This window comes from Lissotriton helveticus, chromosome 10 (assembly GCF_964261635.1).
Source record: "Lissotriton helveticus chromosome 10, aLisHel1.1, whole genome shotgun sequence".
In the NCBI taxonomy this organism is placed as follows: domain Eukaryota; kingdom Metazoa; phylum Chordata; class Amphibia; order Caudata; family Salamandridae; genus Lissotriton; species Lissotriton helveticus.
Window position 1 is genome coordinate 1120854704 of NC_136071.1, and position 288358 is coordinate 1121143061.

Below are 288358 nucleotides of genomic sequence, written 5' to 3' on the forward strand. Positions count from 1 at the left end.
TCATCCTCTCACAATGGATTCTAAGCCCTACAGAAAAAGAGCAGTATGCAGAATGCTTTCAGTGATAGTAACACTGTCCTGACTTCCAGCATATTTATGTGTTTCACCTCTTCCCCAGGGTTTAATTGCCCTCTGATGCCTAGCTGCACCATGTGTGGACCCTAAACTGTGTGATGCATCTGTTGGTCACAGATGGGAGACAGTGGTTTAGATAATCTGCCTATTGAGCATTCTGAACGTTCCAGCATAGTATTTCTTTTTGCACCTTTTCTGAAACAACCACTAGATCCTCCTCACCCCCGTTGTCCGTGACCATTGAGTCTGTAACCATTTTTGAATTGGTCTCATGTAATCTGGAGTATTGGGTTAGTAGTGTACAAGAAGCCCTTACTCCCAATTGCTTTGTCATTGATCTCAATCACAGAAACCACTCGTACATTTCCTCATTTATCTTATCTTTGCCATCCGTTCATCTAGACAATCAATCAATCAATCAATCATGGTATTTGTAAAGTGCGCTACTCACCTGTGAGAGTCTCAAGGCGCTGAGGGGGGTGGGGGTTCGCTACTGCTCGTGAGGAGTCTTCTAAAGGCGAGTAGGTCTTCGGTCTGCCGTAGGTGGGTAGGTAGGGTGTTCCAGGTCTTGGCGGCGAGGTAGGAGAAGGATATGCCGCCGGAGGTTGTTCGTTGGATGCGGGGGACGGCGGCGAGGGCGAGGCTGGCGGAGTGGAGCTGGCGGGTGAGGGTGTGGAAGCTGAGTCTGCTGTTCAGGTAGGCTGGTCCGGTGTTGTACAGTGCTTTGTGTGCGTGGCTGAGGAGTTTGAATGTGATCCTCTTGTCGATGGGGAGCCAGTGTAGGTTAGTCAGGTGGGGGGGGTGATGTGGCTGCGGCGGGCGATGTTGACGATCAGTCGGGCGGAGGCATTTTGGATGCGCTGTAGTAGTCGTAGGTGTTTGGCTGGGATTCCGGCGTAGAGTGCGTTGCCGTAGTCCAGCCTGCTGCTGACGAGGGCCTGTGTCACCGTTCTTCTTGTTTCGGTCGGGATCCACTTGTAGATACTGCGAAGCGTGAGGAGGGTGTTGTAGCAGGAGGAGGAGACGGCGTTGACCTGTTTGGACATGGAGAGGAGGAGTCGAGGATGAATCCTAGATTGCGCGCAAGGTCGGTGGGTGTCGGTGCTGACCCGAGAGTGGCCAGCCACCAGGAGTCGTCCCAGGCCGAGGGGTTGGGTCCGAGGATAAGGACCTCCGTCTTGTCCGAGTTCAGTTTCAGAGGGCTGCTCCCCATCCAGTCGGCGAGGGCCTTCCTTCCGTCGTGGATGTTGGTTTTGGCGGTGCGTGGGTCCTTGGTGAGGGAGAGGATGAGCTGAGTGTCGTCGGCGTAGGAGATGATGTTGAGGTTGTGGTGGCGGGCCACTTGTGCGAGGGGGGCCTTGTAGATGTTGAACAGCGTTGGGCTGAGGGATGAGCCATGGGGGATGCCGCAGATGATGTCGGTGGCATCGGATCGGAAGGCTGGGAGGCGGACACTCTGTGATCTGCCGGAGAGGAAGGATGTGGTCCAGTCGAGGGCCTTCTCTTGGATACCGGCTTCTTGGAGGCGTGTTTTTAGAGTGCAATGGCAGACCGTGTTGAAGGTGGCCCAGAGGTCCAGGAGGATGAGGGCTGATGTTTTGCCGTTGTCTAATTGGCGACTAATGTCGTCTGTGGCGGCGATGAGGTCAGTTTCGGTGCTGTGGTTTCGTCTGAATCCGGATTGGGACGGGTCCAGGATGTTGTTGTCTTCGAGGAGGCGGGTCAGTTGCATGTTGACGATTTTCTCGATGACCTTCGCCGGGAACGGGAGCAGGGAGATGTGCCGGACGTTCTTGAGGTCCTTGGGGTCCGCCTTGGGCTTCTTGAGGAGGGCGTTGAATTCGGCATGCTTCCAGCTTTCCGGGAATGTCGCTGTTTCGAAGGAGATGTTGATGACCTTCCGTAGTTGGGGGGCGATGGCTGCGTCTGCCTTGTTGAATATGTGGTGTGGGCACAGGTCTGTCAGAGATCCTGAGTGGATGGAGTTCATGACCTTACGTGTCTCGCCGTCACTGACGTTGGACCAGGAGGTAAGGCGGTTGGTGTTCGGAGGAGGGGTGGAGTCTGGCGTGGTCGGGTCGGTCGTGGTGTTGAAACTGTCGTGGATGTCAGCGATCTTGTGGTGGAAGAAGATGGTCATTGAGTCGCACAGTTCCTGTGAGGTCTGGATGTCGTTGGTGTTGGCACTGGGGTTGGATAGTTCTTTAACGATGCGGAAGAGCTCTTTGCTGTCGTGTGCATTGTTATCCAGGCGGTCTTTGAAGGAGGGCATCTTGGCTGATCTGATGAGGTGGTGGTGTCTGCGGGTGGCGTCCTTGTGGGCTGCGTGGTTGTCCGGTGTACGTTCGTGGCCATTTCTTCTCCAGTTTCCGGCATGCGCGCTTGGAGGCCAGGAGGTCGACGGTGAACCAGGTGACTCTCTTGCCGGCGTGGCTGTGGGCGGGTTTCTTCAGTGGGGCAAGGGTGTTGGCACAGGCGTCGATCCACCGTCTGAGGTTGCGGGCTGCGGCGTCTGGGTTAGTGGGCTCGGTGGTTGGGTTCTGGGAGAGGGTGGTGAGCAGCTGGTCTTCGGTGACTTTGCTCCAGCCGCGGCGAGGCAGCTGTTGGGTGCGGTGGTGCGTGGTTGGTTTTTTGAAGGTGAAGTGAATGCAGCGGCGGTCGGTCCAGTGGGGTTCGGTGGTGTGGTCGAAGGCGACGTGGGTGCTTGTGGAAAAGACGGCATCCAGTGTGTGGCCGGCGGCGTGGGTGGGTGCAGTGACGAGTTGTCTGAGGCCGAGGTTGGCGAGGTTGCCGATCAGCCTGGTGGAGTTGACGTCATTGTTGTTCTCGAGGTGGAAGTTCAGGTCCCCGAGGAGGATGTAGTCCGTGGAGGCGAGTGCGTGGGTGCTGGCGAGGTCGGCGATGGAGTCGCTGAACTGGGCCTGGGGTGTCTGTAGACGAGCGTTCCTCTGAGGGTGGTGTTGGGGTCGGTGTGGATCCGGAAGTGCAGGTGTTCGGCGGCGTTGATGGTGTCGTCTGCGTGGGTGGTTACCTTGAGGGTGGACTTGTGGACGATGGCAATTCCTCCTCCGATGCCGTTGGCACGGTCCCTGCGGGTGATCTTGTAGCCGTCTGGGATGGCAATGGCGATGTTTGGTGCAGAGGAGTCGTTCCACCACGTCTCGGTCAGGAAGGTTACGTCCGGGGCAGTGGCGTCGAGCAGGTCCCAGAGCTCGATGGCGTGTCTGCGAGCGGAGCGGGTGTTGAGGAGTATGCAGCGGAGGTGGTTGGGTCTGGTCCTTGATGGTTTGGTGGTTCTGTCGCAGGTGAAGCTGCGGCAGGAAAAGGGTCCGTGGGTGCGTTTCGGGGCGGCCTGGTTGCAGCGTTGGTCTCGGCCGGTGTTGAGAGCGTGGAGAGAGTTGGCATCGTAGCTGAGGCTGGGTATGGTGCGGTGGGGTGCGCGGGGTCCAGGGGTTCTGGCGCGGGGTACACATGTATCTGCTATGACTTCTAAAGTGAGCTACACCACTGCAAGGTGATCCAGCGGCCCTTTTGAAAATATGTCATAACAACGCTACCCAACTCCACAATACTCACCATTAATCATAAAACACTCACAAGGCCCATAAACTAACGGGACATATTTTTGGGCAACTGAATCATGTGACCGAATTAATAAAACCTATTCACAAAATATATATACATTTATATACATCTGCAGTATAATGATTTCACCATGGTTTTTGTAAAACTTTGCATTTAATTAAGTCAATTAGGCAAATGGATCTGCTGATGGTAACAATACTGTGAAATAACAAGGCCAGCTTGTTTTTTCAAAAATCTTATTTATTAGCTATTTATTCAAAGAAAGTGCATTTTATTTGGAAACTTTATTTAAGCAGCATTGTTTGAGGAATTGCAAATTAGTCTGTCAGTTTCAAGCAAAACCAAATAGCATGTTTAAAGAAGAATAAACAGTTTTCCATCACCTAAGCCCTATTTTCCCTGTCTAAAACTCACTTCACCTAAAAGAATAAAAGGTAAAAGTCATTTAACCCTATTGATCCTTACGTGCTCCAAAGAGTCCGTCAGCACGTCACACCAGACTGGATTCGGAAAGTGAGAAGAGCGAAGAACGAAGAACCCCCTCCCTCCCATGGGGACAGTTTTTATACCTTTTCTGACTAACTAAAGTATCTTTATCGCACATTTTTGCTGTCAATCCAAACTTTCAATTGGCTGAGCCATGTCAGTCCACAGTTAGGTCATGCTCTCCTGACCCAGTCCGGGGCCTCATCATAGCCCTTATTGTTCTTAGTTTCACCATCCTTTTTGCTTCCTCAAAAAGATACTTTTTCCCAGGGAGAATCTTTACACTTCCTAATCTTGGCAGGCCATACAGCATCCTGTCCTTGGCTATGACTACAAGAACACATTCGACTCGACCACAATTGTTACTGCATTAAACGTTGTTTGTTCAGCAAAAAAGACTCTTTCGTCTGCGCATGAGTGAAGACTTTACTCTGGTCAAGTTTCATAGACTGTAGCACTGCCAGCCATTTTCTTAGGCCCATTCGTAAAACTAATGTATAAACAAACACAAGACATCAATTTATGAAAGAAATAGAATTCGTTCTGTTACCCACCCAACTTTGCTAATTATTAACCCATTAATAAATGTTACCTAGCCAAAGCATTTTAGCAACAAACAGATTAAGCCACACAAAGACGAAAAGACAAAACATGAGCACACGAAAATAAGCACATGCCATTAATTAAAACAGCCGCATTTAATTCTGACATAACAATAGACAAAATTAGTTTATTATTTTCCACAAACAAGCTTTTGCAACATAAAGCACATATATTGGCACACATATTAGTCCCCATGTATCATGATTAGCAGTTTAATCTAGGTTGGTTAAAAATATTCACTCCACACATGTTAATTCAATTATTTTGTTATGGAAGTTTAACTTTGCGAGCTAAAACAAATTTAATTTAAAATCTCGCTTCATCAAAGGCATTAAACTTCGGTGCTGATTTTATCCCAAAGGGAAGCACCTTGAACTGTTGTTTGAATTGCTTGCCACAAACCTGAGGAATTCCTTGTACCCGCTGTTCACTGGGATATGGAAGAAGGGGTCCTTCAGGTTTATGATGTCCTTGTTGTCTACTACCTTCAGCATCTACATGACCTACTGGAGCATGGTCATTTTGAATCTTTGGGTCTCCTCAACTCTCTTTGTAACAGTTCTTTCACCTCCTGTTGTATTAGTTTGAGTTCTTGTTCCTTGTGAAATATTTTCTTTATTTATACATTCGGAGTTTTTCCTTCCATTTCCATTCAATACAGTGTTAAATTATGCTGAACACCAAATTGCCCAAGATGATCTCTGTCTACTCAGGGAGAATTCCTCCAATTTGACCCCTAATGGTGTTAGATGTAAGGAGTATTTCTCTGAACAGCCAATTAGAGGTTGCTGATGACTCTCGTGGGATCTGATTTTTCCACTTGCACCCCTCAGAAGGACTGCCTCTGGTTGGTGCTGCCATGAGAGGCCAGATCCCTCTACCGTGGTCGGTTGTGTTGTCTGCAGCAGGGTAGGGTGGAAAAACGCCTCTGCCCTTCGGTCTCTTTATTGGAGTTATGCCTCACTTAAAGTCTCCCCCAGAATTGTAAGACTCGCATGGCCTTGAGAGTGTTGTTGTCCTTCCTTTGTTGTAGAGACTCATCCACAGCAGACTCAAACAAGCTCTCCTCTGTGAAGGCCATGTTAATCACAGAGTCTTGCACTTCTTGCCCAAAGGCGAGACCCTAGGCCAAGCATGTCTTATGAGTGTGGTACTTGTGCAGTGTTACCCGTTTGCAGTATCAGCTGTGTTCAGGGTGATATGAGGCAAGCGTTGGCTATCATTTTGCCCTATTAGATTATCCCTTTGACCCTTTTCCTATATTCATCTGGGAGAAGTTCCATTAACCCCTCTATTTCCTGCTCCTGTTATTGCCAAACCTATTTAATAAAGCACTGGTGTTTGTGATCCTCCAATGTGTAGCAGCTGATCTTTCTATATTTCAGCCTACCATTTCTATTCTCAGTTTGTCTGGTGGTGGCTGATGGACGAGGGAGCGTTGGCCCTTTCCTGGCCATTGAAACTATAATTTAGTCAATCAATTAATACATAAATATAGGGCCCTGAGGGCTTGTATTTTTCTCAACAGTGAGTGTCACAAGTTTTATGCATGCTGGCTCCTTGAAAGCTTCTTTGTCCTGATCTATAATGCTGGGTTGCAGGGGCAAAAAAAACAGTCTTTTCCTTTGCGCTTATAGTGTTGTTTCAAATAGGAACCATGCCTCTGCCTGCTCATACCCTAGGTATGCTACTTAGCTGTCTGCTGCTCTTTTAGAGAGTGAATTATATATTGATAGTTAATTAGGTGGTGAAGGCCTAGAGGGTTCTGCATGGAAATCTTCCTTAGGCATATCTCTGTCTAAGTCGTCCCATATCTCTTGTTCCTGTGATGTGTCAACTATGGGTTTAAAGATGTATATATGCCATCTGACTGACAGAACTCTTACTGTTCTGCCTCTTGAAGTACAGGAGTTAAGGGCGGTTTCAGTTCAGCCTGTCTCTTGTTTCACTTATTGTTTTTTGTTGTATTCGAAACCTCTTGAGGGAGTCGTCAACATCCCTTTTTTTACAACACCATCTCCATTTAGGCTTCGCACCTCCTTTTTGTCCATTCGATATTAAGTGTCCACTGTTCGACGTCATCATCGCCTCTACCATTTATTACAAGTACTCCTTTTTCCTCACCCCATTCTGATCCCCTTTCAAAACGGAGTTGGGGGGGTGGGAGGTTTGCCCTCGAGGCTGTCTTTTGTCTTCGACCCTTGAAGTGCTTTTGATTTCATTTTACCTTTGATTACCTTATGTTTTATTATCAAGATTGATTTCTGAAACTTCGAGCCCAAACGTTAGACCCTAGAGTATTTTTGTGCTTGTGCTTTGGGGGGTTTCTATGTCCCGTTGTGGCTTTTTGTGAGCCTCTTCTCCCCATGGCTCAGTGTATGCCTTGTCCTTGATGTCCAGTCCATGATCTCGCTGGGCCTCTACTGTATCTTGGACAAGTTCCTCATTGTTGGAGAGCCTCAGTTCCTTAAAGGACTATTTGGTCTGCTTCCACATTGCCATGGCAAAATGTTCCCACCTTTATTTCTCTCTTCTCTATTCCATTCTACTCTATGCCACAATACTCTTAAGCCACGCCTCTCCACTCTGCTCTACCCCACTCTACACCAGTTCACTCTACTCTACGCTACTCCACTCCAGGCCACTGCATGTCACTCCACTGTAAGCCACTTTATGCCAATCCCCTCTATGCCACTCTGTGTCACTCCTCTCTATGAAATAAAAATGTAGTTTATAGAGCGCGCAACTACCCTGAGGTGGTCAGGGGCCAAAGCTCTGAGAGATAAATCCTGATCCTTCAGAAAGAGTCAGAGATAATTCAAAATGTGATTTATTAAAGAGGCAAGTTTTAAGAGCATTCCGAAAACAGAGCATCTCAGATTTTCTTTAAGATTTCCAGTTTGGTGCTGCAGGCAATGAAGCGCCTGACCCCCACCCCTTTGAATTTTTTAATTTGGGGACCACTCAGTTTCGAGCTGAGAATTCTGTTGAGCAGGTACCATTTAAAGCGATGTCTGAGATATTTTGGTCCCATCCCATCAAGTGTTTTAAAGGCAGTAAAGAGTGCCTTGAATTAAATTCTATTCTTCACCGTCAAACAATAAAGCTGTGCAAGACCTTGGGAGACAGAATTAAATTTGGGCATTCCCATAAGAAGTTGTGCTGTCGCGTTCTGATGTTTTTGCATTTTTTGTAAGTCTCTTTTTTTTATATTGATGAAGACTGCATTACAGTAGTATGTAATGAGAGTGGACACTACGCCTTTCCTTAGATCGGTCGGAACGAACTGTAACATTTTCCTCAGCATTTTGATGAAGTAAAAAGATCCTGATGTAATAGTGTTGATATGTCTCTCAAAAGAGAGGTTAATATCAAAGACAACTCCTAGGTTTTTTGCTTTAGGGACAGGAATAAGTGTTGTAACGAGTCTTAGCTAAACAGCAATACCTCGTGTTTTGTTTGAGTTCAATTTAAGGTAGTTCTGAGACATCCATTTTCCAATCTGTACCATCCAATCAGCGAATTTCGTGGCAGTATCTTCTCGGTTACTGGCCACAGTATGGCACTTTATTACTTCACGCTACGCCACTTCACACTGTGACACTTTACTCCACTCTATGCTACAACACTCCATTCCACTCTAGGCACTCCACTCTGTAGCACTTCACTATCCTTGACGACACTTTATTCCACTCTGAGACACTTTACTCTATGCTATGCCAATTAATGCCCCTTCACTCTGTCACCCCACTCTGACACTTTACTCCACTCTATGCCACTCCAGTTTAAAAGTGCACTCGACAACACTCAGTATAAGCTTTTCCACTGTACTCCACAACACTCTACACCACTCCACAACCCTGCACTCTATGACAATTCACTTCTCTCTCCTCTATGCCACTTAACTTCACCTCACACTATGCCACTCTGTTATACTCTACACTACACTATTCAACTCTACTCGACTCTGTGCTCCTCTACTCCACTCTAATTAGTGAAGTGGGAGAGGTGTGGCGCCGCGGCCAGGGCGACTGACGCTGGAATCTGGGGACCACGGTTCGATCCCCGGCTCCCGCGGCAGGTTAGCCCAGCACCATGTGACTCTGGGCAATAGCTCGCTTAATCTTCCCGACGGCCCCCCAGCGCCTAGAGACCCTTACGGGTGATTGTGCGCTTTACAAATGTGGACTTTACTTTTACACTCCATTCCACTATACTACATTCCATTCTATTACACTCCATGCCACAACACTTTACGCTACTCTCCTCTACGTCACAAATGTTTAGCCATGATGAACAGCAGCCACGCTGGTGTGCAACATGGCTAAAACACATTGACAAAGCCAATAGCTCTTGCAGAAGAAAGACCTGTTGGCTTTGCCAATGCTTGTTTATTCTCTGCCCACGTCAGTCTGCTCACCTTCGGTGTTCCTCAGTGGTTTTTCTCTGCTTATTTGGTGTTTTCTCTCTCTTTGCCAGTCCTCGTAGCTCCTCTTCCCTCCACAGTGGTTTTTAACCCCTTCTACGCTCATGACGAGCTCAGCTCGTCATGGGCGTAACCTGCGCTACGCGGATGACGAGCTGAGCTCGTCATGTAACGCAGGTTTTTTTTAAATCGCAGCGCGCAGCAGGAAAACCGCTAGCGCGCATGCGGTTAACGGGAAAATGATTATTCTCAGTGCAGTTTCTTCTTCCTCGACTTCCTCGACTTTAGAAAAACATTAAAATCTATCTGGACACTCTGGAGGAGTCTTTCATGGTATTTCAAGTGCTTACAGAGTACAAGAAAATGATAAAAACGAAAATGCATCCGCAGCAAACTTTTATACTGAAACCAGGTACTCGTTTTTCTAAACAACATATATAATAAAATGCAGCCAATGAGTAAAAAACACAACAGACGGCAAAGCTTTTAAATAACCATCCACAGTTTTATTTCCATCTCTGCAAGAATCTCAGGTACATGTACATGAAGAGAAACAGGAGAATAGCTACGGGTACAAATGATCAGCTGGTGTAAAGGAGACAGGATTCCAACAGGAAAGAGATGTATTCTCTTCCCGCATGTTCACTGCTAAAATCAATTAAAATCATGAGGACCAGATAAGTATGGAGGACAATTATGTCATAATCCTGTCTTTGCATTTGGATCTATTTTGCAAATAAATGCAGTTTGCCCTTACGTCACGCGTTAGACCTTCATCCATTCCCAGTTTTCAGGCAACACCACTTTGCATGCTGGGGCGTGTAGGCCTAAATTTATAATGGGTAAATTGAAAGTTCCAGCACCAGAATGCAAAGTGATGAATGGTATAAAACCAGAACTATATGAAGAGGCCACTCCACTCTGCTCCACTGCACTCTATGCCACTGCACTCTACGCCAATGCAATTGTCGAAGGGATTCTGCTCAGAAGCAGAACTATGCCTGGAACCACAGAAACACTGTCTCACTATCTTAACCCTGCTCCAACTTCTAAACCTGTGGGCGGGCCCCTCTCTAGAGATCTGTGTGCAACCTGCGGGCCACGGGTTCAAGCTCCAAGATGAGCAATTCATCCTCCTGCCTTTCTGGGGTCGGTAAAGTGAGTACCACTGAATAACACCTATCAGTGAGGCTATTCAGGTTGTGGTGTAAACAATCAGTAATATTACATCAAAATAATATGCTATGAACAGTGGGCTGGAAATCCTGGATGTGTTCTGTGCTTAACCAAGCTCCAAAATAAATAAAACAAACAAATAAATAAATAAATAAATATGGGAATAAAGCAGAAATTATTTATGAACCAGTCTTTTCTGTATACATATCTGTAGGGATCTTTCAGGACTGAGTAATAACAATAGTACTACCAATAAGAGTAATCTTAACCCTTCTAGTGATATGTCATCTAAGGGATATTTCAGGACCGCAGAGAGCTCGTGCTCCGAGAACAGGATGGCAGCGGTGATCAGAATGTTATTGATTATAATGCCACTTTTCAACATAATGGAAACCTAGCTCACAAACTAATTAAATGTGCCAACATATCTTCTGCATCGTTACATATGATCAATTGGGGTTTTCGATGTACAATATGAATACTAACATTTAGGGTCGGTAGAGCTAGTCTTGTAATGTACTTAGCTGCCTTGTGAAATTGTTGTGACCCCTCTTCTAATCAAGTTTAGTGGAAATGTAAACAATACTGAGTAACCCAGTACAACAGTCAACCTCTGGCACAGGGGCCAAAGAGCTCAAGGGTCCACCCCACTGAAATCCTAGCTCACACCCTACTGATCGAGGAGGCCATAGTGCTCCAACCAGACACCAATAATTTAAGTAGGGCGGAGCTGCAACTGCCTTGTGCTAATTTCATCTAACCTAATCCTCATGAAAAAAACACAATGCAATTTATAAAACATTCAAACTCTACTAACTCATTGCACCACACATAAAGGAAAAAGAAAACATGTTAGTCTAGTAATAAATTAATACAGCATAAACACATTCTTTCATTTGTAGGGGAATATACTATTAGTTCTACCTAATTATTCAAGAATAGAAAATGCAGAGACAATTCCCAACAATATGCCTACAATAATTTGGGGCAAAGGGAACGTAGATTATAAAAAGCGGTGATTGTCAACCTAAAGAATAGTAAAACATAATCAGTTTCTGACTATCCACTAGGACATACATGACTATGTATGATATACATTTACTCATAAAATTACATATGGTAAATTCAGAGGGGGTTTGTTTTCAAAATCTGATGGTTAATTTTAAAACCTCACCTGGATTTGTAATTTTGTAGGGTGACAATTCCTGTCTTTACAAGCATCACATTTCCGGCACATGTGCTCACATGATTTAGCAAAGCTTGTTTCAGCTATAATCACTAAAGCTCTCACCCTTTTACTGTCCTCAATCCACTCCAGGAATGAGCCCTTTAAAACACCCTTATTTAAAAGGCATTTTCAGAAGGTCCTAAAAACCTTCAACAGACAACCATTTCCCAAGGTCCTAACTCTTAGTAAATTACAGATAAAAAGGGCAGATGTCACGAATGCAATCTGACCTACGCAAACACAGAAGGCCAGGAAACTGTCCTTGTAATATCTACAGCTTAAGCACTGATGTTCTGCCTACAATACACGACTAATACAAGGTTTACAACTCAACTCTGCCCTCCAAGTAAATGCATTGCTTAATCAGTTTCAGAATTGATGCTACTTGCTTGGACTCTAGGGATCACTGGTCTCACCTGGGGTGAACAATGCTCAAGTACGCAATAAACAACAGAAACGTAGGTACCAAGATGTTGAGATTCTTCCCAGCCATCACGAATAATAAATTAAAAGCTTACAACAATAGTAACAAAAGCAGAGGCTGATTCTTGGACGGAGGGATGGCCACACTACGTACTGCACACCAGCACCTCTGCGAAGGGACCAAGGAGGGTCTTGTTGAAGATGCAACGGATCCACACCAAGTAGCTCGTGAACGGTTTTATGTTCTCAACAAATGTGTGATTCTGCTGCGACAAGATGTATGGCATGTACGTGTTTTCACCTTGTTCTTGGATCCACACTTCATACTTCACATCTCGGACTTTCAGGTACTTCAGGTTCCACGGGATCTGCCAAGCCACCGTGAGTTTTGCCTCACTAGCCCCCTGCACACTGGCCTGGCACTTGGCACTTCTCACTTTTCCTGGGTATAGGCCAGTTGTCCACTTTTGCTTCTTGGGGCCAGGTTTTGATTTCACAGTCAACCTGATAACTTCGATAAGCGAAGTAATATCCACTTTTGTGTCCTGATATACTCTGAACAGCCACTCGGGGTTGCGGCAGCAGAGGTGGCGCGGCACCTCCTTGCTTTTTATGATGCGTTCCTGGTCCGCTGTGTCTAAATGGGCGAGTCCACCTTGATCCCAAGTTCTCTCAGGGTAGGTTATGGTGTTGGCCTCCTCCAAGTTCTGCCAAGCTATATATGAAAGGTCCATGCCTGGGAGCATTGCTAACGTCTTATAAGGGGTGTAGTGCTCAGGGTTAATGGCATAAGGAAAAAGTTCGACTACGGTGGCACCCCTGGGAAGAAAGAGGGACATCACCAACTGAGCTCCATGCATGCTGACCAGCATGGACGCATTACTTATAAGGCGCACAATATCTGCAAATGAATGGTCTTCCAAGGACACCGAGATTGTTTTCATCTGAAACTCTTGCGCCAGTGCTAAGATGAGTTCAGCCTCGTTTACAATAAGCCTGTTCAGTGTTCGGCTAAACAGTACAATATATTCCTCATTAGAGCTTCCCTCTGTGCTAACGTTCATCTTATCCATGACAAACTTTGTGAACTGTCTGATCTCGTTGCCAGAAACCAGAATGTTTGCCTTGGGGCCCTGAGGCTGTACAAAGCCATACTGGTACCAAGTGGTGATTTTGGTCAATCCTACATAAGACTTGGTGAAGCAAAGAAGCTTTCCCAGGGTCTTCAGCTGCTCTTTCAGGAGAGGCTGTTTATTGGACAACGACTTGTAAAGGTCAAAGTGCAGGCCCTCATTCCAGCCTTCCATAAAGAAAAGTCGTGATTCCTGGCCCAAATCTGGAAATTGCTGCATTGTATAGAAGATTGGGAGAAGATCATCATGGAAGACGTGCATAAGGTTGTCAGGGTTGAATCGATTCATGATGAGAGCGACATCAGGCACAAACACTGGCTTCGGCATGAACTTTAGTGCGGCAGCTGGCAGCTCCACAAAATTAAAGTACTGAGTGTTGTGATCATCCACAGAAGACAGGTCCACCAAGGCAGGCTGGAAACGCCTCGACCCCAAGTTGGGTAACATAATGGAGGCATTACTGTGGAAGAAGACAAACTCCTCTGCCTCAGTAGAGTAACAAAGGGACTCGAAGCGGCAAATGCGGTCGGTATGCATCCTCCCTGTGCAAACCATCCTGGTACCCTCCTCCACGAGCGCCTGAAGGGCTGCATGGTAATCGATGCGCACCTGTGAGATCTCCTGGGATTGGTGTGTTAGCTCCAGCTCCTCCTCGATGATGGAGGCGTGCTCGCGTAATTGGACATACTTCCACAGCACAGCAGCAAGGGCGGACACCAGTAGCGCATTCAGCACTGCTGCTATGTTCATTCTGCACTCCGATCTCTGTTGAGAGCCGCATGGGGAACGGGTAGCTGAAGGCTGGGGTCCTTAATCCACTATGACATGAGGAGAACATTGACCTAGCAAAGAAAAGAAATAAAGAGTAAACTTCTTCATTCAAAAGTGAATGTCCTTTAGTTATTAGTTCAAATCATACTTCTTTAATTGCTTATAAAAATAAAGCAAGCCATGCGTTTTGCAACAAGCGGGGGTCTACACACTTCATATAATTCTCTCTACTCATATTATAAATCTTCATTCTTAAAAAATTTACATTTGATTTGCATTGTTCTCATGGATTGTTTCATTATTTTGCAGAGATCACTTATTTGGGAGGAGATATTAATTATACATCAAACCAGACTTTGGAACCAGAAGATACGCAATATGTTCCTAGATTCCCAACTTGACCGAAATCAAATGATCATGGCAAACTTTTCTCAGCTTAGTACGAATAACTACCAAATAAAATGAACAGGAGCTTTAAGCACTATACAATATAAAAAAAAGGTTGTTTACATTTTTCGCTAAACAGGCCATGCATAGATACTGACTGTGTTGTGCACCAACAACTGAAACCCAAAACACCAAAGATAAAGCAGCACTGGCGTATCCGGGTGCCTTAGCGATCACTAGAGGAAACCCAAAACACCAAAGACAAGCATTTACAATGCAATGGTTTTGCCTTTGTTAAAGTTAGAGCTATTGGCATTGCTCTTGACATTATTTTTATTTATGTTTTTTTAACATAAATAATGGCATTGTCATTTACAATGCCACTAGCTTTATCTCTCGCAAATGACACACACAAACACACACAGAGCCCCCCCCACACACACACCCACACAGATCCCCCCACACACACAGCCACACAGAGCCCCCCACACACACAGCCACACAGAGCCCCCCACACACACAGCCACACAGAGCCCTCCACACACACCCACACAGCACAAGCAGGCAACAGGGGCACATGGAGGCACAAGCAGGCAACAGGGGCACACGGAGGCACAAGCAGGCAACAGGGGCACACGGAGGCACAAGCAGGCAACAGGGGCACACGGAGGCACAAGCAGGCAACAAGGGCACACGGAGGCACAAGCAGGCAACAGGGGCACACGGAGGCACAAGCAGGCAACGGGGGCACACGGAGGCACAAGCAGGCAATAGGGGCACACGGAGGTTCAAGCAGGCAATAGGGGCACACGGAGGCACAAGCAGGCAACAGGCGCACACGGAGGCACAAGCAGGCAACAGGGGCACACGGAGGCACAAGCAGGCAACAGGGGCACGAAAACGGAGGCACAAGCAGGCAACAGGGGCACACGGAGGCACAAGCAGGCAACAGGGGCACACAGAGGCACAAGCAGGCAACAGGGGCACACAGAGGCACAAGCAGGCAACAGGGGCACACGGAGGCACAAGCAGGCAACAGGGGCACACGGAGGCACAAGCATGCAACAGGGGCACAAGCAGGCAACAGGGGCACGAAAACTGAGGCACAAGCAGGCGACAGGGGCACACGGAGGCACAAGCAGGCAACAGGGGCACACTGAGGCACAAGCAGGCAACAGGGGCACACGGAGGCACAAGCAGGCAACAGGGGCACACGGAGGCACAAGCAGGCAACAGGGTCATGAAAACAAGCACAAGCAGGCAAAAGGGTCACAAGCATGAATTGTAATTTAGACGGGGCTGAAGTGGAGAACGGTCAGTTCGGGAAGTAGTGCGGCTGGTGCAGTGGTACCAGGCCGAAAGGTGAGAGGGGCTGTCTGCATCCCAGTTTGGACAGTTTCCACTACCTAACAGGGATTGGTGGGAGGGGGGCGTACTTCTTGCTTGCTTTAGGGCTGTTACTTCGGGGACGCAGTGCACGCTGCTGCCTGCTGCCGCCGGGACACGACAACAGGCAGGGAGAGGACAGGCTAGGAGAGAGCAGGGAGGGGACAGGCTGGGAGAGGGCAGGGAGGGGACAGTCTGGGAGAGGGCAGGCTGGGAGAGGGCAGGTTGGGAGAGGGCAGGTTGGGAGAGGGCAGGCTGGGAGAGGGCAGGCTGGAAGTGGACAGGCTGGAAGTTTAAAGGCTGGGAAAGGACAGGCTGGGAAAGGACAGGCTGGAAGTGGACAGGCTGGGAGAGGACAGGCTGGGAGAGGACAGGCTGGGAAAGGGCAGGGACCATAAAATACATAGATATAAAATCATTTAAGATCCCCCGTCTTGTAACCATGTAACAGACAGACATAGAAAGTAAAAAAATATAAAACATTTATTAATCTTCATAGCGCCTCGAGAGGCTTCGCACCTCCTCCCCTACAAAAAGGGAACGAAAGATACTTATGTAAGGAGAGGATGTATGCAATGCAGCGCCTTGAAGCGAGACCGGGGACTCTGAGATGTCCCCAAGCGCTGCCTGCCGAGAATGGATCAGAAAAGGTGTAACCGCAATGCAGCGCCTGGAAGCGAAGACTTGAGGCTCGGAGCTCCCGCCACACCCACCCTCTGCATAGAAAGTGCCAAAGTTGGTATACACTTAATGCAGCGCCTTGAAGACAGACTCTGGCCTGTCAACGCGGTGGGGGCGGGGGGAGAGGGCTGGGGTTAAGGCTTCGGCGGAGGACGGCCAGGGAGCCGGGTTCAACGGGGTCACCTTGACTCTGACCTTGGACATGTCTGTAGACCCTGGTGCAGCGCCTTGAAGCGGACCATGGGCTTCAGAGTCGCCCACATCCACAGGACGACATGGAGGAGGGGGGGGGGGGGGGGGGGGGGGGGGGAGGGGTACGTGCAGCGCTTTGAAGCGTACCCCACAATCCACAAGAGTAATATCGGATGGGAAGGCAACACCGCGAGGACGTGGCCTAAGGACCAGAGCGGCTGACTGTGGCACTGAAGAAACAAGTTCGAGTCTTGCATCGTCTCAACATCCTGTGATCCTCGGCACACCACTATATCTCCTGTGCCTGAAATAGGATGTGACCGCGTGTGATGTCACCGCTGCTCATATAAAGCGCTCCAATACCTTCGGTCGAGATAGCCTATATAAAACTGAAAATATATAGCAAGCATTGGCAAAGCCAGGTCCCGCCTATGTAAGAGCTGTTGGCTTTGTCAATGTGTTGAAGCCTATTACACACCAGCCTGGCTGCGGTTCAGCATGGGAATGTAATTACCATATTGATTTGCACTTCACTCCGATCTGAGGCGGGCTGGGCTGTCGGGAGGGCGGTGTGACCTGCGGCAGGCAGCGTCGAGAGCCTGATTGCACGGCCTGAGAGCTGGAGGGATGCTGTGAATCAGCTAGAGCGGCAGGTTGGAGAGGCACTTCGCTACAAGCCGCGATTGTGAGGCGCTGGTGTGCCTGGAGCCGGGCCAGCCCCGCGGGCTCCGGGAGGGCTCTGGGAGGGCTCCGGGCCTCGGGGGTACCCGCCCCCCACCCCCGAGGTACCCCCGAGAGGGTGGAGCGGACGGGGGAGAGGCGAGAGAAGAGGCGGAGGTGCCACAGCGCCTTGAAGCCGGCTCAGCTGGGCGCAGATCACCAACCCTCAGAGTACAGGCGGAGGACAGGGACATAGCGCCTTGAAACCGGCTCAGTTGTGTCTACATCACTATCCCTCGGAGCACAGAATGACAGGGACACAGTGCCTCGAGAAGCGGCCGCAACCCGCCCATGAGAAGAGGGGGCAAGGAGAAAAGGCAATACAGCGCCTCGAAACGGGCTCGGCTGGGCGAAGATCACCAACTTTCAGAGCGCAGGAGGACGGGAACATAGCGCCTCGAGAGGCTTCGCACCTCCTCCCCTACAAAAAGGGAACGAAAGATACTTATGTAAGGAGAGGATGTATGCAATGCAGCGCCTTGAAGCGAGACCGGGGACTCTGAGATGTCCCCAAGCGCTGCCTGCCGAGAATGGATCAGAAAAGGTGTAACCGCAATGCAGCGCCTGGAAGCGAAGACTTGAGGCTCGGAGCTCCCGCCACACCAGCCTGGCTGCGGTTCAGCATGGGAATGTAATTACCATATTGATTTGCACTTCACTCCGATCTGAGGCGGGCTGGGCTGTCGGGAGGGCGGTGTGACCTGCGGCAGGCAGCGTCGAGAGCCTGATTGCACGGCCTGAAAGCTGGAGGGATGCTGTGAATCAGCTAGAGCGGCAGGTTGGAGAGGCACTTCTCCGGTCTCCCCGCGGGCGCCGCCATAGTGCTTGCCGTCTTCCTCTCCTTCTTCCCCGGGCTGCGGGGGGCGGGCACTTCCGGCCGGCCGCGCTAGGATTGGCCGGCCGGCCAGTCACGGGGCAGGAGAGACGCAGAAGTGCCGGCAATGCCGGACCAGACTCGGGGGCGTTCCCGGCGTCGCGTGACGTCGGCAAAAGGGAAAGAATGTCAGGAACGCCCCCGTGTCTGGTCCGGCATTGACGGACAGGCCCCTCGTCCAATGGCAAGGCTCCGTTTACGGAGCCAGCCAATCAATGACGAGGGCCGACCCAAAGCACCCTACAGTTCTCAACAGGATTTCGCCTGCGCGAAAAAGCTGCGCAGAGCGCAGCTTTCGCTAGGCAAAACCTAATAAAGCAGCACTGGCGTATCCGGGTGCCTTAGCGATCACTAGAGGAAAAAAGATTCACTTCAGCTTCATGTCGGCTGCCAGGCTAGTACCCTCTACTTTTGCTTTCGATGCTGTGTTGTACTGTTGTCTGTTTTATGTGTAGTTTGGAGCTTTCTTCATTTGTTGAGCTTACAAACTAGTTCTGTGATAACCACTATCTCAACTTTCCTGAAACTTTTCTCCCCTTTGGCCAATAAGCAAGAAAATTCACTGATACAAGATTCACAAATATCGCTCAAAGCTGGCAAAGGAGTGGAGTACAAGAAACAGTGCTTTCCACAGCGAGCCAAGGATTAAAAAACACGGTTGAAATCATCAATGCCAAGTTTCCAAGCGCCTTGTCCTAGGTGACCAGCGTTTCGCTCATTGGTCCAGCAATCTTCTAGTTACCTGGGCTGACCTACTTTGTAAGGGCCCATTTACAGCAGAACTGTTTGCTTTTACCCCAATACAGGTACAAGGACATTTAGAATCTAAAACCCAACATCACTCCTTACAGACCCAAGTGTCTGCTGGGTCAGAATATGCTGCCCTCCTGGGAGTCATCTACGTCTTAGCATTTCACTAAAGGAGATGAGTCTCCTTTCAAAACCCACGTATGGGAATATATTTAATATCAAGAACAACGCTAATTTAAAGACACAGTTTAAACTCTACTAATTTACTAAAAAGGTTAACAAATGGTTTACTGATGTCACTTGCATTTGTCACCCCGAGTGGGACGGGTATGCTCAGACGTGAGTCCTGTGCTCTCCATGCCACTGGAATCAAGCTATCCTGGCTGATGATGGCTGATAGCCAGAAACGGGTCCTAGGATGCTTGATTCCGGTCCAGGGAAGACATAGCTTGGCAGTTCGGGCTGGACTGTTCCTATGAGGCACAGGGTCAAGACTGATTTGCATATGGCCATGTCTGAACTGGGATGGTGTGGTGAGCAAAATAACGATGGATTAAACCCAGATCTGTGACTGGGGGTGAATGTTTTGCCATTGTGCAACATTCCGTCCATCAATTGTTGTTTTTGTATTTGTCACCCTGAGTGGGACGGGTATGCTCAGACGTGAGTCCCGTCCTCTCCATGCCACTGGAATCAAGCTATCCTGGCTGATGAAGGCTGATAGCCAGAAACCGGTCCTAGGATGCTTGATTCCGGTCCAGGGAAGACATGGCTTGGCAGTTCGGGCTGGACTGTTCTCATGAGGCACAGAGTCAAGACTGATTTACATATGGCCATGTCTGAACTGGGGTGGTGTGGTGAGCAAAATAATGATGGATTAAATCTGTGACTGGGGGTGAATGTTTTGCCATTGTGCAACATTCCGTCCATCAATTGTTTTTGCACAGCACACAGCTGAACCAGTCTTTTAAGATGCTTAAAAATATACACATTTCCTCAGATGTGAGCCATGTGCACCAAAACGAGATCACGGTGCTATGCAAGAATTGTGCATAAACCGAAACAATGCACCAATACCAGCTAGGGAACACTGCACCATACAAGAATTGAACATAAAAAAAGCACCACCACCAGCTGGGGAAAACTGGGCAGTACAAGTATTGTACATAAACAAAAATAATGCACCAACACCAGCTAGGGAACATGGCTATGCAAGAACTGTACATAAGCAAAAATAATGCACCAAAACCAGCAGCAGAACACTGTGCTATACAACAAGTCAACATAAACATAATGCACGATCACCAGCTGGGAAACACTGTCTTATGCAAGAACTGTATATACATCGAAATAATGCACCACCATCAGCTATACAAGAATTGTACATAAACAGTCATAATGCACCAAAACCAGCTAGGGAACACTGCGCCCTGCAAGAACTATACATAACAAAATAATCAAGAACATTGCAGCAAAAAATTTCAGCAGTTACTTTTTATTAAGTTTATAGTATGTATTTGTTTTCTATGCCCGCGCTTTTCCACATCCGTTTGCAAAGGGGCGTCTAATTCCAGTTGATGTCCGATTTCCTGAAAGATAAGTCTTTTAATGGGGGCGCGTGGAGCATGCAGCTCCCAGTCACGGTGCTCTGGTTTGTAATAATGTACCGTCAGCATACATACCGCACAGATTACCATAATGAGGTGCACTGGCGCAGTCCCGCCGAAGGCGCGTGCCGCCTCTCGCCGCCGCGAGACCCCTGGGGGAGGCAATTAGACGCCCCGTTCACAGCTGCGCGTTTCATCAGAGTTAAAAATATTTTAGTCTAGTCGGGGCTGTCAGTGTGGAAACGAACAGAATTTCCGTTTCAAAGAACTGCAAAGCCAGCGATAAATTACATTTGCTTTCTAAATCCTGCTTTCTTCGGTTAAAATGTTCTTCCGTTCTGCTCATTCTATAAGAAAGGAGTATGTATGTTATCATGAAACCGTTTGCCTGTCCATATGTCATGAACACCAGCTAGCAAGCACTCAAAGATTTGACCCTAAATCAATTCATTTTAATGTGATACTTTGCAAATGATTAAAAAGCTTTAAGGGGCCGGCTGGTGAACTGAAAAAAGAGGTCTCTTAATCCGGCTCGTCATTCAACAACAGGCAGTCTGGAATGTCCCTTTGTTTGAGGAGGTCAGCTTGGGTTTTGAGATATCCCGTGACATCAACCACCTGGGCTCTCTAATGGTTAGCCTCGGTTTTGTTTGATATTTCCTGTTGCTTGAAAGCGGATTGTGGGTTTTGTTTCTACCATTGGCAACCTCCTCTCACGCGCTTGCTTTGCCAAATGCCCCTAAAGATGTCCATCTGTCCCACAGCACTGATGGCCAGTCACATGGGGTTGGAGGTCAGTGGTAAGCCTGGGCCAACGACACACGCTGCATTAAAGGGCGTCGAAGGTTACATGGCTGACGAGGGCACATACTGCTCCTGCGCTACAAAGACCATCCGCGGATATCCAGATCTCCTTCAGTCCTCGATGTAACCAATGAAGCCATCTGTGGCAACGGCACCAAGAGATTTGCATCTCAACATCTGCATCCGGCCTCCCGTCTTCTCTTTAGGCGCTCCATCCTCCAGCCCTCTGTGACCAACGCCTCAGTTCTCTGGGTCTGTGTGCGGTGGTGGCTCCTACATGAACTATATAACCATATGAAAACAAAGCTTCAGATCATTGGATGCTAGAACATGGAGCACCAAATTATAGCATTAGCCTACATTGGTACTTCATTTGACAACACCCATAAAAAATGGACTGTGGTTAAAATAGCATCTGGATTTTGGTTCATCAGTAACAGTGACGTGTTCCAGTGTCCAGCCCCATGGCCTACACAAGTCAACGCTACGCCTCTGCAATAGAGACCTATACATACTACTTCTGAGCAGGGGTGATAAACAGTGGCAGAGCAGCAACAGAAGAAAAGAATAGAGCACGTATCGAAGTAATGGCTCATGGTCAGGGAGCAAATGGCAGAAGACAAACGCTGCAGATGAAACGCCCAACGGCCGGAGTAGGAGCAGCGTATCTGGGCAGTTGTCTAACCTTGTGCGAGTCAGGTTTTGTAAAGTGCACTTCCTTGGTCTCTTTGTACTGCTGGGGGCAGTGGAATTGCACACTAGAGATTCATAGTTTTCCCAACATAGGGCCCTGTTCACAATGTACATTTATACACTGCACCTAGGGGTAACTTCACACTTTTTTGCTATTCACCATTTTGGAGTGTAAAGTTACTCCTAAGTCTAGACCTACAAGTCCACATGTACATGTTAATATGTGTAACTTCACGAATAGGCAGAAGTTTCCACCACCAGGGTGGAGATCTCCATATGGAAAAGTGTAGAAAAATGCATGAAAGTGATATTCATCTTTAAAAATAATATTGAAATATTTTATTATAAAATATGATGTGATTTTTATATATAGTTAATTTTTTATATTTATTTTAACTCCAGAATCTATAAATGAATCAAATAAAATGTCACAGTACATTAACTTAAATGTCTATTTAATCATTTACAAATATTTGTTCAATCTAATAATAATACCTTTCAATATGAAAAGTTTTGCATAGAATTCATTTTAAATACTAATTACTATTTCACAAAAACTTGACAGTTATAATTTAAATCACTTATTTAGTAATTATATATAGAGAATTAGTAAATAGATTATTTAGTAAGGAATACATTTGAATTCCTATATATATGGATTCAAAAACAAATATATATGTAGCCATTCAAATAAAAAAAAATGTCTACATAATTTGATTTATTTTTATGTTATTTCCAATGGGGAGTTATGTCCAGTCCCAGTGTCTATTGTTTTTATGGAAGCATGGTACAGTACATGTGACTAGCCTTGTGAGGTGCTGTACTTTCTCCAAGGCTGGGCTGGAGTACATTTACACCTGTTTTGGGACTTTTTTGTCTGTAATAGCCCTTGCAGTACAGTATGTGAATAGCAATTGGCTTACTTGTGCGGGTGGGCATTTTGTTTTTGCATGTTTTTCCCTAAATTCCTTCCATTTAGATGCAAGTATTCCTAATTTTCCCCGTCACTCTGGCATTTACTACTTAAACATAGACTTATGTGTGCAGCGCTCTCCGCACTCATGGCAGGGATCATCACATAGAAAAGATAGGAGAGACGGAGTTGGAGATCTCCACATATAGGTTTGTGACCTGCAATTTGCAGTACTATTACTAAACGTACCCCGAAATCGTTTACGAATACGCCCCAATGTGTTCCATAGGGGTGGTCTGGTCATAAGTAAGTATGGTTGTGTGGTCTTCTGGGAGTGGGTTTCCTCATGGCTGTGCTCCATGGACAGTGGGAGAAGGTGGATATCATCTCCTTTGTGAAAGTATGTACCACTGTGTCTGGTGATACAGGTGTTCACAGATGTTTGCATCGAAGGGTCCTCTCCTAAGCATGTGCGAGCTAGGATAATGCTGTGTGTGTGATTGTGCTAGCGTTGGGGTCATTAGGAAAAGTTGGTCTTGCACCTTTATTCTTCAGTCAAAGCCTTTGCTGGGTGAATATTTAGAGTTGCCCGATACTGAATCTTTAAAAGTCTTTGTTTCACTGTCCTCGTGTATATCTGTGCTGTCATGTCCATTGTCAGTAAGTCTCCCTATTGCAGAGGTCTTCAAACTTTTGGATGCCGAGATCCCCTTGTCAACATTTTCAAGCGAAAGGACCCCCTCCTGACAAAAATTTCTAAACCTCTAGGTTATGAGGAAGGTGAGGACCAAATTATGCGACAGGCTTGACTAAATTGTGTGAGTAGAAAATGTAAATAATGTTCTGTGATGCTGCGTATTTTGAGGTAGCATTGCTTTATTATTTAGAATTTTTTTAAACACAGTAACACCGAGGAAAGATTTCACCACATCAGTACCAGTTTATAACCAAAATACAGCAATTAACATCAGAAAGATGTCTAGTCAACCTCTGTGAAGGGCCTCCCAATCCGCAGGAATACGCGCTGCCACATTAGAAGCTCACCTGGCCACGGCCGGGAGCAGCAAGGGTGCATTCAAGCCGTGGCGGTCTTGTGCAGAGTTAAGAAGTTTACCCATGCCCCTTTCCTCTCACCCCCTTCCTTCCATCCCTCTCTTCTCTCCTCTCCCAACCCCGGATCCCTCTCTCGCATTGCAGGCAGATGGTTATTAGCCCCAGGACACCTTTTGGTAACAGTAGCGCACTACAAATGTAAATAATAGGCAGAAGCAGGGGATATCCACTAGACCCGAACTTCGGGGGGTTGGGTGGTCTTAACACTCCCAGCCAGGGCTTTTCCAAGCACTGGTCGCACACGGTGCAACAGTCTTTCCACCTTCTCCATGAATTTACTCACCAACAATACACCTCATCTCTCTATAGCACCTGTCTGACAAACATTTCATTTTTTTTTTATAGCGCTACTCATAGTTTACTCACACTCAGTTCTGTGATGTGCATGGTACATCTTCTTTGTACCAGGCACTTTACCCTCTGCACTGTGTGGGTGACAAGAGTGCCCATGTGACTGCACAGTGAGCAATGCAACAGTGTGAGAGTAGGGTAAAAGGAGTGACTGCAGGGTGAGTGAGGTGACCATATGAATTTGGGTTCGGCTGTAAGTGCAGAGTGGGACGAATTAGTGCATGGTTAGTGATGGCCCTGTTTGAGTGAGCTACAGATTGAGCAGTAAGGAGGGGACAGGCGAGTGAAGTGTCACATGAGTGCAGGGTGAGAAGTGTGCTCGTGTGACTGCAGGGTGAGGTACAGAGTGAACAATGCAAGCAAAGTTTTAGTGCAGATTGATCACTGTGAGTGCAGGGTGAGCGGGTGAATGGTGTGAGTGCATGGTGATCGGTGTGAGTGCATGGTGATCGGTGTGAGTGCACTGTGATCAGTGTGAGTGCATTGTGATCACTGTGAGTGCAGGGTGAGCGGGTGAATGGTGTGAGTGCATGGTGATTGGTGTGAGTTCAGGGTGAGTGGGTGAATGTTGTGAGTGCACTGTGATCAGTGTGAGTGCACTGTGATCAGTGTGAGTGCATTGTGATCACTGTGAGTGCAGGGTGAGCGGGTGAATGGTGTGAGTGCATGGTGATTGGTGTGAGTGCATGGTGATTGGTGTGAGTGCATGGTGATCAGTGTGAGTGCATGGTGATCAGTGTGAGTGCATGGTGATCAGTGTGAGTGCATGGTGATCAGTGTGAGTGCATGGTGATCAGTGTGAGTGCATTGTGATCACTGGGAGTGCAGGGTGAAAGTGAAGGCGAGAATGAGAAGTGAGTAGTCTGAAAGCTGGGTGCATTCCCAGAAACTTGAAGTGTGGGTTTCAGATATAAGTTAAACTATTGCTATAATGGCATTAATCAGGGTTCGAGGGTGGAGGAAATAAATAATGTGCTGATCCTGCAACAAACTTCCAGTCTAGTGATTAGGGTTACCAGCTCATTATTGTGATGGCCCAGAAATAAGCAGTCACCTACAGCTGTATTTTTTGCACTTATCTGTGAATACTTAGAACAGCAAATATAAATAGAAAGCACTTTTAATTGTGTTCTAGGGATGCCTCAATGATCCATGACTAATAATTAAAGAGAATAAAGACAGAAAAGTCACATAACTAATTAATATATACTTTTTTTATTTATAACTCTATTTAGTGTCAAGAGCAGGTCTCCGCAGGATCTTTAAACAACACATAGCAGGCATGTTTCTTTTGGCAACCCAACTTTATATTTCTTTTCATTAAATGCATTCTCACACTACAGCAGTAAGTGTAAAAATACAAATGTAAGGAATAGGCAGTGGGGGCCCAGGGGCTACTGGAACCATAAAAAAACTAAGCTTTGGTAATCAGTTAACAAAGGCATGTAAATATGCTAATGGTCTTTAAAGACCTGTGAAAAACTCGGCCGGAGATAAGACTCCAGACACTGCCCAGCCGAGGCCCCAGGAGCGGGAGCTGCACTGCAGCAGCCCGGGCTGAGACACAGGATGGGGGAGGAGGGGGGCTGAAGCCCTGGAGCCCAGGGCAGAAGTGACACTGTGAAGGAGCGACCCCCTTTGCATCGCACCACGGCCCCCCTGGGGGTCGCGCCCCACAGTTTGAAGACCCCTGCCCTATTGTCATATTTGGGAAATAATCTATGCCTCAACAGTCAGTTAAACTGGATTTTGTTAAATTATGCTTGGATGAGTGCTGGAAAACAGATGTTGGGTCATTATCTTTGAATAGTCTCTGAAAAAGTTGATAAAATCATTATGATGGACGACTGAAAGAGAAAAGTGGTAAAGTGCTATAAGAGTAGGGTCTGTGCTGAACAACTTCTGTAGATGTGTGACCAATGCAAAAAGAACAATTGATGGACAGAATGCAGAACAATGTCATACATTCACCCCAGTACAGAGATGTGGGCCTAAATCCATTGTTTTTTTGCTCCCCATGCCATTCCAGTTTGACCCCAGCCATATGTGAACAGTCCAGCCCGAATTGCCAGGTCAGGTCCTCCCTGGACTGGAAACAAACATCCTAGGACCAGTTTCGTGGTTTCACCCTTCATCAGCCAGGATAGCTTGACTCCAATGGCATGGAGAGCACTAGACCTACTTCAGGGCATTGCCGTCTCACTCGGGGTGACAAATGCAAGAACAGTTGATGGACAAAATGCAGAACAAAGTCATACATTGACCCCAATACAGAGATCTGGGCCTAAATCCATCGATTTTTTCTCCCCATGCCATTCCAGTTTGAACCCAGCCATATGCAAATCAGTCTTGTCTTTTGCTTTCTCAACCGATGTGTGACCAACTCCAGGGTCCTAGCCCGTTGATGTGTGTGTGATGGGTGGAGAAGTGTGGCTCACTGGTTAGAGGAGGCAGACCCTGAAGCAGAGGTCAGACCCGGGACCAGGGTTCAATTCCCGACGCGGCAGGGTCTTGAGCCCAAATATCCACGGACTCGATAATTCTCGCTTCGGTGCCTACTCGAATCATGGGTTCACACTCTGCAGCTCTAGGCATTAGCCTGCTTAATCTCCACTACGGCCCCCCCGCGGCGGGATGCCTGGCTTTCACCTTGGGGAAGCCAGGATGGGTTCCCAAGGCAAGCGCCGAGATGCCTACGGGTAATCGAACGCTATATAAGAACACATAATAATAATAATAATAATAATAATAATAATAATATCAATATGGGACGGGAAACATCCTTTACGACGCAACTTTTACCACGCATTGCCTTTACAACGCAGGTTTTTCAACGCAAGTCATTACAACGAATTGCGCTGGGGAGCGCTCTAGGATAGGTAATAGTTTAATTTACTATCCAACACCTTCCCTACTATCCACGGGGACTGGAGTTGGAATAGTAAATTAAACTATTCACTATCCAGCGCCCCACAACGCAAGTCGTTGTAACGACTTGGGTTGAAAAACCTGCGTTGTAAAAGCATGCGTGGTAAAAGCATGCGTTGTGACAACGTACATCCATATGGGACTGTGACTCGAACTAACAAAGAGGGTACTACACCACCCAACAACTCATTATCTTGAACCATTACTGGATATGGTGCTTATCTGACACTTCTTCATTTGGTGCGACATTAGGATTTTACTAACAACCCAACCCAGATTAAGTCCGCGGGGACAAAATGCGTTGGCTGGGCTGAGGTGCTATTGTTACACTGAATAAAAACTTCAATAAAGTGGATTGAAACTCACGCAGTAGACTCCTGATGAATATGATTGGATATTTAATCCTCAACATTTGATTAATATTTTTGGTAACTTGTTGTACTGCTGTTAATAGAGCAACATTGATCATATAAGTATATGCTCCTTTTTATTTTTTGCCGATCTTGGAGTTTCTGTGACCACAGAGCAGTGGGGTCACGATAATCGGTGCATAGGCAAAATACATGACAACACTATTATGCACTAATGTGACATTCGATGGCCCACACTGCTCTAGTGCTTCTCAACTGTAGAAATGACATCACAACCGATGATAACAAAACTGGTTCCCCACTGTTGTGATGTCATAAAGGTCTTCCAGGCCAGGTGGCAGGTCTCTCTGAGAGCATGTCGGTGCAGCGCTGCTTGTCGGCTTTGACTGTAACAGAAAGCACAGCTGCAGGAAGGGGGAAGGAAAGCAGGGTAGGTGGTAGGTTTTAGTTAAGAATTGCAAGTAAGATATTTATTTTTCACATTTGCGTCAGGGAGGAGGGGGCATGTGACGTATAGCTCTCCCATTATCCTCTGCCTCTGCGCAGTAGTTGAAAGAAGGGGCAGATGATTTTGGGGGCCATAAAAAAACAGAAAATTACAGATGGGTAAAAAGTGAATTATGGGGATATTTTTCACATCAGGGTTCGGAGTGGCATCATAGACAACTCAAGCTTTGCTCTTGTTGTCTATTTGACGTCACTCAGAACTTCTGGTTGAAAACCATACCAAAATTCACTATAACCCATCTATAATGTTGTATTTTCCCTTTACTCATCTGCTACAATCACCACCCTCAACCCTTTCTGAGCCACAATAAAGAGCTAATTTTTCAGCACACAAGGGCGAGAGTCAAAGGAGTTCATGTGCAGATAATTAGATATCATGCGCTGCCACTGGTGTGATTAATGATGCGCCCTCACAGATGCACTAGGAATGCTACATAATTAATGATAACAGCTGTCCCAAGGGGGTTTAAATGCTGTACAAATGGGCACAACATGCCCCCTCGTCACTTCAACGAGATGCAGTGAGTGTCCCATGGGCAAGTGATTAACATTTTTATTACAAAAGAGAAATAAACACCAAAAAATGACCACATAGCCCGAAAGGCCGTCTAGAGACAATATACAACAGTGGTTCTTGACCTGTGGTCTGCGACTGCTTAGAAAATTCAATAAAATTAACAGATTTAAAAAGTGTACATAAATAACGAAGCAAAATGTACAACCGAAGATTTTAAAACGTTCTGTAAATGTGAAGGAATTTGAAACTGGAGGCTAAAACTGTAATTAGTACCCTCAGGCTGATTCGAGGGAGCAGTGCAAGTGCATCAAACAGAATATAGTATGGGCACTGCTTGGACTCATTTGAATTTAGAAAAGCTCCATGTATTTTTTGTGCATTGTTTTGTGGTTCAAATAATCAAAAATGCTTAGGCTGGGTCCTCGGCTTCAAGTAATAACTTAGGGGGGGTCCCCGGGATCCATTAATGATTAAAGAAGGGGTTCACAGAAGTCGAAAGGTTAAGAACAATTGATGCAGAATACAAATATAAAAAAAGACAAGTTTGAACGCGCTAATGATTAACGTATTCAAGCGCATCAATGTATTTTTCTATAGCCTATGAACAGGTAAAGTATTCCACGTCATGGTGGTTATGCCACTGAAAAACTGGCTCAAAGCTTTTCTTATAATTTAGCAGTCTCTGACTACATTTGCTCTCCCGCAAAGTGCGCTTTTTACCAGGTGCAAACTGTGCAACTGGTAAATACTGACAAAATGGCGTTCAGTATTTACCAATAGGCAATTTGCACCCCATTCCAACTTACACAACTATGAAAGGGTCATATTGCACTAATAATGTGTCAAATTTCCAAGTCCATGTTGAGCAAACTTTCACCTGGCAAAAATCATGCAGGCAATAACTTGCACCAGGGTCATAAATATAATTAGGCCCGGGTGAAATGTTACTTACGCTGGAGTCATTTTGCATTACTCTTGTAATCCAAAATCAATAAAAAATACCCGATTAAGCCCGCTTGCATAATTTGGAGTAATTTGGGGCAAAATGCAAAGACAGGAACACAGAAACAGAGCGCGTGCAGCAGTTGGCTGGCACTGTTCCAGTTCTGTTGCATTTATCGTATTTTTCTTAGTGCCAAATACAACCTTGGGTTCATTTTGGTCTCAAGGGTGCATTTTACTCTAGTAAATGGTGATGAATGCAGGGTTATGCTCTTCACGTAATTCTGCTGTACTTTTACATAATTACGCTCCACTAAAAAACTCGAATTAAGCCCCCCGATTTATAATCAGGATTAGCGTCCGACGACGAGGTAATTGTGTGCTCTGGAAGTTACACAAAATATGCAACTTATGTGCAAATTTAGGAGTGCTATTATGTATTAGTCTGAAAGTCAAAAAGGAATGTTAAAAGGTTCCATTTTCAAACGTTCTGCCAGGTCACTTCCATATGATACCATGGCTTAGACAATCACCCCAAAACAAATTAGAACCTTGCAGACTTCACAATGATCTTAAAGAGTGGAACTCGTTTCTGGTTCGAGCAAAATGCACAACCAAGAGACCCCCGGAAAGCAGCAAGGTCATGCAACAATGGCCAAGTTCTACTCACCATTACTGAACTGGCTTGTGATGAGACTTAACAGACTTTAATAATAACTCAGTTTTAGTAGCATTCTTCTTCAGGCCATCTAGCACTCAACGAGCTTAAGGCAGCACCTTTGCTGTTTGAAGTCCCAAAAGGAGGACACTCTAATTTGGAATTAAATATTGTTGGCATACCAATACATGGAGATTGCTAAATGAGCCCATGGCACTCTAGATCCTCTCACCATAGCCTCCATTTAGAGATTAAAGAACATGGGAGGCAGCCACAAAGCCCCCTTGGCTAACATAAATGGTGAACAGGCCCACTACACTAAAAACAAAATAAGAATCCTTTTTTCTTTGCCATCATAATCTGCTTCCCTACAGGTATATTCTATACAGTCTGAAGTAACTGAATGCAGACACAATGACCGCAACAATTTCCAGCCCATCAAAGGTCTACCATTCCAAGCGAAGACACTAGAACATTGTGTTGCTTCTTCACTCAAAGGTTTAATTATTGAAAACAATCTATAGGAACTGTCCGTCGGGCTTCAAATACAAACAGAGCCATCCTAAGCTTTGTTTGTGTTCTCAGAATCCTGGATATAGGCAAAGCCTCCTTATCAGAGACCTCAGTGGGTGGGGCCTTCAACACCAGCGAGGACTCCATCCTCAAGTAGTGACATTCTATACTGGATCACCTCTTCCCTTCAGTGGCAATACAAAAGAACACACAATAACACTGATTTTTAATGAGCCATAAGACTTAATATCCTTCTAAATTTGTAGCCTCCGTTTAACACTTCACAGCCATGACACCATGATACCAATATGACATGATGATTGTCCCTAGCAAAAAGAATTTGGATTGATGTGATCAGCTGTAACACAAACTATAGGTATATGTTAAAATCAACTTATGTAATAGTAATGTGTCACATTTAAAATGAACGTGCCAAGTCACAAAGTATGCTGCTGGGTTGTTTATACTTAAAGTAAAAGAAGGTTTTCCTAAAAAAATAAAATAATACATTGGAAAAGAAAAAAGACAAACATTGAGTTTGCTGTATCTTGTAAGCAGGTACTGTGATATCTTTGTGATGGGAAAGCTATTCTTCTGTTTGGTGATGGGCATTAGTCTTTTCACTGGTTGGTGAAGAGGTAAAAGATGGATACTGCAACGAGGCGTACTAGCACACTATATGCTGCTCAGAACTACACCGGAGAGATGCGATCTCTGGGCCAAGTTTGGCTCCACCCTGTGCGCTTTCTTTATCTGCATTATTTATACAATGAAAAAAAAGAGTATTTTAGAGCAATGTATGACTAGAATCTCTAATAACAAAGAAACAAATGCTTTTTTAATTTTTTTATTAAAGTGATGTAAATTATTTTCTCTCCTCTTCAGGTTAATCTACTCAGAGGGGATGTGTATTCCTAAACACTAAGGGCCTCATTAGGATGGCGGTTTTTCCGCATCCTCCGGGCCGGCGGAAGTGTCCGCCGGCCTGGAGGATGCGGAAAAACCGCGGCGGAGACTCCAAAGACCCACCGCCAAATTAGGATGGCTGGTGGGTCTGGAATTCCGTCCGCCGCTTTTCCGCCGCAGTCGGCTTCCGACCGCGACGGAAAAGCTATAACATGGCAGGCGGTGTCTATGAGACACCGTCCGCCATATTATGATGTTGGTGTAAATATGCTTTTCCACGGCGGCTTTTCCGCCATGGAAAAGAATACGGACATTCACTTTGGGGGCCCGTTGCGGGCCCCCTGGGTGAATGGGGGGTGCACATGGGGGGTACCTATGGTACCCCCCTGCATTTGCGTACACAAAGCTACACAAAGCAGCAGGCACCGTGCGGTGCCTGCCGCTTTGTGCATGTAAATGTAACACATGCATTTTTAACATTGCGGCGGGTGCAGCTTGAAGCTGCACCCGCCGCAATGTTAAAAATAGAGGATGTGACCGCCACCCTGGCGGTCACATCCTAATCAGCACGGAGGGAACGCCGCAGCCCCTGCGGACGTTCCCTCCTCCTCAAGGGTGGCGGACGGACGCAAGTCCGTCCGCCATCCTAATGGGCCCCTTAATGTCTTTTTTATTTGTTCAATGAGTTTCTTCTAGAACCACCACTTACTGGCCACTTAATTACCCACAAAGACATGGTCAATGAACAAAATAAAGATAAGCGTATTTTGCATCGTACAGTAAGACTGTAGCACAGTAGATCTAAGCCTCTGCATGACGGCCTACTCTGATAGATTTCTGATGGTCATACATTCATCTAGAGGAAAGTGAAAAAACTTGGGATCACCGATGAACGTTTCTGAGGATACACACCAGAATACATCGCATATGAATAGAAATAAGACACGGTTTACATCCACCGGGCAAAGAGAAATGTTGAGGCGTATGACATTTAGAATATGAGGGTGATGTGAATTTGTAGTATTTGCGATGGGTTAATAAATGGTCAAATAATAACATGTCGGTATGCCATTTCAAGGCTTCTTTCTTTGAAAAAATCTAAAACAAAATTATTTTAAAACAATTTACCTGGTGTTGCATAAGTATTCATATTTTTCTAAAAAAGGGGTGAGAAAAACTAATGGCTCTCTTGTTTCCTAAATATACAACTTTGTTCTTCGGCGGAGACCCTTGAGAGCCTCTGATAATGTGAGATTGAATATCTAGAAATCTGTGAACAAACTTTGGAAAAAGGGTGGTTTGTGCAGCAAGTAGGGCAAATGTTCCCCTCCTTATTTTTTTAACTAAAGTTTAATTTAGTTTTGCACCAATTCACTGTGCATATACTGCTGGACAGTTATTTATGCTGCTTAATTGTTACATGAAGATCTTTCCTGCTGAAACAATCTGGATTAAGGTCATTAACTAGAACACAAACAAAATAAAAAATAAGTATAAGCTAATATTAACTTGCCCTGGTTTTTTTTCCTTGCATTTCTTGTAGATCACTAAGATGCATCGGGCCAGGTTCATACTATAAAAACAGCAACATAAATAAACAAATAGATTGAGACCACAAATGCCCAGCTTATCCTCAAGCATGAATAAGATTTGTGAGGATTGTTGACGTTAGCTATCATTGGAGTTGCGCCTACACAGGACATCCATTGTTCATATAGACTGTACATTCCTGGAGGACCCAAGAACTTCTCTCTGGCCCTTGGATGGCCCAATATATCATGTGCAAATCACGTGTTAATGGCTTTATCCTTCTCCAGGTGAAACTCGTACAACACACGGTGCTTTCCACAAGTGTAGCTACACCTTTCAGCTATGTTTCCTCTATAGAAATACCATGTATATAAACATATGCAGCGGTAAACTGTACGTTTGACTATAAAAGGGAATTCTCCCATTCGTCTCCTACTCTAATTTATGTCAATGAATATAAACTGTATCTTAGTGGCAACCTTGGGGTGTAATAATGTATGCAAGCTAGGCCACCCTAGACGTATGGGGGTTCTAACAACCATTCCATTAAATAACAATATTTTGTGTGTAAACTGCACAGAATATACCAAAAACAATAAACCTTTCAAACCTAATGCATATTCGTATCCCTTCATCAAGCCTTACGTCATCTACAAATGGACAATCAGAACTTCCTTTCCCGCCTTCCCACCATGCACTGCAAGGCCCCACTTGCCATCTGAGGACAATCCTTGGTAATAACCTTGTATGCTTATTACATCAACAAAGACGTTCATGCAAATCATTCCACGCTTAAATTGTAAAACTGGCTATTGAAAGAATTACCCAACAAAATGAGATGCAGTCTGCAAAAGCATCCACTAAGACATCTCTTCCTATTGGCCACCAAACTGAAATCCCGTAAATAAAAGAGATGCCTCCCACACAGTGGATGGACAGAGCCAAGGAGAATAATTACCCAGCAACCTTTGCCCTCATTAGCAGCTACAGTCTAGACCGGTGTGGGAAAAATAGCCCAAAAGAAACCTGCTCTCAGAAAAGGGATGATGCCTTTGTGTTCCCATGTGAGGGGCAATTTGAAAAAGAACCTGACACACCAGAAACACAACCATGACCACCCAGCATGCTTGGGCCATTATGCAGTAAATCAGCACACTCCCCGTGGGTGTGCTAGTATCTTTACTGACCTGAAGATCCTCGGTTAGAGGAGGAAGAAGCCTCCAACTTTTCAACTATTGCAGTCCAACCGCATTACCAACAGCACTCTCACTGCCCGCCCACCAGATAATCCATAGATACAGCACCACAGCACCTAAAGCACATAGCAGTCCATAAAGAGAATAGAAAGCACACCTGAAAGATAACCCCACTGCTAACTATCATCACCCCCACAGAATGCGAGGTAAACCATTCAAGTAGGCCAGGTTAAAGGTCCCACCCAACAACCATATGCACCTCTAAATCACAGGCATAAACGGTGGCACCAGCTTTTACCAGGCTCACCATCCTATCAGTTGTGTAAACAGTTACATGACGTAAGACGTAAACACATTATTTATTTTGTGTGGAGTATACAGAACAAACACCTACTGGTAAATCCCCAGAGACATGGCAAGGGAACTAACAGTCTGCTCTGGTGGCTTTCTGTTAATCATGATATAGTTCTAGGAAGTGGCAGCAGAAAAAGATCATCAGACTACTAACAGTGCCTCCATTTTCAATTTTAGAGTTGAAGCACAAGTTTGTTTGTAAAGTGCTAAATACCACTATCCGGTCGCATCCAAGGAAAGTGTGGGACAACCAAAGGAGACAATTAATGGCCGGAAGTCATACAGTCAACATCCTAGTGTTGTCTCTGGGAGAGTATCCTCCAAAGAGGGTCAAACCACAGAGATGCAGGCATCCCGCGATGATTGCAATGATCAACCCAGTATTAATCCAGGAATGGTGACAATGTTCATCATAATTTGCACAATAATAATCGAAATATATGATCACAATTCAAGTCTTTTTGGAATTGAAGCTGTGCATTCATCATGAAAGGCCATAACCTCTGCAACCAGATATCCCCATGCTGCTATACCTGTTTATCTCCCTCTTTCTCTTCTCCTATTTAACTAACTCGAACCCACCTTATATGCGAGCCTGCACACACGCTTGGCTGTCCCTGTAATTCTCCGCACGATTCTCCCAAAGAGCTGCTCGTCTTCTCCAAAATGCAGCAGCCATTGACAATTACCTCCACTGAAAACACAATTTTTTTATAATGTAATTACCTATAGTAAATATATTGAATGTTAAGGTGTTCTTTTGTAATATGGTATTCTTGTCTACCATAACCTTAGTATCAATCTTTTCATTAAATTCCACCATTGCTAATTATTTTAGGTAAGGCGAGGTAAGGTTAGGTAAGGTTAGGTAAGGTAAGTAATGGCAAAAAGGGCATGGTATTGTAGAGGGACTGGTGAGAAGAGGGAATTGTGCTGGAGAGGTAATGCATGTATGTTTTTGGTATTTACATACCATGGTACCTCTACGAAAGACAGCAAAGGGTTGTACAGGGTCTAATGCGCGGGTCTAATATACAGTCACCATAATTGGAGAGAAGGCTTGTTTCTGAGAGTGAAAGTGTACTTTTACTGTGTCATGATGTAAAAGTTATTTAAAGAGGTGTGTCTTCAGCTCCTTCCTAAATTGGTGCAGGTCTGGGACAATCTTGATGGATATGGGGATGTCATTCCAGATCTGGGGTGCATACACTGACAAGGCAGTTGCCTCGTTTTCACTTTTTGCAATATTTGCTTCCAGTCTGGTTGTGTCACGGCTACAGGTGTGCAGAGAGTGCCCGGAACTGGTGAGCTTTCCAGCCAGATAGGCAGGGGTGCCACTCATGATGACTGTCGATGAATGGCACATAGGTTTTGATCAGAAGAGGTAATGTTGGAGAGGTAATGTTATGTTCCCACTGCTGACCCACTTCTGATTGTGTCTTTACTTCTAGAATGCTAGTTAGAGGCTGTAGCTGTGGGACATCCTGCCAGTGTATCTATACCTCTCCTGTAATGTGGTGTCCTTGTTCTAAACTTAGTCTATCTGTATTGCCTGTAATAGTGTTTTGTGTCTGTATACAATACCTGTGACTTCCCGTTTGATCCCACTTGACTAAGGTTTGGTCGATGTAGCAAATGGAAGCATCTAAAAGGTATCCGCGGAATGATGTTGAGAACATCCAGTGGCCTTCCCCTTGCCTATGAATGTTTTCCCAGTGATGCGAATAGACTGAACCTTGGACAGCATAGTGAGAAGCTGAGATTATCACTTTAATTGGAAAAATACCTTAACAGTGAAACTAGGTCAACAGTTCCTCAGGAGGGTACAACATGGGAAATTAACGAAATTGATTCTTTTTAAAGTAATTTTCTTTCAGCAAGCATTTAGAAAAGATGAACACTAACAAAAACTCCCCTTTGTGCATAGTGAAAGCATGCATTGACTCACGGGTAAGAAGAAACATCAATAAACCAACCATGGGCCTTGAAAAGATTGTAGTGGTAGGAACACAGGAGTTGGGTCATAAAGCTTTTTCCAGGAATAAAGCATGCTTAGATCTGGAGAAAATGGATGCATGCACTCAGCACTTGTGAATTACAGAGGTGCAGTTCATTGCGTTTGTGTGCGATGCACGCAAGGCAAGACACGCACGTTACGACTAGGATTATCTCATGATCTTGTTCGGACAAATGGTCACCACCAGCATAATAGTAATCACTGGGCATTTACAAATATGTATGTGTAGATTTACCACACTAATCCAAGCATCAAATTTACACCAGCATGTATCTGGTGCAGACTTGGAAATACATTCTATCAGATTTCAGAACAAAACGTACAGAATCGTTCAAAAGGGCTAAAAAAAAGATATTTGTTGGTACAACACCAATTCTCGTTATAACCGTGTCCTCTCAATTATTTGTGTCATAATTTTTTATTGGAGATCAAAGATAGGCAATTTCATAGGTTACAAAACAATATAGTAAATATAAATCAGTATGTGACAAATAATATACATCTGTAATATATTAAGGAAGAGGAAAAAAGGAGGGAAAAGGAAAAAGAAGAAGGGAAAAAGCTATATATAGGGAGGGAAAGAAAAGAGAAATAGAATTTCAGGAATCGCGAAGAAAGGGGGTCCTCTCAATTATTTGATAGGATAGCAGAAAATACGCTAATCCCTATGCCACATCCCAATATGACCGTTACCAGAAAATGGCAAGGATGGTTGGCTCAACCATACTGATAAGTGATGTGATTTACTGTGTATTCAAGGTAGTGTGCATTGTATCCCATGATTGTATGCTCGTTCAGTTTTAATCCGTACTTGGGCATAATACAGTATCTCGTAAATGATCATTCAATGCAATTTTTAGGTTCCTCCTTTAATTTGACCCACCGTAGAGAACCGTAAGTGAAAGAAAGAAAGAAATAATGCTTGTCAATCTGACCGTTTTATTTGTGTCAGTGAGTGTGCGACCTTCTGATCCTTCTTGTGTAAAGGTCTGCTTTTATGTGAAAAGCAGAACCTTGTGTTGACATCCTGTGTGTATGTCAACTGCATTTTCCTGTAAAGTACACATATAGTACATGTGTAGTAGCATGACTGTGTGGGTGAATGAGAGTACCAAATAAATGGGATGCATTCTCTATGCCCCTGGTTAAATATTGGCAAATTGTGAAGAATGAGGATAGCTTCCCCAGACAGTGAAAGTGTATTGCCTGCGTTCCTGTGACTGGAGGGTTGAGACTAATACAGGAACGTGAGAAAGATGAAGACAGGATTACCTTTGGAAATTCCATGAAGACTTAGTTAGCAAGGGGCTGCGAATAGTATGGTAGATGGCAGGGCTCAAGGATGGAATTGTAGGGCTTGTTGTTCATGGTGAATATGTTTCTGGGCATATCCCGGCCTTTCGTATGTCTCAGATTACTTTTTATGGCCAGGTACAAAAAACTCACACTTCACTGTGCCTGTTTAGGGTGATCCTGCTTGGATAGAGTTCCAGTGCTACCTGCAGTGAGAAGTATTACTTTTACACAAAGGCTGGGTATAGAGAAGCCTGTGTAGGACACTAGAAAAAAATGACCTCAAAATGGTTTTGAAGATTGAGCGATTGGATCCACAGCTCCTTATCTGGAAAATGTGAATTCAAGTGGGATCCAAACCACTCCACTTGGTTACAGTCCCACATTCTTCTTGACCAATGAAGGGAATGCTCTACGGTGTGTTTAAAAAGCTTCTGTCAGCCTGACAGGCAGTCTCCCAGAGGTGAGGAGACATCACCTGAAGTCTAACCTTTCTACTCGAGTAGCTGAGGGTCTACTTTGCAGTATCAAGATGCCTGCCTACTGAGAGAGGGAAGGAGTGTACCTGGCCCTACAGGAGGAGTGACTGTTCAGTGGAAGAGGCCCCCAGCCTGTGAGGTAGCCTCCAGAGGAAGCGGACAACCCAAAGAGAGTGTTCTAGGAGACAGCGGTGTCATGGAAAGTCCCACCAGCCTCTGTCAACAGCTCATGGAGGGAACTTTGTCAAGTCGCGCCACATTGCCTCTTGGTATTGGCTGCGCCCAATGTAAATGACAGACTTGATACACCAAATGGCTGTCATGTGGGCTGATCCTTCATATGAATGACACTTCAAGTAAAGCCACGGCTAAGGAGGTCATGCTAATAATATATGCACAAACAACGCTCTCTCTTAAAAAGATTAATTGAAAAAATAAGTTATGTTAAAGGTATGATGTAATTTGAGATGCTATCAGTGATGCCATCAATTATGTCATTTAAATTGTCATGAGTGATATAATTGTCATGAGTGATATAATATGTGAGGTCACAAACAGTGCTTGCCAGGTACACAAGTTATAGTGTGTTATGTTATTATATTATATGTTTACAGTGGTATTTTATTTACGCTAGTCATTCCTCAGGACTGAGTGTCTGCCTTTCTACAGTAGTATTATATGTTACTATACTATATGTTATTATATTATATGTTTACAGTGGTATTTTATTTACAAGGGCATTATATTCCTAGTTGGATCTTGCACATATCACTCTGTCCTCACCTGTAATGCACCGATGTTACCTCATATATTTACATCATATGTTTACATGCCAGACGAAGACAGGGTGTCTGCCTCTTACAGTGGTATTATATGTCTATATTCCTAATTGTATCCTGCACATTCCACTTTTTCTTCACCTGTATGCACCGATTGCTACCTCATATTTTGGCTGCTCACTATGGTCACTGTTGGTCTCATATGTCTATATTCCTAATTGTATCCTGCACATTCCACTTCTTCATCTGTATGCACCGATTGCTACCTCACATATTCTGGCTGCTCACTAGGGGCATTTTTGGTCTCATATAATTTTTGGTTGCAACTGTATTTTGGCTATTGACTCATGTACCTCATTTGTTATTGACTACTCACTATTTGACTACTATTTGACACTATTTGACTACTCAGTATTTTGGCTACGGACTCTTGTACCTCACTTATTATTGACTACTCACTATGTTATACAACATATAACTTCTGCTGCAGCTCTATTTTGTTACTGACCCATATACCTCATCGATTTTTGACCACTCTTTTTTGGACTCTTCACTATTGTCACTTTTGATTCAGGTATTTTACTGTCTGCATCGGTAATTCATGCTAGTATATCGTCAGTATTATAATGACATTGTACTCTGTACACGTTTGCAACCGACACCGACTTCACTTTTTACCCCTGTAATGCACCGACTAATTGCTCACATAGACCCGTTACATCTATGTAACCTGCTCCCATTCCTAGTTTTATTCCTGTATGCACCAACTGCTACCTCATATACTTTGGTTGCTCACTAGTGTCATTGTTGGTCCATGCAACTGGTTTTTAGTGTAGGCGCCTGTATTGTGCTCCCGTATATCATTATTGTGCACCCTGCATCTGTGCAACCCGCACCCACCACACTACAACCGTCGATTACCGGGCGCCCGCCCACACCTACCTATTCCGTCATCCCAACATGGAGCTCATCGGCAAGCACACATATAGAATCAACTACCCACCCACACTCACCAAAAAAGCCGCTAAACGCTTTAAACACAACTTACTGAGGTCTCACCCTGAAACTCCCTTTGCAGACACCTACTTCTCACCGGTCAAGGGTGCCGTAAACATTGATATGATCTTCCACACCACACGCAGAGCCCAATGGAGAAAAACGTTCCTCTCTTTACTCACCGTCTCCAACTCCAGGAAATCCGCTCATGGCCGAACACTCTCCATCACTCCATCCCATCTCTTCCCGGGCAGAACCACCATCACTATCTATAACAATGGGATTGTCCTAATCCAATCCACAGACAGGAACCTGGAACTACTAGACAACCTGTTCCCCACTTTCATACAGCACCTCTCCAATCCGCGGACCCCCACTCATAGCACTCTCAGTCCGATCACCCTTGACTCCACAGCCCACAACAATAACCACTTCATCCTAACCCAGCCCCAAAACGACACGCACCTCTCCTCCACCCCCGGCACCGTCGTCACCCACCCATCTACCGCAGCCACCTCACACTCATCAATCACAGACTTAGAACACTCCCCCACACTCACCAGCTGCACCCCCTCCCCACCCACCAACACCCTGACCTTCATTCATACCACTCCCATTCCTTTCACCCTTGACACCACAGCCCCCAACCACAACGCCTCTAACCCAGCTCAGCCACAAAATGTGGCGCGCCTCTCCTCTACCACCGGCACATTAGTCATGCACCCATCTACTGTTGTTACCCCGCACCCCTCAGTCACTGGCATAGATCTGTCCCCCACATACACCAGCCGTACCCCCTCCCCCCGTACACCAGCCCACACTCCCATCCTTTTCACCCATGACACCACAGCTCCCACCCACAATCCGCCTAACCTAGTACAGCACCAGATCGACACACACACAGACAAACCCCACCCTTCATCCCCCCCCATTCTCAGCCCCCACTTCCACCCATTGACTAAGCACACAGAACAAGCCGCCTCTTTCAATTCAACTCCGCCTCATCAAAAAAGAACCATATACAACATTTCCCCCCCCCATTCAGTGGAGAAGTGTGGCTCACTGGTTAGAGGAGGCAGACCTGGAAGCAAAGGGCAGCCCGGGACCAGGGTTCAATTCCCAGCTCGGCGGGGTCTTGAGTCCTAAAAAAATGTCCATGGACTCGACAATTCTCGCTCCGGTGCCTACTCGATTCACGGGTTCACACTCTGCGACTCTGGGCAATAGCTTGCTTAATCTCCACAACGGCCCCTCGCGGCGGGATGCCTGGCTTTCACCTTGCGGATACCCTGCCGGGGTTATCTCACAGGGGAATACCAGGACGGGTTCCCTAAGCAAGCGCTTAGAAACCGCTTGGTGATTTGCGCTATATAAATTCCTGTACATTTACATTTTCTCACCCCCCACCACCCTACATGCGCCCCATCACCACTAACACACGCCCATCCTCCACCATGCACCCTCCGCCTACCACCAATACCCTCTTCCATACCACCAACCTCCCCCCTAGGTCATGCGCCCCCAACCCTCCCACCCCCACCGCCAACACACATCCCACACCAGACTACGTTATGGCCTCCCTCCTCCAGCTCAAAGAAGACATTCACATCATCAAACAACTACTCTGCACGCATGCCAGTCACTCCTCACCCACCACCCTCCTCAAGCTCAAAGAAGACATTCACATCATTAAACAATTACTCGGCACACACTCCACCAGCACCACCCATCCCAACAGGACCTCCACCCGGTCGGCTGCCGCTCCCACTCAACGCCCCCCCGCGCTGGACCTCAATCCCTGTTCGTAATCGTGGAAACCGTCCCCATCGCTCCTGCAACCCACTATCGGACCTCGACACAGTCACCCTCCTCCGCTCCTACGACCCAGCTCCCCATAGCAACTTACCCACCACCTTCCGCGCCATTCCAACAATTCATCCAAACCCCCTTACACCCCCCACTCTAAACAATAGAATTTCTATCCTTAGTAATCTGAGAAAAGTCCCTCTCTCCCTAGAACCCCCTTCCACCCTCGACACACCCCGTCTCAAATGCACCCTCATCAACTGCAGATCGGCCTCTAGGCACTCCTCCGCAATCGCTGATCTCATCTTAACACTGGACCTTGACCTAATCATCATGACTGAAACCTGGCTAACTGAATCCTCTACACCTATAATGGACATACTGGTTCCCCCCAACTACCACATCACTAGACTAGACAGGGTTGGTCAAAAAGGTGGTGGAATCGCATGTATACACAGGAGTAACCTCTCTGTCCTGAAAGTAACCTCTCCCTCCCTACCCTCCCCAACCTCCTGTGAATACATCTGCCTCGATATTATCAGTGGGGGCAAACCGATATGCTCTCTTCACGGCATTTACCACCCACCAGGGGACAACCTTGATTGATTGATTGAATAAAATTTATAACGCGCAGACAGTAACCCGAAGGCATCAAGGCGCCTAACAATACATATCTTGAATCTATAGACCTGACACCATTACAAGTATGCCTGCACAAAACCTTACCTTCTCGCAACAAATCATGGATTTGATCACAACCAATTCCGGGCGACAACTCACACAAATATACCTTGGTGACTTCAACCTCCACTGGAACGATCATAATGACGCAGTGGTAAATAGTCTTAAACATTTCCTCGACGCCCTGGACCTCACCCAAATATGCAACAGCCCGACACACGAGAAAGGCTCTATCCTTGACCTTATCATCTCCAAAGAGGACTCTATCCAACTCGAATCTATCCAACCCTGTGACTGGTCAGACCATCATATTGTCACATTCTTCATCAATGAAAAAGTCAAATTTAACCCGGCTCAGTCCTTCAAGCCCAAAGTCTGGAAAAGAGACCTGAAAAAACAACTCAAATTCTCTACCCCCCAACAGCTGCAACCTTCTACTTCCTCCTATCGGCGCTACGGATGTCCAATCCTTGACGGATCACTATCTCAACGCTATGACCTCTATAGTTAATGAAGCTGCACCCATGCAGCTAAAAAGAGCCTCCACAAAAATGTCCAATCCTTGGTACGATGGGAGTCTCAATGACGATAGACGGTAAACATCGTTTACAACGATGTTTTCACAACGCGGTACCTTTACACCGCGGCTGTGACAACGCAAGTCGTTACCACGACTTGCGCTGGAGGGCGCTCAAGGTCTAAAAATAGTTAATTTACTATCCTAACACCTTCCCTAGGGTCCACGGGGACTGGTGTTAGAATAGTAAATTAAACTATTCGAAATCCGCGCCCCCCCAACGCAAGTCGTGGTAACGACTTGCGTTGTCACGGCCGCGTTGTAAAGGTATGCGTTGTGACGGTACGCGTTGTACCGTCATATATCCACGATAGACGGGCCATGCGAATGGCAGAGCGCACCTGGAGATCAGCTCCCTCCGCACTGCATTTAAAAACGCTGAAGAAAAAGAGAAATGCCTACTTCAGGAAAATAAAACGCTCAAAATCAGACTTCTTCAGCCGTCAGCTCGACCAAGCCAAAAATCGTCCGAGAAAGCTGTTTGAGCTAATCAGAACACAGTCCAAGGAACAACCTCAACCACTCAGCACTTTGGGCGAAGCACCCACCTGTGAAGACTTCGCCTCTTTCTTTACCCAAAAAACCGACAACATAAAGAACGATCTCCTCATTGACGTAAGTCTTTACCCCAAACTCCACTGCACAGCTCCCACTGAACTAAAAAACAATGCTACATGGTCATCCTTTGTCACCTATTCGGAAGAAGAAATTGGTAGACTGCTCAGCACTGTGAAACCAGCCAATCACCTCTCGGACCCCCTTCCTGCCAACGCTGTCAAAGACCTTATCCCGTCGCTCCTCCCACTCTGGACTAAAATCATCAACAGTTCACTCCAACAAGGGACCATCCCCGACTCCCTCAAAGTTGGACAAGTCACACCTCTATTAAAGAAACCTTCAGCCGACCCCTCTGATCTAAACAATTACCGTCCCATTACCAATATTCCGACTCTTGCCAAACTGTTGGAAAAATGCGCACAAATACAATTGACTAAACACATCAATCAGTTTGATCTACTCAACCCTCATCAATCAGGCTTCAGAGCAGACCACAGTACAGAAACTGCTATGACTCACATAATTGACGACGCCCTCCAAATCCTAGATCAAAACGATACCTGCCTCCTCATCCTTCTTGATTTCTCTTCTGCATTCGACACCGTCAAACATGAGAATCTACTCGATCTATTAAACACAAGAATGGGTCAATCTGGAACTGTGCTCAAGTGGTTCACGTCCACAACAGATCGCAGAAATTCAAGAGTAACAACCTGATGTCTTCGCCAATACCTGTATCGCTAGGCGTCCCACAAGGATCCTCCCTATCCCCTACTTTGTTTAACCTAGTTATGGAGCCGCTCACCACCTTGCTACAAGAATCCAATGTTCACTTCCACATGTACGCCGATGCACCCAACTTTATCTCAAACTACAATCACCCAAAGACATTATGCTCTTGAATTCAACGATCAGAAGCACCCAATCATGGCTGGCCGCTAATCATCTTAAACTCAATGCCCTTAAAACAGAGATCCTCCTGATCTCACCTCCCGCGAAAATCACTACCGCTCAAATTTGGCTTAAACACCTAACGGCACTCAATGTTCATCCTACCATCGTGGACTTAGCAAAATCTTTAGGCATAACACTCGACACCAACCTCAACATGCAGGAACACATCAACAAAGCAACTAAGGGTGCAAACTACCAGATCAATACCTTAAGGAAACTCAAACCCTTCCTCCCAGCCAAAGATTTCCATACTGCGGTACAAGCACTAGTCATCCCTCGAATAGACTACGGCAGCATCGCCCTCTGCGGTCTCCCCCTAACTACTACGGCACCCATAAGAGCTTCTCTAAACGCCGCAGCGAGACTCATCACTGGATCAAAAAAACATTCACACATCTCCCCTGATCTGAAATCCCTGAACTGGCTGCCTTTTGAAGCCAGAATACATCTGAAAATCGCCTGCATGACGCACAAGGCTGTCCACCTGAGCTCACCTGGATACCTCGCTCAGAAGCTGACGATTTCTGGAGGCTCCAGGAACACTAGAGGCACAAACAATCTCTTGCTAAAGCCCCAAAGATTTCGCAAGGAAAAAACCTATAAACGCTCCTTCTCAGGAATGGCACCCAGGATCTGGAACTCACTCCCCCCCGAAACCAGGCTCATCTCCTCCACCATACTTTTTAAGAAAGAAGTAAAAGCTATCCTCATGGCTAAATACACCTGAATTATTACTGGGTATGATATTTACAGTCAATGTACCATTCAGTTCTACTGATCTTTTGCATTTTTGTATGACTCGTATTATTGACTTTCCTGATTGTTTACGCTATTACCTATTTGTACCTGTATCATTATTGATGTATCTGTCTGATCTGACTATGCTGCTGAATCAGACTATGCTCCCACATGTACCTTCCCCACCCCAATTGTTATGTACTCACATGCTATAACCTTCGTTTGTAAAGCGCTCTGATATCTGCAAAGATCTTGTTCGCGCTATATAAAACTTTCAAAAATAAATAAATAGTTAGCTAAGCAGATCATAACTGGTGAATTGTAGTGTTTTTCTTTTGTTTTTAAACATTCGTTTTTGTGTCATTTCAACACAACTACATCGTCACATTAACCTACTGGGTTTTTTCCCCAATGAATTACTAGGGTTTTTTTTAACGTGAGCTAAGATCTTATTACCATACCACACTATAACATCACTTTAACCTTTTTTTCCTGTGAATTACGGAGGGTTTATTAACATAAGGTAAGATCTTATTACAGTACATAACTATAAAGTCACTTTTACCTTTGCTTTTTCAGTGAACTTTTGGGGTTTTTAATCCAATTCAGTCAACTCTTCTATTGAGCACGGCTTTCAGTTGGAAGCAGGGACTGGCCTTTGGCGAGCCTTTGCTGTGCACTGCTGAGAGGACTGCAGGACTAGTCCGCCCAACCCTCCATGTGTGGCCAAACCCCGCTGCACATGGCCTTCGGCTGTGAGTAGCGAGAGGTTGAACGCAGGGCCTGGCCTGAACCCTGAAGCCTTCGGCTAGGCCCAGCAGCAATCCCCCTGTAGACATCAACCCCTCGTTGCAAGCAGACAACATCCCCTGGAACTCCAAATCCCATTTTACTTCTTAATGTATTTCATTTTTTTTACGCCACCACGCTTAAGCTTCACCAGATGGTACCATGCAAGCTTCCCTGGAGAGGACTGCGCAATACCATGGAGTGAAGCTTGAGCAGCGACTCCCAAGGGAGTACTGCACTACTCCACTTGAGGGTCACACTGGGTGCTGTGGAAGTACTGCAGTACTGGTGGCACGATTTTTATATTTTTGGGTCTTGGGTCTCTCTGGCCTTCTGCACCCCCAACAAGAGCTCTCTGTACCCTGCCCTAATACCTTTTTTATGAAACATTTCTAGGAGATTGGGGCAGAGTCCCATAATGGGTACTGTTAGACGGGGACCTGGAGGGTCGGCCGAGCACAAGGGGAGAGGCCTCCGGTGAGGGCCGTCTCCAGCGATCGTACAGACAAGTAACTCCCCCCCCCCCCACAGATGGACACCACACGAAGATCAGAGTAACACCTTTTATAGGCAGTTCTTGAAGTAAGGTAGTACGATACAAGGAGATCAGGACACGATGATCCTCTCAATTCTAGTCTCTAGTAGGGAAAGGGGGTAGCGGGACAGTCTTGGTACCTACGGGTACTGAGGTGAAACGGCGGTAGCTCACAATCCTCGAGCTTGGCGGTCGGATGGGTCGGACCGCGGCAGCGCCAGCAGGTCCCGAAGAGATCGTAGGTGGCAACGGGCCGCGGCAGCGCCAGCAGGTCCCAACGCAGATGGAAGTTACAACGGGCCGCGGCAGCGCCAGCAGGTCCCACGAGGATGAAGGTTGCAGAAGGCCGCGGCAGCGCCAGCAGGCAGGACGATAGTTCACAAGGCAGGGCTGCGGCAGCGCCAGCAGTCCGTCAAGGATGAGTTCTTCTCGGTGTCTCTCGACTCCAGGATACAACTGCCTTCCTGCTCTGGGGCTCCTCGGTTATAGGTCTGGCGCCCTTTGATGTCCGGACCCTCGCACTGGGAGGTCGGGAGGTCCGGGATGAGGGAGTCCAGACACCCAGCAGGGGGGTGGAGCCAGCACCCGGGGAGGCTGGGGGTGATCGGCACCTGGCGGGGGAGAGCCATCGACACTTCTTTCTCCCATTAGCCTGCCAAGTGGTCCGTTCACCTCCTGGATGGATGGTGGTGCCGGGATGGCGGGGCCTGGCCGGGCCCAGGGTTGGGGTCGAGCTGAGGCCACGCGGCCGCGTGGTGCAGTGTCCAAGATGGCGGCTGGGCCGGGCAATGGGGCTGCCGGGGGCCCGGGCCCGTGGCACAGAGATATCCGGGAGCAGGCGTCCCGGAGGGGACGGGTTGCGGGTTGCTTCTGCGGGTAGCCCCCGGAGAGCCGGTGTCTGGGCCCTGTCATGCGGGGAGGGAGCGAGCCCTTCGTGGGGCCTGTCCAACATGCGTCCCCCCCAGCTGAAGGCGAGGAGAGTCACCCATCCTCTTGGGGACTCTCCTCGTCGAGGCGGAAAAAGCGGGACAGGCCATCCGCGTTGGCGTGGTCTTGGCCAGGGCGATGCTCCACAGTGAAGTCCATCCCCTGCAGGGAGATGGACCATCGCAATAGTTTGGGGTTCTCCCCCCGCATTTGCATTAGCCATTGCAGGGGCCGATGATCTGTTTGTACCCGGAAGTGGGTTCCGAAGAGGTAAGGCCGGAGCTTCTTGAGGGCCCATACTACTGCGAAGGCCTCTCGCTCAATGGTGCTCCAGCGCTGTTCTCGGGGCAGGAGGCGTCTGCTGATGAAGGCCACTGGTTGGTCGACTCCCTCGGGGTTCAGTTGGGAGAGGACGGCCCCGATGCCATGGTCTGAGGCATCAGTCTGGACGATGAACCCACGGCTGTAGTCGGGGGCCTGGAGCACAGGAGCGGTGCACATGGCGGCCTTCAGCCTCTCGAAGGCCGCTTGACAGTCGGGAGTCCAGTTGACTGTTTTTGGGTTGGTCTTGGATGTGAGTTCCGTGAGGGGCCCCACAATGCTGCCATAGTCCTTTACGAACCGCCGATAGTATCCGGTGAGCCCCAAGAAGGCTCGGACCTCGGTTTGGGTTACGGGGGGGCGCCAGGACTGGATGGCAGCGATCTTGAGCTGGAGGGGGGCCACCAGACCGCTCCCCACTTGGTGTCCGAGGTAGGTCACGGACCCCTGGCCGATTTGGCACTTGCTGGCCTTGATTGTGAGGCCGGCCCGTTGGAGGGCCTGCAGGACCCCTCGGAGGTGGCGGAGGTGGTCTGACCAGTGGCGGCTATACACCGCGATGTCGTCCAGGTATGCGGCGCTGAACTCTTCGGGGCCCGCCAATACCTGGTTCACAAGTCGTTGAAACGTGGCTGGAGCGTTTTTCATGCCGAATGGCATCACTCTGAAATGGTAGTGTCCATCCGGGGTGGAGAAAGCGGATCGTTCTTGTGCCCTGGGGGTGAGGCCGATCTGCCAGTAACCCGCCGTCAGGTCGAAGATGCTTAGGTAGCGGGCCGCCCCCATGCGGTCAACTAGTTCGTCGGCTCGGGGGATGGGGTGAGCGTCGGTTCGGGTGACAGCGTTCAGACCCCGATAGTCGACGCAGAACCGGAGCTCGGGCGTGGTGCCCGGGGCCGCAGCTTTGGGGACCAGTACAACCGGGCTGGCCCAGGGGCTGTCCGAGGGTTCGATGACTCCGAGTGCGAGCATCTTGGAGACTTCTTCTTGGATGCAGGTGCGTACCCGATCTGGTACTCGGTACGGCCGGTGTCGGATAGGAGGACTGTCGCCAGTGTCCACGTCGTGCAGACACCAGGGGGTGACCCCGGGTGTGAGGGAGAACAGGTTTGCAAATTGCAGCAGGAGGGCCCGACAGTCTTGGCGCTGCTCCGGGGTCAGAGCCTCGGAGAGTTGGACCCCGTCCACTGAATCATCTTTTTCCCCGGCCCCCAGTAGGTCAGGGAGGGGCTCGGAGTCCTCTTCCGCCCCACTGTCCGTAGCCATCAGCAGGCTGAGCTCCGAGCGCACGAAGTGGGTTTGAGTCTGTTGGCGTGGAAGACCCGGAGGGGGTTCCTGTGGGATTCCATGTCGATGAGGTAGGTGACGGGGCTCTTACGCTCGATCACCTTGAAGGGCCCCGTCCATTTGTCCTGTAAGGCACAAGGTTCGATGGGGGACATCACCCATACCTGCTGGCCAGGCTCGAATTCGATGGAGGAGGCATGTTGATCGTACCACTTCTTCATGTCCTCCTGACTGGCTTCAAGATTGGCTTTGGCGAGCTCTCTGAATCGCGGGTCTGATTACGAAGGGTCAGGAGGTACTTGTAGACGTCTGGAGGGGTCTTCAGGGGGGCCATTTCCCACTCTTCTTTAACTAGGCTGAGAGGCCCGCGAACAGGGTGTCCGTACAGGAGTTCGAAAGGGCTGAAGCCGAGGGACTTCTGGGGGACTTCTCGGTAGGCGAAGAGGAGGCACGGTAGTAGCACGTCCCACTGGCGGCGTAGGGCTTCTTCCAGCCCCATGATCATCCCCTTGAGAGTGCGGTTGAATCGCTCGACCAGTCCGTTTCCTTGCGGGTGATAGGGGGTTGTGAATTGGTAGGTGACTCCGCACTGTTGCCATAGGGATTTCATATATTTTGAAATAAAGTTCGTGCCCCTGTCGCTGACGACTTCCCTGGGGAAGCCCACTCGAGAGAAGATCCCCATTAAGGCTCGACCTACCACTGGTGCTGTTACAGTTCGAAGGGGAACCGCCTCAGGATAGCGGGTGGCGTGGTCCACCAGGACCAGGATGAATCGATGCCCTTGTGCTGTCCGGGGGTCCAGGGGCCCCACAATGTCTATTCCCACCCGTTCGAACGGGGTGGTCACAACGGGGAATGGTTGCAGAGGTGCCTTGAGTTTGCGGCCGCTCTTCCCGCTGGCCTGGCAGGTCGGGCAGGACCGGCAGTGGGTGGAGACGTCATTTCTCATTTTCGGCCAGTAAAAGCGAGTCACCAGTCGGTTGTATGTTTTGTCTTGCCCCAAGTGTCCAGCCAGGGGGACATCATGGGCCAAGTTCAGAAGGAAGTCTCTGAAACGGAGGGGCACCACTAGCACTCGACTGGCCCCCAGCTCCGCTATTCTTTGTTCGCTGTACAGTAGGTCATTGTCCCAATAGATCCAGTGGGCCCCTGCGGTGTCTCCTGTGCCCTGGGCGAGCGCTTGCTGTCGCAGTCCCTCGAGGGAGGGACATGTCTTTTGCTCTTGCCGGAATTGTTCTTGGGTGGGCCCCCCTTCCTGACGCCACTGAGCCAGGTCCGGAAGGTCTTGGGGCTGAGCGGGCTCTTCGTGGGTTTGTTCCGGGGTGTCGGTAAGGATGGAGTCTACCTCTGGAGCGATCGGGGGAGGAGGTGCTGGCCATTCGGGTTCTTCAGATCTAGGGATGGTGTCGGCGGCCATGGACCGGGTTGTTACGCACGCCCAGCCCGGGAGGCCTAACATCCCCAGGTGCTCTCTTCTTTCAACGGCTGCCCACGGGGAACTCTCGAGATCGTTCCCCAGGAGGCAGTCCACGGGGGCATCATCGCGGACAGTCACTTTTAACATACCGGAGACTCCTCCCCATTCGAAGGGGACGCAGGCCATCCGACACAGGCTCTCCGAATTGTCGGCCGATCGGACGGGGCAAAGAACGTTTGGCAGAATTTGTTCTGGGGTCACCAGGTGACAACGGACGGCCGTCACACTGGCCCCGGTGTCACGCAGGGCTTCGGCCTTACGCCCATTTATGTTCACCCACTGGCTGTATTTCCTGGTGTTGGCGGGTAGGGGAGCCCGCGGGATCAGGTCTCTTCCCCCTAGGCAGGCCAGGGTCATGGCGGCAGGTTCCCACTCGGGCTGCTCCTGCTCATACTCTTCGGGCTCTTCGGAGACTTGCTCTTCTCCTAGGGCGGCAGCCGCCACCTGGCGGGGTCCGGGGGCCTTCATGTGGTCATAGGACGTCATTTGATGGTCCGGAAGCTGCAGCAGGGCATCCCGGCCTTCATTGACGAACCTCCCCCATAGACCGGCTCCCCAGTCACTTCGAGCGATCCGGTGGGCAGTCATGGCGATCTCGTAGGCCTTGAACCACTGCTGTATGTCGTCGTTCCGATAGTATTCAAGGACCACATCCTTGGGGATGTGGACCTTCTGTTCGGTAGTACCTGGGGGGCGCGGTTGCTCGGGCACCCCTAGGTCTTTGTTCTGTTTGCGCATTTCTATCTCCGCTAGCTTGCACTCGTGTTCGTATGCCAGTCTTTTTTCTTCGAGTTCTCTCTGTCTCTGCTTTTCCTCTCGCTCTTCTTGGAGCCGTAAGTGTTCTAAGTTCATCTTTTGTTCTGCCAGTTTCAATTCTCCGTCTAATTTGAGCCGTGCCAACTCTAACTCGTGTAGTCTATTTTTCTCTCGTTCTCGGATCTCTTCCCGGGAGAGATCCGTTCTCCTTTCTTCCGTCAGAGTGGTGTTTGTCTCCGGGGCTTCGGCGATATTTGTCTCTGCCCAGGATTCTAGGGCGTGTTTGAAGTCCTCTTTCGTGCTCAGACCGGTGGTGGCAATGCCTAGTTCTATGCAAAATTGTTTTAGCTCTCGGTGGTTGTACTCTTCCAGTTTTTCCATCTGGAATTTCTCTGCAGATCCGCTCTCTCTGGTCGTCATTGTGGATTAGTCGTAGGGTGAGTTACTCTCTGTACGGTTACGGGTTGGTTCGGATCGCGCCGCTGGCCACCAATGTTAGACGGGGACCTGGAGGGTCGGCCGAGCACAAGGGGAGAGGCCTCCGGTGAGGGCCGTCTCCAGCGATCGTACAGACAAGTAACTTCCCCCCCCCCACAGATGGACACCAAACGAAGATCAGAGTAACACCTTTTATAGGCAGTTCTTGAAGTAAGGTAGTACGATACAAGGAGATCAGGACACGATGATCCTCTCAATTCTAGTCTCTAGTAGGGAAAGGGGGTAGCGGACAGTCTTGGTACCTACGGGTACTGAGGTGAAACGGCGGTAGCTCACAATCCTCGAGCTTGGCGGTCGGATGGGTCGGACCGCGGCAGCGCCAGCAGGTCCCGAAGAGATCGTAGGTGGCAACGGGCCGCGGCAGCGCCAGCAGGTCCCAGCGCAGATGGAAGTTACAACGGGCCGCGGCAGCGCCAGCAGGTCCCACGAGGATGAAGGTTGCAGAAGGCCGCGGCAGCGCCAGCAGGCAGGACGATAGTTCACAAGGCAGGGCTGCGGCAGCGCCAGCAGTCCGTCAAGGATGAGTTCTTCTCGGTGTCTCTCGACTCCAGGATACAACTGCCTTCCTGCTCTGGGGCTCCTCGGTTATAGGTCTGGCGCCCTTTGATGTCCGGACCCTCGCACTGGGAGGTCGGGAGGTCCGGGATGAGGGAGTCCAGACACCCAGCAGGGGGGTGGAGCCAGCACCCGGGGAGGCTGGGGGCGATCGGCACCTGGCGGGGGAGAGCCATCGACACTTCTTTCTCCCATTAGCCTGCCAAGTGGTCCGTTCACCTCCTGGATGGATGGTGGTGCCGGGATGGCCGGGCCTGGCCGGGCCCAGGGTTGGGGTCGAGCTGAGGCCACGCGGCCGCGTGGTGCAGTGTCCAAGATGGCGGCTGGGCCGGGCAATGGGGCTGCCGGGGGCCCGGGCCCGTGGCACAGAGATATCCGGGAGCAGGCGTCCCGGAGGGGACGGGTTGCGGGTTGCTTCTGCGGGTAGCCCCCGGAGAGCCGGTGTCTGGGCCCTGTCATGCGGGGAGGGAGCGAGCCCTTCGTGGGGCCTGTCCAACAGGTACTGCAACATTTTTCTGTAGGTAGCAGCCAGCCAATCAGATCACTTGGTACTGCAGGACCAGTACTGGTCCTATTGGACTGAAAACAGGAAATAATTAATTTTTTTAATACAAGACTCCTGCAGGACCAAATGTCCAAATATACCTATTTTTAGGTCTAAGCCTACCAGACTGTCTTGTTGCAAGCACATATTGGACATATGCTGAAAGCTTACCTAGGAATGCATTCCACCCACTGCTTACCACTGCCTTTATGTTTTGTCACTCACATTTACTTGATTTCTATTAACTGGATTTATTTGTTTTAACCTGTCAATCATGTCTGTGACCTTGCTGCGGAGCCTGGGCTCTTTAATACCTCTCTGATTGACTCATTCTATGGTTCCACCTGTTTCTGCTTTTCAATAACTAATTTGCTCTTTTTCATGAAGCAGTTCATGAGAATGCATGTGTTTTCCAGATGTCGCCCTAGTATGGTTCTCCCCCTACTTCTTCTCGCACTCCTTCTTGCTCTCAAACACTGTGTGCTTCTGTTGACCCTGTGTTCCATCTTATTGTTGACTTGTATAGCATCAACACAGGCCTGCAGACAAAAGCAGATTAGGTTCAAGGTGTATTAGAAACAAGCAATGTCAAAGACAATAGGTCATGCGCATGTGAAAAATAACAATTGACAAAGCCAATAGATTTCACATAGGTAAGACCTATTAACTTTCACAGTAATTTCGTACTGCTGGGTTTTCTCTAGCTGTAACAGAAAAATCTTACAGGCAATAAAATAGGAAAACAACGATTTGGGGGCCTTCCATTTTCGTGCCTCCCACTTGACGAATCACCCCGAAACTTTACTGGAAAGAGCGGAGGTGGATGAATGTTTTTTGGAAAATTTTGTGAAGATTCGCCAAAGGCTGCCAAAGTAATTAGCACCACAAAAAAACATCTTCCTACGGAAACTGTGGCCTAATTATAACCACACAGTGGCGAACAGGACTGTGCTATACATCTATCTATATTTATATATTCAGTGAAAAAACAAAAGGTTAACATGATGTTAAAGTTAGGTGAACATGTAAGCTTAAATGCTACATTTAAACTTAAAAAAAACACTGAAATTCACCAGTTATAGTTAACTGAAACTTTTGCGCCTTTGCCATGCACTCATTATTACCTTACACATTACATCACTCTTGACATGTTTCTATGACATCACTCATAACATCAATGCGACACTTAAAATTACGTCTTAGATGACAACACTGCACATGGTGGGGGCATAAGTAATATTTCCTTCTATTAACTATATCTGGTGAATTTCAGTGTTTTTCCAGGTTAAAATGTAAAGTTCTAACAGACATTTTCGCCTAACCATAACGCTAATTCAACCTTTGTTTTTTTAGTGAATATATGTATATACTCACTGAAAAATACAAAGGTCTATATGGTCAAAGTTATTGTTAGGTATGGTAATAATGTCACTTTAACCTTTGTGGGGGGTTTTCCCAGTGAATTTCTATGTTTTTTTTAATGTACAGTAAGATATTATTACCATACATAACTATGTTCTGACTTTAGCCTTTGTTTTTTTCAGTGAATTTCTAGGGTTTTAAACTATGGTATCCCCAAACCATGCGCCCAAACCTGTGTGGGTGGCCACCCCCAGCCTCACATGTACTTTGGCCATGCGCAACCTGACTAACCATAAACATCCACACCTCCTTTTGCTTTTAAATGGTTTTCCAGTCCCATGGGAGCCAGCGCGACCCCTGTGCCCCTGCGGGATTCTTGCAGGAATAAGAGGTTTGTGAGGACTCCTGCAAGCGTCCAGCCTCAGGCTAAGATCTAGCCCCCTTTTTCCTCCTTTTCTAGTTTTCTGGACCGAGTCCCCGTGTTCTATATTGGTGGCTGGCAACATTACTCTTCAGAAAGCGAGCACCTGCGGGACTCGTGCGAGCTTCTCGCTCCCTAGGGAGCGAGGCGGCCTGCCGGGAAAAAAGCCCCCTCCGCCGATCAGTATCAAACTCGAACAGATTTACACTAAATCACAAAAAGCATGCTTTCTAGGTAAATATCTAGGTTTGTGCCGATTTTTTATAGAATTTCTTTCTGCAGTTTAGGCTGAAGTGGTATCTAAAATTCCCTATGGTAACTACATGGGGAAACAGCGTTTTGGGACCCGCTTTTTTCTCAGCCCCTGCTTGACGGATCACCCCAAAACTTTCAAGGATGGAGCGGAGTAAACTTTTTTTCCATAACGTTTTGTGACCTGCTCTCTCCGCCAGCAGCTCTGCTGTTGTGCCGCTGCCGCTGACCCGACTCACCTTGTTGCTGGTATGTGTTTGAGGCCTGTCCTGTCTTTGTGCCCGTTTATCTGTCTTCGTTTAAACTGTTGCAATTGTTTAAATTGTTCCTGTAAATTGTCTCTTCAGTCTTTTTGTATTCCGTTGTATTTTGCCTGATTTTTAGGTCTCGGCTAGAAGCGCGCGAAGCGCGTTCTCGCCAGAGAACTATAGCTGTCGGCTCAGCCGACAACGAGTAGAGACAAGAGCTGGCCACGCGCGCAGCATTGTCAATGGCAGAGGCAGATTCAGTTGCGCGCCTTCGGATTGGGTCGTGCGCTTGTAACGTAGACAGCTCACGCGCGCGACCCAATCCCAAGGCGCGCGTCGGAATCTTCCTCTGCCATGCTTCTAAATGCTGCGCGCCTTGCTTTCCCTTCCTCTGACTCAGGTTTTCATTTCCTCCCAGGGCTCTGGTTTCGGTTTCCTTTCTGCTACAAGGTATGCGGAGACAGGGTTTGCCTCGAGGGCTGAGTCGTCACCGCCGTCTCCGGAAACAAAACGGTCCCGCAACACTGTATATAATATCGGCAGTCGTTCTGCGCACTTGGTATTGCGGTCCTCACCACACACTAATCTAACATTTGCTGTGGCATGTACTCCACCACCACCACATCACCCACCACCACCACATCCACCACCACCACATCCACCACCACCACATCCACCACCACCACATCCACCGCCACCACATCCACCACCACCACATCCACCGCCACCACATCCACCACCACTACTTCCACCACCACATCCACCACCACATCCACCACACCCACCACCACATCCACCACACCCACCACCACCACATCCACCACCACCACATCCATCACCACTACATCCACCACCACATCCACACCACTACATCCACCACCACATCCACCACCACATCCACCACACCCTCCACCACCACATCCACCACCACATCCACCACCACATCCACCACCACATCCACCATCACATCCACCACCACCACATCCACCTCTAAAACATCTATGTGTGTGTGTGTGTGTGTGTGTGAGTGGCTCTGTGTGTGGGTGCAAATGCAATAAGTCTCGCATTTGCGAGAGATTAAGCTATTGGCATTGTAAATGACCACTTATTTATCTGTTTTCAAAACCAACACATCAATTAAAAATGTGTGATTTACAATGCCAATAGCTCTAACTTTTGCAAAGGGGAGACCGTTGCATTGTAAATGCTTGTTACTGTTGGTAATGTCTCTTCGTATTAGTGCCATTGCTGTGCCTGTTTTTGCCGCCCTTCCCGCGGCCCCTCCCTCCTGCCATTTCCCACTCCCGCCTCCCAGCTGCACTTCCTCTTCCATATTTACTGGCGGCAGCTGCACCGCTGGCTTGCCAAAGGCAAGCCCGTCTGCACCCATCCGCGACCTGACCGCGACCAGCGCCAGGGACCCTGGATCTCCGACCACCCTCCGCTACAAATCAGCTACCCTCCTCACACTCAACCCTGAAAGGAACAACAACTGCCAGCTGTCCAAGCGGAACACGACCTTCAGCTCAAGCGACAGCCCGCCCACCACCGAACACCTCCACTTCTAGTTCCAGACCACCCCCAGAACAACTCTAAGAAGCACCCTCCCCTACAGACATCCCTGATCTCAAACGGAGTTCACCACCACCATCGTCGACCTAACCGCGCCTCACGCCATCGCCTCCATGGACTACATGCTCATCGGAGACCTCAAATTCCACCTCGACAAACTCAGCGACCCCAAATCCACCCCCCTCCTGGACAACCTCAGACTGAAACAACTCTTCACCACCCCCACCCACAAGGCAGGACACACCCTCGACCCCATCTTCCCAGGAGGTAACAACATCCACTTCAGCCACACCACGCGACCCCCATGAACGGACCACCAACAAACCCACGCCGCCCAAACCTGCACCCCGCCCTCCACGAAGAAACTGGTGCAAAGTCCCTGGGGAGCAGCTCAACTCCACCCTCAACCGAGATGCCCCCACCACCTCCACCGACGCCACCTCGCAGCCAAGGAACTTCACAGATGAATCGCCAACTGCACAGACGAGCTAGCACCCCTACGTAACCCCAACACACAGCACCCCAGAAAGGCCACCTGGTGCCCCGCCGACCTCCAAGAATCCAGACGCACCTACAGATGTCTCAAGAAGAACTAGAGAAACAGAAATTCGTCGGAAGACCCCACCTCCTACAAGAACGCCATGACAGAATACCACCAACACATCAGATCCACCAAAGGACCCTCCTTCCCTTTGCGGCGAAAGTTATTGAGAAGACCGTCAATGTCCAACTAACAAAATTCATCGAAGAGAACTCCATCCTTGACCCCTCCCTATACGGATTCTGCAGCAACCACAACACCAAGACCACTCTACTCACCACCACAGACGGTATCCGCACTATCCTCGACCAAGGACACACCCCAGCCCTGATCCTACTCGACCTCTCTGCAGCCTTCGACACAGTCTCCCACTGCACACTCAACGCCAGACTCCAAGACGCCGGCATACAGGGAACAACCTTCGACTTGCTCCGCTCCTTCCACACCTGCAGAACTCAAAGAATCAGACTGCCACCCTTCCTCTCTGAACCCATGGAAATCAACTGCGGAGTACCCCAAGGATTGTCGTTCAGCCCCACGCTTTTCAACATCTACATGGCCCCCCTCGCCGCCATTGTCAGACGGCACGGACTCAGCATAGTATCCTACGCAGATGGCACCCAGCTCATCCTCTCCCTCACCAAGGACCCCATCACCACCAGACTCTGCTTCCAGGAAGAAATGCAGGACGTTGCATCCTGGATGAGCAGCAGCTGCCTGAAGCTCAACTCGGAGAAGACAGCCGTCCTCGTCCTCTGACCCTTCCCCTCTGCATGGGACAATATTTGGTGGACCACCGCCCTCAGCAGCTCCCCCACCCCCATGGACCATGCCCAAAACCTCAGCATCATACTCAACTCCTCCCTCTCCATGACCCGACAGGTCAACGCTGTTGCCTCCACCTGCTTCAACGCCCTACGCAAGACCTTCAAATGGATCCCCCCTGAATCAAGGAAGACCCTCACCCACGCACTCCTAACCAGCAGACTGGACTACGGAAACGCCCTCTACTCCGGTATCAACAAATCTCTGCTCCGCAAACTCGAGACCATACAGAACACCGAAGCTAGACTCATCCTCGGCATCCTGCAACACAAACACATCACCCAACACCTGCGTAACCTCCACTGGCTGCCCGCTAAGAAGAGAGTAACTTTCAAGATACTCACCCATGCCTACAAATGCCTCCACAACACCGGACCCCAGTATCTCAACAATAGAATCTCCTTCCACGTACCAAAGAGGAACCCCTGATCCGCCAACCTCGCCCTCGTCGAACCATCGCACGTCCGCAGAGCAAGAACGGGTGGAAGAACTATCTCCTACATTGCGGACAAGACCTGGAACGAACTTCCGATCAACATCAAACACGCCCCCACCCTACAGATCTTCAGGAGGACCCTCAAGACCTGGCTCTTAGACTGACCGCAGCTGCACCCCCCTCCCAGAGCCTTGAGACCCTCACTGGTGATTAGCTCGCTTAAAACCCCTGATTGATTGATTGATTGATAGGTGTCAATGTTATTAGCAAACCAAAATATATCTATTTTCTATGGTAACCAAGTCCTAACTTTAACTGTACAGATAAATATAGATATATCACACACTAGGGTTCACCAATATGTCGCTATAGTGAGGTCAGAATTTCAATACGAGGAGCGTTTTTTTGTTTGGTAATAACTATGGTGCCATTTGATAAAGATTCACAAAACATTCTTAGGAAAAAAAGGTCACCCACTTGAAATGTTTCCTGGAATGTTTGGTGGTTATCTGCCACGTGGGGAGGCAAAAAAAGGAGGGGAGAGGAGGTCCCAAACGTGTTTTCTCCAAGCAGATTCCCACAGAGATAAAAATATTTAAGGAAGAGTTTTAGAAAATAAGCATTGGCAAAGTCAATAGGTCTCGCCTTTTGACTTTGCCAATGCCTTTCGCTGACTGTTCAGCATTTAAACACAAACAGTGGCGTGCCGCCGGGGGTACCTCAAGGGTTGCCACAAGTGGAGGGGAGAGGGTGTGAGCAGCAGACTCTGTGCCTCCTCCGAGCAGGTCGCGGCATCTGTGGACCACCCGCTTGCGATCGACCCTCAATGGGCTATGATTGACAGCTTGGAGACCCGCAGAAAAAATACAACCAAAAGTATGGCGAGAGGGGGTCAGGAAGAAAAACAACATGGACAACGGGAGGGGGAGGGAGCATGTTAAACACGGACAACGGGAGGGGGCCGGAACAAAAGAAGTAAAGTGTGAGCAAATCCTCTCCAAATCCTCTGTGGAGCTCTAACGTGGAATGACTTTAACCTACACGTCAGTCCTAGTAAGATCAGAACTTTAATGCAGTTCTGTTTCTACTGAGGAGGCTGTAAGCAACTCTTTCGAGGGCTGTGAAGTGCAAAGAAGGCCTTTGTCAAGCCCCAGGCTCGATATCCTTGTCCACCCGATATGGTAAATCCTTGCTATTAAGTGAAAGGATCACACATGCTTATAAAATGGTTTTTATAAAGAAATGAATTGTAGGAAGTCGAGCTGAACAACCAATAATGCCAACATCCGCAATGCATTGTTGACTCCTCCCCAGCTCACATTTACATTAGTTGCAGCAGTGTTTGTTCAGGTTTCAGAGTCTCTTTGTGTCTTGCTGAGCCTGGGAAAACTGGACTGATTTTCTAATCTGCACAACAGGACCTGGATTTATGTACTGCTGTTTTTTTACAATGTCGTTGGATGAATCTTGTGTGACATGTTCTTTAGCAAGGCCATAATAAGTTATGCAACTTTGCAAAATGTCTTCAAGATTTTTTCTTTTACATCCTTGGAATGACGTTAACCTGTAGCATAGTTGTGAGAAGTACTGTAAGGATGTTTACACAAAAAGTTGTGATTATCCTCCATTATTTCCAATTTTACTTTAATTCTGATTTGAGCAAATCAATGTTTCGGGAAATCTTTTAAAAATTTGGAAGTTTGACTTGTCTGTGTGCCTACTGTTAAAAGGAACGAGAATAAAGGAACAACCAAAAGTACGGCGGGAGGGGCGGGAAGAAAAAACGGGGGGGGGGGGGTGGAGCATGTTTAACACGGACAACGGAAAGGGGGTGGCGACAAAAAGAATGCGGACAACCTGAGGGAGCGGGAGCATGTTGCACACAGACAATGGGAGGGCGGAAGCAAAGGGAATGCGGACAACAGGAGGTGGAGGAGCAAGGTAAAAAACAAGCTGAGGCAAAAGAAAAAGTAGTGCGGGTACCAAAACATATGGCCATATCGAAAGGATCCATGCAGCAGGGGCAGGGCAGAAACAAAACAGCCACAAGCGGGACAAATGTATTCTATCCGCGAACCAAAACAATGGCATTTAGAAAGGCGGAATAAGTAACCAATCACAAGCGGTGGGCGTGTGGTGGGGTCTTCTAACTTCCCAGAGACATTACAGCAAGCCTCGCAGAGCAGCGCATGCACGCTGCTTCTAGGCTCGACCTAAAAACAGCTGAACAGAATTACACCAAATTTGCCTGAAAGATAGATCGTTACTCAGAAAGCCTACTTTTGTGATTTTGTGTAAATCCATTAAGCTGTTTTTTTTATTAAGATTCAAAAGTTAGTGTTTTCTGGACGTGACCTAGAGAGCTGATTGACAGGCCATCACATCAATAGAAATTTTGGGGCTGCCATTTTAAAGATTGAGGGACTCAGTCCCTGTGTCCGGATTTAAACAAAAAAAAAGAAGAACAAAGGAGGCAGGATGGGGGTACTCTGAGTCTCTGACATGATGGGGTGACAATAAAAAAGAGAATTGTGCTGCGAAATTTTTATTGGCAGTAAAGCATCAATTAATGGAGTTCTTTCCCTGTAAAAATGGTTTTATGGGGTTTTTATTATTGTAGGGTCATTCTAGAGTCCTCAAATGCAGAATTTTCTTTGAAGTAATAACTGGATGCGCCTTTCCCACCTCCCAGTGGAAACAGGATTATCTGATATATAATTCATGAGGATCAGGCAGCAGACTTCACAAAGGCTTTGATGAGAAGATGGCTTCTCTGCATCCCTGAACCCAGAGTCCAGGGAGCAAGCGGCTCTGCTCAGGCCTCCTGGCTACAAGGCAGCGGCTACCAGCACACACCTCGAACTAGCCCACAAGAGAAAGCAAAGCGGCACTAAAACATCTGCTACCAAAGGACAGGGGCACGCCCACATTTCACCATTCAGGTATTCAATCATGGCAGGTGGCCAACCAACATGTTTAGGTGGAGATCGCTGCCTTTCGGCTTCATGGCTCTATATGACGCAGCTATTCATTTATCCTACAAAATGGCACTTGATCCATCATGAAAAGAAGGATGAAAGGTCAAGTCGACCTTTCCAAGCACTCAAATGTAGTAAAAAAACTACGTTTTCAACCACTGTGCGACCTCGACTTTTATTAGTACAGGAACTTACATAGGTTCCCTGCGGAGATTCAAACCTGTGAGCTGCAGACTGCACACAACAATGTAACTGTGTTTACATGTCGATCTAGGCAAAAGGTATAGGACTTTGTTGCCCATATCTCAGCATTGACAGTTTTAGTACAGTAATAAGCTGGGGGCACAGGCTCAGACAGATGGAGCAGCTCAGGATCACACATACTATCAGAGGGGAATGAGGGGATATAATTCTTACTTCCCGGTTCCAGAGTTGAAAACTCAACCATTAAACTAAACCAATATCATTGCATTCACCGACTGAGCTATCTCGGCGCCTGCAATCTACACAGAAGGCTGGTGCCCAGACGTAGCAAGCATGAGCCAGCAAAAATCAGAGACTGTGGCTGGTGGATCTACCGACACTCATCGGATGTTGAACTTTAAATGTTTAGTGGATGCCAAAAAGCAAAAATAACTGTGACAAAGATAATTCGAAAAGGAGCGCTGCATTATATAACACACAGGATACTAAAATATGTAAAAAAATGCGAATAACAAAGGTCTGGGAGGGAGCAGAGGGAGATAGGAGCTACTGTTATGTACAGAGATGCTAGGCACAAACACAAGACAGCTAGAGAGAATGCACTGGAGGACTCACCAGCGGTGCCCAGCAGCTCAGCAGCCCAGCAGCCACACCCTCAGAGGTCCTCCAGGAAGCATCACCAGCAGATACCGGGGATCCTGTCCACGCTTGTACACGGCGTGTGGTCCAGCCTGACCGGATGCCCTCTTCCTCTGCGGATCAAACAAAATAAATGAAAAATGTGTTTTTCTTTTTCTGCAAAAGGTGGAGGTGGGGAGCAATGTCTTCCTAGATTGCCATTTGCCCTCCCTCCTCCCCCTCAAAAATACAAACAATCACTGTCAGAGCAGAGCAGCTGCCGCACCATCTGCAGGAGGGAGAGTCCCCGATCTCACCTCTCCCCGCCAGCTCCCAGAGGTCCCTCCCCGGGCGCCCTCCTAGAGGTCAGCGCCGCACCGTCTGCAGGAGTGAAGGTCTCCGGTCACCCTCGGTCTGCCGGGCCTCTCTCCGCCAGCCTCCACAGGTCAGCCCCGCACCGTCTTCAGGAGGGAAGCCCCGCTCTCCCCCTCTCTCCCCGGCCCCGTCCCCCCAGCTGCTCGCCTCAGCTCCCAGAGGTCACCGCTGCATGCACTGATTTTCTGCAGCGCTCCTGCGAAGCCACCGAAGGGCAGACCGTCTGGACAAATCTCGATCTTTTTCCAAGAAAAAAGCCTCACGCGCTTCGGCGCAGCAGCTGCCTCTGTTTGTGGGCGGCGGAGGAAGAAAATAAATCCGAGAGGAAAGCTAGAAAAATGCCCATCACCCCCGGAGAGCCGGCTGAGTGGCACTAATCCCCGTGAGGACCGGGGCTTTTCAAATCCGGCACAAATAAAAGAAGCCGTCCTCTCGGCATACTCCACAACTGGGGCAAGATGAACACATGGTTTTAGAAATGTTTCTAGAAGGTTTAGACATGAGTCACAGTTGGTTAATGAGAGGCTGAAAAGAAGGGAGCAATGCTTTGCCATCTGTGAAGTGTATTTAGATGATTTCCCTGTGCTTGCTTACTATGAATATCAGCCAGGGTGGAGTTTCAACGAACAGCAAACACGCATGCTGGGACTTGTAGTTTTACGTTTGCTATCAGAACTAATGGCTGTAAGTTGCAGTGTGCCGTTATAAACCGGTCACAGGATGCTTGTTTCCGGTCCAGGGAGGACCTGGCTTGGCAGTTTGGGCTGGACTGTTCCCATGAGGCACAGGGTCAAAACTGATTTGCACATGGCTGGGTCCAAACTGGGATGGCGTGGTGAGAAAAAGAACGATGGATTAAACCCAAATCTTTGTGACTAGGGGTGAATGGATGACATTGTTCAGCATTCCGTCCATCCATTGTTCCTTTTTCATTTGTCGCCCCAAGTGGGAAGGGTAAGCCCAGACGTGGGTTCGAGCTCACTACACCACTGGATTCAAGTACGCCTGGTTGATGAGGGGTGATACCCCAAAATCGGTCCCAGGAAGCTGGTTTGTGGTCCAGGTAGTACTTGGCTTGGCAGTTCGGGCTGGACAGTTCCCATGAGGTACAGGGTCAAGACTGATTTGCATATGGCTGAGTCTACGTGATGAGCAAAAGCTCTGTCGTCCTAGGTGGGAAGGGCATGCCCAGACGTGGATCCCGTGCTCACTGCACCACTGGATTCAAGCTAGCCTGGCTGATATGGGGTGATGCCCCAAAACCGGTCCCATGAGGCTAGTTAGTTCAGACTGGACTTTTCCCATGAGGCACAGGGTAAAGACGGATTTGCATATGGCTGGGTCCAAACTGGAGTGGCGTGGTAAGCAAAAGAACAATGGATTAAACCCAGATCTTTGTGACTGGGGGTGAATGTTTGCATTGTTCAGAATTCCGTCCAACAATTGTTCTTTTTGCAAAAAAACACAGGTACACGTTGAAAAGTCACTGCCTTCCCCGTGTAATCAACAAAAACTGCAGGTTGCTTGGTTTGAGAGCTAGAGTAGCAAGTACAGTTAATTCAAGGGAACAAATAACACATTTTCACATTTATTTGTGCTTTGAACTACAAAGCTATGCTCACATCACTAATGATCAGTGTTAAACATAGAAATGTGCCCCGATTACCATTTAATTCTCTTGTGTCTGCAGTATACTAAATGAGCGAAGGCTGAGGCGTGCCTTCCTCTCTTCTTCTTGGCATTCCCTAAAACGCAAATTATGCACCCGCCCTACTCTAAATACATTTGATGAAAGATAAAAGAGCTATTACACCCAGAATATATAATGACTGTGCACTGCTGAAGCATAAGCGATCAATATTCTGTTACAAATATAGTGAATCAATTATTCAGATGATGAGAATGTCTCCTCATACAGAGGGATTCACAGTTTAATATTTTCTCTTTTGGAAACAAATATACAGTGTTAAGTTTTCCTCTTTTTTTCTGGGTTTCAGTACACAAGATGGTTTAAAATAATTTATTCAAGCTCATAATGATGAAGCTGTTAAGTTGCTACAGCAGCAGCAAACTAGCAGAAGCCTGCATCTTACCACTTCTGTGTAAGGAAGCTTGTGGAAATTTGTTAAATAAAACATAGTTCACCACATTTATTGTGGACATCCCCGTCAAATTGCATTTTGGTTCTACAATGAATGGATTAATCAAGCACTCAACAGGCAACATGAGTATCTGTAGTCCCAAGGTATGTTTGCTGGGCCTCATGTTAGATCAAATGAAAATAGAGGTTAGATTGACTGGTCTAACTCAGGTACCAGCTAAAAGACAGCTGGCCAGGATAAGGGAAATTCCCCAGGCTAGAAAGAGAACTAATGGAGAAAAGATCTTTCTGAATGGGCTATAACTATGCAGTTCGAATAGCATCTGTTACCACGCATGCCAAAACTACACGTGGCTTAACAACGCGCCAAGACCACGACTTTGTCGTTACCACGAGTTCCATTACAAAGCAAGTCTACGCGTGAATCAACAAATCCCTGCTACAGAAACTCTAGACCATCCAAAGAACCGCAGCCAGACTCGTCCTCAGCACCCCACGACATGAGCACATGATCCAACACCTGCGAGACCTCCACTGGCTCACTGTCGAAAAGAGAGTAACCTTCAAGCTACTCACCCACGCCTACAAATCCCACCACAACATCAGACCCAAATACCTCATCAAAAGAATCTCTTTCCACACACCCAAAAGAAACCCCTGCTCCGCCGACCTCGCCTTAGCAACTACCCCCCGCATCCGTAGAACCAGAGCCGGGGACGAGCCTTTTCCCACGGCGCAGCCAAAGCCTTCGGTGTAATGACTTATGTTGTAACGGAACTCTTCATAACATCGCAGTCGTGGTACTGACTGCGTTGCAAAGGCACTACAATGTAATGCTTGCGTTGTAATAGATGTTTCCCATGCAGTACAGGAATGGTGAGGGAGAGGGGGAAGGAGATGATTATAAGTGACTTTCTGGAACATGATATACCAGAAATGATCCGAAAAGGATAACACACATCCTTTGAAAAAGGGTGAAGGTATTGCTGAACTGGGAGGGAGGATATAGTATTGCTCTGAAATCCACATTGAGTCATTTAGTTTATGTTATGTTATGTTATGTTATTTAAATTTATTGTGCGCACAGCTACTCCAGCCAAGGAGCGTCCCGGCGCATAGACAAGGAGGAACATAACACAACAGGAAAAGATAGGAGAACTGTAATGATTTACTGTAATGTCTAGCATCCACACCAACTACTTGTTATTAATTAAACTTCTGTCATGGATCCAATACATTTTCCAAATCAGAATACATGCTGTATTGTGTGCAGTTCGGTGAAATGTGGTTGCAATGATTATTGCGGATACAGACACTCACCCACATTTTTCTATGTGTTCTCTTAACAGTGAGTAAACCCTTGCCTTGCCTATTGATAGCCATACCCAGCCGTATAGTTAATTTGAAAAACATCAATATAAATATTTTGAAATAAGTGTTTAACTATTTTGTTTTGAGCCTTTATTATAAATATTATAAAAAAACACAAAACTTAATCTGGATCCTAAAAGTGAAACTTGGAAAACATGGAAGGATGGGGGTAATTTTGTGATCATGAAATTTCTTTTTCAGATGATCAAAATTAGGTCCCCCCTTCTTGAAGGGATAAAATATGCCTAATAGTAAGCAGTCCTTAGTCCAGGGTTTGATGACTAGTTGTCGATACAAGTATAGGGGTAGCCTGTGAGAAAGGTGCAAACGGTGTGGTATATAACACTGCACACACACCCACGATCCATATGTTTGTACAAGCAAGATACGCTAGGTTACATACAGGATCTGCAGGATCAATATGATGGGTGTGATCCACATTTATGTATGTATGTGCTGTTTATAAAGCTCAATCCTAGCCAAAAAGCAGCAGAGCGCTGTGCAGGTTTAAAGGCACATATACAATCATAGAGTAAATCAAAGAGAGAGGTCCTACATTCTGGGAGGGAGACCAGACTGTTTACTATGTCATGCTGTAGTGTTCTTTAAATAGGGGTGCCTTCAACCCTTTGCTAAGTTGAGGAATGGTAGGTTTTCATGTAATCTGTGCCCTGAATCAAAGTTAGAACATAAACCAGAAATGTGAGAAAAGGACCTGAGATGCATCTTCTCCAGGCAGGTATTGGGGCCACTGAAGATGCCCTTGCAAAAATGTTGTCTCCAACACCTCATGTATTTCATTCTTAACTGTGCAAGTGACAAGAGTTGTTACATCCATGGGGTATTCCGTAATTTAGAAATAACGTGTGTGGCTGGCATCACCAGGGAAATGAGGAAATTAAACTACCTTACAATTAATATTACACAGAGTGTAACTTTCTGTTGTGCATTGCAGACCTTGTTATCTTTATTAGCAGGCTGCTTGAAATGCTCCGATTATTAAAAGGCACCTGTAACAAGAAGGCAGTGAAATTAATACAAATGCTACAGAAGGAAGGGGCGGGGGAAGCAAAGCTAGCAGCCTATCGTGATTAAGAATTTGTTGACTGACACCCTGAAGAACTGTGATTGGCCCAAAGTCGGTATCAGCTTCTGGCATTGTTGACTAAAGAAAGGACAGGCTAGACTGACTGGCTGTCATTATCGGTCATTGATGTCAAGGGGTTTATGAAAGACGTGGTGTGTTCAATGGCAGTCTTTAGTGGAAGGCAGGTCCAGGGTTTTAAGAGGTCCAGGAAAAGGACGGAACCAGCTATTTACAGTACACAGTAACTTTAAATAAAAGAGGGCAGGGCTAGGGTCTGTCCAGCAACTCAGATCCTTGGGGCTCAGAGGACTCGGTAATTTGTGAGAAAAGTATTACTGATACCCTTAGCTGCCAGAAGTCTGCATACCACAGACACTTCTCAGTGACTGAATGTTAAGAATCTACTACTTGGGGTTTCAGTCTCCAAGAGTAGCAAGTTTGAGCTGTCAATGGTCAACCTTGGAAGACAATGTAAGTTTACAACCTGAGATGGAGATAACCTCGTACGACTATGTAAGGTTCCAATCTGAGCTAGAGATAACCTAAGATGACTATGTAAGGTTACAACTTGAGATAGAGATAACCTCAGACTACAATATAAGGTTACAATCTAAGACAGATAACCATGGACAACTATGTAAGGTTAAAACTTGAGATAGAGATAAGCTGGGACGACTATGTAAGGTTACAACTTGAGATAGAGATAAGTTGTAACCTTACATAGTCGTCCCAGCTTAAGATAGAGATAAAATGGGACAACTATGTAAGGTTACAAATTGAGATAGAGATAACCTCAGACTACTATATAAGGTTACAATCTAAGGCAGATAACCTCGGACGACTATGTAAGGTTACAACTTGAGATAGAGATAAGCTGGGATGACTATGTAAGGTTACAACTTGAGATAACGATAACCTGAGACTACTATATAAGTTTACAATCTAAGGCAGATATCCTGGGACGACTATCTAAGGTTACAACATGAGATAGAGATAACCTCAGACTACTATATAAGGTTACAATCTAAAACAGATAACCTCGTACGACTATGTAAGGTTACAATCTGAGATGGAGTTAACCTCGGCCGACTATGTAAGGTTACAACTTGAGATAGATATAACCTGGGATGAGTATGTAAGGTTACAATCTGAGATGGAGTTAACCTTAGACGACTATGTAAGGTTACAACTTGAGATAGAGATAACCTGGGATGACTATGTAAGGTTACAACTTGAGATAGAGATAACCTCAGACTACTAGATAACGTTACAATCTAAAACAGATAACCTCGGACGACTATGTAAGGTTACAGTCTGAGATAGAGATAATCTGGGATGACTATGTAAGGTTACAATCTGAGATCAAGATCTCAGGTTGTAAACTAAGTACTACTATGTACATTTGTGTTTATGTCCATGTGTAGGTATTTGTAGAGCGCACTGTTACTCAACAGAGTGTCCTGGTGCTAGGCTGAAAGATCGCAGTATGGGAAAATAACTTGGGGGCAAGAAAACAGCCAAGTTTTTAGTTTTACATTTACAATCTGAGACCGAGATAAAACATGAAAAACGTACAATCATTTGCAAAGACCAATTAATGTTTTTCCTACACAAGCACAAAAAGACTTATACAGAAAAGTGAAATTGGATAGTAAACTTTGGATCCCGGCAAAAGCTCATTAATTTAGAAAAAACGTGGGATTTCTTAACTATGTCGCTAAGCCAGCTTCTTCCACATGTGAGGCACTAAGAAACTACACTCCCCTACTCAGTGCCTGCATACCCTCGTGGGTGACAACCCGCGCTCTACAAATCTGCCTTACATTACACTGCCTTGAAAGCATTAGATTATTGTACAGTTAATATTTACTGGCTAGTCATTAATCTTTGAGTGGTCAGTTAGAGTGACATACACTTCCTTCATTTTAAATATGGTATACATTTGATGTCTTTTTCCTTCAAGATGTTTGGTTTATTGATGGAGAAGCGTGGCTCAATGGTTAGAGCGGCAGACCCTGATGCAGAAGTCTGGCCCGGGACCAGGGTTCAATTTCCGCCTCTGCGGCTCTTGGACTCAATTTCCCCGGACCTGATAATTCTCGCCTCGGTGCCTATTCTAATCATGGGTCCCACTCTGTGACTCTGGGCAATAGCTTGCTTAATCTCCACAACGGCCCCAGCAGCGCTTGGATGCCTGGCTTCACCTTGGGGGTGCCCAGGAGTGGACATTTCACAGGAAAGCCAGGATGGGTTCAACAGCGATATGACTACAGCGCTACGAGACCTCTGGGTAGAAGTGCGCTATATAAATACAAACACATTTACATACATGTACTATCAAGAGCACATTGTCTGATTTCATTTGTATATGTTAATGACAAAAAAGGCAATTCCTTTCTGTGTTATTACTTTTCTATATGTGACCGACAGGCCTACACGTTAATATGACCTTCTAACATGCGATAGTGACACTAATGATTATATATGTACACCAGTAAGCTTATTTATAACTCTCAGTTATTTATTAGTTCATCAAATTTTAGTTAACATTTTTTTTTACATATACACACCAAATGATCATGTACCATTTCAAGACAGTTATATACTCGAATACATGATGCTACACTGAGTATACTCAAATCCTATACATTAAACATTATAAAGTGGACATCTCGTATATGTTAATGTCATTCATATTTTTGATTTTTTGACTTCCATTTTATTTCTTTGATTAGTTGCGATATTGGTAATGCCTTTCGAAATAGAAATCGGATGAAGGGCCACCTGAGTCCATAAATGCATTGGGGTAATTGAATAGTTTAATAACTGGAATAAAGACTATGAGAAAAACGTGATTTTTAAAAATAAATAAAGTAAAAGAGGATCATAGTAAGATAATTGTTTACGTTCTGATTGCACTCTGGAACATGTGTATTAAGCCCATTGGGCTAAAAGGCAGTGCATTTGGTTACTTTCCTGGCAGTGCCCGGAAATGTTATTGTCTATTTCCCCAACTGTATATCTCTGCAACCCGAAGACCTGTGCAGGCGGAACATCAACACTCCTGTACCCTGCAAGTAACAGGAAACAATACATAGAAAATCAACCATGCAACCAACACCGAGAAGACACTCTATGTATATGGGCTTCATCACTCTCACAGCAAATCTTCAGTCCTAGCAACAAGAAAACAGCACAACACATTAGACAGTATTATGTGCACCTATCAACCAAGTCAGATACTCAATAAACTGGCTATCAATGAGCTCTCAGCAGCACACACAGTAAACAAAACAAACAATTGTGAACATCTCATGGAGCTGCACTTGAGAGCGGAGAGCCGAATGGATGCCACCAATATTTGGTAGTGGGTGTGCACAAGACTAGGTAACCGACAGCATCCCACAGAACACATTACATAGTTCAAATAGTCCATATTCGTAGAGTGCAGTGGTGCATAACAGAGTAGTGTGGGGTAGAGTGCATTGGCATACAGTAGAGTGGTGTGGAGTAGAAATATGTAGAGTGAAGTAGCGTACAGTGGAGTGACGCAGAGTAGAGTCCAGTGACGCAGTGTGGAGTGGCGTGGGGTGGCGTAGTGGTGCAGAGTAGACTACTGTGGTGTGAAGAAGTGCAGAGTATAGTGGAGTGGGGTAAAGTACTGCCATTACAGACAACACATCTTCAATTGAAATGACCATTACATTTGCACAGACATACAGTTTTACTGATAAAAGTATACAGCGCACAAACGATAATGTTTGGAAATGTCAACACCTAGAGTTTGGTTTGCTTTAATCATAATAAAATATTTGTTTCCATCACACTTCAGGATTACCAAAAATGTGCTTCATTTGTGCTTTTGTAATTTCGATATATTTTGAAATATCACAGTTCATTTACAGGCATTTCGGTTTTGTTGTGTGCTAGAAAAAAAAAAGCAACATCATATAGTCTTCCTCAATAACCAGCATGGCTGGCTGATCCTGCCAGTAGCATATGCTTGACTCAAAGATTAAGCCATGCATGTGTAAATAATGAAATCAGTTATGGTTTCTTTCATAGCTTTGCAAAAGAAATTGGACGTTTTCCACGATTATTGTTTAAAGAAATGCCTTATGGTTAATTTGGACAAGACCAAAATAATGGTGCTGGGGAAAGGAAAGGGGGTCTTTAAGAGTCATCTGGGAGAGTCAAAGTTGAGGTGGTGAACAAATATAAATATGTGGTTATTTATTTCAATGCTGAATTAAACTGGAGGGACCACATAGAATCATTAAAATCAACGGCACTATCCTCAGTATGGGGCCTAAAACAGTTCAAGTGGAAATATGGAGGGCCGTCTTTATGCCCCATATTATCGCAATGGTCTACCAACAATTCCAGTACGGGGTGGAGGCATTATCCTTAGGCGGTCAATTGGATTGTAATTCGGAGGAAGGTAAATGTATGATACAGCTCCTTGCTCTTCCATTATTTACCATGATCCAGCCTGTGAGGGCAGAATGCCAACTTACTGCCTGGAGTTACCAGGGGCTGCAAGCTACACTGAATTTTTGGCAGAGACTGAGTAGAGAAGGGACCTTAAAATATCACATTTTTGTAAATAGGAAATAGAGGAAAGCAAACTGAAACAGGCACCCCAAGTTAGACGCAAGCTAGCTAAGATCGGAGTCAAACTATCATTAGCGCCAGAACAGTGGAAGTCAGTGCAGCCGATCCCCAAGCAGGAGCTACGCGCTATTATAAGTAAAAATGCTAGAGAGGAGGATTTGCTCTACTTGAGGAGTAACCTGTCCACCCAGTTCTGGAGCAATGATGACACGCTCCCTTATATCGAGTCCCTGCCAAGCCCTAAGCTTAGGAATGCAATATTGAAATTTATGGTTGGACTTGACCCAGGCAATGCAGATATGAAGATACAAGCTGCAATGAGAAATGAACAGGGCTTGTGCACATGTTGGCTGAAAATAAAATGCAGCGGGCCATGTATTTATTGGATTTTTTGTGGCTCCTAGATGAACAGAAGGAGTTCTTCAAACTTCTTTTTATTGCTTATAAGATTATTAATAGGGATCAGGCCCTCAGCCTGATGGCAAATATGAGATTTTTAAAATTTATGTACAATAGGAAGATTTTTAATTGCCACACAGTAGTCATTAAAAGAGCTGCTAATATAACTTGGGAGGGCCCAGAGGGTTGGAATGAGATTGTTTCTTACTTGACGTTTTTAATGTTCTGTACGTATGCAGAAATGGGTATTTTACCTTTATTTAATCATTTCTATTTTATTCATGATTTTAAAATATATTTATGGATTTTTTTTATAGTAAAGTATATAGACTATGGCAGGAATAATCAAGTAATAATTATTACTACCTTAGAATATGGAGACTTAAGGGCGATTAGCACAGGCTGGCGTTTATTGCATTTGAAGCACTGCTCGGATTTGAATTATATGTTTTTATTTGTTTTTGACTGGCCTCTTATTGTATTGATGCACCATTTGTTCTGTTCGTATTTCAACAATATGTTTTTACTGTGTTGTTGTCTTTTATGGCTATGTCAGCAAAATAAAGTATACCGAACAGAACTGTAGCCAGCATGATTGTCACATAAATCCTCTCACTTTAAAGTGAGAGAAAGCGAAGTAAACGCCAGGCTCCTTGGAAGACACAGCCGGACATTTGACCTCCGTCTTCGAATGCACAGCAAATGTGTCAAGATAAGAACAAGATTTTAAAGCCTGTTTACCGTAATCGAGCACTGGTGCAAAACAGTAAATAGGGTTTGGGTAACAGAAGAAACGACCTCAAGCTGGACATCCTAAAACAAATATAACCAGCAAATGGAAAGCAAGGAAATGTGAGCTATAAACCACAAAGTCAATGGTAAGCAATGGGTGGAATGCTTAAGCAGGGAAGTTTTAAGAGTATCTCCAAGATGTTGTGAGGAAACCAGATAGCTGCGCTGTCTGGTAGGCTTCGACCTAAACAAGCATTTACAATGCAACGGTTTCGCCTTTGGAAAAGTTTGAGCTATTGGCATTGTAAATGACAACATTTTTATTTATGTGTTGGTTTTGAAAACAGATAAATAAATGGCATTGTCATTTACATTGCCAATAGCTCTAACTTTTCCAAAGGCGAAACCGTTGCATTGTAAATGCTTGTTTATAATGAAATTACTTCAACACTTGTAAAACATTTTTGTGACCTGCAATATCTGGGGTCAAACATGTGCATCCCATATGGAGGAGGGAAATTCAAACGCTACATGAGAGCTCGAATGGCCATTGGTTCCATGGTCTCCTACTCTTCAGAGGAGGCTTGGCTGGGGGCCCCCCTGCGCCCGATGCGGCGCTGCTCCCTATAGGCACAGACCACTCACCTCTTTAGCCAGTGGGGGTGGTCCCTCCTGGGCCAAGCCCACAGGTGCAATTGCTCTTGGGTTCCTGAACAGATTCCTCTGCTTATCCACACTATGGGGTCAATTAGGATGGCGGACGGATCGCCACCGCCATGCAGGCGGTGGCGATCCGTCCGCCATCCTTGCCGTCCACCACCTATTTCCCCCCGCCATATTACAATGGCGGGGGGGACCATGGCGGACGGGAAGACCGTCCATCGCATTTCCGCCGCGGTCGCCTTGCGACCGTGGCTGAAAAGCTCTAATATGGTGGCGGTGTCTATCAGACACCGCCAGCCATATTAGGATGTGCTGGGGGCTAAGCATTTCCGTGGCGGCAATGCCGCCACGAAAAGGCATACGGTCCTTGCTTTGGGGGGCCCGTTGCGGGCCCCCAGGGTGAAGGGGGGGTGCACATGGGGTACCCCCTGCATTTGCATTCACAATGCGGCAGGCACCGCGCGGTGCCTGCCGTTTTGTGCATGCAAATGCACAGCATGCATTTTTGCGGCGGGTGCTGCCGCCGCAATGTTAAATATACGGGATGTGACCGCCAGGGTGGCGGTCACATCTTAATTCCAATGGAGGGAACGCCGCTGCCCCTGCGGACGGTCCCTCCACCTCGGGGGTGGCGGACGGACGCAGGTCCGTCCGCCATCATAATCGAGCCCTAAGTTCAGGCTCCTCATGAATGGAATGGCCCAGCCTGTCTGGTGTTGGGGCGCAGACGGGTGGGTTATGAAGCAGCACTCTATAAAGCTTTATGGAATGATGATTGGGTATTATCACCTTGTGAAAATAATAACACATTTGTATGTTTCAATGCAATTTTCAGCCATCTTTGAATGCTCATAAAATGCAGCCTCCATTTCCAACGTCTTCAGTTATGAAATATCGCCCGGTTACTTTTATGAGTGGGTTTATAGAAATCCGAAGAAAAAAACGGGTTGCCTAGAGCCAAGCCAGTTGCAGAAACAAAACAGAGGGGCAGAGAGGTTTCTTTTCGTATTCAGTTCTAAAATAAATGCGTGTAATACAGAAACAGACATCTCTCATGTACCACCAGGCATGTAACGTGCACTTTACGCACACGTAAAGCCAGAGTGAAGCCTCGACCAGTCCATGTGTCTATGATCTCAGGAGAGCCAAGGTCGAGGCTGCAGAAGGCGGAACCCTCTACGTCCACCCACGAGACACAAGAGAACACCCTATTTTCTTCTTCTTTTGCAATTGTGGTTATATAGTCACCTTCACACCATTCCTCTACCAACCATAACCAAAGGCCTTTGCATTGCCACTGGGGTCCGTTTTGTCCAACTTCCTGGTCAGCATACACCCCTCTCGCTTCCATAAGTTTCTCATTTACACTTGCCTGCTATAATTAAGCTGATAAGACACGGCCAATCTAAAAATTAGCCGCATCCTCATAACAGATACCTCTTTGTGTCAGCAGATGCGCGTGGAAGCTCAGCAAGTAACAGACTAGAGCCGCCTAGAATTTAAGACAGGAAGATGCGTGGTAGTCCACTCATAAAACCCTATCTTTCTTTTTTTTCACTTCCTCGACCTCTCCTCCATCCCCGGAAGGAGCATGGAGAAGCTGGTTTATTTAGGACTGTCGCTGTGACCCTGAACACAAAGTCATCCTACTCTGTCGCCTTTATTATCGCAACGGACACAACCAAGACATTTCCACCGACCTGCTCACCAGCGAGCACAGAGCAGACAGGCTCCCCCTGCAGTTTGGCACAAGAGACAATATCACCTCTACACCCACAGGCGTTGTGTTGACTCCGCCTTGTGCAAAGAATCACCTTCAAGGAAACATGCATATCACAAATCAATCAGCAAAACTAAACCAGAATTCAGAGAAGGCGAATTTGCTTCATGTGTCCCAAGCTGCCACGTGGAGGCCGTCTCCTGCACTCCTTGTCACTGACCCACACTTCCACATCCGTGGAACGGCCTTATCAGTTGTTGGGACGACACGCTGGAACAACCATGAAAATGTAGTGTTACGTAAAAATTCAAAATGCCGGCTAGCAATTGTCACCGAAATAATGGTACAAGAGCATGGCTGCCATTAATGTAGCCGGTGCAGTGGCGCCAAGGCCCTTGGGCGTGAGGGCCCCACTACACCCCAATTGTGAGTGTCTTTTCTTTGCTTGCTTTAGAGCCATTGCCCCTTTTCTACACCACTGTAGCCAGGTTTACACCATGTTGGCAAATTTTGCACTCTGCAAAGGTTACAAAGCTGTCCGAGTTTACAAACTTTCCTGCCATTTTTTATTTTTAACAAACTTTCAACAATACAAATTCACAAAGATTACAATCTTATGCAAAACTTTCATAAAGTAGTGAGACATTACCCGTTGCAACATTCTTTACTCCTAATAGAACCTGTTGCTTCTTTTTTTTTTAAGTCCTCACACTATCTCTAATCACAAGAAGCCGGCACTTAAGCGAGCGTACTGTGGCTGCCGTACATCAATCAAATTGGGCATTCTTCTTCTAGCAGATAGTTTGTTGGGTTATTGCGGACTCCTTTGCTACCCGTGAATACTGCTATAAGAAGATGTAATCATTGGACAGATCGGTAGCAAGAACAAGAGGGTTTGACCTATATAAGGAAACATACAATGGATCTTATCAGCCAATCCCCCCTCATATCTTGTCCTCCTACCTGTCCATCCTCTCAAAATATTTTGAGAGAATAGAACCTGTTTCAAACCACCTGAATGAGTCCAGCCCCTCATCTCAGAATCAACTCTAAAAACACTAACTGGCTACCGTCAAAGACCACGAGATCCTGACTGACAAGTCATCAATTTTAGAATCAGAAAGTCAGTGGCTGCAACTTAGAAGGGCAGTGGCTTCAAAAGGGTTTGAGGCGCGCTGCTGCAACACAGGTGGCTTGGACAACTAGCCAAGTACAGATGTGATACCTCTCACGTCTACAAATGCAACACTAACACGCAAAGCCTTTTATGAACTGTCTGCCATTTTAGAAAATATACAAGCTAATGCCTGCAGCACAATCACACATTCTGAAACACAATATAACCCCTCGCTCAGCAATGCACTCAAAAACAAGTGCAATTAATATTCCCAGCTTAACGCCACAAAATGCTGCACACATCCACTAACATCGTACGCAACATCACCACTTACACTTCACTACTGCACTACACCTCAGTGGTGTGGTAAATAAATAAATAATACCTCTATTTTTGAATGGATAAATGAATAACAGATAGCTCAATAAATAAGAGTCAAGATTCGAGGTAGTAGGAGTTTTGCAGGTTTAATACAGCATAAGGACAGGAACAGGATAACCTGCACAGGAATAGGATGGCAGCGCTGCCGGGGGCAGGATCGGAATCGGCGTAACATTTAATAACAGTACACGAATATATATACTTAAAACAGTTGCATTACAATACATACGATAGGCGGAGCAGTGGGTGTGGCCAATAGCAGTCGCGAAAGATAAGGGTGAAAGTAGGTGTAACAGAGGCGTATACATAGACATGTGATGCAAACGTAACAGAATATGTCATGAATGGGGCGGAAACATGGAGGGGGCTACCTAAGGAGTCGGGACCTCTGACCTAATGGTGCGCGCAAACTGACAATGACGTGTTACTAGAAGAAGCTGGGGGCTATGAACTCTGTGCTAGGAGCAGAGACTGAAGTCTGGAGAGTCAGGGCGACATGTACCTAAGCAGTATCTAGTATCTGATGTTTAGAGAACATGTTGATAGAATCCAAAAGTTATCGGGGTAAAGGCGAACAGACTCTAAGACTGGAGCATGCATTATTCTACATGTAGTGCGTGATGAAGAATATTAAATGAGCATTAATACAGTATTTCTCTTACATGGAGACGTAAAGGCTAGACAATGACGGAAACTATTGATGCGATTCAGTAGCTTTAGGAATGCAGAGAAGGAGGACTGAACTGATAACTGGAATCATAACATACTCTTGGCAGACTCAGAGGCAGAGCCAGGCTGAGCCGGGCACTGCGAGGCAGGAAGTAAGTGAAGGGTCGAGGATACAGGTGGGGGCTGTATCGCTCCTCAGCGAGGCTTCAGGAGACAGGAGCTGAATCTGGTGTCCAGGCCCTTTTGAGGCCTAGAAACGGGGACTTTACAATGGAATAACGTGCACACTGAGAAACGTGGCAACGTAACTTTACATAGGCCTGATATTCGTAGTATTCACGAGAACTGGAAACTGACATACTAGAGGTGGACACAACTGTAATTGCGTCTTTAATCGAACATAGGGAATACATATGCATATTAATCATGCACAGATAACATATGATGGAGGACGCGTAGGGACACAGAACATGGCAAAATTTACTTTTCCACATTCCCTCCTTGTCACTACGTTTCCATCAGGAAACATCAATATTCATGATACCATCTATCATTTCATACAGTATCATTTGCTCGTCTCGAATTTTCTTGGAACGGGATTTAGAACGGGGCTTGGGACTAGGAATACAAGAGGTAGCACAAATGCCGCAAATCGCAGGGCCACATTGTATACAGAGGCAGCAGCTGAATATGATCGCTACTGCAATACCTAGAAAGGACAAGACTTTCCATCCCCAAGCGGAAATTATATTCCAGAACCAACCGGACCATGTCCAGGTGCCTGGATCTTGGTGTAACAGATGGGCAATTTTATGGAGTCTGGTTATAGCTGAATAAACAGACGGCGCGTTATTTGGAATGAAAATGCAGCAACTAGATCCGATGACTCTACAGGCCCCGCCCCTATCGGCCAATATGACGTCAAGGACGAGACGATTCTGTAAGACGACAAATCTCATAGCAGATTGCTCTTCAGTTAAGTTACCTAGAGCAGAGGCAGTCTCATTAACTACTGCTTCAAGGGTTCTGGTTAACCTACGAATTAGCTTGCTATTCTGGATAGGTCCTATAAAGAAGAAGAAACCTCTATTGAAATCTGTATACTGTTCTAGAGCAGTTTCAGTATAATCGACAATGGGGGACTCAATCTCCCTTCTATGTCTAAGGTGTACTAGATGTGTGTTTCTATGATAATCAGATGGGGCTAGGAAAACAGGTGGCAGTAGGAAGGCAATGTAACAGGTTCCCTCCCAATCGAGGGGCAGACGAACATATGCGGTCTGACCACAAATAAAATAAGAATGACGTGAAGCTTTGAAAATAGATTTCCCACTGTCACTATATTTGACAATAGTAGTACAATCGCTATGTCCTACATGTACGGAACCATTATTTCGGACACATAATTCGCCTTTGACTGGTAGTACTGAAATAGCAGGTAAGTCTGGAGTGGAATCCGACTGAACATTCAGGACCATGAAATTCGAAGAATAATTACCTAAATTGTAAACTTCATTTTCTAGATCTAACCCTGTTCTGTGGGGAAGACCTTGCTTGTCTGGAAAACATGTACTGTTAAGAAAAGACATATCTGTTGAGGATGACGTTAACGTGGACCATGCTCCACACGAACCATTATGTGAAAATGGATAAGGAAAGAGTGGCAGAACTCCCTTCGGGGTCTGGAAAGGGGGGAGTCGACCACACACCCAACAATTTGTGGCATTGCTGGTCTGGTGTGAATAATGTAACATGCGGATAAAGGAATTGTTACGCATAGCGAGGCGGTAAGAGAGTTCATGAGGAGGCAGATCACTAAACGTGTGCTCTACTGTAGCATTAGAGGACTTATTTACATGAGAAACTGGAAAATACAGATAAAACGCATAACTGGTGCAGGAAATCATAACACTGAGAAATAATATGAAACATAGAAAAACGATACAACGGATTGAGTTTTGACTTACTCTCTCACTATGGGGGTCTATTTTATACATGTCAGAAACCGGTCTAACCGTTTCACCTAGGGGAGAACTTAGACAATCAAACTGGCTGACTTATTTTACTAGACCTTAACTTGAGTTTATACTCCTGTTGCGGAGTTTTCTCTATCAGGGAGGGTGCAGTATCATTGTCTTTTGCGGGACAGTCCTTAAGAATAGTACTTTGGCAGTCTTTAGAATCCTCGGAAATGTTCTTTGAGACAGGTGCCAGTCCATAAAAATTTTTAATATGCGAAAGATGCACCCAGCCTTTGCGTCCCTCCAACTTCACGGCTGTACGGGTGGCCAGGAGGACCTGTCGGGGCTCCTTCCAGCGAGGCTCCAGCGGACTTGAGCGATCGAAATTTCGCACTAGGACCATGGATCCGGGAACGATTTCATGCGGTGCCACCTCGGTATTGTCTGGAAATGCGGCGGCAACCTGTGAACGACAAGAGTTGAGGGCAGACATCAAGGAAGCTAGGTAATCTGTCAGCATATTACTTGAAACATCGGTAATACTTCGGGGTCTAGGAGTACCCCACATGTTAGGGGGGCGGCCGAAAACGACCTCATACGGGGACAGACCTGATCTGGAATGTGCGACCATGCGCATATAAAACAAAGCGACTGGCAGACCTATGAGCCAGTCCACACCTTTCTCTTGACAAACCTTTGCAATTCGGATTTTCAGGGTCTGATTATGTCTCTCTACAAGACCGGCTGCTTCAGGATGGCGTACACAATGGAACTTCCACTGGTACCCTAACAAAAGGGACACATGCTTCATCAACTCAGATGAGAATGGCTGGCCGTTGTCAGAATATACGACCCTAGGGAGTCCGTAACGGGGGAAGAACTCACGAACCAACTGCTTGGCAGTGGTCGCGGCTGTGTAATCTGGAACTGGATATGCCTCCGTCCACCTGGACAAAGCGCATACAACTACAAGGACATACTTGAAACCTCGACATCGCTCCATCTGAATGTAATCCATCTGGAGGACTTCAAAAGGGTGGTCAGGGGGCTGGAATCCACCTTGTTCCACCAGGACACTTTTACCTGGATTAAACTGACAACATATCATACAGGTACGGACTTTCTGCTTGGCTGCAGCTCGTAAATGCTTGTTGAACCAAATGTTCTGGATACTGTCTAACATAGCTTTTTCTCCTAAATGTGCTGGACTATGTGCGGTATTAATAATGACTTGAACCATGGAGTCGGGGAGAAACCATGTGGTTTTTCCCTTCGTTACCCATCCCTGATATGTCTGTACCCCTCCTTGTTCGGACCATTTCTTGATTTCATCGGGAGTAGCATGTAACTGGATATCTATGACATCTTGAGTAGGGTCTTTAACTGTCATACAGGTAGTTGGATCTGGAGTGTATGTCGGTGTCTTATTTACTGGAACGTCTGGTGTCTGTGCTGTAAGCTTGGCTGTGCGATCTGCTAGATCATTACCTTGAGAAATAGTGTCAGTAACTTTCGTATGTGCTTTGCACTTCATGATAGCAATGGATGTCGGTAAATGTATTGCATCTAACAGAGCTTGAATAAGGAGACCATGCTGAATCTTGGTTCCATGAGAAGTCATGAAACCTCTTTCTTGCCAGAGCACTCCGAAGTCGTGTACAACTCCAAATGCGTAACGTGAATCGGTGTAAACATTAACTTTCAGGTTCTTGGCGTGTATGCAGGCTTGTGTCAGAGCAACTAGCTCCGCTGCTTGAGCAGACAGGGTGTCAATGTGGTGTGTTTCAATAACTTCAGTGTCAGTAGTCACTGCATACGCGGCGACTAGTTCTCCTGTACTTGTTCTCATACATGAACCATCCACATAAAGTGTCAGGTCTGGATCTGGTAATGGAATATCTGTCAGATCTTGTCTTGGCTTTGTCATGATGTTAACTACTTCCACACAGTCGTGTGTGGCAGAATTCGAAGTAACTGACGGTAACAATGTAGCAGGATTTAAAACGTTGCAGCGTCTGATTTCTATGTGTGGCTGGAACAGTGTCAATTCATAACCTGTTAAACGTGCAATTGTCAAGTGCTGAGTTTGTGTTCGGTTTAAAAGAACTTCCACGGAGTGTGGAACTTGTACTGTCAGGGAATGTCCTAATACTATGGAATCACTTTGTCTGATAGCTAGTGCTGTGGCTGCAACTGACTTGAGGCACGCAGGCAGAGCCTGGGCTACAGGATCTAATGTGCTCGAAAAATAAGCACAGGGCTTGTACTGTCCTGCTTGATCTTGTGTGAGGACAGATAATGCTGTACCTTCGTGTTCAGTGACGAAAAGTGTGAAAGACTTACTGTAGTTCGGTGTTGCTAGAACTGGGGCTTGACATAGGGCTTTCTTTAACTCATTGAAACTAAGTGTATGTTCAGATGTCCAAGGGAGGACAGTCGATACGGCTGCCTCCTGTGTCGTTAACTGTATCAGTGGCTTGGCTAGAAATGCATACTGAGGAATCCATTGTCTGCAATAAGAAGTAAGGCCAATAAAAGCACGTACCTCCTTCTGGGTCTTGGGCTGAGGAAGACTCGTTATTAACTGGATACGGTCGGGTGTCAACTGCCTACCCCTCTTGGACAGTAAGTGTCCTAAGTAGACCACTTGCTGGACACAGAATTGAAGCTTCGAAGGGGACACCTTGTGTCCCATCTCGGCTAGAAAATACAAGACTGTAAGGGATGCTCGCTCGCAAGCACATTCAGAACGGGCTGTGATTAGGAGATCATCGACGTACTGGAGCAGGGCAGTGTCAGTTGGCATGTGAATGTTGTCTAGTTGTCTCTTGAGTGCTTGACTGTAAATACTAGGACTTTCTGTGAAACCTTGAGGAGCGCGTGTGAACATATAGCTCCTTCCATTTAAACAAAATCCGAAAAGAAACTGGCTGTCTGGATGAATGGGGACACTAAAAAATGCGTTCTTGAGGTCTATGACTGTAAAAAATGAGGCTTCTGAATCAATGGCTGTCAATAGGGAAGAGATATCTGGGACAACTGGGTACTGGGGAATAATACATTTATTAAGCTCTCTGAGGTCAATCACTAATCGATATACTGGAGGTGCATTTGGATCAGTACGTTTCATGACTGGAATGATCGGAGAATTACATACATTGGAGTCAGTTTCTACAACTACTCCTTGAGCCATGAGCTCGTCAATAATTTTGGATAAGGCTGCTACAGCCTCAGGTGGCAATCTGTACTGTCTGATTCGTGGCAGGACTACACCTGGCTTGAGAGTCACACGATGGGGTGTGATTTGCATAAAGCCAACATCAGTTGGACCTTGCGCCCATAGATGCTGCGGAACATTAGACAATCTTGGATCAAAATCTCGTAATACATAGTGACCCTTGAAGTCACGTAGGAACAATCGTATTCCCTCTGGGGAGCAGCAAATAACTGCACCTAACTCTTTCAGTGTCTTAATGCCTAATAGATTTTCTGGACATGACTTAGTAAGTAACAGATCAGTAGTGCGGGACAATGGACCTACTTCTAGAGTAACTGGCTTTGATATTTCATTTACAATAGGTTTTCCTGAAAATCCAAGGGAAACATTTCTTGAGCCTGAGAGCGGAGCCCCTGGAACTTCGGCGTGACTGATGGTGGTCCTACTTGCCCCTGTATCAATCAGAAACCTTCTATCTTTCCCTAATACTTGACTGTGAACATAGGGACCTTCTTGATCTACAGGTATCTCGATGAGAGGCAAGCCTACCTCCCTCTCTAGGCTGTTTCATGAATATGGCTGATACTCTGGATACTCAGACTGTGCATACTGGTACATCTGCTGTGTAACATGCTGTGTTGCAGCGATAGGCTGCGGTGCTGTAACTGTCTGTGGTGCATTCTGTGACTGAGGAGTCTGTGTAACTTGTTCTTGTCTCGGCGGACGTGGTCTTTCTTTAGTCTTACCGGTAGCTATGTTGTGTTTCAGAACTGCACACTCGTTTATAAAATGACCTGGCTGTTTACAATAATTGCAGTTTCCTTTAACGGGAGCTGCAGGATGACTGACTTGATTCGGACCCCTCTTCTGACTATCTTGAGGAACAGATTGTGCAACTAGTACTTTCATTTTCGTGTCTTTCATACGTTTCCTTTCATGTTCTTGCTCTTCTCTGATTCTATTCTGGTGATATTGAAGCATCTGTAACATTTGGGACGGGGTATTAGCTTGCCAGGTACTTTCGACTTTCAAAACTCGGTTTTTAATTTGTGGACTTGAATTCTCGACTAATTTAGTAACAAAAAGATGAGGGTATGACTCGCTACTTGTCTTGAGGCCACTGTTTATGGTAAAACATTTCTCAAATCTGGAATAATAATCACTAATATCTTCGTCTTGTTTCTGTTTACATGCTGAGATTGCATCCCAGTCTTCTTTTCTAGTTGTCAATAACCTAGGCAAAACTTGTATTAATAATTCTGGTAATTCTTTACATTTATCTCCAAGACCGGTACCTGGTACTCGTGCCTTGTCTTCAGCTTCTAGGACTGTCCAATCGATCTTTTTCTCTCCCACCTCCCATTCTTTTTCTTTGAGTTTCTCATATACCCCTGCGGGCAACAAGACTTTTAACATTTTAATGATATCTGGATACGTGTATTCTCCCATACGGAGCATGTCTTTTAATTCTCGGTGGAACCCTGCTGGATCTTTATCATGACAGGGAATTAACTTTTTCATCTCTAAGAGTTCCATCTTTGTGATAGGGGTGTAAACAAACACTTGTTGCATTTCACCACCCTCTGTCTTAACTGGATGCACTTCTCGTAACGGATTCTGTCTGTCTATGTAAAAGGGTTTACTTTCTGGGGGTGAGACATGAACAAAATGCGGGTTCAGAAACGTTCTGTATTTGTGGCGCTGTTCTAGAATGACACTAATTAAATCGGTACCTAAACCTTTCCATTTATACTGGAGTAACTCGTTCAGGACATCGTGTAACGGACCTGGATCAGAATGTTGACCCTCATACAATGTAATGAGGTGCTGGATCATATACATACCCGCCAGTCGCTGCTCGGCTGGGGGCAATTTCAGAAACATTTGTGCCACTATTTCGTCTGGAAAAGTGGTAGAATCAGTAATCCATCGGACTGCTGATCGGACTAGTTCTTGTTCATGCATAGTACTTAACTCACTATAACGGATTCGTGATTTCAGAATGTGATCGGTAGCTTGAAATACTTGTTCTAGAGAACCTTGTTCTGGTGCTGGATGATGAAAAATTGACTTGTGTTCTAGGCGCAAATGGCGATCTGGAAATCTAGATTTTCCTACATACGCTATTCTGTCGGGATTCTCGTCCTCTACCTCTTCTGTAGAAGAGTCATTTTCTTTCTCGCTTACTTGTGCTTCTTTACGTTGTTCGTGTATCCTTATTATTTCTTTACGAATCTTCTTGTACATACTCTCTATACTACTGATGGTCTTATGCTTACCCTCGGCTATATTATCACTCCACCTTGTCAGGACTTTCATTTCGGCTCGATCTTTGGTCGGATAATCTTGTTCCCTTATTAGACAATTAATCAGAAACTTTAATATCATGAGCTGGACTTCAACTTTTCTTTGGCACATGACGTCACTAATACTTTCTGGATCATTCCCTGTACGGATGAAACGATATATTCTGTCTAGATCTTCTTTCATATCTGGTAGGGTGACTAGATACTCGGTCACCTTTCTCACACGTAATGAATATAAAACCATACTATCCTCGCCTGGGACCGGATCATAGCCACATTCGGTAAGGGCTTTTCTTATTTCTGCAACAGACTGATACCTGGGCGTACGCTGTGACGCTTGTGCATGTAATTCGGCTAACGTTAAACGCTTGTGTGGCGGCGGGGTTTGAGGAGGACCTCCCCCTGCGGCCCCTAAACTAGAGTCGTCTACTGATGCTCTTCGTCCTGGCAGAGTGGGAAATGGAAATGCAGGCTGGACTTGTATGGCGGGCTGGACCGGGGGTACCGTAACAGGTACTCCGGTGTCTGGAGGAGCGGGAAGTGCCTGATTTACAGGGACTGGCGGAGCAGGAACAGGATTTGTATATTCTGGGACTGTGTCGTCCAAATAGGACGAAATGAAAATATCAGCTGCGGTCGGTTTGTGACGTAGCTTGGTCGGAACTAGTGGTGGCGGAAAATTACTGGATGCCTCCGGGGTCGCTTTTGGCAAACCCTCGGCAAGAAGAGGATACATACCCTTAATAAGAGCATGCCTCTGTCTGTCTGACTGTTCGGTTTTGACTCGTTCACCTATCTCGATTAATTCCCTTTCTTGGGCTCGTTCTAAGGATTCTCTACTTAATTCTGACTTTCTGATTTCTTTTTCGGTTCTTTTATGAGATTCTTTGCGCCATAACTCGATGGCATCTTTCTGTGACTGTCTGGCTTTCTTTTTCCATAATGCTTCTTCTACTCGCATGATGCACTCGGCATCCCATGTGCCTGATACAGGCCATCTATACTTTTCTTCTAACTGTTTGGTATACTCTACCCATAAATCTAGATAATAGTATGGCACTTATGCCATGCTTTTGATACATAAAATGACCTGGACTGTCCCTAGGCGGGACAGGAACTGCTGCTTCTAGCAGACCTTTTCTGGTTTTTAACTGACGCAGTTTTGAAAAGAGCGGCATGACTGAACTATAATCTGGACACAACACAATACACAATAAACACGATAATTACTTCACACTCATACCACGACATTAAAATACATGAATAACATTCAGAATAACAGTTCGAACAGAATACTACCTGGAATACGGGAAACAGAATACATGAATTTTCTCGAGAACAGAACTGACTTAGAACAGAAACTAGATGCACTGCTGAAACAGTACGAAACTTACCGGTCTCATACAGAGACACGTCAGGACCCGCATCCACCGAAGTGGACACTTCGTTTGTGGGCCTGTGTACCACCAACCCACGGACCAGAGTCAATTAGATTGACCCTGTCTAGATACTACCCCAGCAACGGCACTCACCGGGCAGCAAGAACGGAAGGCCTCAGACTGGACTGGACTGCTTCGACGCCGGACGGACGAACTTCGGACTTCTGTTACAGGTGGGCCTCCGGATACCTCGGACCTTGAACTCTCGGCTTGGGCTCTGGTCGGGACTCGCCGCTTTCCTCCACCGTCTCGTCTGGATGCTGGACCGCCTCCTCCGTCTCCTCCGTGGGCCTGAGGGATACTTGAAGCAGAAATATCTGCCGGTGCGCAGAAGAGTTCCGTCACGACTGCAGAGGGTCAGGGGGCCGGCGTGGCTTCACCGACGCGTGGGGAAAGGGCAAGTCCCTGTTCGGGCGCCATTATGTGGTAAATAAATAAATAATACCTCTATTTTTGAATGGATAAATGAATAACAGATACCTCAATAAATAAGAGTCAAGATTCGAGGTAGTAGGAGTTTTGCAGGTTTAATACAGCATAAGGACAGGAACAGGATAACCTGCACAGGAATAGGATGGCAGCGCTGCCGGGGGCAGGATCGGAATCGGCGTAACATTTAATAACAGTACACGAATATATATACTTAAAACAGTTGCATTACAATACATACGATAGGCGGAGCAGTGGGTGTGGCCAATAGCAGTCGCGAAAGATAAGGGTGAAAGTAGGTGTAACAGAGGCGTATACATAGACATGTGATGCAAACGTAACAGAATATGTCATGAATGGGGCGGAAACATGGAGGGGGCTACCTAAGGAGTCGGGACCTCTGACCTAATGGTGCGCGCAAACTGACAATGACGTGTTACTAGAAGAAGCTGGGGGCTATGAACTCTGTGCTAGGAGCAGAGACTGAAGTCTGGAGAGTCAGGGCGACATGTACCTAAGCAGTATCTAGTATCTGATGTTTAGAGAACATGTTGATAGAATCCAAAAGTTATCGGGGTAAAGGCGAACAGACTCTAAGACTGGAGCATGCATTATTCTACATGTAGTGCGTGATGAAGAATATTAAATGAGCATTAATACAGTATTTCTCTTACATGGAGACGTAAAGGCTAGACAATGACGGAAACTATTGATGCGATTCAGTAGCTTTAGGAATGCAGAGAAGGAGGACTGAACTGATAACTGGAATCATAACATACTCTTGGCAGACTCAGAGGCAGAGCCAGGCTGAGCCGGGCACTGCGAGGCAGGAAGTAAGTGAAGGGTCGAGGATACAGGTGGGGGCTGTATCGCTCCTCAGCGAGGCTTCAGGAGACAGGAGCTGAATCTGGTGTCCAGGCCCTTTTGAGGCCTAGAAACGGGGACTTTACAATGGAATAACGTGCACACTGAGAAACGTGGCAACGTAACTTTACATAGGCCTGATATTCGTAGTATTCACGAGAACTGGAAACTGACATACTAGAGGTGGACACAACTGTAATTGCGTCTTTAATCGAACATAGGGAATACATATGCATATTAATCATGCACAGATAACATATGATGGAGGACGCGTAGGAACACAGAACATGGCAAAATTTACTTTTCCACAGTGGAACCATCACAGCACTGCTAGACACACTACGCACTACAACCGATTACATTTCTCCACAAAAGGAGATAATTCTTGTGTACTGCGCAAATAACTCATTATGCACACATAAAAACAGTGCATGCAATAAAAGGCTATGTTAGATTATCACTCACAGACCTCATAAATCTCTCTCGCTCACACACACACACACACCATTCACAAACACCATAGGACAACAAGCCAATTTAAAGTACTGCACACTTTTCTCTCAATGCAAGACACCAGAGAAATGGCAGCAGCATCTCAGAAACACAGCAACAACGCAGACACGAGTGTACTTTGTCACGCCTCGTGGGCTATCCCACGTCTGCAGCCAAGCCACACCACAGCTTAGACAGAGGACACAATAAGCAATAACAACACGCCTTCGTGTTCAAACAAGCCTTGGAGACATCAGAGCATTTCCCTCCTACAATACCTATCTCAAATCATAAAGTAAGTGCACAGCACGAATCATGCTCTTTGACTCAGCAGACCTTCCTACACACACCAAAAACCCCTACAATAAATCAAAGCACCGACTCTTCCACTAGAAAGGGCACATTTCAACAACCATCCCACCGCAGCCACACAGCAAACATCCTAAGAACATTTCACTCCCCCTGACCTGCCCCACAGCACAAAAGCCTCCAGCCGCGCGTCACGAAACCCAGCAGACAAATCACTGCAATATGTGGCAAATATGTGAAAACCCGGAACCAAGCCTGCACGAACTCCCACAGCAGAGCAAGATGAAAACACAAGCCACAGCTAGGACGAGGCTCTGAAGAGACCCCAGCTAGAGCGCAGGGAGAGACTGCCAGATGACAGGGCGAGCGACAGGCATGAGTGAAGCACAGAGATAAACTGCCGAAAGCAAGACGCACGCTGTGATTACTCACGCCGATTAAACGCAAAAAGAAACAAGCAACGGAGAGTGAAAGGGGAGGGGGGCGGTAACGGGGTGGGGGGCGGAACGGACACACGGGGAGGGGGGCGGAACGGACAGCGGGAGGGGGCGGGAACGGGGCACAGGACAGCGAGGGGGGGGAGGGCGGGAACGGGGCACAGGACAGCGAGGGGGGGGGAGCGCGGGAACGGGGCACAGGACAGCGAGTGGGGGCGGGAACAGCACACGGTCAAAAACAAGCACTCACCCACCTGGACTTCCTCCAACGTCGGTCGGCCGCAGAATGAGAGCAACATGGCGCCGAAAAAAACAAAAACAACTCCGCCCACCGCCGCATGACTCACAGAGGGAACGCCCAGGGAAAAAAATCGAGGGAACGCCCACGAATCTGGTCCGTGAATGACGGACAGATCTCTGTTCCAATGGCTAGCCTCCATTTATGGAGCTAGCCAATGGGACAGGGGGGCGTATTCCATTTTCCTTACTGAGATCAAGAGATTTCTCTGGAGGCGGAGCTAAGAGCTCCGCCCTCCAGCGAAACCTAAAAAGGAACAGCATTTGGAACTTCTGGGCCCTCTGAAAAAGAAAATGTAAAAAAAGAAAAACATATAACGATGGTGAAGGGCAAGAAAAAGCAGAGGAGTGGGTGGGGGCCAGTGGCGTAACGAACCTTGAGGGGACCCCCTGCAGGGTTCGTGAAGGGGCCCCCTCCAGACTCAATCTAGAGCTCCCCAGCAGAAGTGCGGTGCTGATGGGGCCCCCTGGAGGGTGAGAGCCCCCCGCACCGCGGGGGCTGCAGGGGCCTGTGTTACGCCCCTGGTGGAGGCTTAGGGAACAGCGATCGAAGCAGGAAGGGCAAAAAACGAAGGAGTTTGATGAGGGGAGGGTTTAAAAAAAATCAAATTACAAAAACCGCGACAGGACAGGTGGGGAAAGCAAACAATGGATGAGCTAGAGTTTGGGGGGCAGTGAAGTAACAAAGGAGCGGGATGGGGGCAGCAGCACATGAGGGGGCAGCAAGAAAACACACGCACTACCATGAAATAATTAATGTAAATGAAAAAAAAGAAGTTTCCTGAATATAAGCAGAGAAAGGCTACAACTCATCCAATCAGACGCATTTTAAAGACATTATGCACTGGTGGAAAAAACACAAGAAGAGGAAGAAAAGCCAGCAAATTAGATGCAAGCAAATAAGACTGCAAGAAAGTCAACCAGCGTTGAGCAAAGTGTTGAACAAAAGCATACTCTAGCATACTCGGTTGTTCCCACTGGAGACTCAGTGTCTAACAAACCCCTCCGCATAACCACCTGAGGCTCATTTGCGCTACACAGGATGCGCCTCAGTCGAAAGCGCGGGACGCACCTGGGCAAAGTCCAGGCCAAGTGTGGGCCATCCTGGCCCGTCGTGGCCCGGAGGAGATCATCCCTCAAGTGCCCCCTCCTTCACCCAAGGTACATTTGTCTGATTCTTGGCCCCATGTGTAATTTGTATATTGCCAAAATATTTTAAAACTGACTTAGAGGACCTGGCCACCATTTGCGTGCTCATGTACTTGCCATATTTGTTGGGACTATCAACTCTACTGGCACTCTGTTTCATGGGGGTTTTTGATTATGGAGAAAAGAAAGGCTATGGAAGGAGGACTAGGGCTAGCAAAAACAAGTGTTAGAAAACTTGAAAATCTGCAGCGGACAACTGTCTTCTGGACAGGATAGACATCTTATTGCCCGAGTGTGAGCAGATTTTAGTTCCTGCCCCGATTATCCCTTATTTCAGTGCCCGATTGCCCCACTAACAATGCAGCGCAGGCACAGAAGAGAATCCCTGTGATGTTTACTAGATCTAGGAAGCAGGGTCAGGAACTCACTGCTTCTGCTCATATTGTCTCAGCTCCATCATCCTCCCCTTCTTCGACTTTAGTCTCTTCTGGCGGTGCCATTTACAGCAGTAATCGATTTGCCCCTCTGTTCAAGATAGTAGCTGACCAGGAAAACGACTACATCTCTGCTAGAAACAACTTTGTGCACCCCCTTGAGGACCCTATTGCGCCCAGGATTGCCGTTATGAGTGAGGTTTTTCTCACTTCCCTCGTCCAAGATATGAAGGAGGAGGTGGGTGTTCTAAAATCATTGGTTTCTTCTTTAACTACCATCGTAAATCAACTGCTAGTCTCTAGTAGGGTCCCTACAACCATTCCTTCCCAACTTCCATCTACCTCTTCCTCACATTTGGTAACTAGAACAGTGAGGTCCCACTGGTACGTGATCAATGAAAGATGCACCATTTAGTTTGCACTCTAGGCGAGCGAAAAACAAGAACAATACAATAAATGAATCACACTCAATGCTCAAACAGTCAAATTAAATTTTATCTATTGAAAATTCATTAGTAATAAATTAGCAAAAGAAAACATCAAATTCATTTTATAACGGTTGTTCCAAAAAGAAGGAAAGGAGAGGTGTTTCTAGTAGTGCTCATGTGCGAGGTGGTAGGAAAGAAAAGCAAAGAAGAGATTAATACTAGTAATCCATGTTCAATAGCTATGACAAGGAGGGAATCCAATTTAGCTAAGGCCAAATAGCCTGTCTGAGAGATTTGTACAGTCTTATTTCTCCCTATTCAGAAATGGGTGGTGTCTGGATAGAACAACCACCCCACATAGCTATCCGTAACCGGCCAGGCTTGTTAGTTTAATAGTGTCAACGTTTCAACCCGACTGTTGCAGGAGGTCAATTGGATCCTACCTTGAAGGTCTTCATCAGGACATTGAGAACTACGATTAATTGAATGGCAACCTAAAGGGAGACACACTGAGTTAATTCTAGAGTGTGTCTCATTAAAAACAGTCGCATTGCCAATCAGTGAAGGTAAGTACTAACCTCACAACGGTGCAGCTGCACCGTGTGATGTGGGAGGTGTAGTTTCAATGTACATCCTCCCCTCTCAATGTTCAAGATTTATGGTGGAATCGTTAACGCCTCAATCTGTGATTAAAATAGAGGAACGAGTGGCCTTGAGTCGCCATCCAAGAGTATAAAAACACAATTTGTCGAACGTATCAACAAAGGTGGGAGCCAACCTTCCCATGTGAATTATCACTGGCGTAATCAATTCAATCAATGGGCCATACATTCAAGGGTAGTGACTGTAAGGCAAATGGGTAATTAACCGTCTGTGGGGTTGAGTAAAAACAGATATTCAAGGATGAGCAAACCCCAGCACTTACCCAATGTTTTATGTAGCTTCACGGGTAAGAGAATTAAATTCTATGCAGCCGCATCCAGCACAGGAAATTAATTACTTGCAGGCCGTGTTCAAGCGAGAAAATCATTCTGAAAGCTCAAATGTAAAAAGAATATCTGAATCAGAATGTATCTCAAAAAGGAAACTATAAGCTCGGTCAAGTCGCTGAGCCCATGTCTATGCTTACCTTTCCTACAGAGCTAGGAGACTGGGTTGGAAAAGAACCGGGCACGGTGCGGCCGAGAGGTTAAACGTGCTCACGGAAACGTACAACGTGCACTTTGCCTCCGGTACCGGATGACTGAGTGCAGTCTTTCTTCACTTACAAAACATGCGAAGGTAGGAAGGTACACGGGAAGATTTTCCGAAAGTCAGATAAAAAGACATCTGTTGATACTGAATCGCGATGGAAAGGCAGAGGGACATACATTAAAAAATTGAATAACATGAATACATACATGATACGAGATGAGTTCATAGAGAAAACAATGAGTGACAGAAAGGAACAAAAGATACTACATATTATTGAGTCACAAGGAGACTAATATACATGATTACATTAAATAAAAATAGATAGGGAAAAGCAGGAAAAATGTTGCTTGAAAGCGTTCTTAAAGGAATATAAGCAATAGGTCATCTTAAAGGTTATTCCACTGGCATGTGTAGAGCGCATATAGCTTGCTAATTTGAAGATACACAAGTTGAATGGTTAGGTAGGAGGTCATGTCAAAAGTATGTATAGTCGGGGTCAGACAATACAGAGTAGTAATGGCCTAATACTGTTAGTGTAGCAGCCAGTCTAGACACCGCCTCGTACTCATTGAGTCCCCTGGCCACTGTACCCACGTTGTGTATCCATTTGCACTCCCTCAGATTCAATATGTTGTGAAAATTACCTCCTCTGCGATTAACTGCAACTTTTTCAATCACCATTCATTTCAAGCTCTCCGCAGAGGGTTCAAATGTACTTAAGTGTTCAACAAGGGAGGCACCGTGAACTTTACATCTTATCCTGCTACAGTGTTGGAGTATGCGAGCCTTAACCTTCTGTCTGGTCTGGTCTACATATGGGAAGTCAGGAAGTCACATGGGCATCGAATTATTTAAATAGCATCAATCCTGTTACAGTTGGTGTGCCCCTTAAGTTGGTATGTACGGTTGTCATGCATGAGCCATAGCCAGTGCTCTTCTTACAACTCTTCACTGGCTCCCGATTAAAAAGCGGATTGTCTTTAAAACATTAACGATGGCCTTTAAGGCATTGCATGGCCTGGGTACAATGTATCTCCGGAAACGGATAAAGTTCTATCTGCCTTCCAGATCACTTAGATCTGCCACCCTGGCCTTGGCCGTGGTTCCTGCTACGCGGCGAGCTAGGTGCGGTGGACGCTCGTTCAAACTCCTCGCACCTCAGCTTTGGAACGCCCTTCCTTTGTCCCTAAGAACCACTGGCAATTTGCTTACCTTCAGGAAGAGTCTTAAAACCCTGCTTTTCACTCAGTAAAGTATTTCCGCTCTCCCGCCCATCTGTACAGTTAAGGATCTTAAGCGCCGGGACACTCCTCGGAGTAGCTGAGCGCTATAGAAATCCCCCATATAACATAACATGAGTGATTTGGCCTCTATGGTTTAATTACAGGCTTTGCAGTGACCACACTTGAAATGTCCTACAATCTGCGGAAGGTTCCACTGTGTCAAGAGGGTTGTCTTAGATGTTTCCCCCAAGAGGGATCTCACTATATGGTCTTTAATACTCTTGCCTTTTTTACAGGTATGCATGGGTGCCTCTGGTGTCTCAACGTCATCTGCAACCAATGTCCAATGTCTATTAATGATTTTTTTGATTTCGTTACTGAGTGTGCAGAACGCGGTGACACAAATCATTCTATCATGTGATGTCATTGCATGTTGCTCAGTCAACCAACATCTGTTGGGCAATTTCTATTTGTACATTCGAGCCTCTTGATAACAATGATGTACACAAAACACAAAATGAAGTGTAATGTAGCAATGTGTTCCTCTTGCTTTTCTTCCTATACAGAGTGGTGTGGAGGAGACCACCCTATTCTATTATGGTTATGTCCAGAAAATGTATGGACTTTTTGCTGTAATCTAAGGAAAACTGTATAGCCTTGTATCATAGATTCAGTCAGTTATGGAAACCTAACAGTGTTTCTTCTGGACCTGTCCATATCAAAAGTACATAGTCAATGTACCGGTTCCATAGGCCCAAGTTGTCAATATAAGAATTATCAGTGTTGAATAGATTACGCCTCTGAAAATGATTCATATACAGAATGGCTACATCAGGTGCAAATCCTGCCCCCATAGCCAAACCCTTCGTCTGCATGCAATAGTTCCCCTGGGAAAAGAAGAAATTCTTAGTCATAGTGATCTCAAGGAGTTTCATTATGAAATCTGTTGGAACCTGAATAGGTCTTGGTCTCTTACATAACATTTTCCTCATAACATCCAAGGCTGATTCCTGAGGGATGTTTGTATATAGGGATGTTATATCCATTGTGACAAGAAATTGTTCGGATGGATTAAATGCCAAACTGGCCACCAGTTTTATTGTTTTCATGGTATCGTGTATGTAAGGTACCATGGACTATGCAAAAGGCAGCACTCACCATATTGGGGCCACCCACCTCCTTTGGAAAGACATAAGTACCCCTCCTGCAGGTCTATAGCTCGGAGGGCTGTTTCCTCGAGCACGCAAAACATCAGTATGTCTAGCACTCAACACCCAGCGGTATCACCGATATAATGGCATTTCCATTAAACATGCAAGTATTCAGGCTTGTAGGGAAGCATATGATAGAACCCTTCACACTACTGTACTGCTAAGCCCCTGCAGGCAAACTACCCGTGGTCACATTATGCTGATTAATATTTCCAAGTTAGGTTGACATGATACTGGTGTGAAGGGGAAGATTTTCTAAAAAATAAAGCAATACATTGGATTTTTCATGTATGGGGCTGCTGTTCGGTCTAAGTCCAGTGTGATTATCTTTAAAGTCTATATGAGAGGGCCCAGAGGTGAGGCGATGTCACTTAACATTCAAGTTATGGAAAACCAATTTGACCAGTGTTCAGTCAACCAACATCTGTTGGGCAATTTTATTTGTACATTCGAGCCTCTTTATAACAATGATGTACACAAAACACAAAATGAAGATGCGGTTTGGGCCATCCCCTCCCTGGTTATACCAGCATTTCACAGATGGTCACAAATTGCTCTAAAATTAAAGGCCCTAACCATTGAGTTCGAGCTTAGGGCTGCAAATGGAAGCACAAAATCCGATCAAGATGGGGCCCATACATTTAGCATACCCTTCCACACTAGCAGAATTGATTACATTCTAATTGACCTTAGACTCTGGTTGTTTGTTATCGACATGTACACACTTAGGAGGACCAAAAGGGACCATAGTCCCCGGTCAGGTCATTGACAATGTAGGACCTATAAGCGACAATTCCTCCAGTCCCTGGTCCGTCTCTCCTTACAATGGACATCAGATTGTACTCAGATAAGTGCCATCTAAAATGGAGCCAAGTGGTGGATCGCCTGGATATCCTCTCATCCCTTACCGCTGACCTGAATGACGTCATGGCAGCGATTGAGGCTTGACATCCCACCGCCTCCGATCAACTAATTCCCATACATGTAACTTTTTTGGAACGTATAACAGGGTTTTTTTTTGTCCTGGCCACTACTACAAAACAAGGCATTCCAAAGACTTGCCCTTGGTTTAATAAGAAATGCCACAAACCCCAGTGCTCCCTAGTTAGAGCTATTAAAATCAGAAATATGCCTAATATCCCTAATATCCCCGCGGAAAGAAAAGGCTACGAAACGGATATTTCTCATGCTAAAAAGAGCTGGGATGAGAAGTGATGGAATGCCCTTAATGATGCTTGTGTTGGTAGAGACAGCCCACGATTCTGGCAGTTATGTTCCCGCAATGGAACCACAGTTGCTTCGGCATCTGAGAACAATGTCGCCCCTTCTGTTTGGACTGACCAATCTAGTAATCTATAGTCCAATGCTTCCCCAAGTCCTCCTAAAAATACTACTCTGATCCTGTCATGGTCATTACCCTCTGTTTCCTCGTTTTGACATCTCGGATGTGGTCCAATATCTTTTAGCTGTCGCGAGGGGAAAGGCTGTAGGGATGGATAGCATCCCGGCTGACGTCTTTCTATCAGACATGAAAGCCTGGCCATGCTATATTCTTACAATTGCCAATGCTATAGCTGCTGCGGCACCCATTCCAGAGTCATGGAAAGGAGCCACTGTAAGACCCATTCATAAAAAAAAGGCGATAAGTATCATCCAAATAACTACAGACCCATAAGCCTAAATTACTGCATTCAGAAAGTCTTTTGTCGCTGTGTGTTAGACAAAATCCAGGGTTGCATGTTCGAGATAGATATTCTCAGTCCCTTCCCAGCGTTCTTTTCGTCAAAAGTGTCCACCATCGACGAGACTCTCAGCTTTCTCTTAATCTACTGGAGCACTGTCATCATTGACAAGTGCAACCTTTATTTTGTCTTTGTTGATCTGAGATATGCGTTTGATTTGGTCCCACGTTCTATACTCTGGCAGACCCTTCCTGACATAACGCCATTGAACATCCGGTCACTGGTACTCCACCTCCACGATGGAGGGAAACAAAATGAGTTAACAGAATCCCAGTCCTCAGAGGTGTACACCAGGGCTGTGCATTGGCTCACACACGTTTTTCTTTATACATAAATGACATAGTTCCATTTCATTCCCAGGTTGAAGTGGATGCATCTTCACTCGCCCGCACTAAGTAAGTAAGTATTGGACTTATAGAGCCCGGACTAAGCCCAAGGGCGTCAAGGCACCTATTCTCTTATTTGCAGACGACACGTTGCTGAACACCTCCAAAACAAAGCTGATGTTGTTCAATCCCCCTATATGGTTCAAGAAGGGCATTGTATTGGGGGGGCACCCGTTGAGACGGGGGATTGTTTTACTTAACTGGGCGTTATGTTCAGTGGATATATGTCCTGTAAACCCATGTCAACAAGACTGCTTTAAAACTCAAACAAATCACAGGGTCAATACTTAATATCGGGTCTCTCACACCAAACCCATTCCACCTGAGCTTCACCTTCACAAGGCTAAAGCCCTACGCCCAGTTCTCCATGGGGCGGAGTTGTGGGGCTTTTCTAACATCGATTTATTATCCATCGCTGAAAATAAGTTTCTGTCCAACCTCGCTTCATCCCCCCTAGTACTCCTCTGTACCCGCTCTTTTTGAACATGAGGGTAACAATCCCGCTTGGGGTAGGGGGGGGGGGGGGAGAAAGGGGGGAACTGATGTACACCCTGCCTGTACTTCCTCAGCAGAGACTGTTGCACATGTTTTTTCGCCTGCCCAGCTTATGCCCAACATCGCAGAATTTGGCTTGCTCCTACTTGCAGACACCTAGATGAGCAAAGCCATTCTGCTGCTCCCCGAATACGGAGGTCGGACTGCAGTTTACCTTTACTTATCCCGGTAGCAAAGTTCCTGGGAGCTATGTGGATCCTCCCAAGGAAGGCTAATCCCCCTTCTTAATGTGTTGTCTACATTGTTTTTATTTGCATGTATGTAATATTTAACGGTCTTTTTTGTGGCACCTTTTATTCTACATATGCAAGTTCGAATCATAATTTTTATCGTAACTCTTTGGGCATCCTTCTGCATGAATTATTACAGTCATCCTGGATGTATTGGTTTAATCGTGTATTTATAATGTACTGTTCCACTTTTATGGCCCTGGAGGCCGAAATAAAGGGCCTCATTACAAGACGTCGGCTCCGCTACACCAATCCCGTGCATGGACTGCCGGCCGTATTATGAGTTGAGCTCGTGCTACAGGAGTCCAACTCTTAATACAGTCGGCGGTCCTGTGGCCTTTCCAAGGGCGGTGCCTGAAAAACAGGCACCGCAATGTGAACGGCCAAAAAGTTTCAGCACGGCAAGGAGGGTGACGTCCAGGCTGTGCTAAAACTGGGGGGAATATAGACAGGAGGGCATATGTTGTGCCCCCCTGCTTGTATCTCCATGGCAGGTGGGGGGACATGGGGGCCCCCTTTGTTCCTGCACTGCCAGCCTTTTCACTGCAGGGCTCCGCCATGAAGAGGCTGGCAGTCCACACCTGGACCCTCGTCAACGAAGAAGACGTCACTCACACCATGGCCTCCATCCACTCCGGATCCCAATCGGACCCCTGCCCTCACCACATTTTCAATAAAGCTAGCAACATCATCGCTCCTCACCTCTGCAACACCATCAACAGCTCCTTCGAGTCAGCCACCTTCCCGGAAATCTGGAAACACGCAGAAGTCAGCGCACTACTGAAGAAGCCCAAGGCGAACCCAGACGACCCGAAGAACTACCGGCCGATCTCCCTCCTCCCCTTCCTGGCCAAGGTCATCGAAAAAGTCATCAGCACCCAGCTCTCCCGCTTCCTAGAAGACAGCAAGGCGCTCGACACCTCCCAATCGGATTCCGAAAAAATCACAGCACCGAGACCGCACTCAGGATCATGCTCGACAAAGGAGAAATCGCAGCACTCATCCTGCTGGACCTCTCTGCCGCATTCGACACGGTATGCCATCACACCCTCCGCACACGACTCCACAACGCCGCAATCCGCGACACTGCTCTCAACTGGATCTCATCATTTCTCACCGGCAGAACCCAGAGAGTCCGCCTTCCGCCATTCCTGTCTGAGGCCTCCAAGATCATCTGTAGCATCCCTCAAGGATCCTCCCTCAGCCCAACGCTCAAGCTACCTTTCTTCGGCCTGGTGTGACGTTCTATCACTGTAAGAGTGTGATCCTCATCACAGGATCACGTTAATGCATCTTAGATGCTCTGAAAATAGCAGGAACTGTCCAAATACACAATTTCCAATCTCGCTGTAAATACCACAATGTACACAGTTTGCAACTTAATTCCCATTTTATTGAACAAACTCTGTTCCTCCTGCACAGTTGTGTTCTGGCCTCCATTATCCAATAATTTATTTAGCTACTATGGCATTGGGAGAGCCTCTAGCTGAACTTTCATCATTTGCATACCATATGCTCCCTCCACAGTGACAAAATGTGATAACCACTTTGGACCATCAGCTTGTGCAGCCACTCCTCCAAAAAGAAGCCCATGCACTCACCCATCCACCATTTCGGACATGTCCATTAAAACTAACTGATCACCCCTCTGCTGCTTCTGGATCCAGGGTCTTTGCTAATGCAGTTAGCTCCATTACTTGGCATTGGATTTCCTTCACCATAGCCTTCAGGCAAGATACGAGACCCAGACTATTCTTGGAGAGACGTTCTGAAAGTTGCATCTAGCAAAATTCAAATCCACATCCATGGCTTCTATTTTCCCTTCACATAGGTTCTTCTCTCGGATCTAGCCCGACGGAACTCTCTGACTGACCCTCTAGGACTTCACACACTGTCAGCGCCGGGACACCCCCGTTGGGGGTAGCTGTTTGCGCTTTAAAAGTGACTAAATAATAATAATAATAATAACAGGTGCATCTTCGATGGACTGGAATATCTCTCTGATGGACCCACATCCTTTTATTCCTGGTTAGATCTGCAAGGTCTTCCTCTAGTATATACTTCACGATGAGGTTACTGGACAACAAGTGGGTTTAGCTGTCCATTTTATTATGTTGATCGTTTAGTTTCTGTCATGTTAAACAATATTGGGTCTTTGCAGCGTTGAGGTGGGCTCTTTTTGCTCATCTCCCCCACGTCAAAATGGTGCTTTCTTCATAGTTGCTAGGCCAGATTCGCCCCTATCACCACTTTGTTTCTAGACTGCTGGCTCAATTGAACTGCTCCCCTTCCTAACTGAACCAAATGTGACGAAGAGCTATTTGTCAGACAGGTGGCGCTTTCTTAGCTCCACATGCCCCATTCATAGCTCCTCTACATTGTCACAGCCAGACATTTCTGGTTAGTGTATTCTTATTTCTGGTCTTCAGCCGAGAATATTTCTAGCTGTAGTCTAGTCAGCTCCTGGCTTCCCTCTTGTGGCGGGCTGTTTGCCCCAACAGTGTGTTCGTTAACCCTTGTAACCCTCCAACAGCCTCCACTTTTAGGAAAGAAAAGCCCAACTGGCAGGGTGTCTTGGCTTTAGCATCCACAGGCATGCAGCAGGCAGCCTCAACATCAAGGGATCTTCGGTCACTAACTGGTCCTTTGGGGATACCGATAGTCGGGCAGAACTGCACGGATCTGATCCTAGGGTAAGCCTTCAGGCCCCTGCACCACAGAGATTCAATTATCCTACGGGGTCCTGTACTCTAACTAGAAGGATACATTGTTTTACTTGCCTGTTTTTGGTAATTGCTCAAGCCCCATGCCCCTTCTCCTCTTCGGGTCTCCTAAACCCTGTGCTGATGCTGGTCTGGAATAATTTTCCAGTCTTGTTTCCTTGTTCTTTCCAAGTACTGGGGCTGCCACAAGTCTCTGATTCCAGGTCACCATCCCACTTTAGAGCACAACAGAAAACCATGCTCTGGTCAGTATTTTACATTCAGTGCCGTCCACCGAGTACTCAGCGGCTGCCTGACGCTGCCCCCAGGGACCGAGATTCCTCGAAGCCACCAGGGCAGGACTATGCCCTGAAGCATCACAATCCCGTCCTATACCACAACATGCGCCGGTGGATCCTGCCACAAATTGGCAACAGGACAGTCAGGGCAAAATGCAGGAGCTCTGCCGCTTTACATCCACCTCAAGAGAAGGTGGCCACACTAACCTTCAGAGCTCTTTGATATACAGGTCTCAATTGCACTTGCTCTGAATTGATACCCAAGCTCTCTAGAGGCACATCTAAAAATACACAAATAGGTGGTTGCAGCTCTATGTGCTAGCAAGATATCTTTCAAGACCTGAGTTCACACTCTGCCAGGGCTGCGGGTCATGACATTCTTTGAACATGTCTGCTTCAAGTGTTGCATGCTTCTGAAACAGACACTGCTCATTAGCAGGCTTATATCCGTTCCTATCCGCTTTTCCGGGAAAAGCAATGCAGTTTCGTGGATCCAACAGCAGGATAAAGCATGAGAATTGATTCTCAGAAATTCTGCTTCTGAGCTGAAAGACAAAAGGCAACAAAAAAGCAATAACAAAATACACTTTATACTTGGGCTCAACAAGTTCAACGAATGCACCAGGACAAGAATCAGCGACCACGGCCTCACTTCTAAATACATGACCTGCATTTCTGAAAATGGAAAGGGACATTAAAAAATGCAAATTAATTCATATTCAAACAAACCTATAATGACTTTCCAGGTCTTTCGGAGGCGCTAGTGTACAAATCAGGTGCAATTGTCACAATGTACAATTTCATTGATTATATCCTACCAGGTGTTACCAGCAAGGAAGCGTGCTGCGGTGCAGAGCATTAAAAAACATAACATATAAGCACTGGGCTCGCAGGTGATGTATCTTAGTTAAGTTACTCCATCCACAAGGTCTCAAATCGATTTTGTTTTCTTAAAGCTGAGAATATATTTTAAGCGCAGGTTTTTAATTTGTTTGATTGTTGCACACTTAGGGGCTTAATCACACACTGCATTGTGAAGTACAATTAGTAGTACTACTCACATAATACAAAATGCTTTTCACTAACCTACATGTGGAGGTCCCCGCCTCTGCCCCTCACATCTTTACTCTGCAGAGCTCTCTGCCCCAATTGCAGAGATCTACAAACATTCAGGCCTATGTTTTTGTGGTAAACATCAGGGGGACGGGGGAGTGGCTGGAAAATGGTGAATACGTACTTCAAAATGGGAGGGATTAAGGGGTGTAATAAGGAGGGGTGTAGAGAGAGAGTTGAGCGGGAGGTTAGGAAGGGACATGAATCTACCTACTAAGGAGTACTGCACTTCTATAGTTACTGCTGGCAAAAGGGACCCAAAACAGCCACAAATGTACTACAGTTCAGACCTGGAGTAAGTCAAGCACCACAGATGGCCAAAATTCTCATATAGGAAATAAAACGGAGGTAGGGACTTAAAATAGACCTGCTTAGGAAATAATTATAAAATAAATGAATTTATTATAACTTTAAAAAATATATATACATATATATATATATATATATATATATATATATATATATATATATATATATATATATATATATATATATATATATATATATATATATATTAAAAAGTATATATCAATAATAAATAATTTATTTTGAAGTATTTTATTAATGTTTTTATAATTTAAAAATAAATGTAACAGTTTCAAAAAATAATTAAATGAATTTAAATGAATTCCGTACATAACTTTTAATACATCATTCTAAACATTTTACTGGATTTATTTTTAAAATAATTTGTTTGAAAAATGTTTTTAATTTTACTAACTAATCATTTTATGCAAAATTAAGTTAAGATTTTTGTTGCATTTTTGATTTTATTCTACATTTAAAACAAATATATAAAGTTAATTAACAGTATGATTTTAGAGTTTAATAAGCTTTTCTACTTTTAACTATACTTTACTATAGGGCTACCTCTGTCCCAATGATGAAGACCTCCACTTATGTGTGAAAAACGGAGTTGCAGTAATTTTACTTGTAAATTAGGCCCCACCCCCTGAATCAATCAATCGGGGATTTATAAGGCGCGCTACTCACCCGTGACGCTCTCAAAGCGCCTCGGGGGAGGGGTGCAGCTGCAGTTTAGTCAAAGAGCCAGGTCTTGAGGTTCTTCCTGAAAGTATGCAGAGTAGGTGAGCGTCTGATGTTGTGACTGGGAGCTCGTTCCAAGCCTTGGCTTCGACGTAGGAGAAGGCTATTCCGCCTGTTCTGCTTCTGCGAATGTGTGGGGTCTCTGCCAGGGCGAGGTCGGCGGAGCGGAGGTTCCTTTGGGTGCGTGGAAGGAGATTCTCTCGTTGAGGTATTTGCGTATGATATTAGGGAGGGATTTGTGTGCGTGGGTGACGGTCTTTCCAGTATTCAGGGGAGATCAATTTGAAGGTCTAACGGAGGATGCAGAGGCAGTTGAAGCAGGTGGAGGCGACGGAGTTGATCTGGCGGGTCATGGTGAGGGAGGAGTCTAGGATGATGCCACGGTTCCCGGCGTGGTCTGATGGGGTGGGTGGGATCCCTAGGGCGGAAGGCCACCAGGTGTTGTCCCAAGCAGTGGTGGAGGTTCCAAGGACGAGGACCTCCGTCTTCTTCGAGTTGAGCTTCAGGCAGCTGTTATTCATCCAGACTGCAATGACCTTCATTCCTTCCTGGAAGCAGAGTCTGCTGTCTTCAGGGTTCTCCGTGAGGGAGAGGATGAGCTGGGTGTCTTCGGCCTACGATACTATGCTGAGCAATGGCGGCGAGGGGGGCCTTGTAGATGTTGAAGAGAGTGGGGCAAAGCGAGGATCCTTGGGATACTCCGCAGTTGATCTCTGTGGGTTCGGAGAGGAAGGGTGGGAGTCTGATCCTTTGGGTTCTGCCGGAGTAAATGGATGGGATCGAGTCAAGGGCGGTTCCTCGTATCCCGGGGTCGTTGAGTCTGGCTGCGAGAGTGTGATGTGAGACGTGTTGAAGGCTGCGGAGAGGTCTAGTAGGATGAGGGCCACAGTGTGGCCTTGGTCGAGTAGCATGCAGATGTCATTGGTGGCGGGAGGAGGGTGGTCTCGGTGCTGAATCCGGACTGGGAGGGGTCTAGGATGGCGTTCTCTTCGATGAAGGCAGTCAGCTGGGCGTTTACGAATCTCTCAGTGACTTTGGTTGCGAAGGGGTGGACAGAGATGGGCCGGTAGTTTTTCAGGTCCGTCGGGTCGGCCGAAGGCTTCTTGAGGAGGGGTTTGACCTCTGCCCACTTCCAGTCGTCGGGGAAGATGCCGGATTCGAAGGAGGCGTTAATGGTCCAGCCTAGTTCAGGTGCTATGGCAGCGGCGGCTCTGTGCTAGATATGTGGTGGGCAGGGGTCCGTGGGGGCTCCTGAGTGGGTGTCCTTCATGGTTGTGGCAGTGTCCTTGGTGGTAACAGGTTTCCAGGCGGTGATGGTGGGCTGGTGTCTGAGGTCAGTTCGCTGAAGTTTTCGTAGAGAGCCTTGATTTTCAGGTGGAAGTAGGAGCTGAGCTTGTTGCAGAGGTTGTGGGAAGGTGTGACATCCGTGGCTTCACTGGGGGGTTTGGTGAACTGCTGTATGACGTTGAAGAGTTCTTTTGCGTTGCTGGCGTTGGTGTGTATTTTGTTCTTGATAAAGGTCCGCTTGGTGGTTCTAAAGTGCTGGTAGTATTCGGTCATGGCGTTCCTGTAGGTGTTCAGGTCTTTGGTGGTTTTCCAGTTCCTCATGGGGGATGGAGACATGTAAGTGTGTAGATTTACTCATGTATAAGTTTACCTTTGTGAAAATGCCCCCTAAACCCATCATGTAATAGACAGACAGAAGAATGAGGGAACTTGGCTCCCTACTGACTTTACCCTAACTCTTACCTATTCATAGGCACGATTTATGTAGGAGTCACTATGATCTTGATCCAGTGCAGCCAGCCTTTCAGAGCTGATCCTGAGACATAACTGACTCTACCCAGTCCTACTGATCTACTAATAATCTTTCAGTCAGTGGTCTGACAGACTGAATATGAACTAGTCCTTCCAGTCTGTAGATGAAAGCCTGGCGTTTGTCTGGCTCTTGTCCAGCCCTCCTGGTCTTTTACCTTGCTTCTGGTACATGACTATTTCCCACTTCTGTTAGCTTGTGAATAGTAATCATACGATGTGATAGGCCCTGTTTCAAGAATGCACGTCTCTCAGAGATGACCGTGACATGTAGCTATAGTGCTGCCAAGCTGCTCCATGTCATGGATGATGGCTTCCGCCAGTCCAGGTTTTACTTCTAGTAGCATGCTTCCTTCTGGGACTAGAAGTTTTACACTTTTTCCAGTGAAAGTGTGGGCTCTAGTCTCCGCATGTGAAGTACATTAAGCAAAACAAAAAAAAAATAATATAGAAGATGGAATTCAAACTTAGGACCAGTAGATAACAGCAGATGTCAGCGGTGAGCATTAACTCATGGCGCCATCTGACTAGTTTCTTCATTAATGAGACTGTTTAAGGTGTAAATTGGCAGAACTTAAACCAGACTGAACAAAAAAGGATTTACGCCCTTGCTTAAACACCATTACTGGGGCACACCAGTCACTAAAGCAAGTACCGCTCAAGCTAGTAGGCAGTGATTCTAAGAGGCAGTTAAAGCATCTTGCACCCAGTCGCTTCTTTCATTCTTTTACTCACTCACTCACTCAATCAGCTGCCTTTATGCGGGAGACATGGATCCCCCAAGTACCAACTCAACAGTCAATGTGAGTACAGGGAGCCCCACAGCAGCGCTTATGCTAAGCGGCCAACCTGTCCTAGGCTTTCACAATGGCGGAAGTCATGGGGTCGCTTGGCATCATGAACAACTAATCCATTGCAGGCTTGAATTTGTGCTGCATAGTGTTGCATCAATAATGCTAAAGGCAAAATGACAAGTTCCAGAATTCAAAGAAAACAACTAGATCAAACACTCACAAACAACGTGGCCATCTTGAACTACCCACTAGTGCCAGGAGGGGTCCTACTGGTAAAGCCAAACATCAAGGAAAGGTGACTTATTTTTCAGCTAAACGTAAAAGAGGTGATTTTTAATGTGAGCAATTCAATGTACGAAATGTGAGGAGAGGCAGAGATGCTTCACATACTCAATATCCTTCGAGACAGAGTTGCTGGGGCAGCAGAGCGGATCGTGAAACACGACGTAACAGCAATAAAGGCACAAGAAATCCGGACGAAGATTACAAAACTAAATCAGTGCAAACATGTGCGGGTTAGAAATCTGCTCTACAGGCGAGCAACGGCATGTCACCTACAGAATAGTCTGAAATCGCTGGATTATGAATGTGTTATTCGTGCAGCGTGTAAGGGATATGCGGCTAATCCTCCAGGCAGCTGAGACAAGGTGACATTGGCTATCTGGAAGAGAAATGCATATTTTCTGCAAGGAGATGAAGAAAGCTTGAAACCCCTAAATGCTTTAGCAGCTGATGACGCAAGGGACATGGAATACCAAATCAGAAGGTAAACTAATCACGGCTAAGAAAAGAAAGCTTAGAATCCGCTTCTCTGGCGCCAGAGTGGCTGGAGAGGATCCATCACAGGCTATCTGCAGAGCAAAGGTGCCCGTCTGTGAGCCTATTCCATGCTTGATATGTCAAGTGGCAAATACAACTCTCAGCCTTTACTTTTTTTATATAAGAAAAGTGCTTCTCCGTCAATTGGAACATTTATGTCTGTGGTTGTGTTGTACAGTGAATATGATGAGTCAACAGTTGGATGAATGAGTCAGTGCATGAACGAGTGGGTGTGTCGGACGGACTGTATTTAAGAAATGGCGAGTGGCAGGATATAAATGCATGGGTGAGTGAATGGATAGATGAATGGGTGATTGGGTGTATGAATGGATGAATGCAGGGTTAATGGGTGCAGGTACATTTATGAATAAATGTATAGATTGGGGAGTGCATGCATAAGCGATAGGTAAGATGAGTGACTGCATGGAAGGATGTGCGAACTGTCATGCACTCACATCTATGTTTTCATCTCTCAGGCTGCTTATCTATCTACCATGTAAAACAAATCTCTGTCAGAGGCTCTCTTCTTCCTAGGCAAAGGTGAGGATGGTGGTAACTTTTTTTAACCATCGTTTTCCTCTCTTCTCTCATATGGCTAATTGCATAGGTTGTCTCTATCAGAACCTTCATCTGCAAGATCACTGAAAAAGCAGTCTGTGACCAATTCTATGATCTGGTGAATGTCAACTATTTCTTGCAGGAATACCACTCGGGCTCCAGATTATGCTGTTGCGACCGCTAAATTGCAAATCATAGACAATGCCCTCCCGGCTAAAGGGTGACTCGTGTCTCCGGATATTGCCTGGCCTCTAAGCCACCTCCAATGCCTCTGATTATTCACCACAATCCACGTTCTGAAGCCGTGAATGCGATTTACTAGCAGTATCCTTCACTGGTTCTGCTCTTACCTATCCAACCACCAGCAATGGGTTGTTCACATAGGCACATGCAGGTCATAGAAGATCCCCAATGTACTGCGCCCATTCTCTGGCAGATTTAAGCTGTAGCAGGCCCTTAAAATACCTTTGATTATGTAAGGGCAGCTATCCATCAGTAACTGATTCAGCTCTCTCCACTTTCCCAATTCCCCAAGATAATGTGCACAGGGTATTAACAATTCACTATTGTGTGTGGAGTACGAACCATTATATGCAGAAAGCAGCGGGGGAAACAGAGTTACAGCTATAGCCACATTTCCTCATAGCCACAGGTAAAGATTGAAATATTAGTCTTGCACGCAATGGTTACTGTAAAATCCCTACAAAGAGCCACCTCCCCATGTGATTCTAATCCATTTTCAATGTAAAAATTCCTAATCTGTTTTTAATAATAGTAATTGTTTGTTGCAGCAAATTACACAGGGTTTTATTAAATGCAAAACGTAATCAGGTCTGAAAGATTTACAAAACAGCTAATCGTTTCTGGCAACTTAAATTGACCTTGTTCAGGGATTTGTCTCAGCTTAACCCAAAATCTAATTTATATGCAGATTTACATCAGTGATTTAATTTTACTGACAATGAATGTCATTTGGCTGCCAAATTAATCTTTCTTTTGAAAATTGTTTTTAGTCTCAGAGCAAATGCAGAGAACCACAGTTAGGCACAAAAATATCAGAGGCACCCTCTAGGGAGGTCTCCTTCTTCAACATCTAAAAAAATCAGTCACCAGCAACAGGGTGGTTTCACTTGAATCTCTTGTCAATGTCAAATATGCGACCAATATCAGAGTGAGAAAACGCCTGAAATCCGGTGACGACTACAAGTTTTTTCATGAACGGTACAAATCATTGATTAAGAAAGGATCATGGATAACATATAAAAAACAAGCATTTACAATGCAATGGTTTCGCCTTTGGAAAAGTTAGAGTTATTGGCATTGTAAATGACAACATCTGTTTTTATGTGTTGGTTTTGAAAACAGATAAATAAATGGCATTGTCATTTACATTGCCATTAGCTTAATCTCTGCAGTCACTCTGCACTCTCTAGCACTCCCTACTCACTCTGCACTCTCTAGCACTCCCTAGCACTCCCTACTCACTCTGCACTCTCTAGCACTCCCTACTCCCTCTGCACTCCCTATGCACTCTGCACTCCTCCCTATGCACTCTGCACTCCCTATGCACTCTGCACTCCCTATGCACTCTGCACTCCCTATGCACTCCCTAGCACTCCCTATGCACTCCCTAGCACTCCCTATCACTACCTATGCACTCTGCACTCCCTATGCACTCTGCACTCCCTATGCACTCTGAACTCCCAACTCCCTATGCACTCTGCACTCCCTCTGCACTCTGAACTCCCTATGCACTCTGCACTCTGAACTCCCTATGCACTCTGCACTCTGAACTCCCTATGCACTCTGCACTCCCTATGCACTCTGCACTCCCTATGCACGCTGCACTCCCTATGCACGCTGCACTCCCTATGCACGCTGCACTCCCTATGCACTCTGCACTCCCTATGCACTCTGCACTCCCTATGCACTCTGCACTCCCTATGCACTCTACACTCCCTATGCACTCTACACTCTGCACTCCCTATGCACTCTGCACTCTCTATGCACTCTGCACTCCCTATGCACTCTGCACTCCCTATGCACTCTGCACTCCCTATGCACTCCCTATGCACTCTGCACTCCCTCTGCACTCCCTATGCACTCCCTATGCACTCTGCACTCCCTATGCACTCTGCACTCCCTATGCACTCTCTATGCACTCTGCACTCCCTATGCACTCTGCACTCCCTATGCACTCTGCACTCCCTATGCACTCTGCACTCCCTATGCACTCTACACTCTGCACTCCCTATGTACTCTGCACTCTCTATGCACTCTGCACTCCCTATGCACTCTGCACTCCCTATGCACTCTGCACTCCCTATACACTCCCTATGCACTCTGCACTCCCTCTGAACTCTGCACTCCCTATGCACTCTGCACTCCCTATGCACTCTGCACTCCCTATGCACTCCCTATGCACTCTGCACTCCCTATGCACTCTGCACTCCCTATGCACTCTGCACTCCCTATGCACTCTGCACTCCCTATGCACTCTGCACTCCCTATGCACTCTGCACTCCCTATGCACTCTGCACTCTAGCACAGTCTTGTACATAGCACTGAAGTAAGTTATGAGGACCTCTGGGAGCAGCGTGTGGTGTTTCATTCTTGTAAGCAGTGCTGAAGCCGGTGAGGGGACCTCTAGCTAGGAGCAGCGTGTGGTGTAGCAGTTTTGTACATAGCGCTGGAACCGGTGAAGCGGGACTCTAGGAGCAGTGTGTGGTGTTTCATTCTTGTACATAGCGCTTTAGTCAGTTATGGGGACCTCTAGGAGCAGCGTGTGGTGTTGTCGTCTTGTACATAGCTCTGAAGCCAGTTATGGGGACCTCTAGGAGCAGCATGTGGTGTTGCAGTCTTGTGCACAGCGCCAAAGCCAGTTATGGGGGTCTCTAGGAGCAGCGTGTGGTGTTTCATTCTTGTACATAGCGCTGGAGTCTTGTACATAGCGCTGGTGACGGGACCTCTAGGAACAGCGTCTGGTGTAGCAGTCTTGTGCACAGCACTGAAGCCGGTTTTGGGGACCTCTAGGGGCAGCGTGTGGTGTTTCATTCTTGTACATAGAGCTGAAGCCAGTTATGGGGACCTCTAGGGGCAGCGTGTGGTGTTTCATTCTTGTACATAGCGCTGGAGCCGGTGAAGGGGGCCTCGAGGAGCAGCGTATGGTGTTGCAGTCTTGTATGTAGCACTGGAGCCGGGGAGGGGACCTCTAGGAGCAGCGTGTGGTGTTTCATTCATGTACATAGCACTGAAGCCAGTTTTGGGGACCTCTAGGGGCAGCGTGTGGTGTTGCAGTCTTGTACACAGCGCTGAAGCCAGTTATGGTGGCCTCTAGGAGCAGCGTGTGGGGTTTAATTCTTGTACATAGCGCTGAAGCCAGTTATGGGGGCCTCTAGGAGCAGCGTGTGGTGTTGCCGTCCTGTACATAGCACTGATGCCAGTTATGGGGACCTCTAGGAGCAGCGTGTGGTGTTTCATTCTTGTACACAGCGCTGAAGCAGGTGAGGGGACCTCTAGGCGCAGCGTGTCGTGTTTCATTCTTGCACATAGCACTGAAGCCAGTTATGGGGACCTCTAGGAGCAGCGTGTGGTGTTTCATTCTTGTACATAGCGCTGCAGCCGGTGAAGGAGGCCTCTAGTAGCAGTGTGTGGTGTTTCATTCTTGTAAATAGCTCTGAAGCCAGTTATGGGGACCTCTGGGAGCAGCAAGTGGGGTTGCAGTCTTGTATATAGCGCTGGAGCCAGGAAGGGGACCTTTAGGAGCAGTGTGTGGTGTTGCAGTCTTGTATATAGCGCTGAAGCTGATGAGGGGACCTAGGAGCAGTGTGTGTTGTTGCAGTCTTGTACATAGCGCTGGTGACGGGACCTCTAGGAGCAGCGTGTGTGTAGAAGTCTTGTACATAGCGCCGAAGCCAGTTATGGGGCCTCTAGGAGCAGCATGTGGTGTTGCAGTCTTGTATATAGCGCTGAAGCCAGTTATGGGGATCTCTTGGGGCAGCGTGTGGTGTTGCAGTCTTGTATATAGCGCCGGGGAGGGGACCTTTGGGAGCAGCGTGTGGTGTTTCATTCTTGTACATAGTGCAGAAGCCAGTTATGGGGACCTCTAGGGGCAGTGTGTGGTGTTGCAGTCTTGTACATAGCACTGAAGCCAGTTATGGGGAACTTTAGGAGCAGCTCGTGGTGTTTCATTCTTGTACATAGCACTGAAGCCAGTTATGGGGGTTCTAGGAGCAGCATGTGGTATTGATGTCCTGTACATAGCGCTGAAGCCAGTTATGGGACCTCTAGGAGCAGCGTGTGGTGTTTCATTCTTGTGCACAGCGCCGAAGCCAGTTATGGGGACCTCTAGGAGCAGCGTGTAGTGTTGCAGTCTTGTACATAGCGCTGGAGCCCGTGAAAGAGGCCTATAGGAGCAGCGTGTGGAGTTTAATTCTTGTACACAGTGCTGGAGCCCGTGAAGGGGGCCTCTATGAGCAGTGTGTGGTGTTTCAGTTGTGAGTGCCACCTCTTATTTTATGTCATTTCTTCAACTATTCTGTTTGTATCCTGTAACTTTGTAAATCTCCTCTAGTAACATACTTGGCTATATTGTAAAGCGCTCTGACATGGGTAAAGTCCGCGCTATATAAAATTGGATAAATAAATAATACACAGCGCTGGAGCCGGTGAGGGGACCTCTAGGAGAAGCGTGTGGTGTTGCAGTCCTGTGCATAGCGCTGGTGACGGGACCTCCAGGAGCAGCTTGTTGTGTAGCAGACTTGTACACTCAAAGCCAACGTTGGGTAAAAGGGACCTCTAGGAGCAGTGTCCGGTGTTACTGCTGCGATCGGGACATATATTCGCAGAGCGTTGTACTGCTGCCTCGCACACTTCTCTTGTGCTGGTGTGTGACCTCTAGTCACTACTGATGCAACTGCACCAAAGCGCCTAACTATTGGGCAATAAACATAACATTCAGAGAGTATAGTGAAATCCGGTTAACATGTTTGTATGACCATCCACTGCTTTTTGTAAGACGTCTGACGAAAGCTCCAAAATTCATTTTCAACAAAGAATCGGAGCATTAATTCTGGCGAGAGACTCAAAAATTTTTAAAGCTAAAAATGTTTTGATTTTTTACATCTCCTGCCTGAAATTGTCTCAGCTTCAGTGGAAGCCCCGGGGAAAAATGCATTCCTCTAATTATTTTTTCGAAATCCCCGAATTTCTCGCTCTGAAATGTCGGCATACATAGACTTATTGGGGTGATATGCGAAAACATGAAAGAGGGGGGTCTACCTTCTTGTTTCCCGAGTATTGTATTTTTGAATGTGGGCTGGAGTTTCGAGATTAAGATGTGCATAACATGTAATAGTTATGGTGCAGCAAAAAACGACTGTATTAATTTACCAAATTCTGTAGCTGTTACATTTCAATCGTATGATAGTGCCACACTCTGAAGCATATGCTGGCATAAATGCGCTACGCACACCATTAATCAAGCGCGGCTATTCTCCAGTGAGGCGTTGAAGTGCTTTAAGCTGGGCAGCACGCTGCTCTGAAATCCAGACGGGCACACGGAGAGCGGGAGGGGGGACGGGCACACGGAGAGCGGGAGGGGGGACGGGCACACGGAGAGCGGGAGGGGGGACGGGCACACAGAGAGCGGGAGGGGGGACGGGCACACAGAGAGCGGGAGGGGGGACGGCGGGAGGGGGGACACGGAGGAAGGCAGGACAGCAGCAAGCACTCACCAGAGGTCGGGGCAAATGACAAAATGAAAGGCGGCCAAAAAAAAAAAACACACGCCCACAGCCGCATGATGTTGTCAGAAGGGGCAGGATGAGAAAAACATCCCAGGAACGCCCACGAGTCGCCTCGCGGGATGACGGACGCCTCTGTTTGCCAATGGCTAGCGTCCATTTATGGAGCTAGCCAATGGGAAACAGAGGCTGTCCGAACATCCATACTGTAACTCAAAAGATTTCGCCCTGGGAGGGGCACTGCGTGCCTTCGCCAGGTCGAAACCTAAACAAATTGCAAATGTATGGGACTGAACACCCCAAGTAGGTATGCCATATAGATTACTTTAGTGAAGAAACATGGACATAAATAGTGTAAGACAGCATTATAGAGTAAGTGCTTTACACAATGAAAAAACGAATTAAATTTAAGACAAAGGGCAATGCAGGACTTCCATGTTCGTATTCCCACACCTGGTAGTACCAATACCTAAAGTATAAGTACTGATACCTAAAGTATCAGTGCTTCCAGGTAGAGGGGTAACCGAGGCATTGTGAGATTTTCATTCTTAGATAAGGAATACAATAGGTAATCACTTTTCCATAACAATGTACACAATTTTTCACATTACTGGGCCTATTTTCACCTGCACCTCCCACCTGCTTTCAACATGTAACATGTCTGCGTGAAAACAAACTGGACTTGTGGTTTTCTCACAAGAATTATACATTTTAAAATTGGACAGCATCTGCCATTATCAGCTGAATCGGAAATAATAGACTACTCTGGTATAATAGTACACATGTCAGCACTGACTTTGAACAATGACACATAATACTACCTAAAGGCTATAAAGGTATGAATGCCACGTATAGCGTGCCATCAGTGTGCTCAGGGGAGTGGGGTATGATCAATCTCACACTTAGATCATGACAAACCATGAAATTAGGGAGGTGAAGAAAGGGCGTGCGGCGGGGGGGGGGGGGGTACACAGCTGCATCAGACTGTGTCCCGGGACCATGCATTATACAAAAGCACATCCTGAATCTCACCAGCAGCTCTACCACAATGATCAATACTCAATGACACCTATGAGCATTGAGAAGTTCAACACCTGCCGTGGGAGACAAGTGTGGTGGGGTTGTAGAATGGCTTTCCGATCACTGCTTAGCCTCAACAGAAGAGCCACGATACATGTGCCAATGCCTGACGTTATTGAACGCAGATCAAAGATTCCCACATTGACATCTGCATCGATAAAGAATGGAGTGAGATCACAAAACCTTTGTTAATTGGTTGAGAAGATGGGCACTTGCCAATAAACAACATTCACATGAGATACACAGCGTATCAAAAGCAACTTTGCTAGATAATAACTTTAACTTATGACCGCAAGTGAACTTATATGCCTTGCGGAAAGTTACTGGCTTGCGGTTCCGGGCCATGAACGAAACATGCCTCAGCTATCAGAAAAACGCTGCACACAAGACAAATTCAAGTGTTCCTCCGCATGATAACCAAGAAATTACAAGATCCTGTATACAACCAAGTCCATAGGCTGCCTTTTAATATATATTTTTTTTTATACATGAACTTTAAGACAAAGGGTCTGTCTGCTATTACACTCTGTCAAAATAAATTTGCAATACGGGACCGGGACATCCACCACTTTGGGCCAGAGTATCACACCTGCCAAAATCTAAATAAGACTCTTTTGGCCATATGTATGTACAAAACCTTTCAAAAATCGATATTCAGTCATAAAACTATGAACTCGGTATGTATAAAACGCATTTGCAGCCCTAAATTTTGCATAGCAAATGTTTACAGAGTTGGCAATTTACAGACTCCAATAGCGAATTGCTATTCATATACTCATTTCAGCTGCAAAAACAACAAATTACACATGTAATTTACCCCCACCTTGACCCAGGGGGTAAGTCTTTGAAGATAGGGCTCAGTCGATGGCATAGTTTTCAATAAAAAGTACCTACACATACTGGGCTTCCTCAATTCCCCTTGTTCCCTATCCAACTGATATTTTTTTTTAAACTCTTTTTATTGAAGAAAATCAAAGGACAATACAAAAAGGAAAAACAATACAAAAAATATCAGGTGCTCTCACACGATTCCAACACATGAGCCACTTTGGTCAGGTACAGAATCACATGCAATAATATTCATTATTAGGATCATGGGGATGTCTGCGCTTCAATTTCCAAACTTGGCTGCGGTGGTTCACAGATCCATCCACGGTGGGCATTCCAGCACCCCCATACCTTCCCCCACTTCTTTGGGCATCCCCTGGCAATAAACACCGATTTCTCCCTGAACATACACCAGTCAAGATCTTCCGCCCACTTATTGACTCGGGCGGCTGACTGGCTCCCCAAAGCTGAGCTATATTCCGCTTGGCCACCATGTAAGCCAATGTGACCCACTGCTTCTATTACACATTCAGATCTGAAGGCTCCCACACATTCAACAGACATCTTCGGGCCTTCGGTCGTAACTCCGCACCCAAAACCTCTCTTAATATATCGTGAATCTTTGTCCAAAATGTCTGTATCACCACGCAATGCCAAAGTGTATGTACTAGGGTGCCGGATTCTCCACACTCTCTCCCACACTCCCCATTCCCTCCTTGTCTCATTCGTACCAGCCGAGGCTCAGTTATGTAGGACCTATGCAGTATCTTCAGTTGCACAAGCCGGAGTCGCATCTGAATCGCCACAACCTTTGGGGAGGAAACTGCCTCCACCCAGTCCTCATCGTCCAACTCCAACCCATCTGCACTCCATTGGGCTTCGATTCGCCCCAGCGGGCTCCCCATGTTATTGACCAGCTTCCTATACACCAAAGAGATAGTTTTCTCAGGAATGTGCCCATCCAGCACCCGATCCTCAAGAGGCGACATCTCTGGTAGGTCTGTGCCTTTAGGCACGTGAGTGGCAAGAGCATGTCTCACCTGCAGATATCGGTAGTGCTCATTATTGTGCAGACTATAAATTTTTTGAAAATACTCGGAAGTGTGCACCGCGTTCTTTCCCCAAACATCCTTTATCTGAGTAATGTCAATAAGGTCCCATTTGTCGAAACCCCTTTTTTTTCCACAGGCTATCCAGCTTCTCTGAATTCAACAGGGGTGTGGCCAATGTTAGCCTACCTTCCCAACCTAGGTATCTATTAGCTGCATGCCACACCTGCACTGCGTGCGCGGTTGGGCCAGTTAACGCAAACTTCCCCAACTTGGCATACAAAGCTCTATCTATCATCCCTCCCGGCGCCTGACCTCGGTCCGTAGCGTATACTGGGTCGCCCGGGGGGCCGTAAACAATATGATTCACAGCGGCCAGTTGCGAAGCCCAGTAATATTTCTTTAGGTCTGGGAGTCCAATCCCACCATTGTACCCCGGGCCAACTGCCATTTTTAAAGAAGTTCTTCTTCACCCAACACTGATCTCTTCTACACATATACTCTGGGTTGGTGAATAGGTCGACACTTCCCAACTCCGTGAGGCAATCCCTGACGTACTTGAGCAAGGGAATACGGTGGTAGTAATCCAGAGCGAGGCAGTCAATTAAAATATCCTTGCTTAGGTTAATTCCCTTCCTGAGTCACAAGTTCGTCCACAGTGATAGGGGGCGGTAAGACAACAGATCAGAAAGAAAAAACATCCCCAGTTCTTGGTTGACTACAATAGAGAGGAAGCTCTGCGGTTAGCATAATAGTCGTTTTAAAAAGAGGTTTACAACAATTTGGAGTTCCTAGTGCTCCATATATCCCCAAATCAAGCTACTTTAGGCCCCCTTAGTAATACACTTGGCCTTGTAGATCTGAAGGAGGGCCCCGATGGGCCTAACCATTATTATTTTCTTTACTATGGCTAAGTAAAGTTTGTTTAATTTTGTTGTGTTGAGAAAAAATAAACTTTGGGATAATAATATATCAATCAGCCTACAGTGAATGTACTACATTTCCCATGATGCTCTGTGAATGTGCAAGGGTTATTTAGTTTCACTGCAATTTATGTGTGGCCCATATTTTATACGCAATTGTTGTTAGATATACACACATTTACAAAATCCTAGGCTATATTTAATGTGGTTATGCAAAGCCTATTAAGTATTTGGCATACTTATTAGAGTCTTGCAGTAAACTTACCTTGAGAGGTACTGGGAATCTCTGATGTGTCAACTGTGCCGAAGCCTTCTACTGACTGGTTCCAAAGTTGTTTCCACAAGTTCCTCAAAAGCAGTGCCAGGTGGGACTGTGCGTGGTCTTCCTCCAGTTGCTCAGGCCTCATAAGACAGCTGGTTACCTTCTTCTTTCTCCTAGATCTGAGGTCATAACATCTTTTGCAGATTTCCTCAATGGATTTCTTCCATACTTTATTTTTTGAGAATATTGTGCTGCGAATTATGCTTTTTCAAATTATTCATCATGGTGGGAGACACATTGCTCAGTAAGTATGTCCAGTTCTTTTTTTCTGGCTCCAGCCGCCTTGTCTGTATCCTTTCTTTACATTTCCAAGAATTTGGGGGTGGACAGCAAACAGGGAGCTTGAGAATGGTTTATTACACACACATCCAGCAGCAATCCTCTCCACTGTTCGTTGGTAAACTACTTCCTGGATGTGATGTTATTAGACAGAAGCAGAAGTATAATTCAGTATTTGCTAGCCAATTCGCTATTTAGGGAATCACTATTTACAATTCCCTATATGGCGAACTGAATGATTACCGATTCGCTAATTCAATCGCAACTTATTTCACACATTCCAAATTAGCGATTTGCAAAAATGTGCAAATAGGTAATCACTATGTGGAAAATTCATACATTTGCCCCTTTGTCTTAAAGATCAAACTTGGTTATCTTCTCACTAAGTATAGTTTCAAAGGTGTGAAGGATGAATGGAATTGACCAGGGTGGAGGGGTGAATAGAATGATGCTTGTGAGTAATTTAGAAACAAGTCCCTCATTTTAAAGATCATTTGAGAAACAGCAACACACCCTTAGTGTTGTGGGATACTGCATAGGTTGTTTTGATTACTTCAGGATTTATAATTTCCTGGTAGGCAATGAAAATTTACTTCAGGGACTGGCCAATGCAATTCAATTTCAAAAGCTTTATTCTGTATATAATAACATCCATACAAGCATACATAAAAACATGAATTACATCTTCTATTACATATTGTACAATGGACTGAGCAAGGGAACCAGAACAAATAAATGAGCATAATACAATTTCAGTATATACAAATGACGCAATAAAGTGACTTGTGCTTACAGCATATGGTATGCTTAGACAATACGATTGTATGTACGTATAATTGTCCCTTGTCAGAGTGTCAATGCTGACAAGAAATAATTTTAAATTATCAAGTTAACAAGACCAAGCATGACGGTTATTTGAATATAAAACATTTACAAAATACACAAAAGTGTCAAGTGTAAAGTGAATGTGCATACAGTTCATAATTACAGTTGCGGCTGTTGGTCTTATATATAAATATTCCAAATACGTCACTAATTGCCATCTATTTTCTTAGTTTCCTTAAGTACAAATAAAGTGCAAGATTTCTTTAAAAACGAGGACTTCTCAAATATGTATCTTTAGGTTTCGCCTGGCGTTTACTGCGCAAGCAGTATCGCGCAGGCGAAAACTTTTGTTTAGAAGTATGGAGCTTTCTCCCACCTCTGTCTTCCATTGGCTAGCTCCATAAATGGAGGCTAGCCATTGGAAGACAGATCTGCCCGTCATTGCCGGAGCAGATTCGTGGGCGTTCCTGGGATTTTTACTCATCCCACCCCTTTCCCTACGTCATGCGGCGGTGGGCGGTGTTTTTTTGTTTTTCTTTTTCAAGTCATGTTTTTATCATTTGGAAGGTGTCTGTTGCACGGATGAGCTGCGCTATTTATGTTGCCTGTGGTCTCCGTGTTATGTCGTGCTTGGCTCGTGGCTGTCGTCTCCGTCTTCCGTCTTTGCTCGGTATGTATGCTCCGGTTTTCGTGCGTGGCTGTCGTCTTTGTGCCTGTGCTCCGGTTTTCGTGCGTGGCTGTCGTTTTTGTGCCTGTGGTCTCCGTGTTATGTTGTGCGTGGCTGCTTTCAGGAGCTGCTCGGCTCCGCTGGCCTCCCCCCCTTCTCTCTGCCCTCTCCGTCACGGTTTGCCGCTCCCCCGGGCCCCCACCCCTCCCCTCCCTCCCTCTCCAGCGGCCATGCTGCCTCTGCTTGTTTAATCCTACTCCGGTTTTCGTGCGTGGCTGTCGCCTTTGTGCCTGTGCTCCGGTTTTCGTGCGTGGCTGTCGTTTTTGTGCCTGTGGTCTCCGTGTTATGTTGTGCGTGGCTGCTTTCAGGAGCTGCTCGGCTCCGCTGGCCTCCCCCCCTTCTCTCTGCCCTCCTCCGTCACAGTTTGCCGCTCCCCCGGGCCCCCACCCCTCCCCTCCCTCTCTCTCCAGCAGCCATGCTGCCTCTGCTTGTTTAATCCTACTGCAGCGGCGGGAGGAGAAGAAAGCTGTGTCGGTATGTGAGATACTGGGCGTGGGGACCGTGTGTGCGAGTTGTGGTGCTTGTTACATTGAGACTTTGCCAGCGTGGCTTGAACGTGGCCCAAAGCTTAGGACGAGGCGACGCCGGGGGGTGGAGGGCAGACAGGCAGGCAGGAGGCTCGGCAAATACAAGCACACGCCGGCAGCGAGCCACACACCTCCCCGGCCCCCTCCCGTGGAGCCTGTTTACTGAGCAGAAAAGGCCATCCATGGAGCATCACCACCGGCGTGCCGAGGAGACAGCACAGTCCGGCAGCGATATAGGCTCCTAGATGTATACACGTCAACATGCACACTGCAGAGGCTGGTGGACGACCTGGCGGGCACAAGACATGGGGCAGTGATTACTTTCAACCTTCACTAACAGATTCCCCCCAACTACTGCCTGATGCCTCAGTCCATCCATCATGAACCTTCTCCAAGCCCCCTGTTTCTGTCTGCTCCAGTGTGTGTGTGTATGTGACTGCTCCAGAGTGTGTGTGTGAGACTGCTCCAGAGTGTGTGTGTGTGTGTGACTGCTCCAGAGTGTGTGTGTGTGTGTGTGTGTGTGACTGCTCCAGTGTGTGTGTGTGACTGCTCCAGAGTGTGTGTGTGTGTGTGTGTGTATGTGACTGTTCCAGAATGTGTGCGTGTGTGACTGCTCCAGTGTGTGTGTGTATGTGACTGATCCCGAGTGTGTGTGTGTGTGACTGCTCCAGTGTGTGTATGTGACTGCTCCAGAGTGTGTGTGACTGCTCCAGAGTGTGTGTGTGACTGCTCCAGTGTGTGTGTGTGTGAGACTGCTCCAGTGTGTGTATGTGTGTATGTGACTGCTCCAGAATGTGTGCGTGTGTGACTGCTCCAGTGTGTGTGTGTATGTGACTGATCCCGAGTGTGTGCGTGTGTGACTGCTTCAGTGTGTGCGTGCATGTGACTGCTCCAGAGTGTGTGTGTGACTGCTCCTGGGTGTGTGTGTGTGACTGCTCCAGGGTGTGTGTGTGTATGGGACTGCTCCTGTGTGTGTGTGTATGTGACTGCTCCAGAGTGTGTGTGTGTGTGTGTGTGTATGTGACTGCTCCAGAGTGTGTGTGTGTGTATGTGACTGCTCCAGAGTGTGTGTGTGTGTATGTGACTGCTCCAGTGTGTGTGTATGTGACTGCTCCAGTGTGTGACTGCTCCAGTGGGTGGGTGTATGTGACTGCTCTGGTTGTGTGTGTGGGGGGGGCTCTGGGTGTGTGTGTGTGTGTGTAGCTCTGGGTGTGGCTGGCTCTGGGTGTGTGTGGCTGGCTCTGGGTGTGTGTGGCTGGCTCTGGGTGTGTGTGTGTGTGGCTCTGGGTGTGTGTGTGTGTGGTAGTAATTGCTGTCTGCTGAGCTCGTCCGTAAGGTACAATAGTTCTCACATTTGCGAGAGATTAAGCTATTGGCAATGTAAATGACAATGCCATTTATTTATCTGTTTTCAAAACCAACACATAAATACAAATTTTGTCATTTACAATGCCAATAGCTCTAACTTCTCCAAGGGCGAAACCGTTGCATTGTAAATGCTTGTTTTAAAATACAATTGATTTCCTAGTAGAGATACTTTTTAAAATATAGGAAGCCGTAAAAAACAGACATTGGGACCTTCCAGTAGGAATAACAACCTCAAAGCATTTTTGGTGGATAGAATTTATATTTTAAAAACAATGGCTTCAAATAATATTGCCTTAAAAAAAGATAGAATTTACAGAACAATAAAAAATGGCAGGATCTTTGCATAGATGTATTGTCACATTGGGATACTAAGCTTGTGCTTCTCTTCATGACCGGGAAAGCCACTAAATGATGTGCAATCCCTAACCGTAAGCGTGTTAAAACAAAGCGTTGGGAAGACATGGTTACTTCCTCCAAATATGACTGAAAAGCAATTGCAAGATTCAATTCTTTATAAAATACAACAGTGGGCTGAGACTTAGTTAAATTTCCCCTATTCTCGTTTTTATGAGCCAAAAATGCTTCCTTGAGATATTTTTTAGCAATTGAAGCTGCATACTCAGGTTCAATAAAAATATCATGTTTAAATAAAAGACTGTACCAGTGACGAATATAGCTCAGCCACGGGATACGTGAATTGTGGTCGAGCTTAATACAATCTTTTATTATGCTTTGAGTAAAAGCAGTTTCAGGTTTAGCCCAAATAGAACGCCATAGTAAAAGGGGACGAAGGCCGGCCAGGTCTGAAATGTATTTTAAACCAACTTCCTGGTGTATTATTACAGTTGAGGCCGACGGTGGGGCACACAGCAGGCATTTAATAGATGTATTTTCGTCCTGCTGTAAAGACTGTTCAAAGTGATGGGCCCAGACTCCGGCACCATAAAGTGCAGATGAAACACATTTGGCGTTATATATAGTTACCATGTCTTTGATTCTTCGTGCACCAACTTTTGCGGTGAAACGAAAAATGCCATTTACATTCCTGCTCATTTTAAGGCGGATGTTAGCATATTCATGTGACCATTTCCCGTTTCCCGCAAAAGTTACCCCAAGGTAACAGAAGGATTTAACTGATTGCATTTTTGTAACTTCTAAATAAAAGGCCCTTCCCGGTTTAGTTGTCGATTTCCCACATGACATAACAAATGTCTTTGTTTTATTAATTCGAAGTTTCCTCCCCTTAATAAAAAAGTAAAACTATCTATAAGACGTTGAAGGCCAATCGGTACGTGAAATTAAAACCGCATCATCTGCATATAATAAAATGGGGACAGCCTTACCCTCAATGGAGGGTGCGTCAGCAGGGGTTTGTTTTAGTGCACTGTCCACATGGTTGATAAACAATGAAAACAAAAATGGCGCAAGTACACATCCCTGTTGAATGCCCCTTTTCACACTAAACAAGGGGGTACACTCGCCTGCAGGACCATAGCGCACTTTACTGGACAACTTCTCATACACCCTTGCTAGAAAATAAACAATTTCCTTGGGGGCGCCGGTGTCCAGAAGTATGTGCCACAATATACAGACCCTCCAGCATTTCGCGATTTCGCGAGTCACGAAAAAATAAAAAACGCAAAATCAGCTGGCAAGCGCGACGGGCGCGATATTTACCAAACTGCCCGTGAAAATAACTCTCCCGGTAGGCATGAAAAAATGATGCAATTTTATTGGCTGTGCGCTCATACGTCATGCCGTTTATACCTCATCCCGTGAAACAGCGCTTTACAACCGTATTAGATGCGCTGCTTCCTCGATTATTTACAAAAGTTATGAAAGAGGAGCGAGGCGAGGAAAGTATCGCTTCTCTTCAGCTTGCAGGCTCGACTGGAAAGAATGTCAAAATTACGATTCCAGCGCCGGGATGGGAGGGACACGCAGAGAAGGGAAAGGACTGTCTTTCCCTTCTTGCGCACAGAATACACTGTCTGCTTTGCCGCTTCAACTGCCCTCCCCCCTTTCTTGCTTCCTCCCTTTTCTTCCCTCTCTTTGTGTAGCAGCTTCTCTCTTACTGAAATTCCTGCCTTCAGAAACGGTTCTCCCCCTGTCTTTTCTTCGTTCGTGATTTGTTTCCTTGTGAAATGGATCCAAAAAAGAAAAACATTGTAATTGACGTCTTTTTGTGATATTTTACAATTCCAAAGCAGTGCTTGAAATGGATAAATAGAAGTGCAGGTACTCTAGTACCTGCTTGTTTCTGAGAAGTGACGGTACTCTCTCTCTCTCACAATATAAACAAGTGCTGTGTACTACGTACTGGATAGTACTGGCCCAATGAAAGCAATGTTCCAAAGTGAAGTTGTGGGAAAGAAAGGTTCAAAACATGAAAAATAACTAAATAAAGCCAAACCGAGTGATAGCAAAGTGGGCAGATTGATTTTATTCATACCTAAACACATTTGCACCACTCTACAGAGTTTGCCAGTGAAGCTCTACTTTTGTTTACTTGTCTTCCTTTGAATAGCGTTGTTTTCCCCCGGGCAGGGGAACTAGTGCACCAGTGCTGGAGGCACTGCAACACATGGATTGGAAAACAAAATGTGTACTGTGTCTCGGTGTTCAGGGAATTGGTCTTTTTATTATACTGCTTACATTCTGTAAGGATATAAGCAGTGGACATTGAAATGGGTCCATTCCGTGACCTTAACTTTTCAGGCAAAAGCACTCACTGATTTCTGAATAGTGAGTGTTAAAGCGTTAAAGTAACCATGTTTTTCCTGCTTACATTTCACATGCTTTACTTAATTTTATATTCCCTATGAGTATTTGCTTTTTTCAGGATAATGTTACTTTTTTTTGTAGGCAGGATATTGCTCTTGTCTAGTGTGTAATTTAAATTGAGCCGCATCCAGGTGTTTATAGCAGGCACAATTGGGTTATAGTTGAGGCAGTGCAAGTTTCTCTCAGTGGGCGGTATGGCGTTTAGTGGGGGAGAGGATGTGACACCATGGTCAGAGCGACTGAATTTGGAACTGGGGAACCTGGTTCTGAAGGATGAATATTGCGAGATGTCTGCCCTGTCAGCACTACTCATAAAAGGGAGTCAGTGCACGCAACACAAGAAGAGGCTGTACCTCTGCACCCAGGGAGAGATGGGGATGTGTGTGACTGCAACCAGGGAGCAAATGGGGGCTGTGTGACTGCACACATGGAGCAAAGGGGAGCTGTGCGACTGCACCCAGGGTGCGGTGAAAGTGGTGCCCCGGCAGGGGTGCACTCATGGGCGCTAGAAAATCCCAGAGAGAAATACGCCCCCTCCCACAAGGTTATTAGGTTAGTAGATTGGAGCTGTGCTTCTGTAGAGCTGCAGAAACTTTAACCATGCCTATTTCAAAGAGGAATACTATGCTAAAACAGTTTCCATTGATTTAGGGCTGAAAAGGAATGATTTTCGAGTAAAATAAAGTGCCGCAATAACGCCACTAAATTTACATTTTTGTGCCGCTAAATTTAAATTTTTGTGCCGCAAAATTTGCACTTTTATGCCGCTATATCCTGGGGGGTCTGAATATAGAGTGATCCACAAGAGCGAAAGCGCTGCTTAGGATTGCGAAACATAAAAATAATTTACCCTCTTTTGCCATAGTATATTTATTTATAAGAAGATCCAAATTGACACACTGTTCCAGGGTGCCGATACCTTTTCTAAACCCGTATTGGGCTGGTGAGAGAATTTTGTTATCCTCGGCCCATGTTTCAAGTCTTTTCAGCATAACCCTGCTCATTACTTTAAGTGACGAGTCCAGCAACGATATCGGATGATAGTTGCTGGCCACAGATTTGGAACCTTTTTTGAAAAGGGGAATAATTAATGATTGACCTCATGTTAGGGGAATCAACCGCTGCGTTAAAAATCATAGTTAAAATGGGTGCCCATAGATCCTCTTCACTTTTATATAGGTCAATTGGCACACCATCGGGCCCTGGTGCCTTCCCTCCTTTACTATCAGATAATCCTTCATGGACTTCATCTATTTTTATCATTAAAGGTAGTATAGGCCAGGTAGAATTAGATAGTTGATTTATATCAATCTTGTCTGGGTTAAAAATTGATGTATAATGTTCAATCCAATTATCACTATTTATATATGAGGTGATTTCGGGTCGGCTATCGTCTTTTAAAAGGGGACAGTTGACCGTTTCCCAAAATAGTTTGCTGTTGTTAGTTGCTGCCGCCAAACGAAAATGATCCCATGCCTCATGTTGCAATTCTTTTTTGCGGGCCCCGATGATATGCTTATAATTGAGGCGGAGTACTCTAATATTCTCCTTATTTCGGGGTTTTGTGCCCAGTGCTAGCTTTAAAGCATGCAGGGCATCGGTGCAGCTTTTATTAAACCATCTTGTATGTACCGGTTTCCTGGCTTTATATTTTTTAGTGAGAAGTCCTTCTATAAATACATTAATCTTTTGAAAATTGGTGATCAGGGAGCATGAGTCCACCTCCTCGCTTAGGCAATGATCTATTTCTTTTTTACAGTAAATGATAACTTCCTTTTGTATTTTATTTGGGTCAACAGTTGCCCACTTTAATCTCATGCCATTTGTCGGGGAAAATATCAGTAATGCGATTGGATGTGTTTACCTGTTTATTTCCCCAGCATAGCAGGGCTATGGAAATGCTATTATGGTCGCTGACCACCTGTTCCGTAATCCATAGATCCTTACAGTCACTATTGTAAGATAATAGAATATGGTCTATAGTTGTTGATGCGCCCCTCCCAGTAAAAGTTGGACATATAATATTATTTTTGTTCCTAATACAGCTTAAAAATTCAAGATCAAATTTTGATAGCAAAGTATTTAGTGCTGTGCCATATTCACCATGGGGAAAATGCAACAAATCTGCGTTTTCTTCAGGGCTATAACCTTTAGTAAAGCCGCATGTTTTAGTGTGGGCAAGTGGGCAAATTTGAACATTAAAGTCTCCCATCCATAGGAGGGTTGCTTGTCTATTTGGCATTTCCAATGCTCTATCTATTTCATTTTCGATATCGTAGATAGCACCTCCTCTGTCATTGCTGAAGTTATTGTTATAAAAATTGATAAGCAGGAGGTCATTACCCTATTAAATCTGAGTCTCATTAGCTGGCAATTGGGGTCTATATTTATACAGATAATGATTTTGCACTCGACTAATTTGTTAGAGACAAGTATCAAGAGACTTCCCTTTCCCCTGCCAAAGGTAGAATCAACCGCTTTAACCCAATTAGAAGTATACCCATCAACATAGACTGGATCTCTATACCAGGTCTCCTGCAAACAAATTACATCATACGTTGATGCAATAAGATCATTCCAGTGTGGAGTGTTTAATGTGCTATTGAGACCTGCTATGTTCCAACTCATGAAGGTATAACCTTCATAATCATTAACCGTATCACCTTCATGTAGATTGACTATATTAGATGTAGCAATTTGTTGCCCAATGGGCATGCCCTAGTTATATATGGGTACTGCCAATGTAGTCTTGAGTGAAGGCTGGTTTACTACTGCCCCCCTATATCTGATGTTAATAAAATATTTCCGGGAATTGCAGTAAAATCAGAATTAGGTATATTGCCATCCTGGGTATCTTTTAATGAAGTCTGTACCAGACGATCCTTGACTGCCATTTTACAACCTGTTCCGGGACTCCTCCCAATTAGATCTAATATTGGTGTTGGTGGAGTTCCTTCCCTTGACATAAGTCAGTCATTATCCTCCAAGGAGCCCAGTATCTGATATCTGTTGGATGTGGGGATACTTGGGTAGGAGGGCAACGGTAGTGGTGCAAAAAAAGAAAACAAGAGCAACCTCGTGATGAAGACCCAGATAACCTCATGAAAGGGGTTGGCTAACACGATCTGTTTGGTAAAACAGCTCATTCTCCCTAGTACAGCCTCTCGGAATAAAGATGGGTTTTGCCTGATTAAGTTAGTTTTAGCCCTTGTACTCTAAGCCCTAATGATATTTGTTCCATCATAAGGCACAATACCCTTCCTCCTACACCAAACTCAGGGCCACCTTTTCACCAATTCAACACATATTGCAGTAGGTTGCGGGAGGTCAGGGGAGAGGGCGACGCCCACTAGTTTCAGATAATTTTAAATTTCTAATCTTAAATATTGCATCAATATTACATAAAAAGGATGCAACAGAGTGGTGCAAGTTTGTAAGCAAGCCTTGCAGGTTTCAATAAACTTAGGTGGTAAATGCAGTAAACATGATAGGATACACAACTTTTAGTATTCTGGCAACAAAGCGCCCTGGGGCATACCTCAACGGGGGTTTACGACCTCAGTCCACATCAACCTGAGCTGTATTGTTAATTCGATCAACAGCAACAATTCACTTTTGAAACTGGAAGGTGCTCAATAGTCTTTGATGTCTATAATAGGAGTATGAAGCATGCAGTTAATTTGCATGCACTGTTTGCTCTCAGCACTAGCTAACAAGCTCTAGAAGTAATGCAAGGGTTAAAAAAAAAAGGGTAATGACAGTAGTTGCTGGTGATTGTAATGCAACCGTTGAGTCATGTAGAGACTATCACCCCTCTCTGAGGAGGAAGAGCAGGTATAGGTATTTAGAGACAGTAGGGGGGTATATCAATCACTGTTCGAGAGGCTACTGCCAATCTGATCGACTAACTATTGCTGGTTGATGTGCATGCAGCTGCAGAACATCCTCGGTTCCAGAGAGGTGGTGCTTCTTCAAGGACAGGTTACATAAGAGCATACATGTTTATATTATGCTAGACCAGCCTAGCTGGAACCTCATGAGTGACATGGCAGTGCAGAGATGTCTGCAAATGATACAAATGCTTAAAGATAATTATCATCACACACTGAGGGCTGTGATAATGGGCTAGTTGAAAACAATTGATGAAGGTTGAAAGGGGACTGTGGAGAGGCAGGTGTGTTACTCCGCCTTGTAACAAATGTTTTTCCAGCTGTGATGACATCATCCAATTTATTTTAGAACACCACCAAATTATGGAATTACACGTGGGTGTCTACAAATACATTTTGTATCTCATCAAACCCGCTTTCAACAGGAGACCACTGAAATCAACTGGTACTCTCATGATTTGACCGAGACTGCAGAATAACCAATACGTACTTTTGGAGGTTATAAAGAGTAGGTTTCGAGGGCGAGTAAGAGGATGAAGGAGAGATTATAAAATAATAATGGCCGAGGAAGGGAGAGTATTAATATTGTAGGTGGCATAACCTACTTGAGGCAGCTTGAACAAGAAACACAAGGCTAATCTGAAAATAGGTGAAAGATGACCGTAAAGTCACAATACCAAGCTTGAAACTCATATCATAAGATTGGTGATTGGCAACTTAGAGTTGTCTGTAGGAGGCTTCCGAGCAGGCCGGGTTGGGCTTTATTGTAGTAGGTTGTCTGCCGACAGACTTCTGCTGGGGCCATTCAGGCCCAGATTAAATCCTGGATGATTAAAAGTAATCTGAGCCCATGCAATGGACAAATATATTTAGCTCGAATGTAATGCAATTTTGAAAGGAGCTGCAATCCATAAATCTTGACTGGGTGCCGAAATAGGGACTCCTCACAAGGACCATAGTAGAAATGACCCTGCAAATTATGATGCAATAAGTCTGCTAGGTAGTACCCAAAAATATTTACCCAAAAATATTTTCATGTCTCTTTTTAACTAGATTGGAATCCTGTGAGAAGTGCTCAATGGTTAGAGCGGCAGACCCTGATGCAGAAGTCTGGCCCGGGACCAGGGTTCAATTCCCCGCCTCGGCGGGTCTTGGGCTAAAAAATTCCACGGACCTGATAATTCTCGCCTCGGTTCCTATTCCAATCATGGGTCCCACTCTGCAACTCTGGGCAATAGTTTGCTTAATCTCCACAATGGCCCCCACAACGCTACGTATGCCTGGCCTCCACCTTGGGGGTGCCCAGGAGTGGACACCTCACAGGGAAAGCCAGGATGGGTTCCACAGCGGTATTCGTACAAGCGCTATACAAGTATCAATTTTACTATTACTGTGTTACGGGTAACAACAAGACTCTTTCACATTGCCAGTCCGGCTTCAGAAATAAAACAGTACGTACAGGGGCCAGGCGTTCCAGTTTTATCTGATCCTGGTGAAATATCCTTCACTCAAAAATGTTTTGCAATGCGTGGTGTCTGTAGACCTGCGATCTAAGTTTAATAACGTTCCAGGACATCTTCTTTATAGCTCACTGTGGAGTTGAGGATCTCACCTGGCCTGCTTACCATCTTGGTAATACGGCACCATCGTGATTTTGCTGCCGTGCGCTGAGGCCGAGCAGAACAAAATATAGGTCCATTTCCTGCTAACAAGGGCATACATCAAGGTTGATCACTCGCTCCATTTCTTTTTTCTTTGTACATAACCAGGTGGTGAAGTTAGTGAGCAGCAGTACTAACAAGGCTCCGTTGTTGGGTGGCTCGAACATTTCAACTTTGCTATTGGCAGATGATGCCCAATTGGTATCAAAGATCCTAAAAGGCATGCAGAACTTTTTCGATTAATTTGAAGAATTATGCATATGAAAAGGGTTAACCATCAACAACACCAAAACTAACCTGTTAACCTTCAGCCCGCAGAGCTTCAAGAACAACTTCAAGTTGCATAACTCACCGGTGGAGCAAACCAAAGATTCTGGAACCTAGGCCTTAAAAATACTCATCAGATTTAAAACGGAAAAACATATAATGATGTATAGGAATCATCTGGCACAGCGTGCAGCTACAACCATGTACTGTGCCGGTGAGCATAGTGGGGAGTCAGTCTCCCCCGCCCTAGGAGTATATCAGGCACGGTGCCAAAATGCCTCATTTTATGGAGCCTAAATCTGGGGCTATGGCAACATTACATCTTTATCTTTGAGACCAGCTTTTGAAATGTCTTGTGTGCTTGCTGGCCAGCATACTCTCTGTTTCTCTGTTGATGGACATTAGAATGCTTGATTTATACTCCTTAGCTAATCTCAGACCACTCATTTATTGGCCAGAGTTAAGCTACTATAGAGTTTGCTTGCATAATGTACTGGGCACACTACAGGGGTAGTTTGCTGGTCTGGTATAGATATGTTCGTAACGTTGCTGGATAGATTGTCATGCCACAGATATGAACCTCCGCACAGTATATTTGTCTCGGTATGGAAGGCAAAGTTTAAGTATGGTTGCAAGGCAGATTGGCTGTAAATACCCTCAAAGGCTCTTTGGGACTTACATTTATAATAAAGAAATCCCCAAATTTGAGGGGTTTGAATGAAGATGAGTTCACATTCGCAAAGGTTTGGTACACCAAATTTAGATAGGACACTTTGCCGCTTTACCATTTTTTTAATCGAATTCTCATTTTTCTGCCTACAGTGCATCATTAGAGGGACAAGAGATTATGCCACATGATATGTCACTCGATGAAAAATGTAGGCACATGTGAGCTGAAGCAGGTTTTTGGAAATATTTCAAATGTATACCTTTGGAAAGGTGGCTTTGTTTCACAGTACTTGGTGGACGTTAAGAGGTTGCTATACTGATCTCCGATTGTACTTTTACAATAACAGATTGTAATAATGTGTACATCTGTATTTGACTGCTTTCCTATTTGGTTTCATGGGTTGTTACCTGAAATAAACATACTGACTTGATATGGTGATCTCCTCTTACTAAGCAAGAGTGAGAACATCTTATCTCAGATATCAGCTAGAAACGCTACCTGTGAAGCGCTTAGCACGCTACCTTTATTCACGAGTTGTGCGAGTAATTCTGCTCGTTTTTATTGTACTTTTAAAAACTGTTTATTTTCACTCTGTATTGCATACAGCATACTCTTAGGCCACTTGCACGCATTATCGCCACTTTTTCACGGCTCTAGCTACCGTTAGGGCTTCAGACCGGGGTCAGGGATTTCCTCCCACGGCGGCCATCTTGGGTGTGGGCTAGAGCGGTGTGAGCGCTCTAGTGTCCCACATAAAAGGAGCCCAGGGACAGCGTTCGCGAGATCTTATCTCAGATATCAGCTAGAAACGCTACCTGTGAAGCGCTGAGCACGCTACCTTTATTCACGAGCTGTGCGAGTAATTCTGCTCGTTTTTATCGTACTTTTAAAAACTGTTTATTTTCACTCTGTATTGCATACAGCATACTCTTAGGCCACTTGCACGCATTATCGCCACTTTTTCACGGCTCTAGCTGCCGTTAGGGCTTCAGACCGGGGTCAGGGATTTCCTCCCACGGCGGCCATCTTGAGTGTGGGCTAGAGCGGTGCGAGCGCTCTAGTGTCCCACATAAAAGGAAACGGTTGTCTCCCGCGCTAGCGGTCGCGTTTGCGGGAGCGCCGTCCCTGCGCCGGAGTCTCGCCTGAGTCAGCCCGTCTGCGCCCGTCAGCGTCCTGGAGGCGCTTGGGGCGCGAGCCAGGTGGTTCTCATTTAGCACTTAGTAGGATGTACACTAAAGAGGAATTTTGTCCTATAATACACATACTGCTCCATGTCAGCGAGTCATCCCCTATTCCACAGGGGCTATTACTAAATGTTTCATGTGCGGGTGGATTCCTGGTTTCACCGAAACCACTCCGTGCAAGCTCCCCCCTTTAGGCAGCAAGTGTGCATTATTAAACACCAGGTCCCTTCCCCAACATGCTCTTGACATCCATAATCTTCTAACACACGATGAAACGGATTGTCTCTTTCTCACGGAGACATGGCTCGGTGAGGGATCGGAACCTGATCTGGCCATTGCCATCCCTCCTACGCATGCTGTTTTCCGTCGAGACAGAAGTACGGGTAGGGGAGGCGGAGTGGCGCTCATTATTAAGAGGCACATTCCATGTACTATTCTGCCTGTGGATGACCTACCAGGCTGTGAGACCCTAGCCTTCTCCTTGGCCCTCTCCTCCCATCAATCCTGCTTGGGGCTCTTGCTTTATAGACCTCCTGGCCCTCTCGGCTCTTTTACCGAGGATTTGTTCTCGATTATTTCCACACTCAGTCTTAGGGCAAAACACTGCCTAATCCTAGGGGATTTTGACATCCACATGGATAAGGTTGAGGATCCTGAAGTGCAAAAATTCCTGGATATGACATCTTCGGTGGGATTTCATACGTACTTGCAGGCACCTACACACGAGAAAGGGCACATTTTAGATCAAATCTTCTCGACCGTTCCGGTGTCCCTCTCCTCCCTTGCCCCAGTCCTCTGGTCGGACCATTTCCTAGCGGACTTTGTGATAGTACATCATTTAGTGTCCGCTCGCAATGTGCAGCGGCAAATAGCACGTATGCCTAGAGCCTTCCACAAAGTCACCCCAGCCATGCTTACTCGGGCCTTAGAAACCTATCCTTGTGTTCTCACAGGCAGGTTGGAGGACGATGTAGTGTGTTTTCAGAACTGGCTCACCGCACGTTTGGAAGCCTTGGCACCACCCCGCCAGGTTAGATCAGAACTGGCAAGAGCGTCGGCCCCGTGGTTTTCTGCTGCCTTGGCTGGTAAGAGAAGGCACTGCAAGAGGCTGGAGAGAATTTGGCGGAGGCAGTATGATACATCTGCTAAGCAGTCTTATAGAGAAGCAGTGAGGGAATATCATCGGGAGATCACAGCAGAGAAAAAATCCTTTTTAGCTAAAAGGATTGTGGAAGCAGATAACTCCTGCAAGGAGATCTTTAAGATTGTTAAAGAGTTTATCTCTCCCTCCTGCTGTACTCCCACGTCTGTCTTCTCAGAACCATGGATTACGGAGCTTGCAGCATCTTTCACTAATAAAATTCGTACCATCCAGTCGGCCTTGCAAGGAGCTCATAACATCTCGGATTCCGGCTCTGTGGCCGACGGCTCTCTTAATCCCTGTTTACATTCATCTGCATTGGACACGGATACCTCGGGTCCTACCCTTGACTGCTTTCCTGTTTTAGAGCTTCATGCCTCGCTTGACCTCTTGTCCAACTTGAAATCTGGCTCTCCACTTGACCCTTGCCCCGCCAAGTGTCTTGCGACCTTGGCTCCTGCTCTTAACTCTATCATCAACCCTATTATCAACTCATCTCTGAGCTCGGGCAAAGTCCCCTCATCTTGGAAGCAGGCTCTAGTCCTTCCCCTTATTAAAAAGCCGAATGCAGATGCCAAATTGCATTCCAACTACAGGCCAATCTCGTTTGGCCAAAATAGCGGAAAAGCATGTACACACCACCCTAGCCAACTTTCTAGAGGTCAATTCCTTGTTACATCAGTCACAGTCCGGGTTTAGATCTAACCTGAGTACAGAAACCGCTCTACTCGAGGTGACCGAGGCTGTGAAGGAAACTTTGGACAGGGGTGGAAAGGCCTTGCTCATCATGCTTGATCTGTCGGCGGCCTTCGACACTGTTCCCCACGACATTCTCCTGACAAGACTCTGGGAGATTGGCCTGAGGGGAACATTGTTCGAATGGTTTCAATCTTTCTTGGCCTACCGCAGACAATCGATCTGGGCTCCCCCCTTCTCCGCCCTTATGCCGCAGCTTGAGGTGGGGGTCCCGCAGGGCTCCATACTCAGCCCCTCTCTTTTTAACATCTTCATGACACCTTTAGCGGCGCGAGTAGAGGAGCTAGGGGCTCAGATCGTCTCCTATGCGGATGATACACAGCTCCTGTTCACTTGTGACAGGGGCTGTGACTTCGATGGAGCGGCCATCCGGAAGTGTCTGGAGTTTGTGTTTGATTGGTTCGGGAAAAGCGGCCTCAAATGCAACTCAGACAAATCCGAGATATTGTTTTTTGGTTGTCCTGCCGACCCGAGATGGAAGCACTGGTGGCCTTCGGCCATGTTCCCCCCTGCCAGCGATTCTGTTACAGCTAAGAATCTGGGCATGCTGGTTGATAACACCCTCTCCTTCAAGGCCCAGGTAGCTGGCCTGACGGGGAAGTGCTTCGCCATCCTAAGGATGTTGAGAAAGTTTCTGCCGTACCTATCTTTGGAGCACAAGAAGATAACGGTGCAGGCCTTGATAGGCTCACGCCTAGACTATGCCAACATCCTTTATTTGGGTCTGCCTGAATATCTGCTGACCCGCCTGCAGGTAGTCCATAATTCGGCAGCCAGGGCAATCTTTGGTCTTACCAGAAGAGCCAGGGCTAGCAACCTCCTTGTTACTCTGCATTGGCTGCTGATTCATAAGCGCATCTCCTTTAAGACCGTAACCATAGCTTTTAAGGCGCTACACAATTTCGGCGCTGGCTGTCTGCAGCGAAGGGTCAACTTCTATCTTCCATCTAGACCCTTGAGGTCGGCTGCCCAGGCCAATGCAATCTTGCCGGCAGTAAGACGTGTTCGTTGTGGAGGTCGCTCTTTTAGTTACCTGGCCCCCCGTCTTTGGAACACTCTGCCCCTGACGTTGCGAACGTGCTCCAATTTGTCTACCTTTAGAAAGGGACTTAAAACTCATCTTTTTGCCCTGTAAGTTGTTCTTGTGGATTTTTAGTGCCGCTTTGGCTGTCTTGTTAGTTGCTGGTATTTGTGTAATGATCTACAGCGCCGGGACGCTCTTCGGAGCAGCTGAGCGCTTTACAAATCCCCCAGTAACATAACATAACATAACATCTTGAAAAGAAGAATAAAACTCTTAGTTATGAGGCTGAGGTCCTGCCTAGGAATGGCTGTTCATATTCCTGCTCCTTTCATTGGGGTCTGACCATTCATCTGGATCTCTATGTCTGAATCTGCAGTTTTAGCTTGTGTTGAAATGTCAAATCGGAATCGGTTTACAGGCGTGACCAGCCAAGGATAATGGCGACTCACTTTAAGATAGTTTCTCCAAGTGCTCGCGATTCTCCTATATACAGCCAACCCAGCACGGTAAAACAACAAAGAAGGGCTCCCCTAAGATCGTAGGAACTATCAACTCCATAACGTGTTAAATAAAACTCACCTCAATAGTAGTTATCGTATTGCCCTCAGAAAAAAGAAAATCTGAGTCAGGTCAGCAGGGATTCTAACATATGGATTGAATTTCATATGCAGATTTTTGAAGCGGATACATACCCTACTAAGCTTTCTTATTGGAACTTTTAACCTGCTGCTAAACCTAGGTCTCTACAACAAATGCAAACTCAGCTCTCTTAATAGGATTCAAACCTGTCAGCTACAATATACAAAGAGCACACTGCAGTAGATACATAAACCATCTTACCACTATTGGAAGCTGAAAACTGATGAACACATAAATCTTTGCATCAGGTACCTTCACCCACTGAGCAGTTGTATAAGCAGAAACACTTAAGATTGACGATATAAACCTTAATATAGCACAGTGGGTTACTGTTCATAGTGTGAAAAACTATGGGCAATTTGAAGGCCAAAGGTAAACATCCCGATGTGACCAAAAGGCTGCTTTTTGGACTCCCTAACCCACATATGTTTCTGCATCGTTCTAGACAGACCAGGCACATAGCTCTGGCACTGGGGGCGGCACACCAATCTATACTGGCTGCATGGGGAATGGAGAGAGTCCTGACTCAATTAAACTGGCTGCATAAGTTCTGGCCTATTTTGGGTGTGAGGAGACTCTTATGGACTTTGGCACAACAGGGTGAAGCAAACCAGGAGCTATGGAAGCCGTTACTCAGACTACTGTCACAAGAATTTACTGACCTAAATTTACCTACGGTTGCTCTGCCTAACGGCACAAACAGAGAGCTCCTGAGAGGGGGCGGTCAGCGAGATACAAGATCATCCCAGGCCCTTTCTCCTTTTTAGGTCTCGCCTAGCGACGCAGCGCATGCACTGCTCGCCTTGGCGAGATCTATTGTTGTGGGTTTTGCGTCCAAAGGGGGACAGGAGATGTGCACTTGCCCGGACAGCCGATGTGCATGCTCACGGCATGTCTTCTCTGGCGATCTCAGCTTGCACCCCGACAGCAGATGTGAATACTGATGGCGTCGCACGCGTTCCCACCGCGCTTTCACTATCACTCAAACAATGCCCCCGCTGCACTTGTGACACAGAGTGCCACCTGTGTAACCAAGAATGTGAGGACTTCAAGGTCGCAGAGGCACAACGAGGCTGCTGCTGATTTGCCTGTATGCTAGAGTTCAACAACTTCAGGTAGGTCTGGGGCTCGTGCTGGCTTGCAGGAGAGCCCCTGTCTGTGCGAGGGAGGGTGAATGCTTGAGTGTCGGAAGAGAGAAAAGAGCACTGCTTCATGTCCTGGGCCTGCTGATTTGCCTGTATGCTAGAGTTCGACATCTTGAGGTTGGGCTGAAGCTCGTGCTGGCTTGGGTGGAGCCCCTATCTGTGTGAGGGAGGGTGAATGCTTGAGTGTCGGAAGAGAGAAGAGAGCACTGCTTCATATTTAAATATGGATTCTTTCGGAGTTTTCTGTAATTGTGTTTGCTAAGGAACTTGTGCTTCGGTTCTCTGTGGTTTTAATTTAGGAATTCTTTGGAAAATTCTAAGTGTTCTTGGGATGGTTTTCACTTTGTATATATATGTTTTCCTTTCAGAAATTAAGAAATGCCGTCTTTTCTCGTTTTAGTGGTCTTCAGGTAAGTTAACACGGCAGGTGGTAACATACTGGACTACAACCGCTTTACAAGCTGGTCCTGGCCTGCCTCCCCTTGACTTGGTGTCCGTCTGTGCAGGGAAGACTGACCTACTCCCGGAGACGAGAGATTCCTTTCTGTTACACATCCGACATGCTGAGCCAGCCCACAGAGACTGCATTTTCTGCTTCGCATGTGCCACGTAATCATTCGTAGAAATAATCACCTGGAAATGTCTCATAAATGTGACAGTACTCAAATACGGATTGTCTGTCAATGAGAGACGCCCTGTAAACTTCTCCCTATCTTTCTTTTTGTCAGTTTTACGCCGAACGAAATATGTTAACTTCATTAACATCTCTGTTTTTGAATCCCTTTTTGAACACAAGGAATCCTTTGAACTGTTTTCGCTCAGAAAATAGATCACCGAGCATTAGACCAATGGACCTTGTGCAATGTACCTCCACCCGCGCCAGAGCATCTCTTCTTTTTGTGATTTAAAACATCCTAACCTTGGTATTTTCTGGTCATTTTCCGGACGCTCATTTCCACCCGCGACCCAAAATCGTCTGTTGTGTCTGTTCACTTCAACAGCCCATTTAGTTGTCAACAGAGACCCTGGTATTAGTATATTCATTGTACACTTCCATTAGCCTGTTATTTATATCACGACATTTCAAATATGGACCGATTATGTAGTGCTTAGTTCGCAGATCTTTTGATCTGAGGGCACACCGCACCCTAGGCATGGTTAACCCCTGGATTTGAGGCCGATTTAAGAAAGAATTCTCATATGTTGATGCCACGTACAGTGTGCCATGTTTTAAGGACACTGGTGCTCTGCAAAAGAGAGTCCAGCCAGGATATTGGACTTTACATCCTACACCTGGACCGGAAGTGCAGAGTAGAGCAGGGCATTCCAGCGAGGGAGAGTATCATGACGTATGGATGGAGACCATCTCCCTCAATAACAAGCATTTGCAATGCAATAGGTCTCGCATTTACACGAGTTTAAGCTATTGGCATTCTAAATGACTATGCTTTTTATTTTATGTTTTAAAAACAAAAACAAAAATAAAAGACATTGTTATTTGCAATGTCAATAGCTCAAACTTGCGTAAATGTGCGACCTATTGCATTGCAAATGCATGTTGTTGTGGTTATTAGATTGCTGTCTTGGTACCCGAAACAGGGGGCGGGTGAGTGTGGGGGGGATGGGAGTTAATGTAAACATTGATCGAGTGGTCTTATATAATGGCATAAAGAGGTGATTTATTCTGTATGCAAGGCCTGATGCTTGGTTCCAATAAACAAATTTAAACCATAAATAGGAGTGTCAACTACTTGTTGGACCTTCTTTAGGGTAATCGCCCAGCATTTTGTGCTCATTTTTTAAGTTGCCCTCATTTGGAAGGTTGAAATGTATTGGACAGAAGAGACAATCCGGAGAGGCATAGCTGGAATTAGTCACTTTTTCAAGTTCATTGATTGTGAAATAATAAGTCTGTTGAGAGTTTTAGTTATGTTTTACAGAAAAATATCTTTTTTCCTGCATGGACCCTTTAAATGATCCCTTTTCAATTAAATGCTTATATTACTAACCAACAATTGCATTACTCCGTGTCCTACTCTCGCTTATTTCCATTACACAATGAGGCCCCTGTGCCTCGTAGACACACCCCCTACAATATTAAAAGGCCTTCCCCCTCCACAACTCCTGTATGTACCAAGACGCCGTAGACACAGTTGGCCTCACAACTGAGCGGGAGGGAGGGCTGTGATTGAGATAAGCGAGAGTAGGACACAGAGTAATGCAATTACCGGTAAGTAATATACGCTTCGCCCCCTCGTCCCTCTCGCTTATCTCCATTATGCAATAAGACATACCAAGCCAAAAAAAGGCCAGGACAGCTGTACAATTTCATGCTGAGAAATACCCCCAAAAATGCACAGAAATGGTCAAACAAAAAATAAAGACAGGCCAATCCCAAAACAGTGGACAGAATAGTAAAGCCAAAAACTTGACCCTAAACACTCAAAATAAAGGAACTAGAAAAGACAACTACAGCCAGCAAGCCGACGGTACCATCACCAGAAAAAACACTTGCAAAATCAGAAGGCGTAACCCCACAGATGACAGAGGCACAAACAGGGAATACTGGAGAGCTCGCAAAACCAGATGCAAATCCCACGAGGGACACACCACCAGAGGGAAAGGACATAGAGGGGTCAACCCCTTAAAGATCCTGGAGATCAGATTTAGATCAATCACCAAATCCCCCAAGGAGACCGGAAAGCCGAAACAACTCAACCTAGAGGGATTCCAGCACCTGAGGCAGGGAAACAGAAAGCGGAGCCACATGCAACCGATCACACCAAGCCTGAAATGACACACAATGTTGAGCTTAAGACCCAGCAGAAATCTTCCAAACACCAGCATAGCAGAGGAGACAGAGGCCAAGAGACCCAGGACATGAACCAACCCCGGTGCAATCGCTAAAACGTCAACATGGGATTCCCCAGAGAGGGCACCAGGAGACACAGAAACCACAAGGGAGATAGAACCAATGGAAGCTGCCACTCCACACCCTCCATCGATACCAGTAACAGCACAAACCAGGCAGAGCGGGACCATGCTGGAGACAGCCGAACATCAAGGGCCAAGGACACATTAGAGCATTCTACCCTGAAACCGACTAAATGTGGCAAACACCTGGGGAAAAAGCAACCACATCCAAAGCTAGAGCAACAAAACAGGAGCCGACAATAGAGCCAGCAGATGCAAAGAAACTACAGCACCCATGACTCCTGGCAACAGCACACAAGGCCCAGAACCAGGTCCCAAAAGAAACCCAATCCTGAGAAGGAAACAGGCATGACCACCATGCACTGTATATATTCATGCTGAGATTCACTGGCTGCGCATGGGAACAATAAAGGGGAAGACTAGCCCCAACGGCCAACAGGCACAGATACAGGATGAAGGAAACCCCCACAAACGAACAACCACCAACAAGGGAGTCCTTATCCTGGCACAACCCCAATTGATGAACTCTCAGTCCAAAGGAAGGACAGAGAACCCCAGAACCTCTGAAGACAAGGACCAACAGGAAGGCACGCATCCCACTGAACAAACGTAGTCAAGGAGACTGCAGGAGACCATAGAGGGAAAGAGCAGCTGCAAGGACTGCTCCTAGGATGGAATCAATGCCACCTAGTAAATGAGATGCTACAGAACCCACACTTGACAAACACCCCTAAAAACAACAGTACCGGGATCAGCTGTTCTATCACCCACAAGACTCGTATTCACAAGACAACCAGAGTCAGGAGTGCTGATTCAATGGCCCCGCCCAGGTAGTGACAAACTTCTGCCAACCATGCCCGGGCAAATGTTGCATCCTACGGAAAGAACAGAAACAGGACCCCACACACGGAATCAAAGGACCCCACCCCGGCATCCGAACAAGATCAAAGTTTAGAAGATGCACAGGAACCGGACCCGCCAGACCAGGAGAATCACCTATCCTGGAAGAATACCGACCAGGGCCGGAACCGGAGGGATCCATGAGCCAGCATAGCAGAAGAGGGCGAGACAGATGCTGGCAAAGTACAGCCACCAACACAACAGTCAGGAAACTAGCCAGTAGGGCCACCTGGACCAAGGCATTTGACACACCAGACCCCACGGCTAGGCCTATGCCCAAGCCACAAAACCCAAGCACAAAGGACGAAGTTATCACCGCCATCTCGAGCACCAACCAGATGCCGCGAAAGATCACTGTAATCCACCACCTAACTCACAAACCACAAGACCCGATGGTCAACAGAAACCTGGAGTAAAGAGAATCAGCCAAAAAGGGGAGCCAAAATGGAAACTGGGACCAAACGGGGCAACATCTCTCCCTCCTTCCAACACCAAGGACTTGCGAAGAAAGCGGGGAACCAGGTCACGCTCAGGTCCCCCAGATCCAAGATCACCACCAAAATCAATAGGTGGAATTTCACAGCCAGTGCCGTAGGTAAATGCTGAAAAACACCTCAGCAGCTCCTTCCACCGTAGGCAGCACCAATCCCAGAATAATGCCTAAATTACAAATAATTCCCCAGAACATCATAGAGGATTAACTACCCACCAGGCACCACATGCCTCAAAGGGACAGACCCAGCCGATAATGAAGAATCCGGATCAACCACTACCTGGACCCAACGCCACAAACAGAACGCAAGGAAGACAAGGTACTATCGACAGCAGCAGGTCGGGGTTGGTAAAATACTGCTCCTCATGCACGGCAGCAAAGACAACAGAAACTTACCGGGCAGTGGAAGAAGGGGTGAGGGGTCAGAGGCTCCAGCTGCCCCCAGGATTGCGAAAAGTTTCCTCCCCTGTATGCTCCCAGAGCCCCAGGTGTGGAACGGGCAGAGAGGGGCTCCTCGAGGTGGGGACGGCACCTTGGTCCTCCCCTCCAGGGCTCGCCGCCCTGCTCTGCAGAGCCAGCACGCAGGGCTTCCTTCCCTCCAACCTGGGCTACAGGAGGAGAGAAATTGTTTCCACTGCAAACAAAAAGAGATGGGGAAGGAGGGAGAGAGACATCGTGGGCTCGGCGTCAGCAGAGGCTGCGGAGAGAGCGCAGAGGCTCAGCAAGGAGGTCGGAGTGGATAGAACATGGAGGAAGAGGATAGGAGGGAGCAGGAGTGAACTGCAGAATGAGGCAAAGAGAGAGTGACAAGGGGTCTTGGGGTGAGGCCAGAGGCACAGCGTAAAGGGCTCATCTCCGTAACATTTATTTGCAGTGAGTGGACAGTCAGAGTGAAACAACAGTGAGTACGAAGAGCAGGGCTGACGAGGGTCAGACGCCGACGGGGTGGAGTAGTTGGGACTTGCGGTAAGAGGAAAGGTGTTGAACGTGTGCCCAAAGGGAAGGCTGTTAATTAAAGGAATCAAAGAACAACAGTGTGAAGTTAACGGGATGGGATCACAACGTTAAAGAAACTTGGAGGAGGTGAAATAGGGGGTAAAAGGGGTCTCAGCTGAAGAAGCAGGAAGGAGGAGACATACAAGTCAGGGAGAGGTGCTCAAATCTTATTGGTGGAGTGGAGGGTGGTTTTTTATATTTGCATCGCGCCATCACTTTAAGTGAAAGTGCGATGCAAAAATAAACAAGCGGCTGAGTGAAACCGATGTGTTCTCACTTACACGCCCCTTTGAGATAAGAAATTCCTGCACAACAGCCGTGAAGCTAATGACCCAGTCCGGATGGGCCGTCCAAAAGGGAGACAGGGCGGTAACCAAGAAGCATCCTTTTCAACCGTATAGCATAAACGCTGACGCGACCCAATAAAAATGATGGGTAGGGCTTCAAGTCCCCTTCTGGAATATCCTCTCCCACAATATGTCTAGCAGAGCAAGCGGCGCATGCGCGCTGCAACGCTAGGCGAGACCTAACGAGGACAGACCCATGTTCCAAATTCCCAGGTAATGATTGACGTGCCCAGAAACACCGGATGCAGAGAAGATGCTGGGACTAGAAACCCCTACCCCAGGCCCAAAAGTCAGCAGCACGTACCAACTGTCCACCACACTAGTCTAAGAGAGACCAATAACTCAAAGGTCCCAAGAAAGTACAGACTGGAACGAACGGCTGATCGAGAAGCCAGAGGGAAGGACGTCGATTGCGGATCCTCTTTTTACCAATTTTAAGGATATAAAACTCAATAGAAGAGTCCCTCAATTAAACAAAAAGGGCCAAAGGAGGAACAAGCACAAACTTCTAAAACTCCAAGAATTAAGAAAGGAAGTTTTAACATTAAATCCTCCTTCCAACAACTCACCCAAAAATAATAGAGCAAATACTTCGCAACTTGGCATAAGATCGGTGAAGAAAAATCATACTGAGTATTTTAAGAAATGCCACATCATAAGATGAAGCCGTACCCAAAGAGATTATAAAGTGATTGACCTAAGGAAGTGAAAACCCCAGAGAGCTTTAATCAGCAGTTAGCCCACAGGATTTGAATAATACACAGGCTACAGACTGAAGGAGGTCTGTTCAAGAGACCAGTTAGAAGTTTTAATATTTGAAATAAATGTCCTGAAGAAGGTGATGATATTGTAGAACACCGAAACGCAGCGTCGACAATTTGTTTCATTATAATATCATTCTTTCAAGTGTATATTTGTTGTATAAATATGTTTTTTATTTCTATTTCTCAAATGTATATGTTTTAATAATTAACATGATCAGTTGTTTTTAACTTTTTATGATGATTATTACAATGTACTGGTGATTGAATAATAATAAAAAAAAGATACACATCGTATTCTGTTGTATAGTTATATGTGACTCGCCCCATGTACACAATCTTAATGTATAGGATACAAGTTTTGTAAATTTGGTAACCTGTGCAAACTTTGATTCCACACCATCCCCCTCTTTTATCTGAGAACAGGGACTTTAAAGGAGATTATTCTCCTCCTAATATATGATCCGGAAAAGGAAATTATTTGTTCTTTGTTGTTTAAACAGACTGGAACGAACACCTGTCACAGAGATGAATTCAACACGAGAACCCCAAGACACAACCCTGAACCAAAGCTGCAGGCTATCAGAAGGGAGCCACGACAACCGAGAAGTACTCAGTACTCACCCTGGCCAGAGAAAAGCAAAGCAGACCTCTGGCTGGGCAAATAGAGCAGCGGTGCAACAAAAAAAATGCCACAGCATGCAGATGGCACCCCGCTCGCTGGCACCAGGGGAATCCCCCGATGACGTACACCAGAATCAAAATACCGGCACTTGCACCATGATGGAAGAATGCCAACCACGGGCCAAAAACCACAAACAATACAGACCCCAAAAAGCCTCTGTAAACCTGCCACCCACTCCGGAGCAACACACAGAGCCATGCATGCCGATCAGCTGAGTGCCGAGGAGACACCGTAACCCACACAAACCATGTTGTCCACTCCAGCGGAAGGAAGGCACCACAGCCCTCCAATCGGATGGACATCAAGCAAAGTAGATGTAAAGAAAAAGCCATGCTCTAACAATGAAATTGAGCATACACAACCATTGAATCACCAGGAGTCAAACCCAAACCACTAGGCAGAGCAACTCTAACCGCACATCTCAAGTAACCAAGCCTGCTTAAATGCTCCGAAAATAGGAGGCAAACAGACAGAACGTCCAAAAACAAACAAAACTGTCGCCTCGCAGAGAGAGAAAACCCCCTGCAAAAGGACTTGGAGCAGCTGGGCAATTTTTAGAGAATGAATATCTTATATGGACAGTATCCATGTTTTTAAAAAATGCAGTTAAATACAGAAAAAATATTTTTATTTTTAAAAAGGATTTTAACATTGTGTATTGCGGTTGTCAATTCAAATGATGTATGATATTCCGTGCTTTTCGGATTTTCTTGGAAGAAATTGAATGAAGCTTGTTTGAATTGAATTGAATTGTTGTGCTTTTGTCAACAAGCTGGGAGAGGTGGGTAGCAACAAGAAGAGTGCAGGGGAGCAAGGATGAGGAGAATGCAGCACATGCGGTACAGCAAGGAAACACGTCACTCACATAGCGTGCTCAAACCCAAAAAAACTTAGTTCACTAATCTGAACGTGGAAGGATAAGAGTCATTCTGGCAGAAGGATGGCAAGAAAGCAATGCTTCAGGAAAGAAAAGCCATTAAATAACAAGCAATCGAGATTAACAAGAAAGCTAGCAAATTATGATCAACGGGCTGAACCTAAATCCACTCTATATATTGGTATTGTATACAACAGGCTTTCGACAACAAACAGCTAAATGCTGTACTTAGACAAGACCTAAAAAATGTACCTCTGAAAGCTACAAACGGGGGGCAGGGAAAAGGGAATGACGTTTTGAAGGGCAGATTTGTAAGGGAAGGAGTCAATACACAATTGGCATATGGTCTACCAATATGTATGCATTTGTTTTACTTCTGCAACCCAAACAAAATTAAAACAAGGAAAATGCGCTAGTACAGTTGTTATGGCCAAATTTAGTGGTTACAAACAGACCCCATTTTAAAAAAGCTTAAAATGTTAAAGCAGCAACAGATCTAATGATATATTCAGCAAGTAGAAAACAGCTTATAGTTCTCAAATTTCATTCAGAGACCTGTGTGTGATATGCTGGTTACAGGTTAGTTTAGAGGTTTAATGACTGTTTCTGAGATTGTTGTGCCACCTACAGGTTAACCTGCAAGAGAGAACTATGAATCATTAGAGGTTTTAACTCAGTCTTTCCTTCTGCTAAGGATGATGAAATGTGAAACATTGAATTGTATACTGATCACGTTCTATTAATTAGGGCCATAAAGGCAATTATTTTGGATCACAGGCTATTTAAAGTGTCATCATTTGTCTAATTAAATGAACAGACCATAACACCTTACATCAATACATATTGTGAGAAACTAAAATGCTTTCATATTTAAATGTATTCCTTGTCCAACATATTAAGTGTGTGCTTGCTACCCCTCTCGGGCTGCTAGCAAGGCGAGGTACCGTCCAGATGTGTTTACTTTGACTTCACACACCTGTCCTCAAATGGGACACAACTTAGTTAAAACATTCTATTAAGTGTGGCACTTATAACATAGTATGTTGGCACTGGAGGGTGTTCAATACACGCAGCCGCTTAATGATTTGATTTAATTATTTATAGAGTGCCTGAATAACCGCGACGGGGTATATCCGCGATGTCGGAATGCTACTGCCAGCCACATAAAAGAAACGATTAGAATAGTAGGGTTTTGAGGAGTCTTCTAAACTGTAGATGATCAGGGCATTGTCGCAGGTGTACAGGGAGTGCGTTCCAGAAAGTTAGAGCCAGTTGGGAAAAAGCTTTACCCCGCTCTTTTTTATAGCGAGGAGCAATGAGAAGAGATTTGGACCCTGATCGGAGAGACCTGGGCTGGAAGTAGTTAGTAAGTTTCTCCGCTAAATAACTGAGGCCTTTGCCATGCAGAGGTTTGTGCACAGTGCAACAGACCTTAAACGTATCTGCATCTGCACTGGCAGCCAATGTAGCTGTCGCAGAAGAGGGAGGGAGGCTTTTGGAGGGGAAAGATCAACTACTAGGCGAGCTGCAGTGTTCTGGGCTACTTGCAGCATGTTTAAAGATGCTTCATTTGCTGAAATCAGCAGGGAAATGGAACAGTCCAGTCGGCTTAACACTAGTGCCTGGATAAGTGTTTTCAGTGTGTTTAGGGGCAAAAAGGAAAATACCTTCCTTAGGAGACCAAGCACATGAAAGCATGACCCAACGGTAGATGTAGCGTGCTCTTTCATTGTCAACTTCTGGTCCAGACGAACACCCAGATTTTTAACCACTTGTTTGGGAGTCGGTGCAGTGCCTATTTCCTCAGGGGGCCACCTCGACAGTGCCTCGCCAAAAGCATAATCTCTGTTGTCCCCGCATTAAGCTGGAGGGAGTGGTTTTGCATCCAGCCTACAATGGTACGCATATCCTTCGAAAAGGTAGACTGGGCTTTAGGATTCTTCTTCTCAAAGGAAAGTAGGTCCTGAGTATCATCAGCATAAAACAAAGGAACAAATCCTAAATTTCTTAGTAATCCATCTTAGGGAGCAACATAGATGTTAAATAAGGTGGGTCTCAAGCAGGAACCCTGCGGTACTCCCGAAGTCAGTTTAGTAGTCTTTGAAAGGAAAAGGCTGAGATTTATAGTTTGTGTTCTGTCAGACAGAAAATGTGTCATCCATTTCAGAGTGCTCCCTTGGAGGCCAATTTCCCCAAGTCTCCTGAGCAGAGTCTGATGGGAGATAGTGTCGAAGGCTGCCGATAAGTCAAGCAACACCAGAAGCACCGTTTGTCCGTTGTCCAGGGGCATTCTAATGTTGTCAGTAACTTCAATCAGAGTAGTCTCCGTATTATGTCTGGGACAGAAGCCTGACTGAGATGAATCGGGGCAGTTTGAGGCTTCGACAAAATCAGACAGACGTCTAGTCATATGCTTTTCTAGTATCTTGCTCAGGAGAGATAGCAATGAGATGGATCGATAATTGGATAAGTCCTCCTTAGGGGCTTTAAGATTTTTGCGGATGGGAATTATTTGTGCTGCTCTCCATGCGGAGGAGAGGAGACCCTTTTCTATAGAACAATTCAAGATTGAGCAAATTGGGGCCGCAAGGGGAGAGGGGTTGGCCTAACGGCTAAGGCGCTCGACCTCCGACCTGGGGAACTTGGTTCGAGTCTCGGTAACGACGCCAAAAACCCCCTGTGATTCTGGGCAAATCACTCAATCTCCCCGTGCCTAAAAATGAAAGTGTGTCCTCATGTAACGTAACTGGTGCTCTGTAAAGCGCTCTGATAACTGATTTGGTTCGGTTCAAGTTCGCGCTATATAAAACTCTCTAAAAAAAAAAAAAAAAGTTGTTTGGCAAGAATTGAGGTGGTCTTGGCTGGGATGATGTCCAGCGGGGAGCCTGATTTTATAGTTTTAAGTAGCACATCTATATCCTCGGACTTGAGTGCCATGAATGTATCTAACCTCTGCGCATTGTCTGTAACCACAGGATGGTTTGCCAAGGAGTCAATCTGAAGACTTCCAGCTGAAGTGATTTTGTTATAAATCAATTCAATTTTCTGGGTAAAGCGTATTGCTAGTTTGTCGCATAGGGCCTGAGAGGGCGTTTCTTCTTTATCGCATGCATTGGGGTTGGTGATTTTTTTTTATCTGATAAGAGGCTTTTGAGGGCATTCCCTGCCTGTTCAAGTTTATGCACTATGTGGGTTCTGCAAGCAGTTTTAATGATTTTATGGAATTGGGCCAGTGCAAATGTATATATTTCTTTATCCTGTATGTCATGTGACAGACGCCAGAGTTGCTCCAATTTTTTACAACTGCTCTTTTCTATTCGGGGTTTGGAGAGAACTGAGCTGTCTGAGGACACCTGGCTACGATGGAGCATTTTTTCAGCGGGACCAGACGATCAATAGTGGTTTTATTAGTAGTGTTAAAGCAGGCCAGGCATTCCTCAACGTTGTCTGCGTCAGAATTCTGGTCACAGACTACTACTCCTACTGGCAAAAGAGCATTTAAATGTTGCTTGTGATAGTCTTAGCATAATGTACCGAGCAGCCTATAGGCGCCTGCGATGGGCCCCTCCCAGGTCAAACAGGATTACTTTAGAAGCCATCCCAGAGTCATTGGATGATCATCCAACTACCTTAGAAGTCATTTACACGTCATCAGACATCATTAAGCTCTTGAAGTCATCAGCAAGCTGCATAAGCTCCGCCTGATGATTAGAGGATGACTTGAAAATGAGTATCTGATGACTTTAGTAGGTGTCATTATTCGTGATGATTTAAGGATGACTTGAAAAGGAGTACCTGGTGACTTTAGTAGGTGTCATTATTCGTGATGATTTAACGATGACATGAAAATTAGTATCTGCTGACTTCAGAAGGTGTCATTATTCCTGATGATGACTTGTAAATGACTCTCCGATAACTTTACAAGATGACATTGTTCCTGATGACTTTGGGGTGATTTGAAAATAAGCATCTGAATACTTCAAAGGTACTATTGTGTTTTCAATAGGATATTTTTGCGTCTGGTGATTTTAACAGGAATTGCTTGTCTATTTAAAGAGCACGTCCACCACTTTGGTTTCAGTTTTCCAGAAAAATGCAAACTGTTGGATAATTGCACAATGAATTGCAGATAAACGTCTGACATCCTGCAGCTGGGAGCCCCAAAACCCAAACACACCCTGAACCCCCAAATTAACCCTTGCACCCCAAAACCCAAACACACCCTGAACCCCAATATTAACCCTGGCACCCCAAAACCCAAACACACCCTAAACCCTAAAATTAACCCTGGCACCTCAAAACCCAAACACACCCTGAACCCCCAAATTAACCCTTGCACCCCAAAACCCAAACACACCCTGAACCCAATATTAACCCTTGCACCCCAAAACCCAAACTCACCCTAAACTCTAAAATTAACCCTGGCACCCCAAAACCCAAACACACCCTGAACCCCCAAATTAACCCTTGCACCCCAAAACCCAAACACACCCTAAACCCTAAAATTAACCCTGGCACCCCAAAACCCAAACACACCCTGAACCTCCAAATTAACCCTTGCACCCCAAACACATCCTAAACCCTAAAATTAACCCTGGCACCCCAAAACCCAAACACACCCTGAACCCCCAAATTAACCCCTGCACCCCAAAACCCAAACACATCCTGAACCCCCAAATTAACCCTTGCACCCCAAACCCAAACATACCCTAAACCCTAAAATTAACCCTGGCACCCCAAAACCCAAACACACCCTGAACCCCCAAATTAACCATTGCACCCCAAAAACCCAAACACACCCTGATCCCCAATATAAAATTAACCCTGGCACCCCAAAACCCAAACACACCCTGAACCCCCAAATTAACCCTTGCACCCCAAAACCCAAACACACCCTAAACCCTAAAATTAACCCTGGCACCCCAAAACCCAAACACACCCTAAACCCTAAAATTAACCCTGGCACCCAAAACCCAAACACACCCTGAACCCCCAAATTAACCCTTGCACCCCAAACACACCCTAAAATCAACCCTGGCACCCCAAAACCCAAACACACCCTGAACCCCCAAATTACCCGTTGCACCCCAAAACCCAAACACACCCTAAACCCCCAAATTAACCCTTGCACCCCAAAACCCAAACACACCCTGAACCCCAATATTAACCCTTGCACCCCAAAACCCAAACACACCCTGAACCCTAAAATTAACCCTGGCATCCCAAAACCCAAACACACCCTGAACCCCCAAATTAACCCTTGCACCCCAAAACCCAAACACACCCTGATCCCAATATAAAATTAACCCTGGCACCCCAAAACCCAAACACACCCTGAACCCCCAAATTAACCCTTGCACCCCAAACACACCCTAAACCCTAAAATTAACCATGGCACCCCAAAACCCAAACACACCCTGAACCCCCAAATTAACCCTTGCACCCCAAACCCTAAAATTAACCCTGGCACCCCAAAACCCAAACACACCCTGAACCCCCAAATTAACCCTTGCACACCAAACCCAAACACACACTAAACCCTAATATTAACCCTTGTACCCTAAAACCCAAACACACCCTAAACCCTAAAACTAACCCTGGCACCCCAAAACCCAAACACACCCTGAACCCCCCAATTAACCCTTGCACCCCAAAACCCAAACACACCCTGAACACCCAAATTAACCCTTGCACACCAAACACACCCTAAACCCTAATATTAACCCTTGTACCCTAAAACCCAAACACACCCTAAACCCTAAAATTAACCCTCAAACCCCAAACCCAAACATGCTCTAAACCCTTAAATTACACCTGGCCCCCCAAACCACAAACCCACCCTCAACCCTAAAATGACCATGTACGCCCTAAAATCCAAAAGCCCTACAAACCCCCAAACTGTTTATGAATGCGGAATGCCGGGAGGCGCTGCTGTGATTGCAAATGATACTTTCTGTACCCCCAGGCTGCACTTCCTTCATAGAGTATTTCCATAAACACATAGTTTAGTGGAAACCGATTGTTAGACTCATTAGATAACTGCGGACAGAACAATGCCAAAATCACCTACTGTAAACCATCAGTCTGCCGGCTGGCTGGGACTCGAACCACAGGTCCTCAATGGAGAGCAGCTCTCTCACCTTTGCATATACCTGAAGCCGGAGGATTCCTCTTGCAAAAGCCTACGCACATCAGGGAGCGCCGGAAGTGACGTCATTGTTCTGCGGCACGAACGAAGACCGCCGTGAGTGCATTGGCATCGGTCTCTTTCTTTTTCCAACTCCACTTCCTTCATCGATTCTAGCGTACACTCAGGTAAGTGCTGCAGCTGCAGATGTTAGTCCATCGGGGCAAGCTCCACGCTATATCTGCACGCGCCCATCTGGGTCAGAGCCCCCATTCATAGCGCTGCCTTTCTTAAAAAAGAGCAGCATCGATCCTCCGCTCTCCAACAATATTACAAATTTCCGTCCCAGACCAGCTTCCTCATTTTTCGGAAAGAACGAGTTTTCATTAAGGGGCCAAATTCAGACGCATCTCCCTGCATGTGTGTGCTTCGTACGTGTTATAATGAATGCCTGCGTTGCAATGTGTGTGCATTATGTGTGTTTGATGTTTGTCTGTATCAGCCTGCCTGCTTGTTTAATATGCACCTTTTGTGTTTGAGCATGTGTATTTTTGTGTATGTGTGACGTAGTGCGTGCCTGTGTAAGTTGTGGAAAATTGCAAAAAGCCTAAAAAATTTGTTTTACAGCAAGTTCTTCGCTGTAAGGAAAAATAAATTACTGCCCGTGTATTGTTGGTTCCAAGTGCACCTGCGTGTATTCAAGATTCTCGACCAAATGGAACAGTTTTCGATCTACTGAAAAGTTGTCAATCAAAGAAGGCTAAACACATTTATTTATGTGAATACTGTATATTGTTAAGCATTACTTGTGTCCTTGCAACTTGTAGTGAGCTTTCATTACTAAATGAATGTGTGCTCTATTGTTGAATCCTGGTCACGTTCCCCAAGCTGTGTAGTGTGCAGAGCAGCACATCTTCTAAAACACTGGCAGTTTTCATGGATGCCTTTCAAAGCAGAAGGATAAATGCTTCAAATAACTTAGCCGTTGTAATGCTGGTTCCTTATTTTGTTTGCTATTTGTGTAATTGAAAGGGTTGGTTGCCTGTGGCGATTGAGGTTTACGCCCTATTTAGGAAACGTAGTCCGACGCATTCCAACATCTTGCAATATCTACTTTCGCAAAACTGGCTATCATTCTGGTTTTGTTCCATGTGCGTGCAATGTTTTTAACTCGTTTGTATATATTATTGAGACGGCCAATTACGTTTTTACTGTTTGCGCTAATTTACCTTGACCACTAAGATCTCTGTAAAAATGAAGCCGGTCTTGTTACATCTGCCACTATCGGTCCCAGCCATATATTATCCAGTTACAACCTGACCTACTGCTAAAGTATTGATGCAGAGGGATCGAGCCCTGAGATAAATCACATTAATATTTCCTATTCATTCGGAGCGCTTTGCAGGCACATAAAGGTGATTGCATTCCTGGTAAAAGTTAGCAAATAGTACATATCCACAAGTGTGTGTATATATAAAAAAAGTTCAGGTGAATCTAGATAACAGGATCGCTTTCACTTCTTTTTTGTAGAGAGCAGCAGACTGATTCAGTCTTGTTTCTGTGGGTAAGGCGTTCCAAATTCTGGGGGCCATTCCTGAGGAATGTACGATTATAAGTTTTTCTTTGTTTTTTTTTTTCTTCGAGAAACGTTGTGGTTTAAGAAGAAGATTGTCAGAACTCCTAGTTGTTCTGCTACCACCCGATAGTACTAGTTTCTCCGTAAGGTATCTCTGTGTTTTTGGGTGCGATGCCTTATGAGTCATACAGGCGATTTTCAAATGGATTCTGGCCTCAAAAGGTAACCAGTTGAGGGCACGAAGGTCGGGGGAAATGTGGCAGATCCTTCTGGAGCCTGTGATGAGTCTGGCGGCTGTATTGATTGAGGCTCTTAGCGGAGCGGTTGTTGATCTGGGAAAGCCACAGAGAGCGACACTCCCATAATCCACTCTGGGAATTACTAGGGCTTGGACTGCCTGTTTAAGGTAATTTGCGGGTAAGAATGGTTTCAGTCTTCTCGGGGGGGTTCATCTGAAGATTGGCTCCTTTAGTTGCAGCGCTGATGTGTTTCTGCATGTTTAGATTATTGTCCAGAGTTATTCCTAGGGATTTCGCAGAATCAATAATGCGAGGTTGACCATAGAGTGCAGTTAAATGCTGCATCCATTCACGGATCGTGTCTGTTTGTTTGGGGGGAGCGATGAGGAGGAATTCTGTTTTTAGTGTGTTAAGTTTTAGATGGTTGTTTGCCAGCCAGATCTGTGTTTTTTTGTAGCGTTGAGTTAAGGGACTTGATGTCTTCAAGAGAGTCGACCTTAATGTAGAGCTGTGTGTCGTCAGCGTACATGTGATATTGGGTGTTTGAGCTGAGAAGCTCAGTGAGTGGTTCCATAAACAGATTAAAGAGTGTCAGGAGAGGGAAGATCCCTGGGGTACTCCCAAGGTGACTGGGGTGGGGTTAGATAAAGATTAGTTGATCTTGAATCTTTGCGTTCTGTCTTAAAGGAAGTGAACCAGTTTAACATTGTTCCAGATAAACCCATTCTATGTTTTAGGAGTTCTAATAGGTTGTTGTGTTTGACTGTGTCGAAGGCTGAGGATAAGTCGAGGAGGATTAACAAGCAGGCTTTATTTTGATCCAGTATTTGTAGGGCGTCATCTATAATGTGGGTCATGGCTGATTCGGTACTATGCCCAGATCGAAAGCCTGATTGGAATTGATCCAGCAGATTGAAGTGGTCGATATGATTACTAAGCTGCATGTGGACACACTTTTCGAGCAGTTTCGCCAGGGTCAAAATGTTGGATAATTGTTCAGGTCTGACGGGTCAGCTGAAACTTTCTTTAGAATGGGGGTTACCTGACCCGCTTTGAGTATGTCGGGCATGGTTCCTTGCAAAAGAGAGGTATTTACAATCCTAGTCCATAGAGGAACTAGCTGTGGCATGAATTTTTTGAGTGGATCTGTGAAATGGTTAGAGGGATTCAAAGCCATGAGCGTATTTAAGATTACTTCTTCGCTGTTGAAGGTGGTCCAGGAAACGTTGTTCTTGAGGTCGAGCTTTGAAGAACAGTTAGGCGGGGTCACTGGTGTAGTCAGCGTGGTAATAGTGTGTCTGTGGGATAGTGGGTCGTTACGTAGGTCTGTCTTTAAATTCTCGGTCTTTGTAGTGAAAAAGGCGGCAAGCTCCTCGCAATTGGGGAGTGTTTCCGGACTAGCTTGGGGGGCGTGGGAGACACCCTTTGAGTTTTGATTATTTCAAATAGTTTTCTGGAGTGATTCTTAGCTTGGTCTAATTGTTTACATATGAAGTCAGCTTTTTGAGCCTCTAATCTTTCTGTAATAGGAGTTTCTGGTTCTCCTTAGTAGTTTGAGGTGGGCAGCGGATGGAGCGGATCTCCCTTGTCTTTCAATTGCTCTGTGATCTTCTGTCTTCATTTAGCCTACCGTCGTACCAAGGGCTTGAGTGTTTTGTGCTGACTCTTTTCAATTGTAGGAGTGCTATGTTGTCGAGTACCATGTTCATAGAGTTGAAGTAGTGAACGGTCAAGTCCTGTACATTATTTAATCCGTCCCGTAGGGAAATCGCAACATTCTATTGGGAATAACTTTGGCGCCGGTTGAGGAATCTTCCTGAAATTTTCCTTACCTTTGCCTCACGGCGCTCCGCTCCTTCCCTGAAAATTTGGGGGGGATTCGTCAAGCGGGGGCCGAGATAAAAGGGGGGTCCCAAAACTTGTTTTCCCCATGTTAATTTCCATAGGGCGGTTGGACTCACTTTTAGCCCGAATGGTTTTCCAACAAACTTGGCAAAATTGTAGGGACTGGTAGCCTGATGTGCCTTTGCTATGTCTCAAGATATGTGCACCAGTGGTTTTTACGAAAATTAACTTTGAAAAAATATATATTGGGCTACATTGGGCTATATATATGTTAGAGCCCAAATGTAGCCCAATGTAGTCCAAAGATGGCCACCAGAGACAAAAAAAAACCAAATGTAGCCCAAATATCAGCCAGTGTAGCCCAACGACAGAATGTCCCAGAGTGTTCTAAAGAACAACTAGAGCGCTAACAGTCTTACTTATGACAAAAGTATGGCACACCTGAAGTCATCTTGATTGGAATAAAGTGTTAACACTTAAAACATTTAATTTGCAAAGGAACAAAATGAGGGGGTTCATTTTGCCATAGAAATTATGATTAGTGCTGAAGAAAGAGAAATTAGGGCACATTTTGAGTGACTTCTCAAATCCTCTTATATTTCATTAAAAAAATCTGATATGCAGTCTCCCAAGATGGCCACCAGAGACAAGAGCCCAAATGTAGCCCAAATATCAGCCAGATGTAGCCCAACTATAGCCCAATGACAGAATGTCCCAGAGTGTTCTAAAGAACAACTAGAACGCTAACAGTCTTACTTATGACAAAAGTATGGCACACCTGAAGTCATCTTGATTGGAATAAAGTGGTAACACTTAATACATTTAATTTGAAAAGGAACAACATGAGGGGTTTCATTTTGCCATAGAAATTTTATATATATATTCACTGAAAAAACCATAGGTTACACACCAGTTATAGTTAGGAATTAGTATTTAAAAAAACCTTTGAAATTCACTGAAAAAACCATAGGTTTCACACCAGTTATAGTTAGCTGGAAATTTTACTCGCATAAAGCCATTGAAATTCCCACGTTATAGTTAGTTGGACTCACTATAACTTGCACGTCTGCAATGCACTGCTGATGACGTCACATATTACATCACTCATGCATATATTTAAATATTTAAACATTACTCGCTAGTATATGTATTCACTAAGATACACTTAATAAGCCAATTAACCAAAACACTGAAAAAACCATAGGTTTCAGGCCTTGTATAGTTAGGAATTAGCATTTAAAAAACCTTTGAAATTCACTGAAAAAACCATAGGTTTCAGGCCTTATATAGTTGGGAATTAGCATTTAAAAAACCTTTGAAATTCACTGAAAAAACCATAGGTTTCAGGAGTTATATAGTTAGGAATTCGTTTTAAAAAAAACCTTTGAAATTCACTCAAACTATAAGTTTTAGTGGTGTTATAGTTAGCTGGACATTTTACTCATACAAAACCAATGAAATTGCTCCTATATAGTTAGTTGTACTAACTATATTTCGCGCACCCGCAATCCACTGCTGATGTCACATATTAGATCATTCATGATATGGTCAGTGACATCACTGATGACATCTCAAATGACATCACTGATGACGTCATCCACGTGACAATCACATACACCTTTTCATACACTATTACAATTTTTCATCACTGTTTGTAAAATACAGAGTATCGTATTTAAATCCATTGTCGCAGCAATGCAAGTATCTAAAAATCCACTCAGTGATTCATAGATGTATACACACATCTAATCACTTACCTATGGATTCACTCATACATGCTGTCAATGAACAATAGAACACTATCAAAAATACTTATACATCTATATCGACATTAAACAACAGCACGCATCCTATTCACATATGAAGTCATCCTACTCACGTATGCAAACAATGGATCATACTTACATATTTACTTAGCAAAACACTTATACAAACACCACTTCTTCTATTTATTTAGCTAGTAAGTCATACTTAGTGAATTATAAAATCATTATTACGAGTATACAGTTATCCATACAGTCACTCACACAATCATTGTGTCTTATGTATACTTATTTATATACAACAACTGACACATACACTGCCTTTTATTTATCTAGTTTGTTGGACCTGTACCTTTGAGAAATATATTTGCTCATCACCACACCCATAAAGAGATTCCCTCACCCAAACTGTTAGAACATGTAGTTTTAACTTCATATATCTACTGAATCAACTATTCACACATCTTTGGACAGTCACACACCCCCCACCGAACCACACACACTTTCACACTCCCATACAAATACTCAGTTAACTAATCAATAACTAATATAGACTTTCACATAGCTAGTAACCAACTGTAGAATCAGTTTACACAACAACTGACAAAGTGATACAGATATTCACAGTTTAGTCACTATCCACTATATTTAGTGAGACATTATAAATTGGTCAAGTAAACAGTCAATTACACTGCTACTAAATACTCCATCCAAATATTTATTTATATATATCCACTCATTCTTCAATGTAAATTGCGCTATATATATAATGCATATTTAAATAACGAAGCAAACCACATTCACTGGATGATGTCATCAGTGATGTCATTTGAGATGTCATCAGTGATGTCACTGACCATGTCATGAATGATCTAATATGTGACATCAGCAGTGGATTGCGGGTGCGCGAAATATAGTTAGTACAACTAACTATATAGGAGCAATTTCATTGGTTTTGTATGAGTAAAATGTCCAGCTAACTGTAACACCACTAAAACTTATAGTTTTTTGAGTGAATTTCAAAGGTTTTTTAAAAACTAATTCCGAACTATATAACTCCTGAAACCTATGGTTTTTTCAGTGAATATATATATATATATATATATATATATATATATATATATATATATATATATATATATATATATATATACACACTTCCAAACACAACCTATTGGCTATGCCAATGCTTTTGCATTTGCCATTGTAATGCCTTTTGTTTCATTTATAAAGCCATTACATATTGCACAATTAACGTACAATACTACTAGCAAAGCTAATATCTTTAGCTTAATAAAAGGTGAAACCTATTGCATTTTTAACTCTTGTCCTTTCATGTTGGGGGTGCCGGTGGGCAGAGGGTAGCATGCATCTGACTCTCTATGCATCTGTGGGTATAGGTAACTTGATATCTCGTCACAAACCCCAGTGTGAAAGTTCACTTATTCATAGTTCTATTGTAGTCCAAAATCTAGGCATATTAGTTAGAAATTGCACCAGGTCAGTGTACTTTTTGGGGTGCTTTTCTCCCATTAAATCTGTTAATCATTTGGATATGCTTTGTATTTTACCTCTGAAATTTAAACCACACACAAACTAATTCCTGATTTTTATATCTAGCACGACATAATCATGGTTTCATTCAACGTCCTGTTTTTCACTTGCGATCATTCTGTGTGTGTTCGAAAAGATGGTGACTTCCTGCTTTTGGACAATCCCGGGAAAGTTCTTTGTAACTGGTCGGTCGAAAATCTAGATGAAGCTGGTCGGCAAATCACCGAAGAGAGATTTTAAAGCTATGATTCTGTTCCAATCATCTGGTAAGCACAATAAGTAAACCTTTATAATAAGTTTGCAACTGCAGGATAACGGTACAAATTACCAACCTGTTTCAGTAAAAACCTACATTTGTGATTAATTAATCCAATAATGGACAGTTAAAAATGAACATGCATGTCCCCACATATGCCTTGGTTTGCTCGCCAGAGACAAATGTAACACTTATGAAAAGGACTGAAACGTTTAATTTGTGGCACTACTATAAGGCAGTCATTTTTGGATAAACTATTTTATTTAGGCAACTTTTTTCAGGAGCTTCAAGTTCAGGCTTACAATGTGTACTGTCTATTCAGGAAAACTTACTTACTTGGTTATGGATAGATTGTACATTTGTTCTTCATTATCAATACATCTTTATTGATATATTATAGCTAGAGCGTGAAGATATATTGCAAGTGGTCAATATGTTATCTGTTTTGAAGTTTATATGTAAATATATATTTTTTTCTCTTGCTTTTTTTAGTGAAGAAAGAGGGTCTAATGATTCCGGATATTTTTCAAGAGATAATTGCAAGCTATTCTGGCACAACAGAGGGTCTAAAACCGGTGTTACTTCAAAGGGCACTGGAGGAAAAGCAGATGTTAATGGACTATGGCAATCGGGGAAGCGCTGGTAGACTTAAGGGGCGGTTACGCGAACTACAAGAGGAAGAAATTGCAGAGAAAAGATGCAAGGACTAAAAAGCCAAGCTGAGTGGACTGGATTATATAAGAGTTGGTAACAAAGCTCATGCTGAAAGCACAAGTTCTCAGCCTGGTGATGCAAGTTCGCGGATGAGATTGCAGAAACTTGAAAACCTGGCCCTTTTAGCAGGGATGGCTAGTGTCCATCAAAAATCCACAACTAAAAATGACGCATCAGACCGTGAAAATGAGCTTGTCTTGGAGTCCCCGCTTAAATCCAAATATCAAGGACAAAAACATGCCTCCCTTTCACCACGTCATCCTAGAGTAATCAACACTCATTCTGAAAATATAATGGGGCCATTCTGATGTAATCAATAGCCATCCTGAAGCTGCTATAGGATCATCCAGGAATAATCCACACTAATCCAGAAATTGTCATGGGATCATTCCAGAGTAATCCACTTTCATCCTGGAATAATTGACAGTCATCCTTAAATTAGCTAGAACCCATCCTGGAGTCATTCTCACTCATCCTGAAGTTGTCAATTGGTATTTGTGGAGTTGTAAAAGGTAATCACTCCCTGCCAGTAGAAGTCATCAGAACACCATCCTACTGTAGTTTTTGTGATGAGTCTAGGTTCGTCATCACATTTAAATTTTTCGTCCTACAGGCATACTTCAGGATGGCTTGGGATGACTTCCCCAGATAATTGCAGGAATAGCCTGACTGTAATCATCAGATGAGTCCAGAATGACTCCAGGATGATCTTCCTTTTTGACATGGGCTGGTACTGATGCCCCATTTGCAAGATTGGAATGTGTTCTGGAAAAAGAACCGCTGCGGGAACCAGAATCCAGAAGGTTCAAGCTCAAATCTACCAGTAATCATTAAGCTAGAATGTCGTTATAGGGAAGGGTGTCTGGATAGAGATGCCCCGCCTGAAGACATAAGATTTCTTGAAAAGAGTCATGCATTCAGCATCTATGTTGCTAAATGTGTGAGTGACTGCTAGTGGCTTTGGTTAAGGAGCAGAACAGATAAGTTAAAAAAAATAACAGATTACTTTGCTGTTTTAAACTGCTATATTTTATTATGAATGTTTCTTAACAAAGCAATTAGATGTCAGCCCTGCTCTTAAAGTCTACTCCCTTGGTAACGTAAGCCACACCTGCTGTTATCACCCATTCCTTGTGCATGCAGCTCCTAACCTATGCATTCAATAAATTCGCTTTATGGGACGCTAGTTTATTTTTCATTAACCTTAAACAACTTGTTTTCGGTTTCTCACCCGTATAATGAACCGGCATGTCATTAACATATGATTAGATTTGTCCCGAGACAGTTTTCTCCTAGATCACCAATGCACACACACTTCTAGACGAGATTCTTTGAACCATTAGAGTAAACAATAAAAATAAAAAAAGACCCGGTATCGCTATGACTGCAAAAATCCTTTGAGTTTTTACATAATGTGATTACTCTACTCAAGAGCAGCATAAATGATTCCATGTCTGTAAAGTAGAAGAGCGAAAATAGTACGATTAGCGTGCACTAACAACCAGAGATTCTGATTTATATCCCTCCGTGTCATACAAACAAGTCTAAGCAGCAATAGCTGTTGTTCAATACCAAAATCAGATGTGCAGCCCATTCACGTTACCTTGAGTTTTGCTTCGCTATTTCTAAGGCTAGAAGTTTTCTGTTCTATGCAGTTAAAGCAGGTCTTTTTTCTCTGTAAATGCTCAGAACAGGAAGTGATTCTTTGTCAGATGACTGACCGTGCGTTTAACCAATGAGAAAACAGGTAGGTTGCTGGACAGGAAGAGTTGATCGGCCATCTTTGTAAAGGGTCCACTTATCGGCAGTGCAGTCTAAAGGTTGGACGCTTTTATAGTGAGGGAAAAACATTCTTTAATATCTAAGAATTCAATCATACATCAGTGCCTCTTGGAAAATAATACTAGAAACGGCCGCAGAAGTTATTGCCATCTCGGTGCTGTCATGATTTTACTGTACTAACTCCTGCTGAAAGCTCTCTTGTGTGCTTGAGTGGCTGTCCAGTCCAGACTTTCACTTTGTGCTCGAGTACTCGTGGTCCAGGGCCGGCTTCAGGCAGAGGTTTTGCTTTTAAAAATATGCTTCTCTGTACTGAGTCATCCACTCCCGAGGATAGCTGTGGGCTGGTGGGAGACTGTGAAGGAAACGAGCTCAACTCTAGCAGTCTGTGTCAACTCTAGTATAATGAGTTATGTGTGTGGGGCAGCGTAGTATATGCCTTGTGTCTTTATTTATTGTGTGTTTCTCTTTTAGTAAGTGAATTAATGAAGTTACAAGGAAATGGTATTATTCAGCCCATTGAAGCTGCTGAGTGGATTTCTCCTTTGGTCGTTGCAAGAGGTACCAATGGGAAAATTCGCTTATGTGTTGACCGTCGCTACTTGAACCAGAATATAATTGTGGATCAGTATCCATTACCTAGGATCGACGAAATGTTGTCTTTGACTCGTGGTGCGAAAATATTTTTCTACGTTGGATCTATCTTCAGCGTATCACCAAATTTCGTTGCACCATTCTTGCAGAGATTTGACAGCATTTTGTACTCCTTTTGGTTGTTTTAGTTTTCGTTGAATGCCGTTCGGTTTGGCTTCTGCCGCCGCAGTATTTCAAAGACTTATGACACAGCTTTTTGGAGATTTGCATGGTGGCATCTTTTTCCAAGATGATATACTCATCATGGGAAAGAATACTATACAACATGACTCTAGGTTGAGGAATGTTCTTCGTATTCTTGAAGAAAGGTGTCTTACTGCTGAGATTTCTAAATGCAATTTTTCAGGAAATAAAGTGGTATTTTTAGGGCATGAAATTGGAGAACAGGGAATCAGACCAAAAACCAAATGAATTAGGGCCATTTTGGATGCCCCTTCTCCCAATTCCAAGGATGATTTGAGGTAATTCTTGGGTTTGGCAGAATTTTATTCTAAATTTGCTTCTAACTTTCCAGAAAAGACGTGGCATATGAGAAGTTTACTAAAGAACAAGATTTCCTTTGTTTGGTCTGATGAATGTCCGCAGGCTTTTGACCTTTTTATAAAAAGCCATATGTTGTGCTCCTAATCTTGAAGGTTTTGATCCAGCTGCCACCACATTTGTTACCATGGATGCTAGTTCCAGGGGGTTGGGAGCAGTTCTGAGTCAAATTTCTGAGTACAGTCAAGAAGTGATAATTGCTTTCACTTCCAGGTCTTTAACTCCCACGGAAGAAAAGTATTCCGTGATTGAGAGAGAAACATTAGCTGTTGTGTGGTCACTGGAGCATTTTAGAAAGTTTGTGTGGGGAAAATAATTCTATGTGAGATCCTAAACCACTTACAAAGTTACTTACTACTGATGGTGTTTTTAAAGCTGCTGCTAGAATTGCTAGATTATCTATGCGCCTACAAGATTATTTGTTTGAAGTTAAGTATGTTCCTGGCGTTAAAAATGTTGTTGCTGATTTTTTGAGTAGGTTTTCATTCCCCATTATTGAAGCTGATAAGAACTCATGGAATGATTTTTCGGTTGCTAGTATTGTTACTAATGACAACGTTTTTGATTCTATTTCAGAGCAATGGCTTAAAGCGGATACTGACGACAGTGCTGTGGGTATTGTCAAGTCTTATGTTGTTACTGGTTGGAGTGGATTTTCCGAAAAGAATTTGGATGATGTTTTAAGAGGTTTTTGGGAGGTCAGGGACGAACTCTGTCTGATCATTTTCTTATCAGAGGTGATAAAATAGTTCCTCCAGAGTCTTTGAGAGATAGAATTATACAATTGTCCCATGAAGGTTACCCAGGTATTTCTCGTACTAAATCTAGAGTGAGGGATCAGTATTGGTGGCCTGGAATGGATGGTAAAATCAATTGGTTTGACCAGACAGTAACATTTATTATTGTTGTGGATTTGTTTTCAAGGTGGTTTGAATTAAAGGTGGTTGACAAGGTTAATGCTGTTAGTGTAATTAAATTCTTAGAGAAAGTCTTTGTTCAAGAAAGCTGTCCTGCATCTATTCTTACAGATAACGGTACGCAGTTCAAATCTAAAGCAATGCAAGTGTTCTTTATTTCCAAGGGCATAAACTATCTCTGTTGTATCATCCTTCTTGCAATGGGGTTGCTGAGAGACTTAACCAAATTATTAAGAGTACTTTAAAATTGTGTGTTAAATCTAGACTGGGGTGGAATAGTGAGTTGTTGAAAATGTTATGGGCTTATCGTGTTACACCCCATCCATCTTTGGGTATGAGTCCGTTTTCTCTTATGTGATGTAGGACACCTTTATCTAAAACTAATCCTAGTTGGATGAAGAAGAATTAAATGTGTTTTTATGACATTGATGAAGTAAAATCTAATCTTGTTCTATCACAAACTAAAAATAGGGTTTATCATGACACCAAGCATGGGTCCAAACCGGTTAAATTGCATGTTGGGCAATGGGCTTCTATTACAAATCCTAGAATGGTTTGTAAAGGTCAGAGTAAGTTTAGTTCTCCAAGGAAAATAAGGGCATCAGAATTCAGTTACCTTGGATAATGGTGAGAAATGGCATCTTAGTCGTTTAGCCTTGACTCAACCTTTGGGTGTCAGTAATCCTTATGATTCTGTTAAAGTTTCCATGAATCAATCTCGAGGCCATTTTTGGTGTTTTGACAAACATGAGAATGTTAATGAGAATGTGTGTGATGATGATAATCCCTTTACTAAAAATTTACCATCTGATTCTTTAGAAGAAAATGTAATTGCAGAAGATTTTTGTGTCAATAAGGAAAAAAAACATTTACTTAATAGTCAGAAATCCTCGCTTGGAAGAACAGTGAAGAAACATATGAAGTTTAAGGAGTTTATAGTTTATAAGTAATTATTATTTATTTTATTTTTTGGGGGGGGAAAGGGAAGATATGTAGTATATGCCTTGTGTCTTTATTGTGTGTTTCTCTTTTAGTAATATTGCATTCTTTTGTGTGTCTCGCTTTAAGTAATATTGCATTCCTTTGAATCAATGTTAGTGTTCTGTGTTCCATGATGTAATGACTGTTATGGATTGTTACTTCACTTTTCTGATGACTACTGAACTATACAGACGTGTATCAATCAACTTGGAAATCCTTATTTCTTGGGATACTTTACTACAGGCAGCAGCGAGCACTGCACAGAGAGCTGAAACGTGTCAACCTCTCATGAGTTCTCTGAGGGGGTAGGAGGGTCAGCTGCAAAATGGTGCCCCCTCACCCCAATCTTCCATATCTCAGATATTCCTTGCCTTGGGCTCAATGGGGGCATTGTGAAGGGTTGGCCCCTCCTGAACCACAGGGGCATGTGTTACGCCCCTGCTGCAAGCACCGCACAGTAAGCTGAACTCTCAACTTCCCATGAATACTCTTGGAGGTGTTGGGACAGGAGAGGGGCTTCTGCAGGCACTGCACACCGAGCTGAACTGTGACAACCACCGAGCTGAACTGTGACAACCTCTATCATGAGTTTTGTTGCGGCTCTGCTGTAAGCAATGCAGAGCAGCTGAACTTCAGTTCCTGTCTTGAGTTCTTTGTGGCAGGGAATTGGGGGTTTGCTGTATGCTTCACACTGTGAGCTGAGCGGTCTCAGCCTATGACTGTGGGCGGGGTTTGACAAATCTGAACTGTGTCAAACTTTAGCAAGAGTTCTGTGGTGAGTCTGCTTCAGGCACCGCATAGCACAGTAATAACTTCACGAAACTCGGTTATAAAAACGGGAACAATATTTGCCAAAGGACATCATCCAACCTTCCAGAAAGCAGCGCAGACCCAACCGTCTTCACCCACCTGCTCAGCCAGCTCTCTCACTACCCCAGCCTCATGACATCACCAAACCCAATTCCATAATCTGTGACAAAACATAGTCACGAGCACAGAAAGGAAAATATGGATTGGCAGAACATAACGCATCTTTCCCTTTACATGAAAACAACATTGTCAATACATGGAAAACAATAGTAGAAAGGAAAACAAAGTAAAGTTGAGAGGTTGAAACAAAATGGCAATCTCTCACAATAAGGATGTCACAAGTTACTTGTAAGAAAACAGGTGAGTAAATCATCCTAACGCAGTCATCGTGCCATTTTGGCTTGAACGAAGATCTCTTGTGAATATCAGCGCTATGTTTTTGAACCACTGCTGGACCCGAAGAAGACCTGTCATCCTCCATACACTGATTAGGAGAATTCCCAGCTCTTACAAGTCTTGAGAAACTCCACACATCACCAGAATTGAGAACAACTACAATCCTCTTTACTTCATGAATTACAAAGGGACCCATGAATTTAGATCTGCCTTTCTTGACAGATCCTGCTTTCCTCACAAACACGCTATTACCCTTATTCCAGGCTCCTGCACGCACACAATTCTTCAATACAGAAGGGTATGCAGTTCCTGACTGAACAATACAGGTTGCATAAGTGAGACAGAGCTCACTTACTATCCAGATCAAGGAGGGGGATTCCTCCTTTCAGAATTAGGGCCCTCACACCCAGCCAACTAGGTGTCATGCTTCATCATCAGGTCTGCTCCTTGTCGGGTCGGCGCTGCAATACCCAACGTGCACCCTCGAAGTGGCTCTTTAGCGGAGATCTTTTATTCCTTGCAGTAAGGTACAGTGCGTGCGAGGGGCCTAGTGAGTGTACATGTGTAAAGAAATGGGACTAAAACAGGAAGTAGAGGTCCAATCAGAACTAATTTAAGGAGTGTGGCCCCTATCCTGGTTAAAGCTAAGTGTGGTGTACCCCTGCTATAATGTTAGAGGGTACCGCGCTTCAAGGTCAACCTGTTTCTTGCATAAATGTCATATAGACAACAATTCATCAAGACCGGTAGCAAGTTCTATCTACACTGTCAATGGTGGTCCAATGTAGCAAAAGTGATAGACCACACACAGCACCCTAAGTGTAGTACTTGTCAATCTAGGCGGTCAACCTGTAAGAAAACGGAAATTCACAGCATGGTTATGTGCATATTCATGATGTTCATTGCACAACTTTGTAATTAACCGTGCAGCACTCAAACTGTTAGGAAAGCATGCTTCACGCTGAAGAGCTGTGACCATCGTGAGGCGACAACATTAAAATCATTATCTCAGTGTGGCAGTTCAGTTAAAGTAAGTAGGGACCCACCCCATTGGGGTCAATGGCTAGTATCAACTTGTTCCGGCAGGTGTTGACACTGAAAGTAGCAGTGTCCTATGAGACGGAAATGAGGGAGGAAACACGTTGTGGGGTACAAGGTAGTATAATACAGCTGCTGTCAATTGGTATCGCTCACCTGTCGCAGTGGCCAGGGATTCAACATACACCGTCGGGCCAGTGGCGTAACGAAACCTAAGTGGGATCCCCTGCAAATTACTCAGAGGGGGCCCCCCACGCCCTGGACCCAGTCAGTAGCTTTAAGGACAGGGACCTCACCGCCTGTGCACAGTCCAGGAGGGGGCACCCTAGAGCCCTGGGGCTCTCCGTACCATGGGTGCTGAGGGGGCTATTGTTACACCAATAGCAACACACCAAGGATTTAAGTGGCTTGTGGGAAAGGTGATAGTATTACATGGAATAAAGTACCCGCTGCCGTAGATGATAATGATATTGTAAGTCACCTTCGGCCTCGTTCCGCTATATCATGGGTACTCACAAACTTTCTGTCGGGGCCAAAATTACAATGTGGTTTGCGGCTGAGGGCCGCACTGGTAGGGGTGGGGTCAGTCGGAGGGGGGGTTGGGGTCAGTGGAGGGCGGGGCTAGAGTATAAAAAATCAAACCAGTTTCAAAACATTAGACAATGCTGTATTTCAAAAGCAGATGTAACTACAAAGAGCACTTTTTGATAATACATTTTCATTAGGAGACAATGGCAATCTTAAGAGGCATTGCATAGCTTCATGCACACTTTGACCCCGATCCATCACAGTCTCTCTCTCTCTGAGTCAGTCTCTCTCTCAGTCAGACTCTCTTTCTGTCAGTCATTCAGTCTCTTTCCCTCTCTTGCTCGGTCAGCCCCTCCCTCTGTCAGTCAGTCTCTGTGTCAGTCCCTCTCTGTGTCAGTCCCTCTCTGTGTCAGTCCCTCTCTCTGTCAGTCTCTCTCTCTCTGTCAGTCTCTCTGTCTCTCTGTGTCACTCAGTCTCTCTGTGTCACTCAGTCTCTCTGTGTCACTCAGTCTCTCTCTCTCTCTGTCTGTCAGTCTCTCTTTCTGTCAGTCATTCAGTCTCTTTCCCTCTCTTGCTCGGTCAGTCTCTCTCTCTCTCTGTCACTCAGTCTCTCTGTGGTTCCGTGGATTCTGGACCCGTGTCATAAACATCGTCGTATCATGACGATTTTGGTATCAGTAGACCGAGAATGGCGAGTATACCATATACGAGTGTTTTTGTCGTGTTCGAGGGACGAGATCACCATGAAACCAGAGATTCCGTTCTGAACCCTCGGGTTCCATTTTGTGTACGGCAGCCATTTTGTGGTTGCCCTCACATAGGCTGATGACTATGGCCGAACGAGTCTTTGGGACACGTACACCTTTAGCTGACTTCTGTGTGACTTGGGCAAGCTGACTCCATTGCCCGAAGCCAAACCTGTTCGGCCAGTTCCTTTCCCAGTGGCCGATCGAGATTAGGATCAAGGCACAGCCTACCATAAACCCTTTATTGCACACAACTATGTCTAATCTTACACACACCTGTCTCTGCTCCGTTCTTTATGACCTGCTTTACGATGAGGAGGTGCCCGTTTTTATTAGGGCTCCAGCCGATTATCTGATGAAGAGTGTTGGGCTTTTCCGGGTAATTGATAGTGGGCTGGACAATGAAATGTGGGCTTGTCATGCAATGCTTTTATTGTACACATGGGATTGGTTTATCGTAAATAAGGAATGTTTGCCTGAAGCATAATATTTTGTATAAAACGAGTTGACTAGCTTTGTAAGATGGAGCAGTCTCCTACGAATATACAGCCACTGTACTTCGTGGACCTCTGTTACTGGTTGCAGCCAATAAATTTGAACTTTGACGTCACCAAGAAGTTTGCCGTGTTTCTGTAACTCTGAGACAGGTGAATCTAGGAGATTTCAGGTGTTTTCCCCTGGCACCGCTGGGTCCATAAAAACCCGGTTCTCCATTTGGCGCCTAACGTGGGGCGATTTCAGCGGTACCGGTCCAAGCCTGAAGATCGCGAGGAGCTTCGTGTGAAAATTCTGGAGGAAGGCCGCCACTTCATCGACCCCTGTATGTCGACGTGGTCCGAAAGTCTTTGCTGCGAGGTTCCTCGTTCCCCGACGGCTACGAAAGACTGCTGCCCTGACTATCGCCCTGTCTTGGAGCCTTAGACGATTTGTAGAGCGAGACGATAGACAGGTCTTCTGGTGACGTCATCGATACCTCAGTTAAGTATGAGTGGAGCGTCTCCCAGTCCTTAGTTTGGTTCTTAGTTTTGGGTATCCCCTTGGGATCTTTGATTTGGAACTTGCAAGTACCAAAGCCGAAGGATTCGTGTATTCACGAGACTATCGTATTCGATAATCCTTTGAAGTTTGAAGCTAGACTAGTGAGCGAAGATGCCTGGTCTTAGCAGACTTGGAAATTTGTTTTGTTGTGGTCGGAATAGGGATTCCCGATTAGAGGAATCGTGTCCGGTTCCTCCAATTGGAACTCCAACCTATGAGCTTTACGTAAAGCATGGTGTAGGCCCTATCACGTATAATGAAGTATGGGTTAGGTACACAAGGAAAGACGGTGTCCTAAAGTGGCCCCAATATGGTAGTTTTGACACCGAAGTTCTAGATAATTTAGAGGTTAAACTCTTTAAGAAGAAAGCCCGGCCGGCGATGTTTGACTCTTTTTGCCTATGGCGAAAGGAAGCCAAACAGAAGGAAATTAAATTAGCGAAGAGAAATAAGAGAGAAAGGGGTATCTCGATAATGCAGCTGCTATGCAGTTTAAAGATAACGAAGAAGAACAGATGAGTTGGCAGTTGCACAGGCAACGTAAAACGGGGATCGATAAATGCTATCCAGCTTTGCCGCTTCTTCAGCAAGGTGCAGCGAAGGAACTTGAGAAAGATCCTTTAATGTCACATTTGTTGAGTTCGCCACCCCCTTATGCGCAGAGTGCTACAGCACCTCCGCAACCTTTAGTTGCGCAACCGCCAGTTGTGTTGCCTCCTGCTCCTCCACAGCCGCCAGCTCCCCTTCAGTTGGCCCCTACTCCTCTGGTCCAGCCTCCTCAAGGGCCACTGACTTTGCTACCTGCTTCACTACCTGCTCCGCCTTTAATTTCTGCACCTTTTTCGTCTGTTCTTGCTTCCTCCCCTGCTCCTACGTTGACCTTTTCTCAGTCCGCTTTATCTCCCGTCCTGTCGACTTCTCCTTCTGTTCGACAGAGAATGACTGATACTGTTGCTAGTCTTATATTTCCTCTCTTTGGGTCATCAGGTATGACCCCTAGTTCGGAGCGTAAACAGTCACGTAGCCAACTGCCTGATTCTCGAGAGAAAGAAATGTTTGATCGTATGGCGCGTAGATGGGTTACTCGTCCTTCGAGTTACGATATAGATTCTGTTGTGGATGTCTTCCATCAATGGGAAGCACCGAAGCAGAGATATGTTTTTGATAAAATGTGTACTTTCCTTCGTGAAGAATGGGAAGATGGTGAGTTGGGAAAGGCTCCTTCTGAGTTGATCCAGATACAGTCGGAGTTTGCGAGGTACGATTGTGGGTTCCGATGTTGAGAAAGCAGTTGCGACGTTGTTGTCGTTCAGGAATGAGGATCCTTCTCAGTCACTGTTTGAGCCTGATTCTGCTGTTAGGAAAAAAGTGCGACAATATCCCATGAGAGAAGTTCCTCCGGTATGGAAGGAAGCAATTCAGGCCAATGCCGCTCTTCATATTGATGCTGTACCGGCTCATTTTCAGCGTGTTTGGGTACATGTTCCATGGAAGCGTGCTGAAGTTCTGGCTCTTAAGCAGACTTTACCTGACCCCCGTAAAAATCCTGCAGGGTATTACAAGGAATTATCACAGACTGCAGACTCCTGTATTATGAATTTAGCAGATATCGATATGTTGTTTGGGAATGTTGTTCCACAGCCTTTATGGGGATTGATTCGTCATACGGATCATGCGCAAAAGTTAGGTGACTCATGGGCTAATATTAGTGCTGCAAATGATAGACAAGTAGGTGGTGCTAAACCTGAGCCTTTGGTAGCAGACCTCCCTGATAAGATCGTTACTTACATGAAGACTTTAATGCCTGCAATGCGTGTAAATTGGGATAAATTGTCTGCGTGTAAGCAGAAGAAAGAGGAAACCGTGTCTGATTTCTTCACTAGGTTTGAAGAGACGTTTATAGACCACAGTGGTCAAGACATGAGTACAGAAGGTGGTCAACGGTTGTTCGTTGACAAGTTTGCATAATTTGCTTCCCGAATTGTGTAAGAAGTTGAAAGATTCAGAGAGTTCTTGGGCCGTTTCTTCATCAGCACAAATACTGGCTACTGCGCAGTATTATGAAAATAGGGATAAGGATGAGAAGGATAGAGCAGACAAGAAGACTAAAGACCTGAAGACGAAGGTGCTTTTACAGCAAGCGTATCTGCCCCGTAATAACCAGCGTGATTATCAGCAGCCTCAGCGGTTTCAGAGAAACTCGCAAAGGTTTGAGTCTCCTCAACAGCGTTTTCTAGTAGGCCCCAATCAGTGTTCATATTGTAAAGAAGAGGGTCATTTCAAATATAGTTGCCCTATTTTGTTACAGCGTATGAATGGTGTTTCTGGTGCTAGAGGTCGAGGTGTTCAGCAAGCTCCTAGAGGTAGGGGACGTGGGAATTTCCCCCAGAACGCGCGGTCCCTTCCCGCACAGAACTCAATGAATAGTTTTGATCAGCAGAATGGTGCATCTGGTAGGACGACTCAGTACTATGCTGACGACTACTATGTCGAAGGTGAGAATGTGGATGATAATGATTGCTAGGACAGCCATGGACAAAGAGAGGGAGTTGTTTCAGTTCCAGTAGATCAGAGTGGACCTTATGTTGAAGTGATTACATCAGGTGTATCAGAGCCTTTTCTGTTGGATACTGGTGCTACGAAGAGTTCTATTATGCACTCTAAACTCCCTGGCGCAACTTTGTCTGGCTTAACGAATGTTTCAGTAGGTTTTTCTGGCGCCCCAGTTAGATACCCAATTTCTAATCCTTTGTCCCTTTCTGTTGGACCTCGTGAATTCGAAGCACCCCTTATTCTGACAACAGGTTGTGGTGAGAACTTGTTGGGATTGGATCTGTTGAAAAGGTTGTATGCAACATTGTATTGTTCTCCTTCGGGAGTACAACTTACACTGGGTAAGACAGTGGTCTCTCCGATGTATTTGTCGAAGGATAAACTTCCGACAGAATTTTCCTCTCTTCCTGATGTTCTTTGGGCAACTGGTCCTAACGATGTGGGTCTCTTGGAGATACCGCGATATGTTGTGACTTTAAAAGCGAATGTTAAAATGCCATGTGTTCCCCAGTATAGGATCTCTAGTGATGGTGAAAGAGCGTTGCTCGCGATCATTTATGATTTGATTGAGAAAGATGTGATTGAAGAAACAAGAGGTAACGTTTGCAATAGTCCTGTACTGCCTGTTCTGAAACGTACTGACTCTTCTCAGCCACCTGTTTACAGGTTGTGATTGATCTTAGAGAAGTGAACAAGATTGTAGTGCCACAGTTTCCAGTTGTTCCTGATATCACTGCCTTATTGACTATGATTCCAGCTTCAGCGACTTGGTTTTCGGTGATTGACTTGAAGAATGCTTTCTTCAGCATCCCGATTGCCGAGGAGAGTAGGGATATTTTCGGCTTCAGTCTAGGAGGACGAAGCTTCCGGTTCAAACGCGCTCCTCAAGGCTATTGTGAGAGTCCGTCAATCTATAGTCAGGCTTTGAAAACACAACTTGATGCGATTGTTTTACCCAATGGCGCTGCTCTTCAGTACGTCGACGATTTGTTAGTTGCTGCCGATACTGAGGAAATCTGTAAGAAAGCTACTTTATCGTTGCTACGTCATTTGTCTGATTTCCATCACAAAGTGTCTCTTTCGAAGTTACTGTATTGTCGACAAGAAGTGACCTACTTAGGTCATCTCTTATCGAAGGAGGGAAGAAGATTGACCCCAGAAAGAATTCAAGCGATTGCGAAAATGAGTGTGCCAATTACACAGAGAGAAGTGCGTGCTTTTCTGGGTATTACGTCATATTGCAGACATTGGATAGCAAATTTTTCTCTGCTGGTCAAACCACTGGTGGCATTGACCTGCAAAGACACACCGAATCCCCTTCCGTGGTCCGAAGATTGTCAGAAAAGTTTTTCAGAAATACGTGATGCGTTGTGTTCGGCTCCTGTGTTGGGTACCCCCGACTACGGCAAGCCTTTCACGTTGTATGTCCACAAGAAAGAGGGATGTGCATTGTCAGTGTTGACACAGTCTTTTGGGGACAAGCAACGTCCATGTGCGTATTTCTCGTCGACTTTGGATCCGGTAGCTAGGGCGTTGCCGAGTTGTTTGAGAGCTACAGCGGCAGCAGCTGTTTCTATTCGACAGTCTGCTGGTTTGGTGATGAATAATACGTTAGTCGTGATGGTTCCACATGCAGTGGATACTTTGTTAAACAGAACCAAGACACAGCACTTAACTAGTGCTCGATTGTCAGGTTACGAGTTGACATGCCTAGCGAGTCATGTGCACATAAAGAGATGCAATACGTTGAATCCAGCCACGTTATTGCCGATTTCAGTGGAGACAGATGATGTTGAACAGCATGATTGCTTTCTTAGGACAGAGGAAGAAACGAAAGGGAGAATAGATCTTAGGGACGCTCCTCTTACTGAATGTGATGGTACCTTATGGGTGGATGGTTCGTGTTTCAAGCTTCCGAATGGTGATACGACTGGGGCATATGCTGTTACGACTTTGCATACGATTGTTGAAGCTGCACGTATCCCACATAACTCAGCCCAAGCAGCAGAGTTGATTGCACTTACGAGAGCATGTGGGTTGTCGAAAGGAAAGAAAGTGACCATATATACGACAGCCAGTATGCGTTTGGTGTGGCCCATAGTTTTGGACGCTTGTGGAAGGAACGTGGATTCCTTACGTCTCATGGAGCGAAAATACAGCATGGTCAATTGGTGAATGAGCTTCTGGAGTCACTGACCTTGCCGTTGCAAGTTGCGATTGTGAAATGCAGTGCACACAAGAAGGTTACTGACGATGTTGGTCGCGGTAATGCGTTTGCAGACGAAGTTGCGAAAGAAACGGCAAGAGATGTGAAGAATCGAATGTATTTTGCGGGTCCAGTGAGATGGGTTCCGGATAGAGGAATGTGTGAGGATACGATAGAAAGTGTGAAGTCAATTCAAGCTGAAGCTACCGAGAAAGAGTTGAGTGTGTGGAGAGAGAGTACGGGTAAATTGGATGCGAACGGTTGTTGGATTGAGTTGTCAGAGCATCAACGATGGTTGTTACCCGATGCGTACGTGCTTGCAGTGGTTACGATGGCGCATGGAATGGCTCATATCAGTGTGAAAGGGATTTGTAAGTTGTTGGCTCCAGTATGGCAAAATGCTGGAATTCCTAAGTGTGCAGAGAATGTGGTCAAGAATTGTATGGTCTGTTTGAAGTACAATCCTGGTAAGGGAACCCCAACTCCAGCTGGTCATTTTGCTCCTCCAACGTACCCGTTTGAGGTTTTGCAGCTAGATTTCATTCACATGGAGAGATGCAACAACCTGAAATATGTAATCGTGGTTGTTTGTGCCTTTTCAAGATGGGTAGAAGCATATCCCCTGAAAGATAACACTGCCTTATCCACAGCTAAAGCCCTTGTCAAAGAATTCTTCCCTAGGTTCGGTTTGCCGAGAATGGTCTGGAGTGATAATGGTAGTGAATTTGTGGGTCAAGTGATGAAGAGAGTATGTGAAGGATTAGGGATCCGGCAGAAATTTCACGCTGCAAATCACCCCCATTCAGCTGGACTAGCAGAGTGCTATAATGGCACGTTAAAACTGAAACTGGCCAAGTTACAAGCGAGCTCTGGTCTTAAATGGCCTGATGCTTTGCCTTTAGCACTTTTATCGACAAGAATGACTGTGCATTCACGAGTGGGACTTAGTCCATATGAGGTCGTGTTCGGTCGCCCGGCAAACGTATGGGGAGTGCCGAGACCGACAAAATACAGCGAGATTGAACACCCTGTACTACTCGATTACTTATGATTTGACGGCTAAATTGCGTGTTTTACACCAACAGGTTCACGATACTCTGCCTCAGGCTTCTACAGATCCAGGTCACATCATCGATCCTGGTTTGTGGGTCTTAGTAAAGAACTTCCAGCGGACAAAGAATGATCAGCCCCGTTGGACCGGCCCCTATCTAGTCCTACTATCAACGAGATCCGCAGTACGAGTGCAAGGAAAAAAGAACTGGATCCACAGCGTACATTGTAAGACGGTCCCTTTGCCTCTGCCCTACGACCGGTGGGTCCAGGAGGGTATTGCTGACTCTGAGACTGTGCCTCGTTTTCTGTCTTTCAGCGATGCACGTTTAAAGGGGACAAATTCTGAACGTGAAAGAGACGATCTTCTGCAAGAAGCTGTGCCATCTTCAGTTCGATTGGACACTACTGAGCCTGATCTTCTATTTCGCGATGAGACATTACCTTTGAAAAGCCGTTATAATCTGAGGTCGAGACCTATGGACAAATAAATCAGAATTTCTTTCCCTTGCTATTTTTGAAAGTGCAGCTCTAGGGTACTAGGGACTGTAGGGTCGCGGCGTCAAGTCTTTGGAGTGCAAGCCGAAGACACAAGGTTGACGGTTCTGGTTGGTTCTTGGGCGTTTCCCTTGGACTGACAGGCGCATTCCTTAGCACGGAACACCCTACCTCCGCGAGCAGCAAGGTTAGAGGATGGAGTTTTTCGAGATGGAGAGACCTGCCAAAGAAATGAATTTCAGAACCAAGATGTGTACAGTAATGACTAGGAAATGTTTTTTGATATTATGCCTTTTCATGTTGTTTAGCGTAATGATGTTTTTAATAGGATATGTTTTATTCTCTTTTCAAGTGACGTTTTTACCCACTACACAGCCTATACCTTCTTCTACTGTTCCCTCACATTCTTTTCACCCTCTGCCTGAACATGAATCCGTTAGAAGATTAGAGTTTGTCAATAATTCCTTCGTTCAGCTTCTGCACCAACACCAATTAGTAGTAAACACGACTAACTGTTGGGTGTGCGGTCTTATGCCTCATACTACTGATAAAGGTATTCCTTACCTAGTCCTGCCATTCAGCCATAATGGTTCTGTGTGGGCATACAGAACGATGTTCATCTATGCTCGTGAAGTCCACCCCCTACGTTCTGTAAAAGATAATCCAAAGAATAGTGCTCTAGTTAAGGGTATAGTAGATATGATTAGAGGAGCTACTTCCTATGAGACTATCCCGAGAGAAGAGACACTAGCGTATATTGGATGGAACGTAACTGGATATGGAGTTAGTCTGAGTGAGAACCAGCGAGCGAAAAGATCCTCCCCGATTTGGGTTGTACCCCATCAGGGTCACAACTGTCTGCAGGGTATTGGCAAGAATCCGAGAGCTGAGCTAGGGAAGAGTATCTGCAATGAGACATATGTCTTTGCGTCTCAGACTTCCCCTTCGTTCTTGGCAGCTAAGGGTACCAACTTCATGTGCTACGATAGAGCATACACATGGTTGCCCCCCTGATTTCTCGGGCACATGTTTTGTATCGTTCCTGTTGCCTCCTACCTATACAGCTGCGGCAGAATACCATAAGACAAGAGTTGTTAGAGGTGTCTTCAGTCAGGAAGATACTGCAGGACAAGAATTGGGAGATTTTCTGAAAGGTTTTCTGCCGTTTTGGGGACCTATGGTTAACAGCAGGAACATACGACAATTGACGAGAGTGGTGGAGTCCACCGTAGTTGAAACTGCCGGTGCCCTTAGTAACCTGACTGCTGAGCTCCAGTCGGATCGTCTTATGACTCTTCAGAACAGGGTTGCGTTAGACGTCATACTTGCAGATCGAGGTGGGGTATATAAAGTGATCCAATCTAGTTGCTGTGTTTTCATTCCAGACAACGCTCCGACAGTGTACCAGGCCATTTACAAGCTACATAAGATCTCCGAATCTATACACGTGGATAAAGGAGATTGGTCGTTAATGGGATGGTTTTGGGGGCTGTTATCCACCTGGGGATGGAAGATTCTGATAAACATTGGGATGATCTTAGCCGTCCTTTTCCTGTTCTGTCTTTGTGTACAGTGTGCTCCTACTATATGTGGCCTCTGTGCTACATCGTGTGTAAGGAAACCTGTATCGAGAGACGATCATAGTAATAGGATGATGCTACAGCAACATCTCAATGATTTTATGAATATAGACCTGGACTCAGATTAGCGTGAGTATAGGTTATTGCCTATGTAAGGGCAAAAGGAGGGTCCGTGGATTCTGGACCCGTGTCATAAACATCGTCGTATCATGATGATTTTGGTATCAGTAGACCGAGAATGGCGAGTATACTATATACGAGTGTTTTCGTCGTGTTCGAGTGACAAGATCACCATGAAACCAGAGATTTTGTTCTGAACCCTCGGGTTCCATTTTGTGTACGGCAGCCATTTTGTGGTTGCCCTCACATAGACCGATGACTAAGGCCGAACGAGTCTTTGGGGCACGTACACCTTTAGCTGACTTCTGTGTGACCTGGGCAAGCTGACTCCATTGCCCGAAGCCAAACCTGTTCGGCCAGTTCCTTTCGCAGTGGCCGATCGAGATTAGGATCAAGGCACAGCCTACCATAAACCCTTTATTGCACACAACTATGTCTAATCTTACACACACCTGTCTCTGCTCCGTTCTTTATGACCTGCTTTACGATGAGGAGGTGCCCGTTTTTAATAGGGGTCCAGCCGATTATCTGATGAAGAGTGTTGGGCCTTGCCGGGTAATTGATAGTGGGCTGGACAATGAAATGTGGGCTTGTCATGCAATGCTTTTATTGTACACATGGGATTGGTTTATCGTAAATAAGGAATGTTTGCCTGAAGCAAAATATTTTGTATAAAAAGAGTTGACTGGCTTTGTAAGATGGAGCAGTCTCCTACGAATATACAGCCACTGTACTTCGTGGACCTCTGTTACTGGTTGCAGCCAATAAATTTGAACTTTGACGTCACCAAGAAGTTTGCCGCGTTTCTGTAACTCTGAGACAGGTGAATCTAGGAGATTTCAGGTGTTTTCCCCTGGCACCGCTGGGTCCATAAAAACCCGGTTCTCCATCTCTGTCAGTCTCTTTCTGTCAGTCTTTCTCTGTCAGTCCCTCTCTCTGTCAGGCTCTCTCTGTCAGGCTCTCTTTCTGTCAGTCATTCAGTCTCTTTCCCTCTCTTGCTCGGTAAGTCTCTCTCTCTCTCAATTCAATTCAATAGAGACTTTATTCAGTTTCGATTCAAACCATTAAAGTACATTTGCAACATACAATAAATATATGAATATACAATAAGTGCAAGATAAAGTGCAAAAGTACGAGGATCAATAGTTTACATACAAAGTATGAATTCAGAACAGGGATCGATCAGCACAAAGGACCATCACTGATCCATGCAATTTCTCAATCTTATACAAAGCTTTAAAAATTCAATTACTTGAAGAACACTGTCCTTATGCAAAAGTTGTAAATACATAAGTGCTGGTCTGATTTGAGTAAAATTAAGTTTTTTTAAAAGAACAACCAGGTAGCCTTTACGCAGATATTCCTAAAATCTACATAAAAAAATAAAATGCAGCATATCCTGTGGAGACTTTCCGTCGCAGCCACAGGGTGCAGCAAATTTATTAAAAATGTCACTCTTTGGTCTAATCAGCAAGTGGTGAAAGAGGTTCAACCTAAACCTTGTAAGCAGAAACTTCTCATGTGAAGATAATGAGCCAGTCAAATATGGCTCCATTGTTTCACAAGACTTAAGCATAACAGATTTTCTTGCAGTCTGTTTGAGAAGCTCCACACCTTCCCTCTGCATATTTCTATCCATAAGGAAGGTCCTTTTAATTATCTCCACATCTCTTTTTACAATCCTACTGGGATGTTCAAAAAGGTCCAGCCGACCAAGCCTGGAGAAGCTCATTTTCAAATATTTTAACCAAGGGGTACCCATTGCATTGTCTAGGGACAAAAAAATCTTTCATGATCAAGTGGGTCAGTGGTAAATCCTCGTTTAACCACAGATTAAGCCAGCATGTTAGTGGGCGCACAGAAAAAAAGTCACTTAAATAGCGTGTCCCCAGCTCATTATGTACTGCAAAATTGGAAGTTCCAACTGGTACACAGAAAAGGCGCTTCATGAAAGAGTTCTCGGCAACTGCACCCCGGCAACATAACCCCACAGTTCACTTCCATAAACGGCAGTTGCCACTGATTTTGCATTATAGAGTTTCATCATGGCACTGGTGGGTTTTTTCCCAAGCTTTGCTGTAAAGTTAAAAATAGAAGCGTTCACCCTGGCCAATTCGCCTTTCTTCTTGACCAAATGTGGACCCCAGCTAAGATTGTTATCGAAAGTAACCCCAAGGTACGAGAATGATTTCGATACAGGGATTACCACATCATCTAGTTTGAACAGAAAATTTCTACTCGGCTGTTGGCCAACTTGCATTATATAAGATTTAGAATTATTGACCAATAAGTTTCTATCTGACATAAACTGTTTAAAAGCAAAAGCAGGGCCTGAAGTCCCCTCTCAGTTCTAGAAATTAGAACCGCATCATCTGCATATAAGAGAACAGGAATACCCCGCCTTCCGACTCTAGGACAGTCGGCTTGGATATTCTGCAGGTCGCTGCTCTCGAACAATCCTGATTAAACCATCTAGGTCCCCTGACTTCCGTTTTTTTTTTGCAGGGGCCAACATCAGCTGAGAAACTTTGTCCGATAGATTTTGAAAAGCAACCAGGACCCTATTTGGATTGGTCCCAACTGAAGTACAGCTCAAGATTTCATCTGTGCATGTGTCCCTTATTTTTCTGTACAGCACATCCTCAGCGATCATAGACCATCTGAGGCGACGTCTACCGTCAATTGTGCTGAGCCTTCCAGGGGCCCTTCAACTGAAAAGTGAGCGGGTTGTGATCACTAAATTCACTATTTTCGATTGAGAAACAATCCACAAACGACTGCATCAGCAATGTGAGTAACACAAAGTCAATAAAGGTTCCCCGTCCATGCCCTTTAAAGGTTGGGGTCAGAAAACGCTTAGTGGGGTCCCTCAGTTCCATAGCTATTATCAAGTGTAGATCGTTCAGTAGATCATTAAGTAATTCCCCTTCCAGTGTGTGTTCCATGTGTAAGCCGTGAGAGCGTACACAGTGCACGCCCAAAATACTTTTCATCAGGAGATCACCACATGGATGGACATTAAAATCCCCCATAATCAAAAGGTTATGGAGACAATCTTTCATGTGAAATCGAATAAAATTGTTAAGTGCCACTACTTGACTAAGAGCTGAGCATGGATTTACACCAAATTAACCAGGCCAGCCAAACAGTTATCTCCAGATAATATCAACCCAATAATACCTGGGTTATTAGTCAAAACTCTGCGTATATTACATGATAAAACAACAGAAATGAATATGACTAAACCCCCTTTTGGCCTACCCCTGCTAGATGCAGATGCGGGAACATAATATGATTTGTAACCTTCAAGGAAAAAAATCACAATCTATTGACCAGGTCTCCTGGAGACAGATAATCTGATATTGCTTGATAAACCTAATCCAATTACAGTCTCCCATCTTTGAGCCCAATCCCGCAATGTTCCAAAAAATGACATTACTACAATGTACTAACACTTCAGGTATAGGTACCAAACCTTCTACCACATATTCATTTCCTTGATCCACACACTCCTTGCGTCAATCACACGCCTCTAAATCAGAGAGCAGTTCATATCTGTTCTGAGTATTCATGTTGAAACCATTCCCACCTTGGATCACATCATTATGACTATTAGGTATTTTCACAATGGGATCATTCCAACCGTGAGTTTTAACATTGTACGTATATGGGGTCTTCAGAGCAGGTGTCAAAGACTGAGACAATGGTCTGAGTCTCCTTGGATCCGGGGGTGCAGCAATCAGGTGGGCATAAAAATAGCCAAGTGGGCGTACACATACACTATTCGTGGTATAAACTAGAGAGGCCGCCCTTAGTAGTACTGTAGCCACATGTTGTGGGTGCTTAAAATTTACAACAATACAATCCCCACTAGTACTCTTTGCTGCTGGTCCTATCCAGTTCACCCTACGTGTTGATAATATTTGGTCAGAGTATTTAGTGGGGAATCCACAGTTTTTATTCAGCCATGCAACTGTTTTATTTTTATGGGAGTCATGGGATTCCCCGTGAGACTGGGCAGAGAGATCATCAATGGGCGGAACATTTGTTAGTACCGCAACATAAGGAGCACAATCCGGGGGCAGATTAATATAACGGCTTTTCCTTATATATATTTGGGATCAATCCTGCCATCAGACTGTACTGTGAGTGGTCTATTCTGTACAATAGCTGGTTGTTGGGACCGAGAGGCGGATTCCGTGGCAGATACTTGACGACAGTTCTGCTGCACGTTCTCTTTCCTAACAATCTGATCCTTGTCTGCTACTTTGGGAGGGGTAGCTAAAGCTAATGCCCGATAAGCTGTCAGTATTCCACCCAGTCTAACCACTTCTAGCTTGACAGTGTTCAGCTTAGTGGTCAGGGGTCTCAGCAGATCTTCCATTTTTGCCTCAAATTTAGCTACTATAGCATTAACGAATTGCTCAAGTTGCTCAGAATGTATGAGCATACCCTTCTCTTTGTTACCATCCACAGGGCAAGGTCCCAAAGGAGGATCATTGCAGTCCGCACGTGTGGGGTCCGGTCTTTTTTTGCTGTGCTTCCCCCCACGTTTAGACTGCAATTTCCTGCAGGATCTTACAGGTCTAGTTACTGGTGGCACCTCCTCTGATTCCTCTATAGAGGTATCTGGCCGGTCATCAGGTGACCCCCTATGTACCGGTACTACTGTGGTTATAGTAGCCTGGTCAGCTATAGTATCGCTGTTTGCTAATGGGGTATCCCCCAATAAAGGTGGAGCCTCATCAGGCAGCAAGGGGAGTTTGACTAATCCCAAAGAGGCCCTTCTCTCAATATTGATCTTGTTCACCTTTTTAACAAGGTAATTATCCATAGTGCCCAAGCCGGAGACAGACTTATCTGGTTTAAATTTGGACATTGCACAGGCCTGCCCCTACACAGTAAAAGATATATGGGATAACAGAACACAATCAAGATATGTCTTGCACACCTTACACAAATCGAAAAATATCTAAACACTTACTAAACTAAACACCGAAGTCTAATATGACATTTACAAGTCTTAAAAGTGATGGATTATACATATAATCAAAATCTATGGCCCAGCCCAGTCTCATCACGCCTCTGAGGGCCTAAGAGGGCCCGCCCTTTGCCCGGGCTTAGCCCGGCATCCCGCGAGACGGGGGCCGCGCTGGTTAAATGCGCCTCCCGGCGCTCTGTATTGCGTGTGTGTAGCGCGCCGCCTGCCGGGCAATGTAGTCCCGGAGCGGCGACGCGAGGAAAATGCACTCGGTGACTCGTGGCGGCAACAAGAAGCTGCTCCCCTCTCTCTGTCAGCCCCTCTCTCTGTCAGTCCCTCTCTCAGTCATTCCATCTCTCTGTCAGTCCCTCTCTCTGTCAGTCCCTCTCTCTGTCAGTCCCTCTCTCTGTCAGTCCCTCTCTGTCAGTCCCTCTCTCTGTCAGTCCCTCTCTCTGTCAGATCCTCTCTCTGTCAGTCCCTCTCTCTGTCAGTCCCTCTCTCTGTCAGTCCCTCTCTCTGTCAGTCCCTCTCTCTGTCAGTCCCTCTCTCTGTCAGTCCCTCTCTCTGTGTCAGTCCCTCTCTCTGTGTCAGTCCCTCTCTCTGTGTCAGTCCCTCTCTCTGTGTCAGTCCCTCTCTCTGTGTCAGTCCCTCTCTCTGTGTCAGTCCCTCTCTATGTGTCAGTCCCTCTCTATGTGTCAGTCCCTCTCTATGTGTCAGTCCCTCTCTATGTGTCAGTCCCTCTCTATGTGTCAGTCCCTCTCTCTGTGTCAGTCCCTCTCTGTGTCAGTCCCTCTCTCTGTGTCAGTCCCTCTCTCTGTGTCAGTCCCTCTCTCTGTGTCAGTCCCTCTCTCTGTGTCAGTCCCTCTCTATGTGTCAGTCCCTCTCTCTGTGTCAGTCCCTCTCTCTGTGTCAGTCCCTCTCTCTGTGTCAGTCCCTCTCTCTGTGTCAGTCCCTCTCTCTGTGTCAGTCCCTCTCTCTGTGTCAGTCCCTCTCTGTGTCAGTCCCTCTCTGTGTCAGTCCCTCTCTCAGTCTCTGTCAGTCTTAGTCTCTCTCTCTCTGTCAGTCAGTCAGTCTCTCTCTCTCTCTCTCTCTCTCTCTCTCTCTCTCTGTAGGTCTCTCTCTCTGTAGGTCTCTCTCTCTGTCAGTCTCTCTCTCTCTGTCAGTCTCTCTCTCTCTCTGTCAGTCTCTCTCTCTCTCTGTCAGTCTCTCTCTCTGTCAGTCTCTCTCTCTCTGTCAGTCTCTCTCTCTCTGTCAGTCTCTCTCTCTCTGTCAGTCTCTCTCTCTCTGTCAGTCTCTCTCTCTGTCAGTTTCTGTCAGTCTTAGTCTCTCTCTGTCAGTCTTAGTCTCTTTCTGTCAGTCTCTCTGTCAGTCAGTCTCTTTCTGTCAGTCTGTCAGTCTCTTTCTGTCAGTCTCTCTCTCTCAGTCTCTCTCTCTCTCAGTCTCTCTCTCTGTCAGTCTCTCTCTCTGTCAGTCTCTCTCTCTGTCAGTCTCTCTCTGTCAGTCTCTCTCTCTCTGTCAGTCTCTCTCTGTCTGTCAGTCTCTCTTTGTCAGTCTCTCTCTGTCTGTCAGTCTCTCTCTGTCTGTCAGTCTCTCTCTGTCAGTCAGTCCCTCTCTGTCAGTCAGTCTCTCTCTGTCAGTCAGTCCCTCTCTGTAAGTCAGTCCCAGTCAGTCCCTCTCTGTCAGTCAGTCCCTTTGTCAGTCAGTCTCTCTGTCAGTCAGTCTCTCTCTGTCAGTCAGTCTCTCTCTGTCAGTCAGTCTCTCTCAGTCCCTCTCTCAGTCCCTCTCTGTCAGTCGCTCTCTGTCAGTCCCTCTCTGTCAGTCGCTCTCTGTCAGTCGCTCTCTGTCAGTCGCTCTCTGTCGGTCTTAGTCTCTCTCTCCCTGTCAGTCAGTCTGTCTCTCTCCCTCTCTCTTTCTCTCTGTCAGTCCCTCTCTCTGTCAGTCCCTCTCTCTGTCAGTCCCTCTCTCTGTGTCAGTCTCTCTCTCTCTGTCAGTCTCTCTCTCTCTGTCAGTCCCTCTCTCTCTGTCAGTCCCTCTCTCTCTGTCAGTCTCTCTCTCTCTCTGTCAGTCTCTCTCTCTCTGTCAGTCTCTCTCTCTCTGTCAGTCTCTCTCTGTCAGTCTCTCTCTGTCAGTCTCTCTCTGTCAGTCAGTCTCTCTCTGTCAGTCAGTCTCTCTCTGTCAGTCAGTCTCTGTCTGTCAGTCAGTCTCTCTCTGTGAGTCTCGCTCTCTGTGAGTCTCGCTCTCTGTCAGTCGCTCTCTGTCAGTCGCTCTCTGTCAGTCGCTCTCTGTCATTCGCTCTCTGTCGGTCTTAGTCTCTCTCTACCTGTCAGTCAGTCTGTCTCTCTCCCTCTCTCTTTCTCTCAGTCAGTCTCTCTCTCTCAGTCCCTCTCTCTGTCAGTCTTAGTCCCTCTCTCTCTCTGTCAGTCAGTCTCTCTCTCTCTCTGTCAGTCAGTCTCTCTCTCCTCTCTCTCTCTCTCTCTCTCTCTCTCTGTCAGTCAGTCTCTCTCTCCCTCTCTCTCTCTCTCTCTCTCTGTCGGTCTCTCTCTCTGTCGGTCTCTCTCTCTGTCGGTCTCTCTCTCTGTCGGTCTCTCTCTGTGTCAGTCAGTCTCTCTCTGTGTCAGTCAGTCTCTCTCTGTGTCAGTCAGTCTCTCTGTGTCAGTCAGTCTCTCTCTGTCTCAGTCAGTCTCTCTCTCTGTCAGTCTCTCTCTCTGTCAGTCTCTCTCTCTCTGTGTCAGTCTGTCTCTCTCTGTGTCAGTCTGTCTCTCTCTGTGTCAGTCAGTCTCTCTCTGTGTCAGTCAGTCTCTCTCTCTGTCAGTCTCTCTCTGTCAGTCTCTCTCTCTGTCAGTCTCTCTCTCTGTCAGTCTCTCTCTCTCTCTGTCAGTCTCTCTCTCTCTGTCAGTCTGTCTCTCTCTGTCAGTCTGTCTCTCTCTGTCAGTCAGTCTCTCTCTGTCAGTCAGTCTCTCTGTCAGTCAGTCACTCTCTGTCAGTCAGTTTCTCACTGTCAGTCAGTCTCTCTGTCAGTCAGTCTCTCTCTGTCAGTGTTTGTCTCTCTCTCTGTCAGTATTTGTCTCTCTCTCTCTGTCAGTATTTGTCTCTCTCTCTCTGTCAGTATTAGTCTCTCTCTCTCTCTGTCAGTATTAGTCTCTCTCTCTCTCTGTCAGTATTAGTCTCGATCTCTCTCTGTCAGTATTAGTCTCTCTCTGTCAGTATTAGTCTCTCTCTCTCTCTGGCAGTATTAGTCTCTTATTTAGTCTCTCTTATTCAGTCTCTCTGTCAGTCTCTCTGTCACTCAGTCTCTCTCTCTGTCAGTCTCTTTCAGTCAGTCCCTCTCTGTCAGTCTCTCTCAGTCAGTGTCTCTCTTTCAGTCTCTCTCTCTCTCTGTCAGTCAGTCTTTCTCTCTGTCAGTCTCTGTCAGTCAGTCTCTCTCTCTGTCAGTCTTAGTCTCGCTCTCTCTGTCAGTCAGTCTCTCTCTGTCAGTCAGTCTCTCTCTGTCAGTCAGTCTCTGTCAGTCAGACTCTCTCTCTGTCAGTCAGTCTCTCTCTCTCAGTCAGTTAGTGTCTCTTTCTGTGTCAGTCAGTCTCTCTCTGTCAGTCTCTCTCTCTCTGTCAGTCTCTCTCTCTCTGTCAGTCTCTCTCTCTCTGTCAGTCTCTCTCTGTCAGCAAGTCTCTCTCTGTGTCAGTCTCTCTCTGTGTCAGTCTCTCTCTGTGTCAGTCTCTCTCTGTGTCAGTCTCTCTCTGTGTCAGTCTCTCTGTGTCAGTCTCTCTCTCTGTCAGTCTCTCTCTGTCAGTCTCTCTCTATCAGTCTCTCTCTCTCCGTCTCTCTCTCTCCGTCTCTCTGTCAGTCTCTCTCTCTCTGTCAGTCTCTCTCTCGGTCATTCAGTCTCTCTCCCGGTCATTCAGTCTCTCTCCCGGTCATTCAGTCTCTCTCTCCCGGTCATTCAGTCTCTCTCTCCCGGTCATTCAGTCTCTCTCTCCCGGTCATTCAGTCTCTCTCTCCCGGTCATTCAGTCTCTCTCTCCCGGTCATTCAGTCTCTCTCTCTCTCTCAGTCTGTCAGTCAGTCAGTCTCTCTCTCTCTCAGTCTGTCAGTCAGTCAGTCTCTCTCTCTCAGTCTGTCAGTCAGTCTCTCTCTCTCAGTCAACCAGTCTCTCTCTCTCTCTCTCAGCCAGTCTCTCTCCCTCTCTCAGCCAGTCTCTCTCTCTCTCTCAGTCAGTCTCTCTCTCTCTCTGTCAGTCTCGCTCTCTCTCTCAGTCAGTCTCTCTCTCTCTCTCTCTCTGTCAGTCTCTCTCTCTCTCTGTCAGTCAGTCTCTCTCTCTCAGTCAGTCTCTCTCCCCTTGCTGCCTGATGAGGCTCCACCTTTATTGGGGATACCCCATTAGCAAACAGTGATACTATAGCTGACCAGGCTACTATAACCACAGTAGTACAGGTACATAGGGGGTCACCTGATGACCGGCCAGATACCTCTATAGAGGAATCAGAGGAGGTGCCACCAGTAACTAGACCTGTAAGATCCTGCAGGAAATTGCAGTCTAAACGTGGGGGGAAGCACAGCAAAAAAAGACCGGACCCCACACGTGCGGACTGCAATGATCCTCCTTTGGGACCTTGCCCTGTGGATGGTAACAAAGAGAAGGGTATGCTCATACATTCTGTCAGTCAGTCTCTCTCTGTCAGTCAGTCTCTCTGTCAGTCAGTCCCTCTCTGTGTCAGTCCCTCTCTCAGTCTCTGTCAGTCTTAGTCTCTCTCTCTCTGTCAGTCAGTCAGTCTATCTCTCTCTCTCTCTCTCTCTCTGTAGGTCTCTCTCTCTCTCTGTAGGTCTCTCTCTCTGTAGGTCTCTCTCTCTGTAGGTCTCTCTCTCTGTCAGTCTCTCTCTCTCTGTCAGTCTCTCTCTCTCTCTGTCAGTCTCTCTCTCTCTCTGTCAGTCTCTCTCTCTCTGTCAGTCTCTCGCTCTCTGTCAGTCTCGCTCTCTGTCAGTCTTAGTCTCTCTCTGTCAGTCTTAGTCTCTTTCTGTCAGTCTCTCTGTCAGTCAGTCTCTTTCTGTCAGTCTCTCAGTCAGTCTCTTTCTGTCAGTCTCTCTCTGTCAGTCTCTCTCTCTGTCAGTCTCTCTCTCTGTCAGTCTCTCTCTGTCAGTCTCTCTCTCTGTCAGTCTCTCTCTGTCAGTCTCTCTCTCTCTGTCAGTCTCTCTCTCTGTCAGTCCCTCTCTCTGTCAGTCAGTCACTCTCTGTCAGTCAGTCTGTCTCTCTCCCTCTCTCTTTCTCTCAGTCAGTCTCTCTCTCTCAGTCCCTCTCTCTGTCAGTCTTCGTCCCTCTCTCTCTGTCAGTCAGTCTCTCTCTGTCTGTCAGTCTCTCTCTGTCAGTCAGTCACTCTCTGTCAGTCAGTCCCTCTCTGTCAGTCAGTCCCTCTCTGTCAGTCAGTCCCTCTCTGTCAGTCAGTCTCTCTCTGTCAGTCAGTCTCTGTCAGTCCCTCTCTGTCAGTCGCTCTCTGTCAGTCGCTCTCTGTCGGTCTTAGTCTCTCTCTCCCTGTCAGTCAGTCTGTCTCTCTCCCTCTCTCTTTCTCTCTGTCAGTCAGTCTCTCTGTCAGTCCCTCTCTCTGTCAGTCCCTCTCTCTGTCAGTCCCTCTCTCTGTCAGTCCCTCTCTCTGTCAGTCCCTCTCTCTGTCAATCTCTCTCTCTCTGTCAGTCTCTCTCTCTCTGTCAGTCCCTCTCTCTCTGTCAGTCCCTCTCTCTCTGTCAGTCTCTCTCTCTCTGTCAGTCTCTCTCTCTCTGTCAGTCTCTCTCTCTCTGTCAGTCTCTCTCTGTCAGTCTCTCTCTGTCAGTCAGTCTCTCTCTGTCAGTCAGTCTCTGTCTGTCAGTCAGTCTCTCTCTCTGTGAGTCTCGCTCTCTGTGAGTCTCGCTCTCTGTCAGTCGCTCTCTGTCAGTCGCTCTCTGTCAGTCGCTCTCTGTCAGTCGCTCTCTGTCGGTCTTAGTCTCTCTCTCCCTGTCAGTCAGTCTGTCTCTCTCCCTCTCTCTTTCTCTCAGTCAGTCTCTCTCTCAGTCCCTCTCTCTGTCAGTCTTCGTCCCTCTCTCTCTGTCAGTCAGTCTCTCTCTCCCTCTCAGTCTCTCTCTGTCAGTCTTAGTCTCTCTCTCTCTCTCTGTCAGTCAGTCTCTCTCTCCCTCTCTCTCTCTCTCTCTCTCTGTCAGTCAGTCTCTCTCTCTCTCTCTCTCTCTCTCTGTCGGTCTCTCTCTCTGTCGGTCTCTCTCTCTGTCGGTCTCTCTCTCTGTCGGTCTCTCTCTGTGTCAGTCAGTCTCTCTCTCTGTGTCAGTCAGTCTCTCTCTCTGTGTCAGTCAGTCAGTCTCTCTCTCTGTCAGTCTCTCTCTCTGTCAGTCTCTCTCTCTCTGTGTCAGTCTGTCTCTCTCTGTGTCAGTCTGTCTCTCTCTGTGTCAGTCTGTCTCTCTCTGTGTCAGTCTCTCTCTGTGTCAGTCTCTCTCTCTGTCAGTCTCTCTCTCTGTCAGTCTCTCTCTCTGTCAGTCTCTCTCTGTCAGTCTCTCTCTGTCAGTCTCTCTCTCTCTGTCAGTCTGTCTCTCTCTGTCAGTCTGTCTCTCTCTGTCAGTCTGTCTCTCTCTGTCAGTCTGTCTCTCTCTGTCAGTCAGTCTCTCTCTGTCAGTATTTGTCTCTCTCTCTGTCAGTATTTGTCTCTCTCTCTCTGTCAGTATTAGTCTCTCTCTCTCTCTGTCAGTATTAGTCTCTCTCTGTCAGTATTAGTCTCTCTCTCTCTCTGTCAGTATTAGTCTCTTATTTAGTCTCTCTTATTCAGTCTCTCTGACAGTCTCTCTGTCACTCAGTCTCTCTCTCTGTCAGTCTCTTTCAGTCAGTCAGTCCCTCTCTGTCAGTCTCTCTCAGTCAGTGTCTCTCTTTCAGTCTCTCTCTCTCTCTCTGTCAGCCAGTCTTTCTCTCTGTCAGTCTCTGTCAGTCAGTCTCTCTCTCTGTCTCTCTCTCTCTGTCAGTCTTAGTCTCGCTCTCTCTGTCAGTCAATATCTCTCTGTCAGTCAGTCTCTCTCTGTCAGTCAGACTCTCTCTCTGTCAGTCAGTCTCTCTCTCTCAGTCAGTTAGTGTCTCTCTCTGTGTCAGTCAGTCTCTCTCTGTCAGTCTCTCTCTCTCTGTCAGTCTCTCTCTCTCTGTCAGTCTCTCTCTCTCTGTCAGTCTCTCTCTGTCAGCAAGTCTCTCTCTGTGTCAGTCTCTCTCTGTGTCAGTCTCTCTCTGTGTCAGTCTCTCTCTGTGTCAGTCTCTCTCTCTGTCAGTCTCTCTCTGTCAGTCTCTCTCTGTCAGTCTCTCTCTATCAGTCTCTCTCTCTCCGTCTCTCTCTCTCCGTCTCTCTGTCAGTCTCTCTCTCTCTGTCAGTCTCTCTCTCGGTCATTCAGTCTCTCTCCCGGTCATTCAGTCTCTCTCCCGGTCATTCAGTCTCTCTCTCCCGGTCATTCAGTCTCTCTCTCCCGGTCATTCAGTCTCTCTCTCCCGGTCATTCAGTCTCTCTCTCCCGGTCATTCAGTCTCTCTCTCCCGGTCATTCAGTCTCTCTCTCTCTCAGTCTGTCAGTCAGTCTCTCTCTCTCTCAGTCTGTCTGTCAGTCAGTCAGTCTCTCTCTCTCAGTCTGTCAGTCAGTCTCTCTCTCTCAGTCAGCCAGTCTCTCTCTCTCTCTCTCAGCCAGTCTCTCTCTCTCTCTCAGCCAGTCTCTCTCTCTCTCTCTCAGTCAGTCTCTCTCTCTCTCTGTCAGTCTCTCTCTCAGTCAGTCTCTCTCTCTCTCTCTCTCAGTCAGTCTCTCTCTCTCTCTGTCAGTCAGTCTCTCTCTCTCAGTCAGTCTCTCTCTCTCAGTCAGTCTCTCTCCCCTTGCTGCCTGATGAGGCTCCACCTTTATTGGGGGATACCCCATTAGCAAACAGCGATACTATAGCTGACCAGGCCACTATAACCACAGTAGTACAGGTACATAGGGGGTCACCTGATGACCGGCCAGATACCTCTATAGAGGAATCAGAGGAGGTGCCACCAGTAACTAGACCTGTAAGATCCTGCAGGAAATTGCAGTCTAAACGTGGGGGGAAGCACAGCAAAAAAAGACCGGACCCCACACGTGCGGACTGCAATGATCCTCCTTTGGGACCTTGCCCTGTGGATGGTAACAAAGAGAAGGGTATGCTCATACATTCAGTCAGTCTCTCTCTGTCAGTCAGTCTCTCTCTGTCAGTCAGTCTCTCTCTCTCTGTCAGTCTCTCTCTGTCAGTCTCTCTCTGTCAGTCAGTCTCTCTGTCAGTCAGTCTCTGTCAGCATTAGTCTCTCTCTGTCAGTATTAGTCTCTCTCTCTCTGTCAGTATTAGTCTCTCTCTCTCTGTCAGTATTAGTCTCTCTCTCTCTGTCAGTATTAGTCTCTCTCTGTCAGTATTAGTGTCTCTCTGTCAGTATTAGTCTCTCTCTCTCTCTCTGTCAGTATTAGTTTCTCTCTGTCAGTCTCTCTGTCACTCAGTCTCTTATTCAGTCTCTCTTATTCAGTCTTTCTGTCAGTATCTCCGTCACTCAGTCTCTCTCTGTCAGTCTCTTTCAGTCAGTCAGTCCCTCTCTGTCAGTCTCTCTGTCAGTCTCTCTCTCTCACTGTCAGTCAGTCTTTCTCTCTGTCAGTCTCTCTCTGTCAGCCAGTCTCTTTCTCTTTGTCATTCTCTCTCTCTGTCAGTCAGTCTCTCTCTCTCAGTCAGTCAGTCTCTCTCTCTCTCTCTCTCTCTCTCTCTCTCTGTCAGTCTCTCTCTCTGTCAGTCTTAGTCTCGCTCTCTCTGTCAGTCAGTCCCTCTCTGTCAGTCAGTCCCTCTCTGTCAGTCAGTCCCTCTCTGTCAGTCAGTCTCTCTCTGTCAGTCTCTGTCAGTCAGTCTTTCTCTCTGTCAGTCTCTCTGGTAGTCAGTCGCTCTCTCTCTGTCAGTCTCTCTCTCAGTCAGCCTTAGTCTCGCTCTCTCTGTCAGTCAGTCTCTCTCTCTGTCAGTCAGTCTCTCTCTCAGTCTGTCAGTCAGTCTCTCTCTCTCTCTGTCAGTCAGTCTCTCTCTCTCTGTCAGTCTCTCTCTCTCTCAGTCAGTCTCTCTCTGTCAGTCAGTCTCTCTCTGTCAGTCAGTCTCTCGCTGTCAGTCAGTCTCTCTCGGTCAGTCTCTCTCTCTCAGTCAGTCTCTCTCTCTCAGTCAGTTAGTGTCTCTCTGTGTCAGTCAGTGTCTCTCTGTCAGTCTCTCTCTGTCAGTCTCTCTCTCTCGGTCAGTCTCTCTCTCTGTCAGTCTCTCTCTGTCAGTCTCTTTCTGTCAGTCTCTCTCTGTCAGTCTCTCTCTGTCAGCCAGTCTCTCTGTCAGCCAGTCTCTCTGTCAGCCAGTCTCCCTGTCAGCCAGTCTCTCTCTGTGTCAGTCTCTCTCTGTGTCAGTCTCTCTCTCTGTCAGTCTCTCTCTCTGTCAGTCTCTCTCTGTCAGTCTCTCTCTGTTAGTCTCTCTCTGTCAGTCTCTCTCCGTCAGTCTCTCTCTCTCTGTCATTCAGTCTCTCTCCCGGTCATTCAGTCTCTCTCCCGGTCATTCAGTCTCTCTCCCGGTCATTCAGTCTCTCTCCCGGTCATTCAGTCTCTCTCCCGGTCATTCAGTCTCTCTCTCCCGGTCATTCAGTCTCTCTCTGTCAGTCAGTCTCTCTCTCAGTCTGTCAGTCAGTCTCTCTCTCTCTCTGTCAGTCAGTCTCTCTCTCTCTGTCAGTCTCTCTCTCTCTCAGTCAGTCTCTCTCTCTCAGTCAGTCTCTCTCCCCTTGCTGCCTGATGAGGCTCCACCTTTATTGGGGGATACCCCATTAGCAAACAGCGATACTATAGCTGACCAGGCCACTATAACCACAGTAGTACAGGTACATAGGGGGTCACCTGATGACCGGCCAGATACCTCTATAGAGGAATCAGAGGAGGTGCCACCAGTAACTAGACCTGTAAGATCCTGCAGGAAATTGCAGTCTAAACGTGGGGGCAAGCACAGCAAAAAAAGACCGGACCCCACACGTGCGGACTGCAATGATCCTCCTTTGGGACCTTGCCCTGTGGATGGTAACAAAGAGAAGGGTATGCTCATACATTCAGTCAGTCTCTCTCTGTCAGTCAGTCTCTCTCTGTCAGTCAGTCTCTCTCTCTCTGTCAGTCTCTCTCTGTCAGTCTCTCTCTGTCAGTCAGTCTCTGTCAGCATTAGTCTCTCTCTGTCAGTATTAGTCTCTCTCTCTCTGTCAGTATTAGTCTCTCTCTCTCTGTCAGTATTAGTCTCTCTCTCTCTGTCAGTATTAGTCTCTCTCTGTCAGTATTAGTGTCTCTCTGTCAGTATTAGTCTCTCTCTCTCTCTCTGTCAGTATTAGTTTCTCTCTGTCAGTCTCTCTGTCACTCAGTCTCTTATTCAGTCTCTCTTATTCAGTCTTTCTGTCAGTATCTCCGTCACTCAGTCTCTCTCTGTCAGTCTCTTTCAGTCAGTCAGTCCCTCTCTGTCAGTCTCTCTCTCTCTCTCTCTGTCAGTCAGTCTTTCTCTCTGTCAGTCTCTCTCTGTCAGCCAGTCTCTTTCTCTTTGTCATTCTCTCTCTCTGTCAGTCAGTCTCTCTCTCTCAGTCAGTCAGTCTCTCTCTCTCTCTCTCTCTCTCTCTCTCTGTCAGTCTCTCTCTCTGTCAGTCTTAGTCTCGCTCTCTCTGTCAGTCAGTCCCTCTCTGTCAGTCAGTCTCTCTCTGTCAGTCTCTGTCAGTCAGTCTTTCTCTCTGTCAGTCTCTCTGGTAGTCAGTCGCTCTCTCTCTGTCAGTCTCTCTCTCAGTCAGCCTTAGTCTCGCTCTCTCTGTCAGTCAGTCTCTCTCTCTGTCAGTCAGTCTCTCTCTGTCAGTCAGTCTCTCTCTGTCAGTCAGTCTCTCGCTGTCAGTCAGTCTCTCTCGGTCAGTCTCTCTCTCTCAGTCAGTCTCTCTCTCTCAGTCAGTTAGTGTCTCTCTGTGTCAGTCAGTCTCTCTCTGTCAGTCTCTCTCTGTCAGTCTCTCTCTCTCGGTCAGTCTCTCTCTCTGTCAGTCTCTCTCTGTCAGTCTCTTTCTGTCAGTCTCTCTCTGTCAGTCTCTCTCTGTCAGCCAGTCTCTCTGTCAGCCAGTCTCTCTGTCAGCCAGTCTCCCTGTCAGCCAGTCTCTCTCTGTGTCAGTCTCTCTCTGTGTCAGTCTCTCTCTCTGTCAGTCTCTCTCTCTGTCAGTCTCTCTCTGTCAGTCTCTCTCTGTCAGTCTCTCTCTGTCAGTCTCTCTCCGTCAGTCTCTCTCTCTCTGTCATTCAGTCTCTCTCCCGGTCATTCAGTCTCTCTCCCGGTCATTCAGTCTCTCTCCCGGTCATTCAGTCTCTCTCCCGGTCATTCAGTCTCTCTCCCGGTCATTCAGTCTCTCTCTCCCGGTCATTCAGTCTCTCTCTGTCAGTCAGTCTCTCTTTCAGTCTGTCAGTCAGTCTCTCTCTCTCTCTGTCAGTCAGTCTCTCTCTCTCTGTCAGTCTCTCTCTCTCTCAGTCAGTCTCTCTCTCTCTGTCAGTCTCTCTCTCTGTCAGTCTCTCTCTGTCAGCCAGTCTCTCTCTCTCTGTCAGTCTCTCTCTGACAGAGAGAGACTGACAGAGAGAGAGACTGACTGACAGAGAGACTGACTGACAGAGAGAGACTGACTGACAGAGAGAGACTGACTGACAGAGAGAGACTGACTGACAGAGAGAGACTGACACTGACTGACAGAGAGAGAGAGAGACTGACTGAGAGAGAGAGACTGACTGACAGAGAGACTGACTGACTGACTGACAGAGAGAGAGACTGACTGACCGAGAGAGAGACTGACCGAGAGAGAGACTGACAGAGAGAGAGACTGACGGAGAGAGACTGACGGAGAGAGACTGACGGACAGAGACTGACGGACAGAGACTGATGGACAGAGACTGTCAGTCTCTCTGTCAGTCTCTCTCTGTCAGTCTCTCTCTGTCAGTCTCTCTCTGTCAGCCAGTCTCTTTCTCTTTGTCATTCTCTCTCTCTGTCAGTCAGTCTCTCTCTCTGTCAGTGAGTCTCTGTCAGTCAGTCTCTGTCAGTCAGTCTCTCTCTGTCAGTCAGTCTCTCTCTGTCAGTCAGTCTCTCTCTCTGTCAGTCTCTCTCTGTCAGTCAGTCTCTCTCTCTCTGTCAGTCAGTCTCTCTGTCTGTCTGTCAGTCTCTCTCTCTCTCTCTCTCTGTCAGTCAGTCTCTCTCTCTCTCTCTCTCTCTCTCTCAGTCTCTCTCTGTCAGTCTCTCTCTGTCAGTCTCTCTCTCTCTCAGTCAGTCTCTCTCTCTCTCAGTCAGTCTCTCTCCCCTTGCTGCCTGATGAGGCTCCACCTTTATTGGGGGATACCCCATTAGCAAACAGCGATACTATAGCTGACCAGGCTACTATAACCACAGTAGTACAGGTACATAGGGGGTCACCTGATGACCAGCCAGATACCTCTATAGAGGAATCAGAGGAGGTGCCACCAGTAACTAGACCTGTAAGATCCTGCAGGAAATTGCAGTCTAAACGTGGGGGGAAGCACAGCAAAAAAAGACCGGACCCCACACGTGGGGACTGCAATGATCCTCCTTTGGGACCTTGCCCTGTGGATGGTAACAAAGAGAAGGGTATGCTCATACATTCTGTCAGTCAGTCTCTCTCTGTCAGTCAGTCTCTCTCTCTGTCAGTCTCTCTGTCAGTCTCTCTCTGTCAGTCAGTCTCTCTGTCAGTCAGTCTCTGTCAGCATTAGTCTCTCTCTGTCAGTATTAGTCTCTCTCTCTCTCTGTCAGTATTAGTCTCTCTCTCTCTCTGTCAGTATTAGTCTCTCTCTCTCTCTCTCTGTCGGTATTAGTCTCTCTCTGTCAGTATTAGTGTCTCTCTCTGTCAGTATTAGTCCCTCTCTCTCTCTGTCAGTATTAGTTTCTCTCTGTCAGTCTCTCTGTCACTCAGTCTCTTATTCAGTCTCTCTTATTCAGTCTTTCTGTCAGTATCTCCGTCACTCAGTCTCTCTCTGTCAGTCTCTCTGTCAGTGTCTCTCTTTCAGTCTCTCTCTCTCTCTCTGTCAGTCAGTCTTTCTCTCTGTCAGTCTCTCTGTCAGTCAGTCTCTCTCTCTCAGTCAGTCAGTCTCTCTCTCTCTCTCTCTCTCTCTCTCTCTGTCAGTCGCTCTCTCTGTCAGTCTTAGTCTCGCTCTCTCTGTCAGTCAGTCCCTCTCTGTCAGTCAGTCCCTCTCTGTCAGTCAGTCTCTCTCTGTCAGACAGTCTCTGTCAGTCAGTCTTTCTCTCTGTCAGTCTCTCTGGTAGTCAGTCGCTCTCTCTCTCTCTCTGTCAGTCTCTCTCTCAGTCAGTCTTAGTCTCGCTCTGTCAGTCAGTCTCTCTCTCTGTCAGTCAGTCTCTCTCTGTCAGTCAGTCCCTCTCTGTCAGTCAGTCTCTCTCTGTCAGTCAGTCTCTCTCTGTCAGTCAGTTTCTCTCGGTCAGTCAGTCTCTCTCGGTCAGTCTCTCTCTCTCAGTCAGTCTCTCTCTCTCAGTCTCTCCCTCTTTCTGTCAGTCTCTCTCTGTCAGCCAGTCTCTCTCTGTCAGCCAGTCTCTCTGTCAGCCAGTCTCTCTCTGTGTCAGTCTCTCTCTGTGTCAGTCTCTCTCTGTGTCAGTCTCTCTCTGTGTCAGTCTCTCTCTGTCAGTCTCTCTCTGTCAGTCTCTCTCTGTCAGTCTCTCTCTGTTAGTCTGTCAGTCTCTTTCTGTCAGTCTCTCTCTCTCTCAGTCTCTCTCTCTCTCAGTCTCTCTCTCTGTCAGTCTCTCTCTCTGTCAGTCTCTCTCTCTGTCAGTCTCTCTCTGTCAGTCTCTCTCTGTCAGTCTCTCTCTGTCTGTCAGTCTCTCTTTGTCAGTCTCTCTCTGTCTGTCAGTCTCTCTCTGTCTGTCAGTCTCTCTCTGTCTGTCAGTCTCTCTCTGTCAGTCAGTCCCTCTCTGTCAGTCAGTCTCTCTCTGTCAGTCAGTCTCTCTCTGTCAGTCAGTCCCTCTCTGTCAGTCAGTCTCTCTGTCAGTCAGTCTCTCTCTGTCAGTCAGTCTCTCTCTGTCAGTCAGTCTCTCTCAGTCCCTCTCTCAGTCCCTCTCTGTCAGTCGCTCTCTGTCAGTCCCTCTCTGTCAGTCGCTCTCTGTCAGTCGCTCTCTGTCAGTCGCTCTCTGTCGGTCTTAGTCTCTCTCTCCCTGTCAGTCAGTCTGTCTCTCTCCCTCTCTCTTTCTCTCTGTCAGTCCCTCTCTCTGTCAGTCCCTCTCTCTGTCAGTCCCTCTCTCTGTGTCAGTCTCTCTCTCTCTGTCAGTCTCTCTCTCTCTGTCAGTCCCTCTCTCTCTGTCAGTCTCTCTCTCTCTCTGTCAGTCTCTCTCTCTCTGTCAGTCTCTCTCTCTCTGTCAGTCTCTCTCTCTCTGTCAGTCTCTCTCTGTCAGTCTCTCTCTGTCAGTCTCTCTCTGTCAGTCAGTCTCTCTCTGTCAGTCAGTCTCTGTCTGTCAGTCAGTCTCTCTCTGTGAGTCTCGCTCTCTGTGAGTCTCGCTCTCTGTCAGTCGCTCTCTGTCAGTCGCTCTCTGTCAGTCGCTCTCTGTCATTCGCTCTCTGTCGGTCTTAGTCTCTCTCTACCTGTCAGTCAGTCTGTCTCTCTCCCTCTCTCTTTCTCTCAGTCAGTCTCTCTCTCTCAGTCCCTCTCTCTGTCAGTCTTAGTCCCTCTCTCTCTCTGTCAGTCAGTCTCTCTCTCTCTCTGTCAGTCAGTCTCTCTCTCCTCTCTCTCTCTCTCTCTCTCTCTCTGTCAGTCAGTCTCTCTCTCCCTCTCTCTCTCTCTCTCTCTCTGTCGGTCTCTCTCTCTGTCGGTCTCTCTCTCTGTCGGTCTCTCTCTCTGTCGGTCTCTCTCTCTGTCGGTCTCTCTCTGTGTCAGTCAGTCTCTCTCTGTGTCAGTCAGTCTCTCTCTGTGTCAGTCAGTCTCTCTGTGTCAGTCAGTCTCTCTCTGTCTCAGTCAGTCTCTCTCTCTGTCAGTCTCTCTCTCTGTCAGTCTCTCTCTCTCTGTGTCAGTCTGTCTCTCTCTGTGTCAGTCTGTCTCTCTCTGTGTCAGTCAGTCTCTCTCTGTCAGTCAGTCTCTCTCTCTGTCAGTCTCTCTCTGTCAGTCTCTCTCTCTGTCAGTCTCTCTCTCTGTCAGTCTCTCTCTCTCTCTGTCAGTCTCTCTCTCTCTGTCAGTCTGTCTCTCTCTGTCAGTCAGTCTCTCTCTGTCAGTCAGTCTCTCTCTGTCAGTCAGTCTCTCTGTCAGTCAGTCACTCTCTGTCAGTCAGTTTCTCACTGTCAGTCAGTCTCTCTGTCAGTCAGTCTCTCTCTGTCAGTGTTTGTCTCTCTCTCTGTCAGTATTTGTCTCTCTCTCTCTGTCAGTATTTGTCTCTCTCTCTCTGTCAGTATTAGTCTCTCTCTCTCTCTGTCAGTATTAGTCTCTCTCTCTCTCTGTCAGTATTAGTCTCGATCTCTCTCTGTCAGTATTAGTCTCTCTCTGTCAGTATTAGTCTCTCTCTCTCTCTGGCAGTATTAGTCTCTTATTTAGTCTCTCTTATTCAGTCTCTCTGTCAGTCTCTCTGTCACTCAGTCTCTCTCTCTGTCAGTCTCTTTCAGTCAGTCCCTCTCTGTCAGTCTCTCTCAGTCAGTGTCTCTCTTTCAGTCTCTCTCTCTCTCTGTCAGTCAGTCTTTCTCTCTGTCAGTCTCTGTCAGTCAGTCTCTCTCTCTCTGTCTCTCTCTCTGTCAGTCTTAGTCTCGCTCTCTCTGTCAGTCAGTCTCTCTCTGTCAGTCAGTCTCTCTCTGTCAGTCAGTCTCTGTCAGTCAGACTCTCTCTCTGTCAGTCAGTCTCTCTCTCTCAGTCAGTTAGTGTCTCTCTCTGTGTCAGTCAGTCTCTCTCTGTCAGTCTCTCTCTCTCTGTCAGTCTCTCTCTCTCTGTCAGTCTCTCTCTCTCTGTCAGCAAGTCTCTCTCTGTCAGCAAGTCTCTCTCTGTGTCAGTCTCTCTCTGTGTCAGTCTCTCTCTGTGTCAGTCTCTCTCTGTGTCAGTCTCTCTCTGTGTCAGTCTCTCTCTGTGTCAGTCTCTCTGTGTCAGTCTCTCTCTCTGTCAGTCTCTCTCTGTCAGTCTCTCTCTATCAGTCTCTCTCTCTCCGTCTCTCTCTCTCCGTCTCTCTGTCAGTCTCTCTCTCTCTGTCAGTCTCTCTCTCGGTCATTCAGTCTCTCTCCCGGTCATTCAGTCTCTCTCCCGGTCATTCAGTCTCTCTCTCCCGGTCATTCAGTCTCTCTCTCCCGGTCATTCAGTCTCTCTCTCCCGGTCATTCAGTCTCTCTCTCCCGGTCATTCAGTCTCTCTCTCCCGGTCATTCAGTCTCTCTCTCTCTCTCAGTCTGTCAGTCAGTCAGTCTCTCTCTCTCTCAGTCTGTCAGTCAGTCAGTCTCTCTCTCTCAGTCTGTCAGTCAGTCTCTCTCTCTCAGTCAACCAGTCTCTCTCTCTCTCTCTCAGCCAGTCTCTCTCCCTCTCTCAGCCAGTCTCTCTCTCTCTCTCAGTCAGTCTCTCTCTCTCTCTGTCAGTCTCGCTCTCTCTCTCAGTCAGTCTCTCTCTCTCTCTCTCTGTCAGTCTCTCTCTCTCTCTGTCAGTCAGTCTCTCTCTCTCAGTCAGTCTCTCTGTCTCAGTCAGTCTCTCTCCCCTTGCTGCCTGATGAGGCTCCACCTTTATTGGGGATACCCCATTAGCAAACAGTGATACTATAGCTGACCAGGCTACTATAACCACAGTAGTACAGGTACATAGGGGGTCACCTGATGACCGGCCAGATACCTCTATAGAGGAATCAGAGGAGGTGCCACCAGTAACTAGACCTGTAAGATCCTGCAGGAAATTGCAGTCTAAACGTGGGGGGAAGCACAGCAAAAAAAGACCGGACCCCACACGTGCGGACTGCAATGATCCTCCTTTGGGACCTTGCCCTGTGGATGGTAACAAAGAGAAGGGTATGCTCATACATTCTGTCAGTCAGTCTCTCTCTGTCAGTCAGTCTCTCTGTCAGTCAGTCCCTCTCTGTGTCAGTCCCTCTCTCAGTCTCTGTCAGTCTTAGTCTCTCTCTCTCTGTCAGTCAGTCAGTCTATCTCTCTCTCTCTCTCTCTCTGTAGGTCTCTCTCTCTCTCTGTAGGTCTCTCTCTCTGTAGGTCTCTCTCTCTGTAGGTCTCTCTCTCTGTCAGTCTCTCTCTCTCTGTCAGTCTCTCTCTCTCTCTGTCAGTCTCTCTCTCTCTCTGTCAGTCTCTCTCTCTCTGTCAGTCTCTCGCTCTCTGTCAGTCTCGCTCTCTGTCAGTCTCTCTCTGTCAGTCTTAGTCTCTCTCTGTCAGTCTTAGTCTCTTTCTGTCAGTCTCTCTGTCAGTCAGTCTCTTTCTGTCAGTCTCTCAGTCAGTCTCTTTCTGTCAGTCTCTCTCTGTCAGTCTCTCTCTCTGTCAGTCTCTCTCTCTGTCAGTCTCTCTCTCTGTCAGTCTCTCTCTGTCAGTCTCTCTCTCTGTCAGTCTCTCTCTGTCAGTCTCTCTCTCTCTGTCAGTCTCTCTCTCTGTCAGTCAGTCTGTCTCTCTCCCTCTCTCTTTCTCTCAGTCAGTCTCTCTCTCTCAGTCCCTCTCTCTGTCAGTCTTCGTCCCTCTCTCTCTGTCAGTCAGTCTCTCTCTGTCTGTCAGTCTCTCTCTGTCAGTCAGTCACTCTCTGTCAGTCAGTCCCTCTCTGTCAGTCAGTCCCTCTCTGTCAGTCAGTCCCTCTCTGTCAGTCAGTCTCTCTGTCAGTCAGTCTCTCTGTCAGTCAGTCTCTCTCTGTCAGTCAGTCTCTCTCTGTCAGTCAGTCTCTGTCAGTCCCTCTCTGTCAGTCGCTCTCTGTCAGTCGCTCTCTGTCAGTCGCTCTCTGTCGGTCTTAGTCTCTCTCTCCCTGTCAGTCAGTCTGTCTCTCTCCCTCTCTCTTTCTCTCTGTCAGTCAGTCTCTCTGTCAGTCCCTCTCTCTGTCAGTCCCTCTCTCTGTCAGTCCCTCTCTCTGTCAGTCCCTCTCTCTGTCAGTCCCTCTCTCTGTCAGTCTCTCTCTCTCTGTCAGTCTCTCTCTCTCTGTCAGTCCCTCTCTCTCTGTCAGTCCCTCTCTCTCTGTCAGTCTCTCTCTCTCTGTCAGTCTCTCTCTCTCTGTCAGTCTCTCTCTCTCTGTCAGTCTCTCTCTGTCAGTCTCTCTCTGTCAGTCAGTCTCTCTCTGTCAGTCAGTCTCTGTCTGTCAGTCAGTCTCTCTCTCTGTGAGTCTCGCTCTCTGTGAGTCTCGCTCTCTGTCAGTCGCTCTCTGTCAGTCGCTCTCTGTCAGTCGCTCTCTGTCAGTCGCTCTCTGTCGGTCTTAGTCTCTCTCTCCCTGTCAGTCAGTCTGTCTCTCTCCCTCTCTCTTTCTCTCAGTCAGTCTCTCTCTCTCAGTCCCTCTCTCTGTCAGTCTTCGTCCCTCTCTCTCTGTCAGTCAGTCTCTCTCTCCCTCTCAGTCTCTCTCTGTCAGTCTTAGTCTCTCTCTCTCTCTGTCAGTCAGTCTCTCTCTCCCTCTCTCTCTCTCTCTCTGTCAGTCAGTCTCTCTCTCTCTCTCTCTCTCTCTCTGTCGGTCTCTCTCTCTGTCGGTCTCTCTCTCTGTCGGTCTCTCTCTGTGTCAGTCAGTCTCTCTCTCTGTGTCAGTCAGTCTCTCTCTCTGTGTCAGTCAGTCAGTCTCTCTCTGTGTCAGTCAGTCTCTCTCTGTGTCAGTCAGTCTCTCTCTGTGTCAGTCTCTCTCTCTGTCAGTCTCTCTCTCTGTCAGTCTCTCTCTCTCTGTGTCAGTCTGTCTCTCTCTGTGTCAGTCTGTCTCTCTCTGTGTCAGTCTGTCTCTCTCTGTGTCAGTCTCTCTCTGTGTCAGTCTCTCTCTCTGTCAGTCTCTCTCTCTGTCAGTCTCTCTCTCTGTCAGTCTCTCTCTGTCAGTCTCTCTCTGTCAGTCTCTCTCTCTCTGTCAGTCTGTCTCTCTCTGTCAGTCTGTCTCTCTCTGTCAGTCTGTCTCTCTCTGTCAGTCAGTCTCTCTCTGTCAGTATTTGTCTCTCTCTCTGTCAGTATTTGTCTCTCTCTCTCTGTCAGTATTAGTCTCTCTCTCTCTCTGTCAGTATTAGTCTCTCTCTGTCAGTATTAGTCTCTCTCTCTCTCTGTCAGTATTAGTCTCTTATTTAGTCTCTCTTATTCAGTCTCTCTGACAGTCTCTCTGTCACTCAGTCTCTCTCTCTGTCAGTCTCTTTCAGTCAGTCAGTCCCTCTCTGTCAGTCTCTCTCAGTCAGTGTCTCTCTTTCAGTCTCTCTCTCTCTCTCTGTCAGCCAGTCTTTCTCTCTGTCAGTCTCTGTCAGTCAGTCTCTCTCTCTCTCTCTCTCTCTGTCTCTCTCTCTCTGTCAGTCTTAGTCTCGCTCTCTCTGTCAGTCAATATCTCTCTGTCAGTCAGTCTCTCTCTGTCAGTCAGACTCTCTCTCTGTCAGTCAGTCTCTCTCTCTCAGTCAGTTAGTGTCTCTCTCTGTGTCAGTCAGTCTCTCTCTGTCAGTCTCTCTCTGTCAGTCTCTCTCTCTCTGTCAGTCTCTCTCTCTCTGTCAGTCTCTCTCTGTCAGCAAGTCTCTCTCTGTGTCAGTCTCTCTCTGTGTCAGTCTCTCTCTGTGTCAGTCTCTCTCTGTGTCAGTCTCTCTCTCTGTCAGTCTCTCTCTCTGTCAGTCTCTCTCTATCAGTCTCTCTCTCTCCGTCTCTCTCTCTCCGTCTCTCTGTCAGTCTCTCTCTCTCTGTCAGTCTCTCTCTCGGTCATTCAGTCTCTCTCCCGGTCATTCAGTCTCTCTCCCGGTCATTCAGTCTCTCTCTCCCGGTCATTCAGTCTCTCTCTCCCGGTCATTCAGTCTCTCTCTCCCGGTCATTCAGTCTCTCTCTCCCGGTCATTCAGTCTCTCTCTCCCGGTCATTCAGTCTCTCTCTCTCTCAGTCTGTCAGTCAGTCTCTCTCTCTCTCAGTCTGTCAGTCAGTCAGTCTCTCTCTCTCAGTCTGTCAGTCAGTCTCTCTCTCTCAGTCAGCCAGTCTCTCTCTCTCTCTCTCTCAGCCAGTCTCTCTCTCTCTCTCAGCCAGTCTCTCTCTCTCTCTCTCAGTCAGTCTCTCTCTCTCTCTGTCAGTCTCTCTCTCAGTCAGTCTCTCTCTCTCTCTCTCTCAGTCAGTCTCTCTCTCTCTCTGTCAGTCAGTCTCTCTCTCTCAGTCAGTCTCTCTCTCTCAGTCAGTCTCTCTCCCCTTGCTGCCTGATGAGGCTCCACCTTTATTGGGGGATACCCCATTAGCAAACAGCGATACTATAGCTGACCAGGCCACTATAACCACAGTAGTACAGGTACATAGGGGGTCACCTGATGACCGGCCAGATACCTCTATAGAGGAATCAGAGGAGGTGCCACCAGTAACTAGACCTGTAAGATCCTGCAGGAAATTGCAGTCTAAACGTGGGGGGAAGCACAGCAAAAAAAGACCGGACCCCACACGTGCGGACTGCAATGATCCTCCTTTGGGACCTTGCCCTGTGGATGGTAACAAAGAGAAGGGTATGCTCATACATTCAGTCAGTCTCTCTCTGTCAGTCAGTCTCTCTCTGTCAGTCAGTCTCTCTCTCTCTGTCAGTCTCTCTCTGTCAGTCTCTCTCTGTCAGTCAGTCTCTCTGTCAGTCAGTCTCTGTCAGCATTAGTCTCTCTCTGTCAGTATTAGTCTCTCTCTCTCTGTCAGTATTAGTCTCTCTCTCTCTGTCAGTATTAGTCTCTCTCTCTCTGTCAGTATTAGTCTCTCTCTGTCAGTATTAGTGTCTCTCTGTCAGTATTAGTCTCTCTCTCTCTCTCTGTCAGTATTAGTTTCTCTCTGTCAGTCTCTCTGTCACTCAGTCTCTTATTCAGTCTCTCTTATTCAGTCTTTCTGTCAGTATCTCCGTCACTCAGTCTCCCTCTGTCAGTCTCTTTCAGTCAGTCAGTCCCTCTCTGTCAGTCTCTCTGTCAGTCTCTCTCTCTCACTGTCAGTCAGTCTTTCTCTCTGTCAGTCTCTCTCTGTCAGCCAGTCTCTTTCTCTTTGTCATTCTCTCTCTCTGTCAGTCAGTCTCTCTCTCTCAGTCAGTCAGTCTCTCTCTCTCTCTCTCTCTCTCTCTCTCTCTGTCAGTCTCTCTCTCTGTCAGTCTTAGTCTCGCTCTCTCTGTCAGTCAGTCCCTCTCTGTCAGTCAGTCCCTCTCTGTCAGTCAGTCCCTCTCTGTCAGTCAGTCTCTCTCTGTCAGTCTCTGTCAGTCAGTCTTTCTCTCTGTCAGTCTCTCTGGTAGTCAGTCGCTCTCTCTCTGTCAGTCTCTCTCTCAGTCAGCCTTAGTCTCGCTCTCTCTGTCAGTCAGTCTCTCTCTCTGTCAGTCAGTCTCTCTCTCAGTCTGTCAGTCAGTCTCTCTCTCTCTCTGTCAGTCAGTCTCTCTCTCTCTGTCAGTCTCTCTCTCTCTCAGTCAGTCTCTCTCTGTCAGTCAGTCTCTCTCTGTCAGTCAGTCTCTCTCTGTCAGTCAGTCTCTCGCTGTCAGTCAGTCTCTCTCGGTCAGTCTCTCTCTCTCAGTCAGTCTCTCTCTCTCAGTCAGTTAGTGTCTCTCTGTGTCAGTCAGTCTCTCTCTGTCAGTCTCTCTCTGTCAGTCTCTCTCTCTCGGTCAGTCTCTCTCTCTGTCAGTCGCTCTCTGTCAGTCTCTTTCTGTCAGTCTCTCTCTGTCAGCCAGTCTCTCTGTCAGCCAGTCTCTCTGTCAGCCAGTCTCCCTGTCAGCCAGTCTCTCTCTGTGTCAGTCTCTCTCTGTGTCAGTCTCTCTCTCTGTCAGTCTCTCTCTCTGTCAGTCTCTCTCTGTCAGTCTCTCTCTGTTAGTCTCTCTCTGTCAGTCTCTCTCCGTCAGTCTCTCTCTCTCTGTCATTCAGTCTCTCTCCCGGTCATTCAGTCTCTCTCCCGGTCATTCAGTCTCTCTCCCGGTCATTCAGTCTCTCTCCCGGTCATTCAGTCTCTCTCCCGGTCATTCAGTCTCTCTCTCCCGGTCATTCAGTCTCTCTCTGTCAGTCAGTCTCTCTCTCAGTCTGTCAGTCAGTCTCTCTCTCTCTCTGTCAGTCAGTCTCTCTCTCTCTGTCAGTCTCTCTCTCTCTCAGTCAGTCTCTCTCTCTCAGTCAGTCTCTCTCCCCTTGCTGCCTGATGAGGCTCCACCTTTATTGGGGGATACCCCATTAGCAAACAGCGATACTATAGCTGACCAGGCCACTATAACCACAGTAGTACAGGTACATAGGGGGTCACCTGATGACCGGCCAGATACCTCTATAGAGGAATCAGAGGAGGTGCCACCAGTAACTAGACCTGTAAGATCCTGCAGGAAATTGCAGTCTAAACGTGGGGGGAAGCACAGCAAAAAAAGACCGGACCCCACACGTGCGGACTGCAATGATCCTCCTTTGGGACCTTGCCCTGTGGATGGTAACAAAGAGAAGGGTATGCTCATACATTCAGTCAGTCTCTCTCTGTCAGTCAGTCTCTCTCTGTCAGTCAGTCTCTCTCTGTCAGTCAGTCTCTCTCTCTCTGTCAGTCTCTCTCTGTCAGTCTCTCTCTGTCAGTCAGTCTCTCTGTCAGTCAGTCTCTGTCAGCATTAGTCTCTCTCTGTCAGTATTAGTCTCTCTCTCTCTGTCAGTATTAGTCTCTCTCTCTCTGTCAGTATTAGTCTCTCTCTCTCTGTCAGTATTAGTCTCTCTCTGTCAGTATTAGTGTCTCTCTGTCAGTATTAGTCTCTCTCTCTCTCTCTGTCAGTATTAGTTTCTCTCTGTCAGTCTCTCTGTCACTCAGTCTCTTATTCAGTCTCTCTTATTCAGTCTTTCTGTCAGTATCTCCGTCACTCAGTCTCTCTCTGTCAGTCTCTTTCAGTCAGTCAGTCCCTCTCTGTCAGTCTCTCTGTCAGTCTCTCTCTCTCTCTCTCTCTGTCAGTCAGTCTTTCTCTCTGTCAGTCTCTCTCTGTCAGCCAGTCTCTTTCTCTTTGTCATTCTCTCTCTCTGTCAGTCAGTCTCTCTCTCTCAGTCAGTCAGTCTCTCTCTCTCTCTCTCTCTCTCTCTGTCAGTCTCTCTCTCTGTCAGTCTTAGTCTCGCTCTCTCTGTCAGTCAGTCCCTCTCTGTCAGTCAGTCCCTCTCTGTCAGTCAGTCTCTCTCTGTCAGTCTCTGTCAGTCAGTCTTTCTCTCTGTCAGTCTCTCTGGTAGTCAGTCGCTCTCTCTCTGTCAGTCTCTCTCTCAGTCAGCCTTAGTCTCGCTCTCTCTGTCAGTCAGTCTCTCTCTCTGTCAGTCAGTCTCTCTCTGTCAGTCAGTCTCTCTCTGTCAGTCAGTCTCTCGCTGTCAGTCAGTCTCTCTCGGTCAGTCTCTCTCTCTGTCAGTCTCTCTCTCTCAGTCAGTTAGTGTCTCTCTGTGTCAGTCAGTCTCTCTCTGTCAGTCTCTCTCTGTCAGTCTCTCTCTCTCGGTCAGTCTCTCTCTCTGTCAGTCTCTCTCTGTCAGTCTCTTTCTGTCAGTCTCTTTCTGTCAGTCTCTCTCTGTCAGCCAGTCTCTCTGTCAGCCAGTCTCTCTGTCAGCCAGTCTCTCTGTCAGCCAGTCTCCCTGTCAGCCAGTCTCTCTCTGTGTCAGTCTCTCTCTGTGTCAGTCTCTCTCTCTGTCAGTCTCTCTCTCTGTCAGTCTCTCTCTGTCAGTCTCTCTCTGTCAGTCTCTCTCCGTCAGTCTCTCTCTCTCTGTCATTCAGTCTCTCTCCCGGTCATTCAGTCTCTCTCCCGGTCATTCAGTCTCTCTCCCGGTCATTCAGTCTCTCTCCCGGTCATTCAGTCTCTCTCTCCCGGTCATTCAGTCTCTCTCTGTCAGTCAGTCTCTCTCTCAGTCTGTCAGTCAGTCTCTCTCTCTCTCTGTCAGTCAGTCTCTCTCTCTCTGTCAGTCTCTCTCTCTCTCAGTCAGTCTCTCTCTCTCTGTCAGTCTCTCTCTCTGTCAGTCTCTCTCTGTCAGCCAGTCTCTCTCTCTCTGTCAGTCTCTCTCTGACAGAGAGAGACTGACAGAGAGAGAGACTGACTGACAGAGAGACTGACTGACAGAGAGAGACTGACTGACAGAGAGAGACTGACTGACAGAGAGAGACTGACACTGACTGACAGAGAGAGAGAGAGACTGACTGAGAGAGAGAGACTGACTGACAGAGAGACTGACTGACTGACTGACAGAGAGAGAGACTGACTGACCGAGAGAGAGACTGACCGAGAGAGAGACTGACAGAGAGAGAGACTGACGGAGAGAGACTGACGGAGAGAGACTGACGGACAGAGACTGACGGACAGAGACTGTCAGTCTCTCTGTCAGTCTCTCTCTGTCAGTCTCTCTCTGTCAGTCTCTCTCTGTCAGCCAGTCTCTTTCTCTTTGTCATTCCCTCTCTCTGTCAGTCAGTCTCTCTCTCTGTCAGTGAGTCTCTCTCTGTCAGTCAGTCTCTGTCAGTCAGTCTCTCTCTGTCAGTCAGTCTCTCTCTGTCAGTCAGTCTCTCTCTCTGTCAGTCTCTCTCTGTCAGTCAGTCTCTCTCTCTCTGTCAGTCAGTCTCTCTGTCTGTCTGTCAGTCTCTCTCTCTCTCTCTCTCTGTCAGTCAGTCTCTCTCTCTCTCTCTCTCTCAGTCTCTCTCTGTCAGTCTCTCTCTCTCTCAGTCAGTCTCTCTCTCTCTCAGTCAGTCTCTCTCCCCTTGCTGCCTGATGAGGCTCCACCTTTATTGGGGGATACCCCATTAGCAAACAGCGATACTATAGCTGACCAGGCTACTATAACCACAGTAGTACAGGTACATAGGGGGTCACCTGATGACTAGCCAGATACCTCTATAGAGGAATCAGAGGAGGTGCCACCAGTAACTAGACCTGTAAGATCCTGCAGGAAATTGCAGTCTAAACGTGGGGGGAAGCACAGCAAAAAAAGACCGGACCCCACACGTGCGGACTGCAATGATCCTCCTTTGGGACCTTGCCCTGTGGATGGTAACAAAGAGAAGGGTATGCTCATACATTCTGTCAGTCAGTCTCTCTCTGTCAGTCAGTCTCTCTCTCTGTCAGTCTCTCTCTGTCAGTCTCTCTCTGTCAGTCAGTCTCTCTCTGTCAGTCAGTCTCTCTGTCAGTCAGTCTCTGTCAGCATTAGTCTCTCTCTGTCAGTATTAGTCTCTCTCTCTCTGTCAGTATTAGTCTCTCTCTCTCTCTGTCAGTATTAGTCTCTCTCTCTCTCTCTCTCTGTCGGTATTAGTCTCTCTCTGTCAGTATTAGTGTCTCTCTCTGTCAGTATTAGTCCCTCTCTCTCTCTGTCAGTATTATTTTCTCTCTGTCAGTCTCTCTGTCACTCAGTCTCTTATTCAGTCTCTCTTATTCAGTCTTTCTGTCAGTATCTCCGTCACCCAGTCTCTCTCTGTCAGTCTCTCTGTCAGTGTCTCTCTTTCAGTCTCTCTCTCTGTCAGTCAGTCTTTCTCTCTGTCAGTCTCTCTGTCAGTCAGTCTCTCTCTCTCAGTCAGTCAGTCTCTCTCTCTCTCTCTCTCTCTCTCTCTCTCTCTGTCAGTCGCTCTCTCTGTCAGTCTTAGTCTCGCTCTCTCTGTCAGTCAGTCCCTCTCTGTCAGTCAGTCCCTCTCTGTCAGTCAGTCTCTCTCTGTCAGACAGTCTCTGTCAGTCAGTCTTTCTCTCTGTCAGTCTCTCTGGTAGTCAGTCGCTCTCTCTCTCTCTCTGTCAGTCTCTCTCTCAGTCAGTCTTAGTCTCGCTCTGTCAGTCAGTCTCTCTCTCTGTCAGTCAGTCTCTCTCTGTCAGTCAGTCCCTCTCTGTCAGTCAGTCTCTCTCTGTCAGTCAGTCTCTCTCTGTCAGTCAGTTTCTCTCGGTCAGTCAGTCTCTCTCGGTCAGTCTCTCTCTCTCAGTCAGTCTCTCTCTCTCAGTCAGTTAGTGTCTCTCTCTGTGTCAGTCAGTCTCTCTCTGTCAGTCTCTCCCTCTTTCTGTCAGTCTCTCTCTGTCAGCCAGTCTCTCTCTGTCAGCCAGTCTCTCTGTCAGCCAGTCTCTCTCTGTGTCAGTCTCTCTCTGTGTCAGTCTCTCTCTGTGTCAGTCTCTCTCTGTGTCAGTCTCTCTCTGTCAGTCTCTCTCTGTCAGTCTCTCTCTGTTAGTCTCTCTCTGTCAGTCTCTCTCCGTCTCTCTCTCTCTGTCAGTCAGTCTCTCCCGGTCATTCAGTCTCTCTCCCGGTCATTCAGTCTCTCTCCCGGTCATTCAGTCTCTCTCCCGGTCATTCAGTCTCTCTCTCCCGGTCATTCAGTCTCTCTCTGTCAGTCAGTCTCTCTCTCTCTGTCAGTCTGTCAGTCAGTCTCTCTCTGTCAGTCTCTCTCTCTCTCTGTCAGTCTCTCTCTCTCTCTCTCTGTCAGTCTCTCTCTCTCTCTGTCAGTCTCTCTCTGTCAGCCAGTCTCTCTCTCTGTCAGCCAGTCTCTCTCTCTCTGTCAGTCTCTCTCTGACAGAGAGAGAGACTGACAGAGAGAGACTGACTGACAGAGAGAGAGAGAGAGACTGACTGACAGAGAGAGACTGACTGACTGACAGAGAGAGACTGACTGACTGACAGAGAGAGAGACTGACTGACTGACAGAGAGACTGACGGAGAGAGACTGACAGAGAGACTGACGGAGAGAGACTGACGGAGAGAGACTGACGGAGAGAGACTGACGGAGAGAGACTGACGGACAGAGACTGACGGACAGAGACTGACGGAGAGAGACTGACGGACAGAGACTGACGGACAGAGACTGATGGACAGAGACTGACGGACAGAGACTGACGGACAGAGACTGACGGAGAGAGACTGACGGAGAGAGACTGACGGACAGAGACTGACGGACAGAGACTGATGGACAGAGACTGACGGACAGAGACTGACGGACAGAGACTGACAGACAGAGACTGACGGACAGAGACTGTCAGTCTCTCTCTGTCAGTCTCTCTGTCAGTCTCTCTCTGTCAGTCTCTCTCTGTCAGCCAGTCTCTTTCTCTTTGTCATTCTCTCTCTCTGTCAGTCAGTCTCTCTCTCTGTCAGTGAGTCTCTCTCTCTGTCAGTGAGTCTCTCTGTCAGTCAGTCTCTCTGTCAGTCAGTCTCTCTGTCAGTCAGCCTCTCTGTCAGTCAGTCTCTCTCTCTGTCAGTCTCTCTCTGTCAGTCAGTCTCTCTCTCTCAGTCAGTCTCTCTCTGTCAGTCTCTCTCTCTGTCAGTCTCTCTCTGTCAGCCAGTCTCTCTCTCTCTGTCAGTCTCTCTCTGACAGAGAGAGACTGACAGAGAGAGAGAGACTGACTGACAGAGAGAGACTGACTGGCAGAGAGAAACTGACTGACTGACAGAGAGACTGACTGACAGAGAGAGAGAGAGACTGACTGACAGAGAGAGAGAGACTGACTGACAGAGAGAGAGAGACTGACTGACTGAGAGAGAGACTGACTGACAGAGAGAGAGACTGACAGAGAGAGAGACTGACAGAGACTGACAGAGAGAGAGACTGACGGAGAGAGACTGACGGAGAGAGACTGACGGAGAGAGACTGACGGACAGAGACTGACGGACAGAGACTGACGGACAGAGACTGACGGACAGAGACTGTCAGTCTCTCTCTGTCAGTCTCTCTGTCAGTCTCTCTCTGTCAGTCTCTCTCCGTCTCTCTCTGTCAGTCAGTCTCTCCCGGTCATTCAGTCTCTCTCCCGGTCATTCAGTCTCTCTCCTGGTCATTCAGTCTCTCTCCCGGTCATTCAGTCTCTCTCCCGGTCATTCAGTCTCTCTCTCCCGGTCATTCAGTCTCTCTCTGTCAGTCAGTCTCTCTCTCAGTCTGTCAGTCAGTCAGTCTCTCTCTGTCAGTCAGTCTCTCTCTGTCAGTCAGTCAGTCTCTCTCTGTCAGCCAGTCTCTTTCTCTTTGTCATTCTCTCTCTCTGTCAGTCAGTCTCTCTCTCTGTCAGTGAGTCTCTCTCTGTCAGTCAGTCTCTCTGTCAGTCAGTCTCTCTGTCAGTCAGTCTCTCTCTGTCAGTCAGTCTCTCTCTCTGTCAGTCTCTCTCTCTCAGTCAGTCTCTCTCTCTCTCTCTGTCAGTCAGTCTCTCTCTCTGTCAGTCAGTCTCTCTCTCTCTGTCAGTCAGTCTCTCTCTCTGTCAGTCTCTCTCTCTGTCAGAGAGAGAATGACAGAGAGAGAGAGACTGGCTGACAGAGAGAGACTGGCTGACAGAGAGAGACTGACAGAGAGAGAGAGAGACTGACAGAGAGAGAGAGAGACTGACAGAGAGAGAGACTGACAGAGAGAGACTGACTGACAGAGAGAGAGAGAGACTGACTGACAGAGAGAGAGAGACTGACTGACAGAGAGAGAGAGAGACTGACTGACTGAGAGAGAGACTGACTGACTGACAGAGAGAGACTGACTGACTGACTGACAGAGAGAGAGACTGACAGAGAGAGAGACTGACGGAGAGAGACTGACGGAGAGAGACTGATGGAGAGAGACTGACGGACAGAGACTGACGGACAGAGACTGACGGACAGAGACTGACGGACAGAGACTGTCAGTCTCTCTCTGTCAGTCTCTCTGTCAGTCTCTCTCTGTCAGCCAGTCTCTTTCTCTTTGTCATTCTCTCTCTCTGTCAGTCAGTCTCTCTCTCTGTCAGTGAGTCTCTCTCTGTCAGTGAGTCTCTCTCTGTCAGTCAGTCTCTCTGTCAGTCAGTCTCTCTCTGTCAGTCAGTCTCTCTCTCTGTCAGTCTCTCTCTGTCAGTCAGTCTCTCTCTCTCTTGTCAGTCAGTCAGTCTCTCTCTCTGACAGAGAGAGAGAGAGACTGACAGACAGAGAGAGAGACTGACTGACAGAGAGAGAGAGACTGACTGACTGACAGAGAGAGAGAGACTGACTGACAGAGAGAGAGACTGACTGACTGACAGAGAGACTGACTGACTGACTGACTGACAGAGAGAGAGACTGACAGAGAGAGAGAGACTGACTGACAGAGAGAGAGACTGACTGACTGACAGAGAGAGACTGACTGACTGACTGACAGAGAGAGAGAGACTGACAGAGAGAGACTGACAGAGAGAGACTGACAGACTGAGAGAGAGAGAGAGACTGACAGAGAGAGAGAGACTGACAGACAGTCAGTCTCTCTCCCTCAGTCTGTCAGTCTCTCTCTGTCAGTCTCTCTCTGTCAGTCTCTCTCTATCAGTCTCTCTCTGTCAGTCTCTCTCTGTCAGTCTCTCTCTGTCAGTCTCTCTCTGTCAGTCAGTCTCTCTGTCAGTCAGTCTCTATCTCTCTCTCAGTTAGTGTCTCTGTCTGTGTCAGTTAGTCTCTCTCAGTCAGTCAGTCTCTCTCTCTGTCAGTTAATGTCTCTCTCTGTCAGTTAATGTCTCTCTCTGTCAGTTAGTGTCTCTCTCTGTCAGTTAGTGTCTCTCTCTGTCAGTTAGTGTCTCTCTCTTAGTCAGTCAGTGTCTCTCTCTGTGTCAGTAAGTCTCTCTCTGTCAGTCTCTCTCTCTATGTCAGGCTCTCTGTCAGTCAGTCAGTCTCTCTGTCAGTCAGTCTCTGTCAGTCAGTCTCTCTGTCAGTCCATCTCTCTCTCTGTCAGTCAGTCTCTCTCAGTCAAGTCTGTCTCTCTCTCTCCACTTTCTCTCTGTCTCTCCACTTTCTCTCTGTCTCTCCACTTTCTCTCTCTGTCCCTCCACTTTCTCTCTCTGTCTCTCCACTTTCTCTCTCTGTCTCCCCACTTTCTCTCTCTGTCTCTCCACTTTCTCTCTCTGTCTCTCCAATGTCTCTCTATGTCTCTCCACTTTCTCTCTCTGTCTCTCCACTTTCTCTCTCTTTTTCTCTCTGGTGTCATGGGTACATTACTTGCACGGTCCGCGGGCCGCCAAGGAAGGCCTGCCGGGCCGCTGGCGGCCCGCGGTTCTTACTATGAGTATCATGGCGTTATGAACTCCTCAGTGAGTTGCAGTATCCTTATAATGTATGGCAGGGGCTACTTTATCTCATAAAGTACAGCCACCAGTTTAACTATGGCCTAATGCATGCCCCCCTACAATTTGCTTCTAAGGACACTACAGATAGTGCCACAAGTGATATTCTAGACAATGCATACAATAAAAAACGCATAGAGAAAATTGTGCAGATGTCTGTGATAGTCCGCGCAGGCATGGGTAATTGCTGATTTGGGTGGTACATTTAAAATACTTGTAATTGAAGTACCTTTTCAATTTACCTGCTTGGATTGAGAAATATTACATCCCCACACAACCAGTGCTTAATTTAAACCGGTGGTGTCCGGTGCTCAACACTGGATCTTAATTTGTTTCCAGTACTCCGCACCAGCACTTAATTGTTAACACTGCACTGAGGACAGTCTGCCACATGGTGGCGCTACTCATCTAATTTAGAGATGAGCAGAACAACAATTGTTTATAAATACAATATCATTAAACATTACTAATATCTGCCGCCATAGTTATTCCGTTAGCTTTGGGGACCTCAAATAATCTGAGCTGTAGCACTTGCTGGCGAGAGAGATGGCTTTTAGTTGTTTAGGCAGCGATGACAGGAGCAATGGTTGGTGCAAGTTGCAGTGAACTCTAGGTCAGGGCCCTGGCACTTAATATTTTACAAATACTCTCTCTTCTCTCTCTGTCAGTCAGTCTCTCTCTGTCTGTCAGTCTCTCTCTCTCTCTCTGTCAGTCTCTCAGTCAGTCAGTCTCTCTGTCAGTCTCTCTCAGTCAAGTCTCTGTCTCTCTCTCTTAGTCTCTCCACTTTCTCTCTCTTTCTCCAATTTCTCTCTCTTTCTCTCTGGGGGTCATGGGTACATTACTTGCATGGTCTGCGGGCCGCCAAGGTAGGCCTGCTGAGCTGCTGGCGGCCCGCGGTCCGTACTATGAGTATCATGGCGCTATGGTCATGAACTCCTCAGTGAGTTACAATATACTTATAATGTGTATCAGGGGCTACTTTATCTCATAAAGTACAGCCGCCAGTTTAACTATTGCCTAATGCAAGCCTCCATTTATGGAGCTAGCCAATGGAAAACAGAGGCGGGACAAGCCTACATACTGGTAAACAAAAGGTTTTCGCCTGCGCCGAAAAGCTGCGCGGCGCAGCTTTCGACGAGGCGAAACCTAAAAACAAAAAGGCACTAGCAGGAGAAGCATATACCTGCGAGTTGGTGACAAACTAATAGGTCTACATGTTTTAGCCAGTTGACCCCAACTAGAGGTGTTGTGGCTTTCATCAGTACCAGTGGGTGCTGCTGCTTGCTCTTAAATTATTTTCCACAATTCTGGATAACAATGTGTGAAGTGGAAAAATAAGAGGTAAATTGAAATACAAAACCACGTTGAAGATTCAATGGTAGTACCCATATGAAAATAAAATCATGTGTTAACTACATAGAGCATCAGACACAGCATTTGTAAGTTTCTTGCCAAATCCCCCAACTTTGGGTTTATGTGAAACAAAACTGCCTTCTTTCTTTCTCTATCATGCTAGCATTTGCATTCCCTAAAAAATGCATTGCCCTCTGGCTCCATTGTCGTAATGATCCAATGTCAATTTCCCCTCCATTAACATAAGTATCCTCAACCAAATCAAAAATCCTGGCCAATGGGCCCAAAATATCCAGCACATTGTTTTAAAGAACATTCTAGTCTTTTACTAGGGCCCCTACCAAGCTTTAACAAATAAGTTATGAGTTTGGGTTTCGTATTGGGCATAATTTTCTCTTTTTCGCCCAGTATTGTTAAAGAACATTCCGCTCTCATGATGTTTATCTCCCCTTTCTCTAGAGGTTTCCTTATCCTTGTTTTATACAGCCTTCCACTTGACCCAAAGGCCACCAATCCGAACTTCTTGAATGTCTCACATCCCTTGGATCAAACACTTTTTTATCCAACAGGACCCTTTATTGGCTTTGCAGAACCAACTCTAAAGTCTTCATTATCACCAAACTCAGTACCAGGATATTCACAATAACCTATATCAAAGATATATTCATCCAAATCTTTTCTGTTATCCTCTGTTACTGTGTCAACATTTTCTACATTTGCAGGGTTTACCTGCCCTTTACTTGTGCCACTTTGGACACCACTTTCCTGTGACCCACTAAGGACTCCCATTCTTGAAGAGACCAATACCTCTTCCACAGACATATGCTTCTTTTTCTTTAGGCTTTTTCCACCTGGGCTCTTATTGGAGACACCCTCCTCCTCTGACAGTGACCAATATTCCTCTTCCTCACCACAATTGCCTCTTCTTTTCTAGTTATCTCACAATAATAATTTAACTGTGTCCTGAACGTTATCCCTAAACTCCTTCCTTATTATGTTGTTCGCTATTTCTTCCTGATCACCTCTCATGCTGCCAGTAACTTCCTCAGGCAAACTGCCAAAAATAACACCAAAACACCTGACTACAATATCCACCAAAACTTTCTTTCTTTTATTCCCCTCAAAAAAGCCCTTTAAAGCTTTTATTAAGGAAGCTCTGCGTCCACTTATGCTCTCAAATCTCATAGTTAATTTCTTCTAAAAACATAACCTAGTCAACAACCATAATATGCCGACTGCCCTTAAAAAACAAGACTGAGCAGATGTAGACACTTATCACGTCTACAACATGCCTGCCTTAAATTGTTTTACGTGTATATTTCTTTACAAAAACATTTTGATTCAAACCGTTTAACACTTTACACTCTTTAAATTGATTAATCTCCCTTATTTCGCGACCAAATTAAAAATATATCCTCATAAATAATGTAAATCAAATAATGCATGATCTACTCAGTCAGTGGCGGCTCGCAGAGGTAACGCTGCGAGGGCGGTGAGCCAGGGCGGGGCTGGATGTGGGGTAGTGAAGTCCGACATACGACGGCAGATATTTATTCATTTATGTACGTTCACCTTTACCGTCGTATGTCGGACTCCACTACTCCCCACCATGCCCCGACCCGGCCCCCCGCCCCACAACGTTACCTCTGCGCGCCACCACTGTACTCAGTCACATATGAACCCCTAAATTGGGTCATTTCTCCCACATACTAAACTTCCATATCTGTATCGACATTAAGATATAAAGAAGATCATAATGATAAACATATACTTATCCACTCAGAAGCAGCAATCAAAGAGGAACAAGTTGGAGTGTGGAAGAGTTTTATGGAGTGGTAGTTCTATTTTGTGTATATTGTCATACAGTGTTCTAATTTTGGAACTAATTTTGGAACTTTAAAGTGTTGCTGCTCAGAAGTGGTGAATAAAAGGTTATTCATAATGCTAGCCTCCTGTCTTGCCATAAAATCCATAGTGCCAGCCATGCAATAATCCGAAACATGTAACACTACCAACCAATAAGAAACAGTATAGGGTAAAACAAACAGAAATTCTTAAGCAAATATGAATCCTATTATTTAATAAAATAACACAATACAACTGAACAGGGTATTCCTACCCTGTCCCCTTATATTTTCTTAACACTATTTTCCAGGAGAGGTGACTCCGTCTTCAAGTTCTAAAATGGCTGCTGCAGTATCTTTGCTGATGTGGGGGCAGCCAATCACATCTTATTTTACGATCTGTTAGCTCTGTGGATCACACAAAGTTTTTGAGCCTTAATTCCCCAAAATTGTCTTATTGAATGTACACAAAACCACAAAAAGCACACATTTTGGACCAAGGATTAGCTTTCTGCAAAATGCGGTGTAATGTCATCCAGCAGCTATTACGCGATTCCTGTTCAATTCTCCTATAGAAAAATGAAGGGGGAAAATGTATTTTGCCCCTCCCGGATTATCTCGGCCTCTGCTTGACAGATCACTTCGAATCTTTCCAGAAAGGAGCTGAGGTGGATGAGACTTCTCTTGGGACAGTTTTGGGAAGAGTTGTCAAATGGCCCCAAAGTTATAAACCAAACAATAAATGATTTTCCTATGCAAACGTGGTCCTAACTACAACTATATAGTGTGAACTCTTCCCAAGGTCATTGGAGCACTTTACATGAACACCAGATTACATTACATAAGGTTAAATTAATGTTATTTTAAGCACAGGAGATTAAGGACCTAATTTATAATTTGGCAGACAGAGTTAACTCCATCAGGGCGATGGATTAAATTACTCCATCACCCTGACGGAGTTCCTCCCCCCTGCAAAAGTATGAAATGTCCTCTTCCCCAGTGGGCATTTCAAGAAGTGACAGGAAACGTAATCACAAATGTTCCTGCCAATGCATTGTAACTTTGCTGGATGGCTCCATCAAACATGACAGACCCATATGTCAAAGTTACATTTGTTTTTCTATTTTCAAAACGAAAATCCTAGAGATTTGGGTTTTCTTTTTCAAACACGGCTGGTTTTTCCGTCCCTCACCATGGGAGTTTTTTCCCATGCTGATGGGGGCATAGAGCACTTTTTAGTGCCTCTCACTATCAGGTGTTTTCCTGGTGGTGAAGGACATTGGAAATCAGCTATATGTCCGGCCATCTAAAAAAGACGGGCAGATATAAAGCCAAACCTCCAACATCCCTTACTCCATCTGGCCATCGGAGGAGTTTAACCACAGCGGAGATGGTAAGTCACCGCTGTAATTAAACTATGGGCTGCCCGAATTTAAATCATGGTGGGGTAATTCCGTTACAATAGAGTTCCCTCCCTGTCAAGATTTAAATCAGGCCACAGGTGATTTGCCTAAAACCAACATCAGGACTCGAACCTGGTTCTTTAGATCCAAAGATGGCAGCTCCAGCCGTAAGGCCACATCCATATTTCTCAATTTATTATGTGAAAGTCATACACAAGTGGGTGAATTGTGTGCAGTAAGCACATTCTCTGTTGAAATGGCTTTGTGAAGTAAAAAAACAGCTGCAACAAATACTGGAATATTTACCCCAAGTCTAGATATGGAATACGTCCAAGGGTTTTTCTCAAAACTGGACTTGGGGACATAATCCGGCACCATTGTCCCAGTGGTGCTTGAACACTTTTCAGAGTGAGGGTGCTAGCAAAAAATGTTACATCACCGAAGTCACAGGGATTGAGAAAATCCCAGCTTCACACAAAGGGGTCGATTCCGATTCTGGAAAAAAAACGTCTGTACGATTTGTATCCGGTGCCCTCTCCTTACGATTCGTAAACATGCCGTACGACCCGACGAGTACGATCCGGATCAGGGTATGAGTACGCGATTCGTACGGTCCACGTCAGGTAAGGGCGATTCGTACGGAAAAGCACACAATCACATACACACCGTACGGTGCGTACAACCCATGATCGCAGGGGTACGGTATGTACCCCTGCGATCATGGGGTGTACGCATCGTACCCGGGGGGGGGGGCCTGTTTAGAGGCGAACTCTGCTTTTCCCGATGTTTTTGGCTCCCGCAGAAAAAGCCTTGTACGGTGCGTAGCCGACACGAATCGTACTTGCTGGGTCGGAAAAACCAGCCGTGAATCGTACGGATGTCACGTACAGCGGGTTCCGAGGGAGATTCGTACGGGGATTTGATTTGTACGGTCTCTGTACGATTCGTACGGAGTCCAACTCCTGGTACGAATCGTACTTCGTCGTACGTACGGGGCACGTTGCAGGGTACGATTCGTACGGGAAAAATGCTCCGTACGGCTATTCGGAGCAGTTTTTCCCGAATCGGAATCGACCTCAAAGTGTATATAGCAAATTTATTTAGCAGGAGAGTAGTAAGGGTGTAATGAGTACGTGGGTGTGCATTTTGGACACACTGTTGCAAATATATTACTTAACCCCTTCGACGCGCATGACAAAGCCAGCTCGTCATGGGCGTTACCTACGCTACGCGCATGACGAGCTGGCTTTGTCACGTAACGCGCGATTTTCAAAATTGCAGCGCGCAGCGGGAAAACCGCTAGCGCGCATGCGGTTAAGCATTTGCAATAGCGCAATGTCCTTTACAGACAGCACATTTTCCATTAAAATGGCCACTAAATTTGCACAAACATACAGTTTTACCGATAAAGACTTTATAGCACACAAATGATAATGTGTGAAAATCGGGTTTGAGTGAATATTTTTCATTTGTGCATCACTAGGTAAAAGTGTCTTCATTTGTTTTGATCCTATTAAAATCTTTGTGGGTCATTAAGATGGCGGGCGGATGTGAGTCCGCCCTCCATCGAGGTGGTGAGTGGGACCGGCAGCTTGTATGGCGGCGGTCCCGCATGTGAAATTACAATGCCACCGCCACCTTGGCGGTCGCATCATGCATGTTTACCATTGCGGCGGGCACTGTTGGCTGCAGCACCCTCTGCAATAGTAAAAATGCATATAGAGCCTTTCCCTGCACTATGTGACAGGAACCACGTGGTGCCTGCCACTCGGTGCATGGAAATACAGGGGGTACCATGGGTACCCCCCAGTGCACAGCCACCTCCCCCCAACACAAGGGGGGCCTGCAACGGGCCCCTAAAACCCATCCTTGCCAGATTTTCAATGGTAGTTTACCTGCCACAAAAAGACTGGCTACAGCCAGCATCCTAATCTGGTGGACGGTGCCTTCTAGTCACTGCCACCAATTTACTGATGATGACCCAGTGCTTAATTTGTGCAGGTGCTTGCCGGTGCTTAGCACCAGCACTTACTTTTCAGGGCTGGGTCTACACACATCTGCACATCACATTTTACATTATGTTATCTTACTAACTCGGTGCAGAGTGCTGTTCTAACTTCTCGGTCTCCCGAGTCCCGGTGAGTGCTTCGTTGTGACTTGGCTGGATTTGGTTGTGCACGCTGCGCACAGATGTTTTTCCAATTGCCACGCCTGGCACACCCGCACCCCACGAGTCATCAGCCCGACCACGTTGAGAGCAGGCAGCGCAGCAGTAGTACCAGGCGACCAATCAGTAGTTAATAAAGGCAGTGCCCCGCAGCCCCGGCCGACCACGGGCGTAACTGTAGTAGTACGCACGCCACTAAGCAAACATCATGCCATGCATTGCATGCCCATTCCAAATTCAACCAACGCACGCTATTTTTTTTTTTTTTTGCGTGGTCGTTTGCCCGGCACCGCTGTAGAGACCCGTGTGCAACCTGCAGGTCACAGGTTTAATTATGACTCGGTTTTTCGGTATTCTGAGCTAATTAGAACAGGTACTGCTTAATTTTAAACTGGTATCTGCCAGTGCCCCACCTTTTTAAATGTACCACATTGGATACCTATGTTTACATTCAAGTTTCAGGTACGATCTAGTCTTTGGCATTTTACACGCCTCCAAGCGTCCTCAGAAGGGCAGCTGCATTACAAGTACCGCAGCCCTCTCCTTTACTGGGGTCTCTTTCAGTCTTTTATTTATTTATTTATTTATGCAATTTTATATAGCGCGAACTTTACCCGAAGGTGTCAGAGCGCTTTACATAGGACCCAGTTACAACCATAAGGCATGAAGGTTACAATCGGAAGAACAAATGTGCAAAATTTTTGACTTACATAAGAACCAGTTGAAAACATTCGGACTTAGGATTACATGCGTTTTAAAAAGGTACAAACAGAAAAAATTGCAAATGTACAAGAGATAGAGTCACACAAGGAGGAGATACAAATGGATAAACTCTAGGCATATACTAATGATACCTCTATCTACTTAGGGAGGGGATACACATGGATATACTCTAAGAGTCACAAAGGAATGGTAGAGAGCAAAGCGGACTCCTGCATAGACTAGTGATTAGAGTTATCTCTATATACAAAGGGAAGGGGTATGACTGGATATACTCTAAAAGTCACATAGGAATGGAAGAGAGCATAGCGGACTACTGCATGTTCCAGTGATTAGAGTTATCTCTATATACATAGGGAAGGGATACACATGGATATACTCTAAAAGTCACATAGGAGACTAGTCATTAGAGTTATCTCTATATACATAGGAAGGGATAAGACCGGATATACTCTAAGGGTCACATAGGAATGGTATACGGTGCAAGGTCTAAGGCAAATACCATTGATTAGAGTGATTACAATATACAGTCACAGCACAAAGGGAGGGTGGGAGGGGTGGAAGGGTATGGAGAGAGGGGGAAGCAGAAAAGGGAGGGAACATTTGAGGATCTTCCACAGGGAAAAGGGTCAAAGGACGGGGGAATGGGAGGAGGTCTAGAGTCCAGAGAGACTGTCCGAAAACAGCAACAAAGTGTCGGTCAGGACAAAGCAAAAGTCAAGACGTCCAGGAGTGAAGGTGGGAGATGAAGCTGGAGGCCAGCCGCAGGCGCGTCACCATCTTGGAGAGCTTGCAGTCAGCCGTCACGGTGGGGGTGAGAGTGCGCCAGGTGGTGAAGGCCATGTTGACGCTGTTGGTGCGGTCACGCGTTGGCCGTGAGGCGCTGCACGGCAGCCGGTGGGTTGTGTCTGCATTCAACCGCAGGCGGTGTGGATTCCGGGAGCAGCGGCTCCCGGCAACATTCAGAACCCTGGTGCCATGTGGGGGGGGGGGGAGGGGTGAGTGGTCCGGGGATCTGGCCCGTGTAGCAGGGCCGCAAGGCAATCCAGCACTGGCAGTGGCCCCAAACTGGCAGCAGGTCAGGAGGCAGGCCAAAAATCCAAGAGGGGGCCGCAGGATTAGCAGGAGGCCAGGGAGAAGTTGGGGCGAGCCAGTGGAAGCGGCGATCGCCATCCGAGAATCGCCGCCGACCGCCATCTTAGAGTCAGGCAGGCGCTGGGAGGATTCCCTCGGTGGGGGTCTCCACCGAAATGAAAACTAGTGGAAATGATGCCAGCTGCTGCGGTGAGAGTCTCGACAAACTGGGGTAGCGCAGGACTTCTTTGAGTCTTCATCACTCATTCCTCTGTACTATTTAGGCCCCCAAAGGCAGCTCGGTTTTTGACGTGTGCTGTACAGATCCGGATTGATCTTGTTCTATCCCTATCAGGTTCTAAACAAGCATTACCCATCTCTGCTTTACCCCCGCTGCCTCTCTTGCAGATCACAACCCCACTTTCTCTCTTTGTTATGTATTTGGTCAGGGTAAAGATGTCGTCTGGTGGTTCATCTGAAAACCTTGCAAACAGGAGACCTAAGTTCAAATTACTTGCTCACATCAGGAAACTTGTGATCTTGGGCAAATAAAGGGACATTTCTGTTTCTCATCTCCGCCTGTCAAAATACGGGAATTGCTAAAAAGGGGTCAGTTTGCAGGAGAACACACAATGTAAAAAACATTCTCATTATCATGCTCAAAGTATAATGATGCCACAGGAAGTGACGTCACAGGAAGTGACAATAAAAACACTGACTTTGATTGAAATAATTCTAGTGTCAAGTGTATGACACTCACATTCTAATAGTTTGTATATTCACTTAGGGAGCTCTCTGTGTATTCCTCTGCTGTGTCTGAAGCACTGCCCGTGTTGTACAAACTCCTGGCAGTGCTTAATTTGAGCCAGTGGTTTCCCATACTCCGCACCAGCACTTAATTGTTCAGCAATGGCACTTATGACAGCTGCCACATGGTGGCGCTGTCTGGATAATTTAGCATGAGCACAACAACAGCTGTTTATTAATTCAATTTACATTTACAATTACTAATACCTGGCTCTGAAGCCATTCTTATAGCTTTGGGGGCCTGGAATAGTTTGAATTGTCACACTTGTAAGAGTGTGACATTAGTAGTTGTGTTGGTAGTGTCACTGGCAGCGATGGCAGGGGCAATGCCCGGTGCAAGCTACAGTGTCCTCCTGAGGAGAGCCCCGGCACGTATTCTTTTACAAATTAAGCACCGTGCTGACCGCTCCGCCAGGCAATCGGTAACGATTGCCTGTGGCGGAACCATGGCAGGCTGTCTTTGCACCCGCCACGATCAGATTGCCCCCACCATTGTAATGTGATGGGGGAAATTGCTTTCCGATGGCGGAAAGCCCGCCACTGCACTGCTGGCAGTGGCGGGCCTTCCGCCATCGTAATTACCCCCTTTGTTTCCATCACACTGCAGAGTTGCAAAACAATGTGCTTCATTTTGCATCCCTGATTGCTGATACATTCTGAAATATGTGTAAAGTTTATTTACAGGTATTTACATTTTGTTATGTGTTACAAAAAAAACACTCAGCATCCTTTCCTTCCACATGTTATATACCAGAGCATATTTGTCACATAGTTTACTTTAAAAACTCCTCTCACTTTCCAGTCAGAGAAAGCAAAGTAATTCCCAATCCCCGTGTTAAAAGAATAAGCTGCAATTTGTCAGAAGACATAGCCTGACATCTGACATCTGTCTTTGAAGCATGTGACAATGTGACAAGATCAATACAAAATGTAAAGGCATTTTTAATTAGATGTTCTAGTACAATAACAGTCTTGTACGTTATGAAATATTCCTTATACCATCATATTTTCATATTAGGTCATATTCATCAAACATAACACACTTATCTACACTATAATATTCATTTACATCATCAATCATTTATTAGGAAATTACTTTCTTACAAAAAAATGTTTTCCCATAGAAGTGTTAAATCTTCTCCTGCAAAGTGCTTGGGTGGGACAATTCTCATCTCCGTTTATAATCCTCACATCTGTATATAATACTCGCCTTCGTGAAATATTGTCAAGTAGAAGCTTGGACAAAGTTTCCTGGTTTCACATTGTTCAATTCAGCCACTACCTGGTTTTCTCTGCCTCTCTTCCTTTTTAGAGCAAAGTTTAATGATTTGTGTTTTTTTCTTGGCGGTGCTAAATCAGTGCACTGTATTAAATGCAGCCAAGGTATGCATGGTTCACAAGGATTGATGGTGTTAGTATTTTGGGGAGGGTGATGATTTAATGCAAAAGCTAAAATTAAAACCAGAGCACCCTCCCTTGTTCAGTGCTCCACGTAGCTAAAAGTCTTTATTCATTGTCATTCATTCTGAAATTAATTCATCCACCCACTCCTCACAATCCAACTATTCATTCATTGTGCCATGCAGTCCTGCCTCCAACTCTTTCACACCCCATGAATAATCAGACACGGTTCTATAATGAAAAATGTGTTGTAAACTGTACAATTTTTTATAATTTTTCTCCAAATATTTCTTTGGGGGAGAACCCTCCCAACTTCCCTTGCAGTGGTTATGCTCACTTGCTCCTCTCATTTGCTAGATGCAGTGCGGGGACCTGGTGTGACAGAATTCACCAGGGAGCTTTTGGTTCCCAATCCAACCCTACCAGACACCAAGCAAACTATCTCCTCCATGCTGATCGGTATTTCTTTATTGTACCTTCTGCCAGTACTTGCTGATGAACTCTGGAGCAACCTCTGAAAATACCTCTTTCCTCCAGCATCTCCTGGAATCCGCCACACCATCAATATAACACTCTGTCCCTATGAATTAAGTTAATAAGTTCCAATTGATCCCTCTCATCTTCTTCTCTGAAAGGCTCAGGGTGGCCTTCACCCCAGAAAAGACTGACTGATTCGGAATCATGTCTGATTTTGCCTGGTTGATCACAAAACCCAGTTCCTGAAGTAAATTGATAGTCATGCTCAAGCTGGAACGCAATTGCTGATGTCACTGATCCTTCAGCAGAATCACGCTGAAGTAGATTAATAACCTGACGCGCCTCGTTATCTGATATTCCACCACAGGCTGTAGTAGCTTGGTAGTCTGTGTAGCAGAGCTAGAAATATGTACACTTGATCCTCCTACTTGAATTGAAGGAATCTCCTTTGTGTTGCAAACGTGGGCACTGTTAAATAAGTGCCCTTTAAATCTAGTCTGACCATCCAGTCCAGCAGAAGGAATACATTTCTTAGAAGGTGGATACCATCCATCTTGAAATTATGGTAAACAGTAGTTTGTTGAACTCTTTCATGTTTACCACAGGGCTTTTTTCACCACCAAGAAGAGGTTGCTTAGGGGGCCTGGGGATGAAGTAAAGACCTGTAAATTACCCCCTTGTTCTTCAGCTCTACCACTTCCTTTTTGTAAGTTCTAACCTTGGCTTTATAACCTCAGGATTTGGCTCACGAAGTTTGTACAGGAGACCCATAAAACCCTATGTGTAAACTCTATATAATTTCCAATACACACAGGTTGGCTGTGACTTCCTTTTATTTGTACATGAACCACTTCAACCTCCCCTAATTCTAGAAGGGAAAATGAATAATCTTTACTGGAGTATTCTCCTGTGTAGTTTGCTTTGCCTCTGTAATTTCCTCTGCTGCCTTTACCATATCCTCTTGAGAGAAAGAATGTTCCTGCCTAGTGTTCATCCAGGGACTTGCCTTTCTCCTGCTGTCCTATACTCAGAAAGAACCTTGCTGAAAGGGACAGCTAGAGAAGCAGCCCCTGCCTCTTCTGGCCCCGGGTAAAACCTTTCCAGCAAAGATTTCTTTGTTATGTATGATTCTGGTAGAGAGCCACTACTGATTCTGTCAGTTTCTGAGATTGATGAATCACTGCTATGCCATAGCAACAGTTGATAACAAAACTGGTTACCACTGTTATAATGCAGGGGCGGCCCATGCAGGTAAAAGCGGTGGAGGGGGGGTGGAGTGGGACTTGACAGACGACTACGTTAATTTTCCCTCGTCGTCTGTTGAGTCCCCCCTGCCCCACTGCCTCACCGCTCTTACCTGCAGGGGCCGCTCCTGTTGTGATGTCATAAAGGCATTTTGGTCAACGCTGACAAGGCTCTTGCTGCTTGCCTGCTTTGAATGAAAGCAGAATCCACATCTGTAGGAGGGAGAAGGAAGTGAAGGTGGTGTGGGAGGGTAAGGGTGACAGGTAAGGTATTTGTTTTTTAAATTTGGGTCAGGAAGGTGCAGTCTATGCCGTGGGTGTAGCCCTCACAAAGCACCAGGTGCAGTCTATGCCATTGATATTGCCAACATTGAAGCACCAGGTGCAGTCTATGCCATGGGTGTAGCCATCATTGAAGCACCAGGTGCAGTCTATGCCGTGGGTGTAGCCATCATTGAAGCACCAAGTGCAGTCTATGCCGTGGGTGTAGCCATCATTGAAGCACCAGGTGCAGTCTATGCCGTGGGTGTAGCCATCATTGAAGCACCAAGTGCAGTCTATGCCGTGGGTGTAGCCATTATTGAAGCACCAGGTGCAGTCTATGCTGTGGGTGTAGCCATCATTGAAGCATGAGGTGCAGTCTATGTGATGGGTGTTGCCATTATTGAAGCACCAGATGCTGTCTATGCCGTGGGTGTAGCCATCACTGATGCACCAGATTTAGTCTATGCGATGGGTGTTGCCATCATTGAAGCACCGGGTGCAGTCTATGCCGTGGGTGCAGCCATCACGGAAGCAGCAGGTGCAGTCTATGCCTTGGATGTTGCCTTCATTGAAATGCCAGGTGCAGTCTATGCCGTGGATGTAGCCATCATTGAAGCACCAGGAGCATTCTATGCCATGGATGTAGCCATCATTGAAGCACCAGGTGCAGTCTATGCCTTGTATGTTGCCATCATTGAAGCACCAGATGCAGTCTATGCCTTGGGTGCAGCCATCACTAAAGCAGCAGGTGCAGTCTATGCCATGGGTTTTGCCTTCATTGAAATGCCAGGTGTAGTCTATGCCGTGGCTGTAGCCATCATTGAAGCACCAGGTGCATTCTATGCCATGGATGTAGCCATCATTGAAGCACCAGGTGCAGTCTATGCCCTGGGTGTAGCCATCATTGAAGCACCGGGTGCAGTCTATGCCGTGGGTGTAGCCATCATTGAAGCTCCAAGTGCAGTCTATGCATGCGTGTAGCCTTCATTGAAGCAACAGCTGCAGTCACTTTTGAGGCCAGGGATGTGATCAGCCACTGTACATAAATTGTTGTGGTCTTTTACCAGCCAGTTGGAGGGAGGCTTCTTTTTGTTGCTTGCATTTGGGCGCATGGCACCCCTGCGACACCAGTGCCCTCTGCTATTTGCCCATTGAGATGACATCCTCACGCAGCTATGCTGGGCATGAACACCCCTGAAATTCTTTCTTTCCACCTAACCATACATATGTAGAATTAAAGATAAGCAGCAGTAAATAACTAGGATGTTTTTCAGCAAGGGGTTCTTAGTGACACCACGTAAACAGCTAGAGTGAAACTCGAGTTGTCAATGATTAGGCTTTCCTGTTTTCAGTTTCTATTTTTGGCAATTTCTGGTGGGGGTTTTTCAGTGTTTTCAAGTGATTTCAATACCTTAAAAAACACAGTGATTATCAGTCGTTACACATTTCTGCGCCATTAAAAACTACAGAAACAGTGTTTTCCAGTGTTTATGGAGCGTTTTGCCTTTATTATCGCTTGCTTTCTGCACTGATAGTGCATGATATATAGACAGTGTAAGTATATAGTATATGAAGTACAAATAGATTTTTGCAAATGAAACTTATTGTAGTACACCATACAATACTTCTTCAGTGAGTCTTCGGTCATGTGTGCTCGGTCTTTCCTTCCCATGTAAACTTCTGTGAAAAGGCCCTCTCAACATTTGCACTTAAGATGGGCAACGCCAAAACAGCCAGTACACAATTTGTTAACTCTGGCCACTGACATAGCTTTTCATGCCAATAATGGTTCACTTGAAGATTGCGATTATCAGGGCAGGTTCTGCAACATTTGCGGTGATCTGGGTGCTTATGCCCTCAGAGTTATTGATGCGGTCAAAAATGAAGCAGCCCCTTTGAAACTACAGTGGAAATTCCCCTTTACGGAAGGGATCTAGAACAGAGTACCACAGTGAGGCTTCATTGACTTCAAATGCCATTGATGGTGAAGGGACATTTGTATGCATCATTGCAAGCCATTTTTCATACATTGTAACATAAAAGTTCCTGAATTGCTCTTCACCATTCCTTTGCTTACCAAGTGGCAAGCACTCTAACATGGAACATGTTGCAGTGCCAGAGTCACTAAAGGTGTTGCCCAGCCTACTCTCAAGGAGATGTTTCACATCTACACCAATTATGCTGAACACTTGGCAGACAAGGGTGTTTTCAGACTCCAGTTTTGTTTATTATGTCCACTACAGCAGTTATGTTTTCCTGTAAAAATCTAAGAATGCAGTAGAGTTTTCTTTTTTTCACATCACTATAAATATATGACCAAAGATCCTCACATTTCTTGCCTTTGGCATCATCACTCAGCAAAAAGTCTGTCATCGGTTGACACATCGATAATATAACATTCATAGCCCCTTGGACTGAGAACCATCAGCTAAGGGACACAGTTGCAATGACTCTTTCTTTGATGCCACACAAAGCACAAAATGATAAATATTTGTGTTTTAGTTTCTATGCATAAGAAAACAGTTCAGCAGAATGGACTAAAAAGTCAATTGAATTCCTCATTAACTGTGAAGATTGTAAAGATGCTTTCATCATACCATCTAACAAGTGGCAAGGATCTCTTACAGGGAAGCACTTCAGCTCAGGTATCAATTTTGACAGGTCATCACTCAACTTTTTCATATATGTTGCTGAATCCCTGCAAATACAAACAATATCACTCCAATCTTTGTTGAACTTGGAAAGAACCTTTTTTTGCAGAGCATCCAAATGACACTGCGTTCCATGTTTTCCAAAAGTCTGGTGTCATGTTTTAACCACTATCCCAGATGCTTGGTGATAGCGCTCTTTTCACATATACTTGTCACTATACCTTGCATTGAATGTTTAAAGCTTGAGGTGTTAGCAATTCACCTACTATCAATACTGACTCACTAGAAACTGGCGGCTAATGTATTAAGGGGTTTTACCCATGCTGTAAGCCATTTTACCTATCGGTGAAAGAATCAAACACAGACAAAATATCAAATATGATTTTGATATTTCCTGATTCTCTACAATTTATAAAATAATTAAACTAGAACTAAACATGATACTACACCCTGCATCTTTAGACCTAAGACCACAAAACTGATAAAAACTAAAGGAAGAAGAAACAATATTTTAGTGACATCCCTAAACAATAAAACTCAAGCAGAATAATGTTAGCCCAGATTATCTTACTGCTAGCTTGTATAACAAAGTTACATTGTATTGGCCCCTTCAGGAAGAAATAAAATGACTTTCACTCTCTTTTTTCTTTCTTTGAATGGCATTTAGTGTGTGGTTGTGCAGGTGTTTTTTCAGTGTTTATATGTTTTCACTGGTGAGGGCTATTTCTTTTTTGGTGGGGTTTTATCAGTTAATATAGGTTTAAGTCTAAAACCGGACAGCCTATCAATGATGTATCCCAGAACCCCCGCTATTCACTTTTTACCGATTTGTAATTCTATATTACGTACGGCCCCCAAATTGTTACCTTGCTTTCAACTACTACGCAGGAGCAGAGGAGTAACATAGTCTCTCCAGCCGCGGCCGCTGTAGGTAAGATCGGTGGGGCCGTCTTGGAGGGGGATGTCGCGAGATGACCACAAGGGAAAATTAAATAAAGAATACATTTTCCCTTGTGGTCGTCTCTCTCCCCCTTCCCCCCCGCACCCCCAGCTGGCCCCACCGCTCTTACCTGAAGTGGCAGCGGCTGGATCTCTCCCAAATGTCACACACCACCCTCTGCACCCTCCCACATCCTCCATTTTCAAAGCTGTGCTCTCTGCTCTCCCTCAGGACAGAGAGCCATCTCTGCCCTGACAGGCTCTTAGAGACACCTATGAGAGCCTCTGGAATTTCTTTGGGATTGATGAAGCAAAAGTGCCAAACAATTTTTTTCTCTCACTGTTACTGCATCATTGCACTGAATACCCATATTTGGAATCTGGTGCTCCTGACAGTGGCTCTCACTGAGAGCAATAGATGATAAATGCATACATATATTGTGATTATCCTAAAAGTGATATTTTGCATTTCCTATCATCACAGTGGAAAATGCATGCTGATTATCCTTGCATTACTAACATCAAATTGCCATTTAGAACCTAACCCTTACGGGTACTGATAGAGGTCTGTATGGAAGCCTGTAGTGTTAAAAAAAAACAATAGCCTTTAATTCAGAAGCTTCAAAGTAAACGCACTTTGTGTTATGTGGTACATATCATTTTGATGTATCAGATTTTTATTAGTGCAGCTGTTAGCACTGAAGTTCAAGCTGCACCTGAAAGCTCTCAATTTTGGCAGATTTTGGGCCATATATATCAAGGCCAAATGGGTTCGCAAACGCCGAAATTCGCAGAATTTCGGCGTTTGCGAACCCATTTTCGCAACATGGTATGTATTAAGGAATTTGGCTGCAAAATAAGGAATCACATAATTTGCCATTCCTTATTTTGCGATTGCATTTAAGGAATCGCAAATTTTTCGATTCCAATGTATGATGCAAAAAAAAATCCAAAATGCCCTTAAGGAATCGCAAATTACCACCAACTTGTAGTTGGTGGTAATTTGCGATTTCTTTTACAAATGCACTTTATGCAATTTGTAAAGGTGCCATGTGACGCTCATACATGCCCTTAGGGCATGTATGTGCGCCATATGCGCACACATGTCATTTTCAGGGGTGCAGCAGGATGTTCTTGAGACACCCCTGCACCCTTGAAATTATTCTCAATTTGCGATTAGCAAATTGCAAATCGCAAATTGAGAATAATTTCACATTCATTCCAATGGGCTTCCTGGCCCATAGAAATGAATGGGAAATCATTCCTTATTTGCGATTAGCAATTTGCTAATCGCAATTAAAGAATTTTAAGAAATCGCTAAAACAAAGCGAATTTCTACATACATACCATTTTGCGATTTCTAAATAGCGATTCCTTAAAAATCGCTATTTAGAAATCGCAAAAGGGAATGTTGATACATATGGCCCCAAGAAACGGAAAAAGATGTGACCAAGATCGCATAGTTAGTGGTGTAGATGCTGGGAAAAGGTGGACGGCATAGAATGAAGGCAATATCCTTGGGCACAAAAAGGTTAAAGGGCAATAACTTTCTGCATAATAACTTTAAAAGCAGTTGTTTTTTTGCTCTATCATAAGGTCACTTAATATGTGGCATAGAACCTCTGGAGAGAGCCGTCTGTGGCATTAGACTTTGGAGCCACCTATTCTATGGCACAGTATACTTAATATGCAATGCTTCAATCAGAAACTCTTGCTAGAATAAACCGTACTGCTCTGCTGAAGGCCGTGCCAGATGTTATTTCTACATTAGCTGTGTCATACAATTTCCTCAAACATTTTCCTAGAAAAGAGTGTTACTCTTTGCTGTAGGGATTTTGAAAGATGCTTATTTTCTGTCACAAATTGACAGCTGTCACACGCATCACTGCTGTGATGGCACATATTTCAGGTGAGCACTTATTTCCCTATGGCACTGTAATTTTCTGCAGTACACAACACAGTTTTCTACTGACGAGAGACTCTTCCACTGTCGATCTGGAGTGTATCTATGTGCAATGTTAAAAATTGACTTAGCAGTTAACTGGTTAACAGTTTTATTTAACTTGTTCCGGAATTAATTCCCGAGTGGAAATAGTGAGGTCTAGTTCTAACTCCATGTCTTTCACAACCTCTTTTCTTATATTCACCTCTCCAGTTCTCTTTCTCTTTCTTTTACTCACTTTTCTTCAACGTGCACCCACGAACACACATATACACACACAGGGAAACATCCTTTACAACGCAACTTTTACCACGCAGTGCCTTTACGACGCAACTTTTACAACGCAAACCATTACAACGCATTGAGCTGGGGGGCGCTCTAGGATAGGGAATAAGTTTAATTTACTATCCAACACCTTCCCTAGTGTCGACGGGGACTGGAGTTGGAATAGTAAATTAAACTATTCACTATCCAGCACCCCAAAGCGCTATGCGTTGTAAAGGTTTGCGTTGTAAAAACCACGTTGTAAAGGCATGCGATGTAAAAGCATGCGTTGTAATGTCATACATCCACACACACATGCTCACGCACACACACACACACAATTCTTCAATAGGACTACCATTAACTGAGGTCCAGCTGGATGCAGGTTTCAGCAGCTATTAGTAAGATGGGACTAGAATAGGGTTTAGCCCTAGAGCAGTGGTTTTAACCTTTTGACTTTTGTGGACTCCTATTTAATCATTACAGAAACCCAAGTCTTCCTCCCCCGCCCCCCAAAATCATTATTAGCATCTAGGGAGCCCCACTGAGTCGTTACTGGGAGGCGGGACCCCAGCCTAAGCATTTTCCATGATTTGACCTTCAAAACAATACAAAAAACATAATGAAACATGCATTTGTCAAACAAATACACAAATGATTAAATATTTTATTTAATTCACAAGCAAAAATAAAGAAATTCAAGAGGTTAATTGTTGCTGACTCGGAATCTCCTTACACCATTGTACACAGGATTGTCTGGGAGGAAAAGTTTGTGTGTGTTTTGGGAGATCCATTGAATCCATCTGATGTAGCTCCTGAGAATTTCACTGGTTAACCCATTCCGATGTTTGGGTTCGTAGGTTAACCTTAGAATTTAAAGGAAGGAAATCTATTAGAAAACTGTATGTAGCAATAAAGATACTCTGAATTAACTCCCCAAAATGCAGGGGCACGTCTGTATTTAATAAATCATGCACTTCTGTGCGGGTGTCTGCTACATGAAGGACAAATGTTTCTCTAGCAGATGTAAGAGCGACCTTTTTTTGAGACAAAAGCGCTCTTATACGGCTCATTTGGTTGACTCTTCTTTCAAGGTCGGAATCGAAGGCCAGATGGAAACATCCAGCTTCCCATGCAGAGGATTAAACACAACTTTTTTTATAGCAAACCACACGCTCAGTTACCGTAATCATGTAAGCGATGCCTGCTAACATTGCACAACAATCTGCATTATTTCAAATTAAATAACTCACGTTTCCAGTAAACTGAACGTTGGTATGATGGCAGTTGTCGCAGTGCCTTTCAAAACTCAGACCAAATTAGGTGCATATCGCCTTTACGCAAAACACTGTTTTGGCGAAATTGTATTAAAAAAGGGGGAGTGTTAAAAAAAATGCACGGATCAGTTTACACTGTTGAAATACACATGAAAACAAATGTGGCCACTTTTGCCCAGGCCCCCTGTCCCCACTCAAAATGCATATATTAACGGGCCGGCCCAGTGAGAGAAAGGGAGTGACACCACTCACTGCCTGTTGATAAAAGGGAGGTAATTGAAGCATCTACCTCCAGAAAGGCCACTCAGGCACCCACTGGGCCTCTTTTGGCATGAACAACACAGACACTGCCCGAATCGGCCCCCCAGGCTGCCCAAAAAAGCAGCCCACGGCTGGAATTCGTATACCGACCCCTCGGCCATTGCCCGAGTACCCCCGTTACCAATCAGAAGCTGACAAGAGCCATGCAATTGTATGTGTCTACAAATTAAGCAGTGATCTGGTGCTATTCTGCAAACCTCACCATTCAGATAGACTTCTTTTCCCTCCCTCAGGCACCTATATGTAAATGATAATAACCAAGATTCATGGAGATAAGCGCTGCCTAAAGATCCATATCTGCCTATAGCATAGTATTTCATGCAAACCTCAAACTTAAACAGGCTAAAAAGTAACGTTATGATACCGTGTATAAGCCACACAGCTGAATCGGATCTCCAATGAGTGACCACTTCTAACCATTCTCATAGCGCGCCCTGTGCTCTGATTTGACAGTGAGAGAGTGATCGCACCATAGTTTGTACTGCTAATAATTCTCAGCATACGCTACGAATACGCTTTCACGTTACACGTCGCATCAAAGCTTCCGTGTGACGTCATGTATGGCGCCCCATACGCAAAGACGCAAATGTTTTTAATTGTTTAAAAACATATATTTATGTATTTAATGAACATAGTAACAGAAGACATTATCTAGGATAATTATGAAACCATTTTAAGTTCCAATAATCCTATATTACTTTTAAAAGCAATTACACAAATCACGGTGGAACGTCATGCGTACTCGCATCGTAAGAGTACCGTAAGCACAGCGTAAGCGTATGCAAAGCCATGTGACTTTAAAAGAAGAGATTTGATTGGTTCATAACACTTCCTATTACAACTGTTGAAACTTCTGTCCCATTTTAATAATTCTACTTTGACTTTCTAAGAAGAAGCATCTCTTCTGAGAATCTTGTCAAATAGAGCGAAGTTTACCATAATAACAGCAATGGACTCCTCTTCCAGCCATTCTTCAGAGGAATATTTCATTCCTGAAGAACCTCCAAAGAAGAGGAAAGAAGCTCTAATTTGGCAGTTTTTTACTTTACCAGAAGGGCAAAAAAAGGTTAATTGTCCAAAAGTAACCTGTAAAATTTTCCAAACTCTTTCAAGGGGTGATCCATCTAAAAAAAAACTCCTTTGGCACAGCAAATATGGAGCGACACGTGAAGAACTTACACCCCAACAACTTTTCTCGAGCTGCAACACAGAGGTTGAAGGACAACCCACCTGCTACTGCACCAAGCACATCAACTGCTGCAGCAGCATTTTCAGCAAGCAGTCCACACCCACAAATTGATCCTGATTTTTCTAAAGTTAAAATTCTATGCATTTATTGCAATAAACTTTTGTGTTATGGGAAACAGTCTATTGACCTGATAAAACGGAGGAAGCTGGAGCATCGCTGTCCTCGACATTAGTTATTTTTTTCATTCTTTTGTTCCTGGTGGACACTTCCAAGCCCCCCATTATAGAAGAAAATTGCCCCCGGGATTTGGCCCCCCCCCCCTGGGAGCTAAATAAGAATAAAACGGACTTCTAGTTTTTTTTCCCTGTTCCATCGCGTACGAGTAAAATACGTGTACCCGTGTTTTTTTTATTTAAAAAAAATAATAATGTTTGCGCCTATAGATCCATGTGGGACCTAGAGGGTCAACATGTTTCTACCCTGCCCCATTTCCTTATTTTTCAACTTTGTTTTACTGTTTTCTTGTGACTCGGTGCTACCGAGGCACAGGATGGCTGCCAACACTTCCTGGTTTGGAGTGTTGTCAGACAGTTGACATCCAATCAGCATGCAGCTCGTGCTCGTAATTGTATGGATTTCGGTACGCGTGCCGTACTTCGTCTCTAGATATCGCTATGATTTTACTTTTACTTTTCTCAGGAACTACTGAACGAATTTACATCATTTACCAAAAAGCACAATCTGCGAACCGAACTCTACCTCTCTGCCAAATTTGGTGTAATTCCGTTCAGCCGTTCGGGCTGTAGCCCTGGCTAAAGGTCCCTATGTAAAATTGCTTGGGGAAAACATGTTTTGGGACCCCCCTTTTTTCTCTGCCCCCACTCGACGAATCACCCCCAAACTTCCAGGGAAGGAGGGGAGCAGAGCAGGTCATTTTCTTGGAGAAATTCGCGAAGATTCGTCCTCCGGCGCCAAAGTTATTCCAAATAGAATGTTGTGGATTTCCTATGGAAAGTGGTCCTAACTATAACTATCTACTGGCGACCACCAGTAGGTTATATATATATATATATATATATATATATATATATATATATATATATATATATATATATATATATATATATATATATATATATATATATCCAACATAAGCACAGGAACCCTTTTGGGAGCAACCACACGACGAACTCAATTGTGAACTCCTTTATTTTCAGGTACTTGCCAGCAAGCTTTCAGAGGTGTGGTCTCTTATAAAATCAAACGCCAAATGCATTTCGAGAGCAAGAGCTCTCTTCGTCAGTGGCAAAGTTAATTCAGCTGCTGAAGCATTCCCCTTATTCATCAGTCCCCGCCCTCTGGGCATCAGCAAACAGTGGCGTTTCTGGGATCTTGAGTCCTTTGTAAAGGTGGGATACACTTCAGCGAAATGGATGCAAATAAATCCACAGTGGGTAAAAGGCACGACTCCCTTGTCAGCTTGCCCCGCTTTTCAGTGACTGATGGAGTGTTCAAGGAGCCACCCCTGCAGCGCTCCCTGACGTTCGTGTCCACATGCTCCTCTGTACTGAAGAGCTGGCTCCGCTTTATCAGCAGCAGGTCACTCCCACGACCGGGCGGCCGTTACAAATCCAACATAAGCACAGGAACCCTTTTGGGAGCAACCACACGACGAACTCAATTGTGAACTCCTTTATTTTCAGGTACTTGCCAGCAAGCTTTCAAAGGTGTGGTCTCTTATAAAATCAAACGCCAAATGCATTTCGAGAGCAAGAGCTCTCTTCGTCAGTGGCAAAGTTATTTCAGCTGCTGAAGCATTCCCCTTATTCATCAGTCCCCGCCCTCTGGGCATCAGCAAACAGTGGCGTTTCTGGGATCTTGAGTCCTTTGTAAAGGTGGGATACACTTCAGCGAAATGGATGCAAATAAATCCACAGTGGGTAAAAGGCACGACTCCCTTGTCAGCTTGCCCCGCTTTTCAGTGACTGATGGAGTGTTCAAGAGCCACCCCTGCAGCGCTCCCTGACGTTCGTGTCCACATGCTCCTCTGTACTGAAGAGCTGGCTCTGCTTTATCAGCAGCAGGTCACTCCCACGACCGGGCGGCCGTTACAAATCCAACATAAGCACAGGAACCCTTTTGGGAGCAACCACACGACGAACTCAATTGTGAACTCCTTTATTTTCAGGTACTTGCCAGCAAGCTTTCAAAGGTGTGGTCTCTTATAAAATCAAACGCCAAATGCATTTCGAGAGCAAGAGCTCTCTTCGTCAGTGGCAAAGTTAATTCAGCTGCTGAAGCATTCCCCTTATTCATCAGTCCCCGCCCTCTGGGCATCAGCAAACAGTGGCGTTTCTGGGATCTTGAGTCCTTTGTAAAGGTGGGATACACTTCAGCGAAATGGATGCAAATAAATCCACAGTGGGTAAAAGGCACGACTCCCTTGTCAGCTTGCCCCGCTTTTCAGTGACTGATGGAGTGTTCAAGGAGCCACCCCTACAGCGCTCCCTGACGTTCGTGTCCACATGCTCCTCTGTACTGAAGAGCTGGCTCCGCTTTATCAGCAGCAGGTCACTCCCACGACCGGTCGGCCGTTACAAATCCAACATAAGCACAGGAACCCTTTTGGGAGCAACCACAGGACGAACTCAATTGTGAACTCCTTTATTTTCAGGTACTTGCCAGCAAGCTTTCAAAGGTGTGGTCTCTTATAAAATCAAACGCCAAATGTATTTCGAGAGCAAGAGCTCTCTTCGTCAGTGGCAAAGTTAATTCAGCTGCTGAAGCATTCCCCTTATTCATCAGTCCCCGCCCTCTGGGCATCAGCAAACAGTGGCGTTTCTGGGATCTTGAGTCCTTTGTAAAGGTGGGATACACTTCAGCGAAATGGATGCAAATAAATCCACAGTGGGTAAAAGGCACGACTCCCTTGTCAGCTTGCCCCGCTTTTCAGTGACTGATGGAGTGTTCAAGGAGCCACCCCTGCAGCGCTCCCTGACGTTCGTGTCCACATGCGCCTCTGTACTGAAGAGCTGGCTCCGCTTTATCAGCAGCAGGTCACTCCCACGACCGGGCGGCCGTTACAAATCCAACATAAGCACAGGAACCCTTTTGGGAGCAACCACACGACGAACTCAATTGTGAACTCCTTTATTTTCAGGTACTTGCCAGCAAGCTTTCAAAGGTGTGGTCTCTTATAAAATCAAACGCCAAATGCATTTCGAGAGCAAGAGCTCTCTTCATCAGTGGCAAAGTTAATTCAGCTGCTGAAGCATTCCCCTTATTCATCAGTCCCCGCCCTCTGGGCATCAGCAAACAGTGGCGTTTCTGGGATCTTGAGTCCTTTGTAAAGGTGGGATACACTTCAGCGAAATGGATGCAAATAAATCCACAGTGGGTAAAAGGCACGACTCCCTTGTCAGCTTGCCCCGCTTTTCAGTGACTGATGGAGTGTTCAAGGAGCCACCCCTGCAGCGCTCCCTGACGTTCGTGTCCACATGCTCCTCTGTACTGAAGAGCTGGCTCCGCTTTATCAGCAGCAGGTCACTCCCACGACCGGGCGGCCGTTACAAATCCAACATAAGCACAGGAACCCTTTTGGGAGCAACCACACGACGAACTCAATTGTGAACTCCTTTATTTTCAGGTACTTGCCAGCAAGCTTTCAAAGGACTCAAGATCCCAGAAACGCCACTGTTTGCTGATGCCCAGAGGGCGGGGACTGATGAATAAGGGGAATGCTTCAGCAGCTGAATTAACTTTGCCACTGACGAAGAGAGCTCTTGCTCTCGAAATGCATTTGGCGTTTGATTTTATAAGAGACCACACCTTTGAAAGCTTGCTGGCAAGTACCTGAAAATAAAGGAGTTCACAATTGAGTTTGTCGTGTGGTTGCTCCCAAAAGGGTTCCTGTGCTTATGTTGGATTTGTAACGGCCGCCCGGTCGTGGGAGTGACCTGCTGCTGATAAAGCGGAGCCAGCTCTTCAGTACAGAGGAGCATGTGGACACGAACGTCAGGGAGCGCTGCAGGGGTGGCTCCTTGAACACTCCATCAGTCACTGAAAAGCGGGGCAAGCTGACAAGGGAGTCGTGCCTTTTACCCACTGTGGATTTATTTGCATCCATTTCGCGGAAGTGTATCCCACCTTTACAAAGGACTCAAGATCCCAGAAACGCCACTGTTTGCTGATGCCCAGAGGGCGGGTACTGATGAATAAGGGGAATGCTTCAGCAGCTGAATTAACTTTGCCACTGACGAAGAGAGCTCTTGCTCTCGAAATGCATTTGGCGTTTGATTTTATAAGAGACCACACCTTTGAAAGCTTGCTGGCAAGTACCTGAAAATAAAGGAGTTCACAATTGAGTTCGTCGTGTGGTTGCTCCCAAAAGGGTTCCTGTGCTTATGTTGGATTTGTAACGGCTGCCCGGTCGTGGGAGTGACCTGCTGCTGATAAAGCGGAGCCAGCTCTTCAGTACAGAGGAGCATGTGGACACGAACGTCAGGGAGCGCTGCAGGGGTGGCTCCTTGAACACTCCATCAGTCACTGAAAAGCGGGGCAAGCTGACAAGGGAGTCGTGCCTTTTACCCACTGTGGATTTATTTGCATCCATTTCGCTGAAGTGTATCCCACCTTTACAAAGGACTCAAGATCCCAGAAACGCCACTGTTTGCTGATGCCCAGAGGGCGGGGACTGATGAATAAGGGGAATGCTTCAGCAGCTGAATTAACTTTGCCACTGACGAAGAGAGCTCTTGCTCTCGAAATGCATTTGGCGTTTGATTTTATAAGAGACCACACCTTTGAAAGCTTGCTGGCAAGTACCTGAAAATAAAGGAGTTCACAATTGAGTTCGTCGTGTGGTTGCTCCCAAAAGGGTTCCTGTGCTTATGTTGGATATATATATATATTTCTATTCACTGAAAAAAAAACATAGGTTTTACAGACGTTATAGTTAGAAATTAGCATTTCAAAAACCTTAGAAATTCACTAAAGAAACCATAGGTTACAGGAACGTTATAGTTGGTTGAACATTTGACTCATATAAAACCAGAGAAATTCGCTTGTTATAGTTAGTTGAGCTAACTATAACTCGCACGCCCGCAATGCACTGGTGATGACATCAAATATTACACCACCCCGGGACATTGTATGAGCTGCACCTGGGAGGTCGCGCTCTCTAGGACCATGATGCATTGGTTAGTATAAATGCATACTAACACTACTTACACACATGTAGTACAGTGACCAGAGTTTAGTGAAGAGGCAGAGGAAGTGGAAAATCTAAAAATATAAATCCTACCAGAGGTAAAATTACATAGTTCGATGAGCGGATGACCCTGGGATGAGTAGAAACAGCTACACGAAGAAAACGGGTCTTCAGCACAACGCAAGCAACTTTGAAATATTGGTGAGTGTTGCCTTCTTTTTACCTTCTCCCGCTCGTCGCCAAATTTATGTAGTAAAGAGGCAGACAGCAGTGGATCCGATAACAAGACACCTTAAACACCCACCCACAGGAGCAGAACGCAAGGCAAACGTCTTCTCCAGCACTGTGTACAAACTCCCCAAGGTTCCCCTCATGACAGCCCTACATTCTAACATTACATACTTACATTCTAGTAGAATTACATACTAACATTCTACTATGACTTACATTGGAATACTACACAGAGTGCATGACTTTACAGCAATGAGCTCATGGTTTCATCCAGAAGTTTCGAGACTGGTACGGGTGAGTAGTTCGCTTCCCACTCCCTGTATTATGTAAACACAAACTAACACTACTTCCACAGGTACACTACAGCGCCCAGAGCATTTCACTTTACAGCAATGAGCTCACGATTTAGGCTCACGGTTTAATCCCCGATTCTTCAGACTAGTAGGAGAAAGCAGCTTGCCACCCACTCCCTATATACTATAAACGCATACTAACACTACTTACACAGTTGTACTACAGCGGCTAGTATCCTACAGCACCCTGAGCCCATCACTTTACAGCAATCAGCTTTATTTCATCCTCGAGTCTTCACACCGGTAAGCGTGAGTACTTCACTTCCGGTATATTATAAACGCATGGTAGAGGTCAGTAGTTCGCTTCCTACTCCCTGTATAGTATAAACGCCCACTAACAGTACTTGCACACGTATACTACAGTGCCCAGAGCCAATCCCCTTACATCAATCACCTCTGATGGATCCCCAAGTCTTCACACCGGTAGGCGTGAGTACTGTGCTACACGCTTCCGGTATAGTATAAACGCACGATAGCGGTCAGTAGTTCCCTTCCCACTCCCTGTATGGTATAAACGCCTACTAACACTACTTGCACACGTATGCCAGAGCACATCACTTTACAGCAATGAGCTCACGGTTTAGGCTCTCGGTTTCATACTCAAGTGTAGCATTATATCATCTCAGCACCATGTCACTCTGAGCAACACTGCACTTTCAGACCGGGAGGAGTGACTACTTTGCTTCACACTCCACCACAGAGGTTACAGTGCTCCTACCCTCTTTTCCTACTTTTTATGCCTTCTTTTCCCCTTACTCGCTTCAACGGAATCACAAAATGTCGGCTAACACTTCCTGGTTGCAACCGCTCGCAGCGCTTGCAACCAATAAGCAGCAAGTTCATGCTGGTAACGCCTCAGCCAATCAGATGGCAGAATTCCCATATATCGATATCTGTAAATGTCGATATTTCTCCAAAACTACTGACCGGATTTACATCAAATAAACAAAAGCCTGCTTTCTATACCAAGACCCCTGTCCCTGCCAAATTTGGGGTAATTCCGTTTGTCTAAAGTTTCCTATGGAAATTAACATGGAGAAAACACGTTTTGGGACCCCCCTTTTATCTGGGCCCCCCCTTGAGCAATCACCCCCAAACGTTCAACATAGGAGCTGATATGAAAAAAGAATTAGTTTTGAAAATTTCATGAACATTCATCAAACGACGCCAAAGTGTCATGTAGCTACTGTATATCTTTATATTGTGTTAAGTTAGCATAGGCTCACTAGAGGTTTAAACGCCATTTTTCCTTTTTGCAACTTCTGCACACGACACTTAATTGTTGATTTAGCTTTCAACCTAGTAGTTCGTTGTGGTTTACATGAGAATAATATGTTATTACTCTGATATCAGCTTTGCTTAATAAACTATGTCTGTACAGAGAGTGCTGAAATTTCAGGAACAACACGATACAGATTTGTTATGAGGTCTGATCTTCACGGCTTCATAGACATAACATAAGTGCAGCTTCTGCCAACTTTGGGCTTGAGGCTGGTTTTATATTGCTTTGCTTGAGGCACACAAACACACTTGATGCGATTCGCATGCAGGGAGAGCTGGTGTATGCTGATGTGATTCCTTCATGCTAGGAAACTAAGGTATGGGCCCGCCCTAATCCAACCCAAAGAGACCTTCTTAGCAAATAATATAATATGTGTGTTAGGGAGGGTGAGATATAAGTGTTGTTAACTCCTATTCATTTACAGCATGATAACATGCTGTCACCATTCGCTTTTTATGGATTAGTAACTATGCTGGTAATATTGCTACTGATAATATGTTTGCTTGTATTATCTAAGATACTGCGCCTGAGAAGACTGCATTAGTAAATAAACATTTCAAATGCACATGTGTTCTTCTTTACTCCATGTTCTGGTTTGTAATGATAGTAACGAAAGAGTGTTCATGAGTTCCACGTATTCTGAGGTACTGTAAGTTCATGTTCTGGTTTGTCTAAACATTGGGAGTTTGATATGACCAATGAGACACTGTAGCTAGCTCGGTAAGGGTTTTTTTGGGTACTAAGGTGAGTTTTGGGTCACCCTAATTCGCCGAGGTTCCAATCCTCTGTGCACAGTTCTGTGTGAGAACAGAAACCCTGCGACATGGCGCCCAACGTTTTCGGTGGTCTTATATCATGGCACTCGAGTAGTATATCGTTCAAGCCTTAACCCCTTCACTTCCGTTTCCGGAAAACGGGGTGTCGGTGAAACCTGCCTATTTTTTGAAATAGGTCTTTTTCAAGCTTGATCCTTTCTAAAACAGTTTCTTTGACTTACTACCCAGTTGTGCTACAAAGTGTTCTTTGTTTTTCCGTAGTTCCAGTGAAATCATGGCACAGGCTGTGGCTATTGGGCAACATAGTCGTATTGCGGTGCGCAACCATTTGCAGACTTATCTTGTCCCATTGGAGGGCATGGCTGTGATTTTTGTGGTGTGTGCAGATCCGGCGTTCCCCTTTGAGCTCTTTTACTCTTGGGTTACGTTTCCGGAAGTGGATGCGAATTCTCGATTGTTCCACCACTACACACCCTCCGTTGTACCGGCTGAATATACTCCGTACAGGGCACTGGAAATACCTATTGATCATTGGCAGCATCGCGTTTGGTTTGATGGCGCCCTCCCCCATTCGATGTCAGCTGCGAGGTTAGGTCCACTCTCAATTCCAGGTACAAATTGGCCTGCTTTAGGTGGATTCACCCCGCACCCGAATCACGGCGCATGTCCCCTTGCGGATATTCGTAGGCTACACGTTGTCGCAATAGCCGTGATTCATGCTTTAGTGCAATACATAGGTCGTCATCTCCCGGGAGGTCCCCCCGGGGGTGCGGCCATTCAAACGGAACGTGGCGGTTTGAAACTAAATCCAGTTATGGTCAATTCAGTTTTTGGTAAGCGTCCTGACAATAAGGATGACTTTCCTTTTTGGCTTGCCGAGAAGTTTGACCAACTGGAAGCAGTGTTTCCGAATTCTACTCCAGCTGATAAACATAGAATGTTAACGATTACTTTGCCTAAGGATTTAGCTCCCGAACTAGTCGACTGTGAGAGCTGGGGAAAAACTTTTGCTGCAGTTTTTACGAGGTGCTTCGGCACCCCGTCGATGACGCAGCTGCCTGAGATCGTAAAACGTGTTCAGGATGATCACGGACCGGAGGCAGCTGTTGAATTGGGTATGCGCCTGTGTGGTTCGTTTGAGATCGTGAGCGATCTCATTCTCTCCAATGTTAAAGGAGACGCAGTGAACTTTCAGGTGTCTAATGCTTTGGCACTTATACCCGATGCCGAGAAACCCCGCCAGTTGGCGAGGATTGTGGTGGCCGCTTATAAAACAATCGGTCGCACAAGTAAAGGTTTAAAGTACTTCGCGGTAAAGGAGAAGAAACAACCGCAGGTGCAGTCTGCTGCGGCAGAGGTACAACCCAAGTCCAAAAAACAAACTTGGCCTCAGAAACAGGGGAACAAACAGCAGCAAACTCAGGTTTCTTATCCTGCACCACAAGTACCTGCACCGACTGAGAAAGTTTATGATTTGCGCGACCGCGCGATGATTAAATCACCTGATAGATTTCAGGTTTCTGATCAACGCTCTCCTCGTTCCTTTCAGGACTCATCGGGCCCAAAGACCGGTGGAGGAGGAGGCGGTAGGGGACGTGGTGGCCAACAAGGACGTGGTCAGTCCCGCCAGACAGACGGCGCAGGGAAGCAGGAGGATTCAACACCACAGTGACCGCAGTTTGCGAAGAAGAAAGTCGCCGCCTTAACAGCGCATCGATATGCCACAGATAGTGAGAACGCGGCTTCGGAATCTGACGTGGGCTCTGACCTTGCTGGACAGCGCGGCGGAGATTACCATAGTGAGAGAGGCACTGCGTCCACTACTGAGGGTGACAGCGACTGATGTCTACGTAGTCATTGAAACTGCAGACACGAGACTTGCTCCCCCTGAAAGACTTTATGAAATTGTCCTGTTAATTGAAGGTGACATACAGCGTACCGTTAAAGGGGTATTTTGGGAGAATCTTTCTTCAACATATGATATTTTGCTTTCGGAGGCTGACTGGCCCCCACCTTTTGTGCTCGCGGCGCCGCGAGGGGAGGAGGTAATCCTCCCCAGTTTCGCAAACACTGTCTCGAAAGAGCATGCGCAGCATTTTGCAGAAGAGTGGGCTCGGGCTCTGGCACCGGCTCTGTACCGCAACCAATGTGGTTGGGATAAATTGTCACCTAGCCACGAAATTCCTTTGCGGTCTCAGCCGCAGCCTCAACCTCAATATCCCATTCGGCGTGAAGCAAAAGCTTCCGTCGCAGAAATCCTTGAACAATTGGAATATCAGGGAGTTATTAAAATGTGTGTGTCACCGATGAATAATCTTCTTTTTACTGTGACCAAGCCTGACGGAACATATCGTTTGGTATTGGATTACCGGCATTTAAACTCGCATTGCCGTAACTGTGCTGTACAGAATACTCACGGCTCTGCTCTAGTGGATAGTCTAGTGCGTAAGCGTTTCAAAACAACGCTTGACATTTCCAATGGTTTTTTTGCACACAGATTGGATAGCGTTAGCTCCCAATGGACAAGTTTTACGAGCGCTGGAGTGCAAAAACATTTCCGGCGTCTCCCAATGGGCTATAAGAATAGTCCCGGTATTTTTACCGCACGCATAGTCTCTCTGTTAGAGAGAATCGACCCAGATGCTTACTCGTATGTGGATGACATTTATCTCACAGACGACGAAATTTGGATGCATATGTGTCGAGTAAATTCGATTATTTGTAACTTTGCAGACATGGGTTACAAGTTCAATTTTGCAAAATCGCACATTGCAGAACACACAGTGTTGTTCCTCGGCTATGAGCTGAACAATGAAGGTAGAGGTTTGGCTCCTCACTTCTTGGAGAAATGCGCACAATTGCGCGCTCCTACAACACTGAAAAAATTACAGTCTTTGCTGGGCTTTTTGAATTTCGGAAGGACATACATTCCGGAATATGCCCAGCGTATCAAGCCGTTGTATGCATTGATACAACCTACCTTTTCAAAATCATGCTGGCTGCCTGAGCATTCAGCCATCTTGCAGTCCTTGCAGGCTGATCTGCTCGCTTCTAAATATTTACTGACTCGTGATAACCACACCAACCTAGTGATAAGAATAATTCCTGGGACGGTGGGTTTCACGTACCTCACTTTTAATGAAGGAGACACAGTACCTATTGCTTACAAGTCTCACTTGTACACTTCGGCTGAATTGCGGTTTCCCACTGTGGAAAAGGTTTTAACAGCTGTGCAGATGGCGATTCTTAAGGAACGAGCTCTGTCACAGGGGAAACGCATTTTAGTGGTAACACCCTGTCCTCATTTGGAGGCAGTCACGAAAGCCAGTGTACCGAATTCTAAAGCTTTGCACCCTCGGTGGATTCAATGGGCTGCGTCCTTGACGTCTACGGATGTCACGTTTATTTTTGACGCCTCGTTGCGGTCGCAAGAGTACTTGCAGTATGAGTTCGTTCATCCTGCTCCTCTATCTATGCGGCCTTTGGAGGACTTCCATTGCATCATTTACACTGATGGTTCGGCGCAGGTTGCGCATGGCTCTAAACATGCCTACGTTTCCGCATGCGCCATTGTGGTCGGTGCTATGTTGAACGATAAGTTCATTTCCAGTGATGTGCACACCTTGCCCCTGGGCGACTGCACCGCACAATTAGCAGAGCTTCGTGCTCTTTTACTAGCGTTGGAGTACGCTGATCCAGGTGTTACTACTCTCATTGTAAGTGATTCATACTACTGTGTCCAGTCTTACAATGAAAACTTGTTCTTTTGGATTCAGAATGATTTTTGTGATTCCAAGGGTAGCACAATAAAACACAAGATGATCTGGGTTCGAGTGGCGGAACTTAAAGCTAAGTTGCCACTCGTTTATGTGATTCATACTCTTGGCCATCAGCGCGTGGGAGTTCACGCTGTCGGTAACTCGCTTGCAGATGAAGCGGCGAAATCAGCAGTATCTACATACTTAGTTGCAGCAGTTACTAGATCCAAAACCAAGATTGATAGCGACATCTTGGCAGCAGTGGCTGCCTCTGAGAAGGGAGGTAAACATCCTTCGGGATTCCCTTCAAAGTACAAATACCACTTAAGTCCCGAACAGGTTCCTTTTGTGACAATTCCTGATGTTGGGGAACGGCTGATTCCCAACTCGGATCGCAGGGCAGACTTGATTACAGCGGCACATGAAGGTGTGGCGTCTGCGCATGCGGGCGTCTCGGCCACTGTAACTCAATTACAACATCGTTTCTGGTGGCGGGGACTGTACAAACAGACGCGTGATTATGTCCTTCTTTGTGACATATGCCAGCAGATTAAACATTCAACTACTACGCGTCCGCCACAGACACAGTTGTACATTTCTAATAAACCACTTGGTTGTGTTTATTTAGATCACTGCGGTCCTTTTTCATCTGATACTGCGTATAAGTACATCTTAGTAGCAGTTGACTCATGCACACGCTTTGTGTGGGTATGGCCCTATCGCAGCGCTGATTCACGGACTGTCATTAGAGATTTGCGTGTCTTTATAGGGATTTTTGCCTGTGGTACCTTCCATTCGGATCAGGGTCCAGCTTTCGCCTCTAAGGCGTATAAGGATGCCATGACTTCGTTGGGGGTCCAAGTCAAGTTTTCGTCTCCCTACAGACCTGAGGGTAACAGTGTAGTGGAGCGAATGAACCGTGATTTAAAGCAATCTTTGACAGCTCGAGTTATAGGCACTGGCAGAAACTGGCTGGCCCACCTCAATGGCGTGCAGCGTGCTGTTAATAATCTCCCTAGAAGGTCTCTGGGTGGGCGGACCCCATACGAAATGCTCTTTGGCATCAGGATGTACGTCCCTGACCTTGACGGTCTAGACTGTGTGGTTCGCGCCACTTCCTTTGACGCAGATGAACATTGCAATGTTTTACAGAATCTACAAAAGACCAGAGACAGTCTTGCAAAGGAACATTTGCCCTCCACATCGGATGATGCGTTGCAGATCCCGGTAGTCGGCTGGCTACCCCAAGTTGGAGAACTGGTTCGAGAGAAGACGATAACAAGAAAGAATTTGGTCCTTCCTATCGAGCTCCGGTTCCAGTCCTTGGAGTGAAGGGCACAAGAACAGTCATTTTACCACCACTTCCTGGTCATAAGGAAAACAGGTTTATTTCAATTGACAATGTCAAGATACACAGAGTGGCCGATTCTTCTTAGCATGACACCGGCTGTTTCCTGTCCTTCCATTGTGAGAAATTCAGTTATGCCCACTACTTCTAATATTGAACCTGAAGTGGCCATCGAGTTACCTGCTGTTTTCAGTCCTTTATTAAATGCTTTACCCAGAACTAACAATGATGAGATAGACTATACCTATCCCACTGATTTGTCCATGCCTGACCTGCAAGCACGTTTAGCCACGGAATCCAGATTTTCATTTGACTCTGTTTCCCTTGCCTCGAAGAAGCCCTCTCGTATTGCAGTTTATGCCAGCCTGTTTAAAAAACATTTTTTGATTCCCCCTTGGACATACATTTGGCTGGTCCTTTTTTCAGTTTACCTCTTTATGTCAATTGGTTTTGTGTTTTATTTTTTTCGACTCATCAATGGACACTATGTCGAGGAAATAACATGCATTACACATCTAAATGGAACTTTGGCCCCGCTTTCCTCGTCACATTCTACACACAGGTTGAAAAGAGATTTGACTTTGGTTAACATCACAGCATGGTCTGTCCTTGATGGAATAGTGTGGGATGCGGTTCGATTTCAAATTCATGGCCCAACGGAAGTCGTTAATGTTCCTAATGTACTTAGAGTGAATATGGGGGATGTGGTGAAACAAAACATTCGTTCTGATGACTGGGATGTTAATGCAGTAGAAAGTTTGTTTTCTGATTTACAATACTATGCTGCCTTTGATGCTGAGGATTTATATTTAGAATCTGCTAATTATGGTGATTTATTTTGCTACCAACATTATGGCAATCACTTCTTACATAAAACTTCATCCCGGAGAGATACTGTTGATTTTACACAGTGGGAACATTGCCCAGCGCCTGCACAAGGCAGTTCTGAAACATTTCTGAAAAAGTATACTTATTTCACTGACTTTAACCAATCCAATCCCGAGTCCTTTTATTTAAAATTTCTAAAAAAGCCAATGTCCAAGGTTAGACTTACCGATACTAAATTGTTGTATTCGAAGGCCTTCCTTGATCAATTAGTTACTGGAGGCTACGAATTATGGAAGGAAACAATTGACCTTAAATCTGTTTGGGGTTCAAGAGCCTGGCAGGTACAAGGCACTGAGGCTTTGCACCGTGCATGTCTCGTCCCGAATCATATGTTGTTTTTGAATGAAACAATTTCCCAGACCACATGCTTTGGATTGCCTACTTCTAAAAAATTAAACACCCCTACAATCCCAGATTTGGAGGAATATGATGGTTGGAGTAATTTTACTCAGTTGTCCATTAGTGAATTACAGGCCCTACTCCTTAATTCTTCCTTTAACATTTCCAGTATGGATCCAAAAGGTTGGCTGCTTTGGCACCGTAGTGCTGATTCTTGCCAACATCGATTTTTAGGTTTATCTGACGGTTTTAAAACTGTTAGAGCAGATCCCCGTTTTGACTTGGTCCACACTGTCACAACTTATTCTGTTGGCAAATTGTGTCAAAATTGGCTGAAACATTCTACTTTACCTGCAGTTAAAAGTCACCTTTCAAAACTGAATGCAGACGTGGATTTAAATGATTTCATTAAAGGCCCGGCTAGTGGCAGGTCAAAAAGGTGGATATATGCAGTTTACAATGAAATTTGGAAAACATCACAGATTGAGGCTGCTACACGCCTTAGGGCTATTGATCAGGCAAATCTTGAGAAAGTGCTTGCTGTGGTTGATAATAGTATTAACGTGCTTTCCTCCCGAATTTACACTTTAGATAATATTGTGTCATCCGTTGTGGATATTGTGCATGATGAAGTGTCAGTATTGTACCATGGTCAAAATCAGTTACGGTCAATCATGCAATTTGCATGGACCCTTCAGACTCTGAAAAATAATAAGGTTCCCTGGACGTACATGAACGTTTCTTCACTCTTTGCCCCGTTTAATTTGACTGACAAACAACGCTTGCTTTCAATGCGTGATGCTACCTTTAGTATGTTACATATTGAGAGGTTAGAATCTTTGCCTTTTTCCGTGGCAGAGGCCACTGCTGCAACGTGGCTTATCCACGGTTAATAACGCTGCCTTTTGCTTTATATAAATTCTCGAATTGTATGAGATATGTGCCAATTGGTCGTTATGAACCATTAGGAAGTGGTTTCCTTCATGAAGTCTGGTCCCTTCCATACACATACAGGTGTTTCAAAGATGATCAAGAGGTTTATCTAAATGGGGAGGGCTGTACTGAGACACCAGATCATTCATTGATGTGTAGACACATACAATTACACGGTTCATGCAACCAACACCGTCCAAATTTGGCTTGTGTTTTGCAAGGCACACCGGTTCCTGCTATCATCCCCACATTTACCTTATTAGGAAATGGTAGTTATTTACTTTTAAATAATGAAGACTGTTGAGGGTTAATAAAAGGTGTCCCTTTTATAGTAACAGTAAGTGAATGTGCTTTTATAGTAACAGAAAGTGAACGTGTTATTTGCTGCAGAAATGTTCTGTATCCACCCACACATGAACATAGGGATGCGTCCATCTGGCCACAGATACCAACCTTGAGAGCGGATTTCAGCGGCATGGCAAGAATAAGGGCTCTTTTGTCCCAGAAAGAGGTGGCCTTGAGTTCGGCACGTGAAACTTTCGTTCTTCACATTGCCAACACCCGTACAGAGGTTCAGGCCCTTTTAAATACTGATTTGCCTTTACATTTCAGTGAGATGATTCGTACTATCTTTACTGCGTCCTCCACAAAGGGCCTGGCACATTTTTTTAAAACTGTTAGCAGTGGTCTCGTGACTTCCTTTGAAAAGATTTTTGGAGTCGTCCCTGCTTTCTTTCATTCTATTTTTTCGACTTTGTTTGGTGGATTCCCAGTTTTACTTGCATTAGCAGCGGGCGCTCTAGTGGTTTTCTGTTTCTTTAAATATGGATGTCCTTCCTGTACAAGGCACCGCCCAGCAGCTTCTGACGCTGTTCCGCAACCGAATGCTTGATTATTATGGCACACTACCGTTAGCGATATTGAGCACGGCATATGGATTATCGTTTCGGTTTTCCTACTTCACCTGTGTCCAGCCTGTGTTCCACTGCCTGACCTGCGATTTCGATTGGGCCATTGATTTGTGTCTCTGCGGACCGGTTTCTCCTGACGTCGATTTTAATCAGCTGATGAGTCCTATCATTACTCACGAGTTGGTTTGTCCTGGCGAAAGGATTATGGCCTTAGCAGTGATGCATGGACTAATTGGTCCCTGGAATATACTGACGGCAGCACAGGATTTCTTGGAACTGAGTTTTCTTGAAAACCCACCGAGCTGTCCTCTGATGGTGATAGAGGCTCCGGTGCTGGGAGAACACGTATGTTCTTTTCAACTTTTAAATTGGATGGCTCAACTGTTTTCGGATGAAGACGGTGATTTCCTGTTGGAAGCTGTTGCTGCTTATTTTGCATACACAGTTATGTCCTAGACACTTCCTTATATTATCGTGCTGAGTACTAGCATATCATTGACATTTATTGGCTTATTAGTCACGGTTTTTTAATTCGCTTGCCTATTGGCTTGAGCCACTATAGACTTTTTGGCTGTTTTTTAGCATTACATTTTATTACAAATTTTGGTGATTCATTAAAGGTTTTATTTGAAAATCATGCTCATATAATGTTGAAATCTGCTCTCAAGAGATGGCACTTCTGTTATCTTATTTAGTCCGTTCTCGGATCATGGGGGGGTGTCATGTAGCTACTGTATATCTTTATATTGTGTTAAGTTAGCATAGGCTCACTAGAGGTTTAAACGCCATTTTTCCTTTTTGCAACTTCTGCACACGACACTTAATTGTTGATTTAGCTTTCAACCTAGTAGTTCGTTGTGGTTTACATGAGAATAATATGTTATTACTCTGATATCAGCTTTGCTTAATAAACTATGTCTGTACAGAGAGTGCCGAAATTTCAGGAACAACACGATACAGATTTGTTATGAGGTCTGATCTTCACGGCTTCATAGACATAACATAAGTGCAGCTTCTGCCAACTTTGGGCTTGAGGCTGGTTTTATATTGCTTTGCTTGAGGCACACAAACACACTTGATGCGATTCGCATGCAGGGAGAGCTGGTGTATGCTGATGTGATTCCTTCATGCTAGGAAACTAAGGTATGGGCCCGCCCTAATCCAACCAAAAGAGACCTTCTTAGCAAATAATATAATATGTGTGTTAGGGAGGGTGAGATATAAGTGTTGTTAACTCTTATTCATTTACAGCATGATAACATGCTGTCACCATTCGCTTTTTATGGATTAGTAACTATGCTGGTAATTTTGCTACTGATAATATGTTTTCTTGTATTATCTAAGATACTGCGCCTGAGAAGACTGCATTAGTAAATAAACATTTCAAATGCACATGTGTTCTTCTTTACTCCATGTTCTGGTTTGTAATGATAGTAACAAAAGAGTGTTCATGAGTTCCACGTATCCTGAGGTACTGTAAGTTCATGTTCTGGTTTGTCTAAACATTGGGAGTTTGATATGACCAATGAGACACTGTAGCTAGCTCGGTAAGGGTTTTTTTGGGTACTAAGGTGAGTTTTCGGTCACCCTAATTCGCCGAGGTTCCAATCCTCTGTGCACAGTTCTGTGTGAGAACAGAAACCCTGCGACAAAAGGTATAAACAAAACAAAAAATGTTCTTCCAATGGTAACTAGGTCCTAACTATAACTACCTACTGGTGACCACCAGTAGGTAATATATCCATCCAAGTGCACGTTTGCATGACATATAGATAGGTCAATAAAGCACCAAATTGGTTAAGGCTGATGGCTTGTAGCGAGATGGGGGATTTAAAATAGAGTTAACTTCAGCATACCTTCCTCTTCTGCAAGCCTCCTTTAGTTGTCCATTTCACTAAAGGATGTGTCTGATGGGGAAAATGATTCCGTGTTGCCAACATTTCTCTCTTGCATTAGTTACATCATTATGCACAAAGAGCTACACATCCTAACAACTAAGAACGCAATGGCGATGACACACACAGAGTATTTGGACACTGGACCATCCTTATTGACTCGTATCTTGGGAATTCCACTGCTAAAGACATTACTGTGATGTCCTATCCTTTCCTGCCACCATTTCAGTACATGCTGCTAGAGACCCACTTCGTAAAGTGCAAAGCATCTAAATGCCTGAGTGTGGTTGTGTTCTTGTGGATCATGAAGTGAGTTGTAAAAAGGTAGGTGGCGTACCGACCCTCTGTTGCATTAGTACTTTGCAGTCATCATCAAACTGAGTACAAAAAGATATCTTGAAGGCGTGTCTGTGCTCACATTGTTGGTCCATGTAAGCCATAGAAATTCCAACGTTTTGTTACCATTTGAGTGTGAAAAACATAACTCCTGACTGCACTGGGTTGTTGGGCATCTGTGATAAAGCCCCCAGTTGCCATCATCCAAGGAACTTCGCAACATGGTGTCATATTTGGCATGTGCCCTGTACGTGCGCCAAAGTGCGACTGTGTTGGAATTCATTGCAGAAGGCATCCTGCTTAACTTTCTAGAAGACTTTATTCTTTGAGTTTGAAGAGTAGAGCTGAAAATTAGACCAGGATCATAGATATTCCAATTTATTAAGTGAGAAACAAAGAGCTCATCACACAATAACTCTGCTACAACTCTATCAAGAGGGCCTGTTGTCATTTTCAAGCATTGGTACAACAGTAGGGTTCATGGGCAGATCTTTCTCAGATGGTACGGACCAACAAAGGTTTTCTGGATTGGTTCCTCCTTGTAGGTTTTTGCAATTGTCTTCCTTGCAAAGTGCCACTCAGTGAATTGAAGTACATGCCTTCCTCTTGGTCCATATATATTTTGTGTTAGCGGCAACGCATAGGAGTGCTCCAGACCACATACCAGATGATTGGAGTTTGACTCTATACTGTCCATCTGGGGACAGTGAGACAGATACTTAGCTAGAGTTGCATAGATAAAGAGGCTTCACTGGTGCTTTTTCTACCTCACCCCTAGCTGGGGTGCCTGCAGCATCCCATTGGGGAAATTAGCCTTAAAGAACGACTGGCTATTAAATAACTTTGGACCGGCTCATGCATATAGTCTAAGCTATACCCAGTTGACCTGCTCATCATCAGGTTTGATAGGCCTGAGGGTGGGCAGGATCCCTAGTAACAACTAGGCCTTTGCGGAGTTCGTGGAATTCTGTTACACGTCAGGAGTTTGTACCACACTGTAAAATCAGGGCAAACAGCACCACACACAGCGCAGTTGAGAAATCTTACCGGGAGGTGATCTAGCATATGATTTCCCTCGCTTGTGCTCGCCAACTTAATGTTGGCGAGCCGCGTGAGAGGAAATTCTCCACTGAATTTTTCAGAACTCAGCACTCTGTGTAGAGCACGGAGTAGGCAAAACTCCACTGGCTGAACCGAGTTCACCGCCCCATCCTCCCCCCAGTAACAACCAATGATATGCCACACTATACATAAAAAACAGTAGGGTCAGGCATCCACTCTGGGGCAATATGATATAGATACAGCCCTCCTGAGTCTATACTGTACATCCTAATTGGAGTCGTAATACTCCAATTAAAAACTCCTGCTTTGTGTATCAGGGCAATATAAAATACCCCTTTGGATCCCATCAGCTTCCATGTTCTGTTGGAATCCTCTTACAGCATGAGATGCACACCCTCTGCTATAATTATTAGTCAATTATAGCAGTCATCAGTGATGAGTAAAGAAGCTAGCTATCCCATCACAGGACCTTAAGCTCAGGGGCGGCTGGTATGCATATGCACCAATGGAGCAACTAAGTGGTGGGTTGGTGGGTTGTGCATACAGGCAAGGCGAGTGACAAATAATAAATAAACTCACTTACCTTGCCTGCTGCACGTCCGAAGTCCTCCTCGGTCCCTCCTCCATTGGCTCTGTGGACTCCAGCTTCCAGGAGAATCCATTAACCAATCCTGGCGCTACTCTCACCAGCATGCGAGCAGCACCACGATTGGATGAAGCATCCTAGCTGAATGCTTCTTCAGGCCATTTAGGCCTGTGCTTGGTCTCCATCCAGCTGTTTAAGACATCTGAGTGGAGAGCTGCAGAATGCTCTTGTCACTTTGGCCGGCTCAAGAAAGCCGGCCAAACTGACCTGCGTACTTTGGAGGGTCCATCTTGCTCCTCTAGTCCTCTATGCAGCCAATCAGCAGCAGAGGAGAACCCCCCCACCCCTTTATCTCGGCTGGAGGCTGCTGCGTGCTAAACGTGAAAAATAAAATGGTAATTAAATCAATTCATTGCCATTTTATTTTTCACGTTTAGCGCCACTGCAGCGGGCGGGGGAGCTACACGCCCTCACGAAGAAACCGCCACTGCTCAAGGTCTGCCTCTGCTCCGACTTTGGTAAGGGAAGATCGAGACATAAGTACAGAACCGCAGCCTTGAAATCTGTGGTATGTTCAGGCAACAAGTTTACCAGCTATTAATCCTGTTGCATCTCCAAGCTTTGCAATGGAGTGCACACCTTTTGTAGCAGACAACATGGCTGATTACAATGCAGTTGAAAGGTTCTTCCTGAAGGCTCAGCTTGTAAGATGGTGTTAATATAAAAACAGGGATGGCCCACAAAGAAATAAAGACTAGGGGTCTGATTTAGGATTTGGCGGATGGAGTAGCATACGTAGGCATTGGACAGTAAGTCCGCAATCTGGATGGTACTCTGTCAGTCAAATTTAGAGATGGACCTCTGCAACTTGAAGGGAGCCGCCATCTTGGCAGTTCCCTCCAAGGTTCATAAACTTTGGTGGACGACTGAAATCGATTTTGACAGCCATTCGTCAAACTTTTAACTGTTTATATTTTTCAGAAATCAACTTTCAAAGCAGGAGATTGTTTCTGGAAAACAAGATATGACTGACTCCCACACCTTGAGAGTTTTCTCCCAGGGTGTGGGGGAGTCAATACTGTTTTTTTTCTTTGTGTAGGGGGGGGGGGCGGGGTCTCACTGCCAGAAAAGAACATCCAGATATTTTCTGGAGGTGACAGAACAAAACAAATCCCCTTCCTCTTTCGACCCCCAAAAAAAATGCTGATTTCAAGACCCTAGAAAGTTTTTCTCTTTTTGCTGGACGGCCTTAAATATATATGTATATGTAAATATGTATTATATAATTGTCCAAGCCTAATTGCTGTTAAAATGTAATCCTGTGTGAATTTACTATTTGCATATATAGAATTCTAACCACTAGTATATGTAGTATACTTTTGCACTTACTACACTTACTACCATTCCTATGTGATTTTAGAATGTATCTGTTTGTATCTCTTCCTTGAGTGACTTTTAACTTGGTCATGTCCATTTTTTCCGTTTTTATCTCTTCCTTGAGTGACTTTACACCTTGTACATTTGCATTTTTTTTTCTGTGTGTATCTCTTATGTAACTCATGTAATCCAAAGTCCTTATGTGACGCAACTGGTTCTTTTGTAAAGCGCCCTGACACCTTCGGGTAATGTTCGCGCTACATAAAAACGCATTAAATAAAGTGGACCGGAAGGGGGGTGAAGCATTTACCGCACCCGGTCTGTACTCAACCAAGGAACGCATTATTTACCGGGTGTAATTAATAAAATACGTTCAAAATTTTCCACTGAAAAATTTGGAATTACGGGCCATATGTAGGTAAATACTATTTACTGATTCTAAAATACCGAATTTTACCGATTCGGTAATTTAGAATCGGTAAATGGTATGTAGGTATCGAATCGGTAATTTTCACCGAATCGGTAACATTCGGTAAATACCGATTCGGTATTTACCGATTCGGTATTCCCAATTCATTCCTATGGGCCTGGAGGCCCATAGGAATGAATGTGAATTACCGATTCGGTAAATACCGAATCGGTAATAGGGTGAAGACTTACAAGGGTGGCAGGGTGTCACATTGACACCCTGTTGCACCCCTGAATAGTGCATGGGTGCACATGTGGCACACATACATGCCCTAAGGGCATGTATGTCTGCCACATGGCACTTTTGAAAAAGCATACATTTGCTTTTTCACAGGTTTTCGATATTTACCACCAACTTCTAGTTGGTGGTAAATAACGAATCCTTAAATGACAAAATTTACTCTTTTGAGTGCTCCCTACATTAGGGATTCGGTAAATTACTGAATCGGTATTTAAGAATTCGGGGCCAGATGTAGGAGCCCAAATACCGGTCGGTAACGGCCGATTTCGGCCATTACCGACCGGTATTTGGGTTTTGCTATGTAGGGGGCTGAAAATTACAGAATCGGTATATTTACTGATTCGGTAAAATTACCTATTCGGTAAATTACCGAATCGGTAAATATACCGATTCTGTAATTCCAGATGTAGCTGGCACTTCATAGAGTGCCACAGGCCCTTTAGGAGTCGGTATTTACCACCCAATCCTATTGGGTGGTAAAATACCGAATTCCAGTGTACATGCACATCTGTGCATGTACACCTATGCCATGTTACACACAGACATGCCCTAAGGGCATGTATGTGTGCCACATTGCACACAAGGCAAAAACTGGGGTGCTACAGGGTGTCAAAGTGACACCCTGTCCCCCTTGGCAATTCGGTATTTTTACCGATTCTGTAATTAACGAATCGATATTTGGCATTGATTCCTGTGGGCTTCAAGGCCCATAGGAATCAATGGCAAATACCGATTCTGTAATTACAGAATCGGTAAATACCGAATCATACCGATTCGGTATTTTTTACCGAATGAATACCTACATCAGATTTACCGATTCATGAATACCGAATCGGTAAAATTCGGTATTTATGAAGTGGTAAATCTGATTTACCTACATCTAGCCATTGGTAATTTACCGATTCCTTAAATTACCGATTCGGTAAATTACCGAATCCTTCAGTTTGGCCTCCTACATCTGAAAAGCCTAATACCAGTCGGTAGCGGCCGAAAATCGGTCATTTCGGCCGTTACCGACTGGTATTAGGCTACCTACATCTGGCCCTACATGCAGTAGTTGGTGATTCCCTCAACAGATTCCCCTTTTATCAGAATTTACCGAATAGTTTTACCTGTAACTCTCCTTCGTTACAGCGTTGAATCTGGGGCCAAATGAGAGATGCTGTCTTACTGGTTAATGCCCTGTCTGAATACTTTGCCCCTCAGAGCTCCACCAGCTGAGAACGCTTATATAACCCAATCACACTGATTCCATATTTTTAGCTGTGGAGGACTCGAGGCATGCTCTGTTCTCTCCAATCAGAGTCATGCTGTGCGATTGTGTCTTCCTGTCAGTGCACAGACCTCAATTAGAACATGACAAACCCTCTTTCGTTCCCCGGGGTCATGCCGCTTCTGTTGCTAATAACACCCTAGGCCAGGCCTCTTCTCTCTTTAATAATACCCTTTTGTGATGACTGTGTCTTCGTGCATTGCCTTGGAAAGGGAAACAATGTCACAGATGTTGTGTTAGGTGTGACTCATGAGAACAGATGAACCTGAAATATCCAGGGCCAGGCGTCCTCGCTGCCTGCATGCCGAAGTCATGAGAGGAGTTCCTGTTCCGGCTGGAATGTAGAAATGTGTGGCTGTAGGTATGCACATTGATTCACCAAAATGCCAAGGGTAGCGGAAGTGACGTCATACACCAATGGATCCCTGTGGCATCACATTTTGGAGCCCTTGTCTCCTGGGCTTGAAGTGGGAATATGGAAGTGTAGGCACTCCTTTTCACAAAATACCTGTTTGCTACCGAGGAGTGTAAGTACTCTCCCATTAAAAGCATGAGAGCAGTGCTGAGAAGTGCTGGCACTATCACTTCCAAAGTAAAGAAGTGCAGGTACTGATTACCTGGAAGTACCTTTTAAATCAGTGCTTGTTTCACTCTTTTTTTTTATTTTTATAAATTTTGTTTTTTTGATTTTCAGATACTTAATACATATAATAAACAGTACTGCAAGTGTTGGTCGCATTAAAACTATGCCATCTTCAACAGAAGCCCCCCCCCCATTCCCACTACTTTGTGATGGTTTATTTCGGTACCATTGCTCTTTCATAACAACTGTTCTCCCCTTTAGGTCCCGAAGTAAAGTATGACTGGGCATCCCCTCTACTTGGGTCTTTCTTCATTACTGACCGCAGGGGCCCCCTGTGTTGCTTGTGACGTGGGTTGTTGCATATTCTCCCATATGTCAAGCCCAAAGTGTCATCTTCATGGACCCCATTATAGCAACATTTTTCCGGGGCATCCCCAAATAAGGTACATGGTGTGCTCAGCGGCAATATTAAAGGTCCATTCCTCTCGTCCATTCCTGGACCGTGGGATTCTCCGCCACTCTCCACCACCTAGCCACATCTCTCTTTACCAGTCCTAGGGAGGCGGAGGTTAGTTGGGCCCTAGTAATGTCCACCTCACTTGGGATTCCCAGGATGACCCATCTAGGTTCGACCGGAAGTGTCGTTCCCAGTATTGTCCCTAATGTCTCGATTATTGTCATCCAATATGCCTGTCTTTCGGGACATGCCTATATTGTGTGGAAAAAATCACCTTTAACAGTTTTACAGGAGGGGCAGTATGGTGTCTCTGTGCTTCCCATTTTGTGTAGTTTGTCTTTATCCTAGTAAATTCTGTGCAACACCTTATATTGTACGAGGCGTAACCTTGCCTTGATAGCTACCTCTTTGGGGTGCATCAGTGCCGCCTCCCAATCCATGTCTTCCAAGGGCCCAACATCCTTCTCCCATGTGTCCCGCAGTCCCCCCACTCTGCCTGGCATGTTATTGTTGATGGTTTTGTCTGTGAAGGAGACGGCCTTTTCTTCGAGTTCTTCCTGCAATAGTCTTCCCTCTAGTGGTGCACAATCCGGGAGGTTTTCACACTAAATACCCTCTGCCTGTCATGTATGACGCTGCTCTTTATATTTGATAAATTGGGATTTGGGTAGGGTGTATTCCTAACTAAGCGTTGTCCAGGATTTGAGTTCCCCTACGTCCGTTATGTCCCCTATTGTGGAGATGCCCAGGAGGTACCAGGTTTCGAACCCTTTTAGTTTGTGTAGTTCCTTGAGTCTACTCCCTACCAGGGGCGGTGTGGTCTTTGTGACCCGGCCCGTCCAGCCTATAGTTTTGGTCGTTCTTTTCCATTCTTCTAGGGTGACTTGTGTTGCGGGCAGTAGCTGGGAGCCCTCCTCCAACCATAGAGATAGGATGTATGACGTTACAACGCATGCTATTACAACGCATGCCTTTACGACGCAAGTTTTACAACGCAAGTCGTTACAACAACTTGCATTGGGGGGCGCTGGATAGTGAATAGTTTAATTTACTATTCCAACTCCAGTCCCCGTGGATAGTAGGGAAGGTGTTGGAAACTATTCTCTATCCTAGAGCGCCCCCCAGCGCAATTCGTTGTAAAAGTTGTGTTGTAATGGTTGCATCGTAAATGTACTTCGTTGTAATAGTTGCGTTGTAAAGGATGTTCCCCATAGAGATATTGTAGGTAGGTATGTGGTGCCATTTCTTCCCTCTCCAGGTGGTACGCTGGGTGGTATCTAGCTCTGTGTAGCCATTCATTTATGGGAACAAGGTGGGATGCCCAGTAGTAGGCTTCCACGTCTGGTAGCGCAATCCCCCCCATTATAGGGGTTCCGCTGTAGTGTTCTGAGCACTATTCTGGGATGGCTTTCTTGCCATAATAGAGACTTAAGTCCACTTTCCAGTTCCGCAAAGACGCTCCTTGGGCGTGGGTGGTATTTGTTTTAGAGGGCATATAACAATTGAGGCAGAGGGATCATTTTAAAAATGGCTCCTTGTCCAAGCAGGAAAAGAGGGAGGTCCCTCCATTGATCCGCATCCTGTTTAAAATTTTGCAGGGCCTTTCCGAGGTTTTCTTGCCTACATTTCTCACAATGTGGGGTTATATAGATCCCTAGTTTTTGGAAGCCCTCCTGTACGACCCTTAGTTCACCATGTAACGGCCAGCATATCTGTGTGTTATTGGGACAATAGAGCGTAGATTTGTTCCAATTTATTTTATACCCGGAGTGGTTACCATATTCTACTATGGTATCAAATAGAGCAGGGATTACCGTATCGGGGTTGGAGACATATAATAAGATATCGTCAGCATAGAGGGAGTTCTTTTCCCCTTCGTCATCTGTGGGAGCCTTTTGAAAGCCCCAGATTTCTGGGTGATATCGAATTTTAAATGGTGAGGGATTGCTTGTCTCACTCTTCACCCCTTCGGTGCTGCGGATGGCCCCCGGCCGTCCCGCGTGATGGTGGGCATGTGAGAAGGATGGCCAGGGGCCATCCGAACCCCGCCCACTGATTAAATCACCCGCACCGTGGCGAAATTCGCACCGCGGTCAACGAGTTAAGCACTCAACATCCTCCTATTTCTAGCTGAGGGATTAGAGGCCAGACAAGGACACAGATGTCAATCAATGGTAGTCATGGAAAGCCTATGCCACCCCTGAGTTGCCATTTATTACTTCTAGCTTGCCCTTAATGCTCCTGGTCTGAGGTTTCATGATCAGGAAATAAACAATGCTGAATGAATTAGTTTTCAAAACCTTATCTTCTCCTAGTCTCCCAGAAGCAAACCCAGAAGCAAATAGGTGGCTGTTGAAGGGCTTTGCGTGGTACAAGGGCCAACCCACCAATGTCACTGATGAGTGACATCACTTCTGCTTTTTAAAAGTAACATTAACAGTAAAGTGACCAGATTTTCAGCAGCAAAAACTGGGACAGGTCAGACATAAAAGTAGGACTAAAGTCTTTTATGTTACTTTTATGTCTGTCTTGACCCTTTTTTTTGTAGCCATGCAAATTCGTGTGTGTGTGTGTGTGTGTGTATGTATATCTATATAGATATATATTCACATGCATTTACAAGGCTATGTTATATATAACATTAGCTGTGGCAGGACCTCCACCCTGAGCCCCCTGCCCTCCTCCCCACTCTGTCTTCCCTCTTATGAAAGCACGCAGCCTACCTCCTCCTGTGATTCCTGAAAGAGGCAAATAATAAATTAAATCACTTTGGAGGTGTCTCTTGAAAAGAAAACATAGTTTAATTTCTGGTTGGCAGAATGACTTTGTCCCAAAACCATTTATTTAAAATTAGGAAAAGAGTCAGGATAGTTCTTCGAAAACCGGGACTGTTTGGAGAAATCCAGGACCTCTGCCACCCTTGATTAACCCCTTCCATTCTGATGACGGCCCCCGGCCATCATGCATCACGGTGGGCGTGTGCTGATGACGGCTGGGGGCCGTCATGAACCCGCCCACTCAATAAAACGGCCGCACAGGTGCAGAATCGCGGCCGCGCCCAAGGGGTTAACAGATACCTTCTTGCAGGCTTTAATTTGAGCAGGTGGTTTCCTGTGCTCCACACTGGCACTTAATTGTCAGCACAGGCGCTCATGACAGTCTGCCACATGGTGGCACTGTCTGCTAATTTAGGTATGAGCACAACAACAGCAATTTATTGATTCAATTTAAATTTACACTGACTAATACCTGCTTGCAAAGTAATTCTTACAGCTTTTGGGATCTACTCTGGAATAGTGCGAATTGTCACACTTGTAATAGTGTGCTGATTAGTTGCTGTGTTTGCACTGTCATTGGCAGCGCTGGCAGGTGCAAAGGGTGTTACAAGCTGCAGTGGCCTCCTAACGAGGGCCATGGCACGATTCTTTTTTTTTTTATTTTTTTTTTTTTTACAAATTAAGCACTGCCAGTGCCTTCCAGGTAGGTTGGGGCCCAAGATGGCTCATCGCGACACTGGGAGATCATGGCTGCAGGACCCTGCCTGCTCTTGTGACCTAAAAGAAAGCTGCGTCTCAAGTGTTGTCGTGAGCCTGGCTTCCGCTAGGGGGCAATGTCTCATCCCTGATATGATAATTCGTAGTTCTCTGAACAAGTTAACGCTGGAATGAAAACTCGCGCATAGCTCGCATTTATATGTTTAATCGTTAAATTTGTTTTACGACAGAGTCGCGGTTTCCTAGTGCGTTCCAATTATGTTTTATGATGACTCTACCTCAAAACGTTGTAGAAATATATTTTATATTCCTTTCACAGCTTGAGGATACTGCAGTCTAGACGCTGGCAAGGGATATGTAGGTAGCAGCATGCACAAGTTCATGCAGGTGGAATACACTCAGCCATCTTGTTTTTCTGTGTTTTGTAAATTAAATTTCATTTGGCCTGAGGCAAGGCATATAGTGACACAGCAGCTCGACTGGGCGGCTATTGGAGCATTAGGAAGGCAGATTTGCATATGGCTGCTCGCTCTCTTCTGGAGAGAGGCTGGGAGCAAGAATGTCATTAACTGGATTATGGGCTTTAAGGGAGATGGGTCTGACTTTCAAACAGGTCCCCATCGGGCCAAATGTTCATGCCCTAAGCATTACAGACACAACTCTGATTAATTCTCAAAGATGACTGCAAAAACTCTTTAGGTGCCATCGAATCTGTCCCTGTTTATATTTCACGTTTTACATCATCTTGAATTTGAAGGTTATTTGCTTTTCTCCAGAAGTTGGGTTTCTTTAGTTTTTTTAATGCAACATAAGGCTCTTGTATAGCCATACAGTGAACTAGGGTGACTCCATGTCTTTGGCAAGGTTCAAGTGGTGGGTGGGTGTTTTAATGACTGGCACGAGTGAGCGCTCTGGAGGTGAGGTGTATGAGCTTCTGGTAGTGGTTTACACTACATGCACATCCAATCCCTGGACTCTCTGCAGAGCTCAGAGAATAAGGGTCACACAAGCGACAATTGTAATTGTGGGAAAGTAAGATTCGAAGATACAGAGCCATTGAACTATGGACAATGTCAAAGGAAAAGAAAATGTAGTAATTACGATTACGCATGAGTAGGGGGGTGACGCGTGGAGGAGATGCAAGTACATACGAAAGTGGAGAGCTGAAAAGATGAGGCTGAAGAAGAAATAAATAAAGTGATATATACATATGTAGGATTTCAAACAGATTTTGGCCCAAAAAACAGGCGTGTCTAACAGAGTGAGATGCTGCAGAAGAAAGCGGTGTGAGGCGGCCAACAGGAGTGATCGAGACACTCCAAAAACCCTACCCCTTCCATACACCTTAGTAATGCTTAATTCACCGTATCATAATTTAAAACTAGAAGCATTTTCAACTCTAATTATGCACAACAAAATCATTGGTATTTACTTGCTTATCTGATACAGCGAACAAGCATTGGCAAAGTCAACAGGTATGCCCTGTTTTAGGGCTTAGTTCCTTGTTGTGCGACATGGCTGGATGCAAGAATATAAAACTCACAGAATATATAATGTTTCTGCTGACAGGAGTCTGGAATTGCAGTTTTTGTTTTCCTCCTTTATTTATGGTGGGGCCACTAGCATGATAATAAACAAGGAATGCTACCTAAAGGTATTATCTGTAGTCACATTTAATTAAAAAAATGTGTATTCATCGCTATTACAGGCTGAATATAGACTATAGAATATTGTGGGACACTAATATCATAGACAGATTATCGTGCAACAAAATATCGAAAGATAAGTATGTATAGGTGTTCTATATCTAGCTCCACATCTGTGAACCGTGACAATATATATAGCTTCAAGATTCATAGATATGGAGTTATTAATAGTAAATCTATCATTCCCTATATGCGGCTACCTTTGGATAGTTTAACTCTGAATATTTTGTCCATGATATTAGTGCGCCACGATATTCTTGTACCCCGAATTCTACTAAATAAAATAGGCGCCGCCAGACATCAATCCTGGATGCAAGACTGAACTAAGTGGAATCACTCAATAGCACTTGAGTTTGTGAACAAAATAACACATAGGCCAGCGCAGATGTATTGAACTAAAACCACTTACATGTGTTCAAATGCAATTTCCACCAGGACAACAATCACTGGCAGCCCTCCACAGGTGCAGCTCTGAGGCTGGAACTGCACAACGCCTGGTGCGGGCACATTCATAGCCTTTTTAAAGAGATTGGCACCTGTTTGCTTGTCAGTACTTAATTTGTAAAAAGTGCCAGGGCCCTCGTCAAGAAGTCACTGCTGCCTGCATCACCCATTGTCCCTGCCAGTGCTGCCAATGACACTACCAACACAACTTCTAAACATCATACTCCTACAAGTGTGACAATTCAGAGTATTCCAGGCCCCCCAAAGCTATAAGAATGACTTGGGAGACAGTCATTTTTAATTTATATTGAATTAATAAACAGCTGTTGTTGTGCTATCCTCTAAATTTGACAAACAGTGCCACCATGTAGCAGACTTTCATAAGTACTGATGCTGACAATTAAGTGCAGGTACCGAGCGCCGGTAACCACCGGCTCAAATTAAGCACTGGGTGTTTGTCTACGGTATAATTACCAAGGCTGTGGTAGGGCTGCTCCTAATAACATTGACCGACCGGGTACTGGCTGCTACTCAATACATTGAAAACCATAGAAACACAAACTCCAAACTTTCATTTTGTTCCAAAATCCCAATTAAATATGTAGGTTTTCTCTTGAAATCATCATTGTGTTGGTTTAAGTCAACAATCCTGCATTTGATTTTCTCATCAGACATTATCAGCAGAGCATCTAAGTCATAATTAAAAAAAGTATCCATTCAACATTCGAAATGGTGATAGAGACCAAATAAAACAGAGCTGTCCGGGAGTGTGCGCATCTGTGTACGACAAAGAGCGAAAAAGTGAAAGAAAGCAAGGGAAGGCTCATTGTATAGAAGGTTACATGTGCAAGAAGGGGAAGTAAGTGAGGTTTGTGGGGGAAAGGAGAATTTGAAAGAGAGGATGAAATGTGTGCAGTGTCTGTGACAGGAGCTTTTTAGGTCTCGGCCTAGAGACGCGCGAAGCGCGATCTCGGCAGATAACTATTGTAATCATGTCAGCCGCCAAAGCCGACAAAAGGAGATAAGAGCTGGGCAGGCGCCCAGCAATCCTAATGTAAGAGGGAGCGACAAGTGCTGGCCACGCGCGGATTCAGTCGCGCGCACGCTCACGGCGCCAGCGTCCCCGCCGCGCGCCGATCACTGCTCTCTTCCTGGCCGGCATCGAGAAGTTTCGCAAGGCAGTGAGGGCACTGAGAGGTAGGTGCTTGTTCAGAATGTTATGTCCTCTAATTGCATGGACTTGAGTGAGTGGGAGTGCAGAGTGGTGAGTAGTGAGTAGTGAGTGCAGAGTAGTGAGTGCAGAGTAGTGAGTGCAGAGTAGTGAGTGCAGAGTAGTGAGTAGTGAGTGCAGAGTAGTGAGTGCAGAGTGCAGAGTAGTGAGTGCAGAGTAGTGAGTGCAGAGTAGTGAGTGCAGAGTGCAGAGTAGTGAGTAGTGAGTAGTGAGTGCAGAGTAGTGAGTGCAGAGTAGTGAGTGCAGAGTGGTGAGTGCAGAGTGGTGAGTAGTGAGTAGTGAGTAGTGAGTGCAGAGTAGTGAGTGCAGAGTAGTGAGTGCTGAGTAGTGAGGGCAGAGTAATGAGTAGTGAGTGCAGAGTAGTGAGTAGTGAGTGCAGAGTAGTGAGTAGTGAGTGCAGAGTAGTGAGTAGTGAGTGCAGAGTAGTGAGTAGTGAGTAGTGAGTGCAGAGTAGTAAGTAGTGAGTAGTGAGTGCAGAGTAGTGAGTGCAGAGTAGTGAGTAGTGAGGGCAGAGTAGTGAGTAGTGAGTAGTGAGGGCAGAGTAGTGAGTAGTGAGTGCAGAGTAGTGAGTAGTGAGTGCAGAGTAGTGAGTGCAGAGTAGTGAGTGCAGAGTAGTGAGTAGTGAGGGCAGAGTAGTGAGTAGTGAGGGCAGAGTAGTGAGTAGTGAGGGCAGAGTAGTGAGTAGTGAGGGCAGAGTAGTGAGTAGTGAGGGCAGAGTAGTGAGTAGTGAGTACAGAGTAGTGAGTAGTGAGTGCAGAGTAGTGAGTGCAGAGTAGTGAGTAGTGAGTGCAGAGTAGTGAGTAGTGAGGGCAGAATAGTGAGTAGTAAGTAGTGAGTAGTGAGTAGTGAGGGCAGAGTAGTGAGTAGTGAGTGCAGAGTAGTGAGTAGTGAGTGCAGAGTAGTGAGTGCAGAGTAGTGAGTGCAGAGTAGTGAGTAGTGAGGGCAGAGTAGTGAGTAGTGAGGGCAGAGTAGTGAGTAGTGAGGGCAGAGTAGTGAGTAGTGAGTACAGAGTAGTGAGTAGTGAGTGCAGAGTAGTGAGTAGTGAGTGCAGAGTAGTGAGTAGTGAGTGCAGAGTAGTGAGTGCAGAGTAGTGGGTGCAGAGTAGTGGGTGCAGAGTAGTGGGTGCAGAGTAGTGGGTGCAGAGTAGTGAGTGCAGAGTAGTGAGTGCAGAGTAGTGAGTGCAGAGTGTGAAGTGTGTGTAGTGTGTGAGCGTGCAGGGTGAAAATTGTGTGAGCGTGCAGGGTGAACATTGTGTGAGCGTGTAGGATGAACATTGTGTGAGCGTGCAGGGTGAACAGTTTGTGAGTGTGCAGGATGAACAATTTCAATCCAAACCACATAATTCCATTACAAACCACATGCATACACTCCATAACACATGGCTAAAAGACATTGCCATTTACAATGCCATTAGCTCTAACTCAAATAAATCCGAGACCTATTGCATTTCCAATGCTTGTTTATTGAGAGATGAGGCTGTGAGGGTGATGAAGCAAAGCTTCGCATATTTTGCGACTTGCCGAATTCATGAACCTCGTCTATGTGTAATCCAGTAATAAGTTGTACGTCTTACTAACGTTTATTCTATGTTTAAACGAGGTTTCCCGACGCTTGCCTATGTGTTTTACTAAAATAATTAACTCGAGTATTTTAAAATGGCCGCTGCTTGGAAGTAAGTGTCTGCGCATGCGTCAGTCACACTCACGTGTCCTGATGTGTTTGCAGAGTTGGAGGGAAATAGATGCGCATGCGTAATACATAGCTTTGCCAGTAACGTGGTACTGCTCGTGCCACTGCTCTTGTGTCTGTTTATATGTAGCTAACATTTAGGTTGCATAAGTATATTTTATAGTGATAAGTTGAAAGTACAAACCCTGTGATGTGTTTTCATAATGTTATTTCTATGTATTAATTTGTTCTCGCTTACTTTTCATGTACCGCGGGGAATGGGGGTCTGACTGAACTGAATGCCATCTTGGAGGGCCTTTCTGCGCATGCTCCTCCATCTGGGGAACTGACAGCCTTGACTGGTGGAACTTGGCCAGCTGGCAGAGATGGGCAAGATGCTCCTGAGAACTGACCTGAAAACCCAGGAAAATGGAGCCATGTGTCCCTACTCTGCAACAATGTTAATTGTCAATTGTATTTCTCTGCAGTTTCTCATGGGAACCCCAATCTTGCTAGGCGGTACCCAGAGATGCAAATTAGGCATCCAAATAGTGTGTTATGATTGGTGTGTTACCCAAAACCTACCTTAGGACCAATCCAAATTGAGGGATTCTGACACTTTGCAACATTTGGGGGTGGTACACCGTCCCCAAACTGTATATCTACCCTGGGTTCACCTAGGGAAATTGTCCGACTTGTCTGGTTTAGCTGACCTGTCACTGACCCATCATACTCAATAGGTGACTGGAGATACAGAGCGCTGCGGAGCACTCTGTCCGAAATTGACCATAGACTAAGGTTCTACTGAACCTTAAAGTGCTGGCAAAGCACTTTGCTGGGAGTTCGCTGATCCAATCGGGGTCTTGATCGATAGCTGCAGAGAGGGTGGAGCGCAGGCGTTGCTTCCAAACTGCGGGTGTGGTCCTGTCCTGAGCGGTCCTGTCCTGAGGGTTTGCTGTCCTGTCCTGAGGGTCCTGTCCTGATTCCTAATCTGAGGGTATCCTGTCCTGTCCGGGGTGGCCATTCTGCACCTGCTGTCCTTTGAGGGGTATCCTCCTTGAGGGTTTCCTGTCCTTAACTGACCCGTGGCCAGGGTTTGGTTTTCACACCAGTCTAGGTAAATATTGCTCTAAATTCTTTGAACTTGCACCTTCCTAATTTTCTGTCTTTTGCTTTAATAAAGACACACCTTTGCACATGTTGATTTTTCCATGCTTTTGCCGCAACTATTGAAACGTAAAGTCAATTGCATATTTTCTTAACTTGATCCTATGTTATCCTACCTTTTAGAAATCATATTTTGCATTGCAGTTTGTCATTTTCTGATATGGTCTAGAACGGCCTTACTTAAACTATCTAAAGAATTTTTACCTTAAATGCATAGCGTTTCTTGTTGCATCTCATATTAGTATATTCATGATTACCCTGACTTTATTTCTCTATAGTTATGTACTTTTCATTATCTTGGTTATTGATTGTCTCATTCTTGTAAACTTAATGCTCAACGAAAACGAACTTTAGATAAAGCTTTTAAAACTTCCAGTTGTCCGTGGTCATTTACAAACAGTATTGAATGTCATTTTGGGTTGGTATTTTGCTGCCTTTCCTTTTACAGCTAGCTCCCTGATCCGTTGAGGTCATAGGTACCCGTGTCGGTGGATGGTAAGTCGGGTACGCTGAGTAATAACAGTAGGGAAACACACACAAATTGGTAGAGCCCGTGAAGTCGCCCGATCAATGTATATGGTAAATTGAAAGTATATGGGCCCGAAGCCGGAAACGGCGAAATTATTGGCTGGGTGACCTCGCGCGCTCTATCAGTTTTTCTGGCTAGCAGAGGATGGTTAGGGACTAGTTAAAGGTTAGGCAGGATTAGTTAGGCTAGCTAAGTCGGTAGCTGCTAGTATATTAATGCTGCTATAAGAGCGGTCATTCCGAGAGACCTGATCAATCTCTTGTGAATACGCATGAATAATCTCTTGTAAAAACAATTCATGAACTGTTTTATCATTGTTATTCTTGTTCTTATATTGTTATATGTACTAATCCATGCGTTTGTAAACCGTGTCAGTCAGTGTTGTCCGAACTCCCCGGGGAATTGAAAAGGCAAGTGGTGAATAGAATCCATTGTCTTGAGGTCACAGGCTTAAGGAAAAGTTACGTGCAGGTTAGGATAACCGGGAAGCACTAACTAGGGTTTTTCTGAATACGTGTGTGAATAAATGTCAGTAACGAGGTTCATTGGCAAAATTCCCATAGTGGCGTAACCTAGTAAGGGTCACATCGGAAGAGTAGCAGGTTCCTCGGAGCTTGGGTGAAAGCAGAGGGGTCCGCTGGGAAACCTTAGACTCGGATATATCCCGGAAGAGTGGATGAGTTTAGGGGAATAACAGGTTCACCGATGCTAGAGTGAAGGGTAGGCGGAAGAGATCTGCCCGCAGCGCGTGAAAAGTAAATGGAAGTAGTTTACTTGCAGTAAAACAACGCTGTCCTGTCTAGACACTTGAGCACTGTGGCGAATGTGTATTCGTTGTTAAATAACCAAGCACTAGCACTTTAGAAAGAAAGAAAGTTTCCGTTACCTTGTGAAGGGAGGGAGTCAGTCGCGAAGCGCCTCTGACGTCACTCCGTGCCGCGCTGGGATTGGTAGAAGCAGCGGGCGGGTAGCGGGGCTGGAATTGTAAAGGAGGGGTGAAGCGCCGGAGCGTGAGGACAGTCTCACGAAGGGGCCGCGCACCCATTGGTCGAGATTTTTGAACGCGTGCACCCATAGGTCGCACGAAATTGCAAAAGGCGTTCTGATTGGAGGTGACATTGTAAACAGAGTTAAGCGTAGAAATCGTATGTGGCACTCGTATTGTCCAGAGACTAGACCCGATCCAAAAAACCAAGGGTTTGAAAGGGATCAGTGGAAAGCCAATAGATACGATATTATGTACGGAGCTAAGAGAAAAATGTCCCTTGTAAATAGGGTAAAGAATTATTTCAAAACGGACAAACCAATTAAGTCCAGAGAGGGCGTTATTGTCCCGCCACCGAATACTCCCGCCTCGTTCATGATGTTTGACCGAGGGTACAATACCTGCGTGTGGTTGGAGAATTGGGTGAAGTACACAAAAGATGACGGAATATTGGCTTTTCCGTTAGACGGTACTTTCAATGGCAGGATTTTATTTAATTTGAGAACCCGCATGAATGAATTGCATCCCAGACCGAGACTAACGCAGTATGAGGCATTAGAGGAATGGGAGATTGAGGCATTTGAAAGAGAGAAACCCCGAATGGACAAAGGTCTGACCAAGTGGTACCCAAGGCTGAAACAAGAGACCAGGGATAAAAGGATGAAACAGTGGAGGCAGAGCATGATTGTTGAGGGTCTGTTTCCCATGATGCCAGCAGGTACCCCTTCTGCGGGAGAGAAAAGGACAGAAAAGAGTAAGCATTGGGGAGCGCTTGGAGAGTCAGACGATGAATTGTTAGATGACATCTTTACGAGAAGACCGCCCCCTTATGATGAGGGAGCCCGACTTTCCAGTACAGGAGGGAATCCCCAGCGTCCATCTATTAAGGAGGAGGACAGATCCCTAAGTAGGGGGGGAGGTGGTCAAGTACTGCCCTATTTTGAGAATCCTGGACCCGCGGAGGTACGAAATATATATCCTAGTATGCCCGTGAGCCCGGAGGAAAAATATTCCCGTGAAAGAGCCTTCTTCCCCGGACCTCTTTATGAAAACGAAGAAAAGCCATTAAGTTCAGGAATGCCCTTTTAGCAGCCTCCATATGGGGAGGAGCGCAGGTTATTTGGCACAGGAACTTTGTTCCCAAAACCAAATTATGGTGGGGGACCAAGTGAAACGCATCCTACTGCCCCGAGTCTTACCCCTCACCTGACCCCACAGATGATACCTGACCGGACATTAGGAAGAGTACTAGATGAAAGGGAGCAAGAGGCCCTAGCTAGACAGAGGACAGAAATAATTCAGAAAATCTCCCAGTTAAATACCAGTCCTGAGGCTTTGACTATTCCGGTAACAATCGGACCAGTGGTTCCGTTGTATGGGAATAATCAAGGAAGTCCAAACCCTCCAGTTATGAACCCTATCATGGCCCCGCCGAGGCAGGAGCCCCTACTGATAGACGATCAGTCCAGTGAGTGCGAGTCCGAAGTTGCGTTTTTGGACCTGCCAAACAAACAGACCGGGAAGGGAGTGCAGAAGAGGCATAATCCTTTTAATGCGAAAGAAATTAAATTAGAATCAACGTCAGGTACTAGGAGTGTTTCTTTGGTAACTCCGGAAGAAATTGAGAATTGGAGTCGTGAATTAGAAAAACAGACTCCGCAAACGAAACCTTTAGACCTCTACAAGCTGAGGGTAGAAATAGAGGAATTGATGGCAGGAAATGTGGGATTAGACAGATTAAACACATATTCTGAAGAAGAGTTGCTGTTTATGTGTAAAAGCCTTACCAGAAGTACTAGGGTGCTCCACGAAAAGTTGACAGACACTGCAGCTAGTATGGGGGTAGATATTTCAAGATCCAAGCCCTTGCAAAAACCTTACAGAGCTGAATTCTCAGACAAAGATATAGAGAACTTGAATGTGTCAGGGAAAAAGTTGCAGATTAAAGAGTTGATTGCAGTTTTGCAGAAATGGGGAGATGTGGAAAAATGGAGAAGCAGGTGGGCACGAAAGAAAGATGAGGCTCGATCCAGACAAGCCACCCCTGAGTTCCCTTTGAGAGAAGTAGACAAGCCCGAAACATTATGCCCCATGCGTGAAGTGCCAGGTGGGAGGTATGTGCACGTTCCATGGTCCAGACAGGATATTGTGTCTTTTACTAACGATTTCCCGAAATTACGCGAGAAGCCAGTTGACTGGTACCGGCAAGTGGAAAGGTTCGTAAAAGTGCAAAAATGCCTGTGGAAAGACCTGGATGGATTTTTCGACATTGTGGTCCCGGTAGATCTATGGACCGAGTGTAAAATTGCCATAGGCTGGCTTAGTGAGGAGTACCCGAGGGACTCTAGCACAGGGGAGCCGTCGATTGAAGTGATGAAAAAATACGAACAAGTAATGCTGCATTTGAAAAATAAGGTGCCAGCAAAGGAAACTGATTGGACCAGGATAGATAGAACCACGCAGGAGAGAGACGAGACAGTGCACTCCTATTATGAAAGGCTGTTGCAGGTGTTTAAAACATACAGTGGTATAGATAACATCGAAATGAAGGATATGACGCATTTCATTTACAGGTTTGTAAACGGTTTAAGGCCTGAAATTTGTCAGTGGATAAAGGATAACAAAATTTGTTGGCACTCCAAAAAGATAGACGAGGTCCTGCGGTACGCAAAGTACTGCGAGGACGAGATGGCAGAAAAGAAAAAGGCTCCCAAGGAAAAGGTCATGTGGGCTCAGGTGAAGCTCGCAGAACAGCAGGAAAAACAGTTGAGTAACATGGTCAAAAACACTCAGAACCAAAGTCCTGGGGGTGGGGGAGGAGGTAAGCCCCGGCCCAAAATGAGCAGGGAGGAGGCTATGAAGAAATTTCCCTGTCACCAGTGCGGAGAAATTGGACACTGGCGTAACGAGTGTCCTTATTTGCCTGACGATAACCCCAAAACACCTGATTTAACTCCACAGACGCAGAAAGAAAGACCAAGAAAGACTCAACCACAGGTAAAAACGGTTCAGGTGCCCCGAGCTCCTAAGCAAGTACATAGGGGAAAAGGCGCAGAGGGTGATGAGATAGAAGTCTGGGAAAGCAATGAGAACAGAAATGCAGCAACTTCGCAGTATCTGTTGAATGATACCTTCCCTTGTGATGACCAGTACTGACGGGGCCTGAGAGGGGAGGACGAGGAGTGCGTACTTGGCGCCTCCTTGCCGGTAGACCAGTCTGGACCATACATTGAAGGAAAGGTTGACGGAAATGATGTCACTTTTCTGTTGGACACTGGCGCTACCCGTTCTACTGTGAGAACAGTGGACGTTCCAAACCTACCCCTCTCGGGAGAAGCCATCCAAGTAGTGGGTGTATCTAATCAATTGATTAGTACTCCTGTTACCAAGCCCATGGAGATCTCAATTGGAAACTTTAAGGAAATGCATAGATTTGTCGTTTGCGACACCAGTCCGGTGAATTTACTGGGACGTGATTTGCTGTGCAAAATCAACTGTACCATCTTTTGCACACCAAAGGGTGTTGAAAATCAGACCCCAGATGAAGACGGCATTTATAAATTAATGTTAATCAGACCTGACTCAGAAATTAAACGAATGACCATGCAGGATTTGCCCCAAGAACTACAAGAAGCAGTGAAGCCAGAGGTATGGGACTTTACTGGGAAAGATGTAGGGTTAATGAAAAACGTGGACCCCATTCAGATAGCAATCAAGGACAATGCAGTATACCCCAATACTAAACCCTACAGGATGAATGCAGAAGTGAGAGCAGGTGTCACTCTGGAAATACAGAAATTGCTAGAAGGAAACATCATACAGGAAGTAATGAGTAGCCCATGTAACTCACCGATTATGGGCATCAAGAAGCCTAGTGGCAAGTACAGAGTAGTGCAGGACCTACGAAAAATCAACAAGATAGTAGTCCCCTGCTGCCCTATTGTCCCGAACCCAGCAGTGATTCTGTATCAGATTCCCTGGGATGCTGAGTGGTTCACTGTGATAGACCTGTGTCATGCATTCTTTTCCATTCCCTTGCATCCAGATAGCAAATTTCTTTTCTCATTTGCCTTCAATGGTCACGTGTATGTCTGGAACAGGGTCCCTCAAGGGTACACAGAGAGCCCCTCTATCTTTAATCAGATCTTGAAAAAATGTTTGGAAACTTTGGTCTTACCTGGAAACTCTGTCTTAGTGCAATACATAGACGACCTCTTGGTGGCGTCTAAAAGTCATAGGGATTGTGTGATTGACACCATTGCCCTCCTGAATCATCTGAGTGAGAAAGGACATAAAGTGGCCCCTGACAAATTACAGTTCTGTGCAAAATCAGTGAAATATCTGGGGCACCAGATAGAGAAAGGGGTCAGGAAAGTGACGTCAGAAAGAGTGAGAATAATACAAAAGAAGCAGTTACCCCGTACTCAGAAAGAGATCAGAATGTTCCTGGGTGTGATAGGATACTGCAGGCAGTGGATTCTGGGATTTGCAGTCCTAGCTAGGCCCTTGATAAAAATGACCAAGAGAGGAACACCAGATGTTGTAGAATGGGATGATGAAACCTTAACAGCCTTCACCAAACTGCGAGATTGTCTGTGTACAGCCCCTGCATTGGGAATGCCAGACTATTCCAAAGAATTTGCCCTATTCTGTGACACTCGTGATAATTGTGCATTGTCAGTCCTGACACAAGATCATGGCACAACGAGAAGGCCTGTGGCATATTTCTCTGCCACCCTGGATCCAGTAGCTGCTGGATTACCAGGTTGTCTGAAAGCAGTAGCTGCTACCTGCGCAAGTTTAGAGCAGAGTGAGTCCATTGTCATGGGACATCCGGTAACTGTGTATGTCCCACATGGAGTGGTAATTTTACTGACCAGAACAAAAACTCAGTATCTCACCCCTAGTCGGCTGACTAAATACGAGAGGATTCTTGTGGGTGCTGCAAATGTAAACATTGTTAGGTGCAGTATTTTGAACCCTGCCACCTTACTCCCCGACCCAATGGATATGGAAGGTGGGGTGGATGATGAGCATGATTGCATTGATTTAACAGAATTTAATACCAGGCCACGTCCAGACATTAAAGAAACACCATTGCCTGTGCATGACAAGGAATTATTTGTGGATGGTTCATGTCTGAGACATGAACAAGGAGGCCTGAGTGCTGCCTATGCGGTAGTCTCCTTAACCAAAATTGAAGAAGCAGGTTATCTATATCACATAAAGTCTGCACAAGTAGCTGAATTGATTGCTATGATAAAAGCTTGCCAAATTGGGAAGAACCTACGCATAACAGTGTATACTGACAGTCAGTACTGTTATGGGGTTGTGCATGACTTTGGCCAGTTGTGGCTACAGAGGGAGTTCCTGACTTCATCAGGTACCCCAATTCGAAATGGAAAAGTTGTTCAAGACCTTTTAGAGGCAATCCAGTTACCAAAGGAACTGGCAGTGGTGAAGTGTGTTGCTCATAAGAAGAGCATGGACACTGTATCACTGGGAAATGATTTTGCTGATCGAGTGGCCCAATGGTGCGCCAGAGATCGGTATATCGTAAATCCAAAACGAGGGGGGCCAGGAACCAGCTGCCAACTTCAGGTGTTTGAAGAAGTGCCTACATGGGATGAAGTGAAAGAGTGGCAGCAGGCGGCACCTTGGCAAGAGAGAGAGAAGTGGAAGGAAGATGGGTGTAGACCAAGACGTGTGGATGGTGTCATCTTGGGCCCAACTGGTATGCCTGTGTTACCTAGACACTTACTTAGCACAATGGCGAGATAGATACATGAAGGATCACACATTGGTAGGGACGCCATGATTCTAGTGTTCCAACAGACTTGGTACAGTAAAAAGTTCAGGAAAGTAGCAGAGTCCCTCTGCCAGAGGTGCCTGTCATGTCAAAAGATGAACCCAGGGAAGAAGACTGTGGTGGAACTGGGGAAAATTGGGAGGTCCGGGGGTCCCTTTGTGAGAATACAGGTTGATTTCATCACCATGCCCCGTTGTGAAGGGAAGCGATATGTCCTTGTCATGGTCTGTTTATTTTCAAAGTGGGTGGAAGCTTTCCCTACTCCCCAAAATGACGCAAAAACAGTAGCTAAGTGTTTATTGAAAGAACTGATACCTAGGTTCGGGGTTCCAGTCACTATTGAATCAGATCAAGGCTCACATTTTCATAATGAAGTGATCGACGAACTCTGTAAGGCCTTTGGAATTTCACAAAAGCTTCACTGTGCCTACCGTCCAGAGGCTTCTGGAGTAGTGGAACAAATAAATGGAACTATTAAAAACAGACTAGCAAAACTGTGTGATGCATCTAAATTGACCTGGGTGAAGGCCCTGCCCCTGGTCCTGATGGGACTCAGAAGTGTTCCTGACCGCAAGACAGGCCTAAGTCCCCATGAAATCATTATGGGAAGAGTGATGAGACAAGCATGGGTGCCAGGAAGCAAACTGTTGAGTATTACTGATGATTTGGTGCTTGAATACTGCAAGAGATTGGGTGACCAAGTGCGTTCTATCTCTCGCCAGATCGGAGAAGACGCCATCCTCAATCCAACGACTCCCCTCCACAAACTGGTCCCGGGGGACTGGGTGAAGATAAAGAAACATACTCGGAAGAGCTGCCTGGAGCCAAGGTGGGGAGAGAAACGTCAGGTGATCCTGGTAACTACCACAGCAGTAAAGTGTGCAGGGGTTCCACGCTGGGTACACGCCAGCCACACCCAGAAGGTATTACCAGACGAGGAGCCTGAAGAAGAAGGGCGTCCAGCAGAGGACTCTGCAGGAGCCAGACCAGAAGTAGCTGACGACGTACAGCCCAGTACCAGTCGAGCTGCAGAATCAGCAGATGTTGGCCCAAGAATAGTTGATAACGAACTACCAGGAGCCCAGCCTGCTGAAGGGGTCCAAGAAGCTGAGCCAGAAGTAGCTGAAGACGAGCTGCCGAGCATATGGCCAGAGGAGTGGATTCCATTGATTGATCTCACTGAAGACCCCATTCGAACAAGTGAGCGACTTTGGGAAGGTAGAGAGTGGAATAGGGAGGAAAAGCAAGGCACAGGCGAAGAGCCTCAGAATCTTGAGATTCACATCAAAACTGAGGAAGGAGAAGGTCAGACAGGGACAGAACAAGTGATTGATACAGAACAAGTGATTGATACAGAACAAGTGATTGATACAGAACAAGTGAAGGATACAGAGCAAGTGATTGATACTCCTCCACTGACTCCTGATATCGGGAAGGGACAGACTAGACATAGCGTAATAGTTCGAGCAGAAGAAAGTCCAGAGATCGAAGTGCTTGAACAGGATCAGATAGGATTAGAAGAACGTGTTCAGGAAACAGAAACAGAGACATTTGAACAGCAAAAACAAAATTCTCCTGAACAAGGCCAGATTAGTAACCAGGCAGAAGAAATAGATGCTAGCCCTGGAAATAGTCAGATAGAAGAGGAAGAAACTGAAACAGAATTGACACAAACTAATGAAAACAAAAGGGCAAGAAAAGAAAACGAAGTCCAAGTACCAACTAAAAGACTCAAGAAAAGAAAGCACATTGAGCCTGGATACATAAAGAAATTGAGACTGAGAATAAAAACGGTAGAAGAAAAACGTGCAGAAGAAAGGAGAAGTGCTCGCATAGCAGGATAACCAGAAGACACTTCCAAAAGAAGGAGTGATCGAATAAAGAGACAAAACAAAAAGTACAAGTCACCTGAATGGACACTTGTGTTGGAAGAATTTGAAGATCTTGATCTAACTGACGAGAGCGACGGAGAACCCATCCCTGAGTACTCTGCCGAAGAAGAAGACGAGCCACCGTGAATTTGCACAAAGTAAGCTACTGGTGTAAAGACACAAAGAGGGGTCGAGAAACTTCTTCTGAGCCAAAATGTCTGATACAAACGTGAATGGTAGACCTAGTTGCAGTCGTTGCAAAACATGCTGCAAGGTATGTGTATGTAGTATAGTTATACTGATATTACTCTGGATAGGACTAACAGTGTTCATTCCCTTTGCTGTAAGCAAAAATACTAATATTGTCCCTACTGAAATTGTAAATACTGACAGTGAGGAGCTGACAACACAGAGTGTAGCCAGACATGAGAGAGCACTGAGACAAACAAAACAAGACTTAGAAGCATCAGATGAGGGAGAACTACATTATCATGGAATTAAAAATAAGACGCGCTTAAATGTTTTCGCAAACTTGTTAATACACTATGTAGAGACTATGGAAATTGAAGATTGCTATGTCTGCATGAAGCTACCTACCTCTGTAGCTGAAGGCGTGACATACCATCACTTGCCGCTGACATACGGAATCTCCTGTAGCATTTTAGCTAGTTTATTTTACAAAAGAGGACCGTTACAATACTATTACTCTAATAATGATGTGATCTTTTCTGAGCTTCCTATACGTGGGAACTTGAATCCTGTACATACCAAAAGCGACATAATACGATATATGGGAGACTACTTTCTGACTATTGGTGATATTGACATAGGTGACGCACACAGAGATAACTTGACTTGTTCTTTGCGTGAGCAGGAAAAGATGTTCCTGAACATGGCAGAGAAAAGGAGAATTAAAATACAAAAGAAAGCAAATGACGAAAGTCAGAAAAGACCAAGGTGGGCAGAGAACATGGAAGGCACCTCAACTGGTGGGGCGGGTCCTGCTCTGTTGCTGGATTTTGAAAAGAAAGGCGAGCTATGTCTTCACCGCGAGAAGACTAGCTATTATAATAACATTTTCATTGGTTCCAGTGAATGCGAACATAATTACAAGGTAATTGGAGGTTGGGGTTTCAAAAATGGGTCAGAGCCTGTGTTTCCTGGAATTTATTATATTTGTGGGGACAAGGCTTATTTCAAATTGCCGGATCACTGGTATGGAAGTTGCTATTTTGGCATTGTCTTCCCGAAAATATACCATGTGAATGGAGTTGCTGGAAGCAGTGAAAATACTAATTGCTTAGTGCGTAGTAAAAGAGAAAGTATAGGTGAAATAATGGGTAGTATTTTCAGTGCACTGATACCTGGAGTGGGAGTGGTTCTGAACACTCACAGAATTTGTAAATTGTCCACTATAGTGGATGCGTTGTCTACTGACACAGCTCATGGATTTCTGCTGGTCAATACCGAAATGGTTGCGATCAGATCAATGGTTTTGCAGAACAGACTTGCTCTTGATACCTTATTAGCAAAAGAGGGCGGAGTCTGCCGGATGTTGAAGGCGCAACATTGTTGCACTTATATTCCGGACAAAAGTGTGCAGCTCAAAAGATATGTGAAAAACATTACTAATTTGGAAAGGGAACTCAAACCACTCGAGGTTGACAGTGCCTGGAAGAGACTGGTAGATGGTCTCTCAAATGTAGGTCATTGGTTTGCTAGCATAGGTAAAAGCTTATTGTTTAAGATACTGATGCCAATTGGAATTATAGGTCTTATCCTATTTTTCATATTTGCCTGTTGCAAATGTCGCAAACACACCGGAAAGCATCAAGTGAATGCCAGAGGAGTGAAACGAAATGTGGATGAGCTTGAATTAGAGGAAATGAATAATCAGATATACAAAAGGGTGAAGAATTCTCACCCTACTAAAGATGAGAAAGAAAAGTTGAGCAAATTGTTGGAAGAGATAGAGATGTATAAGGTGTGAGAAGTTGGCATCTGGTTCCATTTATTTTGTGATGATAGTAAATATCATCAAAGAGGGGATTGATGAAGCAAAGCTTCGCATATTTTGCGACTTGCCGAATTCATGAACCTCGTCTATGTGTAATCCAGTAATAAGTTGTACGTCTTACTAACGTTTATTCTATGTTTAAACGAGGTTTCCCGACGCTTGCCTATGTGTTTTACTAAAATAATTAACTCGAGTATTTTAAAATGGCCGCTGCTTGGAAGTAAGTGTCTGCGCATGCGTCAGTCACACTCACGTGTCCTGATGTGTTTGCAGAGTTGGAGGGAAATAGATGCGCATGCGTAATACATAGCTTTGCCAGTAACGTGGTACTGCTCGTGCCACTGCTCTTGTGTCTGTTTATATGTAGCTAACATTTAGGTTGCATAAGTATATTTTATAGTGATAAGTTGAAAGTACAAACCCTGTGATGTGTTTTCATAATGTTATTTCTATGTATTAATTTGTTCTCGCTTACTTTTCATGTACCGCGGGGAATGGGGGTCTGACTGAACTGAATGCCATCTTGGAGGGCCTTTCTGCGCATGCTCCTCCATCTGGGGAACTGACAGCCTTGACTGGTGGAACTTGGCCAGCTGGCAGAGATGGGCAAGATGCTCCTGAGAACTGACCTGAAAACCCAGGAAAATGGAGCCATGTGTCCCTACTCTGCAACAATGTTAATTGTCAATTGTATTTCTCTGCAGTTTCTCATGGGAACCCCAATCTTGCTAGGCGGTACCCAGAGATGCAAATTAGGCATCCAAATAGTGTGTTATGATTGGTGTGTTACCCAAAACCTACCTTAGGACCAATCCAAATTGAGGGATTCTGACACTTTGCAACATTTGGGGGTGGTACACCGTCCCCAAACTGTATATCTACCCTGGGTTCACCTAGGGAAATTGTCCGACTTGTCTGGTTTAGCTGACCTGTCACTGACCCATCATACTCAATAGGTGACTGGAGATACAGAGCGCTGCGGAGCACTCTGTCCGAAATTGACCATAGACTAAGGTTCTACTGAACCTTAAAGTGCTGGCGAAGCACTTTGCTGGGAGTTCGCTGATCCAATCGGGGTCTTGATCGATAGCTGCAGAGAGGGTGGAGCGCAGGCGTTGCTTCCAAACTGCGGGTGTGGTCCTGTCCTGAGCGGTCCTGTCCTGAGGGTTTGCTGTCCTGTCCTGAGGGTCCTGTCCTGATTCCTAATCTGAGGGTATCCTGTCCTGTCCGGGGTGGCCATTCTGCACCTGCTGTCCTTTGAGGGGTATCCTCCTTGAGGGTTTCCTGTCCTTAACTGACCCGTGGCCAGGGTTTGGTTTTCACACCAGTCTAGGTAAATATTGCTCTAAATTCTTTGAACTTGCACCTTCCTAATTTTCTGTCTTTTGCTTTAATAAAGACACACCTTTGCACATGTTGATTTTTCCATGCTTTTGCCGCAACTATTGAAACGTAAAGTCAATTGCATATTTTCTTAACTTGATCCTATGTTATCCTACCTTTTAGAAATCATATTTTGCATTGCAGTTTGTCATTTTCTGATATGGTCTAGAACGGCCTTACTTAAACTATCTAAAGAATTTTTACCTTAAATGCATAGCGTTTCTTGTTGCATCTCATATTAGTATATTCATGATTACCCTGACTTTATTTCTCTATAGTTATGTACTTTTCATTATCTTGGTTATTGATTGTCTCATTCTTGTAAACTTAATGCTCAACGAAAACGAACTTTAGATAAAGCTTTTAAAACTTCCAGTTGTCCGTGGTCATTTACAAACAGTATTGAATGTCATTTTGGGTTGGTATTTTGCTGCCTTTCCTTTTACAGCTAGCTCCCTGATCCGTTGAGGTCATAGGTACCCGTGTCGGTGGATGGTAAGTCGGGTACGCTGAGTAATAACAGTAGGGAAACACACACAAATTGGTAGAGCCCGTGAAGTCGCCCGATCAATGTATATGGTAAATTGAAAGTATATGGGCCCGAAGCCGGAAACGGCGAAATTATTGGCTGGGTGACCTCGCGCGCTCTATCAAGGGCATGAGTCAAAATGGGATGGTAAGAGGAGTGTGCAGGACAGAAAAGAGGGTCTTTGAGAGAAGATTGTGAAAAGAAGGGGAAACTTGAAGATATGTAGAAGGAAGATGTGAGAAAGGAATATATGAGATACAATAGTGAGTTGACTGTCGGGTACAGCAGTGTGCGACAAGCTTGAAGGAATTGAGAAAAAAGTAGAGAACAAGGACAACAAATGAGTGCATGAATGAGGGACAAAAAGCAGTGTGTGACTAAAAACTGTGAGAGAGGAGGGTATGTGAGATAGAGAAAGGGAGGTGGAGGGTTGAGAAGAGGAAGTGCCAGCCTCATGCATTTAGGAGAAGGAAGGGGGTGAATGATAAAAAAAGAGTTTAACAGAGAAGCTGTGAAAAGAGGACTGTATGCAACTCAGGAGGAAATAAGGGCAATTATGGAGATGGGAATAATAGGCAGGTGCCATAGGTCCAGTACAGACAACACCATGGCACAGTTTCTAGAGTGGGTGGTAGAGAAAAATGTACCTTGAACTATGCTGGCCCAAGGTGGGTGCAAACAGAGTCAGAAGTAGTAGAGACAAGTAAGAATGAGAGGGGGCATGCAAGGGATAGAGGGAGTGGGAGAGCAGGAAAATGAGTATGACGAGGTATGCATATTAGAATAAATTGGTATAGTAGAGGCTGAGGGGGCAGGTGTGAATGAAGTGTGTGAAGGCATTGAGGGTAAGAGAAAAGGGTGAAAGGTGAAACAAAATAAATTGAGAAAAAACTAAGAAGAGATAGAAATGAAAGCCAAAGCTACATATGAGAGAGAGGGACGGGGAAAGAGAACGAGAAAGAGGGAAAAGGTAGGAAGTTTGAGGTGGGACAGAGAAAGTGAGTGAAAAAAAGTAATATCTAATAGAGAAAGGGGAATAGAGAGACCGAACAGGCAATGGTGAGAGGAGAACAAAGGAGCAGCAATGAGGTGTCGATGTGTTTTGTTTGTGCCCTTTTGTCATTAAATGGACCGTTCTGGGCACATGGTGCTCCCTTCATCCCATGTTACATTACGAGTATGGAAGGTCTCTGTACCAGTATGGCAAGGGCCCATCCTTTGACAAATGTGCTTGTGGATGGCAGCAGCTGGATCTAAGGGAAGTAAGAGCAGCAAGACATCAGGATATGACAGCAGTTTTACAGCAGGCTTCCGAGTGACAGCAGCAACACTTTCAGGATGCTGATGTATAATGTAAATGTAAATGTAAATGTTTTGGACTTGTAAAGCGCACAGCTGCCCGTAAGCGTCCCGGCGCTTGCTTAGGGAACCCGTCCTGGTATTCCCCTGTGAGAAACCCTGGCAGGGTGTCCACAAGGTGAAAGCCAGGCATCCCTCCGCGAGGGGCCGCAGGAATATCACCTGAGAGAAAATGGTGTCCAAACTTGCATATTCACTCACTCATCCACCTACACATTCCTCTTAGCTCATTAAGCACTCGCTCCAGAGATCTGTCTGTTACCTACAAGCCTTAACTGAGTGATGAAAGCTTGTACTAGTCAGACCTTCTGAATCTGTTCTGTGAGGAAGATTGCACCATCTCCTTTCTGCCAGAGAGGAAAGCTTGCGTTGCTACTGCCGTATTATACATGTTCTGATGAAGCACCTTTTGCAGTGCCATTACCTGATTTGTACATGTCGTGTAATGGGGACAGCATGCAATGCTTCTGCTTTAGTTGTATGGGTCCTTTGATGGATGGAAGTTTACACTATTTTTGCCCAAGGTGTGCCTGTTCTATGAAGAAGGGTTGTTTCCACTGCTGTTGCCCCATCTTATGAAAAAACAACAGATATATTAAATGCACTTGCTTAAAATTCCTTAAGTAATACTTCACAATATGTAATGTGAAATACTAAGAACTGTAGCCCTGAAGAAGGCGCATGACTCCGAGTGGCAATATTCGAGCATCGAAACATAGTGGCCCAAAAGGAAAGTATGGCTCATTGCTGAACCCTTCAAAAAGATGGAGGGTCCCCTGTTGTCAATATCAGGGAGGGGGATTTCAGTTTCGCAATAGGTGGAGTTCCCTGTTCTATTTGTAGCAGGCTGGGATCGCTGAGGTGAACTGAGAGGGAGTATTGGAGGTATGGGCACTACTGTATTAGGCCTAAGTGGGAATTATAGCAACAACAAGGAACAAAATGGAAGTCAGGAAGTAACTAATGGACACAAGAGTTAAAAGGGAAATGTGCAGAATTTATTACAACCTCCCAATGTGGGTTACAGTCTAAAATATAATACAAAAATGATTAAAAACCACCTAGGGCGGTAATACAGTGTATAAAATTAGTCAAAATGTAAAACAGTCGACGCGGCGTTTCGGTGCTTGTAAGTCTTGACACCTTCTTCAGGACATTAAGGACATTTGACTTGGTATCTGTATTTTTATCTTATGTAGAGAACGCTTGTCAATTGCAGTTCAATTTGATATAGGATTCACCGGATGAATATAGGTCTTAAAAATGGACCGACGTGATTGTTATATATGCACGGAGAAGCCACCGAGGTCAATTCTTTATGATGATAGGGTATTTTCATATAGGGAATAGATTTCTTCCTGTGGCCAACATTGATGGTCGCTGATAAGTGGGTCTCTGAATATCCACTAGACAGTGATTCCTTTTAGTCAGGAAGTTTTAATGTCTTTTATTTTCAAAACGGCCTCCCTGCTCCTCCGTGCGTTATCCTTCCTTCCTTCTCCGTGCATATATAACAATCACGTCGGTCCATTTTTAAGACCTATATTCATCCGGTGTATCCTATATCAAATTGAACTGCAATTGACAAGCGTTCTCTACATAAGATAAAAATACAGATACCAAGTCAAATGTCCTTAATGTCCTGAAGAAGGTGTCAAGACTTACAAGCACCGAAACGCCGCGTCGACTGTTTTACATTTTGACTAATTTTATACACTGTATTACCGCCCTAGGTGGTTTTTAATCATTTTTGTATTATATTTTAGACTGTAACCCACATTGGGAGGTTGTAATAAATTCTGCACATTTCCCTTTTAACTCTTGTGTCCATTAGTTACTTCCTGACTTCCATTTTGTTCCTTGTTGTTGCTATAATTCCCACTTAGGCCAAATACAGTAGTGCCCATACCTCCAATACTCCCTCTCAGTTCACCTCAGCGATCCCAGCCTGCTACAAATAGAACAGGGAACTCCACCTATTGCGTCATAAATACGAGTAAGACACCATTTTGAAATAAGTTGTTATTCAACTACCAGAGAGAGCAGACGCAAATAACTGACCTTCTAACCTCTTGCCACAGTGACGGCCTCGAGTAAAACGAAGAGAAATCCATTCATAAATACAAGTTTGCATTAAAACACAAGTAAACATAGCTTTTTTTTAAATATCGTACTATTAGTAATGAATGTAAAACATTATTATATTTCATATTTTCGAAATCTATACCATCACTTTCTTAAATTGTTTCTACATTTGAATTAATTGCTCACAGATGTAAGTACATTTTTAAAATATAAATGACTTTCCATAATATGGAGTCATTTTCTTAAATCAACTTTTTCTAATGTCGTGCTATGGATATACACTCACAAATGTAACAGTGTATTTTAAAGGCATTTTTAAATAATATTTCCTGTAATTTCTCACGTCACAATGTCACAGTTATATTTTTATTAAATACATTTTTTAATGATATATGAATTTTTCCAGCATAATCGTATTGTGACTTTACCGATTTAAAATATGTAAAAAAAACTAAACATTTTTAATTTTCATATTTTATCAGCAACATCATTACATGTGAAGCACCCAAAAAACACATCTATAGCTCAATTTCAAATTAGGAGCAAAATACCATAAATCTACTTAAAAAAAGGTAATTTATTAAAATTATTTGAAATAACTTTTTTATTTTACAGGGATGCAGTTAGTTATCTGCAAAAAATGTTAAGCCTTTAAAAAAAATTAAATTACTTTTTTGATTTAATTATCATATTTTAATGCACTATTTAGAAAAGTGTAAAAATGTTTTCTAATCAAAAAGTAATATTTTCCTTTTTAAAAATAGGGTTTTAAATATTTGAAATAACATGCATTCATTTTTATTACCATTTACAGATATAACGCGATTCAAAAACTTGAAAACCTACACAATATAGAAACAAAGAAAAAAATTAAAGGTCATTAAAACACCTGTGACATGTATTTATGCAAAACCTCTTTTTTTCCCAGGAAAAGCAAACGTACCATTATTAAACAAACTGTACTTAAAAATCCTTCAACTGTATCTTTCTACCAGATTCAAACCAAAGTACTCTACATTTGGAACAGAAATTCATACCAATTCCACTAAACAACAACTCCAAAGTAAAGAACCAAAGGTAAGATACGTTTGGAAACACAATTAAACATTTTCATCATTAGACATTTTCATGAAACTGAATTTTAAATGCAAGCAATGCAAAACAAATTCAAAACGAAAACTTCTCTCACAGTTTCAAATTCAACTGCATAATATGTTAATCAAGAAGCAGAACAATAAAATTAAAATAAACTTGTTTTCAAACAAAGTCATAAATGCATTTTAAAAAAATGTCAACACGCTATTAAATGGTCTATCATTTCATTCTAAACAGACAGACATCTTAATAAGAAATCTCATTAAACAACAGCAATTGAAAACACATCTTCTTCAAAGACTCAACTACTCCAAACTAAAAAGGTAAAATTCTCAAAAGTGAACCTGTAGGAAACTTAATGGATAGTGTAAATGTTTCTTTAACCCTTTTAACTACTGCAAGGTGCAGGAGTAGTTAAAGTGATGGATATTGAAGGGGTATCATTTACTATTCTAACTCAAGGAAGGTGCAACAGTAGGGAAAGTGATGGATAGCGTGCCCTTTTTTTATTCCCATGATATAGGGTATTTTTAATGTATAAATCAACAACCTAATTATTTTATAATCTTCTACACACATCTTCCAAAAATTCGGTAAAACAGCCATTTCAAGACAACAACCTACACACAATCCAAAATCAACCCACATCTGAAAGTGAACAGAAAATAAACAAGCAAGGTAAATATATTTTAGCCATGTTTTCCTAACAAATAACACACCACTAAATGTGCAGAGAATTGCACACTAATAAAAAAAAATATTTTCATATTTTTTCAACATCTTTTTCCTTTTCTTCTTATCATTTCAGAGAATGTCAAGTGATAAAGCAGCAAAATACATAAAGAGCAGCAAAGGAAACCGTCTCCTACATTATGAAGGGTATATTTATTGCTAGGAAAGAATTTCTGAACCAAGGAGACATTGGAGGTGCGTGCAATATCACTCATCCCATTGCTTAGGCAGAGCGGTTACTCTGGGTGACACAGTTGTCAAAACATCTGAGCATAACCACTTTGCCTCAGCAATAGAGATTGAAGTAAGAGAAACCCTTAACGAAATGAAAGATATTGCAAGCACCTCCAATGACTCCACTGGTTCCATTTTAAGGCAGGTTGCTCAACATGTCCCTGAACAGATTGCTAGCAGTATGCCCATAATACCTAATCTGAGACGAATAATTCAACGTAAAAAACAGGCACGTAACCCACAAAGAGTCACACCACACACATTCTCTGACATTGTAATTCCTCCTGAACTCTCTCTTACTATTACGAACCTTTTATCCTGCATGACAACCAAAACCCTCAGAAACGAATAATTATCTTTATCTCACCCGTAACATTGCAAAGTTAGAGAATAGTGATATTTGGATGATGGATGGGACGTTTAAAAGTACGCCCCATCCTTTCACCCAAATATACACTATCCATGCTAAAATTAACCATACAGTAGTGCCCCTAGTATACAGTTTGCTGCCTGATAGACAATCCACAACGTACACTGAACTTTTAACAGTGGTTAAATCTAAATCATCCAACAAAAGTCTCTGGAAAATAATTATTGATTTTGAATTCGCAATGATGAATGTTATAACCAAAACGTACACGAATACCCAAATTCAGGGATGTTTTTTCCATTTTTCACAGGCATTTTGGCGTAAGATACAAAAAACATCCCTAGTTGCAGATTACATATCAGACAGCAAACTGGAATTCGAACTAAAAAAACTTACAGCACTTTGCTTTGTACCTCCTGATAGTGTAGACGAGTACTACACTGCAATTACTGAATCTGACTTTTTTACTACAAATGAAGAAAAATTGGCACCCCTGCTAAATTATTTTGAAGACACATGGATTGGACATCTAAGCAGGTCGGGTCGCAGGAGGAAGCCACGTTTCCATGTGGAGTGGTGGAACTGCTACACGAGCTGCTTAGAAGGAGAGGCAAAGACAAACAATGCCATAGAGGGATGGCACAACTCCTTCAGCCACACAATTGGAAAACCTCATCCTAATCTTTATCATTTTTTGGAAACTTTGAGGAAGGAGCAAAGTTTTCAAGAAATGAGAATGTCACAAGCATTAACAGGTAGTCTGAACCCACGCATCTCTAAAAGATCAAAGGAAATGTCAGAACGACTATTGGCTATTTTACAACAGTTTTCGTTGTGTGTGGCTTCAGTCTACCTAGATAATGTTGCACACATACTCCACTACTAATTCACCCTACAGTATTGCTTTCCTGTTTTGCTTTAAATTACATTTCCTCTAATTACAATTGGCATTTTTATAAACATTTATTTTTCTAAATTTAAAGTCGGGTCACCTTACCTTAGCAGTCTTCTTTTTTCTTTCTTTTTCTTCTTTAGTCCAAAGCAAAAGCATTCTTGTTGTGTATTCCAAAAGATAAAATCCATTTCCAAGAAAATGCTTTTCCAAAATAAGGTAATCCTTTTTGAAGATCGATTTACAACATCACATTTTCCCAAAAAAAAGATTTCTTCTCCAAATCGAAACAAAGTTCATCTCCAAAAAAAACAAAATAGGATCCTTCGTCTTCAAGCACTGGAAATCTGAACTCCAAATAAATCTAAGATACGATCCATCCACTTGCTGTTCTCGAAATCAGCAGTCCTTCAAAAAGCAATTCCAAATCTGAAAATCCATTGAAAAACAAATCCCAGAAGCAATCCAATGATATGTTCCACGATTCCCAAAAAAACCCACTACAAACGATCCATTTCCTCCTGTCGAATACCCATGTTCGTAAATCGATCTTCTTTTGTATCCGATGTATTCCATAGCAAACAATGTCACAATAATACATACTAAAAGCATTTTTAAAGTATTATTTAACTTAATAAATACAAACATTGCTATAAAGTTTAAAAAACATGTGAGCCGACGTGGACATACACTCACAATGTGGTTGGCGACATGCTGAATCTAATATGAAACCTTTAATTTATCTAATCTAAAACTCCCTTTTCTTTCCTTGCAAAAAATATCAATCTAAACATTGTTTTAACTTTAAAAATAAGTTTTAAAACTTCCCTACCTGAGCGCAGGTCTCTTTGCTTCTGCTCTGTCCAGTGACGCTCCTCAATATGGCTGCCTACGCGTTTGACGTTCACGCCTATACGTCATCACAAGCTGCAAAAAAAGAAAAAGGACAATTATTTTTATTTTTTTATTTATCATTACTGTATATTAAAAATATTTTATTTTAATATAAAACAGTATTTAATAAATGTTTTGAAATGTTTGAAAATTAATAAAAATATTTACTTTTATTCAATAAATATTTATGTCATTAAACTTACATAAACTGTGTCGCAGTCGATGTTTTACAATATGTAATTTAAATGTTCAATGATTAATTTTATTTTAAATAATGTATAAAATTATGAAATATTATTCTTACCTTCAGCATACTCCCTTTTGTTTGTGTTCCAAGCCCTTTACTCTCCAACAAATTTCATATTTCATTGCCACGACATTCACATAGTGAGCTATGGAAATAAATGAAGGACATAACTTTCCATTGAAATCAATGTAAAAGCGTGTGAACTTTTTTTAAATTAACTTTATCTTTTTTTCACACACTATTTGAATTTAAAATAAGTCACTTTTTAAATTAAGGTATTCTGAAAATGTAATAATATTTTTTAAAAAAGTTTATGAAGTGTTAGAGTTGAATAATTTTCAAGTATAAATTACTAATCTTACTCCAGAATGGGTGTAATACTAAGGTAAGTTTGGGTTAGTTGAGGGGTATAAATTACTAAACTAACTCCAGGGGGGTGTAATACTAGGGTATGTGTGAGATAGTGGAATGGTATAATTTTCTATTCTAACTCCAGGAGGGTGTAATACTAGGGTATGTGTGAGATAGTAGAGGGGTTTACATTTCTATTCTAACTCCAGAATGGGTGTAATACTAAGGTAAGTTTGAGTTAGTTGAGGGGTATAAATTACTGAACTAACTCCAGGGGGGTGTAACACTAGGGTATGTGTGGGATAGTGGAGTGGTATAATTTTCAATTCTATCTCCAGGGGGGTGTAATACTAGGGTATGTGTGGGATAGTAGAGGGCTTTAAATTTCTATTCTAACTCCAAGGGGGGTGTTATACTTGGGTATGTGTGGGATAGAGGAGGGGTTTAAATTACTATTCTAACTCCATGGGGGAGTAATACTAGAGTTTGTGTTGGATAGTAGTGGGGTATAATTTACTATTCTAACTCCAGGGGGGTGAAATACTAGGGTATGTGTGGGATAGAGGAGGGGTATAAATTACTATTCTTACTCCAGGAGGGTGTTATACTTGAGTATGTTTTGGATAGTGGAGGGTTATACATTTCTATTCTAACTCCAGGGGTGTGTATTACTAGGGTATGTGTGGGATAGTAGAGGGGTTTAAATTTCTATTCTAACTCCAGGGGGGTGTAATACT

At 45.5% G+C, this 288358-nt stretch overlaps 1 protein-coding gene and 1 long non-coding RNA gene across 4 annotated transcripts; one reads left to right on the forward strand and one right to left on the reverse strand.

Annotated features, from left to right (window-relative positions):
• Positions 1 to 9659: 9659 nt before the first annotated feature.
• POMGNT2 (protein O-linked mannose N-acetylglucosaminyltransferase 2 (beta 1,4-)) lies at positions 9660 to 150515 on the reverse strand. 3 transcript variants are annotated; one of them, XM_078663902.1, is made up of 3 exons: positions 150402 to 150515; positions 62824 to 62960; positions 9660 to 13977 (listed from the first exon to the last, which is right to left on the reverse strand). In XM_078663902.1, the coding sequence occupies exon 3, from the start codon at positions 13883 to 13885 to the stop codon at positions 12149 to 12151; it is 1737 nt and encodes a 578-aa protein (XP_078520028.1). In that variant the 5' UTR covers positions 13886 to 13977; positions 62824 to 62960; positions 150402 to 150515; the 3' UTR covers positions 9660 to 12148. The 3 variants fall into 3 exon arrangements, with proteins under 3 accessions (XP_078520028.1, XP_078520030.1, XP_078520029.1); XM_078663904.1 differs by lacking the exon at positions 62824 to 62960 and having other exon boundaries at positions 150398 to 150486; XM_078663903.1 differs by lacking the exon at positions 62824 to 62960 and having other exon boundaries at positions 150402 to 150482.
• Positions 150516 to 150540: 25 nt separating this feature from the next.
• Positions 150541 to 159590, forward strand: LOC144784843 (uncharacterized). The gene is made up of 3 exons (XR_013601706.1): positions 150541 to 150646; positions 157502 to 157701; positions 158184 to 159590. It is a non-coding gene; the product is annotated as an uncharacterized LOC144784843 (long non-coding RNA).
• The last annotated feature ends 128768 nt before the right edge of the window (positions 159591 to 288358 follow it).

What these genes read in the sequence shown, in the direction of transcription:
- POMGNT2 (XM_078663902.1), bottom strand. Translation starts at nt 13,885, where the DNA reads ATGAACATAGCAGCAGTGCTGAATGCGCTACTGGTGTCCGCCCTTGCT.